Consider the following 288,358-nt stretch of genomic DNA (forward strand, 5'->3'; position numbering starts at 1 on the left):
TGGGCGTTTCAAGCTTTCAGCGCGGAAAGCGATGCAGGAAAAGCCAGCCGTACGGCTGTCGAAATCGCACCCCTGCACAGAACATACTTTCTTTGGAGGCCGACGAAAGCTTTAGGTGTTGAGTGCTGATCCTATCGTCGGACGCCAAGCCTATCCGCCAGCGCAGTCGCATGAAAACAACTAAACAATTATCTGGCGGTCGTAAATCACTACTTTTCACTTAACAGATTAAGAAGCGAAGAAGCTACCCGCGTCACCAAATTCAGACAAACTTCGACAAGCAAGAAAGCACAAACTGTGAGGGGGCGTATTTCAACAGGTGAAATTTACGAGCGCGCCTTTCTGCCCATTTCAAGACATGCATTGCATTGCGAGTGATAGTGGCGTCAACGCCCCCTCTAACGATGGGCGCTGAAAATAAATGCATTTATTAATAATAATAAAATAGAATAAACTTGTATTTTCTTAACTCGTCACAAATATATAAAATTGACGAGGAATTTTATTTTCGTTGAATGAATCTAACTGTCTCGCTTGAATTAAACAAACGCTTTTTTCTTTCCCAATGTTCCCTCCAAACATAGTCGCACTTCATACGCTGCTCCCATAACCCCCCACCCCTCTTGCTGATGTCGGTGACAATATGTACTGAACCGCTTTTCGCCCGGAGCTTCGCGACCTATTTGTATCGACCTTGCGTGTGCTGCCTGGATTGAGCGTCGTCGGTGCCGCACTGCCGTTGCATTCATCTCGATGTATACAGCTGTGCACTGGCCGCGCTTCGTATATGCGCTTGGGGAAATATGTGCCATAAGTGGAACTTCTTTTGCAACTGTGAAGCATCCCGTCCTTCGAAATGAAAAATTATGGGAGTTAACGTACCAAAACCACAAACTGATTATGAGGCACGCCGTAGTGGAGGACTCCGGAAATTTGGACCACCGGGGGTTCTTTCATGTGCATCTAAATCTAAGTACACGGGTGTTTTCGCATTTATCCCCCATCGACATGCGGCCGCGGTGGCCGGGGTTCTATCCCGCACCTCGTGCTTAGCAAGTGTTACGAACGGCCTGCAAGGGTACCGATCTACAAAATTTTCCCAACCAGCTGCAGCTGCGAGCGTGGCGAGCTTCCCCGAAGCGACCATGGAAGCCTTCCCCACCTGCCGCGGTCACTCGTTTTGTAGGGACGACGATGTGCCGCGTCAACACCTCCTCGGCGCCGCTATGATTAAACGCGGTCGGCGGACCAAGTATTGTTAGTGGAATCGCCAACGCCTTCACGATTCGATTGAAGCAGGGGGAATTCCTGGAAGGAGATGCTTTGCGGTGCCTTCTCACGGGCGTTTGAAGACGCCAGACAATGGACAGCCGCGGCGGCCACTGTGCGAAGTCAGCTCAGGGATTAAGAGGCGCCTGCTCGGCTCAGACACCGTGTTTGCGAGAACCCACTCATCTCGGCGTGGTAAACCTGTGCGGAACTGTGTGTAACCCCTCCCCCTCAAAGGCGGGTCGGCTACGATGACTTTGAACGCTCCGAATCGGTAGCAGGTTGAACGGCCGTTTTTCCTCACTTAGGGATCTAGGGAGGACGGAGTGTTTATAAGCAGCTGTTGTGCGGCTGCTGGGGGTGCATTCCTCTTTCAGTCATGTTAGACTGATGAACTGTAACGTTCTCATGTAGATACTGTAAATAAATCCCATATTCCTCGTTCTCGATGAGAAGCAGTCCTTCCCTTCAACAACGTCCTCAGAGTGGATAAGTTGGACGACGGCATGGGCCAGCTACCATCTATTTCATGCCTGACTCCAACCATTACAGCAGCCGAACACCATAGCCACTCAGCAACAGCGGCGGGTCCCGTCCTTCGAAATATTCAATGTCAAGCGTTACCTTCGAATACGGAAAGGTGAGCCAGACTTTCGGGCAGTGCTTTCGTGTATCGTAGTTAGGCATCATGTTAGTTTAGGCTTTTTTGCGTAGAATTAAGGCCGCGTTCTATTTAGCTTAACGATGCAATCTTGGTCTGTGTGCCGCAGAGTGTCAGCAAGAAATGTGTAAAATCGAGTGAGAGTAACATTTCTGTGGTGTATCTTTCTTTAAAATTTGTGTGAGAGAATCCAAAAAGTATTCTGTGAGATAACTTCAGCTGTGCACTTGATAATTGCGCTGTATGCTCATTATATATGCTCATTCTATAGTTGATTTATGGACATAGAACTTAAGGTTCTTTGTTGTTTTCGAAGCTAGTTTACGTCATTTTACTTCAAGGTAGTCGTTTGTCATCCCAGTTCATGTGCTATACTATATTAGACTTAATGTCATTTAATTGTTCGAGTTATTAACGACGAAGTTTTTTTTTAATGTCTGTAATGTTATGTCGCTAATTGTAATCTCCCATTTACGAAGAAAAAAACCTTACGATAAAAAAAGTCGCAGGTTCGCCCGAAAACTGAAGCGTCGATTGTGATAGCAAAATAGTAGACAGCTATACGAAGTAAGGATAGTAGTTTTATCGGCCGTATAAACTTGGAAACGTTCGCTTACTAACTGAATTAACAAGGATGGTGTCAGCGCGCACAAGTAGACATAAAAACATCATAGTCGATGAGCGCGGACACTCGCTGCCAAACGCTGCCGTGGCAGCAGCAGCGAGCGAAGTGACCTTCGTGCGGTCTATCGCTTCAACGCAAGAGCGGTGAGGAAACAGCGCGCACAAACATATGATATATATATCACACAAACACATATATATATATGTTGGCGCAGTCGAAGCTGCCCCCCTTCCCTCCCGCGCTGCCTCCCCACTTCCCTCCACATATGGCGCGCATCGCCCGGTCGCCAAATGCGCAGTTGCTGCCGGAGTACAACGATGCCCCCCCCCCCCCCCCCCCGTCCCTCCCTTCCATCTCCCCACGGCCGTTCGCGCGAAGGAAGGCGGCGCGTTTGCTCTCCGCTTTGTTCCTTCGCCCACGCCAGATCGAACCGCGATCACCGGCTCACCCTCGTACGCTTCCACTCTCACATACAGCATACGGCGCACGGGGACTATTTTATCGCCCTTGGACTTTATACGGAACCTCACGGTGACGACGACGCCAGAAATGCGCCTGGAATGTCCATATAATTGCTATCACAATAATAATATTTTGACCGTGAGATTTTGCGTTTATATATACCAGAATCCGCGCGCGCATACGTCTTGGAAGATTGCCTTCTAGGCAGTGACTACAGCATGCTACAGTGACGGGGTCCGGTACTTTAACATCCGCACTACAGTGAGGTCACTTTAACTCATTTAACTACACTGTAGCGACGGGGACGTCGCTATAACGATGTCGTATTGGGGGCGACACATGGGGGGCGAGCAGCGAGCAGTTTGATAGGATTTACGGAGTCGCCATCTGTCGGAAGCGCCTCACTTGCGTAGTCTGAGGGATAACGCAGCGTGCTCCGCATAGGTTTGGCTATCGGCGCTAGTACTTTCGAAATTTTTGCAAGCACTCTCGAAAGGACAGAAGTATTTTACCTTTAAAATAATAATCTTGGACAAACAGAACGCACAGAATGGTTTACAGACGCTATCTCTTTACCTACTACGTGCTGTACTAAGCTGGGACACTGCGCGCGGTCGCCGCAATCGATTCCCCCGAAGCGGTTTCTTGCGTGAAAGGTAGGCAATCGCTGAGCAAAAACTATGTGCAATATGTTCTTATAGTGAGCTGTCTGTGTAACCAAATGGAGCAAAGCAGAATGAAGCTTCAAATTAATGCAGCGATCGCACGGGTTCGCGGTGGCCGACTGCGCGTCTACATGCATGTTCGCACACAGTTTCGCTTTCGTTGCGAGCGCGTTTTCGCACCGTGCCGTGAGCTTTATGCCGCAGTATATGAGCATTTGACAGTACGCAAGCAACCAATGTTACATGGACACTATCAGTGCTGTTCAAAAATAATTTCATTATAGCTAGGCTTCGACGCCTACGGCGACTTAATAATAATTGTGATGTACCGTCGCGACAATTTAGTCTTTTCTTTTCTTCTGAAGTCTTGGAAGCTTCAATTATTTCTCAAGTTGCATCGCACTGTATGTTTATCGGTCTTTATGGGTTTATAGGCGAGCAATTACCGGCTGCTTCTTGATCCAGTACAATATATTCGTTGTCATGGTGCTACACAAGCATGAACACATTCCATGCCTTTTTTTAAATGTGCTTTTTACCGTTCCCTTTCCATTCAGAATCGGAATTCTAGAGAACTTTTTTTCTCTCTTTCTTTTGTGTTATCATCATAGGTGTTACACTAGTGCATACGCACTAGTGGATGGGTTTGAATATGCAAAATATAATAAACATTCGGTACAAGCATAAGAGGATCAATACAAGGGATGAATGCAACACATTAGCGCATTAAAAACAGAAAAAAAAGAATTTTTTTTTTACGGCATGCATAAAAATTATCACCAGTACAATATATATTATCAAACCCCAAACAATTAGAACGCCAAGCAAGAATACAGGCACAAAATCAGTGGGTTATAGCTAATAAATAGTGCTTTGCCGAAATGTTGCGTTTTTTATTTTGGAAGGTATTTTGTTCCATGTCTTAACTCCAACAAATACAAGTAGTCTTTTGCCATATACATTATGTATAGGAGGCAGGTCTAAATTTCCAGCGGCAGTACAACTGGTAGCACGTGATGATGAAAAAAATATGGACACAGGGAAATGATGATTACGTTTAACAACACTGTTTACGTAGCTAGCTGTTTTATGCTCACGCATCAGATCGAATGGTAATACGTTTAGTTGATTGAACAGTGGCCTGCTGCAGGTGTATCGGTTCTTGAGTGCGTCATGATTCTTAATGCCCGCTTTTGTATAACTAAATGGAGCATAACAGAATGAAGCTTCAATATTCTATGGCTTCAATGCAGCCGGGCCCCGTCACTATACAGTGTAGATGCTAAAGTGCCGGGCCCCGTCACTGTAGTCATGCTGTACACTCTTAGGCAAAGTTACACCCTTTCGCTTGCCCCTTCTGCCACACAACAATAATCGTTATCTGCCTTGATGCGTTTCCTTTCTTTAACGCTGCGAGCCAGGGACTTTCCAGTAACGAACGGCACGCGCGTTATCAGAAGGGGCACTCCAAAGGGTGTAAACTGTTCTATGCTGATAACGCGCGTGCCGTTCGTTTCTGGAAAGTACCGGGCTCGCAGCGTTAAAGAAAGGAAACGCATCAAGGCAGATAACGATTATTGTTGTGTGGCAGAAGGGGCAAGCCAAAGGGTGTAACTTTGCCTAAGAGTGATAGTCACTACCTTTCTTGATTAAGCGGGACAATGTTTGTGTCGTTGTATTTTTAAAGCTCGGTGCTGTTCGGCAACTCAACTCCCGATTTATTCCTTTTTCTTTTTTCTTTCGAGGAAGGAAAGTTGTTTTTTTTTTCTCCATAGTTATCTTTGTCTTTTTTTATTGCAATTTGTTTCATTCATAATTTTCACGACACCCGTCAATATAATCCCCTTCGCGCAACTTGGCGTTGTGGGCGTGTGCGATGTTTGGCGTATTAAACACTCATCCTCGGCCAATGTGATCTTTGGAAGCTGCATCCGCTACATCGGCTGGCTGTATGTCGAGGACGGGTCGCTGGAGTCGTGCATCTGACGTAGTATGAGCGATTCCGATGATACAGCGTCAGGGATCAAGTCGACGGCATCCTCAAGCAGAGCGGACACGAGTGCCGTGTCAACTTCATCTCCTCACGGCCGTCTATCGCATTTCGTCGACGACTCTTGTCTAAAGAACGTTGCTCTCGAGGACGATGCCAGCACTGCTGAGGAAACGAAGGCCCTTCGTGGCAATTCACCTGCAACTGTGGACACAACAACACAAGATGAAACACCGCAGACGAACGTTGTGCTCTTCTTTAACAAGTCGTATCCCTTCACCATCGTCGGCGCGCTAAGGATCGCCATTCTGGTTAGACTTCTGCTCTTTCTCTGACACATATGTTGCCTTCTTTAGACTCATTAAGATCTATCCAATGTAGTTTACCTCATTTGCTTTAGGAGTAACCTTTGTTTATTTTCTTCACGCTCTGGTATACCTTCTAGCTGCCCCTCGTTGCTCGAATGATAATCACTGCCGAAGTGAACCAAAAAGAAAAGATAAATATTCTAAATGCAAAACTACGCATTTTCGAGTGAGATTTATTTTCTAAGTATATGCAGGGGTGATTTTCTGGATAAATTATACTGTGCAAAAAGAATGGAAAATGATTTGCGTGTAATACGAAGTTTGATATCCTTGCCTGTAATGCTGCTTGGCAATATCAAGTTATTTATTTGAAAGCATAAATACATTATGACGAACTTGTGGAAAGTGCATTTTCTGATAAGCATTATTTTCCCTTGCCAAAGAAAGAATGAATCCAGTCAAACGGAAAAGAAATGGTTCGATGTATTCCTTTGCACATATTTGAATAATACCATTGAACCAAGAAGTGCAGAAACGATGCCCATCCTGAGGTGCAGTCAACAGAGAACTGGGCAATCATTAAGTATCAAGTGAAACAAATGTTCAATGTATAAAGGGCATTTTTCTTGCGTTATGTTCATTTTCAACTTGCTCCTTTTGTCCTTTTTCCTGTCATACTGTGCCATTTAAGAACTAAGGTGCATTGCAAGTGCTGTGTGATAACACATTTTCCATATGCTATGGGCTCTATGTACCACGGCATTGTTGTGAGAGGGATGTGTAGTCCAGTGGTAAAACATGCATATAGCTGCTGTATGTGCAGTTGCTGTCCCTGCTGAGCCTCATCTGCATAGCAAGTGCGGGGACCAAGGAATATGACGTCCTGCAGCTGCCACGGTCGGAACGTGTCCGCCTACACCTCTTTGTCTGTGTGCTGGCCTTCCTGCTAACAGCTGCTTTAATGATAGTGGACAACTCCTCTGTTGTCCACCTCCTGCCCCTGAATTGGGCCCTCATTGTAAGTTCTGTTTGTGCATATATGGCTGTATTTCCTAAAGCCATGTAAACATTCAAAGGTAACATATTAATTGGGTCCTGCAGCACCTTTTCTTCAAACCTGAGAACTCACTGGATTGAGTGCAATGCCTTTCAGTGTTACAACAAGTGATTGAAGACCTTAACAGAGAGAGTATAAGAGTAGGGTTGAAGTTTAATATGCAAAAGACAAAGATAATGATCAATAGCCGGACAAGGGAACAAGAGTTCAGGATCGCCAATCAGCCTCGAGTCTGTGAAGGAGTTCGTTTACCTAGCTCAATTGCTCACAGGGAACCCTGATCATGAGAAGGAAATTTACAGAAGAATAAAACTGGTTTGGAGCGTATACGGCAGACATTGTCGGCTCCTGACTGGGAGCTTACCACTATCATTGAAAAGAAAGGTGTGCATTCTAGCAGTGCTAACATATGGGACAGAAACTTGGAGGTTGACAAAGAAGCTCGATAAAAGTTGAGGACCACACAAAGAGTAATGGAACGAAAAATGTCTGGCGTAATGTTAAGAGACAGGAAGAAGAGTGGGGAGGATCAGAAAGTAAACGGGCATAGCTGATATTCTTATCGACATTAAGAGGAAGCTTTAGCTCAAGTGCTCCTATCTAAATCCATGTAAAAGGAGAATTCATTTTTCTCGGTAACCACTGCACCAAATTTGGCAGGGTTTGTTGCATTTAGCCTGGAAAACTTAAAATCTAGTGACTCTTGATTTCGGATTTTCAGTTTAGGTCGTCAATTTTTTATTAAAAACTGGCAAATATCGAAAATTTTCAGAAAACGAAACTATGAAGTTTACAACTCTCACTCAGCAAGGAAAAATAATATCATAATTCTGTCAATTGCACCTGATAGTACATCTAAAGTGGACAAAATTAATATGTTGCGCATGAATCTAAAGAAATCGAGTAATATGGAAATACAGCTTTTGCAGAACCCTTGTACACCAATGTAACAAATTCACATAATATATAAATTGAGAAATCGAATTTGTCCGCTTTGAATGATTTAATGGATGCCGTTTACAGAACTGCGATATCTGACGTTAGGATGGATAGTTGGGCGTGTTGGTTAAGCATGATTTCTGAAGTGAAGGCGCTAAAATGACGGAGGACAAAGAAGAAACACCTTTTGTGTGTTTCTTCTTTGTCCTCCGTCATTTTAGCGCCTTCACTTCAGAAATCATGCGATATCTGTTCTTGATGCAGAGCTATTAATTTATAAACTTCATGCGTCTATTTTTTTTCAAACTTTCAAGGTTTTGAAAATCCTTTTCATAAAATTCAGGCTCTAAATCTAAATTCCGCTTCCAACAGTCACTAGAATTTAACTTTCTCTCTCAAGTGCAATAAATTTCATTAAAAGCAGTCCAGGGCTTATTTCAGAAAAGCGTTTTTGCGTTTTACATGTATTTGAATAGGCCGCGTCGGAGTTGGGCTCGAGCTAACGCTTCCTCTTAAGAGAAAGCGACAAATACGACAAATGAGCAGTGACAGGAGGAGGAGGAGGGGGGGTTGTGTTAACCACAACTTTCCCGTTTGTTAGTAGATTGGAAGATTAGGGGAATCGTGCAACAGCTGGTGTCTGTGAGCAGTCACACAATCTATGAGGAAAGCAAGTTATCTTTTTGTGCGAGATTGTTAGCTCCTGGCTGCATGCAGTGTAATAATGTTTGGCTTGCATGTTCATGGCTGCAGATTTCAAACGTTTTCTTGCCATGTTAAAAAAGCATTGCAATGCCCATTTAAGTCTTGTGAAATATTATATATTTTTTGTTATGTGCATATAGAAATGAATTTTGAGCAATACGCAGCAGAAGACGCCATAAAGATCAAACTAACAGTTTTGCCTGTGTGTACATTTATTATAGGTGCTTGAACACAGAACAAAAGAACTTGAACGGTTAGGTTCCAACTGGAACAATGTAGCGATGAAATTAGATGCTTTCAGTACCAACACTAGCAAATTGCATGTTTTATGAATAAAAATGGACATCAAGCACCTTCTGGGAAACTGTTCTCCTTAGAAGATGTTTTTGGCGAGGCACTTCTTACACAAAGCCTGTGACAAAGAGCAAATGTCTGGAATGATCGAGATTGTTAGTGTTGCTTGAAATGAATGAATGAGCAAATCTTCATTTCGAGTAAAAGCTGGCCTGCAGCCAGCCTGAGAAGGGTGGAGTATGAAAGGCCACTGACAAACTACCTTGGCCATGCTAGGGTCATTGGCAAACTCCCACAGGGATAGTAGCATCTTCTTGGCATTGACCGGGAACCACATAGGATCGTACAAGCCTATCGTGTTCACCTTGGAGGTTGGTTAAAAACAAAACAAAAAATTGTTACGAGAGCAGTCTACCCACTCCAAAATTGCTTTGAAGGTGAAAGCTTCACTGTTTGAAAGTAATGGATTGTTTCTCTTTCCTTACTATGCCATAGGAAATAAACCTAGTTGATCAACTTTTCAATCCACTGCCAAATGTAAACTTCAGAATTCTACAAACAGTGCCATGCACTGTATGAATCGACAAGGTCACTTTTATTTTCTATCGGATTTTTTAATCTTTGGCACAGTTAGGAGTCTGGAAGGACTAAAGAAAGCTGCAACTGAATGTTACCCTTGAGCCACAGTACATATGTATTTGTAGGCTGTGTTAGAACGTTAAGCTGCAGAAGTAGTTTTGAATCACTGTTTCTGAAATTAACGAGAAGAAAGGGGGTTAACCGAGGAGCCCGATTTTTATTAGTCATATCCTAAGGAGCCAACGAACACTGACACCAAGGACAACGTAGGGGAAATTACTTGTGCTTAGTAAATAAAATAAAGAAACTATAAATTAATGGAAATGAAAGTGGATGAAAAAACAACTTGCCGCAGGCGGGGAACGATCCCACAACCTTCGCATTTCGCATGCGATGCTCTACCAATTGAGCTACCGCGGCGCCATTTCCCCATCCACTTTCTTGGGTATTTATGTTTCCTAGTATAGAATTCTGGGAGTATTAGCCAGCGCCACCACTCACAAACCTTGGCGACGGATGTGGGCCATCCTTTCCGCTGCAGGCGTCGCGAGTACGTGATTTTTTTTTGGGTGAAGGCAAGTGGTCAATAAAGCCACATGTGCTACCTGAAGGCATCAATGTTGCCGGATTTGATACCCTCATTATGTAATCAACGACAAGGAAGGGGGTTAACCGAGGAGCCTGATTTTTATTAGTCATATCATAAGAAGCCAACAAACACTGACACCAATGACCACATAGGGGGAATTACTTGTGCTTAATAAATGAAATAAAGAAACGATAAATTGATGGAAATGAAAGTGGATGAAAAAACAACTTGCCGCAGGTGGGGAACAATCCCACAACCTTCGCATTACACATGCGATGCTCTACCAATTGAGCTACCGCGGTGCCGTTTCCCCATCCACTTTCTTGGGTATTTATGTTTCCTAGTATAGAATCCTGGGAGTATTAGCCAGCGCCACCACTGCCAGTAGTGAAGTTGGTATTCATTTATCCTTAACAGTTCTCATTTGAAAATTCAGTTGCATGTTAAAGAACCCCAGGTGGTCGAAATTTCCGGAGTCCTCCACTACGGCGTGCCTCATAATCAGAAAGTGGTTTTGGCATGTAAAACCCCATAATTCATTGAAATTTCAGTGTGAAAACATAGTGCAATAGAAAAAAAATATCTATTTCCAACCATACATTGTTGGTTCCTTGAAACATGGATGTCCATCTTGGAATAGCCTATTTAAGTGTATTAGGCAACTTCTTCAAGAAAACACCAGAAACGTTTATGCACAGGATGCACAATATCATGTGGATCCTGTAAGAATTGGTGAAAAGAATGCTTTTCACCTAAGAAATTAACTAAATTCATGTACACAAGTGCAAACATCATAATTCAAGAAGTTATGGCTATTAACTTGTAAGGGGGAGGATGCGGTGCCTTATGAGAACAGTGTAAATAAGAGTAGAGTGCAGATGGCATACAAAAGACCACTAACGAATGATTGCTGATTTCAGGGGAAAGAAGTAGTGTAAATGTAACTGCTGAAAAGCGCATCTTAGAAACATGGTTACATTGCTGTTGACAGGAAACATACCTTTTATGAAGGAGTAGAATGGAAAATTACCTTGCACAATTGTTTGAATTTTTCAAGATACAATTTTCTCCAAGATTTCACATATAGTGAGGTCAGTGTACTGTTCAATTATTCCATCTTGTGCCAGCATACCCATCAAATCATTCAAGACATTTTGGTGTGGTATCAACAATCTGGTGCATATGTGTGAACAAACCTTCTGCCCTGCTCCAGGATAAAAAGCTTGCTTTGTAGAGAGGGCAGCCTCTTATTTAAGGGAAATGGTTTCATTTCGTTTTCTACTTGCTTGACATGTCGTGACATGTGCATTCTACTATGGCTGTGTGCGTGTGTGTGTGCATGCCTCCGTGTGTGTGCGCGTGTGTGTGTGCGCGCGTGCGCGCGCGCGTGTGTGTGTGTGTGTGTGTGTGTGTGTGTGTGTGTGTGTGTGTGTGTGTGTGTGTGTGTGTACGTGTACAGGGTGCACAAGGTATCTGTGAATGAACACAGCTTTGGATTGCCATAGAAATTGACACGCCCATTACATCTGTCAAGATGCTAAATTTTTTTTTGTTGGGAAACTCTTATCATCTATCTATAATATTGCCACCTGGTGTTTTGAGCCAGCAAACGGTCAGCATTGCGTGCTGTTGCGTTCTCCAGGATAGCGTACCTCACCGTTGCCAATCAGTTGTTACGACGCCTGTTTTTCGAAGCTCGACCGACGTTACTATTGGGTAGCTTGGCGTTGTCAGCAGGCTGCAGGCGTCCGGTAGACGAAGGCAATCAGGCAAGGACAAGACGACTTCTAGTGCGAAACTTGCATGGTTTATTCAATGGTTGGTGAAAGATGAGAAAAAGAGAATGAAGTGAAAAAGTACATTGTGGGGCCCTTTAAATAGGCCCACTAAAGTCGTAGGCGGGATCTTGCTCACGCCAACGTCACGTGATATGCACCGAGTTCCACGGTGCTTGGCGGCGTTACCCACTCACCCGGCGACCTTTCACTAGCCCGCCTCCGCAGGTGGAAACCAGCAGGTTCGGGATCGTATGCATTTATCCTTTCTTCTAGGCGACGTTGGCTCGCAGAAGTTCTCCTGTAGAGCTTGACAATTCGAGGAAAGGGCGTCTGGTTGTGGATAGGTGGCTGATCCATTGTCCCTGTTGACGTCTTCACGAGCGTGCCTCCGCTGGCGGCAGCCCAGGGGTCCTGTCTGGTTTGCGGAAAGGGTTTTCACGCACACACACAAAGGGGCCTGGGAACACTGCGGGGCGTCCACCAGACCGGTGATCAACTCGAGACACTCACCGTAAACTAGGCATCCATCCTTCATTCCCCTTAGGCATGCACACACACGAAGGGGCCTGTAAGCACTGCGGGGCCCTGCCAGACCGGTCATCCACTCGAGACAACCATGGCAAATTAGGAATCCATCCTTCGTTTCGATGAGGCATGGTGGTGGAGCATCCTTTTTGCCCGGGGTGTTACATGCCAATCGTAACAGTGCCCAGCAAAAACGACGAAGAAGACGACGAAGTCAAAGATCCCGCGCCAGCTGGAGAACCGTCCCTCCGTGTCTGGCATTTTTCGTGTCTGGCTGCTGGTACTGTTGCTTAATTACTCTTGCCTTAGCACGTGACAAACTGGTGGAGGTGCTGGGTAATCTATGTACCAAGCCCTTCCGAGCAGCAGGAGCTCCAGCCCCGTACTGGTGGTTACGCCTGTACACCGCGCCAGCAGAAGGATTCGTGGACAAGCCCCTGAGTTTGGACTCCTCCCAGAGAAAATGGCAGCTCCAGCTACCCCAACCGGTATGGAAGGCACAGCGCCGATTCATTGTATGCTACTCAATCCGCGAACGCCGAATTCTTTCCATGGCGCCATACATAAGGATGTTGAAGATTGGCTGGTGCACTATGAACGTGTTGCCGCGTTCAACAAGTGGGATGACGCAGACAAACTAAAAAACGTATATTTCAGCCTTAATGATGGCGCACATGTTTGTTGTGAGAACTGTGCAGATGCCCTAACTTCATGGGCAGAATTCAAACTCCGGCTTCTTAAGACGTATGCGAGCCCTGATCTCCGAGAGTGAACTGAGCATGATCTCCAGTCCCATATACAAATGCCGAACAAAGGTGTCGCAATGTATGTCGAGGACATGGGGTGTCTCTTTCTACGAGCCGACCCCAGCATGTCGGAAGAAAAGAAGGTGCGGTACCTGATGTGCAGAGTGAAAGAGCAGCTGTTCGGCGGTCTCGTGCGCAGTCCTCCCAAGACTGTGTCAGAATTTCTTTCGGAGACCGTCACCATGGAACAGACTCTTCAGTAGCGGGCTCCATCATACGAACGCCAAGTGAACGCTGCCTCACCTACGGACTTCTTCGGAGCTCTCAGGGGCCACGTCGATTTCTTTCGAGAGCCCATTCGTTCCGTAATCCGCGAAGAACTCGAGAAACTGTTGGTACCCTCACAGCCAACGCTCAGCTCCTTGTCCAGCATTCTCCGTGACGAAGTCCAGCATGCGCTAAGAGAACCACCCTTCAACACAGAAGCTCGACCGCTAAGAACTGACAGCCCCCATATGTCATATTCACAAGCTTTGAGGCAACCTGCCCCACCTCCCTCCCCGCTTCGCACCGCGTGCCCGGCCATGCTGCAGCCTGTCCAAGCTGCCTCGTATTACCAGGACCCCCGACAGGCCCCAAGGAAATCAGACATGTGGCGGGTACCTGATCGCCGTCCTCTTTGCTTTCACTGTGGCGAAGCTGGGCATGTCTACCGACAGTGCTCCTATCGAGAGGTCGGACTGCGCGGATTCTCAGCAAACTCACCACGACCTAGGTTTGGCCAGCGTCTTCCTGAAATCGAAGAATGCGTTACCCAGCAGTGCGGATCCCTATCAGCTCGATACCAGTCACACTCCCCTTCGCTGTGGCGGTTTTCTCCGACTCGCCGCAAGTATTCGAGCGTGGTGCAGCGTTGGTCGCCCAGCCCGCACCGGGAAAACTAACCACAGTGGCCTTCGGGGGTGAGGCCGCTCAGTTTGGACGTGCTCAAGGACCCCTACTGACGCGTACGCGGACCAATACCACTGATCATGAGAAGGTTTCATGGAAGAATAAAAATGGGTTGGATCGCATATGGCAGACATTGTCAGCTTCTGACTGAAAGCTTACCGTTATTATTGTAAAGGAAGGTATACAATCAGTGCATTTTACTGCTGCTGACATATGGGGCAGAGACTTGGAGACTGACAAAGAAGCTTGAGAACAAGTTAAGGACCGTGCAAAGAGCAATGGAACGAAGATTGCTAGGCATAACATTAAGAGACAGAAAGAGAGCGGTTTGGATCAGAGAGCAAACGGGTATAGACGATATGCTAATTGACATCGAGATTAAAAAAATGGCGCTGGGCAGGTCATGTAATGCGCCGGTTAGAAAACAGTTGGACCATTAGGGTTACAGAATGGGTACCAAAAGAAGGGAAACACAGTCAATCACGGCAGAAGACTATGCGAGGCGATAAAATTAGGAAATTTGCAAGCGCTAGTTGGAATTGGTTAGCGCAGGACAGGGGTAATTGGAGATCGCAGTGAGAGGCCTTCGTCCTGCAGTGGACATGAAGTAGCTGCTGCTGCTGCTGATGATGATGATGAAATTTTAACAAACTGGAATGAGTCATTGTGGCACTAAAGCCAGCATGCTCAACATGGGCCACCTTGGCCCGTTATATTTTGTGTATAAAGCAAATGAGGAAACATTATTGCACCCACGTTTTTTCCAACATAAGCGGACTTCCCTCCAAATTTTTTTCAAAAATTGGAACTGGAGTTTTTCTAAAATGTTTTTTTAAATACTTGTTTATTTAAACATTTTTTTCTTCTGTTGTGTTTCATGTAGAAGATAATATTTTGCATAAATGTTGCAAAGAGAATGCTGTATGTTTGACACTTTTTTCAAGTTTGTGGGAAATGAAAAACATGTCAAGATGCATCAAAGTTGGAAATTTTTTTGATTTGGGCCACATTTGGGATTTTCTTAAATTTTTTTTCGTTTGTGGACAGCATAAAAATAATGCATGGAACTAATTTACGGTGAATCGTGTTAAAATGAGCAGAAAAGTTTGCATTTAAATCGCTCGTGTAATAAAAAGTATTGTGGTAAGCAATCGGAGGACACTCGTGCTGCCACCTTCTAATATTTTTTTGGCTTGCTGGGAACGCCTTTCGGGAATGAAATTTTCGGTTCCATGCAGTTTGAATATTCCTACATGATATATAAAAAAAAATCAGACAAAACAAAAATTTCAAGTGGACATGCATGTTTGATCTCTCGTGGAATCACCCACCTATTACTGTTTCCAGCATGTTTCTTGAGCACGACTACATTCAACGCTGATCGGAAAATTCGGATAAAAAATGTTACATTGCATTTCCCATGTTAGCACTGTATGACTGGACACTCAGACCAGTAAGCTTTCCGTTGCACTAAAAGAATGGGTGCCACAAAATTGGTTGTTAGTCCCTTTAAGTCTGCTTTATTGTGAACTTTTATATTGTACATTCAGGCAAAAAGTAATTTTTTTGATGATCTTCTGTTGTTTCGTGATGGTATCTGTTAGATGGCAGTATGCATTTCACTGTGCGTGCTAATGCTTTGCCATATGCATCATGCTTTTTTACAGGACACAGTGCTGTGGGGAGTATTGGCCCTACTGTTTCTGGTCTCATCCTCACTGCTGATGCACAGCAAGGTGCTTTATAGACAAACTTACTTTACCATTGTTGACTGGACCTGCAGCCTTTTTGTTGTCTCTGGGGTTAGTACAGATCCATTCCCTCCTAATAAGAGGTACATAGAATGATGGACTCTTGTACTTTCCATTATGTAATTGAATATTGTGACATTCGGTTAGCCAGTAATATGAACAAATAAGTCTTAAAAAAGTACTTACACAAAACTGTCCCCCCCCCCCCTTTAAGGCATAGCTGTCATCCCTTTCATGGTTATATTGCACTCAGTTTTACACAGACGATATTAAGTGAAGGACAGGACGTGGACGAACGTAGCGCAATGAACGTTCACCAACTAGCCCCCCTTCATTGCTTTACTAAATGTCATCCCTTTAATTGCAGTATGAAGCTTGTTTTTTGACAGTGCAAGATATTAATCATAATGCACACGAAGTGAAATGTGGCTTCGGGTTCAAAGCAGGACTTTTCCTTACATCGCAGAAATAAGAGGTAATAGTCACAAAGTGTCACAAACCACTGATGTGTGCTGGTGAATTGACACATTGCAGTGGTCGCAAGCTGTGTCGCTGACAGATAGACACATGCCCTTGTATCAATCATTATGCTGTTGCCATATTGTAACAGTAACTGAATCTGCCGTAATAGTTCTGCGGAAACCCGCAATGTTTGTTGACAAATTCGACTTCGCCCTGCTATCTGCCAGCCGCCTGGTTAGCTCAGATGGTAGAGCGGCTGCCCCGGAAAGGCGGTGGTCTCAGGTTTGAGTCCCAGACCAGGACGAATTTTTCTTCAACTGCGAGGCTTTTTTTTTTTTTCGAGGAACCCGTGCAGGTTTCCTTTGTAGCAATTGCTACGATTGGGTGGATGTCTAATTTTCCCTTAATTAGTAACTGAATCTATCAGCCTCACATATAAGGTAGAGGGGGTGACTTTGAGGCTAAGGATTCTAGGGGAAAAAAAACTCGCCTTAATATTCGAATAAATACGGTACGCTTAATGATTCCTGTAACATCTTTTCTGTATGATACCAAGGGGGGTATTCTTAAGCAATCACTTTCTGGGTATTATCACTTTTGTGAGATATTGTGCAACTTGGCACAAGACACATGGAAGTATACAACAGCGTTCTTGGCGCTGTCAGCCGTATGTGCTGGCATGTTCGTTGCCAAGTCACACGTAATCTCTTGAAAGTGATTATATTCCTCAAAGTGATTGCTGGAGAATACCGTCCTAACAGTCTCTTTGGGTGTCATCATCATCATCATCATCAGCCTGATTACGCCCACTGCAGGGCAAAGGCCTCTCCCATACTCCTCCAACTACCCCGGTCATGTACTAATTGTGGCCATGTTGTCCCTGCAAACTTCTTAATCTCATCCGGCCACCTAGCTTTCTGCTGCCCTCTGCTACGCTTCCCTTCCCTTGGAATCCAGTCCGTAACCCTTAATGACCATCGGTTATCTTCCCTCCTAATTACATGTCCAGCCCATGCCCATTTCTTTTTGTTGATTTCAACTAAGATATCAGTAACTCGCGTTTGTTCCCTCACCCAATCTGCTCTTTTCTTATCCCTTAACGTTACACCTATCATTCTTCTTTCCATAGCTCATTGCGTCGTCCTCAATTTAAGCAGAACCCTTTTCGTAAGCCTCCAGGTTTCTGCCCCGTACGTGAGTACTGGTAAGACACAGCTGTTATATACTTTTCTCTTGAGGGATAATGGCAACCTGCTGTTCATGATATGAGAATGCCTGCCAAACACTCCCCAGCCCATTCTTATTCTTCTGATTATTTCAGTCTCATGATCCGGATCCGCAGTCACTACCTGTCCTAAGTAGATGTATTCCCTTACCACTTCCAGTGCCTCACTACCTATCGTAAACTGCTGTTCTCTTCAGAGACTGTTACTTTAGTTTTCTGCAGATTAATATTTAGACCCACCCTTCGGCTTTGCCTCTCCAGGTCAGTGAGCATGCATTGCAGTTGGTCCCCTGAGTTACTAAGCAAGGCAATATCATCAGCGAATCACAAGTTACTAAGGTATTCTCCATTAACTCTTACCCCCATTCTTCCCAATCCAGGTCTCTGAATACCTCCTGTAAACACGCTATGAATAGCATTGGAGAGATCGTATCTCCCTGCCTGACGCCTTTCTTTATTGGGATTTTGTTGCTTTCTTTATGGAGGGCTGCGGTGGCTGTGGAGCCGCTATAGATATCGTTCAGTATTTTTACATACGGCTCGTCTATACCCTGATTCTGCAATGCCTCTATGACTGCTGAGGTTTCGACTGAAACAAACGCTTTCTCGTAATCAATGAAAGCTATATATAAGGGTTGGTTATATTCCGCACATTTCTCTATCACCTGATTGATAGTGTGAATATGGTCTATTGTTGAGTAGCCTTTACGGAATCCTGCCTGGTCCTTTGGTTGATGGAAGTCTAAGGTGTTCCTGATTCTATTTGCAATTACCTTAGTAAATACTTTGTAGGCAACGGACAGTAAGCTGATCGCTCTATAATTTTTCAAGTCTTTGGTGTCCCCTTTCTTATGGATTAGGATTATGTTAGCATTTTTCCAAGATTCCGGTACGCTCAAAGTCATGAGGCATTGCGTATACAGGCTGGCCAGTTTCTCTCTGCCCACCATCCTTCAACAAATCTGCTGTTACCTGATCCTCCCCAGCTGCCTTCCCCCTTTGCATAGCTCCCAAGGCTTTCTTTACTTCTTCCGGTGTTACTTGTGGGATTTCAAATTCCTCTAGACTATTCTCTCTTCCATTATCGTCGTGGGTGCCACTGGTGCTGTATAAATCTCTATAGAACTCCTCAGCCACTTGAATGATCTCATCCATACTAGTAATGATATTGCCGGCTTTGTCTCTTAACGCATACATCTGATTCTTGCCTATTCCTAGTTTCTTCTTCACTGCTTTTAGGCTTCCTCCGTTCCTGAGAGCATGTTCAATTCTATCCATATTATACTTCCTTATGTCAGCTGTCTTACGCTTGTTGATTAACTTGGAAAGTTCTGCCAGTTCTATTCTAGCTGTAGGGTTAGAGGCTTTCATACATTGGCGTTTCTTGATCAGATCTTTCGTCTCCTGCGATAGCTTACTGGCATCCTGTCTAACGGAGTTACCACCGACTTCTATTGCGCACTCCTTAATGATGCCCACAAGATTGTCGTTCATTGCTTCAACACTAAAGTCCTCTTCCTGAGTTAAAGCCGAATACCTGTTCTGTAGCTTGATTTGGAATTCCTCTATTTTCCCTCTTACCGCTAACTCATTGATCGGCTTCTTATGTACCAGTTTCTTCCGTTCCCTCCTCAGGTCTAGGCTAATTTGAGTTCTTACCATCCTATGGTCACTGCAGCACACCTTGCTGAGCACGTCCACATCTTGGATGATACCAGCGTTAGCGCAGAGTATGAAGTCTATTTCATTTCTAGTCTCGCCGTTCGGGCTCCTCCACGTCCACTTTCGGCTATCCCGCTTGCAGAAGAAGGTATTCATTATCCGCATATTTGGGTGTCACATTAGTACCTATATAAAGAACCATAAGCTCTATGTTCTGCTTAGTGCATGCATGTTTTTCTCTTTCATTCAGTTGCTTGCAAGAGAAGTGACCAGCTTTCACTTTTTCTTTTTCCTGGACACTCATTTATAGATAGCATTACATTTAGGTAAGGATATAGCTAGTGTGCTTTATTTTACCATGCGACCTCTCTCCAACCAAATTTTTGTAAGTGATGGCTTCATAAGCTGTTTCTTCAGTTTTGGAACAATTCTTTTTGTTAAAGGAGTACTGACAGGAAATTTTTGTCTTGTGCTTATTGCTTTATTGGATAGTCATCAACACAGTAATTACGCTGTGAAGCCTGAGTTCCTTGAGAGTGCAGCAAGTAATTAATTGCATTGCCTTTTAATGCAACCATTTCAAAAAGCATGCCAAGAGTAGCACAGTTTCAGATGTGAAAAAGAAGACTCATCACGTCATTGAAACCTGTTGTAGAGGTCTCGTGGTACCAGGTACCACTGGTATGTATGCAAACACTGTGGCCATGATGCGGAAAGCTGAGTCCATTCAGCACTTGATGGAACAATAAGGGATAGCATGTCCCTTTGTCTCAAGGAAAGTGCGCAATTGGAAGGGCTGATTTGACAGCCTTGGTGACACGGTCATTGTATGGCCTTCAAACACCACACTGAGCTCACTGGTGGAAGTTTGTGACACCACTTGACTGTCACCTCCGCTTTTGGTGATGTGTTGGCTCCTTTTTCATGTCCAAAGCTGTGCTGCACTTGGCACACATTTTGAATGAGTTGTTAAAAGGCTGCAGTAATTAATTATTTATGCCGCTCTCAAGATATTGAGGCCTTGTACTGTAATTGTGGAGTCTACAGCTACCTAAAAATGCAAAAAAAAAGTAACAAAAATTTTTCCTCTCAGTGCTCCTTTACCAACTCCAGTTCAGAAACTCCCTGTTATAGTGAACATTTTGCTTGACTCCACCTGGTGTACTGTCATAGGATCCCATTTTCACTGCATAACTGCTTTCTTGTTATGTTCATTGTTGCGATTCACAGTCAAGATACATAGTTTAAAGCGTCTTGGTGAGTGTTCAGTGTGTTTTTTGTTTCAAGGTGGGCTCCGTGATATTTTTTGAAAAGTCAGCAGAATGGTTAGGCAAAGATTCGGATAAAACAGGCCAGAATGTTGTAATATCATTTATGACTTGCAGATTGCCTTTTTTCCTACAGATCTTTGGTCTGGGCTGTGTATGCTCCTGCCTTGCTCTGGGAGTGCTGCGTTTTCTTCGGCCCAGGGCCCCTCTTCAATGCCTGTCCCCAGCCGTTGCCAGTCAGGACATTATGATGTCACCCATAACCACGAGTTGATGCCACCGCAACACAACATTCATTGCGTAGGATTGCATTCCTATTCTGGATGTGTGTCTGCTTCATATTTGCATTCACCTTTGCTTTACACCTTTCTGTGGCTTCCTTGTAAATATGTTTATTTTAGTTGACTGTAACTTTTGTACTAGAAAAAACCATGTTAAAAACAAAGCGATCTCAGTGTCGATTCTGACACCATTGTCTTGAAATGCTATTTGGATGCAGTGTCATTAAATTGTATGTAAATTACAAGATGACTTGTTGCCCTCGTGCCATCAATGAATGGAGAACTCGGCTATAGCATGCAAACAGCTAGAAGCCTGTTTTAATTTAATCTTGGTTCATGTCCTTCACTATCTTCCCCTGTGGCCATGACCCAGGGGACACCATGTATTACACCGTGCCAATGTGACTCATGAACACGACAAATGTAAACATCCTCCCTTTGACAATTGTGTTGTGAAAAAAAAAAAGGTGCATTTAGGACTCTTAACCACACTTTGTGTCGTCTAAACTCCCTTCCTAGTTTTCATTGTCCATGATTTGTTAAAAAGGGGGATGCCTTAATATGTGTTCATATCTTTTCAGTTATGGCTGTAGTTATTGTAACTTGCATGAAACGTATTGGTTGACCGTGTTGCCCTCGTTGTCAAAACTTTTTAAAAAAGCTGCGTTACTTTTGGGGAATCAAACTTCTCATGGCATTTTCTTTTTGTCTGAATAGTCTGCTTAATAAGAAGACATTGCTTCCATGGGTAGTGCCTCATAAGAATTCTGTACTGAAAAATCAAGCTTAATTTAACCATCCTATGGAAACATCAAAGAGAAACACTATATTGAGTTTAGACTGATGAAGTATTCTTTCAAAACTCTATTTTTATTACTTTCATGGTAATAGGTTGATTATGACAAGAGAAAATGAAGGTCCAAGTTCATTTTTTAACACCTTAACTCCAGCTCCGGTATGCCAGTATGACATCAGAAATTTGAGTAATTTTTCGTATCTGGGCCATTGTGGCTCAGTAAAAATTCTTGGACCTTTCTATGTTTAGTCTTTGGTGCTTTTAGAATACATTATAGTGCATCTTATGAAAAATTGACTAGGCTTGAGCAGACGGAGTCAGAATCCATGATGGTGCGGCGAGCTGGGGCAGCAACTTCAAGGCTGCAGTACCACCATTCTTCTTCTTCTTTTTTTGCTTTTTTTTTCTTCTGCATAACAAGCCTCCTCTTGTGGTAAGGATGGGTTTATTGGCATGTTAGAATAATAGCTCACTACTAATACAGCTCAAATAACTTTTTTTTTTTTTAGTGTGCTTTTAAGTTTATATTCTGAATTTCACGCTTTCTATGGGTGTATCAGCTGCATTCTCTGCACCACAGTGCTGCACTGATTTTGTGGTGTGCCTGTAAGTCGTGGAGAAAAATATGATTTTCTATACTAAGCCAGTGACTGTTGGCCAGGAGCTTTTGGCATCATATTTTTATTGTTGGGATGTATTTCTCTTGCACCATTGTTTCTCATTTCTATATTTACCAGAGACGCTGAGGTGTCTACTGTTGCTGTTGCTGAACAGATTCTCATTTGCCATTTGGCACCTTCATCTCTGAAGGTGCCTTTAAACTCGCTAAAGGGACGAGCGTGACCACATTTCTTTATTTTTATGTCAGCCTTCTTGAAGGAACATTACAGAAAAATTTTGAGTTGTGTAGGTTGATAAAGCTTCTGGAACACCTGATTGGCGACTTTTACTGAGAGCAGAAGCTTGGTGTGTCACGAAACAACTTAAACTGGTAAGTGCATGTAACACCAGCACCATGTTTATCCACATTTTCCCCCTCCTACATCATGTATTGGAGCAACATCTAGCAGAGGCTGGGTAATTGGGCTTTTTTTTTCCTTTTCTTTCTTCCTTTTCCTTTTTTTAAGAATTGCATTGGTGGCTCAGTATACTTTTTGTGCTAAAAAAAACTGATGCATCAGAATTCTGTAAAATGCATAATGTCACACTGACATCAGCCAGGTAGCAGCTTGAAAATTCAAAAGCGGAGATTTGCCTTTTGTTTTTATTGCTAATGGGCTATCTTCTGCTAGGCACTGCAGAGACTTGGAGATGTGACTGATGCCACTGCATACATGTAAACATGATCTTTGTGACTTTGATTCCTGTCAGCTCTTTGTAGCGTCATTGTGTGGATAAAAAAACGGGCCCAAGCAGATATCCTCAAATGCTTACATTGAAATCTCTTCTAGCAGGTGTTCACTAGCTTAGAAGAAGAAGCCTAAGCCACGCAAGTCTGGAAGCTGGAATGCACACTAAAAGCTGACTCCTTTGAAATATTGTGTCTCGAATATTATCAGAAAATATAATCTTTAGAAGTGTTTCTGCTGGGTTAATTTCTGGTTTAATTGTTCTTTTTCCAGTGTATGCCGAAAGTGTTTACAGACATGATAGGTTGAATCCATGATGCAAGGGCATGCCTGTGTTTTTTTAGAAAATTAACAAATTTGCATATTATGCTTTGCTGTAAACACTCTTAAAATCAAGGATATGCATAAATAATATGCAAATGTAAACTTTAGCTTCCCTTCGTGGCATAAGCATGTTCACTTCATTGGCAGTTTTTTTTTATTCTCTTTTCACATGCTGAGCAATTAATTTTCTTTGTGTGAAATATTGCCTTTTAGTGCAGTATTGCCTTTTAATGCAAGGCCTGAAGCATCAAAGGTGGAGGAAAGAAAGAAGTGTCAGAATTTTCCTAAATAAGCTGGACATACTAAGCCAGTACTGTACATACACTTGTAAATGTTAGAAGAGGCATTTTCACTTGTTTTTTTATTTTATAATTATTATTATAGTTATTACTGTGCTTGCAAATGTTATGGAGTATGTGCATAGATATATGTGGAGAATTGTGAATGATTTGCAGGACTTATGAGTTGACCATGTTTCATTGAAGTATCATCTAGCACTGTACAAAGTGCAGCTTTCTCTGGAGGAATAAGAAAATAGTGGAGCAGACACCATTTCTCATGCTGTACTGTGTAAACATTGCGTTGGTGTTCCTGCTATATTAGTAACAATCTTTCAAAGAAGTCTTGTGATTTTGATAATGGCATGCTTCCTTGTAATACTCGCTCATCAAGCTGTGTTCATAATGTTTGCTCATGTGAGACAGCGTGCTTGTAAAGTTAGCCAGTTTTATGAAAAAATGGCGAGCACTTGCCCAATGTGTTAACACTGTAGTGTGGAATTCCTTGGATGTACGAAATTCTAGGTGCAGGAAGCAACATATTACTGGTTAAAGTATATTAACCCAAAAATGTGTTCTCGCTTTTCTTCCATCCCTTCTTTATTAGGTAGCTGTTGACCGTGCAATTGCATTATGAAGACTAGGCAGCTTGAAAGCACAAGAAATTGCACCACCTTGTAATGTGAATAGTTTAAAAATGCACACCAAGTGCAGCTCAACTTTGGATGGGGAGCAGAAGGAAATCAGAAGTGGTGGTTGTGTGGTGTCGCAAACCATTGAAGTGTGTGGAAGTCAGCTGAGAGCAGTGTTTGAAGACTGTACCGTGACTTTTTTCCAAGCGTGTCACACCTACAAATAAGCTCTTCCGTTAAACTTGGTGTTTCTTGCATTCAACATGAGTTGGGCTTCATCCTCTGCTGTTGCTTCTCTGAGAACACTGAGGGTTCCCCTTACCTTCTCTTCCCTCGTGTTCTGTCAAATTCAACTTGGCATTTGTCAGCATGGTCGTAGTATGTGCGCATGCATCACCAGTGTATGGTACCATGTGATCGCCACCTCCAATCTCCATTATGTTTCCAGCCTACTCCTTCACATCTAGTGCCACACTGCACATGTTTCGGTTTTTGAGCTGGTTGCTTTAAAAGACCATGTAATTATTTGTTGCGGAGGAATTTGAGGCTTCATAATTACATAGTCATTAGCTACCTAGTAAAACAAATAAGACACATGCAGCATCATGGGAATGTCTGCATGCTCGTGGCATAACGTGTGCGATTCCACTTTCCTTCACTGCTAATCTCTTCTCTATATTAATTCACTATCAGCTAATCACAAAAATTTATATTCTAGAAAAAATGAAACGTAAGACAATGAAATGTCATGTCTACAACATCACGAAAATGTATGGTTCAAATTCATAAAATTTTCTTCTAAAGCATTGAAACAATGCACCAAAAGAAATAGATGTGCAGAAAGTATTATGGTACCACTTTGAAATCGTACTGTAAATGTGTGCAGTTTTGACATCATGAAAGTCTAACAGAATTTGAGAAAGAACTTCAGTTCAATGATAACAATGGTTGGTGATAACAACTATGGTAACACCATAGTTGCCAGCCAATTTTACGAAGTTATTTCATGTCTGTAGTGTTCATTTCTTCTTCTCTACGTTTTTGTTCTTTGTTGTGATGTTTCTGACGAAAAAAAAAAATGATGTTGCCCTAATCAATTTTGTTCTAATTAGATGCTAGTGTATGTCGTAGTAGCAGATTGTAAAATCCATTGACTGGGTGAAGTCAAGCTGCAGTGTCTGCTTTCTTTCTTTTAATGTTTTAAAAATGTTGTGTTAGTTTTTTAAGGCACATTTTTATCGCAAGCAACTTATGTGAAAGGAACGCAAAAAAAAACCCACGCTTTCTCATGTTTTACAAGCTCCACTTTTACTTTGACTGACTGTGTTGCCACTGTTTGATTTTTCATAGAATGTTGAAAAGTGGTACTGCATCATAAGCAATGACCAACTACACTGCTAGCTGATATGCATGTGGAGCCCGTGCCACAGAGAAAAGATGTGTGCTGCATATTGCTATTTGCATATTTATTTTTGTTAGTGACCCTGGAATAGTATTTTCTTCCAAACTGGTTAGGTCAACAGGTCTAGCTGACAGGAATTGCACATACTATGAAGCAGAAATGAAATGGAAACATGAACAATTAATGCAACTTTTATTTTTGACTCTATAGTGTATCGTCAATTAATAACATGTTGCTGATTGTGCACTGGTACAACCTTCTACGTGGAAATATAAACTGTGCCAGTTGTTTGCATGAGTGAACATAGAAGCTTAAAGGAGTGTGTGTTCTGATTCATGTAACTATGCTAACCTGAATTTAAGTACTGATGTTTCTTAATTTCTCAGACTCTCAAACTATGACAGGGTGCTCAGAACCAAATCGGTCTTCACATCCAGTAGCACATTTTTTTCCCTGTAATATGATCACCAAAATCACACAAATGAGGGCTGCTTTGATTCATGGGGTCATAGGGTGCTCGGTTTTATGTTAATGAATAAATAGTTGGAAATAGTCAAACGGGGCAGTCATATTCCTAAAAGCTGGTTGGAAACAAGTTTTTGTCATCGCAGATGCCCCAGAGTGGTTAAACTCTGTTCAGAAGCTTTGAATTTTCTTTGCTGTTGTAATTGCAAATTTCCCTGGTCATATTCTTTGTGCAGTGTCATGTCATCTTGTAATATTTCTCTCTCTCTCTCTCTCTCTTGAGTCCTTGTTCAGTTCTGTGAATGACAATGTAATAGTAGTCATGCCAAGAGCTGTAGAAATTGTTAGTAATGTTCCTGTATCTTTTTTTTCTTTCTCTTTTGTGAAACCGCTTTTTGAATTATTTGTCATGGTTAAATCCTAAGACGGAGTATACAGATATGCCTAAACTTGGATATCTGGCATAAAAATTACGAAGTATAATTTTAAACTGACAAGCACCTCCGTACCTTTAGTGAGGCTTTATTACCTGACATATTCTCATGCTGAATTGTAGCCTCATCTAATACCCGAGTAAGACTCACTTTTCTTTTTTTTTTGTTGTATTATAGATCAAAGTAAGCTAGAAAGAGTGTCATCTGTCTGCTGAAAACAAATCTGTGCAATATTTATACTTTGTCTAGTCCATAATGTGTGGTTGAATAGCATGCAACACCTTGGCAACATCAGCAGTGCACCTGATGTTTCATATATTGACTGCTTCATCTGCTCTTTAACTGCTTTCCTGTGTTAGCAGTCTTCAAAGTAGGTGCAGACGTGCATTTGTGAGCTTCCTGATGTGTTATATTTGCCTGGAGAGTAATTGTATTTCTGCAGGATCACACCATAAACCTCCCGAGAATGGTAAAACTCTCGTGTGTTTTTAAGAATACTCGTAAAAGAGCTTAAAGATCTCTGTTCTGCCACCACATATTCTTTTCTAGTCAACATGGCTGTAGTTACTTTGTACCTTTAGTTCTAGTTTGTTTTGGTAATGAAGTTACCTGATATGCTATTTGCCAGCACAGTATTATTTCCAACATTTCTTTCTTGGTGTATTTAGGCATATGTGGACACAGATGACACATACACACACACACACACACAAATTCTTCCCACAGCACACATTTTTTTTCCTTATGTATAATGTCGTAGCAGAAAATCTGTTTTTCATAGCAATATTTCAATTTTTGTTGTTTGACATGCTCATGGTTTTAATCTAGCTTGGGCATGATAGGCCCATTGCATGTCACTTCTGAGTTTGTTACTGAATACCAGGGCAAAAGTGTTGGCCTTAAAATTTGTGTTAAGTTGTTTTAAAGTTGTTTTAGCATTGGTTTTGCATTTTTACATATTTTCATTTTTTATGCCTCTAATTTAAACAAACTTTACATCAACACCCTTGGAAGTTCTATAAATTTAATCTGCAGTTGCCAGCAGATCAGTGATAAGTATATGCAGCAACAGCTTGCCAAAATTTTTGCCAAACTTATATGAATAAAAACTTTTTGTATCGCATGTTATTCAGTGTTTCCTGAATTTCAGCAGCTGTTTTGTGTGTACAAAAAGAGGCATGGTTTGCCAAATAAAATTGTTTGCAAAATGTTTTGTCTGTTACTGCTGCATGGCATATGACATGACTTAACACAGGCAGGAATCATTCCTGTTCATACCAAAGGCTTTCTATTTATTTATTTACATTAATAAATGTTTCAGTAATAAATGCGGGCTATGTTCCAGATAAGCAGTCATGTTAAGTTGTGACGTTCATCCTGTGTGTGGCTTGAAATTTGCAACACCTTTGTGGTGTTCAGTTTTATTGCTTTTTCACTGAATGTGTTAAAACTTCGCAATGCTGAAGCTTTGTATGTACTGTCAAACCTCGTTATTACAAATTCGAATCCGACAGGAAAATACCTTCGTTATATCTGATATTGGTTATAAGCATGTATTCGTTGCATGCTGATAGTGGCAAGAAACATTTTAAAGTTCCTTTGTTATATTCTACAACCTGTTGTAGCCCTATTTGCTGTATCGACGTTCAACTGCAGACCCGTCTCTCTTGACCTTTTCCAAGAGAAATTGGTATGAAGTTGAGCATATTCTAAATGCAGAACAGATCAGTAGAGCATGTTTTATTCCTGATAGTCTATCTGTTGAGTGACAACCAGACAAATGAGCCAGCTTTAGTCTGGTTAGAATCAATCCTTACACATTTTCCTTTGGGATTTTGTTTATTTATGGGGAACTATCGGCAACAATTGTTTTCTTGCTGTGAGAGGCTTACCCACCGTAGTGACTCAATGGCTGTGTTGTTTTGCTGCCAAACACAAGGTCACAGTTTCTTATAAATTGTGGCAGCCACCAACCTTCGTAAGCAACTACCAACCTTGGTAAGCACTTCATACTGTATATACATTTTGGGGGGGCTTAATTTCAGCAGTACACGTGACTGCTAAGCAACTGAGCTCAGGAAAACCAACCCTTTGACATCACAGCAAGAAAACATGTGTAAGAGGAGGCATTTCAGTGATGAAGTGCAAGCTCAATGGAGGGTAAATGAGTGATGGTACAAGGCAATCCAAATGAAGTGGCAGTGATAATCTTTATTCAGAAGGCAGTAGTGCATATAGCTGCTCTTCTTGAGGAGACCACAAATTCAGTTGAGTGCTGAGGGTTTGTTGTGGCAGTAATACATGCACATAGCACTTCTCCAAAAGTGTCTCGATAGCACTCCAGAACAGAAGGAAAACAATTAAGCTATCAACTGCAGTAAAAAAATATGCATGACGTGTAAATGGGGAGAAGCTTGAGTGGGCCGAACGCAGTGCCATGTGCCAGTATGTAATCTGCTTGATGATTGCCACTCTCCACTCGCAACCAAAAAGTTTCAAAGCCTATTAGTGGCCCAGCAAGATGGCTCACAGTACTTGTGACATAATTTCAACCTCGAGAGTAAGGAAACTACCCTGCTCATAAATTTCCAGAACTTTATTGGAGCACTGGGAGTTCCTTCTCTGTGGGCCATGGCATGGGTCTGGCATGCCTGCGAAGTCTCTTGAGGGGACTGTGTGTGGCTAGGAGTGGGGACAATAAGGCTGAAGTGTACTATTAATGGTGCCAGAGCACACTTAATTATTCCCTTCCTGTGTCTCAATCTTTCACAATATTTGCTGTATCGCAGAAGTGAGAGCAGTGGCTTGCACAAGAGAATAGAGCGTATTTTCATTTAGTGACAAGAGGATGGGCAAAGCCTGGAAGACTATGGAAAGTGCAGCTTTGAAGAAAGGCATATTTTTGAGAAGGAGTACTAGTACAGCACATATAATCGAGTTATATAACCAAGTTGCAAGATTCAAAGGCATTGTTTGTTGTACTTGTTATTATTATTATTGATGTTGTTGAAACCACAAAAACGAAGACAAGATGGGTGGATTGAAAGAGGGTTGGAGCAGGGTGGGGGGTTAAAAATATGAGGGAGCAAGCTGGTAACTGCCAGCAAAATGGGCATAACACCTGTCTGCTCTTCAGGAAGGAGCTAGGGGATATAAACATATATGAGATTGAACTAATATTATGACAAATAATACAGCGCGGCGTGAAACAATCACAGAGGAAGCAAATTCTTTATGACAACGAAAAATGGTAGTGCGCAAACTAATCTGGCATTAAATTCTGGGGTTTTACATGCCAAAACGACAATCTGATTATGAAGCACATCGTAGAGGGGGACTCTGGGTTAATTTTAACCACCTGGGGTTCCTTAAACGTCCACCCAATACACGGTGCATGAGCGTTTTTTCATCCCGCCCTCATCAGAATGAGGCCGCCGTGCCCTTAAGGTGTATGGAACGGTGCAGTGTGTCGTGCGTACGGAAAAACAATTGGAGAACTGGGAATGCTTCTACGATGACGCCATCAGTCGGGCGCTGCAATCGACCGGTGTGCCTAGTGCGCGAAGTTTAAACATGTTGTGCAAACCTTTCTGCATTTATAAACTAAAACGCTCTGAAAACATGACTGAAATTCTTATAATTTGCAAAAAATAAATAATACAAACTGTTAAAATACATCAATAACGCCGTCTATGCTTACACGTTTCCGACCACAAATCATGCAGTCTTCCTGATCGTCTGCTCAGCCAATGGCTCAGCGTTTCGGTTGCAGAAAACAAACACTTGTCTGCTCGTTCCGTTCGATAAGCACGCATATGATTTTAGTATTTCGAAAGACAAGAGGATGACAAGCCCGGAAAGAGCAACTGCACTGTGCCTGGTCGATGGCACGGGATTCCTTTCATTTTGTATCAGCCAGAAAAGCGGTCGCCAGGTTTCACTGAAGAAAAAAAAAATTCTGCTATGTTACGAATGCAGCCGATAACGTTTACATATTTCTCTCTGTAAAAGGGTGCCGAAGGGAAAGAATACAGCCAATGCTCTCAATGTGCCCGATCTAAAGCAGCCCGGAGTTGTTGTGATCGTTCCTGCATAACGATAACGATCTGAGGTTCCTGCATAACACACACACACACACGCACGCACGCACACAGATGACGACAGATGCAGCGACAGATGACGCTGCAGTATACCGGCGTGCTCCAGCACTCCCGGCCGTCATCGCAAAAAGAGCCACGCTTACACACACACTACCTGATTCCAGTACACCATAGTGCCCTGCAGTGCAACACCATAGCGAGTGAGCTATCTGCGACAGGGAAAAAGTTCAGTATATTGCGAAATTCGATATATCCGAATGACAAGGCTCCGTAAGATAGAAGAATCAACTAGCAAAGATTTTGGTAACAATCTGTTTCCATGTTCACTGAGTCCGCCATGGCAGCCTTTTCGGCAGCATCAATTAGAACATGCAATCTGGACAGACAGCGTTTGACTTTCAATTCCTTACGTAGCAGCAGGTCGAGAAAAGGCGGTGAGATGGCGGGACATTTAAAGAAGCACTTTCGTTTCTTGCGTTGCAATGAAAATGTGCGTTTTTAAATGCATTTGTCCGCATAGTGTTAATATTCACTCACCCATTGGTCCACCTCCTCGTAAATACGTATTTTTCAGGAAAAATCAATTTCCAGGGTACCTTATCGGCGTCTTATATTCGTGGTGTCATCACTCTATGGTATCATGGCTTGTCTTTGTTCAATGAAGCCAGAATTTTCTCGTAATTTCACGCTGTGGCTGTTTAATTGTATACGTTTGATATACTTCAAAATTTGATAAATAATTTTGTGCATAATGCAAACGAAACAAAACTGCTTGAGGATCGACAAGCCCTCGATAAAGCTGTTCTCTCTCTCTCTCTCTCTCTCTGTGCGTTTGTGTGTGCGTGCTCTCGTGATGGTGTACGTTGGTTTGCGTCAGTTGGTTCGCGTGCCGTTGCGGAGCATGTAGGCTGGAAAAATGTCGTGCTTTCGGTATATGCAACGCCGGGCGCGTTCCAAGGGCCTCAACGCTGCTCCCTACTTCACACTACAGAGGGAAATATGCGAACAGAACATGGTCATCGCGAGCAAGGTAACCAAAGCTTGGAAGAAAAGTTTGCCTCTAAGCCTAAGCATACTCTACGATGGCTGTTTCATGTGTAGTCAAAGACCTTCCTCTACTTCACGGCGCGGTACATTCGCTTACTGTAAGCAAAGTCTGAGACCCCCCTCCTCCCTCTCACACACAATACATTGAGTCTTGTTTTGCATTTGCGAACCTATGTTCTGCGAGTTCGCGCTCGCAGCGCATGCATTGATGTGAACGCCCTTGTGACAATTTGCAGGGATGCTTCGTGCTTAGATCAAGCGCTCGGCTTTCACTTGCACACAATGAATTTTTGCCAACACTGTTTTACACACATTGCATTGGTGCAAACACCCGTTTCTCTCCTGATCTCGTGGCTCACTGATGCTACCAGTTAGCTGCCTTATTTTGGCAGATTCTTCGTTGTCGCTGAAGTAACGGTCGTAATGGTTTAGTTGTTTTGGGTATTTTACACACACGGCTATGAAGTGGAGTGAGAAAGTTCAGTGCATAATAACGCTGGTCGCGTCTTGTATGTTGCTATTTATATGCGAAGGAACTCTGAAGTTTTGTGCGAGTTTCTGGAGATCAAAAGTGTTCTGAGCGTTCGTGTTGAGTGCACGAAAAAAAAAAAAAAGATACATTTTTCGTTGTACTATTTAGCTGATGAAAATTTCTTGTATGGGAACCGTTATGGAACTGTTATAACTGGCCAGGCTGTTTCGTTAAATTGCTCTGCTACGTATTTGTAAAATTAAAATGTAACAACTGAAGTAGGATCTATGTATACCTGAAACTACCACGCTTCTGTGTTTAGTTCAGCATGTGTATTACAACCTAAATACATTATGATAGTTATAAAAATCTTTGCTGCGGGTGGGATAACTTTTGAACAAACTGTTTGGTTTAATATTTACATTAGCTTGAATTACCTTAAGTAGCAATCTGTATGGCATGTCACTGATAAATGCTTTTTTGAGGCAGGCATATATGAGCCATACTTGTGTAACTTCAATTGCAATTTGCCACTTGATTATGTTTGATCATACCAGTAAACCTTTCTTGTACATTGCTTAACAAAGTGAAGAGCCACCTATTATAAACTGATTCATTTGCAGTGCCATTTAAAATGAGATTTTTGTGCCTTTTCAAATAGTGTGTTTGCAGTGCTTATGAGTAGGCTATTTTTACCCACATGCATAGTCTACGTGGCAGTATGCATTACATTTACCTCATTTGTATCGACTGCAGTCTGCTATTACAGTTTCTATAATGTTTGGTGTGTGTCAGAGTAGTGTACTGTATTTTGTGGCCTTTAGAGTTACGAGCTTTTGTTCAGTACAAGATGTTTCACCAAGCCTGTATGACAGGAAACATAGGATATAAATAGTTAGTTTATTAATCTGAATTGGCTCAACATTCCAGACTTGTTGAAGCCAGCATCATTTTGCTGTGATTATTAAAACATAGAGCAGTATTAACATCTACACATTGTTATGCTAGAGGTGAACAGGGGAACTATGCTCCTTTGTTGACACATATGACTGGGTATGTCTCATTCAAGAACTACCAAGTAAATACTGCTAGGAGTTATTTCTGGCATGCTAGCTCATTTCTCCAGAGCTACTACCATTCACTGATATTTTTCATTTGAAAAACCTGTGATCCGAAGCTTTCACTTATGTCAAGGATGTACACAAGAGTAGGATACAAGCAAGAAAAGCTACAAGACATGCGCTCATGCAGGTCTTGTTGCCGTTTTTGTCAGTGTCCAAATTTTGTCCATGTGTTCACTTTCGATAACCTGGCTATGTGTGTACCAAGCCATCTTGCTGATTTCACTGCTAAAAATATGTTGTCACCTCTAACAAAAAATACTGTTGGGAGTTATTTACTCAAATATTATACCTCTTTACTTTGTTCTCCCACTTTTAGCAGTTCTCATTATGTGGACCAACTAGTAAAGATAACGATTTACTAGGTGGTCTTGTACAGGGTCACAACCAGCTGTGTTAAGAATGGCTGTTTATCTATTCCTCGTAACTTTTTCTGCTCATTTTAAGCCTGTGTACTAGTTGCACTTCATTAAACACATATAATGCCTGCTGTTAATTTTCATATCTTGTGGCTTTTTTGTAAACGGTGTTAAAGATTACAAATTTTTTTTTTCCTCATCTAGTACTCCTCGAAAATGCAGAACATTGTCACTACATTGTGTTGCTTTTTGCCTTACTCGATCATTATAGATTCTTTATATTGCTTTAAATTACATTGAGGTAGTAATTAAAGCTTACCATACTAATATGTTAACTGCAGTATTTTTAATGTATGCTTTCCTATAGGTATTGATTATTGCTGTCAACACCATCAGTATTTCACCTTAGCCATTTTTATGCATCCATTACAGAGAAAATTAGCACTAGTTGTGAAATAAAATTGTGTGATTTGAAAATGTAGAATGAAAAATGGCATACAGGGCTTGATAGAGAAATGTAGAGGCTGTAGAAATATTTAGAGCGAGAATGAAATTGTGCGAATGCATGTCAAGAAGTGGTGCATTAATTAGTTGCATACTTGCTGCAGGATCATTCTTTGGCTCTTTGTGTGGTTCTTGACCCAGTGTCAGTGTTCATGCTTGCCATATTCGTATAGATACAGAGTTGGTGTGTTACCATTGGCTTCAGTTGTGATGTTCCATGGGAAGCTACTTTTGTATTTCAGGCTGGAATATGTCTTTTGCACATTGTGCCAGCTTTGCATTATTTTTCACATTTAGCGTGGTTGTTATTGCAATGATTTCACTTTCACATGCCTATTTTGAGCCTGTTTAGTGAATTCTTAAATTTAAGAGAAAATCATTTCTGTACCATCCAAATGCTAGCTCAGCTGAATTGTGTATCTGTTCTGAGAGAGATTTTTTTATAGATTCTTATGGAATTTTCTCTGCTTTTCTGGCTGTTCTGTTGCCTCAAATGTTTTGAACTACTTTTTTGTTTATCAGTATCATTAGTGAATACAAAATGCTCTAGGGCTTGTTTTTATTATTCTTTGTTTGTTTCCAGCCGCCTGAGCAATTGTTAGTGATTCTTCAGCCAGAGCTGGTGACAACAGAACTTGGACCTCTATACCTACGATTGCAGACCCTTGATCGGCTGTCAGTGGCCTTCTGTCCTGATGAACAGCTGTGCCAAGAGGCACTGCGCATTCTTCTGGTCAGTTGTAATGAAAGCCCTATTCCTTCTATTTCTTTTCTTGCCACAAGTATACCTGTAAAATTCTGAGCAAGCACCCCTACCTGTGCAAGCGCCCCCCCCCCCCCTCCACTTTCGAGTGATTTGAAATAGGCGCCAGGTACCTAACAAGTGCCCCCTCCCTTTCTTCACCCTGTTCACTGCTTCGCGCATCTTCACCAGACCGCTTGGATACAGTTTTTTTTTGTCAGTGTTTTACGAAATTGCATATTGAATTACATAAAATGACACAATTTAGTGAGAAAGAAATTTAGTGTTTAGCTGCACTTCTGCCGAGGCCCCATAGTTCACTGTAGCCAGGTATCTGCATAGCCATAGCCACGCCATAGCCTTCGTCAGCCGCCGTTTTGGTCAAACAAGCAAAGCTTGAGTCCGACTTCGCATAAGCGTCGGAGTCAGACTTGCCACATATAAGGATTTGGGACACATGGCATGAATGAGCGAGTGGCATGTTGCTCCGCCCAGAGCTGGCGCCTCTGCATGGATGCTCGGAATGACGTCGCAAATAAAGTGGAAACATGTTTGCACAGTGCATATAATGTGGAAGTTTATTACTGCTACCTCACAATAAATAGGCCACTTATTTAAAAAGTGGGCTCCAATCTGTGTGTGGCCTGCTTTGGGCAGGAACCACTGCGTCTTACCTCGACTGAGCACGATGCCGTTGTGCATATTGACACTGCTGTTCTCGTCGCCCCTCATTCATGCTGCTCTTCGGAAATCCTAACTGTGTATGGCCTTTCCATAGTGTTATCAGAACACAAATGAAATCAGTTGCTAGGCAGGTTTTTCTTTTACATACGAAAGTGTAGTGACTTCACTCCCTGCTTCGTATGATACAGTTACCGCATCCTGGCAACTGCATCTTATGCAACTGTAATCTTTACCGAGAAATGCTTGCGGTGAATGCTATGCGTGAAGGTGAGCTTTCTGTTTGCTCTTTTTTCCCCGTGCAGCCGGTGGCGCTGCTGCCGCGGACGCACAGATGCGAGCGCTCTTTACTCTTCTCTGGGCTTCCTTCTCTACTTTTGTGCGCTATGCAAATACCACTGTTATGCGCCATCTGGTGGTGCTGTAAGGAACCCAGCAGCGCACATGGCATGTGCCTCCCACTGTGATTGGTTGAGTTTTTCTCCACTAACATGACAAATGCATTGGAGGGTAGAGGTAGGGTAGAGCTTCGCTGTAAAACTGAGTGTCTTGAATTGGGGTGGGGGGGGGGGATGCTATATGTAGAGTGGACCTATGAGGGAGTATTCACTGACACTGCTGCAACATGGTGCAGCACTTTGTGTGGCTTTCCATCGCAGGTGACAGGATACTGTGTCCTGTAGCACCTCTGCACCACCTGTTCACTGTTTTTCTGCATTTGAAGCTTCACTGTGGTTCTACAGCCATATCAAATTGAAAAGCGTGCAGTGCAAGTTAAATTTAAGACATGCACATATAGAAAACATTGGAGCTGGTTACCCGTTGTGATTTCTCAGTGGCTATGGTGTTGGGCTGCTAAGCGCAAGGTCGCGGGATGTAATCCCGGCCACGGCGGCCGCATTTCGATGGGGGCGAAATGCAAAAACACCCGTGTACTTAGATTTAGGTGCACAATAAAGAACCCTAGGTGGTCCAAATTTCCGGAGTCCCCCACTACGGCATGCCTTATAATCAGATCATGGTTTTGGCATGTAAAACCTCATAATTAAATTTTTTTTAATTGGAGCTGGTTGTACAAATGAAAATGATTGCGGTACAAGGTTATGCTAACTGTGCAAATATCTTAAAATTAGTTTCTTCTTACCACTCTTAAGTACTACTAGAATACAGTATATGCCAGCTGTAGAAACATTCTAAAGATTCATCATCATCAGCCTGTTTTATGTCCACTGCAGGACGAAGGCCTCTCCCTGCGATCTCCAATTACCCCTGTCCTGCGCCAACCGATTCCAACTAGCGCCCGCGAATTTCCTAATTTCATCGCTCCACCTAGTCTTTTGTCGTCCTCGATTGCGTTTTGCTTCTCTTGGTATCCATTCTGTAACCCTAATGGTCCAATGGTTATCTAACCGGCGCATTACATGACCTGCCCAGCTCCATTTTTTTCCTTTTGATGTCAATTAGGATACCGTCTATGCCTGTTTGTTCTCTGATCCGAACCGCTCTCTTTGTCTCTTAACGTTTATGCCTAGCAATCTTCGTTCCATCGCTCTTTGCGCGGTCCTTAACTTGTTCTCAAGCTTCTTTCTCAGTCTCCAAGTCTCTGCCTCATATGTCAGCACTGGTAAAATGCACTGATTGTACACCTTCCTTTTCAATGATAATGGTAAGCTTCCAGTCAGGAGCTGGCAATGTCCGCCGTATGCAATCCAGCTCATTTTTATTCTTCTGTTAATTTCCTTCTCAGTATCAGGGTTCCCTGTAATTAATTGACTTAGGTAAACGTACTCCTTCACAGACTCTAGAGGCCGACTGGCGATCTTGAACTCTTGTTCCTTTGCCCGGCTATTTATCATTATCTTTGTCTTCTGCATATTTATCCTCAACCCACTCTTACATCCTCTTTGTTAAGGTCGTCAATCATTTGTTCTAACTCGTCTGCATTGTTCCTGAATAGAACAATGTCATCGGCAAACCGAAGGTTGCTGAAATATTCGCCGTCGATCTTTACTCCTAAGCCTTCCCAGTTTAATAGCTTGAATACTTCTTCTTAGCATGCAGTGAATAGCATCGGAGAGATTGAGTCTCCCTGTCTGACCCCTTTCTTTATAGGTATCTTCCTGCTTTTATTATGTAGAATTAAGGTAGCTGTAGAACCTCTGTAGATATTTTCCAAGGTATTTACGTAAGCGTTCTGTACTCCTTGATTATGTATTGCCTCTATGACAGCTAGTATCTCTACTGAATCAAATGCCTTTTCGTAATCTATGAAAGCCATATAGAGAGGCTTATTGGACTCAGCGGATTTCTGGATAACCTGATTGATGACATGCATGTGATCCATTGTAGAGTATCCCTTCCTGAAGCCAGCCTGTTCCCTTGGTTGACTAAAATCCAGTGTTGCCCTTACTCTAGTGGAGATTATTTTGATAAATATTTTATATAATACTGTGAGAGTAAGCTAATGGGCCTATAATTTTTCAATTCTTTAACGACTCCCTTTTTGTGGATTAGTAAAATGTTTGCATTCTTCCAGTTTTCTGGGACCCTTGCAGTCGATAGACACTTCGTATAAAGAGCCGCCAGTTTTCCAAGCAGTATGGCTCCTCCATCTTTGATTAAATCAACTGTTATTCCATCTTCTCCTGCCACTCTTTCTTGTTTCATGTCTTGCGAGGCCCTTCTGACCTCATCGCTAGTTATAGGAGGAGTTTCTGTATCCTGTTCATTACTGTTTCTAGTGAAGGTATCCTGACTCCTCTGGGTATTGTACAGGTCAGTGTAGAATCCTTCCGCTTCTTTTACTATATCTTCGAGATTGATAATGATATTACCCTGCTTATCTTTCAGTGGAAACACTTATCAGCTGTGGAAACACTCTGGAGATTAGTTCTAAGATATTCTTAGTTAAGACAGTCTTAATTATTCCAGCATTAATTTTTTTTTTAATTTAGCTTTCCCAGTGTTTTCCTTATCTTCAGGGACTTTTGGCTTCATAAAGCTTGATTGTATTATCATTTGTATAGCCTGTTTAAACATATATGACATTGCTGAGATTACTGAGAGAGAAAGTGGCATGAGGAAAGATGTCTACATATTTTTATTGAGTACCGCTGTAAACAGTTAAACTGTAATGGTCATCAAAGACCTTGCTGTGATTAGTGTTGCCGGTTATTTGTAGTTATACTGTTCTTGCTCAGCCATTTAGTTGAACTGTCCAAGTTGGCCGGTAAGCTTGTGAAATCTCCAGAAATGGAGCTTTTACTTGCAAAATTATGCTACAACAGTGATGCATGCACCAACGAGCCCAGTGCTATGTTTGAAAGACGCAACATTGCAGTGTCGTCAGAAGCTTGGCATTTGCATCCAGGTTGGCCCATCTTTTTTTCAATGTGCTCCTATTTGCATTTGGCAGAAGATAAGCCTATTTCTCTATTGCATTCACTAGAAATGCGGAGTCTCTTAGCTCTTCTTTCACGTACCCTCAAATGCTTAGTATGCTTATATTTCAGTGGTATGGTCACAGTGTGGCCAATATCCACTACACCAGGCGGTCTGGTGGGCTCATTTGTGGAGTGTGATTGTACCAGTTGGGCACCCACTAGATGCAGCGCAGTGGTCTGCCGCTCCTGGCAACCCTGGGGGCGGGCAACGCGCGTGCGCGGTATGCTGTTAACTAACAGTTCCTCGCTTGCATGTCTTGTGTGTGGTTGCTCTACTCACGTGCACGCTGCATGCCTCACGCCGCACTAGAGAAAACATGGTGTTAGAAGCGGGCTATGAATTTGACAAAGTTCGTGACACCTAAGAACTTCTGGACTTCCTGCTTGCATGATGGTCATGGCATGTTATTAATGCATTCGATTAGACCAGCATCTGGCTTTATCCCATCATTGCTAATTTGGTCCCCCAAGAATCTTACTTTGGTTGTGGCACAAATGCATATTTCTTTGTTTAGTGTCAGCCCTGCTTTTCTCACTGTAGTCAGCGCTATGTGTAGGCATTGGTCATGCTGTTCCTTCGATGAGCCCCAAACTAGAATGTCATCCACGTAGACACTCGTGCCTGGGAGGCCTTCGAAAACCTCATTCATCGCCTTCTGAGAGACTTTGGGCGCTGACGTAATACCAAATGGAAGGCACAAGAATCTGTACCTCCTGAATGGTGTGCTGAAGGTGCACATCTTGGATGTTTCCTTGACTAGCAGGATCTAGTAAAACCCACAATTTGCATTAAGCTTGCTGAACATGGCAGCGCCTGCAAGTTGTGCCTCTAGTTCTTCGTGGAACAATAGCTGATACTGCTCTCGTTTTAGGCTTCGGTTAATGTACCACGGGTCCATGCGTATCCACAGACGACCATCTTTTTTCCTAACAATTAAAAGAGGGCTCACCCATTCTGAAGCCTCTTGCATTCTGCATATGATTCCTTTAGTGTCCATCCGGGCCAGCTCCTCCTGAAGTGGGCGCTGAAGTGAATGTGGTGCTTTCCTTGGTGGCATAATGGTGGGCTGGGCGTCATCCTTTATTGCGAGACTGTACGGTCTCCAGATGCAGCCCACTCCCTTGAACAGTTCTGGGAACTCTGCCACGAAGTCGGGGTCACCAGTTGAGGCCACGTCGTGTGTTCGTGCAGTCAACCCAAAGCACTCGGATGACTCCAACCTGAGCAAGGCTTGTTTGCCTTTCTTCACAACAAAGAATTGTACGTCTTCTTGCTTGTCTCCTATTTGCAGTAGCAAAGTGGTGGTGCCGACATGAAGTATCCTGCTCCCTTTGTAGTTTGCGAATACTGTGCTCGATGGCTGCAAGCGGATCTGGATACACATCCTGCGAAAATATGTGCACGGCAGGATATTCTCCTGTGCCCCTGTGTCGACTTTCATTTCTCATGGTCCAGTCCTGGCCTCTTGAAACATTGCCAATTTGCACTGCTAGGATTTGGAAATTCTCATCCGAAGCATCCGGGGTCTGGTGCGATGCCTCTGCCATTGTATCGGCGCCTATCTCATGCACGCCCTTCCTGCTCCTGCAGCAAGACGCCAAGTGGTTCCTTTTATTGCAGAGTGTGCACGTTTTCCCCCAAGCTGGGCACTGTCTTGGTTAGGGACTCTTGCCACAGTAGCCACAGCATTGACGGTGCCCTCCAGCGTGAGACTGTCCAGCTGTGTTTGCCATTTTTTCAACTCTCTGCACCTTCGCTTCGCTTTCTAGGGGGCGGTTCTGTACGACCGCCAATTCGGCTGCTTTGCAGAACTTGTCTGCTGATCCCAAAGTTAGGTCCTTCTCATACAGCAGTCCACGTAACTTCTTGTTGACAATTCCACACACTAGCTGGTCTGTGACCATGGAGTCCCTTAGTTTGCTGAAATTACATGACTGTGCTTTCAATTGTATGTTGCGCAAAAGCTGTTCAAATGGTTTGCCATCTTTTTGTTGCCTAGAGTGCAGAACATACCGCCCGAAGGTCTCGTTGCACTCTGGCTTGCAATGCTCTTTGAAAACCTTGGCGATGGCATCGTAGTCCTCTCGTTCCTCTGCTGACAGTGGGAAGGTGTTAATGTCAATTGCTTCTTGCCTAGCGACGGGAAAAAAATGGCAGCCTTCTATGCCGATGTTTGTTCTTTGTTTGGCGCGGTAGCCTTGAAGTAGAGTTCAATACGCTGGCGGAGCTTCTTCCAGTCCTCTGCAGCTCCATCTGACAATACAAGCCACTCGGGTGGTGGCAGGTGATCCATCTTGAGTGTTCGGTCGGAAAGTTTGCCGATTGATAACCTCCAGAGCCTTTGTTGCCGAGGCAGGTCCCAGTTCAGCCGGTGCAGCGAATTGGTGTTGACCTGTCTGAGTACAGGGGCAAGTGTTACTTGGTCGCCTACTGCACGTACTCCAACTACCCAGAAGTGGAATGTTTGCCTCAGACACCCCGTCAAGTCATAGTAGACAAGCTAGCGATGATGTTTGCTCGCCACGGAACACCCATGGAGATCTGCACAGATGGGGGACCCTAGTTCACATCTCGCAATTTCAAACAATTTGCTGCTAAATGGGACTTCACTCATACCATCTCCAGCCCAAAAGTTTTCAGGGCAAATGGGCTTGTGGAAAAAGGTGTTCAAGTCATGAAACGCCTGCTGAAAAAAAAATGGAGCACGCTGGCGAGGACTTTTGGGTGACTCTGCTCAATTACCGAGTGTTGCCGCTGGTGGATGGATACTCCCCGAGCCAGCTCCTCATAGGATGGTCACTCAGGGGAAGGCTTCCAGACTTCTCAGCAAATGCAGCATGGTTCATCAAGAAGCATGCATAAAACCTCAGCAAGGGTCATTCCCTCGCACCAGTCTCCCAAGGGGGTGTTAGAATACGAAACGACAAGGTATCGCACAGTAGGGCCAAGGTTGAGAGCTGCGTTGGCCCTCAACCATACATTGTCTGCCCCCATGGAAGGTCAGCGCAACTGAAGAAACTACCAGCACCTCATGAAGACTTCCGAACTCTTCGAGCCATGTGCGGACTCACTGCAAACGAGGGCCATGAAGCCTCACCAACAATCCTGTTGCCTACAGAACATGCTCCTGAGAGTCTGCATCCTATACCAAACGTGGCACCAGGTAGTCTAGCTGCACCAGTGTCACCGGAGTGCATCACCCACCCAAGGACCCTTGTGGTAACTGACCAGCAGCAGGTGTCGCCACACTATGCGCCACAAGACGCCGACTCACTTCCTCGAAAAACAACAAGGCCATGCAAGGCACTGGCACATTTTGCAGACTATGTGACCTAAAGAAAAAGGAGTATGTACCAGCTAGGCATCCACTAAATGCAGCGCAGCGGTTTGTCGCTCCTGGCAACCGTGGGGGCAGGCGATGCGCGTGCTGTATGCGATTATAAACAGTTCCTCGTTTTTGCATTTGCAAATGCATTTGCATTTGCAAATGCATTTTTGAAAAACCAATATTATTCGTATTCAAAAAATATTTGACTTGGTCTGCAATTGGTTTTCATTATTCCAATTGCATTTGAAATTGAAAATTTGATATTTGCACGCCCCTAATAATTAGTCAACTTCAGTTAATTTGAACTTGATGAGACTGACAGTCTCATCAATTTATAATAACAAAAATGTAACGTTCCTCTGATTCTGGCAATCAGAAATGAGATGAAGCCTGCATACTTTGCCTTGATAGAATGGAAATTTGTTTACACATGTCTATCATCGTCAATCTCTGGCAACATTATATGGCTGTTTATGGACCACAATTTGATGCCCTCCTTGCAGCCCATCACGTTTGATATTCTGTTTTTCTTGAACCACTCTACAGCCATCGCAAATGGAATGGTGGCCCACGCTTAGGGTAGCCACTTTCCCAGTTAATCCTGTGGTGTATGAAAGTCTCCGGCGCATTGAATACACATTACCACAACAAGGCAGAGGCAATTTTTTGTCAAATTTTCTTGAAAATACACACATTTAAAAGTTCAGTAAATACGTAATCATTCGCGGTGAGCTGTTGTTTCCACCTCGAAATCAGCCAAATGCTGGCCTAAAACACGGGTTTTCTGCCAACGCTTGTTTGTCTTCGATAAATTCACTTTCCCTTAGTGCCATCAAGATAGGCATTAGTACAGTCATTGGGATTGCCGTTTAGGTCAGGTGCATGCATGCCGATCAAACGTGTTAGAATTATCTGGCATGGGCCACTTTCTAGATCTAAATAATGAATGTTTCGGCCCGTAGAAGTATATGGGCACAGCAGAGACCTATGATCAGCATTGAGTTAAAGTGACCCTGAAACGATTTTTGACAAATGTGTGCAAACATGCTGAGTCAGTAAGGTAGGTCCTTCTCATCATTAAGAGAGAGATTTAAGCGTTCTTTGAAAGGTGTGTCATTTATTATAAGGTTTTGAAATTTTGGATCGCTACCGATTGCTGGCATTCACATTATGATTCACAACCCATACAGTTGCCACATTCTACCATCGTCAATTTATTTATTTTTTGTTTGGCACTCTTTGGCCATATCTCGCCTTAGTGCCCATAAAATCTTAATCAGCATCATTACCTCTTGCTGGGGTGCCGCTCCCCTGAGTTTTCAGCCGCCCCGTCCCATGCTACATAGCGTGTGTGAGTGTCACACGGGCGAGCAATCCACTTGGCTACCCACACAATATCATCAGGAATGCTAAACACAGGTTCCTTAATGGAGCTTATTTATAATATCATACGTATGCATAGTAATTTGCGTAACTTTAAAAATAAGTATGTAAGTTCAATAAATGTAGACGTTTCTTCAAACCAATGGCCCACTTCCACCTGGGATTGTAGATTGTCTGCTACAGCTGTGATGATAGCAGCCGATGGACATGGAGGGGTTCTCAATGAAAATAGGTGCAGTGAAGTCTTTGGCGGCAGGAACATGAATGGTACCAGTGTTGTACTACGCTTGTATTGCACTGCAGGTGTGTGCAGGGAGTAAACTAGTAAATACTTTTTTTTCCTATCACAGATCGTGTTTGATACTAAAGTGTATAGTATCAAATAGAAGCGGAAGAAATTTCCTTTCCAGAAGTACTAATCCCAAACAACATATTTATAAAAAAGAATTTGCAGAAAAATATCTGAACAAAAATTTGTAGAAAAAAAGAAAAGTTATATAAAAAATGTAATTGTTGCTTCGCACAGAAAAACATTTAACAATTTCAGAATTACATTTTCATCTGAAAGGACCTCTGCAATGTTCCATGAAATATCGTCCTATGTAAAAAATTTCTTGAGATATATAAAAAAAAAATTTTTAACCCTACTGACTAGCCTTAGTGCCATGCTGAGGTCAACTCCCGGCCGGCTCCCTCGACTCCTTGCGTGGCCACCAGCAAATGAAGAATGTTAACACCCTGCAGATAAAAACTGTGACCCTTAGAACACGTAGGATATCTTTATATTGACACACGGCAGCTTTGAAGCGGTTTGGTGAAGAAAGCAAAACTCCGTTCTGAAATCTGACAAACCGAAGTTGTTTTCTCTGTCAGTGCTGATTCCAGAGTCCAAAAGCTCTCGTGCAGATGTATTAGAATCGGTAGAAATGTAACGTTTACGTGCATGAGTGGCATGCAACGCTGATGCCATCTTGGAAACTGAGTGCTCATTGCACCGACCATGCCCCTTCTCCGGAACTGCCTTGAAAATCCGCGTGTGGTGGAAAAAGAGAACTGAAACTGTAGTTCCTAAGTGACCCAATAAATCGCACTAGCTGTCCGCGAGCTTTTGGGAAGGGGCAAAGTGTGAATTGATGAGAATAGACACGGACAGGAAAGTGTTAAGGGAAGGCTATTTTATTTGGTTTTGCTTTTGAAAAACTGAGGCTTCGTACTCTAATTATTATTGAGTTAATGCTCACTAAAAAAAAAAAAAAAAAGCAATGAAATTTTGAGAGGGTCATTTCTCTCTTAAAAGGGTTCTATACTTTATCTGAATGGGCATGTGGTTAGATGGCTTGTAATTTTTTAATACTGTAATTCAGATGTCCTGACAAGATTTGCTACACAATGTCTTGCTGCAAGGTTTCAAATGTACAAGGCCCACGATGTGAACCTTTCTCTCACACAGGCTCTGCAGCAAAAACTACAGTACCAGTCTCACCTGAGCTCATCAATGGATATTGTCGATGGCTCAGATTCAAGTCGCCCCGCTGCCATCATGAAGCTGTTGGTGCAGCTTAATGGCATTGAGGTAACAGCCCTGAAATTTTTCTGTAAAGAATGGTAGCTACGAACAGCTGTTAAAAAAAAAAAAAAAAAAAAAAAAAAGCTGTTTCTCGTAGAAAAAGGGGGTACAGTAGTCGGTGTACTTGACCTTTCAAGTCTTGCTAATGTTACAAAACAAGAGTGCATACTGTGAGGTGCTGTGATATTGTTTAGCTGAGTGGTCTTTGTGGTAACTGCAGTTTTAATGTTGCAGATCTTGCTGCGGATCATTATGCAGTATAGCTTGCTTCCTAGAGAGACTGCTGTCAAGCATGGTGAGGAATCCAGAATTTAATGAAAAAGACCATATACCAACCACCTACTCTGCTGTATGGCCAAATAGTTTATATGACTGTCTATGTCTTCTATCTTTGCAGTGAACAATTCTCGTTACCTCATACTGCAGAGCCACTGCGTTGAAGTTTTACATAGGCTCTGCGTAGATGTAAGTATGCTGATGGTTCAGAACTGTTCCGTATACTGTAGCGGAATCATTTGGAAAAGTCCTCACATCCATTGTTTTGTCTCCCTCGAGACTTCAGTGAGCGTTTTTATTCCTTATATATTAGAAATAAATGAATAGTCGACAAGTTTGAATAGAGAATTGATCTAGTTGAATAGGAATCAAATAGCAGAGTCTATCTGATTCGTATTCAAAATTCTTAATTTCTTTTTTTCTTTCATATACTTTCTCTTTTATGCAGAAATTAATAATGGAGTGAATTAATCGTAAAGTCTACCAAAACCTGGAATCGTCATGCACCTATTTTAGAATCTAGTTTTCTTATTCACAAAGCAATTATATGCACTGTCATTATGTACTTGCAGTCAAATCATTTGTCTTCAACATTGTGCAGGTGATATACCATCGATTAATTTTTCATTTAAGGAACTAGATTTGAAAATGGGTGCCCAGAGACAGTGTGTATGATAAGATCATGTTTTCTTAATGTATTACTGTTTTTTTTTTTTTTTTTTTTAAATTTTGTTTCACATTTTTCCACACAAAAGGGAAAGCAGATGCACAAGAACAGACAGTGGATAGTCATGCTTTATTCCTTTTTCGCCCTCATTTCACTTAACCCAGCAACAAAGTCTCCCGAAAGTCCGTGTTTGTGTACTGCTTCATTTCTGCCTTAAAAGGAATGATGTACATTAAAATGATATAGTGAACCAGCTTCTCCAGTTATTGCTGTGTTCTTATCTGAGTGTTTCTGATCTTAATTGAGGACTTATGGTGAGATTTTATCTGTTTCACATTTGACGTGTCTGAAAAATGAGGATCAATGAAGGAGAATTCAAAGTTGAAGACTGAGGTAAAAATGAGTAGATATGACACATGCTCACTTCCAGCTTCTTTACTTCTCTGAGATTTTATATGCTGTGTGGTAAGCCTCTTCAGCAAAGCTCTGCTTCAGGGAGTTCAAACCCTTCTTTTCACTATGCTTACTTTTGCAGGATACAAATGTAGCACGGGAACTTTCCCATAAAGAAGCACTTTTCCAGGGCCTGCTGTCTCTGCTGCAGTTCAGTGAAACCTGCTTGGTAGCATGTGACCTCATAGAATGCCTCTTGCTTTCACGCCGCGAGGTTCTAAATCTTACGACCATACGTAAGTATAATACTTGTCTTTGCAGTATCTTCAGCAGCTGCTTTTACCATTACCGGTGCAGCCTTGTACTTAAAGGGACACTAAAGGCCAATATTAAGTCAAGCTAAAGTGATAGTTTAATGCTCGATGCTCGAAGATGTCTAAGGCGGAAATATTATAGAGAACAGAGCTTTAGTAATCGAGTTGTGGAACAACCAAGCACAGTTAAGAGCACAGGGGTTTTATTTGTACATCCCTTCACTTGATCTACTCCATTGTTTCTAACTCCTCTTCCTCATCTCTTAAGCCGCAACACCCCACTACTCGCTCATGTCTAAAACCAGTGACGCGCCAGAAGAAGAAAAGTTTGCCACAGATGCCCCCCCCCTGCGGAAAAGTGGCCGTGGTCACTTGAAGAGGTGATCAGACGGAGATGTTGATAATGGGAGCCGGTTTGATCCTCGCGATAGCAGCTGTGTCTTCATGCCCATTTCGCAACATTGTGAAATGGTGTCCAGAACGTTTCATGACGGGGAAAGGACCATTGTAGTGGGGCTGAAGAGAACAACAAGGCGTGTCAACACGGACAAAAATGTGTGAGGATGTTTGCAAGTTTGAGGGTTGGAAAATGTCGTGCTTATTCATGTGAGCAGAAGTTGGCGATGGATGCAAGTTGTGCATGAAAATGCATAGACGCTGGTCGAAAGAAGTTGGATCCGAAACATTCGGGATAGATACAGGGTTGACGAGGTCACTGTGTAAATGAAGGGTGCAGCTGTAAACCATCTCAGCTACAGAGCAGGTGAGTTCTGGTCGGAGTGTAGACCGAAGGCCGAGCAGCACATTGGGAAGGTGCGATACCCAATCCTCCGCGTGAGGCTAAGCGGCGAGTGCCGCTTTCAAGTGTTGGATGTAGCTGCTCGGCGATGCTGTTCAATGCAGGATCCAGATAGACAGAAAAGTATGAGCAACTGTCTCTGCCGTTAAGTCGGGCATTGGAGCTGTTTCAGGCCAGCGTGTGTACCTATCTATATACATAAGCAAACACGTATAACCATGGCATGGTAGTAAAGGTCCAACTATGTCAAAGTGAATGGTGTCAAATCGAGCATTGGGGAGAGGGAATTTGCCCAATGGAGGATTGGTGTGTTGTTGCACCTTGTTACATTGACACGCTGTATAAGTGCGGACCCAGTCTCATTCCGTATTTACTCGAATCTAGGCCGGCCCCCGATTCTAAGCCGACCCCCGAATGTCCGAAGCCAGAAAAAAATTCTAAAAACTTGCCTCGAATGTAAGCTGAACAAAAAAGGGAGGACAGCGTTCAAAAAATGAAAACAGTAGTTATTTAATATTAGCATGCCGAGCTCACTCTACGTCGTCATCGCTGCTAGCGTCATACTCTTGCGGACGCACACAAGCATATGTGCGCAAGCTCGCGTCTGTACGCCCACGCAGGCGCAGACAGTGCGGCACGGCTCGTATGCGTTGAAACATGGCGCGATCTCGGTGAACAGCTCCTTTTTGTTATCATGCGCTTATCTTCCTTATCGCTATCGTCTCCTCATTGTGGCACATGCAAAAGGCGTCTCCCATTGCCCCCTCTAACGACGGACGTTTTTCTCATCAATGCTGAAGTCCCGCCTGGCTTGAACATTTGATGATGCCTCTGCGGCTAGCACAACTTCTCATTTGAGGCATCGCCTGTTTAGTGCCCTTACGTTAACGCCACTCTGCATGCCAATACATAGCCACCATACTGATACGACACAGGTCAACATGGTGAGGTCGCTCTTGTACTTCGGTAGGCTACTGGCGCAGCTAGTAGCGGCTGCGATACTGCCTTTTCTAGATGGCACTAGCTGTGCACCATATTTATCTTTCTCAATTACAAACTGGTGCATTATTTAAAATCCTCGAAGCTAAGCCGACCCTAGAGTTTGGTATATGATTATTTGAAAAAAAAACTATCGGCCTAATTTGAATAAATGCGGTATATCAGCACGTATGCGCGGCCAAACATAATGTTCAGTGATAAGGGGTTGCGTGGCACGTACGCCTGGATGGCAGATTGAATGCAGTGTATCAAGAACAGCATGACGAAAAAGGGCAGGAACATAAATGCGGGTATTGTTGGGTGAAGCGTCGCACCAGTGTGTGACGTCGTTGTCGAGAAAGTTGACTTGCTCCAAGCGAAGGGATGTAGAAGATAGGAGTCATGGAAGTTCATCGTCGCATGCTAGAGCCATCGCGAGTGAAAACAAGGTGGAAAGAACATGTTGTGGCGTTGATGGTAATACGACATAGGAGTGGCCGCTGCCTTGTTAAGGCTGCCTTTGACGTAGGGCATGTCTGTCTGGAATTCGGCTATAAAAGCAAGATGCTAGAGCTCCCTAGGAGTACGGGTGGCACTGTAGGAATGTAAAGCTGAAACAAGGGGTTTGTGGTCGGTAAGAATTATAAATTGTTGCTCTTCAAGGAAGTACCTGAAATGCTTCACTGCGAGGTAGGTTGTGAGGAGCTCCTGTCCGAAAGTACTGTATCGGTATTCAGTATCACGTAACTTGCAGGAAAAGAAGAAGATGGGGGCCCATGCACCATTATTCCACCGACGAAGAGTGGCTCCCATGGCTTCCGAAGAAGTGTCCACCATAATTTATTTAATATGAGCATGCCAAGCTCACTCTATGTCATCATTGCTGCTTAGCCTCATACATTTGGGTGATGGAGAAGGGCGGCTTGTGCAAGTTTGGTCTTAACGGCGGTGAAAGCTTGATCAATGACTGTGTCTCAAGGAAGTGTGGTAGACTCGGCTTTCAAAATGGAAAGGAGTGTTTCAAGAGGCTGCACCAACTTAAAGCATGCAGGGATGAAACGGTGATAAAAATTGATGAGTCCAAGAAAACGTCGCAAGCTACGTGTGGACTTTGGTGGCGGGTAGTCGATGATGGCTGGAACCTTGTCAGGCAGTGGAGTGATGCCATGATTGGTGATGTGATGTCCGAGAAAATCGCTCTCCGGAACCTCAAACTGACATTTGTCAACATTGATGACGAGATCGTAATCACGAAGTTGAGTGAAAAGTTGACGTAAATGTGCTTTGTGGGTTTCAGCATTGCTGCTGGCAACGAGAAGATCTTCTATGTAGGCAAAACAAAATGGTAAGCCTCTGGTGACTTCATCTATAAAACGCTGAAAGGTTTGAGCTGCATTGAGCAAACTGAAAGGCATGCGTAAATACTCAAAAGGCCAAATGGGGTAGTTATAGCAGTTTTTGGAATGTCGGCTGGCTCAACAGGGATCTGGTGATAAAATCTCATAAGATCAATTTTCGAATAATGTTGTTGAGCTGGTTATAAAAAAGCAGTGCAATCCTGAATATTGGGTAGCGGGGAGCGGTCGGGAACAGTAACCACATTCCGTGCCGTGCGATAATTCAGTGCGCCAGTCATTGTTCTTCTTAGGCACCATGTGTAGTGCTGATGACCACAAGCTTGATGACAGACAAATGATTTTTAGATGCAACATATGCTCGAATTTATTGCGAGTAACTCGAAGTTTATCAGGGCTGAATCGGCGGGAGCGGCAGTGAACGGGTGGGCCTATGGTAACGATACAATGGGTTACAGTGTGTTTAGGGGTTTTATCCATCGGAAACTGTGTAGTAATCTAAGGAAACTCGTTGAGTAGAGCTGCATAGGGTGAGGTGGGCAGTCTGATGAAAGTAGGGTTGAGAGCAGTCAGGTGCAACAAAAAACTGTTGATTGACAGACCCGTGATGTTATCCACCTGGCGACAGTAGCTCATGTCCACGAGCAGATGAAAATGGCTCAAGAATTGAGCCCCTAAGATGGCATAGTGCACGTCTGCTATCCAAAATAGCCATGGCAAACTTCTCTTAAAGGGCCCCTCACCAGGCCCCATAGCAAATTTTGGTTATACACTGGAAGTTGTTACGTGTCCTCTGGGAAGCATTCTGCAGCAAAAATTTTTCAAGTTACTCATTAATAGTCGAGATAGAAATATTTAAGTGCCGCGAACCCGTGATTTCAGCAGGCGGGCTCCACTGCATAGCGAGACTCCCTCTCCACTCACCCCGTCTAGCCTTCGCAAGCGAAATTCCTTCCCTGTGTTCTCCCATGCCGGACCTCGAGGATTGTGTGACACATAAGTGCCTTCAGTTTTTTTTTTTTTTTTTTTTCCCCCTCTCGGCGATATGCGATTTCCTCTGGCGCTGTTGCGCGCGAGCTGTTATCATTTCGTGCAGCACACAATTTTGCACGCTGTGCACAAGGACTCATGACTAGCGGTACAATTCAGTGCTACACTAATACTGAGGCAGAACAAGCGGATCACAGAGCATGATCACGTGCTGGAACACGGTACAACCGTGGGAACAAGCAGACAAAGTGGAAGTACATCTCTCTTGCTTTGGTGCGAAGTAAAGCAAAAAACGTGCAGACATTCCATATGTGTGTTTTATTATTTCTCTAAACTTTGATTCGTCAATTCAAGCAACAGATTACACTAATAACAGATGGTGCCTTGAATAATTCTTGAAGTCGCGTGTCACCACGAGCGACGTCACGCTGCGGACTCGAGTACGTAGGTGCAGGGATGTGAGTATGTCATCCTCCGGCTTGGAGCGTGGCGGCTGTGAGGAGAAGGAAAAACAGCGTTCGGTTTGAAATTTCAGATCTTTCCACGGCGCGTAGCGATGTAATACTTAGCAGACACGATCGTTATCGCACAACGTATGCTCCATGCTTGTCAGCTCAAAGTGGCCAGACCTGGTGAGGGGCCCTTTAAGACCGAGATCGAGGGTAAGAGACTTCTGTTCATAAGTTACGATGACGGAAGAGTTGATAGCTTGTAGGGGGATTGAATTTACGCAGAGATGCCCAGCTTCGGACACAGGAATTATGCTGACCTCCACACGATTGTCTACCAACAAACGCACTTCTGTGATTCAGTCGGTTATATGGAAAAAGCGACTTGATGCATGGCCATGATCACCCACCGCTGTTGACGACCGGCCTGAGCGTTTCCCATGTGCCACGAACAGGGTAACACACATGGACGAGCTGCAGCGCGAGAACGTTAGTGGTAGTAGCACTCGGGTTGTTGAAAGAGTGGTTTCGTAGAAGGCAGCCTAAGAGGCTGTAGAGTTCGATAGGGTCAGTCATTGAAGTTGTGAGTGTTGCGCGATTCCTGACACAAGTCAGCGATTTAAGATGCGAGGTCTTTTACTGTTTCCTGGAGGGAATCCACTTCAGGTAGTGGAGAGCTACAGACAGCATTTATGACTGCCGGAGTGATGTCCACCATATTGTCGGCTAGTTTGGCAAGTTCCGACAAGGGCTTATGCTTAGCTGTAATGAGAGCCATGCGTATGTTGGCTGGAAGACATTGTAGAAACAACTCGCGCAATACGGCGTGTCCAAGGAGTCTAGTTGATCACCACTGACCTGTTGCAGTTGATGTAGAAACGATGAGTTCAACGTTGGTCACCGAGCTCTTCGTTAAGGAGCTGCTGAATACGCCGATGCGTAGGCCAGAGGAGACGGTGAAGAAGAGCCTCTTTGACTGTTGTATATGGCGTTTTCTGATGTGGCTGGACAAGGCTGTCGTGTATCTCGGCCATGGCCTGTAGCGGGAAAGCTTCAAGCAAGAGTTCATATTTGTGAAACTGATGTGATGCGATAACTGCGGAACTTGTTCTCAGTTTGTATAAACCATAACGTGTGATCGGCGACCCATAGCTGTGGTAGGGTAATGGTAGCTGTCCCTCTGCAACCTGACCGGTTACAGTGGTCGTAGGAGCGAAGTTGAAGTTGTCTGGAGTCTGGGTTTGACCAATTGAAGGTTGTGTTCATAGTCCGGGTCACCAGTAACTGTGGAACCACCAAGCACAGTTAAGAAGAGCACAGGGACTTTATTTGTACATCCCCTCACTTGATCTACTCCATCGTTTCTAACTCCTCTTCCTCATCTCTTAAGCCGTACCCCACTATTCGTTCATGTCTAAAATCAGTGGCGCGCCAGAAGAAAAGTTTGCCACAGAGGAATTGAAGTAAATGCGGGGTACAATTAGAAACTCCACCTGGACATTCAAGTACAAGCCTGATGATGTAGTGACTCCTCATTATAATTCTTTCTCTAGTACTCAACCAGTCATAATAAAAAGATAATTGAAGTTATAAGACGGAAGAAAATGCTATTTGTCTACTTTTATGTGAATCTTAGAAAAAAACTTTTTGAGGTTACCCTTGACATTGACGTGGGCAGTGAGAAAGTTTCGTTTTCACTTGACTCTGTCGCCCACGCGTTCGCGTTTCAGTAGTTTCATTATTGCATAGTGCTGTGCTGGTTTTGCTGGCTCATGAAACTCATACCAACTGCAAGCAGCAGAGAACGAGGCCCATCGCAACGAGCATCAAAGATTGTGTTTATGATTCGGCACGCACTTTCCTCTTTTGCACTGTCGGCTCTGTCTTCTCGGTTTCTGGCCGCACTTCTACGCTTTATGCAAGAAACCGTAGCACCGCCTGTTGGGCACCGTTTTACTCACCAGCGGCAGTACAGGGAGTTGATGCATGTGCAACATCGCAACTCCCTGCTCACGACCGGGCGATTTGAATTGTTCTACAGGTATGCGAGCCCGAAGAATGCAATTTTCTCCTAAACTAAGTCTTTTCTTGGCATGAAACAAGCCCTACGAGGTTTTTGAAATAGTATTTTACAGTGCATGTTGACTTAATATTTGCTTTTAGTGTCCCTTTAACCTTAGACGCCTTACATGTGCTGTGTTTTTCTCGCCCTAAAGATTTTGATTGACCCTACAGAAGAGTTTAAACAACGCCTCATTAGGTTTGGGCCTTACAAACAGGCAACGTAGCACGTACACCAAGTGGTTGCAATCGTGTCTGCAGAGTATCTGATGGCTGCACGGCTGAAGACTGCTGAAATTTCAGACAGAAGCCTACGCACCCTTCCTTTTGAGGAAGCCCCACTTCTAGCCAGAAAGTCAAGGTCACACGCACAAATGCCTCTACATACGGCACACTACCTGCAGTGTCACTGATTGTGGCACAGGTCCTCGGTAAATCGTCCAACTTAGAATGTGTAATACCACCACTGGGGATGTGCCATGCAGAAAAAATAGGAAGGAAAAAAAGGCAGGGCTCGGGACATAAAAGTGACGTGGTCCCTCAGCTACGGTGTGGGAAAGAATGTCACTTGCGGACGCTAATCAAGGCAGACGGAGTGTGTCTATGTTGGTAGTGAAGCTGGCGGCCTTCTGGGAACATGGCAATGGGAGATTGTGCCATTTCCATTCTATTCTAATAATAGACAGATTTAGAATAGTGTTTGCAACCAAACATAAGCGCATTACGTACATAACGAAATGGTGTGGTCCTCACTCCACATGCTCCAGACATTATTGGGCTCCTGTGCTTTATGTGTGTTATGATAATGTACGTTATTTAGCAAATTCAATGTTTGCAATGTTTACGGACGCTAAGGAATAGCGTTGTCGAATATGGCGGCATCCATGACTCGCTTCAGCGTGTATTCTCGTGATGGCTGCGCTCCGACTCGCGTTGATTGCCAGTAACTATTGAAATGAGTTTTTGCTTTCTCTAAACTCGCCTGAAACGTTAGTTATGAGTGCATAGCGCATCCAATTTCTGAGATAGTTCGGAGATACCAGCGCCCGTAGGCCTAATGAGACGCGTCGGCGTAGCAACAACAGGATGGATCTAATGGGTTGTTTTGTTTGGATACGTTTGGCACGAGGCACCAGACAGCGCCGTGTTTTATGTCTTCCTTATGTCTGTGTTCCTGTACGGTAAACTAAAAGTCTTGAAAGGATGCGCACCATAATGGCATGCAAAGGTGATTACGTTTAACGTATGTAAGGCGGCAAAAGCTATTATAAAACTGTCTAATGAACCAATTTGAAAAATTCTTGTTGTAGAATGCTGCCTAGACAGCACCCTACAACTTCCAGCGTGCAAACAAAATTTTCAATGTGGCATAGTGAGGCAATTTAAAAGGCCCCCCACCAGGCCCCATTGCAAATTTTGGCTTTAAACTGGAACGTGTAAAACACCACCTAAAGAATGTTTTACCAAAATAATTTCTCGAATCGGTTCATTATCAAAGGAGAGAGAAGTGAACTGTTCTGTTAACCATTCTTCCAAGGGTTAAGCATCACTGCGGTTGCGGCTAGGGTGGCGTTAGGGCAAGGAATCCATAAAGTCCATCGACTGCTACGTCAGGTTGTAGAAAATGAAGGAAAAGGGTTTCTTGGCTTAGTTTCACGGCTCCATTACGAACGCCCACTTCATGCAGGAGCAAGTTCGTCTCTCCTTCTCGCTATCTCCCCCTTCCACTCTTTCTCTTTTTATCCCCCTTAACCCTTCCCCCCGTGCAGGGTAGCCAACCGGAACTACCTCTGGTTAACCTCCCTGCCTTTCTATGCATCCTTTTCTCTCTCTCTTTAAACGTCCAAGTTCACATCGGGACCCTCTGTCCTCACTCTCGAAAAGTCTCCACTTTTAATCCCTTCGTCTTCCCTAGGCAAGTTGACTAGAGAATCTGAAGACTGTCCAGCAGCAAATCATACTCCTCGACTTCGTGGCGATGACACACCCATGCTCGCAACAACCCACAGTAACTCCACCTCTGAAGAGACTGGTTTGGAATGTGTGGCAAGAAAGCAACCTACTCCTCTCAGGTCGTCGACGTTCCCCTCCTTTTCATCCTTCGCTCAGGCTGCCAGGGAAAGGGTGGGGTGACGGCCTTTTGTGGGACCCGTCAAGAGTCGATGTCCACGCTGCGTTGACTTCTGGATAGGCGCTGATGGGTGGTGGTATGACTCGTGGTAAACGTCCTAGCTGTGACTCCCAAATCGTCGTCGTTCCCCTCCTTTTCATCCTTCGCTCAGGCTGCCAGGGAAAGGGCGGGGTAAGGGCCTTTTGTGGGACCCGTCAAGAGTTGGTGTCCACGTTGTGTTGACATCTGGATAGGTGCTGATGGATTGGTGGTGATTTGACTCGTGGCAAACGTCCAATTAATGACTTTGTGGTGTTGAGACATAACACTGCCAGCAGAGATAATCCCTCCATTGTCTTCAACTAGCGTCTGCAATCAGTGTTTCCCTGCCTTCTCTCACACTGTAGCTAAGGGACTGCATCATGTTCATGCATCAAGCCCGCCTTGTTCTTTCTTCCTTTTTTGCTGCATTCGCAGCAGCGGCATTGTGCTTTGTCATATGTCATGGTGAGTGATGTAGCTAACAATGCGTTTTACATGGGCACATTTGTGGGTCTTACCTTTACTCTCTGGCTGGGAGTGAAGCTTCCTTGAGATGTAGTGCACACAACACTTGGTTTGAAGTTTCAGCTGTTTTTGTGGGCGAGCCCTGCTGTAATCTTTTGTGGACAGCCGTCAGTGGGTGATGTATGCGCTGCACTTTTCTGTTAAAACTGGCCAAACCTGATGAGGGGTCCATTAAGAAGTTATTTAGTACAGTTCATGCCCATTGCAACTTGTCAACATACAGTAAGGCCTCGTTAATTCGGATTTCGCAGGACCGAAAGAAATGTCCAAATTAAACGAATGCCGAATTATCGAGGATATCAAGAAAACAATAAACAAATGCTTACTATGTTAACATGCTTTTATTTACTGAATGAATGGGCCAATCATGTTTCTATTTTGCGCAAAAGCTGTGTGGAAGCTGCACTTCTCGTCATCTTGTGGCAGATTAGCGCTCACAGCATGGCTGCGGTGTGTGTCTTCATCTGAGACGGGCTTTTTACTACTGCTCGCACATCTCGATTATTTTTTCGCCAGTGAGCTGGTCCCTGTCCATCACAATGTAGCTGGTGCTCTTCATCCTAGAAAGCTTGTCAAAGTGAAACTACTACTTACCACAACCGCTGCGGACGAAGCCGCGACCGCTGTCGACGTGACCTTGCGGTGCCGAAGGCGTGTGGCCGATGCACACATTGAGTCAAAACAAAACTACGGTTTGTTTTAATTGCAGACAGAACCGCAGTCGCTATCAACACGATCATGGATGGCGACTACAGTAAATGCTCGTTAATTCACTACTCGTTAATTTGAAATTTCGGATAATTCGAAGTAGTCACCGCGGTCCGTCCAACAATCTATTGAAAGCAATATGTAACACATCCCGTTTATTCACACCGAACTCCGCATCGCCACTGATAATTCGAACTCCGCATCATCGTGGATGGGGAGGGTGCTAGTGCGCGGGGACACGCTGGCGTTGCTGCGCGGGTCGCGCAGCTTTGCTTTTTCGGTCAGCAGCTAGGACGATAACACCGTCGCCACGCGTTGTGTTCTTTTTGTACGAGCATGCGAGGATGAGCCGGCGAATGCGGCTCAATCCGGCAGAATCTTCAGGCAGACCAGCAGCCGGCAACTCCGGGTACACGACAAGCTTATCCGTTTTCTATCGCGCATTCCACGGCCGCCATCGCGCCTTGCCGAACGCTTGACGCGTAGTAGTCTTCAGACGACGATCTCCTCCAGCCATTCAGGCAGCGAAAAAGACACTTCATCGAACGTTGTCGAGAAGCGAGCGGCGCGATGAAACCACAGAGACAAACACGCAGCGCGCACGAGAGCGACCAGCCTGTCGGGAACGCGGGAATCGGCACTCAAACGGCACCGGACCAATAGGAGCGAGGCGCGCGGGGGGCGTGCGTGCTTTGGCCAATCAGCGGCACGGGCGCATCCTTCAGAAATGACGCGAAAGCGTCGGTTCCTCCTCACCTACGCCATTTTGAACCGACGCAAAATACGCACAAAGAAAGCAGCTTCCAAACAAGCTCAAAATGGCGCCCGCCGGCCAACGCGTTCGCAAATGACGACGGCGCGAAGTTCGAACATTTTTGGCGATTTTTTGCTGATTCCGCGGCCACCGTGGCCCGTATAAGTGTGTTTTTTTATTATTTTCCGATTAAATTTAGGTTCTAGATTTCGCGGAGGGATTCTTGAATGTATAAACGTAGCGAAAACGCACTTTTCCGAAAATCGACTTTTTTGCGATTTTTTGTCATTTCAAGACCCGCGTCTCCCCTTAAGTGGATATCAAACCGCTCCAACATGTAGAAATTGGCGATCTAAAGTATCAATCACCGGTGATCTTTTAATATGCATGGTAACAAAAAAGTTAAGGGCAGTTAAAGACATGCATTCATTTTTTTTCGGACTGCCCGATTTTTCGGGTGTTTTCGCCGCCCCTAGGGAGTCCGAAAAATCGGACATTGACTGTACAGCTGGCCAAGAGGATGCTTCAAATGATCCACGGGGCGAACGTGTGGCGGAAGGAGGATGAGAACAGAAAGGACCAACGTACTGAGGAATTAACAAGAAAGGAAGCGTGCCGCCACCTCATTGAAGGAGCTTGAGCTCAAGAAAACAGAGTGTTGGCTGATGCCGAGATGCAGGTGTCCCTCATCCAAACCAAAATAAACTCTTTAAAGCAGTGAAACCCAACACTGAGATATTGTGTACGGGTTGAGAGTATGTCAGGACAGTTGAGGTTGACTTCCCAGCTGCTGAGAGAGAAACTTAGTTGTGACAAAGTTCAGGCCTCATACCGATGAGCTTGCTATCAGTTGATAAAAATAGCTCATATTCGACTCGATTCGGAATGGGCTTTACCATTTTTTCTGCTGTGCATTTTACTATCACCTTCTTTCTGTTTTTTATGTATATATATATATATATATATATGTATATATATATATATATATATATATATATATATATATATATATATATATATTACTCCTTACTATTCAAACTGGATTAAATCATCTTTTTTTTTCGACATGCTTACTAGACAGTGACAGCATCGGGCAACATGGTGTCAGCCCGTCTTGACATAAAACAAAGTTATGGCTCATTCAGGGAAAACCTGGAAAACTCAGCCAATTTGGAAATGTGAACTTGGTAGATACCCTGATATTACTGGTGCAGGGCCGCGTTGTCACGAGGATTAAAAAAAAAAATTTCCAGATTTTTAAAAATCTTTTTGTAGAAAAAAAAGGACCACACAAGACCTAGGTTGCTATATATGCCATTTCTTGACCTATTCTGCAACTTTTGCATTGGCACCTAATTGAATAAACAAGGTTATAAATGTTCATTAAAATTAAATAGTAGTTGCTTGTTCATAATGAAAAAAAATTGCTGGCTCTCCCGTAATCGGGAGTAGATGTAAGCATGAAATGGCAACCGGCCAAGCAGATTGGTTGGAGATGACTCTTAAAATGGGTGTAGTGCATGTTCGCAACGGCACACCCCACCATGCCGCACCACACCGCACCACGCCATACTGTGCACTGGTCCATATAGACTCTGCCCAGCTAGAAGAAGAAAAGCAGCTGAAGGCAGCATGACAGGCAGCGAAAGATGTGAGGGAGACGGAGCGCACTGCCCATCTAGAAGATGAAAAGCACCTGTAGGAGGCGCCACGCAGTGTGGCACCATCTCGAGGCAATGCAGAACCTGCACTGCGGAACTTGTGGACCCCTGGCGTTTACGGGAGCACAGACGATCCTGTTTCAGTGCCAAAAGATGACATTGAAGTGTATGATGCCCTGTATCTACCTTTTGAACGTCTCTATTGGAAATGACAAATAAAACTTCAGCCTACTAGAAGTTACAGCTTGAGCGATATTGTGAACAAACATTAGGAAGAACTCGGAAGCAGCATGTTTTTGTAACTTGTTTGGGCAGTAACTAGCGTATGTAATGCAGTCCTGTACGAAGGGTTGGGGGCCAGAGACCACATTTTCTTAAGTTTTGACTAGTTGCCCGGATGATCTCGTTTTTCTCTCGCAACTTGCCTGGTTCTCTTTTGAGTGCCTGGATAACGGCTCTCGCTTTTGGCTCAAGGTCACTTGAAGGTTGCCTACAACGGGAGCTAAAAGCATTTCATGCTTAAAAAAACTCAACTAGCATTAACACAAGCCTATAAACATAGAAAGCACTGTTCACAAAAAGCCCTTGGTCATGTTTTTCTTTGCCACATTTGGTTGGCGCATCCGGTATGTAACTTAATGGTAGTTTCTGAGAAACATGTATGGGTTTCTTTTGAAGCTTCATCCCACAATCAGGTGGATTACAATTTTTCCCTGTCGAATTTGCTCACCTTGCAGGCTTTCATAGAACTGATCTGCCGTAACCTAACGGTGTTCTGCAAAGTCAAATAAGGAACGCCTTTTCTTCATATGCCTGTATGTCACCAATATTGACGTTTACCCAGCTGCTCCAAAAACGTGTATTTACTGCTTCAAAATGGTCAAGTCGTGCTCCTAGAGCTGCTTCAAAACTTCCTTGGCCGCTTCCATTTTTGCACTGTTTTGTTTCGAAGTAATCAACTGAGGTGGCTTAATGCTTAGAACATTTTGCAGCTAAGCCCAAGATTGTGTTGCAGGTTTAATAACCAGTTGTGATGGGCATATTCTGGTAGGGGCAAAATGTCCATAATGCCCATTTACTGTTTTTTGGGTGCGTGTTAAGGAACCCCAGCTGGTCCAAATTAATTCGGAGCCCTCAACTGTGGTCTCTCATAGCCCCTGTATTGCTTTGTGGCAAATTTAAATAGTCGGTAAGATGGTTAAATGAGTCATTTTAAACCAGTGTTTGCAGTGTGTTTGTCTTGAGTCACTTTGTTGTAGCACAAAGATTATTTTTCAGAAGCACTTGTGTGATCTGTTAACATCCGAGAAGTAATTCATTTCCGTTGGTGTAATCCATTACCGAGTGACTGGGTATACTCGGCAAAAGAGAATGTTAGTACGTTGAAATGCTCTTTTTTTTTTTATTGTGGCTATAAAGTTACCTGTATGCGAATATTTATTTACGGATCTTGCTTTTGGTACTCAGTACTTGTGGTCAAATAACTGTGACGTGTGAAACACAATTGAATATGCCTGCTGACATACTTTTCTGGTGACATTGGATATTTTATTTCATGATCATGTGTTTTGTTTTTGTGTCTTGTAGCCAACATAACCAGCCTGATTGCCAACATGAATGATATTCAGCTGGCCAATTTCTGCAAAGTTTTGGCCATCAGCCTATCGGACCTGGATGTGTACGAGCACAAAACATCATGTAAGCTCTCCCTTCATAAGAAATTTGTTATGTAAGAAAAGAAATCTTAAAATTTGTGAACATCTCAATTTGATGACCAGTATATGCTGGGTCACCATCACATTGAGGTATTCACAACCGTTTGTCAGTGCAGTGCAGTTCAATGAACCCATGGCTTTTACGGAAGGCAGACGATTGCTATTGCCATGTGAAATACTTGTGCATTGCATGTGGAACTAAAAACCAAAGCCATTTCATTGCTGTGGTGGTGAGAGTGACAGTAAACGCATAAGTTATGATGCCACTTTCCAAATGGGAAATACAGCCAAACCTCAATATAGCGAGGTCGTACTTGCAGCAAAAAAACTTCTTTAATTGATTTCGTTCATTTGAGGTTTTAAAGTTTCAGCAGGAAAAACAACTGAACTTTTTGCAAGAGAACAAAGCATTCCTGCTGGATAGTTCCTTTTAATAAGCACTTATAAACAAATCACAAAAAGGTCGGGCCATGTTAGCACAGCTATGAGTGGCAGTGCACGCCGTGCAGATCGTGCCGAGAGCATTGCATCGACGTGGCTTGCGGGGCCCAAGACTTGCATCGTGCGGCTCCATCAATCTTGTACATCGTGGCTGACCGCACTTAGTGCCCGCAGCCGATGCCCATAAATTAAAAACAAAAGTGTAAAAAGATAACGGATATTCATTCTGAGCAACAAAAAAAAAATGAAAAGTCAGTTTTGCCAGCGAGGTGGAGCATTGATGGCGATAACAGAGAGACAACTACACGATGTAAGATTCGTAGTTTTATCGGTATCACCCACTCTCTGGTAAACATTAACAGATCTCACGCAATGACCACGAACTCTCTGTTACAACAGAAACAAACGCTTCGCACCATGTCTCGGAGACTTGGGAGATTACGTGACCGCCAACAGTAGATGCGTGGGGGGGAACCCAACGAGCACCAAGGCACGAACCGAACCATTTGGCTCGGCCTTTGCACTTGCCATGTGCGTGCTCGATCACCTTACGATGCGTTCACTCTCTCCCCATCTCCCTTGCGCAGAAGCGGAAGGAATCGTTGGGTGTTGTGTTTCTGTGAGTGCTGCGAGCAGCTACCGCACGACCCTGCCTCCGCAAGTGGTTTACCAAGCATCAAATGCTGCAGCGGTGCTTGCAGTTTACTGCGTCCCGGTGCACGCTTTGACAGTGTTTTTGCCGCTTGAACTTTTCATGCGGAAGGACGCTTGAAGTCATTTTTTCCTCGACCGACATTTTAAAAGTTTTTTTCCTAGATTTACTAGCCGTACAGGCTCCACGTACATGTTTGCAATGGCCAGCCTTGTTAAATCAAAACCGTTTCACGAAATTACTTTGTTAAATCGTAAAAAAAGATGCATGGTTTCCAGTGGAATAAGATTGGGAAATGAAAATAGATTTTTGCATTGCGAATTTTATTAAATCGAGGTTTGTCTGTATTATTTTTTTACTAGTGATTCTTGTTAAGAATACAATTTTAATGTTGGCTACATGGCTAAAGCTGTGAAAAAAACTTTTGGAAATTTTTAAATTCAATTTTTTGCTTGAAGTAATGTCAAATTTGCCTCTCATGCTAACATTCTAACTTACAATTTACTCTATGCCATAATGCGTTGGCATTTATGTAGCTTTATCGCAATGCCAGCCATTGAACTATAATAAGTATCATAAGGAAAGTGTGGGTATCCTTGAAAGACCAAACACACACACAACAACTGGCTTTTCACAAGGCTATGTTTTAAAGTTAAGAGGCCCCAATATAAAAAATTGAGTGAATTTCAACAATCCTAGTTCATTGCACTCCTTAATATTTACATGTTGAGAAAAACAAGAATAAAGATTATAAATTGCATTACGCACAAGAAAGCAAAATACTGGATGAATGAAATGCTCCATACTTGTAGCAGGGCCCTCCTTGAGCTTTTTCCTTTTCTTGTCATACTACTTCGTGTTTCCAAGCATTGAGACACTAATTGAGACACTAGCTTGAGACACTAGCTTGAGACATTGAGACACTAGCTACACATGCTCGTGTCATCATTTGCCTTGTGCATGTGGCCTGCAAACCCTTGCATGGGCTGCTTTTGTGTCATGAGCTATGTCATCAAGACTGCCAGTAACACAGAAGGGATTCTTCTTGTGGAGCTGATAGAAAGTGCATAGTGAAAAAAGTAAGGAGTTGCTCCATGAGCATCGATACTTGGCAGAGTAGATACGAACAAATGCGTCTGGTTATTGTGCTGCCCCTTGTTAAATTGAGCTAATTTATATCAGAATAGTGTACTTTTGAATATATATATTATTGATGTGAGCTAAAAGTCGTAGTGAATTGACATATCACAGGTGTGAAAAAAAATTTATAAGGAAGTTTCAATTTCCTGTTTATCTTGAAAAATAAAGATCGAAAATACAATTTTTTGAAGAAAATAGGTACTCAGATGTCGCATTATACCTTAATGCACAGTTCAAAAGTGAGCAGCAGTTCTAATTCATTGTTGTGAATGCATTGCAGCTTGTAGCACCAGCTGTGAGTTTGGATACAGTCGAATGCCTTCATAACGAAGTGCATGGGGCCTCCTAAATCCTAAGGACATTATGCAGGCCACTTTGTTGTAAAGGTCACGAACTATGCCTCTTGCAGTATAGCATTCTAATTCAACATTTTCGACATATAGCATTTGATTAACACTTAGAACGACAGAAAGTTGAGCTAGTTGCTAAGGATTCAATACGCAAAAAAGAGGTGAGGCGTGCAGACAGGACACAAGAGTAGAGAAGACTTCTCTACTCTTGTGTCCTGTCTGCACGCCTCACCTCTATTTTGCATGTTGATTAACACGTTTTTGCTACTCAGTCCATGCCCGAAAAATTGAGCAGTGACTGTATAATCATTTCCACACACAGTTGTCACTGAAGAGCAACAGTGCACACGTGTTCGGTGCAGAGCGCGCATTGCTGACAATTGACCAGAGGACAAGCTTGTTGCTTTGGCAACCTTTATGCATCCGCCACAGAACACCTAAGCGCATACCACGACATAAAACGCACTGCCGCTGCCTTTTTTTTTTTTTTTTTTTTCTCTCCATTCCTTGTGCGTTCGCTTTGCACCTCCTCCTCCTCCTCCGTATTGCCCTCGTCAGTCTCCCCTCGGCCAGGATTTGTCATAGGCAAGTGTGCTTGCTGCCTAGCTCGTCTCCGGCAGTGACATTATAACCAGTGTTTTGTCTCGCACTATAAGTGGTGCACATATGCATGGAGTTTTACAGGAGTGTAAACAGAAGTCAGAAAATACGATGTTATGTCCGGTCCTGCACAGTAAGAAGTTATGTATTAGTAGTTTGAACTGTACAATAAGACCTAGATACCTGCATTTTACACATCCTTGTGCATGTGCATGCCAACTTTGGCTGAGATTGAGTCACATTAAGTACAAGAATTTTTGTGCACAAGCAAGTGAAAGCAGCATAAGATTTAAAATTGAAGTTTAAAGTTTCTAAACATGTTTGTTACTATTGTGGATGAAATTGCATGAAATTCTGCCAGAAGGCAGATCAGTCTTTTCTGAAGAAGTGTTGTAAACCTTTAAAATTCAGCTGCTGCGTGGGTTGTACCCTCAGAACCTTTGTGAGCTGCCTCCTCCAGGCAGGCTTTCTCTGCTGTACTGCAACAATGAAATTTAGCTTCAGCTGACCATTTTCCTTGATTCTTCTCTGGTCTGTCTTGTTGCTCGGAGTGATCAACTCCTGTAGAACCTCCTCAAAGCCTTTGTGGCCTTTGTTGAACCACAGTGTGGCTGTAGACATGTTCATCATCACAACAGTGCATGAAGCAAATCCTGTTTTTGGTGCAGCAACCAAATCTAGCTGTTGAGAGGCTCAGCTGTACTTTAGGTTTTGCCCTGAATACAGCGAGACAACAGCTTTTCTTCGGTCAGCCTCTCATATGTAGGAAGCATATCCTTCGCCTGAGTGCTGTTGAAAATTGGAAAATGAGCTGGTGCTGGCTCAGCCAGGGCTTATGCTCACTTGTTCTTATGCCAGGAAAGCTTGCCATCTGGAAAGCCTGATCAGTTGAGCATGAATAGAAAAAACAAAGCCCATACACCTACCATGCCTCAAGTAGAATAATTTTTCGCACTCTTCTGGTCGGAGCAGCACCCTGATTTTTTAACACATTAGAATTGAATGTTGCAGCATAATTTTGTTACCAAAATCTAAAAAAATTTTTTCTGACAAGTTCAGTTTTTTGACCCACATCTTCCCTTCAAACCCTTTGGCACCTTAGGCCAAAATTTAATTTGCTGCTATTTTGACCAGTCTGCTTTTATGATGGCACAGCCTAATTATTTCTTCATTCCTCAATAACATGATAAAAAATAGGTTAACTAGCAGGGCAGCAAATTGTCTGTTTCTTTTTTTTTTTTTTTTCCTTTTTGTTTTCCTGCGAACTGCACATATTGCATCATCGCTCATATTTGTTGAGGCAAACTGATGTGTAATGAAAAAATGGGCGCCTTTATTTGAGAGAGGAGTTACTGCCATTTGCATAGTTGTATCCGATTATAACAAGTGTTGTCCATATGCCACCAAGCAGGCTGTAACAAGTTATTTCTTGCAGCTGCTGATTGTGGATGAGAAACAATGCAAATGTACAGGTGAGTGCTGTGAAATTCATTGAGAGGGTATGCTTTTCATGCAGTGTATGCCCAGTGCAAGGAGAAAAACCGCAACAACTTCTCCTGTGTCCGCGACATCAATCAAGGTATAGAGCTTCATTGTTGCCATTAAATGCTCTGGTGTAGAGTACAGTCCGCTTATAGCACTATTAATGAAACACAGAAAATTCACTGATGATTACGATGCTTCCTTATACGAAATTTGAGCGCAGCTCTTCAGGTGCTTTGAATTCCACCGGTTGCATGTCTCATTGTTCAGAAAGAAAGCATGAACACGGGAATGTGTGTCTTGTGCGGAGCTCATTCTCTAGCGGCGGCGGCGGCAGTGCGGGTGAAGTAGAGCATGCGATGTGAATCCAAAGCACACACCAGCGCTTTGTTTCCATAAATGTTATCCGTAGACGCTCTCACCCAGCGTTCGCTGCTTGCCATAGTAATGACGTCATCGGCGCACTATGGCATATACTAGCGTAGCGCCATCTCTTAGTCTCATGCGGCACTCTGCTACTCTGCTTTCCTCTCACCCTTTCACCATACTCTCCTCCTCCAATTTCCTCTTCATGCTTTCACTTTAGCCCCTCCTCCGCTTTCCTCCTCGTGCTCTCTTAGCTATCACCATCTTTCATCCCCTGCTGCACTCTGCATTCGCTTTTTCATCCTTTGCTGTGCTCATTTGCTCGGTTACGCCGAGGGGCGTCTACACTCGATGCAGGAGTAGGCGCCTAAGAGCTACGCTCTGAAATGTGACCACTATAACTCGTTATATCTGGGCCAGCCTTAAAACTTTCTTGCAGGAATGCATGTGCTGTTCAACTGTTTATTTGGACTTTGCAAGTAATGCCTAACACTTTGCTTGAATACAGAATGTGGACGGACCAAACGTCCTTTCATAAACAAGCTAGGCTAATTAGCATGAACACCCATAACTATTAAAATTGTAATTTTTTTCCAGAGTAATGATCATTCTTGTGCCAAAGGAATACAAATAATGTTTTGAAAGAATTGCCAGTGTAAGCGCATTGTGGGAGTGCTTTAATGTGGCTCCAGTGTGCTTGCTGGTGGAGGAGGCACTGTGAATGATGTCATGTTGAATTCTCTTACCTTCTTCTTCTGTCTTGTTCTTCAGAGGTCATCTTAAATGTACCTGGAATCCTCAAGCGTCTGGTCATGATAGCTTGTGCAAAACCTTGTGAGTAAAGTTATCTTTTTTTTTTTTAGTTAAATAATTTACATTTTGCTTTTGTGTAGTTCCTTGTTTGGCTCAGCATTGTGCTGCATCCACTGGTTCCTTTTGTTGGGTTTTTTTTTTTTTTTTTTTTTTTTTTTTTTTTTTTTTTTTTTTTTTTTGAGCGAAGCTTTGCTTACTTTCCTGGGTTTGGTGCAACAGCCTTGCTGCTGGGTTGGTCGCTATCTCGGCGGATATATTTGTGCATATACCTACGAAGGTTTTATGAAAGTACCGGCGAACTGGCTTATGGAGGGTGTCCCAACTAACGTTAGCCAGAGTTTAAAAATATGTGAATGCCACATAGCTGGACAGAACCAATGTAATGTTGTTTGCTGTAGCTTGTAGATAGTCAAATTATTTTTTCATTCTACCTATTTATATAATCCGTCTTAATGAACTTTTAAATATTATAATTAGATGAAAAGTGTGACTGAAAAAATTGCAGAGCAACATAAAAATTCCCGATACAGCTTTCGGTTGCTCAATACATGCTACATAAGTCTTTTTCCGAGCGTGAAAGAATTAAGGCTAATTGTCTAATTAGGTGGAATGAAAAAAAAAATTTGACTATCTCCAAGCGACGGCAAACAGCATTACCTTGGTTCTGTCCAGCTATGTGGCATTTGCATATTTTTAAACTCTGGCTAAGGTTAGCTGGTGCACTCTGCATATAACCCTTGTATGCTAACCAAGTATGCGCACCACTGTTCTGTGTAACAAAATACCTTTCTACATAAAACCCGAACATGTAACATTGGCTCACAGCCATCTCTAAAGCACAACCACCTGTTAATGCAATGATGTTTTATGTTTAACAGATTCTTCGATCTACATTATTTTCTTTGATTTAGCCACTTAATATGTGTCACTGGATGTGTGCCTGTTCTTGGCCAATCCTTCGGAATGGGAATGTCCCATTATTACAGTAAAAGCTTGTTAATTTGGATTTCATGGGACCAAATAAAATGTCCGAATTAACTAAGTTATCGAAGTTGTCGAAAAAACAATGAACAAATGCTTCCTAAATCACCGTGCATTCACTTACTGAATGAATCAACAAGTCCTGTCTCTGTTTAGCATAAAAGCAGTGTGAAAGCTGCATTTCTTATCTCGCAACAGATCAGCACTCGTAGTGGCGAAGGCCTTGCACTCCATTCACCGTGAGGCCGCGATGCAAGACCCGCGTCTTCATCCGAGACATGCTTTTTAATACCTTGTGCACATCCTGATGTTTTTTTTTTTTTTTTTTTTTATCAGTAAGCTAGGTCGGCAACAGAGCATCTGTCTGTAACGATGTGCCCGGTAGGTTTCATACCAGCGTGCAGACCGTGGTAAAATTGTTCATCCTGTGGACAGCTTCTTGCATGTTTGTGACATTGCGGGCGCATTGCACTGAGTCAAAACAAAAGAACTACCTGCCATAACTGCTGTGGATGTAACCAGGGTAGCAGTTGATGTGATCATAAATGGCAACCATGCAATTCTGAAGGCACGTGGCCAACTCTTACAGAGTCAAAACGAAACTACTGCTCACCACAACCACTGCAGATGAAGCCGTGGTCGCTATGAACATGATCATGGGTGACGACCATACAGTTCTGAAGGCAGTTCTGAATTAATGAGAGCTTGAGGCCATTCAATAATGCATAACCTGCTGGGACCAGTGGATGAGCCCGAATTATCCGATTTTCTGAATTAACGAGAGTTGAATCAACGAGCTTTTACTGTATTCTTACATACAATGTCAGCTCGCAGATATCTCTAGAGCACACTGATCTTATTATAGAATGGTGGATTATATTTCATGGATTCATTCATACACTTCATTTTGTTTGATTTAACCATTCGGTATGTTCCAGTGGGGTTGTGCCCTTTCCTGGCCAATCCTCCAAAATGAGTATGTCCCATTGCGACGCAAGAAATGCAGAATCCCTATATGTTGCTTTATACATGTAACAATTTTCTATGCATACACCTGTCATCACCATTCTACCTTCCCTCGTCAAGCATCATATGTCACATTCATCCTTGTGACATTGCTGTGTATGCATCTCGCGCTATGCATCCACCTGATTTAGAGTTTGCCTTTAGGCATAGCTTGTGAACAATGCAGTGCATAAACATAAAAATTGCCTGACAATACAGTTGTTGCCTTTGTGGTGGGTAATCATACACATTACATGAGATTAAACTTTGCATAGGATGTAAGTAAACAAAATTGTACATATCACCATTAGTTGTAAAATATTCAACAGCTAACCTTCACATTGATGCTAACATGTGCATTGGACCTGCTTTTTCTTTCTTCTTTTTTGTTTTAAGAAAGATTCTAGATTCTTTTAATTGTTCCTTCACTTGGGAAGTTGGCTCATGGTAATGCAAACTTAATGGGGCTGCATATTATTCCATGACTAACCTGAAGTAGATCCGAGTTTTTTTCATAGATTATGCCAGAGAAAAATTGCTCATTAATAAAACAAACAGTGCTCGGTTTTGAACCATTTATTCATACATAATCCCAGTAAAGACAAATACACAAAGTGGTTTATAAGCTAGGTTAATTTGATTTATTGATTTTTTAATACATTTAAAGAAAGGTACACAAGCTTAAAGGGACTGATTACCTACTGATTTTTAAGGACCTAGTTTTTTATGATGCAACGAAAAGCTCATCCTCTGCAGCAGTTACTTCTAAAAGCATATGGATATTTTGTAAGCAGAATTTTTTTATCTGAGTAGCCTTTAAAAAAGAGAGTCCCCTTCCAGCAGTGCTGAGATGTGAGAGTGATGCCGTTAGCCCACCTTGCAAATTGTGAAAGCTGCCCATTCTTTGCTTTCACAGGAGTGAGTGCAGCTGTGGTTAACCATCCACGTTTTGACCTTTCCAACCACTTTTGAATATAGAAAGCTATTACAATAAGTTTCTGTTGTTATACAGAAGTTTCTTGTATTTGTACTGTGTTTTCCTCCAAATACACGCCTACGTCATAGCTGGCCGGTCCCTGTCGTCGTTATTCTGTCGATAGACAAGACAAGCCAACTCATCTAAAAGAAAGCCGAAGGTAGTGCCACTTTTCTACTCACTACAAACGAAGGCTTATCTGCACATTGTCGGTTAGAAAAAAAACTTATAATAAAGCATTTAAATTCTAATATAAAGACCAATAACCGCGTACACTAGTAGATAGTCACGTGATAAGTCACTTATGCATTATCATGTTTTTGTTGCGTGCCCGGGGCACCTAAGGTAATTTTTCGTTAGCTTTAGTTCAATAAAAACATAAATCCATGTTTAATGAGACAAATGGCTTGTTTTAGCCAATACAATAGGCAATCATTCCATCAGCGGCATTATCTCGATTCATGTTCTGATTGGTTGTCTGTCCCATTAAGGCACGCAGCACCTGGTGGGGACTCGAGAATCTACATTATACACTTGTACATTACATAGCATTGTTCACATATACCAGGTGTTTCTTTTTATGCAGAACAATTTACTTTAAACGAAACTTTCGTATCTAGGCTTCTGCCGTTTTTGCAAATATTCTATGGGGCTGCGCAGACATTACCAAGAAAAAGAAACAAAGAAATAGTAATTTTTCTAATTACTTCTCAGCCATGTAGTCTATCTGTAAAAATGGCAGGGGCCTAGATCAGATAGTTTCCTTTAAAAGAATGTGTTCCTAATAAAAACAAATACCTGTCTAGTAATTAACAACATGGTGCAACATACCTTTTTCAGAAGGGCAATGCCATACTAAACAGGTTTATGCACTGTATTGTAATAATAAAGACATTAAAACAACGACTTGATGAGCTACAGCTCGCCACATAGTCTTCAAAGATATATATTAATCCTTGTTGTGCTTGTCTGATATTACATTTGCGCACCCCTATTTGAATTCTCATACTTGGCCGAATGTGGCTGCAGAAGTAGTACAGCATGTGTCTTTCACAGACACACCGAGGTTTCCAGCTATTGCCGGTGAAATGAACCACTGGATGCAGTGGATTGAAAACCAAGTTAGCACTTCAGACACTGGCTCTGAGCTGGACTTCGTGGGTGGTGAGTGCCTGCAGTCATTTACTAGTGTCCTTGTGCCGCCTGCTGATGCGCATAGTATCACATAAGGAGCTCGCATTCTGAAGCGGTGCACACAGCACGGCAACAGTAACTAGTGGTTTTATTAGAAGAGCGTGAAAGATGTATCAGTGACAGAAAGTTGAAGACTGGACATTAATAAGCTAGGGATTATAGGCTGTGCACTTGTTATTGTGCCTACAGCTTTCTGTAAGTGCTTTTTTAGTTGACTTCGTTCACTTTATCAGTTCATTCAATATACAGTCGAACCCACTTATAATGATCCAAGACATAACAATCTATTAGTTATAACGGCCACATTTTAGTGCATTTAGAATTTTCCAACCCTGATGATTCAAACTGCTTCTAGATATAATGAATGTTTTTTTAAAGGGCCGTACTGTTACAACGAATGCTTTGAACCTGGTCATGGTAAAAATAGGGCACATGCGAAGTACCAAAGCACAGAAGTGCGACCAAACTAGGTTCAAGGAAGCGTGCGTCCAATTTGTGACAATGATAGGGCCTTTGAGACGAGCGAGCAACCGCCGCATGTGGATTTCAGAAGCCGCAAAAAAGGTCACGCACTTCCAAGGCACAGCTCGTGGGAGGAGGCATACAGCATAAACCGCATGGTGCAAGGCGTGCACAGGCACGTGCGCCAGTGCAGTGTATGCCACGACGGCGTCACTCTAGTTTTTTGTGCAGTTGTCCTTGTGGCACCACGTGCATTACGCCTGTTTCAACTATTTGGAATGGCCATATATGTCCTTCAACCATGGGGACAATGGCCACTCAAGCGTTCCTGTCGATGTGGCCCGAGTCGGCAAGATTTCTGCATCATGCGCTGCTGCCACGCAATATGGAAAAAGGTGGCAGTTATTACGCCGTTATCAGAAGATCACAGTTTGGCGGTGCTTCGTTTACACGTTGCTGATTGCTGATAACAGTTCGCGGTGACATTTTACCTTATGAACATCGCATTTTTTTCATCTGAACCGAGATAGATAACGTAATTTATGGCCCTTGTGTGGCTGACGTGCAGTCGTAATGCCGAGAACATGATGTCGGAGACCTTCACAGAATGGCGGCATGCTACAGTAGTTTTGGAAGTTCACACTTCCAGCCATTAAAACGCTTTGCTCTCATGTGCAGAATGTAGTCGTGTCCTGCTGGTAGCAAAATATATCACAAGCTCTAAAATAAAATGGTGGCTGCGCTTGCAGTTTCGAAATGACAGATGATCGGAACCGGGAACTGTTTTTAAAGGGCTATATGACACCGCATTTCCTTCTTTAGATGGATGTTTCTAACAGAAGTTTGCAGCTAGGTGTGGGAATGCACCAGGAACAAAAATGACACTGAAAATCAGGTTTTTGGACAAAAGTGCTGCCGAATTGTAACTGCTGACGCCAGCTTTAGTGCATTTTATTTTTTAAGCGTTTTTAAGGGTGAGTCCCTATATAATAATCTACTGATATAATAATAACTTTTTGCGGAACTATCGAGTTCATTATAAACGGGTTCGACTGTACGTGTTAATACAGCTGGTCTCGGAGTTAAAAACTGGCAGTGGGACCTCATATAAATGCCATTGACTTTATATGAGGGCCACACTCATAATACTTAGGCAATATCGACTGCAACATTCTGTTTACGTTTTGCGTGGAAACCTCAGTATTTTTTTTACTTATTGTGCAATGTTACAAGTGCAACATGTTTATTTATTTGGATAATTTCTAACAACTTAATGTGTTAACAAGTGGAGTTTATAACAGATATGCAATACAAAAACAAAATGTGACTTCTAAGGATATAAACAATGTTAAACTGCAGCCTCAAATGCAAACTGAGTATCATGGAACTGGATGTGCTGTCGACGCCAAGTGAAACACAAACAGCGGTGTGCGTGGTACAGTTTGCACCATCTAACAGTCATCATTAGAGATGGATTCACTCATCTGGTTTGCCTTTAAAACGCATGCTTGCTTGCTCTATACCGCAGTATTTTAGCTTTTTTGCTATTATCGCTTTCAAATAAATGAGAACTAGAAGAGGAACAAAAGTGTCACAGTGTAGGGGGAGCATCATAACGCAATGCGGTCAAACGGGATGTGCGTCCCTGTCAACGGTGATGACTGAATAGCGCGTGCTATACCTTCAGTTACGCTTCAGCCGTGCGCTCCGCTGTTGGCGTTTCATTTAACGGCGATAATATCTATTAACAAATAATTTTATATTTAAAAGATTTCCAGTTAGATTATAAAGTGAACTTTTCCAATTCTGACGTGTAATAATCGAGAAACACAAGCTCACTATTAAGTGCAGAAAAGTGTGCCTTACTGTAATCTCTAATAAACATTGGTTGGTGCACAAGGCAATGAACTTTGTTGTTAAGAGAGAAGTGGATAAAGTAGCTTAGCCCGGATAAGAAGCATAAGTCACGAACGTTGTTGGGAGTAGTAAAGATGGTCATGTACAACGTGTTTCTGTGAAGACTTGTTTCTTCGCCACATGTACCACGTGTTTCTGCGAAGTAATTTTTAAAGATCATTTGTGACAGATAGTGTATTTATAATCTTTGAGCTGGATTGTCCAAACATGCAGACATTATCTTGGTGAGAAATCGAAATGCGTAATTGAAATTTAAAGAAATTCACTAATTATGTTTTTACCTAATTGCTCCACAAGAGCGTAAGTGGGGAGCAAGCAACAGATTTAATAAAAATACAGATAGACATGTACCTGCATTTATTAAAATTACATGCCATTCACTCGACACAGTTTCAGTCTAGGTGCCCGTGGTATGTAGAAAGGCCCACGCTCTACACCTTGCCCGTAAAGCCCCTAAATCTGAATACCAATTTAAGCACTTGTCAAACCTCTAGTACGAAGCAGTGGGAGGCACAGCTGGCCAGCTTGGATCTGGGAGTGCAGAAGGCACTCCTAGATCAAGTCCAGCGGCCAGCCGAGGCCAGTGGAGCCCTGGATGCAGGACCCCCCATTCTTAGTCTCCAAGACCCTTTCACTCCTTCCCCTTAAATAGTTTTCATATATATATATATATATATATATAGGCTCGGTAGGTAGTGGTTGCTAAGAAATGAATAGCACTCCCTGCCGGTGGCATGTGCAGCCCAGGTTGGTCAAAGCAAAGGTCGGGGCTCGAGCTTCATGCAGGTTCGCCAAAGCCAGGATCAGGGCGTGAGCTTTACTCTTCATTCATGTGGCCGAAATTTTCTTCCACATATATACTTTATAGCGCATATTGTGATTTGGAGTTCACAGGGTAGGTCCAATTGGAATGAATTCTCAGGATGGCATCAGTTTCGAGATAATAATTCCCAAACATTGCAGAGAAATACATTGGCGTTTTGGCTACTTTTGTGCTTCAAGGCATAAAACGGAGCTTTGTTAGAAAAGTAAGTGGAACAACAGTGCATTTTTACAGCAAGTTTGATGGTGCATATCTCGAAAATGATTTCATCCACAAAATTATTTTCATGTGGATATGCCTTGCAGTCTCACGAGCTAAAATTTATAAATTGCAATATGTGACTTAAGGTTTAAAGCTTAATCAGTGAATTCTTGTTATAACTCGATTAGGTACTTCAGTTTCTTGTGCAAGTAATGTCCACCTCTTCAAGTAGACCAGCTCAAGGACTAGAATTGTGCTATCTGCCATAGATGATTTTTAAAAATGACAGCCTTCGTAAAAACACTCGGCATATTTGCACTCCTCGAATACCTACAAGTTGGTTCAGTTACAAGTTGTAAGGGATGAAAAACAGTGCGAATTTAAAAGTTTCATAGACTCCTCAAGTTAATGGTTTACTGGCTTCTGCAGGACCAATGAATATCTAGGAAGTTAAAGTTGGCCAATAAGAATACAAGCATGTGTGGAAACCATACAATGATGTGGTTTAATATGTTTTGCAGATCAGCACAGTATGTCAACAAAGTATGTCAACAAAGAGCCAGGTGGCCGATACAAACAGCAGAAAATGACATCATGGTGGTTGATGCACATGCATGATGTGTCGCACCCAGGAAATTCACGAGGTCATACATGAGGCCATGTATGGGCCAGGCTCGAGAAATTATGACCCGAATTTAATAAAAAGAAAAAAGGTGCAGCCAGTATGGAATATACCATATGGTCAATTAAATTTAACTAAAATTGAGTTGCTTGCACAATAGTGTGCCCTCCAATGACATATCTTTTATGTACTGTGCCTACAACTTTCTACTGTTTTCATATGTTTCACACTGTTCCAATAAAGCCCACCAGTTCTTAGTCAACACCTTTGTCATCTCTTTTTTCCATGTTCCTAATTAGGCATCCATGACATTTCAGAATGCTGACTTTGCAACAGCTAGCTAAGCTCTGTGCTCTTGTGTATCACAGAGAGAGACGCAAGGAAAGGCAGGGAGGTTAACAAGATGCACGTCATATTTGCTACCCAGCACTGGGGGAAGGGGATCAAGGGGTGAAAGGACAAAGAAGGGGAGAGAGAGAGAGCACTAATGGTGCACACACTTCAAAGTGCAAGCCAATGATACTGGCACAGAGCTTGGTTTCCCTTATGTAAGTGATTTAATTCTATCCTGAAATACTCTAGGAAGGTTAACTGTAGTCTCCTATATTTTAGTTGTACACTTATGTTTTGGCATGTTCTTCCCTACACATCTCCTTCTTTTGTTCTCTTTCTCCTGCAGGGATCTCTCAGTGGAATAGAGAAAGCAGCCGCTTCCAACATGAAGCTGCACTAAAGATCTCAGCAGAAATGACATTCCGTGCAGAGGCTGTCTACATACTGGGCTTACTGCTTGTTGGAAAACGCAGGAAGGAGGTATGGCAACAATTTGTGCTTATGAGGTATTCTTTAGTATTACAATTTGAAATATTTTATTTATGCACTACTAGTTATTAAAAAAATAGCTTGTCCTTTTAGTGTGCTTCTTTTCTCCTTCTCTGTTTATGAAAGATGGAACTGATGCAATGGCTAAATAAATCATTTTGAGTAATTGGATTTGAATTTATTTTGTGTTATCTTGTGCATGCTTTGTTGGGTAGTGTTATCTTTTACTGCAAATATTTCGTTTTGCAGAAAGGCTTTCTATTGTCTTGTGCACTTTGGAGACTGTTGTATGCATAAAGCAAGATGACCTTGTAGCATTGAAAGTTATCTTTGTTTATGCACATCAGGCTCTGCCTGTACAATTGTGTACATGCTAAGAAAGCCAAAACCATTCATGCAAAATTAGTGACACTGAAGGCACTGTTTGGGAGGCCTCTTACTTTAGCGTTTTATATCAAGTAATACTGAGTTGTGGAAATCAGGGACATGGTTTTGTGCTGCTAATCAAGGAGCAGTGAGGTTTTTGTGGAAATACTCCCAAATTTAGATATTTTGTCAAGCTGTTGAGGTTGATGTTATCATAAACATGATTGTTTTTAGTACATATAAATTTTACGAGTTGGAACAGCAGTTTAACTCTTTCCTGCCCGTGCCCATCGGGCATCGTTAGCTCGCTAATGAGGGTTTTCAGCGTCGTTTTTGATACCTACTGTGGCACTCTGTAGCAGTACTGTCTAGGCGCCTTAGCAGTCACAAGCACACAGCGCCATCTAACCTATACAATCGACTTATGTTAATTTGACCCTGACAGGACTGATCTACAGTAAAAGCTTGTTAATTCGACACCCGTTAATTTGGAAATTTGGATAACTCTGGCGGCTCTATTGGTCCCAGCCAAAGTGCATGTTAGTCTATGGGATCAAACCTTCATTAATTCGGACAAATGCTGACGGCTGCTGCTACACGAAAGTGTGGTAAAGCAGCGCTGGCACCACTGGAGTGAAACCGAAGCCTGAGAGGCATCGCCATCGTTATCAATTAGTGGGGGCGATCACAGCGTCGCCAAACGTCGATGTCTTCTTTCTTCGCTCCACTGCACCTTCAACGCCATTTTCCCTTGTGTTGTCGAATCGGCATCATCTCTTCTTGCGTAGTTGTCTTTTTTCGTTGTGGCTGTGTTTTGTATGCCACCACCATCGTGCGCTACAGTGATGGCAACGCCGGCAAAGCGGCAGAAGTACAAAGCCAAGAACTTGGCGACTAAGGTGAAAATTTTGCAGGCCTTGAAGAACGGCAAATCGCGACAGCACGTTATGACCAAGTACAATGTGAAGGGGAGCACATTGGGAACGTACGTGAAAAATGAACAACAGATTCTTCAAGCCTTCGAAAGCGAGAAGTTTCATGTATCAAGAAAGTGGTTGCGAACCGCAGCTCATCCCCAGCTCGAAGAAGCTTTGCTCCAGTGGGTTACTGACTGTCGCAACGCGCATCTGCCTTTGAGCGGACTTCTCATCATGGCACAAGGTGAGAAGTACGCTGCAATGATGAACATTGAATCGTTCAGAGCTTCAGAAGGGTGGTTCGTGAGGTTTCGGGAGAGGCACAAACTCGTCTTCAGAAGTGTGTGTGGCGAAAAGGCCAGCGTGGACGAAAGCATGACCACCCAGTGGAAAAATGTGAAGCTGCTTGAGCACATCGCCTCATATGAACCAAGTGACGTGTTCAATGCAGACGAAACCGCTCTATTTTTCAGAGCTCTGCCCGACAAGACAGTGACTTGCAAAGGATAACTGTGCTTCTTGCCGCCAATATGACTGGCACGGAGCACTTGCCACTTGTCATCGGGAAGGCACATAAGCCACGTTGTTTCAAAAACATCAAAAGCCTTCCTGTCGAGTACAGAGCGAACAGAAAGGCTTGGATGACCTCGGACATTTTTCGAGGCTGGCTGCAGCAGTTAGACTGGCACATCACATCTAAAGACCGCAAGATAATTATGGTTGTTGACAACTGCAGTGCACATCACTGTACAGTCGAACTGAAGAGCTTCAAGGTAGTTTTTTTGCCGCCCAACACTACATGGGTCCTTCAGCCGATGGACCAGGGTATCATTCACTGTGTTAAGTCGAAGTACCTAAAGCACCTGCTACAGCGAATGATCTTATGCTCAGAAGTTGGAAAGCTGTATGAAGTCGACTAACTCGATGCAGTGCACATCATCGCCCACGTGTGGAAAAATACACCTCCGCAAGTCATCGCCAACTGTTTTCGGCACAGCGGTTTTGTGAGCCCGAGCATGCGGCAGTAGCCGACAAGGTGTCAGCCGAGTCCACAGATGACTGCCCGACCTTCGAGGCTGTCCTTCCCACAGATGTGACCCTTGAGGACTACATTACGATTGATGATTGTGTTGCCACGACTGGTCTCCTGACCGATGAAGAAATTATTAATGATGTCACGGGCGCCCGGGAAGACCACGATTCAGACGAAGAGTCATGCGAGGAGGTGCAGCCACGACCTCATCGCACCTCGTGAGAAGTCACGGAGGCGCTTTTGATATTGGAGGATGTTTGCCTGAGCACTTCCGACAGTTTGCGGGCTGTTGGCCACTTGGAAGAATTAAGAAAAATTGTGATGTCAGCCCGAATGTAAGTGAAAAATCAGATGACTATTCCAAAATACTTCAGTAAATAAGGGTATGCTTCTCCAACTTTATTTTAATGTTGTTTTTCCTGTTCATTCATTAATTCGGCATTTGGATAATTCGGACATTTTTCCCAGTCCCGTGAGATCTGAATTAGAGCTTTTACTGTAATTGATCGAATTATCCTGCAGGTCAAATTAAACAAGATGCAGAAAAAAATGCCACAACACATTGTTGATTCACTTGGCAGTATTTGCCCAATTCTAACGTGCCCCCAACTCAAACATGCACCCACTTTTCGTGTATCCAGAGTAAAAAACTAACGTAGAAATTACATTAAAGCTCCTAAATGAAATAGAAATCAAATGCTTACCCGATTTTTAGCAAGAAAATGGACAAGAGTCTAATATGTGTTGCACAGTGGTGGCCGGTTTCCTGAAGTCAGCTTTTCTGCACGTGTTTGTAAAGTCAGTTTTGCCGCTACATCTATCGCAACAAATCTCGTGGTTCTGCTGTGCCTGCAATTGATTTTTTTTTTTGACAGCCCGAACAGCAGCAAGTCAGAGAATGCTGCCTTTTTGTCTGAATTTAATTCGGAAAGTGATGGCGGCAAATGTACCGCATGTTTGGGGTCCTCCACCAGCTGAAACCATTGAGCACCAGTGGCCAGCTCAAGTGGATAATACTGGAATTTCAAGAAATGCAACATCGGCAAAACCTTGCAAAAAAAAAAAAAAAAAACATTTACGGCATGACTTGCAGTGTGTCCCTATGTTTTACATCAAGAAACTGCTTTCCACTTGGCACATACAAGTATAGGGCTTCCAGCTAATTTTTGTAGTGGCAGTACTGTTCAGGGCATAACTTTGATTACTCCACAGATAGTGCTTATTGGGTGGCAAAACATTTTGTATATTACACTCTTTTTAGCATCTTTTGCTTTTTAGGTACAAGCATATTGTACAAAGCTTTGTTCACTTTTATTCTGTAATCTTGTTTTGGGGAATTAAGATTTTGTGTAACCTCATAGAGCTCGTTAATAAAACTTCTTTGCTTAGAAATCACATTTATTCTGCTTTCTTTTCATGTATCGCATGATATTTTGAGTGTAGTATAGTTCCTTCAGAAAAACATCTAGTGTAACCCACAAAATGCGGCCAATTTCCCCATGGTAGGGAAAGAGTTAATGTGACAGCTTATCTGAAAATTTTGAACTGCATATGTGTTTGGCGGGACATTCATATAAGTTTGTCAGGGCGGTACAGAAGATGCTGGTAAGTGCTCGAGAAGCGCCCAAGAAACAATCTCCCTTTATGTTGAAGGGGAACACCATGATGAAAATAACATTAGCATCTTGAACATCAATGTGTCACAAGTAAAGCAACTTTTATCTCAATACAGCTTGTGTCATCAGAGCTGGCCAAATGATTTGAAATTTTATCTGGATGTTGGCTGGCTGTATAGCTGCAGTATGTTTGCCGAGTAATTTCATCATGGAATTTTGCTTTTCAATATAAATTATGGCTCTTTTGGTGCCCCTCACACACAACTATCAACCACAGAAATTTGATGATGGATATCTTGTATGTGTGCATTTCAGGATATGAAAACTTGAATGAAAAGGTTCAAATGTACAATTTAAACTACAGCTCTGAAAGTGTTGATAATGTTTTTAAATCATTTGCTTGGCATGCGCTTTTTTGGCATAAGATTGCTGCTTCCACTCGCAACCTATATGCAGAAGTGCTGAATTCTCTTCTGCAATGCCTTTTTTTTTTTAACACTGTATAGTCTGTAAAAATGCCCTGTTTAGTGTGTAAAAGCTGCCTCTACGAAATGTGATACCACCAACAAAAATGCGCAATTATCTGCAATGATTCGGTACAAATGGTTTTCATTGTTTGCTGACTTAACAGGTGCAGAGGGCGCTGGCGTCACTTCGATTAATCCCCCAGCTGTCGGATCTGTTTGACCACTTTGTATGGAAGTACAATACGTAAGTACAGCCTGCATGCACAGGTTTGCGTGTGTCATGCATGGGAGCATGCTTGCACCCTGTATATACAGGGTGTCTCAACTATCATGCGCCAAGATTTAAAAATATGCAAATGCCACATAGCTAGACAGAACAAAGGTAATGTTGTTTGCTGTCGCTTCAAGAACTATTTGTTGCATTCTGCCTAACTGCATAATTAGCCTTAGTTAATTAATCAACTTCTCGAATATTATAATTACAAGTGCAGTCCCAAAAGTAAAGTTTCCTATATTTTTAGATATAGAAACAACCGTTTATTTACTATAATAGCTGCATCAATTTAAAGGTTGATGAATGCTTTATTTTTCTACTTAATCGCCATTTTGGTCAGTGCATTTTTGTAGGCACTGTGGCAGTTTTAGTATGCCCATGTCACACCAGCTCACCGCCGTGTCCTTCAGGAAGCGTTGAACCTCGTCTTTCACCTCGTCGTCGGAGCAGAACTGCTGCCCAGACCTTCAACTTAGGGAACTAGTGGTAGTTGCTCGGAGCCAAATCCGGCCTGTCTGGTGGGTGGGTGATGGCGTTCCAACCCTACCTTTCCAGGAGATTGACGGTTTGACGGGCGACGTGTGGGCAGGTTTTGTCATGAAGAGGGCTTACGTCCTTGCTCAATATTCCTCTTCTCCAGTTCCGAATTGCCCTTCTGAGTTTTTTTCAGTGTTTCACAGTACCTGTCGGCATCTACTGTTGTCCCAGCAAGCAGAAAGTAGACCAACAGTACCCCTTTCTGGTCTCAAAACACAGTTGCCATGACTTTACCGGCAGACTGCGTTCGTTTGAACTTTTTCGGTTTGGGCAAAGAGGGATGCCTCTACTTGCGTGATAGTTGTTTTGTCACAGGTAAAGTAGAATGCCCAGGTTTCATCAACTGTGACAGTTCACTCCAAGAAGTCCTTTTCGTCTGCACAGCGGCAAAGAAATTTGCGGGAAGAATAAACTCATTGCCGTTTGTGGTCTTGTGTCACCATACGTGGTAGCCATTTTGAACACACCTTCCGATATCGCAACTTTTCCGCTAAAATTCAGTGGATGGTACTTCGGGAAACTTCGGAAACGAAAATGCAGAGAGCATCCAGAGTGATCTTCCGATCTTCATGCATGATTTCCTCAACTTTAGCGACCATCTCGTCAGAAATTGACGGCCTCTTGCTCCTTTCTTTGTCATGAATTTCAGTACGACTTGCTTAAACTCTCTACACCACTTGCAAACGTTCTTGACATCCATGCACTACTGTCCATACACTTACATACATCCATACATATGTCCATACATTAAATACCTTAAAGAAAAATGTCTAAGGACAATGAACTTGCTTAAAATTCTATCCCACACAACATGGGGTAGCGACAGGAAGTGTCTGATGAATGTTTATAAGAGCCTAATTCGATCACGATTGGACTATGGTGCCGTCGTATATAACTCTTCTGCTCCGAGCGCACTAAAGATCCTAGATCCTGTCCACCATCTAGGTATCCGTTTAGCCACTGGCGCTTTCAGAACAAGCCCGGTTGAAAGGTTATACGCGGAATCAAATGAATGGTCCCTCCATCTACAGAGAACTTACATCAGCCTTACATATTTCCTAAAAATACACTCCAATAATCAACATCGATGTTTTAACACTGTTAACGATATGACCTGCACTACACTTTTCCATAATCGCCCCTCTGTAAGAAATCCTTTCCCGCTTCGAGTGAGGGAGCTTAGTGATGAGATACATGTCCCACTCCTCGAGCTTTGCCTAATGCATCCAACCAAGTTGTTACCGCCTTGGGAGTGGCAGGTCATAGAATAAGACATATCCTTTTTAGAAGTACCAAAACACGCACCAGAGGTCAAAATACGAACTCGTTTCCTAGAACTCCAGCACAAGCACTCCTGTGCAGAGTTCTACACAGACGCTTCGAAGTCTAATGCCGGGGTGTCGTATGCTGCCGTCGGCCCATCCTTCTCAGAATCCGATGTACTACACCCGGAAACAAGTATATTTACGGCCGAGGCCTACGCATTACTGTCTGCTGTGAAGCATATAAGAAAATCAAAACTCCGAAAGTCAGCGATATACACAGACTCCCTAAGTGTCGTGAAGGCCCTGATGTCACTCTATACACACAAAAATCCAGTACTTAATGAACTATATTCCGTCTTGTGTAAAGCGTACAGATCTAACCAGCATATCATTATATGCTGGGTGCCTGGCCATAGGAGCATAGAGGGTAACGTTCTGGCGGACGAGATGGCCACGTCAATCACATTGCAAGCTGTTAACCCTACCGCTGCGGTGCCTGTCGCAGATCTGAGGCCTTTCTTGCGAAGGAGATTGCAAGACCACTGGCAACGCATGTGGGACGCGGAGACGGATAATAAGCTCCACCTGATAAAACCACAGTTAGGATTCTGGCCCTCTACTACAATATCACGCCGAACAGATGTCCTGTTCTGTCGTCTCAGAATAGGACACACGTTTGGCACCCATAATTTTCTACTCACCGGAAGTGAGCCTCCAACCTGTGGTAGATGCGGGGAGAGGCTGACCGTACTCCACGTCCTCCTGGAGTGTCGGGAAGCCGAATCTGAGAGAAAGAGAAATTTTTCATTAGCATACCAACAGCACATTCCTCTTCATCCTGCAATGCTTCTTGGTCCAGAACCGCTTTTTAATACAGACACAGTCCTAGGTTTCCTCAGAGGTGTGGTCTTACATGTTATTAGTCCCATGCATTCGTAGCACCTCCTCTCTCCAGAGGATGCCACTGCAATAATTGTTTTGCATAGCACATGCCTCCAGGCCCTTGTGTTTCAAGGGCTCTAAGGAGGCAGTAGTGCTCTAGCATTTCTTATAATCTGATATATTTTACCTATCGTATCCTTCTTTTTATATGCATCTAAATGTTCATAGTACAAGTCATACGTCATCGCCATAATTTTATTATACAGATTTTACGCACTTTAGAGTGTATATTTTAAGGCCTCTTTATAGCCACGTCACACCAACTTCATAGTAATCATATATACACTGCAAACTCATTAGCACAGACATGGCACTCTTTGGCCATACCTGGCTCTTGCGCCATAAAACCCCATACATCATCATCATCATGTCCATACACTTTTGTCAATTATCAATGAATTTCAACCGGTTCAACGCCTTTTACATTTAGAAATCGGATAACTTTGTGAACTTCGCACTTGGCGGTAGCGTTCAATGGGAGCTCCATTTTTAATGGCCAGCCAAGACAGCATCCGAGCGAAGTGTCCGCGTCCTTATTTCGGAGTGGAGGAAGCGCCACTCACGACAGCGTGGCCAACAACCGTATTAACAGTTTTTCTACCCCCCCAAAAAATAGGAGACCTTATGGGGGAGGGGGAGCGATTGCTTTCATAGATAAAAAGTGTCAATTAGAAAATTGTTGAGCTACATGAAAAACTCGCTGATACAGCTTTCTGTTGCTCAATACGTGCTACATAAAAGTGTTTTTCTAAACGTGAAAGAAGCCCACAAATGAACGCAAAGTGCATCGAGCGGCCAGTCACACGACAATTTTACGTGAACTATTCCCAAGCTTCTTTCAAGCTCGGAAAAACATTTTTATATAGCACGTACAGTGAACTCTCAGTATAACAAACTTCGGGGGATCATGGTAAATTGTTCGTTGTGTAGAAAGATCATTATAGTGAAAGCCCCAAAATTAACCATTCTGCCCATCAACCCATCAGTTCATAAGTTGTCACCATATGAGCTATCCATGAAAACGTCGTCGTTGGCTCTCGGCATATGCCGTTGCTATTTTCCACAGATTTCCGTAGCTCCATGTCGCTTCCTAAGCGCAATGTTTCTTGCTTTTTCTTTGTTTTTCACATTTGTTGCTGTGGACACCGCAACTGTCTCGCTCGAGGTGGATGCCTGAACTATGTCAAAGTGCAAGTGCGTGTATGCAACGCCGTCTGGAAGATGCAAAGTGCGACTATGTGGCGTCCTCGCTAGTATGGAGATTACAATTTACCGTAGCTCGTACAGCCGCAGAAAGAAGGGTGAAAGAAGGAAGAGATGCGCCTCCATTGTCAGGCGACACTTTTCTGGGTGGAGCATGCGCTCACAAAACCTGATGTGTCGTCGCTTCCACTTGCCCACATTCTTTTTTTCTCAGGCTCGGTCTCGGGTATTCTGAACTCATGTGCCGCGACGTCTGCGCTCTGCACCTTGTCATCTGCTAGCCTGCTGTTTCAACTGCCGTGAAGGATACACGGAAATCTAGGAATCCCCACATTTCGGAATATTAGTTCATGGTACTTAGCGTTAACATTACAGGGTAACCAATAACGGTCGTTATTCTGAAAAGTTCAGTATTCTGAAGTTTGTAGTACTGAAATATTTTTACATTGAAACTATAAGAAGTCAACAGGGGATTTCTGAAAAGTTGGTTAATGTGGTGTTTGTAGTAGTAAGGTTTCACTGTATTGAGCAACAGAAAGCTGTATCAGGAGTTTTTCATGCTGCTCTACAATTTTCCCATTGACACTTTTCATCGAATTATGATATTTGAGAAGTTGATTAATTAAGACTAGTAATGTACATCTACATCTACTTGGGGCAGGTAGTGACCACGGATCCGGATCATGAGACTGAAATAACCAGAAGAATAAGAATGGGTTGGGGTGCGTTTGGCAGGCATTCTCAAATCATGAACAGTAGGTTGCCACTATACCTCAAAAGGAAAGTGTACAACAGCTGTGTGTTACCGTTACTCACATATGGGGCAGAAACCTGGAGGCTTACGAAAAGGGTTCTGCTGAAATTGAGAACGACGCAACGAGCTATGGAAAGAAGAATGATGGGTGTAACGTTAAGGGATAAGAAAAGAGCAGATTGGGTGAGGCAACAAACGCGGGTAAACGACATCTTAGTTGAAATCAAGAAAAAGAAATGGGCATGGGCCGGACATGTAATGAGGAGGGAAGATAACCGATGGTCACTAAGAGCTACGGACTGGATTCCAAGAGAAGGGAAGCGTAGCAGGGGGCGGCAGAAAGTTAGGTGGGCAGATGACATTAAGACGTTTGCAGGGACAACATGGCCACAATTAGTACATGACCGGGGTAGTTGGAGAAGTATGGGAGAGGCCTTTGCCCTGCAGTGGGCGTAACTAGGCTGATGATGATGATGATGAATGTAACTAGGCAGAATGCAAAAAATAATCTAAGCATCTCTAAGCGACTGTGAACAAGATTACCTCGGTTCCGTCCAGCTACGTGGCATTTGCATATTCTAAAATCTTGATGCATAATAGTCGGGACATCGTGTATATTATAATGTTGTACTAACCACAGTTGAACCTCGCAATAACAAAATCGGCGGGGAATGCGAAAAAATTCATTTTCGCAAGAATTTCCTTGTTGCGAAATGAGACAATACAGATAGATAACGTGTTGCAGAACGAAACTTTGCTGTTAAAATTCCATTAGCATACTTTGGCAAGCTTTGCTTGAGGATAGTACAAAGTGCGCCGCATGCGTCGATAAGTACTGGCAGCACTGCCGTGGAGCAGTATTCTAGGTAAGTTGCTTTCAGAGATACAATCACATTTACCAGATTTTGCTTAACTTGGCACCATATGCAGAGCAACAGCGTTACATGCAAACAGTAGCATTTCTCCATTGCTCGCTATCGCCTGTAGACGCTGATGTGTCTGGGGCCGAGTGTGAAAGTGATCGTATCTCACATACGCGAAGGCAATTGATCGAGATTATAGCACCTTCGGGCAAATCCGACAGGCATAGTGTGCCGAATCCGCACACTATGCCTGTCGGGTGGTACCGAAACCAGCGTTCTTGAAGCAAGGGATGCGTATTCCTGGACGATCACGGCCTGATGCATGGCACTCCATGCTGCGACCGCCATCTCAAGCACCATAAGCAATTCCGTTTCGGCGGGACATGGATTTCTTTGTTTTTGCAGCATTTTGCTCACCGAGGTGCACATTAAGCACTGCACTAGGTGTGCAAAAATTGTCATCACATGCCGGTAGCAACATGCGTGCTGCTTCGAACAGGCGAACATCAAACAAGATGGCGGCCATGATGTGTTTCCGGTGTGCGCGATCCTTCCTAGTGCTTGGTTGTTTTTGTAAACAAAAATGGCGGCGCCCACGCAAGTGTAATGTGGTGGTATTTTACACAATTTTAGTGCAAAGCAATCACATTTGACCAAATTTTGGAGCCTGCTAGCCTTGCGTGAGTAGGTAATATGCGGGGTTACGTTCCGGTAAATTTCGTTGATGCGGGATTGTAGTACAGTGATATTTTGTTGTCGAGAGGTACGAAATGCATTGAATCCTATGGGTATTCGCCGGGGATATGAAAATATTTCATTGTCACGAAAATTTCATTGTCGTGGGGTTTCATTATCGCAGGTTTTGACTGTATATACATGTAGATCCCCTTCAGGTGCTGTGTGCGCAAATGTATGCGCCTAGATACTGCTCAACAGCAAAAGCACTGATGAAAATTATATTTAATACATGTTGTAACCACAGTGAAGCATTTCTGATTGGAACAGTGCTGAAAGTTTTAATAATATGTCAATTGTTTTACTAAAACAAGTCGGAACGTAGACAGCTGTTTGTTTGCTCTTAGTTTCAATATGCCTTCATGTAGCAGCCATTAGTGTTTTCTACAAGTCATGGTGTTTTCCTGTGGCAAATTGAGCCATTTTACATCCTGCAAATTTTGCAAGAATTGTGCCAAGTCAAAGCTGAAGCAGCAGGGGGAACAGAGCAACCCCATCTGTGCTGCTGCTGTCGTCCCTTCACTCCTCCTCCTCCTGTGGCAACAATGAGTCTGCTGTATTTTTGCTAGCCATTTGGTCAAAGGGCTTTCACTGTGTGCCAACATGCTGCAGCTAAATGTTGCCATTTATCAGTCGAGTGTGAACGTTCACGGTGTCTATCCTCGCCCACCGGTCCTCCCCCTCCTTCACCCCTCTCTCTCTCTCCACACATGCACGCACGCACACACACAGTCGAACCTCGATATATCAAACAACATGGTGATCGTGAAATAGTTCGATATAGCCAGAATTCTATATATAAAATCACGTAAAAAAACGCGTCGGAAACTTCTGCAAATCAATCAATGAACCAAAGGCGCGATCGGGGATCGTTGTTTGGAGCACGCATTCGGTTGCGCCATGTGATTGGCCTAGGCCGCGCCGCCTTCCTCAGCCAAGAGCGCGCGGTCGATTGCGCCGCACGTAATTAGCGTAGGCCATGCCAACTTAGCCGCGCGAAGTCTGTGTGGTCTAGGCCAATCCCAATCCTGGCGCAGTTAATACTCAAAGCTTCACATAAAGTACTTATTTGTTTGGCTGAAAGTACTACAGTAGTGTAGCCTGCTTCTTATTGGCAGCCATGTGCTTAAACACGGAGTCCTCGACATAGTCTAAACGATCCACCGATTCACAAGCGATAGGCAGGTGCCCTCTATTGTGCCGTAGTAGCGGCGTAGAAGGGCCAAAGCAGCTACAGCTTGAGTTGAAGTCGAAAGCGGGGCGACATCAGCGCTTGCGGGATCAATCTCGGCAGCGTCTTCGTTTGGCCACTACTTCTGCTGCTATCTCCACGTTTGTCAATCGAAGCATTTTGAAACACTGTCAATAGCAAAGTGTTAAGTGGCATCTGCCAAGGCGTCTATGAGTGAGCCCAGTGAGCGCACACTGTTGCGCGCCTTTGCCGATGCGAACCGCCAGTTCTCGCGAGGCGCGGCAGGCGCAGAGCACGGCACCAAAGAGGAGCCAGTGCAGCAAATGCAATGTGTTCATGTTGTCGAACTAGCCAAGCCGCCGCGTGTGTATGCCACTACGTTCAAATGGCGCCCTAGGCACGACCAATGTGTCACCGCCTATGAGGCGCCGCTGATAGCCACCCAGCGGGCGCTTCCAACAGTACTCTGGGGAGCAGTAGCAATCGGCAACCCTTTGCAGCAAGGATGGCTGAAGTTTGCAGCTGCGATTTCTCCTTTGTTCGGGTGCCAGACTGCTTCTTCTGTGGTGACAGCTGTAGGGAAGACGCTGGGCTCTCTGGGAGTGGCCATAAACACAATGTTACCGGTGTTTGGGACAAGCCGGTCCACATACGTGCCAGGTGTGTCCCGCAGACAAACGCCATGAACCCCATTTACATGAAGTGGAGCTCAAGTTAACTAGCCGCAAAATTTTGTTGAGTAATGCAATATCTCGGATCTTTTTTTTTTTTTTCATTCTACCCTTGCTGTAATGCTGCGTCTGCACCCCAATAATAAGCACCCGTAATTAGTGCGGACTTATATCTCAAACAAATCCGCACGGTGGATGTCTGCACATGTCATTGTGATCTTTCTGCCGATGAATACATATGACATCGCCGAATAAGTGCAGCCAAAGTCGCCTCAAGAGTAATTGCGAATTTATTGATGGAAACGCGTACACTAGTCAATGAAGTCACCAAACGCACGGGTTAATAAGAGCGCGTATTAGCACTTTATCGCCCATGCAATTCTGCTGAATACGCCAATGAACTGCCGTTCCCGCTGTAGTTTTTGCAATTTTAAGTTCCCTAAGGGAGCTGCTTGGAAACATGTAAAGCTAAAGCCTGACCAACTTTTCAGTACTTTTTTGTAATCTTACTAGTGAGAGATGCCACATGATATATTTAAAAGCAGAACAGCACCAGTCAGAGTAGAAGGGCGCTGGTGGAAAAGCGGGGTTTAGTCCTCTGAGGCGTAAGCATAGTAAGAAAGATTTTAGTTGAGTACAGAATCACTCGGCGTGGTAAGTCTGCTCTGACAGTATCGAGGTGTGATGACTTCCCAAACGTGACACGAACTTTTCAGCGAAAATGGAACAAAAATGCCATATACAGGAACTATTAGGAATTATCGCCCTCAACTACCTGTTTTCTAAACACATTTAAAAAAAACACACGCAATATCTAAGATGCCCTCAGGTGAAAAGAATAAAGCTGTTAAAGAAGCACTTGCCTGGTGCTATTCCGATAAGACACAGCGTGATTTAGACCCTTCACAAACAAGGCAGGGTGAAAACCTCGCACCTCAAAAAAAAAAAATCAACAACAGTTAGTGCGAGGATTTACAGGGCCGCATAAAGTCAACAATTTCAGTTCTATACAACAAAATCCGCTCGTGAAGTCTGGCTGCCTAGCTAGCGCAATGCGGTAAAGAAGCGGCAAACATTAGAAGAGGGAACTGGCATTCGGAACTTCAGCGAAATGCCTTTAAACCACATGCTGCACTGCAGACAAACTTTGTCACTTACCTGTCTAAATATGACTCAGTGGAAAAAATAGCGACACAACAAAGGAGAGGATGAGAACAATAAATTTCCCACCGAAGAGCGGCGATCCATTGCTACCGTTGCTCCCGCTGATGAGGCTTTGCGAGGAATGATTAGAACCAGCACGTTTTTGCCAGTATTTGAGCCCCCCACCATGCAACAATTCTTCTTCGACATGCCTTGAAGCTTTGGCCACCCCACGCATGCGAAGGGTGTTTTGCTCTAAAAATGTGAATAAGACTGAGAAACACGATCAACGATGCAGAAAACTACGGCACGTGGCTGGCTCCTTTCCAAAGCGTTCTGCGTAAGGCTGCCACCAGTGGCGTGTCCATCGGCGTGCACTACGTGCATAGTGCGCAGCAGTCGGGAACGCCCATCGTGCCACCGCTATTTTCGAGGATGTTGTGGAAAAGCTCACCGCCTGTCCACAGAGCGCACATGGTTTGGGATGGCACAGTACGATATATCCATTTTACGTCTGATCCCGTTCGAAATAAAAAATTAAAAATGCATGCAATTTTCCAGCTAATATAGAAAGTGTTCGATATACGCAATAGTTCGTTACATCCGTGTTCGATATATCAAGGTTTGACTGTATATACCGTATTTACTTGCATAATGATCGCACTTTTTTGTAAAAAAAAATTGATGCAGATTCAGGGGTGTGATCATTGCGCGAGTTAAATTTCCCACGAACAGAAACATTTTCTTTTTTCATCCCTCATTTGCTGCGGGATGACAAGTAGGCGGCTGCCGCTGTCAGTGCAGAACACAAAAACGAAAATGGCGGCCGGCGGAGCAAGCCAAACGTGCCGAACACAATTATTTTTCTTCTCATGAATACATTACGCGCATTGAAACAGTTTCTTTCGTATCAGTAATGAATAATATTGTTAATATCGGCAAGTTTGTGACAATAACCTAGCCATGTCTACTTTGAGGGGACAGAAGCACAGATGGGCGTGCTTAGCTGCCAGTGACATAGAAACATATGGCGGGCATGCTGCGGAAACTGAGGCATTTGTCTTTACTGCTATCCTAATACGGCACGTTTCCACTAAGGGTGGGGGAATATCTTAGCTGTATTACAAGCGTCGGCATATGAATAGGGTACACTTCTAACATATCAGTGTAAACGTGGCCGCTGTCATTGCCGCTCGCGATTTCTTGCGTGCCCACGAGTGCAGACAAGAAGAATCGAAAGGCACCCTTAATGTTGTTGACCAAAACCATTATGAAGCCTACAAATAATAAAGCCATGGCAAGTTTGGTTGTAGCTTTTTTTTTTTTTTTTCATGGAAGTGCGGAAAGGGATGAAAAGAATGAAATGGGGCATCTGCTTAAGAATGTTGGGTGTGTGCAGACCGCTTGGTATGTCTTCGAGTCGTTCGCAAAAGCATTCTACAGATGGTAAGCACGATCATCATTAGCTAGACTTGGCACACAACATATCGTTGCGACAAGTTCAGGGTGCGATCATTACGCGAGTGCAATCATTATGCGAGTAAATACGGTAGGTTGTATAACATGCAGCGACAAACTCCTAGCATTCCCTGGACAACAATGCTTTAACAATGAGGATGCACATTTTTACGTTGCCAAAACAACACTTTGCTTAACTTCTAACAAAACTTTTTCATTGCTAAGGTGTGCAGCCACTTCGCATCAGATTATGCTATCATCCTTATTATATTAAAAAAAACTCTAATTTCGTTTATGAATTGATGTATTTATAAATGTATGTTGATGACCTAGCTGGTACATGACTGAAAAATACACAGCGCTAAAAATGGGGCCAAAGAAAAACAAGACAGTGCACTATCTTTTGTCTTCTTGTTTGCAGGCCAGACTTGTTGCAGCCGAGGTAACAGTAGAGATCGCCATTGTTTTCCAGCCACATCTTCTAGTCAGTGTACGGCCATGGCTACGTATGGAAGATGGCAGGCACTGTTCTACAAGTCACCTATCACTCAGTTGTGCTTTTGGCATTGTGGGCATGCTAGATTATTCTAGATTTAAAAATACAGGAATGAAGCTTTGCACTGGAACTTCGATAGTATCATATGATGCAAGTTTCACTCACTTTGGGTGACCTGCTGTCCGACTTGTTTGAAGAGATGTCTGGAAGTAACTTGCGATAATGGTATTGTAGTCATCAAGCGTCAAATATTGTTATTTGATCACACTTGGAATTAATGGGGCAGACAGTCCGACGCAGGACTGCTTCCTGTTTAGGAGCCTTTATGAAAATTACGGCATCCGTAATTCGCAGAAAAATACAAGCCAGTAGCTGCAAGAGATTTGAAAGCGTCATGTCTCCTGACACTCATCTATTGTTTATTTAGGATGGGCTCTCCGCAGCAAGCAGCACATGTTAGAATGAGGTAGGTGTGAGCCTCAGCTAGACGACTAGCTACGGTCCTCTAGTGTTGAGCAATCGGGCAGTGACAAGACGCTCTCCCTACGTCCATAATTATCCGCCACCTTCATTCTTGACGCCTTTTATGCATCCCCCCCCCCCCACCTCCTCGTATCCATCACCCCACTCCCCTTCTTAAAGTTCTTTTCCGTTAGCCACTGTCTCATCTCCAGGTTTTTGAATGGCGCAGCAGCTACTAACATTCCTATATTTCTGTTTCTGTATGGACTTTGAGGCCATTCACTTATGTGCCCTCCCACTTGTTTGTTGGCACGGTTTCTTAGCTTCTCTGGCCCAGCAGCCTCGCCTTTGATATATTTTGCCATGTGCAAATCAGCGTTCTGTAGGTCTTTCTTTCATGACCTGCTTTTTTGCCCTGTTTTCATTCTTAGCCTGTACAAACTAGCTTAACAGCAAGCTCTTCTCAAGTTTAGTAACATAATGAAAGTCAGAGACAAGGGAAACAAAAAGAAAAAAAATGGGGGGGGGGGGAGTGCTTATTATGCTTATCCTATGTTGAATTTCAATGGCAGAGTCGGAGCAGCCGACAGACTCCGCGAGCGAGCACTCGACTCTGGCGTAGAGCAACGCCTCCAAATCCACGAGTGGAACACAACCTGCGCCGCCGGAGCAAGGCGGAAGCTGAACTTCTATCTCCGAGCTACCCAGGATGCCTTGCGTGTTGTCATTTCCTTCCGCTGTTTGCTCCCAGCACCGCCGCACCGGTCGCTTGTCTCTTCAGCGCCGTTCACCTGTTGTTTCTTCAAAAGTGCGGAATGGATATCTCGCCAAGCGTTCAGCAGCTTTTGCTTCCTCGGGAGTGGTGACCGGTGGCGCCTCCCAGCAGACAAACGTGGTAGAGGAAATACGTCACGCAGAGTTCCAGTCCACTCCGCCGATTTTGGCGGAGCATCTTTTTCTGCTCCACGGAGTGACTCCCGCTCTGAATCCACTCCGACTCTCATTGGAACACCTTACTCCCGCCCTCACTCTGTCATTGGAACAAACTTGCTCCGAAGCGAGCAGAAAAACTTGCTCCGACTCCGCCATTGGAATTCAACACTAGACAAGAAGGTCACATCATTTTCGGAATGGTTTTCTTCCTCACAGCGTGGTCGACAATTCGGTCAAGTACCAGAAATGAGGAAGCTCTTCAACGACACGAAGGCCTGGTGGGGAGTAACAATGCCTCCAAGTTATATACACACGCTCGTCCAGTCATTATCTGCATGTGGAATTTTTAGAGTGCTGATCCCCCCTCAGCAGTTATGGTTAACACGATCTGGAATGTAGTAAAAGCACGCCATGAGTGGGGCCGCAATGTTCTGTGCATGGGAAAGGGGATTGCCCCCATGACACCCCCTCCCCCCTCATGGACCGTTGCTAGCCCTTGCCTTGATTTCGCATTCAAGCTTCCCCTTCCATCCATGTTACTCTCTCGGAGCCCCCCTCCTGAAACTTTCTGTTCCGTGGGAAAGGGGGAAGGGGAGGTCATAAAAATTTTATGGGGGGGGGGTGTCGACCCCCCTGCCCCCTGGCTATGCCAATGGTTTTGAAGTGGTAAACTTGGTATTGCTGAAAGGACAAGGGCAGACATGATATACGACAATTCACAGTTATACACATGTCCATCCTCTTAGCTCTACTCAGTTTCCCCAGTATGTCTGACCAATTAGCCTGACTTACTGCCTTGATTTTGAGTGTTTAACACATATTTTTGCAATGGATAATTAACTATGGTACCTGGACACATAAACTCTTGTTGATTTTTTATTTTTTCATTTTCTTTCTTTTTCTTTTTTTTCCAGAATGAGAGGCCAAGATAGGGGTCGCCTACCGGGTCACAACATTAACTGCGAGTGCAGTCCTGTGAGTTACAATGACAAGTTTATTTGAATACTGATGAGTTCTGTTTTCAAGTTATAGCATTGCAAAGTTTAGCAGCTTCTGTGTGCTTTGCCTCAGTGTGTGAATGGGGCATTGGTGGGGTGGCAAAAATAATGGCATGCATATTTTGATGTATTATGGCCTTGGAAGTGGTTAATGTAGACCTTCATACAACATTGCCACTGTGGCACATGTCAGTCTTGTTTTTCCAAGCAAATGTGTGGGTATTATATCAAAACATTGGAAAGTCATGACTTGTATGGTATACCACTGCTTGCTACCCATGCAAGCCCTCTTGTGTAGTCTTCTGATGTAACCTTGTGCCAAGTTTGCATTGTACCTGAAAGATAGATAAAAAAGTCAGTTTCGCCCAAAAGGCAAAGCATCCATTGCGATAGCAAATTAGTGGATAGCTAGCTATATGAAGTAAGGATAGTAGTTTTATTGGCTGTATAAACTTGTAAACATAGGCATACTAACTAAATTAGCAAGCATGGTGTCACGCGCGCACAAGCTAACATGAACACATCTCACTTGATGACTGCGGGAGCTCGCAGTCTCCATGCTGGATTGAGGAAGCGTGGCAGCAGCAGCGAGCGAATTGACCTTTGTGCTGTGTCTTGCATCAACGTGAACTAAGCTGCGAAAACACAGTGTGCAGCCAGACTCTGTCCCCGTCGCAGATGGCTTTCAAGATACGGTGGCCCTGAGTAGAATGCGCCCTCCCCCCGGATCCTTGTGCGCGACGGAAGGTGGTGCACTTTCTCCCTACTTGCCTCGCTTGCGTGTGCGAGATTGAGCCACAGTTGCTGGCTCACCCTCGCGCGCTTTCACTCACACATATAGCATGTGGCACACGCCGACGATTTTATTGCCCTTGGACTTTATATACGGAACCTCACGGCGACGCCCACGCCAACGGCAGAAATGCGCCTGGAGTGTCCATATAATTGCTATCACAATAAAAATAGCGTAACTTTCACTTACCTCATATATTCTAGTGATATTAAAGCAGTGACACTGGTTTCTGAGAATTTTATCGTAGATGTGATTCATTATTATTTATAGTAATTATTTTCATCACGTGTTAATTTATCATAGTTATAGTATACAGCATAGCTAGCACTGATATATACAATGAAAACCTTATTACTTTCTCAGTTCTGAAGATCAGATATATCAGAGTATTCGTGCTTGCCTACTTGGTATTCATTGCCATTCAATCTGTACACTTTGTTTTATGCAGGAAGTCGCTCTCAAGATTCAAGTGCTAAGACTGGTGCACAGTTTTTGTGAACATGCAGAGTGAGTTCACAATTCATGCCTGTGTAATTTTCTCACCTGAATGTGGGCAGAGAATTGAGCTGTAAGATGTCTCTAACTTGTAAAAGAGGAGTTCGTTGCTCATGGTGTCCTAGTCTAAAGCCCCTCAATCCACATGCCACCGCGGCTTTTGCAAAGTCACGCCAACCTTTGTTGTTTTGAAGCTTTTCCCTGATTTGTCGCTCAAACCAGTTATGCTTGCGCAATTTCACATCCGGGATTTCCAATTTATGAATTTTCGCTTGTCACATGCTCGCACCTCTACGCAGCAGTGACGTCGCTTCCGCTTAAAACAGGAAGCTGGGGCTACGTAAACTCCACTTGATGTTGGAAGCTGAAGCGGTGAGCGAGGGAGGAGCACAAAGGAGGAGGGTAGGTTGGCAGTACTTAACCTGGTTGGCAAAAACGTGTATGTAGGGGCTTTGCTGTAGTCTAATCACCATGCCAACACATAATTTACAAGAAGTTGTTGGCAGTGTGGGAAAAATTATTTAGGAGTCATTTTTGCAGATGTTTCGGCCACCTGTGCAAATTTTAAGTAGCCGTTAGGAACTGAAGGAATGTTTCTTCCTGGAGCTACATGGCAAAGAGCTTTCTGCATTCACGTGATCAAAAATTATTTAAGAAAACTTCACATGGTCAAACTGTAGGTCAGAAAAGCTTGGCATGCAATGACCCAACAAGTGGAAATGTAATGAAACTACTTCTGCCCGTGCATGGTATGTGCTCCCTATATCAGTAGCACTGTGCTTGCAGAGGTGCAAGCCTATTAGATATATGGATTTTTATTCAACATTAAAGTGTACATCATAGACATATCCAATCCACATAAGCGTTGTGGCTTGTGTGCGTGACTGGGCAGTGTCGGCAGAGGAGTGCACTGATCAAAAAAAAGAAAACATAACCCTTGTACAATGAATAAACATGCAAGCAAGTGCAGGCGAACGCAAAGAACAAGAGCAAGAACCAGTTCGGGTGACAATAAAAGGTTGTGTCTAGAAATTTATTTTTTTATCTGTAGATTGCACCCAAGTTCTCAAGAACATTCCCCTGTTACATGATGGTAGATGGGCAGGCATGGTATATAGTTTATTAAAATAAGAGGGAATATAAAAAGTGCGAGTTCTTCGGCCATAGTTCGTAAAAATCTGTGGAACAACATAATGCTCTATTCTTCTTAGGGGGCGTGTTTTGACATTATGAATTTTCAAAGCAGTAGAAATGTAGTTTCTTTCAACCAGATCGAGAATATGTTGAGTACTTGCTATTACTGCGCCACAGACTTGCTGTTATGCAAGATAGCCCTTTTGCGGTTGCGTCGATTGTTCATATGTTTTAGGAATGTTTTGTGTAGAAAAGAGTGCTATCTTGCTTCAGGTATTATTATCTTTAACATGCTCAAAGGTAAAACCTATTGGCACCCGTTAGCTTAAAGGATACCGACTTACTAGGATTATAGGGTGAACTAAGTACATAAATTTCACCAGTGTAAAATGTTGAGCCACTCGGACGTGGTGCAGAGGTACACTATTGATATCATAGGAAGCATGTGACAGAGGAAGTGCTGTGCAAGTACTATGTAAGCTGCTGATTAGATAAAGCCTAGAATAGTAACAAACATGAAGAAAATTATGGTACTAATGCTGTGAACATTGTACTTTATCAATTAGAACTTTTTTCTGATCTGCGAGTTCACCGTGGAATTAATGTTAGCTACGCCAGCTTCTTTGATTGCTTTCGCCACAACTGTTTGGACAACACACCAAGTTCGCTCTTAGAGTACCTGCCTCTTTTCATATTTATGTCTGTGACCCACTTTTCACCGCAATTTTGATGCGAAAGGGGCCCATTGAGTGAAAAGGCAGGCATCTGTAGTCAGTAGCAGAGAAAGGGCATCTAAAGTCACATTGGCCGCGGCAACACATCATGAGCTCTCCTCGATGGAGCAGAGCCGGTGAAAGGGAACACCTGCTGCTGTGGTAGTGCACCAGGGGTTTCGTGAGGGCCGTGATGCCACATCTTTCTCACTCTCACCTGCATTCTAACTGTGCCTCGGTAAGGCCACATCAAAACACGCCAAGCATCTCAACGCACTCGCTTGCCCGCGAGGAGTTGATAACTTGAAGGACCGCTCAGTGGCGTTCATTTGGACATTAATGTTTTCACATTCACAACTCACAAGTGCTTAAGTGTCCTTGGATTTTTCATAGGCCATCTGAGTAGGTTACTTAAGTCTAAACATAGGCCCACAAAATGCTTTTTTCAACTTTAGGTTTGTTTTTTAGTGCCACTGTGCAATATCCAGGTACAAATCAAGTTTTAAGAGGGAGTATAATTTAGGGACAGCCCTATAAAAGTAACTTCAGGTGTTCTTAGCAACCACTTTTCATGCATAATTTGTCTGAAATCATAATTTGTTGAAGGCACAGTGTCCAATAATTACAAGAATGCCAGTCCTGGAACAATGCACAAAACACACCATTTTTGGCAATGTATTCCTTGCACCTAGTTTCCTACCATTTGGTGAAATTCAAATGGTCCTCGCATGTCATCTTTTTTTTTCACCGTAAGTATTTTAAGAATGCGTTGTTCTAGACCTAGTAACAACGCATGATTTTAAAAAGAAATCAAAGACGGTAGAGTTTACAGCTGGTGTGTTTGGTGTGGTTTGACCTTTCTATAAAAGTTGTGACATCATCATCATCATCAGCCTGGCTATACCCACTGCAGGGCAAAGGCCTCTCCCATACTTCTCCAACTACCCCGGTCATGTACTAATTGTGGCCATGTTGTCCCTGCAAACTTCTTAATCTCGTCAGCCCACCTAACTTTCTGCCGCCCTCTGCTACGCTTCCCTTCCCTTGGAATTCATTCCATAACTCTTAATGACCATCGGTTATCTTCCCTCCTCATTACATGTCCTGCCCATGCCCATTTCTTTTTCTTGATTTCAACTAAGATGTCATTAACGCGCGTTTGTTCCCTCACCCATTCTGCTCTTTTCTTATCCCTTAACGTTACACCTATCATTCTTCTTTCCATAGCTCGTTGCGTCGTCCTCAATTTAAGTAGAACCCTTTTCGTAAGCCTCCAGGTTTCTGCCCCGTACGTGAGTACTGGTAAGACACAGCTGTTATAAACTTTTCTCTTGAGGGATAATGGCAACCTGCTGTTCATGATCTGAGAATGCCTGCCAAACGCACCCCAGCCCATTCTTATTCTTCTGATTATTTCAGTTTCATGATCCGGATCCGCAGTCACTACCTGTCCTAAGTAGATGTATTCCCTTACCACTTCCAGTGCCTCACTACCTATTGTAAACTGCTGTTCTCTTCCGAGACTGTTAAACATTACTTTAGTTTTCTGCAGATTAATTTTTAGACCCACTCTTCTGCTTTGCCTCACCAAGTCAGTGAGCATGCATTGCAACTGGTCCCCGGAGTTACTAAGCAAGGCAATATCATCAGCGAATCGCAAGTTACTAAGGTATTCTCCATTAACTTTTATCCCCAATTCTTCCCATTCGAGGTCTCTGAATACTTCCCGTAAACACGCTGTGAATAGCATTGGAGAGATCGTATCTCCCTGCCTGACGCCTTTCTTTATTGGGATTTTGTTGCTTTCTTTACGGAGGACTACGGTGGCTGTGGAGCCGCTATAGATATCTTTCAGTATTTTTACATACGGCTCGTCTACACCCTGATTCCGCAATGCCTCCGTGACTGCTGAGGTTTCGACTGAATCAAACGCTTTCTCGTAATCAATGAAAGCTATATATAAGGGTTGGTTATATTCCGCACATTTCTCTATCGCCTGATTGATAGTGTTAATATGGTCTATTGTTGAGTAGCCTTTACGGAATCCTGCCTGGTCCTTTGGTTGACAGAAGTCTAAGGTGTTCCTGATTCTATTTGCAATTACATTAGTAAATACTTTGTAGGCAACGGACAGTAAACTGATCGGGCTATAATTTTTCAAGTCTTTGGCGTCCCCTTTCTTATGGATTAGGATTATGCTAGCGTTTTTCCAAGATTCGGGTATGCTCGAAGTCATGAGGCATTGCGTATACAGGGTGGCCAGTTTCTCTAGAACAATCTGCCCACCATCCTTCAACAAATCTGCTGTTAGCTGATCCTCCCCAGCTGCCTTCCCCCTTTGCATACCTCCCAAGGCTTTATTTGTTGTAAAGTTGTAATATGCTAGTATTTGTTTTGACCCCCTCAGTGTTTTATTCTTTTGAAAAAAGGTGACCTTATATACAGGGTGTTTCAGCGAACACTTTCAAAATTTTTTAAAGGTTGCCTGTGGCATGTAGCTCAATTCTAGTTTATGAGCCGGTCTACTCGAAGTGGCAAACACTACTTGCACAAAAAATTGAAATGCAAAATTGACTAATTAACAAGAATTCACTAATTAAAATTTTTGCTAATTATCGTATGACCATATTGCAATTTACGAATTCTAGCTGTGGAGTTCACAAGGCGATGGATCCACTTGAAGCGAATTCTCAGGACGACACCAGTTTCGAGATATAAATTCCCGAACTTTGCGGAGAAATGCATTGGCATTCCAGTTGTGTGCTTCGGTGCATGAAATGACGTTTTGTTAACAAATTAACTGGAATGCCAATGCATTTCTCCGCAATTTTGGCGAATTTATATTTCAAAACTGGTTTCATCTTGAAAATTTCTTCCAAGTGGATCCGCCTTGCGAACTCCACGGCTAGAATTTGTAAATTGCATTATGGGCCATAATGTAATAAGTTAAACTGTAATTAGTGAATTTTTATTAATTAGTCAATTTTGGATCTCAATTTTTTTTTTTTGTAAGTGTTGTCCACCACTTCGAGTAGACCAGCTAATGAACTAGAATTGTGATATCTGCCACAGGCAACTTTTAAAGATTTTTGAAAGTGTTCGCTGAAACATCATATATATATATATATATATATATATATATATATATATATTATTATTATTATTATTATCAGTGGCTTATTTTCAAGTTTCGCTCTGTCAAAAACCCTTCTAAAGCTTTTTCAAACAATTTGCTTCATGCTTTAAGCACAAAAACCTCATTTTACCTCTTCAGTATGCAATATATGTACGTATGTGGCACAGGCCATCATTCCAAATCTGCCCAAAGACACAAAAAGGGTGCAATACCAAAAATGCAGTCTTTGAGCACTGACAAACTGCTGCCATCTATGTAGTAGAAAACAGACCGCAATAAATGCGTCCCTCCAGTGCTCACGAAATGGCAGCCATCTATGTTGTACAACCCAAAGACCGAATCAGTGCAGCCATAGAGTTTCATATTAGTATACCTAGAGGGACATCTGGCGCTGCGATCGTTCAACCATCATGGGAATGATGGGAAGTACAGACTTCGGATTGGCATTCTATTGACTGCCGAACTAGTCTACAAGTATTTTTTTGGCAGTTTTGGTTTCGCTCCAAGCGCAATTGCTCTAACCTGCAATGGGACAGTGCAACGCAAAGCTCTCTGCCTTTGTTATGTTGCTCGAAGGGGCGATAGCGCGCTGGGCCAGCGACTGGGACGATGTTTGTGTCTCGGTGTTGTGTCGAAGCCCTGACGAGAATGCGATGGCATCGTAAACGTTTAAAGAACATGTTTTAAACGTTTGGACCTTGGTTTGTTAAGTGTGTTAGGTGCTTTATGAAACTTCAGAATAGGAAAAAGAAGGTACTACTGATACAAGACATATACAGTTGTATCACAAGGGGACACGGCCAGGCCCTGCCCCCTTGCGCTTGCGTTTACCCTAATACTGGACTCGTGAAACGCTACTGCATTAGTGATATTCCAGTGTAAAGTGACGGCCGTAATCGCGCAAATCCTGGCGCCCATCGGATAGCGGCAGTCTAATGCGCTGCAGCCAGTCCGCTCATCTACTGGCTTGCAGAGGGACACGATGTCGCAGCTTGACATATTGCCAGTCACTGTGTTTGCAGTCCACAACGCAACAAAGTTGAATCATAGTGCTGGCGAAAATACAGACCGACACTGACGGCGGTGCTCTCGTCAAAGACGGAGCACGTTGTAACACAAGCAGACGACACTTGCTGTGTGCCGGAAGTGCCTAAGTGTACTGAAAAATTGTTCTTGTGCATGCTCTTTATGTTACTTTCTTTTTATAAAAGCAAATTAACTAACATTTCAACTATTACAAACATCATTTGTTTACCATAAAGTTGGAAAAATTATCGATCACGGGCCCTGGTCAGCCAATTGGGTAGCTCGCCCCACTGACGTCATATGGGTGATTTCCGTCATATGGGTAGGGGCGGCTTAAAATTCCGCCAAGCAGTGTGCTGCGATCAGCAGTGATGTGCATTTTTAAAACCTTATAATAAATTACACGCTTTATGCGGAGCACTTAGATGTGTCAATTAATGATCAGAAGGACCTACTCTAATGACTCAGTATGTTTGTGGAAAATCGTCAAAATCGTTTCAGGGTCCCTTTAAGGGATTAATGAAAATAATGCAACAATTGCAGAATAACGTGGTTTTCTGATCGGACACCCTTATTTAGTTCAGCTACAGATTTCTTTTTCACCGAGAGTTAGAAATGGTGTGCTGCACCACTGCACTCTGTGTGCTTCTAGTTCCGTTTTTGCCTCTTATGCTGTGAGGTCCTGTGATCCAATGTTGCACTGAAAGTCCAAGGAAGAACAGGAACAGGTATGCGCCTGTACTTTTTTGAGCAGGGCTGGAAAGATAAGATCAGAGCCTTTTGAAAGGGAAGGTACTTGCCTACCCTTCACAATGGAAAAAGCGCTACTAAAAACGGAGACTTAGCAAGAACACAGGTCCCGTGTTCTTGTTAAGCATCCACTTTTAGTAGCGCTTTTTCCATCATGAACGTTTACGAACACGCCCAACTGACAGCTATTCTAAATTTGCCTACCCTTGCACTACATTCTGGCATTCGTGGCCGACTCATTCTTGGGAACCTGAAGTGCAAATGTGCAAGTATGCACTGGCTCCTCCTTTTCACATGCAGGTTGAGCTTTCTCGAAAGTCTCGCATTATTATGAAGGAAAAGAGGCGCTGCTTATTGTGGGTTCTACCAAGTTTAAGTTACTCTCACAAAACAAAGGGAATATGCAGAGGACCACATTGAATGTGAAAATAATCAAGTATTAGTATTTGTTTCTAGAAAACAAACGAAACATCAGCTTGCACAAGCAAGATAAATTTTTTATGGCATGGCTATGAACTGTTTGAATTGAGGTATCATGAAGAGTTCAATGTCAAAGTGTTAATTTTGTAAACATCCCTCCCACCCCTCAACCTTTTTTGCCTCTATCCTAATGGTTGCTTTGTTCCTACACAGGTACAAGCATGTCATGCTTTCATGGAGTGAATACAGTGAACTTAAAAGGAATGGTAAGCAACTGACTTCAGTTTTTGTGAGCTTGATGTGGCATTTTTAACATCCTATGACCTTACTTTTCTTTTTAGTATTAGAAAAGGAAACAGCTTTGAACTTAGAAGTGTGAGTGCAATACGAACATCCCTCATTATTGTACTTGCAGACCATTTGCTGCTCGTGGGTGACAATAACAAGCTTGGTTAAAAAAAAAGGCTTGTGTGCAAGAACTTAAGAAGTTGCATTTTTACTTTCGTTCTGTCACTTTATATCTTCGACTTTTAAACTGCGAAGGATGTTCCAAAAGTAAGTTTCGTCATTTGTTATCACACAGAAACCTTACTGCCAAAAAAAAAAAAAAACACTATGGCATCATGAATTATAGATTCCACATAGTCGCCACTGACATTGAGAAATTTGTCGTAGTGTGCAATCAGTTTGATGAAACCACTGTAGTAAAACTCGTTGCCCTCTGATGAAACGAAGTGTCGCACAGTGTGCTCCATCTCAGCCTTGTTTTGGAAGTGACGTCCCGAGAGTACAGCTTCCAAAGCAGGGAACAGGTGCCCATTCATACCGGATAACAGCACACACTTGCATTGGCGACCACGTTGTCAGCACATGTCTGTCTGCCATCGTGATTTGTGCTCAAATAACCTTGGGCACGCCGGCCTGCTGCTACTCTCTGTTCTTCGGCACTCTGCGCATGTGTCATTCCTCCTCTGCTGACGCTCCTTCCTTTGTTGAACCAGATATGGGCACGGATTCTTATGGTGATTGTTTGTTTCACGTGGCGTACCTTCTTCTCTTTTAAAAAAAAAAGTGACAACTTACTTTCAGAACGTCCCTTGTGCAACGTCTTGCATATTATGCAGGTTTGCAGAATAGGTTGTATTGCAGAAGTGAACATTGCACTTTCTGCATGCGATTGAATTCGCTCGCATGGGTTTCTTGTAGAGCTGTGTGAATATTAAATATTAAGGGTCCTGAACCACTCCTTGGTGAAAAAGCACAGTCCGTGGATAGCATATGCTGCTGTGAACACCTCCGCCAAATTTTGCAGCTTGCAAGCAGAGCGCAGTCACCTTATTATCACACTCTCAACAGAAGTCTTTTCGGGCTGCCATATTTCGTCATGTAGCAGGTTCCCATACGCTGTTGCTATTGGCCAATAGCTAGCATCAATCAAGTAGTGTGTTAGGATCAGTGCGCTTGTTCCTACTGTTACTGTGTATATTCACTGGCCAGTTTAACAAACAGGCTGAAGTATGCAAATACCTGCGGTATGAATTTCAATAGAATTATGTACTTCATGAAGAAGCCAACGGTTGTCTGCTCATGCTTGGCCATGCCCGCTTGCATAAGAATGAAACTTTGGCCACACTGCTTATCAGTATTGTAGCTATCGGGCCTCTACAATTTTTATTAGTTTTGAACACTCTACTAGCCTCGAACCAAGCAAAACTTCAGGTCAGGTCAGGCGTATGCTTGCTAGCACACGCTCACTCCTGGCCGCTTCTGATAGACTTTGCAGACTTCGCGTCATACTGAGCTGTTGCGCAAAATGTGCAATTTGGATGTGGCTACTATCCGTTGGTCAAGCTGGTGCAGGACATAGCTGGTCCTCACCAAATAGTACGGCCAGACTGCAGCACATGAGCTGAGCATGCACTCCAGCCCTGTCGTGCACATAGTTAACTACTGCAGTTGCATGTAGCTGCGTCTGCACGTAGCATAGATACCGCGGCTACTGCAGGGTGCCATAACGAGCACGCTCGCTCAGGTTGCTGCAGCATGCTGAGGACAACAGCGAGCTCTGGTTGGTATCTGTGGGTGACGGGGCTGAAGGCCCAAGCGCCAACATCTGAAAAACAGGTTGTCTGCTTCCTGAGTTGTATATCCTCGAGGTGTATTGCCATCATGGTTGAAGTTCATCACGTTAGGAATCCTTACAATGCGACTCCGGAACGTGGCATCCATCGCTTAGCCGACATGTGCACTGCCGACGTACTTCACGAGCGAACATGAAAATGAAGTTTGTTCGACCCTCAGGAATTGTGGGGTTATCGTAGTGATAAGTGCGAAAGAAAATGTGCTACTCATGTCACTTCGTGCGTGCATGAATAGCCACACATAGCTATCTAGTACAATGTAGCACAGCAAAAGGCCGAGACACTGTGAACTCCTGTAAGCTGAGGAATAGCCTCCGAGTTTGGCTCGTCGTAGGTGCCAAAATCGGAAGTAGTTTCAATGTATTCATTGCCAAAGTGTGGGACAAATTACATGGGTGTTCCAGTTATGTTATGCTACAATGCATAAAATAGTGTTTCGATGAAAAAGCAAGTGGAACAATACTGCCTTTTCACTGCTAGTTTGATGGCACATAGCTAAACACCCATGCCATCCTCAAAACTCATTCCAAGTAGTTGTACCTTGCAATGTACCTTGCAAACTCACCAGCTACAGTTAGTAAGTTGCAAAATGTGCCGTGAAGTAATTAAGAAATTAATTAATTTTTGTCACTTAGTTCATGATGTGGTTTGATTTTGCATGCAAGTAATGTCTGCCTCTTTGAACTATCCCCCTCAAGGACTAGAATTAGGCTATCTGCCTCAGGTAATTTTTAAAAAAATTCTGGAAAAATTATGAAAGGATTACCTGATATATAGACGGATGGATAGCTGTTGCTGTAGATCAATTAGTAGAACACTACATATGTCTTCTGGATGTTGTGATTTTACTCCCACTGGCAGCAAGTTGTCTTTTCAATTTTTATTTCACTTTTAGTTTAAAAATAACATGAAGGTGACTGCAAGTTTAACCTTTTTCCACAACTAATTCTACAGCTCTTTAAAAGAAAGCTTATTTCTCCTATGCTTTCCTTGGCTTCATTATGGCTATTATTTGATTGTAGATTTTTTGAAGTACATCCCCCTGAGAGTCAATTTTGAAGACTAGTTCCTTTTTTGGCGACTTCATGTGGGTTTCAGCAATGTGGGATCTGGGTATCTATCTTGCCTCTTAGTCAAAAAACAGTCATTTTACGCCCCTAGAGCATCGTAGCAAGTCCCAAAAGGTATCAAAATATAGGTCTCAACGAGACACGTGAGAATTAGTTGCAGTCTAGGTAAAACAAACAGAACGTGCATAATTAGCACCAGTGCAGTAAAAAATTAATCACATTGCACCATAGACTGCATTATCTCTGGGGTTGGCCCGCCTGGCCTCTTTGTCAAAAAAAAAAAAAAGAAAATGTCGCAAATGCTGGCTATAGATAACTTCTACAACATTTACCTTGATTTTAACCCACTAGAACGTCTTTGCTCACGACAAGTAGTTCATGGTAAAATATAGGATTTTTGCATTTCTTCACAGAAGCGCTCGGCAGTAACACGAGGACTTAACACTAAACTTTAGATTCTGCCAGCAGCACTTGTGTTCTTAACTGCTTCTTAAAATTAGGCTGTTCTGCACTGGTTAAATTTAAGTGGCGGTAATTTGAAGTAAAGTTGATTGAGGCTTACAGCTGTTTGCAGCACACAGAAAGGAATGTGCCAATAGTTATTCCCTTTTCTTGCTACACGTTCAACTCACTTGAGCAATTTACTGGTGTTTCTTGCTTGAGAAACAAACATGACGAATCAGTTTGGAGAACTGACACAGGCTGCTTGGGCCAAATATTTGAGTGAAATATGCCTTGGGGACCATATGACTGCCGCCAGCAAGAAGCCGAAGCCTCATTGATTAGTAGTGTGGAACATATTGAAGATATCATTATTCCCCAGTTTAGCTCAAAAGACTTGATCAAGTGGTGTCTTCTTTATGAGGCGGGTATGCAAGGTTTTCTTTTATGTACTGACGAAGCGAATAGTGCTTAGTTTGTATAATTAAACAACGCAGGATCTAGACATGGTAAGGCAGAATGTGCTTGAATTTTCCTTTTCAAGGCACCTTAAGCTGCGCTGTAGTGCCTCGAGTATACGTTAGGCATTGTAATTGGTGCTGTAAAGGACTACTTCATGGTTTCGATTCGAAGTTGTAGTGAGCTGCTGGGTTTTGCGGACAATGGGTGCCTCGCCATAACGACAGTCGGTTACTTCCATTGTGGGAGGGGTGTGCTATATTGTCGATAAAGGCTGGTGTGGGCCACTATGGCACATGTCATCGCTTGCAGTTGATTGGTTCTCAATCTTAACCACGAAAATTTCTTTCAAGGGATTGCTGTTATGGGGTATTCGTGAAGTATACACATCCTATATATGATGTGCCGTCGTGTTAAAAGCCAATGCGTTTTCTGGGTGCCTGTTTCAGAGAACAGTGAAAATAGTAGCAAAACTTTTCACTAAAAATTCTTGCCTAACTCTTCCTTTTATGCATTAATGCAGTGGCCACATTTGTTTAAACGAACTCACCAGAGTAATAAGAATCGTGATGAAAGCTTCGCTGGGCAGTGCCTTTCTAATACGGATTTATAATGTTGACGCCAAATACCAAGATTTTTCTTCCATGTAAAATGCAATGTCTCTCATAGTTAAGTACTAAGGGAATGTTAAATGTTTAGGGGAGCATCATACATAACTTCGCATGTTGAATTTGCAGGCATTCTCTTTAAGCAAAACTTATGGACAGATACGGCGCATATATTCATTGCGAAACCAGTAGACCCCATCAGCACTACATAGCTTGCAATATCCAAGTCGGAAATTTTCACGACTAACGCGGTTTTAAAAACGAAAGTGTGGTTCAGGCATGGCAGCATAAATAATCCGAAATATCCTTCAAAAAGTATGGCTCGGGCCGCCAATACCCCAAGCATGCCCTAAGGGAAGGAGCGTACGGCAGCCGAGCGAGCCGGAACGAGCAGCATCCTGGCCGCGACGTCACTCGCAGGAGGGCGTCACTCCAACTTCTCGCCGCTTTGATACGTGTTCAATACGCTTCGATACGCCGATATGATACACTTCTATATGTGTTTGGTCACCACCTATAGCAGCATGCAACAGGTTGTGGTGTGTTTCGTGAGTACATTTTAGAGTGCAGTTCTTGTTCCTGCGGTAATCGAATCCCGCCCACGGCAGCTGCATTTCGATGGGGGCGAAATACGAAAACACTCGTGTACTTAGATTTAGGCGCACATTAAAGAGGCCCAGGTGGTCAAAATTTCTGGAGTCCTCCATTATGGCGTGCCTCTGTTCAGAAAGTGGTTTTGGCATGTAAAACTCCCTTTTTTTTTTTTTTTTCCTTGTTCCTGCGGTGAGCGCCGGTGGCACAAAGGCGCATTTACGTTTTCGGCGCAGGTCGCTTGCGGTCAGTCACACTACGCCACTTGCGCTGCGCCAGCCAAAATGTCGCCCCCTCTTGACGCGCACGCCGTACCTGTGAGCACTGCTTTCTTCGAAGCATGCCCAGAACAATCCCCAACCCATGCGCCGCTTTGAATGGCTGTCTGCAACCGTCGACGAAGTGGCATGGTCACCTTTTTTTCTCCTCGCCATGCATCGCGGGTCGGCGCGACAAACATGTGGACAGAGCAAGAACCATCTCGGGCATGTTGGCATGTCGGGCATGTTGGACCGCATTGGCTGTATCTGGTTACATTGGCTGCACCAGTGCTTCGAACTATAGACGTTGTTCTCACCAACGTGACATAGCGTGTGTTATGCATGCGGGGTCGGACTGCTACAGTCAAACCTCGATATATCGAACACGGATATATCGAATTATTGCGTATATCGAACAATTTCTATATCACATGGAAAATCGCATGCATTTTTAATTCTTTATTTCGAACGGGGCCGGATGTAAAATGGATATATCGAACTCCGCCGCCCCAGACCAAGTGCGCTCTGTTGACAGGAGGCGAGCTTTCCCGCAACACTCTCGAAGATAGCGGCGGCGCGATCGGCGTTCCAGACTGCTACGTACGACAGCTGCCCACATCGGTTGCGCCGAGGGCGGCATTTGAACGTAGCGGCGGACACACGCGGCGGCTTGGAGCCAGCATGGCCGCCTCGATCACGCGCGCACGGCGAGGCTTGCCCCCGCCGTGCACGCGTGATCGAGGCGGCCGTGGAGCCAGTTGGAGCGCTTTGTCCGTGCTGAGCCACACATCATGTGCATTGCGGACTTCGTTGGCGGTGACGACAGCACCGAAACAGTGGCGGAGTTAACAGACGTGCAGATCGCGGCAGAAGTGACTGCTGAGCGGCCAAACGAAGACGCTGCCGAGGCTGATCCAGCAAGCGCTGATGTTGCCCCGCTCCCGACTGCAACTGAGGCTGCAGCTGCTTTGGCTGTTGTACGCCGCTACTGCGGCGCAATAGAAGGCACTGGACTGTCTCTTGTGGACGGTTTGGACTATGTTGAGGACGCCGTGGTCAAGCACGCGGTTGCTAATATGAAGCAGGCTACGCTGCTTCAGTACTTTCAGCGAACTAAATAAATACTTTGTTTGAAGCTTCATGTGAGTATCTATTGCGCCACGATTGGTTCATTGATTGATTTGCGCTAGTTTCTGACGCGTTTTCTGCGTGATTTTATATATCGAACTCTGGCTATATCGAACTATTTTGCGATCACCGCGCTGTTCGATATCGAGGTTCGACTGTATATACACAACCGAGTGATTTCTTTTACTTTCATTATTTCGAATTTTTGTAGCATCCCTGCAGAATTCGAATTAAGGAGCTTTTACTGTACACATAGCATGTACATCAACCTTGACTTTTCTCGCTTTCTTTTAATGTGATAGCATTAAGTTCCCCGTGTCGCAGAAAATGCGGCGTCGGACGTTGTTTCAGCAGAAAGATTTTTGAACCACCTATGCCCAGGCCCTCCATGTTGGCGCAAGGAAGTTACTGAATTAATTGATTTGCTCAAGCTAAAATATGTAGAAAAATTGTTAAGTATGGCTTGCACACGTCCTACAGACATGATAGCATTCAATTGTAATTTGACTATACGTGAAAACATAATTCTGTTACGCGAAAACCCCTTTTCTAGCATTTCTACCATTCATAGACCGGCCATAGCATCTGCCATTCCGCACGTGCTGGTGCACGAATATTTCGGGAGCCACTGAGTGGTGCGCCCAATTTCTTGCAATACCTCCAGATGGCGCTCGCCTTCGTGCGTAACGTTCGTGGCTAGTGTTTCCCGGTAAACATTACAGTTACATACGCTCCAGTTGCCGGGAAGCATGAGAAGCAGTCGGGGATCTTTGAATGTTATCGTGTTCCACTCCTAAAGGTGAATCTTGAGAGTCCTACAAATTTTTTTAACTCGTCAAGGTGCATGAAAAACTACCAGCCAGATTTTATTAATTTTTAGTACACAGTGGTCTTTGCACACTATAACTGCATTGTGAAAGTTTAATCGGTGACACTTTATTATTTCAAACGGTATGAGGGTATGCTTCATAAAAGTAAGCTGGGAATATATGGAAGCAAAACAAGATGCAAGTCTTCAGAGTTATGCTGGTGGCTGGAACTTCTTAAAATGAAAAGAATTACTTTGAAGGTCAAATTAAACTTTTTACAGGCCCCTTTAACCTTCTGATAGTGAAATGAGCATATTATGGGCATTATTCTTTGTTTGGGAGGCGTCTTTACTATTCAAGTGTGTAACGTGATTTCGGCAGTTAACAGGGTTGCTTTGGTTTTGCTTTCCAAGAGTCACACAGTGCTAATATAATATTTGATACAGATGAATATGTTATATTTTACAACGGTGCAGGCCGTACAAGAGTTGAGCATTCGATAGTTGCTTCAATGGTGGTTGGAACATTCAAAATAATGGTGGCCTCTCTTGCAATGAGAGTCAATTTCTTGCATTATAATCCTATGATATGAATTGCTTGGTAATATTTCTGTTGGAAGTTTCTGATCTATCATGAGATGGGGCCTGCATCGAGTTCCTGAATGCAAGTTGCTCTATTTTTATGCCATAACTTTTCTCTTCTGGCACTGGACTGGAATATACTGTGTATTGTCTTCATCATTTTCTATTTTTCCCAGTTAGCAATTTGTAATAGAATTGTGCATAAAACAAAAAAAAATGTTCTCTATTTATAAACATCTACATAAAATATATAAATATTTTTTAAATTTATCTGAATTTATTGTAACTGCGTGTAATTTATTTAATGCGAATACAGCAGCATTGTTATTACTGTCAGTTGCAAAAAAGGAATTGGGAGAAAAAATACCAGTGTTGATGTGATCATTGTTCTTACAACCATCTATGATATTGTTTTTATCAAAAAAAGAATTCTGTCAAAATATTGTTAAAAAATTGTGCTTTGAGAACAAGCAAACCCTTCTTGCATACGCATAGGCCCAGCATACCGTATTAAGTACACCTGCATTCATTTTCAGGTGACACTGTAAAGATGTTTTGTATATGCAGTGTCATGATTTCATCATTTACAGCATTCTTTTCTGAAACTAGCACACACAAATCAGCCTTTCGAAGCAAATACTTGGCATAATAAAAAATAAATAAGCTGCGTGCACAGCCATACTTGCTTTGTCCAGCACCTTCCTCATTTTAACAATGAATGCATCAATAACACCTTGCAGCTGAGAAAAAAATACAGTGTGGTTGTTTTGGCAGGACCCTCTTTAGCAAACTGGCATACTGAGATAAGCTGTATGTTGCTTCTTTAATTATTTATAAATGAAAACTGTGTTGTCATTTGAAAAATACACTGTGCACTAGTGGATAGCGGTGTGCAAATATCAAAATTTTGGAATATGAATCAAATACGAATACTGATCTTAAAATATTGAATTTAATATCAAATAAAGATATGCACATGCATATATATATATTAGCAAGTTGGGCTAACTTATTTTGGAATATTGCAATTACATTTTCAATTTAAAACCAAATGGACTTGTAAGTCATTGTGCATTTGGCTCACGTTAACTTGGAAAATTGAGTAATTCCCACTAGCTGTCCTTGCCAGCCTGTGCCTTACTATACCGTATCAATTGGCCATAAAATCGGAGGCATTTGACCCTGTGCCAGTCGTCACTCATCACACTTGCTGTCAAGCAATAAGTCCAGAATTGGGGATGGTGCTTAAAAAAAAAAGTGCACCCTCGCTGTTCACAAACCTGCGCCCCTTGCTACTGAGAGGCTGGCATTCCTGCAAAGTTTAGACGTTTAGTGGCTAAGTGTGCTTTACAGGCAAAATTCGCTAACAGCAAAATTAAGCATAATATCTCCCAATGTTATATAGAAACAAAGGCTAAGAACCGTGTCTGCTTCCGCACAGCCAGCAATATATTCAATTTGATTCGAATATCAATATTAAAAATATAATATTTGATAGTATTCAAACTTATTGAATATTCACACACCCCTACTAATGGAACAATATTGGAGATTTTGAGTAAAAAGCAACTAATTTTCTCTAATGTTAAGGTGAAAAAAAAATTTCGTTGCGGTAGCAATTATATGGGCACTCCGGGCGCATTTCGTCCTGCCTTCGGCATCCCAGTGTCCTCATACCATCGTCTCCATGCCGTCATCATTATGCCATTGTCTTCATGCACTCATCTTCATCCCAGTTGTGCTCATACCATTGTTATGCTACCATCGTGATGCCGCCATCGTCATTGTGTCATCCTCAGCAGTCGTCGTCATGCATTCGTTGTCATATGTTTATCGTGATGCCATTGTAGTCGTGCCCTGATCGTCATTCTAACTTCGTCATCCCACTTTTGTCACGCCATCTTCGTCGCATAGTCGTCATGTCATCGTCTTCATGCTATTGTTTTACGATCGTCATCACTTCAGTAATGTCAACCCATTGTCCTCATGCCATCGTCTTTACCACTTTTGTCAATCCATCGACGTCATTCCTTCATTTTATCGCAATCGTGCTGTCATCATTGAATCGGGAATATGTGCCATTGTCATATTATGGTCGTAATTGTATCATTGTCACACAGTCGATATGCATCCGTTGTCATTGCGGCGGTGTCATGCCATCGTCGTCATTCCAGCTTTATCATCTGGCTGTAGTCATGCCATTGTCATACTGCCTTTGTCATTCCATTGTTGTCATTTCTTCTTCGTCATTCCATCGTCGTCACTTCGTCGGCACCATACTATCGTCATGCCGCCATGCTGATCGGTGACGTTGGCAAGCGAGTGGCATAGGAATATTGAATATCATTGTATGTCGCATATAGCCAAAGCAACAGAAGTCTCGGTATGACCACTACAGATATTAAATAAACACAACTTCAAAAATATGGTGTGTCGCTACATTGTACAATTGCTAATCGCATTACCATCGACAGTCATCGTGAGATGGATTTTGCATTAATTATTTTCAGGAGTATGGTTTGTGTACTCTTAACTTTGGGTACAAAATTTCTAATACTTCCTACTCTCGAATATGTGTTCAGCGTTGTTGGAAACATCGGATGTAAAGCTTTGTTTTCTATTTGAGAGATAGCGCCACACTGATATGTTGTTGCGAGTCTACACATTGGAATTTCACTCGCTTGAGCATTCTATCCTTGTTTAGGATAACTTGCACCCAGATATTGCAGATTCTTGGCAAACAGCTAGGAGACATAATTATCAACTGAGGTGCAAGTCTCTTTATTGATGCATGTTTCTTTTCATGGCCAAATGAGCAGTAATTTGATTACACAAATGGAACCGTGATAGCATCTGCACTTGTGTGATCGCACTTTGTGAATGACTCTGCTCCGTTTGGGAGCATGTACAGCGCTCAGCGATTGAAATACGATACGCGGAGTGCGTGGCTGCTGGCACATATTGCGCCACTAGTGAGCCCTTGGAATGCAGAGCTGGTGCATTTTTGTATCACATGGAAGCAAGAATATTTGTTATGTATTGTGACTCCATTCGGCCCCTCAGCTATCACCCACCGCTCACCTGGGGTGCAAAAAGTGTGGTCGCCATGCAATCTGAGTAGCATGTTTCAATTGCTGAGCACTGTACAGTAACTATCTTACTCAGAACACACAATTTTTAGGACATAAATGCACTGTTCTAACGGAGCCAAAATAATAAGCATAAGCATAGTTTAGCTTACACAGATTTTTGCTTTTGTGAATCTAGCTTGGTACAGTACATGAAAGTTGCAAAGACACAGCACATAGCAGGAGCTATCATCGAGATATGTACTGTGGCCATAATAAAGCTTTCACTGCTCCAAAACTCCAGATGTTGAGAAAACCAGTTCTCACATTCCTGAGCTTCGTAACAGTATGCATGCTACAGAAGCCTTGCAACAGGGCTCAACGACCAACCTTTTCACTTTTAGGACCGCTTGGAAGCTTCGTCTGCACATTGCTCAACTACTGGAAAAGTACGTGTTAATTGTTGGCTAAATCACGTGGCAATCGGCTTTTGCCACTGAAATAAGCTCGCTGCTTTCAACTGCTTCAGCATTCCTATACACGATAGCTCTGGGGGGAAAAAATCTGCCTTCAGCTTTTTGTTTTAGCATCTGCATAAGGAACAGTAAATCATTCAGGTACACCCATGAAAAAGTATTTGAACCAGGGCCGGTATAATGTAAAACATTTCCAATCTGTTTTTATTCCAAATAGAGCATTAGCCCTTTGTGATAGGTGAAAAAATTTGGGCTCTGTCTATCTGGGCTGGATTCAAACCATTCTGACTTATCATGGAGGGCTAATGACTGATTTGTAATAAAAACAGATTGGAATAGTTTTACGTTATACTTGCCCAGGATTGTGCAATAAAGCTGATTGTGCAATAAAGCTGATTTTGTACTCTGCATGTGAATGTAACTTGCAATTGAGGACTGCAGTCCAAACATTCCCGTGCATTTATCGATTTCAGTTTATGCGTGTTAATTGTGAAAAAATTCAGTTTCTTTTTCGGCAACCCTGTGGTCCATATACTTTTGCTCACGGCTGTACATAAACATTACATTAAACAGTTTTTATAAAATGTTTAATGTTATTTGAAAAGCTTGTTTGTGCATTTTCGTTGAAGCAGAAAATGTAAAGCTCACACAGCCTTTGTACCTGTACAACAGTTGTGTACGGAGCTCTAATTTTGTTTGTGTTGGCATTTTTTGTGTAGTCACTGGTCCTGCTTTATATGAGCTCTGTGTCAAAAACCACCCAGCTTTTCTTTATATTTATCATTTTTATTTTTTCAGAACTGGCACGAAGTGTTGAAAGTCCAAGGTTAGTACACTTTCTTTTTTTTTTTTTCTTGGAGTGTTGCATACTTGCCAACTCTTCCAAATTTTCTTTAAAATTTAGAAGTTTGGGCTCATTTTATGATTTTATAAATGTTCCATCAAGTTTTACAAGTTTTATAATATATAAAATGTACTCGCGAAATAGCTTTGCTCTTTGGTCTCCGCTTTTTCCGTTGGAAGTCTTCTGATGGAGAAAGGACACCAGAGGGGTGCTTGCTTCAAGAAAGTTAATACATTCAAGTTCGTGAAGCAGGTGAAATCAGCAACAATGAAGTCACCGAAAAAGTGACTCTGGTGTAAAAAAAAAGTTGCGCTTGTCAGTCTCTGCCATTCCAATTTTGCTGCTGTTTGTGTGCTGCATCTAAAGCTAAATCATAACTAATTATGCTCATATGTATCCTACAAAATGCGTGTACTCAGGGCAAGCTTTAAAAAACTTGCATGCTATTCTCTACTCTCTCCCTACCCCCACCTTATTGTGCATGTCTGCGTGATTTTTACTAATTTTGATGTTCACATGTTGGCAGGTATGTTGTTGTAGGGGGTGTACTCTTTAAGTTGTTCTTTGTAACTAATGTCACTTCACTTTTGTGTTGTGATGTAATGAAAGAGAGAAAACATGATCCTCATTACTTTATCCCTTAGGCTGTGTTGTTATAAGTGCTGATTGACAAACACCTTCTGCAGCCTTGATCGCAACTTGATGTGCACTGGCAGCAAGGGCCTCCTCACCAAAATAGTTGAAGTACTCAAGAAGGAAGCAGGTAGCTCCACCTTTAGGTAGGCATCTCTATTCATTTGTTGCTGGATCATAATGCTGTTTTTTTTTTTTTTTTTTTTTTTTTTTTTTTTTTTTTTTCACTGGTTGTGCTTCGTGTAGTTACTGGCAGCCTGCTTAATTTTTCTATCGCCAATTTTTCTATCGGCTCTTAAGCGCCTGTTCCTGCGGCAAGCATTGGCATTGTCCCTCGTAACTGAGCAAATCAGCACAGCGAAGGATGAAAGATGGCGATAGTAAAGAGAGTGTGAGGAGGAAAGGGGAGGAGAAGCATGAGACGGAAAGCAGAGGAGGAGGGTATGACGAAAGCGTGTGAATAAATACGTAGTGCCACGTAAGACAGGCTCTTTGACGATGACCACTACGCATGTGCCCAGGATACCATATATGGAAAGAAAGTGCTGCATGAGCAGAGGTCGGTCTGCGATTACTGCTATGAATCACGCCCACGCGTCACTCATGCTGTTCCTCACGCAATCTCCCGATTAGTGAAGCAGTCACTCCACACTTCGCTCTGTTTACAATGTGCCGCACGAGGCAGATTATCCACACCTGCCAATATATCGTGAAATGAAAACACGTATAGAGCTGCGCTCAAATTTCGCATTAGGGAGTATTGTAATGGTCAATGAATTTTTTCACATCTGTGCTTATTGATATGCACACAGGGAGCCAAATAGCATAAGCTCATTTCTGTAGTGTGTCATTATTCCTCGGTGAACAGTTGACTTCTGTTAATGTGCTGTCAGTGGTACATGCTGATTTGATCCACAATATATGAAGTTTAAATAAAAAATGCATTATAAGCTTGGATTGAATCAAATGCAATTACAGGAAATGTCACACTGCAGTTGTCTACTACCTATGCTCACAAGGTGGTGGTACTACCTTGTAAGAATGACAAGTTTTTCATGTCTTGGTTGCCACTCTATGTGAAAAGGCATTTGAACTCTTGAAATCGTCAAACTGTGTCATGCAGCATTCCTTAACGTGTGAAAGAAGTGGTACGGTAAGCATCTCAAGTGGTAGTTCTGTATACTGGAATGTACTGCAGAAAAGGACAGCCAATCACGGTATTGCCCATTCTTCTCTGAAGCTTTCCACTCATCATAAACTGGAAGCCATAGAGATGCTAGCCTAGACAGAGGGAAGCTTTTATATGAGCCAGGCCATGTTTAAGATGTTTGCAAGTGGCAAAGCAGTGTACAGATTTTACACAATGTTTTCCACGACTAAAGCTCGCACTATGTGGTGCTGTGCACAGTTGGGCATTGCAACAAATGCTCGTTGCTTTTCATTTTCTTATCCAGTGATGCCTTGTTAATTCAACTAATTAATTCAAAAGTCCAGATAATTCATGCAGATGGAATAGCCCCATCAAACATACATAGATATGTATGACGTAAGGTACTCATTAATCCCTTCTGTGCCACGGGTGAGCTGGGTTCGTCCATATGTCTCTGGTAAAAAGAGTCATGAACGAGCTTAGCTCATCAACGGTACATTTAGTTCTCTAGCAGTGCCATGGACATGCTGGTTTCATCTCAATGCTTTTTCATGCTTCTGGTAGATGGCGGCACACAGTCGGTAGGGCAGTGCAAGCAGGAGCGAGCTTATTCTGACGGAGCCAGCAGAACATGTTGGCAACTGAGGTCTTAAAATATAGTTTGGCCATTTTTGTTCAGAATTTGGGATAATGGCATGGCACAAGAGAAGTTAATTAAACATGCATTTAATGCACAACAGTTAATTCAGTATTGCGACTCATACCATGCATTCCATGCAGTGTTTGGGTTGAGAGCACAGGAGACATGCAAAGAGAAGTTCTTATTTCATTCGGCAAGAATGTGACAGTATCCTAGGCAATCGACTCTACAGCATTTTGCCTCACAGAATTGCAGCATGTGAAAACAGCTTTAGGAAGGATATGAACAGCAGCTTTTGCACACGAAGGTTTGATCTGATGCATGCCGTCGCAGATCACACAGCCATTGAGCTGTTTGTTCTCTTAATTGCATTGGTTAGTTCCCATGCCTCAAGATCAAGCCATCACATGTAGAAGCTGCTTTTCATGTCCTTACTTAGATGGGTGCAGCCAAGCAATGAGCAGCTAATTTTGTCTACACACATTCATACTATGGCTCTTGTAGGCAGCAGCAGATGGCACAGATGGCACTTTCAACCACATGATCATGTGTTGTTATTTAGGCCACATAATCATGTGTTGCTATTTTAACAGAGATGAGCTCTGCAGCAAACATTTTCTCAGTGGGTTTTATTTTTCATAATTACTGAACAAGATACTTTGATGTCGCTTGCCAGGCCTATAAGGTATGAATTAACATGTCTTTATAGCACTTTGCCATAGTGGCAATAGATCAGAGGCCATGCTGTTTCGGCAGCCTCGGTGGCTGGGACCACTTCCTCTAAAGCGGAACAGGTTGCTGTTGCTTTGGCTCTTTTGGACGACAACAGAACGCAAATATACACACTCTAGATCGGCAGTCAGGGCGTTCGCCTCGGGCTCCATCGCGAAAGAGGCCCATAGTATTCTCAGGAACAGGGCAATCACTCCACATACAGTTACTTGGTTTCCGGCACACTTTGGCCTAAATCTACACTCGCTCACCAATCTCAATGACATAGCCCACTCCCAGGCGCGCGTACTAACTGTCCGCGTGGGAGGAGGAGCCTTGTCACAGTCCAATGCCCAAAAGTTCCAGGACACTCTATTCACCTTTAACGAATTCACAAAACATTTCTATCTGGAGAGAAGAATCTTTCCTCCACCACATAAAACCTGACAAGACCTCAAGCTATAACCCTTAGGATGCTTCAGACTAGCTCTTATCCTAGTCTGGCCTTCATGCACTGTTTATTCTCGGACATTTTTAGCTCAGTGTCCTAGCTGCGGCGGGACATGCAATTTAGATCGCATGCTCTGGCGGTGTCTCTCGTTGCGAGAGAATAAGGACATGACTGAACAGAAGTGGAACTTGGCCATCAAGAGCTCGGAATACCATTATCAGCTTTGGGCTGTCCAGAGAGCCTGCGATATGGCGGTTAGGTTAGGCCTAACTGCCCCAAGTGGGAGCAGCCCGCGGTGTTGCCCTAAGGGGCGGCGCTTCTCAGGATCCTTTTAATAAAGTTCTCCGTATCTGTATAGCACTGCGCAATTGTTGGAGCTGTATAGTACAATTTGAGAGACTATGGAAGCAGCAGATAAGCACAACCAAAAGCTGTATTGCCATTCTTGCTGTGCCACATTTTAACGTGTGGGAGTTTGGGCTAACATGCCAGGTACCATGTAGCTAATGTCTAAAAGTGAGAACCGTGGTTCATCCCCACTTTGCGAGGCATGCAAAGGCACGCCTCAAGTTCTTTGACTCACTGGCGAGACGTAAAGACTACTTCTGCGGTGGAACCGAGTGAACAATTGGATTTATTCCATTATATATGTGCAGGAGGCAGGTACAACCAAGAATTACAGCACTAAAATGGCAGTCACAGTCTATGGTTAAAGGCTCTCCCAGTATGTCCACTCAGCCACCACAGTTGTAGCTAGCTAGGTTCACCTTGACAAGGGGCCTTGCTCAGGAGGTCACGGTACTACTGGGTCACAACTGATAACCAAAATCATCAAAGGTAAATATGCCAAGAAAAAGCACCTGTCCACCTCAGATGCTGCAGGGAAGGATGCTGAGGCAAGGGCGAGAGAAGCCCGCTCCTTAAGCGCAGGGGTGGGATTGCTGTGCCAACTGCACTATTTTGATACTCAAGCAAATTACTGCACCAAATTGCGACGAAAGCAGGAAATCTCTGAAATTGTGCCACCTGCGCCAGATTGGCAGCTGTGGCTTTGGCAGGCGAGAGATTGCCAGCATAGTGCAGGGCATTGTGTCATTCGTCTTAGAGGGCATGTAAAAGTAACTTTCGTATCCTGGTCATCATGTGGGCACGAACAGCGGCACCCAACTAATCACCCTGAATAAAACTAGGGGTAGCGACATTGTTTTATATTGCCACCCGAGCCACGAGCGAGGGCAGGGGAGGACATGTTGGGCTTGTCCATGCTTCCTGCGTTTCCGCAAAAACATTCGCGAACGTCCACGTGCTAATGGCAAAGTTTTTCTTGCGGCAGCACCATGACAGTTGCTCTTGATTGTGAATCCTGATATTGCGTCAATCGCATTGCTGTGCCGCATGATCGCCTCCATCAAGTAGTGCCAACTGATAGGTCGAGCGGCGAGGGAAGGCGTGTGCAGCGAGCTGACTTGGAAAAGGAATGACCAAGAGAGGAGGAATGTCGCTCCCTTTAGCTTATTCAGGGGGCATATACCCATTCGCTCAACGTGAACTCCAGATGTCTAGACGCTTCTAGTGAGTCTAGTGAATGGCAAAGCGAAGTCAGTCACATTCAGAGTCTTGATTTGAGATTGTTGATGCTGTCACATTACCTAGAAATGTCTTTGAAAGAAACTACTGTGGTGTTCACTTACCCTAGCTTCTTCACAACTTCTGTTGGAAAACACCTCTAGTCACTTCACCAGCTTTTCTTCACCAACACTTCTTTAACCCTTTCCCTACAGGGTTTTTTAGCCAAAAATAATACAAAAATACCGATTTTATTTATTTGCCTAATAATTCTACGCATTTTGAAACAACCTTAAAATATCCTTAAAAGCACTTTGTTTGTAAGGTACATGCAAAATATTTTTTCAAAGTATGGAGAGAGGATTGGCTTCACTGCACTGCACAGCGGAGAGTCTCCGACTTTCTGTAGTCCTCGTTGCAAAAATGTCTCTTTGGAAATTCAAAAACTATACTGTGACAAGCGGGGCTCATGCTTGTGGTAAGGGATGTCCGATCCCTAAATTGTAGACTTGGTGTGGTACATTTCAAAGCACGGAATGGTGCAGAGTGCTACTCCACATTTCTCGCACCAGGTACATGTAGCGATTGGTTTCGCCGAGAAGGAAATCTGTTCATTCGTTAGAAACAATTCAAAATACGGTGCACAGTTCCCGTCTTGTGTCACAGGTACCTTATGCCAGGCGTGGCCATGAAAACATACCTTGTCCACTGCCGACACGTCGAGACTCTGTCCTCGTCCGAATCCGACAACTCGGAATAGATATGCTGCTCAGTATCATCGCTGCCACTCTTGGAGGGAAATCGAACTTCTTCACTGTCCTAGCCCGACAAATCTTCCGCAAACAAACGTGGTTGTTGTTTTCTTTCCCCTTCTTTTCTGGAGCGGAGCCTTTGCCAGCATGCACACGACCAGAGGAGGCCACCATCCTTAAATCCCAGTTGCCAGCATCAAAATGTTACTCAGTCAAAATGCAAGCTGTGAATGCGTCTTTTTTAAAATTTTTTTTTACTGTGCCATCTGTTGAAGCCAAAAAGAACTAAACAAAATTTATCAAAGTAGCCTGACTGCAGCAGTGCACAAGTGCTTGTTCCAGTGTGGACGAGCCCAGCTTGTCTTCGGTGGGAGTGTTACAAACTGTGTGGACGAGTTCAACTGTTCTACGGTAGGGAAAGGGTTAATGCTTCAGAATGCAAGGTTTTGTGACTGTTACCCCACTTAATTGTAATAATACTCTAAATTGAAATTTACGTGCTCCAGACTGTTCCAATAATAAGATGTATGTGCTGCAGACTGCTTCAATGTGCTCCAGGATGAAATTTTATCTGCTTGAAAAATTGCTATAAAATGATTTTAGGCATTCCCACCCCTGCGAGTGCTGCTTATATGCGCAACGCATGGCATCATGTAAGCCGCACATGTGGGTAGCAGGCTCCACGTTGTACCAGTACCAGGAGCTTTGGGGAATGTATGCTAGCTGAAATAAGGCTGGAATAGTGTTTCACCAGCAGTTGCACGAGGTGAACGTCCCGAAGTTGCACATGACCCTGAGATGGAGGTCAAACATTGACATTTTCACTGCCAATAATTGTATGCAGCAGCTTTGCATAGTTGGTGTGTATGCTCAAAAAGAGAGCAGATTTGCACAAAGGTCTATCTTACATGCCAAAGCACCCAAAGTAGAGGGATGCCAATACATCAAGTTTGCATTCTTAAGGTTCAGCTTAACACTGGAGATAAGTGCACATTTGTTAGCTTTAGCTTATACTTTACTGGGCCGGTATAATGTAAAACTGTTCCAATCTGTGTGTTTTTTCTTTTTTTTTTCCCCCAAATCAGCCATTAGTCCTCGTGATCTGTCAAAATGGCTCATGCTCTGCCCATTTGGGAGTGGTGCCCGACCATATGGGCTGGACACTAGCCATTCTGACCTATCACGGAAGGCTAATGACAGATTTGGAATAAAAACAGATTGAAATAGTTTTACATGGTATCAGCCCTGTTCTGAGTTTATCATTGTAACTGAGAGGAGAGGGGCCAATATGGTTATACACACAAAAAAACTCTGCTCTCAGCACATATTCTAACCCTGAATTTCAGTGTGAAATCACTGCCTCTAAGCCCCTCCCACCAACAGTGACCGCCATTGTCATGGCTTGAAGTGCCCGAAACCACGTGCATGTCGTGCTGAACTCTCTTTGCTCCGCACACGCTCTCATACCCACCAGCACAGCAAGGACATCATCATTGCACTGTGCCCACATTTCTTTCACTCCTGTGATAAAAGCAGCAGAAACCAAAGAACACCTGCAGAAGCTTATTTTGGGCTGACTGCAGAAATACACAAGCAAAAATGAAACCATGCATTGGCCGTGCAGATTGACCATGCAAAACACACTTTAGTTCTTCACCCCTCAGTGTTGCCAGACTGCTGTACAGTTCAGCCGCTATATAAAAATAATTGAAATACCAATTTTCTATCATGCTGAATGCACTCAAATTTTGTCAGCTTGTGTATGGCTGAACATGCAATGCATATTTCAAGCTAAAAAATTTGGTGTCATGGCCCCTTTAACACAGATGTGTTTGTTATATTATGAATTGCTGTGCTGGCACATGATGCCAACAAATCATTTTTCCTTGTGTTTGCTGTTTCCTGGATCTTCTATGTAAATGTGATTGGCGCATCGAAGCTGTTAGTGACTTTATGTAATTATTATTTCTGTGTTTGTTGATGTTCTGCAGTTGAAGTTAACAATGCATCGGCCAGCTTGATAGCAGACAACTTCGTGAATTTTATTTGTGTGCCTCCCTGCATGCAGGTTCTGGCTGTCACGTGCCATTGAAAGTTATCTGCGTGGGTGCACCAGTAGTGCTGATCAAGACTTCCTCCTCTCCAGAGGCCTACTGCAGGTATGTGCTGCACTTATTGTCTACAGACAAGCCCTAGTGGCATTTGTGGTCTGTCTTGTGACAGCGTATAAAATCTTATGTCTGTCAGGCTAAGCACTGTAGTTGTTTGCATGCTTGACATATTTTTACCGCCCTTTAGCGTTTGTGTTTAGTGCCACATTCGGTATCACAGAGGTAAATTCATGGACAGTCCTCTTTTTGGGCAAATCTAACTGACACTACCAAGCACACTCAATGAGCAAGCCCTGTGCCAACATTTCACCTGGTTCAAGCTTTTAGCTTTAACACCATAGCTTTTTACATTTGTGCTTGCTTCTGCTTGGGGTGGCTCATAGTGCCAGTGATATCCAGCATGTGTACAGTAAATGTTTGTCGGAATAGACCTCCTAATGGTGTTTGTAGATATGCAACAGCAATACAGTAAAATTTATTTAATTCAAACTTTGGTATTTAAAAAATTGTTCACTCTCTTTCAGAAACAATATGCATTATTCGTTGGTATCTAGGGTTCGTACACCTCCTTTAAACTGATGTTGGGGTCAACTTTTTAACATTCAAGGTAACAAACTCCATATTGGGGCTATGCCATGGCCACTATCGGCAAACTATCCCAGTTATATATATATACATATATATATATAATAAGAAAAGATGACCGTCAGAAGACCGACAAGCCTTTGGTTGTGCCGTACCTGCACAAGACTTCGCACAGTCTCAAGAAGGTAACCAACAGGCATGGGGTGTCCATTGTTTTTTCGGCACCCAACAAGCTGGCACAGTTATGCCCACGCATCTGCAACTCTAAAAAAAGAGGTTGTCAGCTAAAACTTGAGAAGCCATTCATCAAGTGTTCCACAGGAGTGGTCTACGCCGTTCCCTTGAAGTGTGGAAAGGCTTATGTCGGCCAAACCGGCCGCTGCATTAACGAACGCTTGGGGGAACATGCCCGAAATTTAAGTAACCTAAAGGACAAGTACACACATTTGGTCGCACACGTAATTGAATGCACAGGTTGCGAGGCTCGATTAGGAGAGACGAAAGATTCTCGGTAAGAGTGCCAACGCGACGGCGCGCATCAGTTTGGAAGTGTTCCACATACAGAAATATGGCAGCAAGTGCATAAGCACCCCCTCTGTATCACTTTTTGCTGCAGAGCTTCAATTGGAAGCGACCGCTTACTGATTTGATTGTATGTTAGTATCCCTCGCCTTTTTTCTTTTTTCTAGTTTTTTCTAGGTTTCTTTTTTTTTCTGCGCCTGATTCCGTTGACTGCCGGCACGTTTGTTCATCGATGCGCAATGTCATTTTCCCCGATTGTATCACTTCCTTCTCCCTTAACCTTGGCCGTTCCCCTTATTAAGGTATTCGTCTTCCATCAATAAAGTTTAGTTGACAGTCAGCGCTTGTGTCTCGTCCTTGTTACTTTGTGGTTGCATGTGTTTGCGCTGTTACAATTTTTATGTCAAGCCCCTAACATATACCGCTGCGCCTCGGAGGATGGTCGTAACACCTGCAAGTTGTCCACGTGCTCTCAGCATGGCGATTCGCACACCTCTCATAATTCTACACCGTGGCCATAGCTTAGAAAGGAACAGCGGGAGTTGTGCAAACCATGTGGAAGGGCTCTATGGCTTCTTTTTTCTTTGTATTTTGTGTTGCTCATGACACACTGCCTTGATGATATCCCTGTGGGGCTGTGGTTGCTAACACCGCAACCACACATATGGATTCTTCTGTCGTGGTCGGGATACCTGTTGCAGTGAGCGACTGTTTCGATTTAATGCATTGTGAGACAAACAAAGTAAAAGGCACTTCGACTGTTACCCATGAAATATTGGACGTGAAAATACATATACCTTAGCACCATCTAGTGCCAGCACCCAATTGATGTATAATTTTGGCTAGTTGCGATTTTTGTGCGAGAAGCTATTTTGTTTTGATTTGGTTGTTTTGTATGCTATATGGGAAAGTCCTGCATTTTTCTATGCCGGTTTATTGTGAAACTTTGTTGCATATACATACTGCCTGCACAGCAGTTACTCTGTAGAAATGGACAAATGGGCTAGCTTCTTCAGAACCTGAGTGGTCATTGAAACCTGGTTGCTCACTTTTAAGCAAGCGTAAACATGCACAAAGCAAGAGTGCAACAGCTGCACCAATTGCGCAATTTTGATCAATCGCATATAAATTTTCGCTCATTCATCCATTCATTCAGGCTACTTGCTTACATCATCATCAGCGACGTTTTGACACCTGCTCTTGCTCGCTCAGTCGCCTCGTATGCTGCTACTTCCTGTGGAAGCCAGTGTAGCAGCATAGCGGACAACTGAGTGAGCCAGAGCGAGGGTCAAAACGTTGCAGTGGCCTACTCTGACATGACCACGTACTTCATCTTGACGTCACGACACAATATCCTCCTGGAAAACGAAAACGAAACTGGCTGTAGAAAAGCTATTAAATTATTCAGGGTGCTCTGAACCTTGACAGTATCTTTTTTTTTTTTTTTCCAAGGGTTTAGAGGTATCCATCCGCCTTTATTTAGAAAAATAAAACTGAATAGCAGAAAAAATATCCTGGGACAACCCCTTTAAAATTGTGTTCAACATTTCAGGTGTGCATTGTTTACTTATTGCCATACATTTCAAATTATCTTTTGTCATGTAGCAGAGCGCAGCTGACACTAGATGAGGCTGTGTGCGCTTAACTGAAATACAGAAGTGTATCAGCCTGTCTGATATGCATATATATGTGGCTTGGACATGTGCTTCAAATTTTATTTGACCTCATGGCACTACTAATGTCTTGCAGCTGGTCGCTGGCAACCTAGTCAACTGTAATGTCCGCCAGAAAGAAGTGCTTCAAAGCAGTTTTGACCTCCTGGGCGAGCTGGTCAAGTTCAATCTAAGGGCATTCCGGCAGCTTGACAAGATCCTCAGTACTGAGGCAAAGGTAAAAGTGTGAAGTGCATTGAAAATAGTAAATTGGGAGGCATATATGAAAACTTAATGTATTTTAATTAGCGTTACAACATTATTATTTTAAATGTTGTTTTATAATGTTATAAACATTGTAAAATACCATATGAATTCACCATTTTCTTTATTGTTGGAGCTTGTGTAAATTAGGTAACTGGTAAAGGAAGATTATCTTCTTGACAGCCGCCAATCTTGGCATTATGGTGAGGCAAATCATTGATGGCTGGTGCTACCACATTTTTCCAGTAATTCACTGCAACGACAAGCAGCTGTTTTCATGTTAGACTGTATCGGTTAGCATTAGGACACCTTTTGCAGTTTTACACCAGAAGGAATGCTCAAGAGCCCGTCCTAATTGCACGTGTGTGCTATGCACATATGAGTGGTACAAGGTGGCATGGCTTGTTGTGATGATCATGGATGCATTGGCTAGGATTAGGGGTTGGCTGCTTATTTCAATGGTAGGATGTTTGCCATGCTTGCGGCCCTAATTTGAGGCAATGTGGCAACCATTCAAGCACAGGTGGGTGACTATGGTCGTATATTCTGCATACTTTGACTGTTCAAAACTTGCAAAATTGACTTTGCAAAAGATTGATTAAACTCTTTCCTTACTAGCCCCAAAAAATCGGTCAATTTGATCGACAGTTTTTCGACACATTTTTAATATTAGCATTGATATTCTTCCATGAGCAACGCCATGCACCGTATGAAATGAAGACTGCACTTCAACTACTATTAGTTAGGCTTAACAATTTTCAGCACATTGGGGAGTTTGGAAAAATAGGGTATCCTCTAGTGCTTCTAGCACTTCCCCAATCAAACAATGCAAAACTTGTGCTTTGGTTGACACGGCTACATAATTTTTAAAGGACAGAAGTAGTGAAGGCACTGAAGCTTCTGTCAGATTGTATAATTTCCCAATCCGACATCTGTGCTGCTTTAACGGTGTCTCAAACATTGGTACATGCTCAGGAGTGCGCATTTTTTAAAATGATTTTGTTGGACTAATATCAAGTTAACTGTATTATTTCTCGCCATAAGTTGCTTTTATCCATCAGCGTTTCGTCAGTGTATATATGTACAACTGATTACAGTGGAACCCCAGTTATGTATTCGCTGATTTTGCGACGTCTTAGGTTTTACGGTAGATTAGTGCACTCTCGGCGAACTCCTCATACAGAAAGTGCATAAAAAAATCTCAATTATACGACCCGAGATCACGCACATTCCGTTTTATACAGTGACTTGTGCAAAATTGCGAATCCAGTGGCGAACATGTGGGGAACACTGCCAGCCTCTGGCAGCTCCCTGGCGCTGTCACCTCCATCAGGAGTGGGAGTACACCCCTTCACATGCAGAAAGCTTCAACATTTTATTCCCCCCCTTCCCCCTCGTCCCTTCATTGCTGTCTCATCACACTTTCTCTCTCTCTCCCTATGCATTTTTTTGCTTTGACTGCTCGCTCACGCTTCTGCAAGTTTTCTCTTAGCAGTACCTGCTCCCGTCACCAGACGCATCTGTGTATATGGCCGACAGTGTTTCTGGCGCTTTGCCGATCTCGCTATTAGAGTTCTTGTACATACTCCCGGAATAACTGTACTTGCTGTCTTTGCACAGTGCCAAGAGCGCCAACATTTATATCAGCCTCGTGCGCTACTGATGGTGGCTTTGCGAACGGTGCTCCAGTGACATCAGACGAAAAACTTGCCTTTGTCTTCGGCTATGCTTCGGCTAGAATAGCTTCATTTTCATGTGTTTGCAAGTGCTCTGCCTGCTCGCGTAGCACAGCACTCACCAATTACTATCTGTATCATTTTCTTTAGAGATAGGTTTATAAATGCCAGCATTAGGAGAACAGCAAACCTTGTATATTTAATGTATCTTCCATATAACCACCCGCTGTGGTATCCCAGTGGCTATGGCCTTGTGCTGCCAAGTTCAATGTCGCTGATTTGGCCCCCACTGTGGCAGCTGAATTTCAATGCAAGCGAAATGCAAAACACTTGTGTATACTTATATTTAGGTGTATATTAACCCTTTGAAGGTTTTTGCCGTACATGTACGGCGGCGGTTTTCTGTCCCGCAAGGTCTTCGCCGTACGGGTACGGTTCCGACCCTCCGTTTGAAATTTCGCGCCATAATGACAATGAACGCTCATCGGGAGGTGCTGCCACCTCTTAGCACTTACAAGATGTGTTTGAAATTGGTGCTACCTTCTTGGGGAGATAAACAGAGCTGATTGCTAGCTTCAGCGCGTCGCTCAGACTGCGGCAACGCCCCTTTGGCAGTTTCGGTTTCGCCGCGTGATCGCAACGGAGGCGCGCGAAACGTCATTTTTTTCTTCGTCGGCACTCTCTTGCAGGGCGGTAGAAGTTGATTTCTATCTTGATTGGCGCTGTTCTTAGCTTGCTTCAGCGCCGTTCGCGAAGTATTCTCGCTCTCAGTGGCAACGCGCTTTCGCGGTTTCGGTTCCGCCGCGTGATCGCAACGGAGGCGCGCGAAACGTGGTTTTTCTCTTTGTCGGCACGCTCTCGCAGGGGCGGCGGAAGTTGATTTCTATCTTGATTGGCACTGCTCTTAGCTTGTTTATCACCACTTGCTTATCAGCGCCGTTCGCGAGGTATTCTCGCTCTCCGCGGCAACGCGCTTACGCGAGAGGGTGCCTCAGGCCTCTGCCCAAGGCAGCCGCACGCAGAGATGGCATGTGTGCGCCAACACAACTCCTCGCTTCAAGAGAACAGACACGCATTTTAGGTGTGCAGACTGCGATAAGGCGCTGTGCGTAGACCCGTGTTTCAAGGAGTACCATGCTCGGAAATACTATTGAACATTTTGCAGTTCTGAGTGATGCCGACACCAAAATACTGTTCCTAATTATTTTTTACTATTTATTCCCGACTTAATATATTTTGTAGATTCAAGATCCGCAATAAAATAATTTGACCACCTGGGAAAGTTTTTTTCAAAATAATTCGACCCTCAAAGGGTTAAGAAAGAACCAGGTGGTCAAAATAATACTGAGTCCCCCACTACAGCGTGCCTCATAATCATATTATGGTTATGGCACACAATATCACAAAATAGTTTCTTTAATTTAAAAATTTTTTTTTTTCTTATAACCACAGCCCATGCGGGCAGGGACATGATCTCATGACCCAGTAGTAAAACATCATGCCAAGCGAGTAAATCAGTGCAGCCAGCTTTGTAAATGAGACACAGTTGCATGGCTCATTAACTAAATTTCACATTGATTAAGTGGCATTGAAGTTGAATAAATCCACCACTTAAGTGTGCTTTTAGGGGGAAAAAACATTTAAGTACAGTTGAACCTCGCAATAACAAAAATCGGGGGGAACACGAAAAATTCGCTTTCGCGAGAGTTTTGTTGTTGTGAAATGAGACAGCACAGATAGGTAATGCATTGCAGAATGAAACTTGACTGTCATAATTTCGTTAGCCTACTTTGGCAAGCTTTGCTGCATTGCCGACAGCCGCATTGCCGACAGTACAAAGTGCACCACATGCATCGATCAGCAGTGGCAGTAGTGCCGTGGAGCAGTATTCTCGGTCAATCGCTTTCAGAGATACAATCACTTCTGCAAGATTTTGCGCAACTCAGCACCAGACGCAGAGCAACAACACTCTACGCAAGCAGCAGCATTTCTCCAGCGCACGCTGTCGCCCGTAGACGCCGACGCATCCAGTGCCGAGCGTGAAAGTGATCGTATCTCGTGTACTCGAAGGCAGTCGATCGAGGTTACGGCCCCTCATCGCAAATCTACGTCCGGTGCCAAATCTGCAAACGATGCCTGTCGGGTGGCACCGAAACCAGGGTTCTTGAAGCAAGGGATGCGTATTCCCACAAGGGATGCATGCGTATTCTCAGACAATCACTTAATCCCGGCCCTATGTGTGGCACTCCATGCTGCGACCACCATCTCAAGCGCCATATTCCACGTCGGTGGGACGTGGATTTCCTTGTTTTTGCTGCATTTTGCTCACCGAGGTGCACATTCAGCACTGCACTAGGTGTGCAAAAGCCATCGTCACATGTCAGTAGCAACATGCATGCTGCTTCGAATGAGCAATCATCAAACGAGATGGCAGCCATTACGTGTTTCCAGCGCATGTGATCGCTCCCAGCGCTTGGTTGTTTTGGTAAACAAAAATGGCGACACCCACGCAAGTGTAATGTGGTGGTATTTTATGCAATTTTAGTGCAAAGCAATCGCATTTGAGCACATTTTAGAGCCTGCTAGCCTTGTGCGAGTAGGTAATATGCGGCGTTACGTTCCGGCTAATTTCATTGATTCGGGTTTGTAGTACAGCCACATTTTGTTGTCAAGAGGTACGAAATGCAATCAATCGTATAGCCGTTCGCCGGGGATACGTAAATATTTCTTTATTTCGATATTTCGATATTTCATTATCGCGGGTTTCGACTGCGTATCTCGTAATATAGTAGAGTCATAATGCAGATTGGTAATTAAGCCCATTTGTCATTGTGCCAACCTTACTAAATTTATTTTTCCACCCATTACTGCAGCCTAAAGTCTGGGCTCTTGCAGAAGTAAAATCAAGGGAGTTTTTAAAACGAGCACTAGTGTAATATAGCAGAATACGCCATATGAGCAATGTGCCATATAAGATATCGCGGCTCTCAGAAAACAGGCAGCAGTACCAGAAACAACAGGGAAAATGTTAGTCTGTAAGAAGAAAGTGCATCGGAATTTACTCTTAATATTTCCTTATCTCTGCACTTCTGCATCTCCATGTAGCAACGAAAGCTACTCCAGCTGGTCAATGGCTACTTGGTGGACTCCAACATGTTTGTTCGCAGCCTGGTTCTCTCCCAGGAGCACCTGTCTGTGTCAGATGACTATGAAGCTAGAGGTGAGCTCCTCTTCTACTTTGCAATATAGCTAAGCTCTATTTGTCCCTGCTTTGTGTGTTTGGATGTGGATAAGGCCCTGTACATTCTTGCAAGGTAGTAAATGTGCTGCATACGTTAAAGGCCAACTGCAATGAAATTTTGCTGGCTAAATTGGTTATAGATGAGTAGTCTATATACTATTGGAGCAATCTTGGCAAAACCTCAGGGCTTATAATTGCATAATTTTCTTATTACCTAAGCAGATCACATATGCACCTTGTGGTTAAAGATACGACATTAGTCCCAGCATGTTGCTTTTGAGATTTTCCACTTATATTTAAGCATCCACTCATTGAACATCCACTTGCATTTAAAATGTAAAAATTTGCACGGAGGCTGCTCCATATCTGCACCATCTGAAACTAGGCTTTTTATGTAGTCAAACATTTTTTTGAAGCTGGCCTTCAAGGATGCTGTAAACGGAGAGATAAACACTAACAAGATCTTGGCTGGCTCTGGTTAGTCATTCATTTAGAAGGAGGACAAACGGTGCCAAACACCAAGGAAACTAACAGGATATAATGTCAAGTTCATTCAGGCAAAGCATTTGCTTGTAAGGTGGCAATAAAAAATTATACCTTTTCCAAAAATTTGAATTTAGATTTTCTATATCATCGACGGGTAAATGTAGAGTACTTTCATATTACCCATTCCCAAAACTGGTGATAAATTTTACCCTGCTAAAATGGTGAAAACAAGAAATTGAGGGAAAATGTGTAGCAGTAGGTGATCTCTATAGGGTGACACATACCCGTTGACAGCTCATATACGGCATAAATTGTGCATTATCAGGTCAAAATAATGTTGCCATTGGTTGGTTAAAGCAAAATTTCACAGTAACTTTTATTTGTATGAGACATGAGGCATGATTATGATTATATATGTTGCTTTCCCCTTTGTATAGGGTGATGGAGAGTTCAGATCTGTCACTCATAAGAATAATCAGGTTAAATAATGATAATAAAAAAAATAGTACATACAAACTCAAAACTAACAAAAAAAAAATCACAGAGAGGAGAGAAGAAAAAAGCAAACACTAAAAACAGGGCAAATGGCTTGTCTTATGTTCACATAGGCGTTAGTTCATACCACTGAACTGGTTCACCGTTACTGGCGGGATTCTCTGGAGTGCCACCAAAATTCCTATCGCCCCCTGGTTACTTCCACCACTTCCCACTGCGGGTCCTGTCCCTCCAGGTGAAAGCCCATTGCCATTGTCAGCGCTTCGCTTTCATCCAAGACCCCGCCAGGGCCAGCAGCTTCGGGGATGGCAAGGTTCGTCGGTACTCGAGGCAGAATTCCAGGACACTATAACAATATGATTGAATGTTTTCTCAGAGCTGTTGCATAGGTTGGGTCTAGGCCCACAGTGAATTTAAAGCTCAGTGATCGTGTTCGAATGACTCCGCTTCAGGCTTCGCTCAACGGGACACTGCATCAGGAATTATCGTATATGGGCTCCTCATGGCCACCTTTTGGGCACAGCAGGTGGACATCATTGTCTTCTGTAGTGCAGTATCCTGTGAGAGACCATGTTCGACTTCGGCTAAATGCTTCCTTAGTTTCTGCCACTGGGTCGGCTGGTGCGGAGCCGAAAGCCTAACTCGATATACACGGTATCAATCAGTGAGCCTTCTCATGCACGCCGCCCATTTGGTGTTAAGGCACTGCATATGTACATATTTGAAGGCTTCTTGCGTGCATCTGCCTTCCGGCTTAGCAGCAAGTCGATGCTTGTAGGCTAGTTTCGCCACTGCCTCTCGGGCCTCGAAGGAGGACCAACCAAGGTCACCTTGTATGGCTTCATTAGATGTAAACCTGTGCATGCCTAGAGCTGCATGGTCAACTTCACACTGCCTGGTTTCAAGCACTTGTCGACGATGATAGGCAAGTGACGGAGTTGCTGAAGGTGAGGCCAGACACCGCCACTGCCTTCCAGAGAGCACAGTATGGTCTCAAATCTATAAAAAGACCACAAAGTACGACTTCCCAGAAATGCCCTGCGGATGAAGGCCCTTGCCCGGAGCTCTTCTTCATATCTAAAGAGGTAGTTATGGGTGGCTGATACTTTTATTCCAAAGTATTTGTAGCTATCGACCTATTCAACGGGACCTCCATGTGAATAGAGGAATAGTCCTTCGTGGGTCTGATCTGCGCTAAAGCACCGCACCTGATTTCTGTGCATTAAAGCATAGCTCGAGAGATGTGTCCTCCTCCGAGCAGACATCTAATATGGCTTGAAGGTCAGAGGCACTACCTGCCAGTGCCACAATGTCATCTGCATATTAGCGGCGAGAATTTGGAGTGGTGCCCTCTCGCAAGTGACGTCACTGCCAGGACGCCGCTCGCTCCGGCTGACTCAGCTGCCGCACGCGCTCGTTCCTTTTGTATATGCTTGGGGCATGGGTGGCTCGAGCTGTACTTATTGAAGGATATGTCCGCTTCTTGCTGCTGCCGTGTCTGAACCACAGTTCCTTCTTCAAAGTGCATGAGCGAGAAAATTTGCGGCTTGGATATCACAAGCTAAGTAGCATTGAAGGGGTCTACTGGTTTTGCAATGCATATATGCACCGTGTCTGTCCATAAATTTTGCCTTAAAAGAATGTCTGCAAATTCAACACACGAAGTTGTGTATGATGCTTCACTAAACACTTAACATTCCCTTAGTACTTGGCTATGAGAGACATTACATTTTACATGGAAGAAAAATATTGGTATTTGGTGTCAACGTGTTATCCGTGTTAGAAGACACTACCCAGCAAAGCTGTCATTATGATTATTATTACTCTGGTGAGTTGTTCTAGTCAAATATGGCCACTTTATTAATGCGTAAAAGAAAGTTAGGCGCGTATTTCATATGGAAAAGTTTGCTGCTACTTTCACCACTCTCTGAAACAGGCCCCCATAAAACAAATTTCTCATGGCTGCTAGCACGGCGGCATGTCATATTAACATGTGTACTTCTTGATCTTTTTCGGGTGACTGCTGTTCACCACCTAACAAATGTTATCGAACACCGCAGGACGCGCCTGCATGCATCAGAAGTTTCTCTAATGTTATCGATATTTCTATCTGCTGTCTCTTGTCACCGAACCTTGTGTAATCTGATTTCATGTATGCGTGACGTGAATGGTGTAGAACTTTCTGGAAGACACACGGGCAGCAGCGATTACTCTGGAACATTCGATGACTGATGTATAAAAGCCGACGCGCTTGACCCGCTGATCAGATTTTAGGCGATCGCCGACTGTGTTCGCTGCTATCGTTGTTCTTTGAGTGTAACTTGCTTTTGAGGGCACAGGTTCGCCCAAAAAAAACTAGTTTCGTCATTCACAGTTTTGCTGCCTTCTTCACCGTCACTACCACGTGACAATATGTAGAATATTTACATAGTTAATTCACAAGTACCATAGTAGCAATCGCCTGAAAGAAAATGTTTGTGGTTAAGATCGAGAACCGGTAAATTGCAAGTGATGAAGTGTTTCATAGTGGCCCTCAGTAGCCTTTATCGACAATATGGCACACCCTTCACGCAATGGTACCAATCTACTGTCGTCATGGCGAGGCACGCATTGTTCGCAAAACTCATCAGTGAACTACAACTTCGAATTGAAACCATGTAGCAGTTTTTTACAGCGTCAATTGCAATGCCTAAAGTATAAATCCCATGCAAGCGATCTTGTGTGCGACAAGCGACGCGATGGAGATGGCTGTCGCGTTTGCTCGTCGCCTGCAAGTCGTGCCCCATGCGAGTGGTGACTTCGAGCAACATCTCCCCAGTGTTGCCGGCATGAGGGCAGCAATATAAGCTGCCGAAACTAGCGTGATGCGTGCTTTAATAACTTAAGTTGATGTATTTTACTGTAAAAAGCAACATAAAATATTTCTGAAGGTCTTCCAGTAGGTTCTTATCCTTGCATTATAAGAATCAATCGTTTGCTCGTTCCGTGCCACAATCGGTAGTACTTGAGTGATGTACATCCACTTCCGGCTTCGCACTATTGGCTAGTCGCTTATAGCACTTCCAGGTGGCGAGCAATGGATTCTAGATTTGCATAACCGAGCGATCTATTCACGCGACGTGCAAAGCACGTGTTGCATAATGCTGGTTCCCTAAAGTCAACTTCGCCTTAGTGCATTAATGTTACGCCGTGAAGCATATGCGAAAGTATCGCGGTGGAGCATAACAAGCGTGGGGAGGGGCAATTGTCACGGGACACAGTATGTATTCCTTAATTATACATGCGTGCGCTCGCCATCTCCTGTCACAGTACCAGTACCGATATGCCTAGTAAGCATACTGGCAGGCATCCAGAGCTTTTTTGGATGTGCCTGTGGTGATTTGAGCCCTTAAGGGCAGTAAAAGACATGTATTCACTTTTCCAAAGTGCCCGATTTTTCAGACATTTTCGTGGTCCCCAGGGAGTGCGACAAATTGGACATTGACTGTACAACTGACCAAGAGGATGCTTCAAATGGTCCAGGGGCGAACGCGCGGCAGAGGGAACACGAGAAAAGAAAGGACCTACGCGTTGAGGAATGAACTGGAAAGGAAGCGTGCCGCCGCTTCTTTGAAGGACCTTGAGCTCACAAAAAAAAGAAAGTGTTGGCTGGTGCTGAGATGCAGGTGTCCCTCATCCAAACCAAAATAAACTCCTTAAAGCAGTGAAACGCAACACTGAGCTGTTATGAGTAGGCTGTCAGGACAGTTGAAGTTGACTTAACAGCTGTTGAGAGAGAGAATCTCAGTTGTGACAAAGTTCGGATCTCATACCAATGAGCTTGCTATCACTTGATAGAAATAGCTCATATTCGAAAATATTTGCTTCTGCACACATCTCCTTTTTATTCTTATTTGAGAATGTTTGACTCAATTCGCAGTGCATCTTACCATTTTTTTTTTAGTGGAGATGGCTGGAGATGGAGATTTTTAGGTATTTTATTTGCTGCGCATTTCACTAACCACTCCCTTCTGTTTTCTTTTTGAATAAAATAAAAACTACTCCTTACAATTAAAACCGGATTAAGTTGTTTTCTTTTTAAAAATGTTTTAACATGCTTACTAGAGAGTGACTGCATCAGGCGACATGGTGTCAGCTCGTCTTGACAAAAAACAAAGTTCTGTATCACTCAGGAAATTTTGCAAAGCCACTTGGGGAAAACCTGAAAAACTCGGGGAATTTCAAAATGTCAACTTGGTAGACACCCTGTGTAATGACATTGTGCGCAGAAAGCTTGGCTGTTGACTCAGCCACTTGAAGCTGCTTGGCAATAGTCGTAATTTGCCTGTCAGGGTTCCCACTCATCATGGCCTCCACCTGCTGGAGAAACTTGCTGTGAATGATGTCTGACCATGGGCACCCCTTATTTATCTTTGTCTCACATTGTGTTTGGCCATAGACTATTGTTTTGCCCCAAAAAGAAAGGATTTAATGACATTCACGAAGGTGGCATTCTCTAAGTGGCTTTGATTTGAGTGTGAGGTGACTAGAATAGTGTGCACCTTCATCTCCTGTGTCAGACTAACCTGGTACTCTAGAAAGAATGTGCTAGATAGGTGACAGAGGGGTTGATGAAGACAGTGTTAACCCCCGAGACACATAAAATGGGAATCTTTGTCTAGTGACGATTTGAAGCCACATCCTCAAATAGTTCGTTTATACTTGGTATAAAGATTTTACTGTACTTGCAAATGTTTGTACTCATTGCTTAAGGAACAGTTTGGTCCTAATGGTTGTAGTCTCTGTCATTGATTAGATTTCTACATAATGCTTTGGTGGTGTTCCCTCTATTACAGAGTATGCTGAGAGGAGCAGCTATGTGCTGAGCCATATTGGGGACCAACGAAACCGCATTCGTTATCTCAAAAAGTTGGTTTCTCTTGTCACCATCTCCAACCTCACACAGGTATATTAACATTTCTTCATTCTACTGGTAGTACCAAGTGGCAGTGTCGCCTTGTGTTAGGAAAGGGTAATTGTGGGCTTTGTATTACAGAAATTAAATTCCTGGCTTCTTGAGCACATGGCAATTCTGAACTTATATTGGATAAAATACGAGAACATTGAAAATCAAATCTTGTGAAGAGGAACTAGCATAGAAACCTGCTTGTGAGCTTTATTTTTTTCTAGAATGTGACAAGCACGATATATTCAGGTGGCAAGACTTTCAGCATTAGTCTGTGTACCTAGTCACGGTTGCAATGTTGAAACACAGTGCAAAGCAGCAGGCTTTGCATTGGACGAAGTGAAGGGCAAATTTAATAGACACTATTAGTGTGCAAACATGGTGCTATAGAAATAATGCGGATGAGGTGCTGTATCACTTTTCTGACATTTCCCTTATGTGTACTGATTTCTTTTCCTTGCGGGGTAAGCTGATTTCTTTTCCTTGCGGGTAAGCCAGAGTTAACATGCTGAATAAAATAGTGCTTCGGGTGTAGCAGCAAAGCACTGACAACTGTGACTGAAAGTTGTAGTAGGCGTGAGCGAAGCTGTCATTGTGCATAATTAGTGCAGTTCTTTTCTAAATACTACACAAATAATTGCACATTTCCTCAGATGGTAGGCTTTTTTCGTACAATTGCTCCCATGCACAAACACCGGAGCAACCTTCCGGACGCCGCCATTGAGGACCTGGTGCTTACACTACCTTGCTGTCCTAGCACTAACAATAAGGCTAAAATTTTGTGAGTACCATCTCATGCTGCATCATTAACGAAAAAGAGCCACCGAATGGCATTTGTAGCATGCAAAAACAAAGAACTACATCGAGTAGCATACGCCCGTCACTTCCCAAGTGCAGGCAGTCCAAAAGTATTAGGTACAGAAACACTATAATGGAAGGATGAATATCTTAAGCATCCCCTTTGAAACAGGGCAGTGGAAGATGTGACCAAGCTTGTTCTTTTTGCGTTTCTTCTATGCTTATCGTCGTTCCGTCAGAATAATGGTTCATATTAACAAACCATTGAACCTGATAAAATTTCTTGCCCTGAAATCTATTATGTTCCCTCCCTGCCTTTGTGCCACCAAAAACAGCTAACAGCTGACCTGCACCATTCCAGCTGACTTTACTAGTCTCCTTGGCAGATTATTTTTCTTTATGCTGTTAACCATCAATATAATAAAGTCTGTACAATTGGCAACTTGCTTCGTTATATCGAAAATTTGTTACATTGAAATTCAACCTTTTATGCAAATAAGTACAATCGTTAATAGATTTTTCTTACACAGAAGGGACCTGAAAAGTTTATGAATTATTGGGCAATCAGAAAAAAAAAATCAAATTTAAATGAGTCAAAAAATTATTTTGTTGAAATTGAGAGTTGTCTCAATGTCTCAGTGCCGTCTCAGCTCGCCCAGTCTTTGCTCATGTAGCAGATTACCTCTGAAACAGGGTGTGCAAGCTGTGTATTCGTTCAGCCATGCTCACAACTATGCCAAGCCACGGCCGCAATACAAAAGAAGCGCGCCAACCTGCTCACCACTTCCTCCACTCCCTTTATGCGCATTTTATTATGTTACCAGGAGCTCGCTCCCCTCCCCCCCCTTCCCCCTTGCTCGCACACTTAGACGGCGCTCATCAAACCGCCATACTTCTTAGCTCATGCTGAGAAGTATTTCGTTATGTTGGAGTTCGTTATATTGAAGTTTAACTGTATCCTCTACTATCCTTTAAGGTGTCCTGAACCACCCCTCGGGCTTGATCAAAAGCAGTCCGTGGATAGCATACGCTGCTTTGAAACACCTCAGACAAATTTTGCAGTCAAGCCCGGCGTGTGGAACTCACTGGTGTAACATGAAGTCACCTTTTTTTCTCAAACATCCTCTTTTCAACAGAAGTTGTCTCCTCACGTTTTCGAGGCTTCCATATTTCGTCATATAGCAGATGCCAATACGTGGCTGCCGTTGGCCAATAGCTGACACAGTCAAGAAGGATGTTTGGATCAGTGCGCTTCTTCCTACTGTTACTATGTATATTTATTGACGCCGTTTAGTAAACAGGCTGAAGTAAGTGAAAATCTGCATTTTGAATTTCTATAAGAATTACGTACTTCCGGAAGTACGACTATCATACTATCGTCTGCCAACACTAGGCTGTGCGCCCGCCTGCATAGGAATGAAACTTTGGCCACACTGCTTAACAGTGTCGTAGCTGTTGAGCCTTGCTAATTTCGATTACCGTATTTTTTCGTGTGTAACCTGCCACCACATATAGCTCTCACCCCCAATTATAACAGCCTGGAAAGAAGAAAATAATCTGTGCGCATAACCTACGGCAATAACTGCATACAACAATGCTCTAATCTTTGTAAAAACAGTCTTTATTCACAGCTGCACAGTTCGTTCACATCGTATCTTCGGCCAGCGGCTCTGTTCTCCCCCTCTTCGGCGAGGCTGATAAAAGGTTGGATTCACACAATTGATGTGATCACGGTTGAATCAGTCACATGACATGTGATGTGAATCGACTGACTTCGTAGTGCGGATGGAGCAGTCTTTGCATGGGCAATGGCAACGGAGAAAACGCACCTGAGCTGAAAATCTCAACTGTGATTTGGCTTTTCGCCGTATCGCGAAGCACTTTGCGTGATAGAGCGCTGCGGGCTCGGATGTCATATCCCTTGATACACAATCCACAAGCTCAAATCGCGATTTGCTCCGTCGTGAGTACAGCTTTGTCTTCAGCTTCTGTGCTACGACAGCAGTTGAGCACAGCATATTGTGATCCAAGTTCTAGTTTGCTGGTGTCGCATGCACTATTCGCTAACTACTAAATGCACAATGGTGAACCGCAAAGAGGAAGAGAATTGGCGAGCATGAAGGTGGGAAGGGAGATTCAACACACAGGAGTATAGAAAGGGTGGGCTTCCCTAGGAGATAACAAAACATTAAATGGCGGAGAAGCTTGCCTTTAGATGTGGCTTCACGGCAGCACTTCAATAACTCCGCTTCTGCCTAACGTATTGAAGTACTTATAGCTGAAAATTATTTCTGAAATAGCGTATTCTATTGTCAAATGAATTCTCAGTAAAAAAGTGGTTTTAAAGCCCAAGGTTATGTCCAGGTGTACAACACCCTCATTGACTTCTTGGCAGACATTGACACATGCCAACAAAATATGCCCTAATGTTTCATTGCTATTACTGTATGTTACGGAAGTACAGTAAACCCTCATTAACTCGAAGTTAACGAATTACGAGATAAGCAGAGTTTCGAGTTAAGCAAAATGCCGAAAATTTCAGTGACCGGGTCACTACAAGAGCCAGTAACAACCAGCACTGCTAACAAATGCTCCACAGCATTAGGGGAGCTTTTGCAATAAACGCAGAATTCCCAGGAAAAACTGAATTTTATTATTTTGGAAAGGAGAACTGGCTGGGTGATGCTTGCCTGCTTTGCGTTGGCATTCGGCGCGAGAAAAGCCTCCTCGAGCTGCTGAACGCACCGCATGAGCCGTTGTTCGTCGCCGCTGCATTCAACTTTGTTGCGGAGCAAGCGTAGCAAGTTTCTTGTTTCTGCAGTTGTCGGCACTTCTCTAGGTTGTTTCTTCGTCAGCGTGATCACCGTCGTTCACTGCCATTTCAACAATGTCGGCGTCAGACAACATTCCGGTAACGGGCACGTCCAACTCGTAGAGTGCATACTCTTCAAAAGTGATTTCGCCGTCTTCGGCATCGCTGGCGCAGCCGGTAGCTTTACGAACTTCATCGCAATCACGGAACTCGTCAGTGTCTGGCTCAAGCAATCTCTCGGCGCGCGAAAGTCCTGTGTGCACGAAGCAATTAGCAATCGTTAATGGACATACTTGTCGCCAGGCTTCGGTGATCAGGTGGGCTGCACCCAGCAAATACATTTCATACTTCTTACCAATGTCGTAAGGACACAAAATTCGGTGGAGGAGGCTCTTCCTGTAGAACTTGCGAGCAACCTCAATGACTCTTTGGTCCATCGGCTGGAGCACGGACGTCATATTAGCAGGCAGGAACTCAGCGTGACTGTCTCCAAGTTGATTTTTCCGTGGCCGGGGCAGTTGTCCATAACAAACAACACTTTCCGGCCGTCCCTTGCCATTTTGCGGGTCAAGAGCACGTACATACTCTTCAAAGAGCGCTGCAGTCATCCAGGCCGTTTTATTGGCTCGGTAAGTCGCACCTCTCGGGAGCCATGCATTTCCGAAGCACCTTGGATTAAGTGACTTACCGATAACAAGCAGCGGCAGTTTTTCATTGCCGGTGGAGTTGGCTCCGAAAAGTATTGTCACTCGGTCTTTGCGCTGCTTAGCGCCTGAGCATGCTTCTCCCTTTGGCGTGTATGTGCGGCTAGGCAGCATATTATAGAACAGTGCTGCTTCGTCGAGGTTGAAAATGTCCTTGCCCGCGTAAGCCTTTTGCAGCTCAGCTAGGCGGTGGTTGCGCCAGGTGTCTGGACCCCCTTAATCAACGGTGCCGCTTTCGCCGTGGATAGGCTTCGACGCCACGTTATTTCTCTTTTTAAATCGTTCAAACCAGCCATTGCTGCAATTGAAGTCTGTGTGGCCCATCTGCAATGCCAGAGCGTCTGCCTTCTCCATCATCATTTGGGTTGTCACGGAAGGTTGGCTGCCCTGACATTCTGGAGCCACAACATAAGTGCTCCTTCGACGTCCGGGAATTTCGAGGCTCAAATCCGCTTCCGCTTGCTGGAAAAGCTTTGCTGGAAGCCATCCAAGACCTTCTGCCGATTCTTTAGAACTGTTGAAAGCATCGACAAGGCGATGCCGAATTCTTTGGTGATGCTTGTTTTGGACCTTCCTGCTTTCTCCACTTCCTCGATTAACGCGACTTTTTTCTCCAGCGTCAGAGATTTACACTGCTTGGGGTGGGACAACGTCGTCGTCCATTGAACACACCACACACACACACAACAAAAAAATTACAGTCAACGCATCGTGCGCATAGCGCGACGAAACAGAGAACTAACAGAACCGCACACGCACAATCACCTAAGAGCGCTCAGACGTGCAAAATGCGGTGGACTGGAGCCCGCTGGAGCGACTACCCGATAAAACCCATGAGCCTCCGCGCGTAAGCGGCGCACACCACGTGACTGCTTCCAAGGTTACTTGACGCAGTTGACGGAAAACGGCTGCGTCTGCGGGAATTTTTTATTCGCCCTTAGATCATGACCGCGTTCAGCACTTAGTAGGAACCAAGCGCTCGCTCGGAGCCTGTATCACCTTTCGGTAATGGCCTTTGGTTTCAGCCATCCCGGTAAACATTTCGAGATATCCGTATTACGCCCGAAAAATGCTTCGAGATAAACGGGAGCAAATACATAACACCTATGGGTGGGGAAGGTGGGGAGGGTGGGTCGAGATATGCAAGTTAGAGTTAACGAGGGTTTACTGTATTGTTATCATCGGCAAATTATTTTCTATTTCACCATGTTCTCAGATATCCTGATCTGGCTTTGAACAATAGTACATTGCCCTTTTAATTACCATATTTACCCGATTCTAACGCACCCCAAATCTAATGAGCACCCTATTTTTGCAGGCTTAAAGTAAGAACAATAAAAGTGCACCTGAATTTAATACCTGTGTCACATAGCCACTTTCGATCACGATCAAGCCTGATCGAGATAGAAATTCATGACCATGATTGGCTGCCTCGTAGCTTGAATAAAGGAGCCAATCGCAATCGAGAGTGCACCTGTGACACCCTTGTAACATACCACCAATTCTTGAAACAAAAAATGTGACATGCCCCTCACATTCACAATCAGAAAAAAATTTAGATGTGCAGAATTTACTTTTCCAAACGGGATTCTTTTTAACGAGATTTTATAATGAAATCGACGCCTAGTCTTCACCAGTTGCGAGTCATTGGCCACAGATATATCAAGCACACAGGGGCAGTATTCTTGAGTGATCACTTTATATACTGTGATCACTTTCATTAGACTCTGAATCAATCGGACTTGAAGTTTGTTGGTTTGCACCAACAGCAAGGCAGGGAGGCTCCGCTGTGGTGCACCGGACATCGAACTGTGCTTGGGACACAGAGGGGCCAGCGAGTGAGCTTGCGCCTACAGCAGAACAGGGAGTCTGCTCCGCGGCGAATTCGTCGGAGGAAGGCGCTCGGGACAAAGAGAGGTCGGCAAGCAAGTTTGCGCCAGCACCTAAGCGGCCATGAACCTAAGCGGCCAGCACCTAATCGGCAGCACATGTATGAGCAGGAAGTGTGTCATGGTGGCCATGTTTTAACATCACTATCGCTGGCGACTGTCGTCCGGGTGTCGCAAATCGAGAATCGAACGTCTGTGCACATGAGATTTTGCCAATTTTGTGCCTGTGCTTGTAGAACAAGAAAGAAAATAGTATGCACTAACCATATGGTGGGCAATGAGCGACTACAGCTTAAGTGCTCAGCCAATACTGGGGTTCTATGGGGGCTGGGTGGAGGAATCTTCGCAACTACGTTTAAGTCGCAATTGCACATTACACGGTACATATTAACGAGGTCTGACTGTATGCAGGTTCGACTGTATTCACAACATACACAAGTTTCTGTCATTACGTTCTGCATTGTGAAGTGTTTTCTATTAAAAGCAAAAATGGAGCATTTTATTCACATTTTGGGACCCATTGGACAGTTCATATGATGGCAGTATAGCTGGAAAAGTCAGACTCCCTGAGCGATGTAACATGCTTTGCTGCACAACTACTGTTTTATTTAAGTGGCCAGCTTGAAGGAGAAGACCCAATCTTCACTGGAGGCCAATGATCTTTTGCGAGTGCTATACGCTTTTGCTGCAGAATCAGGCATTTTCCACATGGTGTAACTGTGTGGGGGAGCGTTCCTGTGTAGCTGGCCCTATTGTCACCTTTCGATTCCCCAACCCCATTACACGTATTAGGCCGATAAGCCATCCTTATTTTAATAAAGCCTTATCATGTCTACTATGGCAGCCAGTATTAAATATGCTGCACATTCACTTCACTCTTAAAAAAGTTTACTCCCTTTGGGGCTTACCTTATCCCATAATAATGATCGACATCTGTCTTGCCCGCATTTCCTTTCTTTAATGCTGCGAGCCCGGTACTTCCAAGTCATAAATAGCTTGTGCGTTATCAGCGTGACACAGCATTCTTGACAGGAAAGTAGCGAGTGCTGAGTTTTCAAGAAAGGAAACACAAGCAAGGCAGATGACTATTATTGTTGTGGGTCAAATATACTCCTCAAAGAGTGCAACTGTTTTAAGAGTGTTCAGTTTTATGCTTGTTCATCCACAGGCATGATTTGAAATATTCTAAAGCTATTAAAATTTTTTTTAATTTACGAAGGGCAACTAGTATTCGATTTGAAGACTGAATTAAGTAGTGCAATATGTATTCTGTTTGTTATTCAAGAGATTCGAATATTTGCTCATCCCTAGGTTTAAAGGGACGCTAAAGGCAAATATTAAGTCAAGCTAAAGTGGTAGATTAGTGCTCGATAATCTCTAAGGCATCAATATTATGCATGCAAAGCCTTAATGATTGAGAAATTGAAGTAAATGAAGGACCTGATTAGAGACTCCTCAGGGACATTCAAGTACTTGCCCAATGACGAAAGCACTCTTCAATTCTGTCACTAGTACTCAACCACTTGTTGCAAAAAACATCCTTTTATTATAAGACAAAATAAAATGCTACTTGTCCAGTTCTATTTTATTTTTTAGAAAAAAGAACTCATTGTAATTACCCTTGGCAACGACGCAGGCGGTAGAAAGGTTTCGTTTTCGCTAGATTCCATGCTGCGCTGGTTTTGCTGGCTCACGAAACTCGCACAAACTGCAAGTAGCAGAGAATTCAACTTCCATGTGATGTCCCGGGATGCCTGAACAGTCCACGCCACTTGACCAAAAAGCAGCTGCAGCGGCTAGTCCACCGCTCTGTCTTGGCTCGGTATCGCCATCTGTTGGGGGCCGTTTTACTCGCCAACGGCAGCAGAGGGTGGTGATGGCGTATGCAACGTCGCCACTCCCCTGGTTGGGTGGCGGGAGATTTGAATTTCAAAAAAAATATTCGGACCGGACTCTTCAGATGCAACTTTCTCGTAAACTAAGTCTCTTCTTGGCACGAAGCAAGAGTTGTGAGGTTTCCGGAATGGTAGTTAAACAGTCCACGTCGACTTAGTATTTGCCCTTTAGTGTCCCTTAAATATATTTTCACTGCTGGTTTCATCTCTATTGTGCCTATCCAGCATGCTGTTTCTAGCTTTCTGTTTAGGCTCCTTTTCCTTGTCGCTGTCTAAACAAGGTATTAAACTGAACTGAATGCAAAACCTTACCTTTTTGTAATATTTGAGCGCTAACAGTCAAGCGGTTTAGCAGGAATAGCGGGCAGTGTTGCCATTTTAAAGTGACACTTTCTTTGCCTCTTCCTTCGACTTTCTTGCTGCTGCTGCTGCTGTCTGGCACGCCACGTAGGGGAGTGGTTCAGAGCGTGTGTATAGATGACAGGAGCATGGCAGAGAGAAAAGGCGACGCGAGAAACTTGTCTGGACCTTTGCATCGTGTCGAATGTGCACAATACCTTCTGGAGCTCTTTGGGTGTCGCCGCATTAGCCTCTTGACAGCTGTAATCATCCGTGACCCCCTGCAGAAGCATTGCAGAAATTGCAGTGCTTACCTTTCTACTAACATGCAAATCCAAAGGGAAGCTAGATAGGATACTAGAAAGGCAGGGGGAGAGGAAGCAGAAAATGGGTAGAACCGACGCAGTCATGAAACAAGTGGATAACAGCCTTGCCACTCTTTACTCACAGTTCCCATATAAGGGTGGGGGATAGAGAAAAGATGTCGTGAGAAGGCAAGGAAACTCTACTACTATAGACAAGACAGTGGCTGCGGGAAAACGGAATAAATTTTAAGTTTAAGGCATGGTATGGTACATTTCTGCTATTTCTGAAAAATAAACACCATGCAGATTTGTCAAGCGGACAACTTACGCAGGGCATGTGGAAGCAGAGCTGCATTAAAGTGCACTGTAGAGTCTAGGCAACACTACGGAAGCGGTCGCACGTCAAATCAACACTTCTGTGCCTGCCGTGGTGGCTTTGCGGCTGTGGCATTGCTCAAGGTCACAGGTTTGATCCTGACCGCAGCAGCCGCATTTCGACGGGGGTGAAATAAAAAACACTCATGCACTTAGATTTAGGGACCCGTTAAAGATCACCACGGTGTCAAAATTAATCCGGAGTCTGCCACTGTGGCGTGCCTCAATCCATTTGTGGTTTTGGCACGTACAGCCCGATAATTAAATTAATGTTTAATACTTCTGCCACAATGCGATGTGCCATGTGAGGCATGAATATGCTCATCCCTCTTGGAGGTTATGAATTATGGTGCACAACAACACCTCAAGCAAACACCTCCCCCTGTGTGTTCTGTGTACTATGCTGACAAACAGCAGTGGTGCACGCAAGGTAACGTTTAACATCAACTCACCACACTCATATTGCACTAAATGCTAAAGAAATTAAACATTCGCCATTGACATCACCACTGACTATCAACAATCAAAGCAAACAGCACAGAAAGCTTCGCTTACATCGATTCCCGTAGCGCATGGGGTCGGTAATAGCTTTTTGCATTTTCAGTCGTTACGCGAGCCTCCAAGTGATGATGCAACAGATTCATGTGAATATACATGTAGGCACCAGAATAAGCCTGCTGTGTGTTCTTCCACCTTTCTGCAGGAGAATGTGAGCTGTGTGAACACAGCCCTAGTGCTGCTCATCTTCGCGCAACAGCGTGGTCAACTGGTTAGTTACTTGCACGCACTACGGGGCCCACCTCCACCGGGTGCAGCAAGCAAGACAGCCTGCAATGCTAGTGTGCCTGCCAGTGTCCCTGCTGGCTCCGCAGCAGCCACAGCCACAGCTTCATCAGGGAGCCTGTTGCAAAACCTGCTTGAGCTTCTGCACTTCTGGCAAGAGCACTACCTCCATAAGGACAAAGATTGCTCTGCCCTTGAAAAGGTCAGCACCCTTCATCGACAGACACCTTTGTTTTCCCCGAATAAGTTCACATCACAAGTATGGCGAGTGTTTTTATTTCATGTTGTTTAATTTGTTTCTTTGCTGTTCCAGAGCTCACGAATTGGATTCCATCGGTGGAAGGCCATGGTGAACACACTTGTCTCAGAGGACATTACCAGTCCTGTGTCCCTTGTCTACCATGTTCACCCTGGGCCCAGCACCCGCGACAGTTGATGGACTGGCTGCTATGCATTGGCACAGTGCAGCGCAGGCACTGAGCATGTGGATGTAGTACTGCAAGCTATGATCAGTAATTAAGTGAGCCCTGTGTGCTGAGTACAGTTGGTTGAAAAGTAATTGTTGCAATCATCCCGAGATTGACAGTGTTCACTGGACCATGCTCAGTCGTTCATTCCATCTGTGTTCACTAAAGAATGTCTAATGGATGGCTAAAGAAAGCAGCCGGCTACAGTAAACATTCATCTTGGCCACACTTGGGCTGCTTAATATGGACTTGAGATTTCTATATACCGTCAGTGAATCTCTTTGCTGTCAAGGGCCCTCTGTTAACCAAGCAATAGAGCACTCATGGGAGCTAGTTTCTTTTGACGGTAAAGTCACTAGATAATAAACTGCCATTCTGTACATTGTGCAGAGCTGAATCCCACATCTTGTGATCATCATTGTTGTGCTGAGTGTGCTAAAATACTAGTTCATGGAAGTCGAGATGGGTGACCGTGAGTTTTGGGCTGACAAGGGCAACTTGTGATTATTGCTGTGCAACTGTCGGTATGTTCACAGCTAGTTCTCATTCAACTTTTAGAAAAATGTGATCATGATGCACCTTTAAATCAATTATGTGGTTTCGTTTCTTGTGTTGTTATGCAGCCAGGGACACATATACTCCATCATAAGTTCTTGGTGCAGAGGAGATGTGTTGAATGCTTCATGTTTTCACTTGGCTTGGATTATGGGAGGTGGTTAGTGGTCTTAAAAGGTAGGAAGGAGACTGGTTTAGAACCTTATGAAGCTTTAACTGCGTAAATGATCTCTCACCTTCATCTGAGTGCCATGTTGTTTTGTTTATAAATAATAGTGAATTAACTGTGATCGTTGTGTTGATACAGCCACTTATGCCTGTTGTATACTGCTTGCATTTTTAATCTACTTAGTATGAACAAGACCAACAATCTCAGATTGAGTGGTTTGTAAGTTGAGGTCAGCTAATGGCCACAAAATTTTTCTCAGCTTGTCATTTGTGGCGCAAGTTATTTTAATCAATGACAACTTCACATTTGGCATACTGTTTTAGAATAAATGCCATTGATTCCATCTAGCTTAGTCTACATAAAGTTGCTTCCTTGGCGTAGTATTAATGTACTGGGAAACACCTAGCATCGAGTGCACATACATCTGAATTGTGGCCACTGCTTGCATGCATTTTGTGCTAGCAACATGTGCATTTGCAGAATTTCAGTGCATTACAGAAAGGATTAAATGGATGAAATCAAATTAAATTACCAGAATGGCATTCTAACCTCCTTGTGTGGCTCGCAGTTTTGTGCACATTACTGCTTCATTCAGAAACCCGACTTGTTTTCTACTTATATGTACTAAGTTGCAAGCTTTCTTCCTTCCATCATACACTGACACTCGTCAGGGTTATCAAGCTGGTTTTCTGAACATAGCGTATGCTTTGCTTTTAAACTCATTCATGACAGGCCATAAGGTTGTGAAAAAGTTAACAGTTGCTTTTTTTTTTTCTGTGTAAATTATTTAAGCCCATAATATAAATGTTCTGGTTTTCTTCCAAGTTTGTGGGATCATTTTTTTCTGTAGTTTTAAATGCACAAAATTTACAAGGCGAAACAGTGGTTTGGCATTAGGAGTAAATCGATGTTGTCCTGCACAGTAACAGTGAAAAATCTAGCATAATCTTCCTTACATGCAGCACCTTGTAACATATTGTAATATTTTTATAGGAATTGAAATAATCTTGATAACACAATGTTCAGTGATTTCCATGTACACTGCACGTGCAGTGGAAGGTTGGATAAGATTCACCTGTTATTGATGGGAGCTCTGGCAAGTAACAAATTTCAAATTCAGGCATGCTTCATTTGAGGAACAGCCTTGTTTCCGTAGCTGGGAAATGAATGTGAATCCACAGAAAGTCAAATTTAGAGGCAAAATCAAGTATATAACATCAGTCTCCAATAGCATTTTTTTGGGACACGAGTCAAGTTAGAGAAGTTATCTTTATTAGGCATATGCTTCAATGCCAACAATTCCTACTTGCCACATCAGCTCAAGCAGGTTAGCCAGTCTGCTGACCCACTGCTGTTCTCTTTCTGCATGTCATGTTAGGATTTTTATGGGCTAGTGTATTAGGAAGTGTGAACTGGGCTTGTGTTTTGTAACAATTCACTTCATTTTTCATTAATCTTACCTTTAGTCATTGGTTTGGACATCACCATTATCACCAAGATTGGCCACTTGGTGCACTGTATAAGGAAATGAAGGTGGTAATAGAATCTATTGTTAAAATATACAGGCCCAGGCTGAAATTTTCCAGTGCCTACATCTTCACTCTCAGTACATATCTCCTAGTTAGGTACATTAAACCTGTTCATAATAGTTCACATTCGGTATTATGCATCTCTGAAATGCTCTTAAAAATTGCGACTGTCCACCTACTTCTATGAAATTTAATTTAGAGCGGATACTTCTTTTTGTTCAACACTCTCTATGTACATCTGGGTGCTTCAAAATGTAGTAAGTGAGGTTTTGAGTCATTTTATAATAAAAACATTTCATTTCATGGCTCAGTTTAGGTATTGGTTAGTATGTGAAATTATGAGGAGGCATAGAACCCTTGCTTTAGTGTTGCATCACTCTTGCATATAATTAATGAAAAGCCTGTTCCAAATGACATGGCTTGTGATGTAGCACCATCTTTATGAATAAACATTTAAATGCGAACATGATAGAGAATAGCAGCAGCGAGACAAAATGTTACCCTGGGGTCTTTAATCAACTTAAGTGCTCTTTTGCATAGTTGTTACAAGTCTAAAAGTGTAGTCTATGTCCAATCTTTTATTTTATTGCTACTAAGCATTTGATATTAGTTGTGGCACTCAATGTTGTATCTTTCTTTAATATAAACTGCATTGTGAGAGCTTTGTGCAATGGTATGGAGCATATTTTGAATAGTGGAATATGTTTTGCTGTTTTTATTGCTGTTGCCTATTGGCATTAGTTTTTGTACCAATGCATCAAATATTAACGAACCAACTGTGACATGCTTTAAACAGTTTAATAATATTTTTTTAATTCATGTAAACATACTGTATATTAGTTGAACATTGTAGGAAAGGTAACTCAAAAATTTTGTGTTCATGTGACATTTTGTGTGTTTGGAAGTTGTGAAAGATGGTCTAATGATTGGTATTTTAAAGTGAATGTGTGGTAGATGTTGGAATGGTACAAACAAATGTTGCTTGTTTTTGCTTTTGCTGAAGTGTGTTTTTGTATTGTATGCTGTGTGACTGAGTAATTATTTTGTAAATACCAACTTAGTAAAAGCAAGAAAGAAACATGAAAATTTGCATAGTAATAATGTAATGTGTGAACACTGCAGTTCTCCCTGTTTTCACTGCAGTAGAGGTGGCCTGTTTGTTTTAATTTTATTAAACAATTTCTTTTAAGCACATAAACACGGTGTGGTTTTTGTACTTATACAGTATCAGCTACGCCTAAATGCTTAGCTTAACTATTTTATAGAAGTCGGTGCAGTGGAACTTTGCTGTTTTATCACAACTGAATGAAAGTCCCGTCAGTCTGCTGTGCACTCTTTGTCTCATAGCCATATCTGAGATGTGTGTACATACTTTAAATAGATAGCAATTTACTAACAGCTATTCCATATGAAACATAGCTGGTCAAATTGCTGTAAAGTTCCACTTGTAGAAGTGGCCATGCACTGAATAGATATTACGCACTTGTGCAACATAGTATGAAAGCCTGCCTGGAATTGAATGTTTAATGTTTTGAAGCTATTTAAATCTACATTTCAACTTGGCTAGGCATTTATTTTCTTTGTGCAGAAATTATGGGGATCTCAAACGTGCTCTTGGGACAAAGGAACGACAACACAGTAGTCATCATCATCATCATCAGCCTGTTTTATGTCCACTGCAGGACGAAGGCCTCTTCCTGCGATCTTCAATTACCCCTGTCCTGCACCAACTGATTCCAACTAGCACCCGCGTATTTCCTAATTTCATCACTCCACCTAATCTTCTGCCGTCCTCGACTGCGTTTCCCTTCTCTTGGTACCCATTCTGTAACCCTAATGGTCCAATGGTTACCTAACCGGCACAATACATGACCTGCCCAGCTCCATTTTTTTCTCTTGATGTCAATTAGAATATAGTCTATACCCGTTTGCTCTCTGATCCAAACCGCTCTCTTTCTGTCTCTTAACGTTATGCCTAGCAATCTTCATTCCATCACTCTTTACACGGTCCTTAACTTGTTCTTAGTGCAAACAATCAAAAGGGCATTTATTGCACCTTTCATACACCAATGCCAGCTAGTTTAATAGATCATGCCAATGGGCACGAACTAATTGTGGAAGACCAACTCACCACGACAGGACATTGAGCAAATATGTTTGGCCCCATGCTGCACACCAATGCCTAATCGTTTGCGTGTACGGTCACGTGAACTGTGGTGCATTGGAACGATCATATTTGCAAGATGGCCCCTCGAATGGCCAGCGAGCGCGCGAAATGTCCACACAGCCAGCCAACCGCAAGCCAAAGAGGAATAGGTTACTTCCTTTTGCACCCGAGTAACGCCGCCATTAAGTAGCATTAGCAGTGCAACGAGCGCGCCATCTCTCAAATTAGTCTGCAACCACACTGCCTGCCGGCGGTGCTTAGCTACGCAGAGAAGCCAGATTACAGAAGACATGAGAGCCGTACGGGGGAAACAACATCAGGAGACGCGTGAGAGTCGAGCATCCCCACACAATTGAGGAAAACAACGATACAGGGCAGGCAAATAACCAAATGTGTGTTGAAATTTGCTGTTTAGACTAGAATTGTAAAACAAAATAGTCCAAGGATATAGTATAGCCACTTTGTGCAAGTCATTTTGCCTTGCACCAGCTCCGAGACAGATCTCAACCCTTGGACTTTCCCTGACCTGTAAACAGCCTGCCGATGCTGCTTGCTCATAATGTACGATCCAGGTTACAATCTGCCTATGCAGAAAAAGAGCAGGCGTGGCCCTTGCATGGGCAAAGTTAGCGCCCTAGAAAGCTTGTTGGGCAGCAGTGATAGCATCATTACCATGTGGCAATTTCGTGTACTTCGTACAGTGGACATGACATCGATCTCCGACACTATAGTCATCGGTTAAAAATGTAAAGTGCAATTTGTGTTTCATGATACTGTGAGTACTGCGGAAAAAAATACATCTTACAATCATTATAATTATTGCTTAATTATGAGAGCCACATGGAAAGCGTTCCAACCATGGAAACGTAATGAACACGTCGAGCACATGGTATGCCGACTTCCACCTCGCAGAAGCTGTTATAACCATAGAAACAACCAAGAAGCTGAAAAGGCTTAGTGACATTGGTGTGCCAACTGCTATGTAACATCAGTGCCCTGCTGCTATTGAGTGCCACAGTTCTACGTCGTGGGAGAGTGAAATGTGGCATCCAGTGATGCAAAGTTTGAGTCAAGGGCACTCACACTTTATTTGTACTATTTTAATGTTTCTGCAACTGATAACTTTGGTTTACCCACCGCGGCAACTCAGTGACCATGGCCTTGAACTGCTGAGCAAGAGGACCCGGATTAAATCCCGGCCATGGCAGCCGCATTCTAATGGTGCCAGAATGCAAAAATGCCTGTGTTCAGTGCACTGGGTGCACATCCCCAGGTGGTCAGAATTAATCTGGAGTTTTCCACAGCAGCGAAATAGTGGTTTTGGCCCATAAAACCCTGTAATTTTTTTCAAATAAATTTGGTATGTGTGCATTAATTATCATGATTCCTATTGCTCTTACTTTTTTGCATGCCAAGAACAGACCTCAAGCAATAATGGTGGCCTTAAGTATTGCAGGACCCTTTAATACCCTTGTCACTCGTGCACATGTAAAGTCCCTTGCAAAACTTCCTCAAGTTAACCTTAAAGTAGTTGTAGTTGTGCCTCATGGCGCTTTACGAAAGCTGCCAGGGGCTTATCAGCTTATCTATGTGCGCAATAATTTTATCTCTTAAAAACACCCAAGAACATTTTACCTAATATTTCTGCAGTAGGAAATATTGAAAGGGAGAAATTGACATCCACCCAACTGTGGCACGAAGCTACAAAGGAAACCAATACAGGTTTCTCGGAAAAAAAAGCTTCGCAGTTGAAGATAAATTCATCCTGGACCTCGATTCGAACTCTGGACCAATGCTTGGAGGCTAGAGGCTAGCAGATTGCAGAGCGACGGCGAATTAATCGGCAACTCTAAGCATGGGGACACTGAATGTAGGTTTGCTTTATATTGTTCATGCTACAGTCGAGTGGATGTCAATTTTTCCCTTTCATGAACTTTACCTTGCAGGCTTCATCAAAACTTATTTGTCAATAGGAAATATGCAAATTTTATGCAGATAAGTTGGTACTTCTGTAAAATTTAGTTTTGCCCATAATGCGAAACAGTGGTCCGATATGTGGCACAATATTATGCACAGTAAGTCTTGCACTGTTTCAAGCAATATCGGTTGGAGTAACCATTGGCAGATGTGCACAGACGATCTCCTTTAGAGAAAAAGAAGACTCACTCAAAGTCTTCGTTTGTGGAGTTAGCACTTCTCTAGATGTAGATCCTTGTGACATAATGGCATGTACCCACTCTGCGGAATTGGCCAAGGATCGAGTTGGTCAAAGTGTAAAATTAGTGGTCAAAATTTTATAATGGGTAAGTTAGAATCGAAAGATAGATTGGAGAGCCTGCATAATTTGATAAAAATGAAAATTCTACCATAACCATAAAATTAGAAACTCAAAGTTCAATTTGGATGAAAGAAAAGGAGGCTTGAAATTTTGTATTCAGAGTTTAAATCTCATTGATTCTAAAAAAAAATCTTGGGTGGCAGCGTTCCAACTTTCTCGTCACCATGCCTAGGTGTAGAGGCACCCAAAGGTGGTGTAGAAATGTATAAACATTTCGATGCCTATCCAACGAGAATACTGTACGTCCCGTCACATAAGATGAGTGCAATGGCTCATACCCTCGTAAGGCAGAGGCTACAAGCGCTCGGCGAAGTGAAGCGCACAGTGCATACATTCATTGAAATTGGCCCTACAACACACAGAACAGCATACATTTCAATAAAGAGCGAGCTCAGAACAATTATGTGAACCATCAATAAAACATTGCATACCCCCTCAGCATATGTAGTTGTGGTTTTTCAAGAGCTTCGCTGGACATCCAGGTTGATAAGGATTGATAAGAGTCGATAAGGGTGTGATAATGTTTGATAAGGTTGATGACCTATGAGGGTTGATAAGGGTTTATACTGGTTAGATCAAGTTTCATAGCATTGATAATGAATCAGAGGAGGAGTTTCCGCATGACTTTTTACTTTCCTATCCCCGCCTTTCGCTTCTTACCACTGGCTTCATTAAATTCTTTCGCCTCGGGGCTGGTTTATAGATAAGCTGCAGAGTGCGGCAAAAGCCAGTCATTTTAGCAAACACTCGAGAGGCCAGGTACAGTATAGATTTTTGCTGTAGAATAGGTGGAGTGGCTTAGAGGTAGAACCTGACTGGCCATCTGCACGTCTAGAGTTTATATCTTCACAGAGCACTTACATTTTTTTCATTTATAGAATTCTTGCAAAGAACTAAGATCCCTGCAACAGACACCAGTGACACCGGTAGACATCGACACAACTGCAGAAGTGGGCCCATAACAGCTATTGTTGCAAAAAGTAAATTGCACCTGTTAAACATAGTAAGGCTGACATCGGTGTGGCAACCTTGTGCTTACAATATTCCATCGTGTATGAAGTGCATGGAGGAAGTGTTTTCCTTCCTCCATGATGGTGTGGGTCACCTACTGATTTTAGCTGTTCTTGGCGAGATCATGTGGTGACAGTAATTGCAGCAAAGTGGTGCATGGCTTCTGGAGTGGCCATTTCACACCTAGTCTAGAAGTACAACCACAACATAACGTGTATAGTAAATTGGAAAGATGGCGCCAGTGTGTACTACAACCAAGAGGCACTCTGTGTTGAGAGCATAGGGCATAAATGTGGTTCAACAGTGCTTGAGCTGCTGTATTATGTAACAAATTGTTATAATCATGAGCAAGGGTAAGGCAAATGCAAACAAATAATTTTTCGGTTGCAGCTCAAGCACAGTGGGAACGAGAGCACTTTCTCAGTTGCTAAGAGAAATTTCCAAACTACCTTCACCAGAAGCCCCATTAAACATCTTTAGTGGAAGGCCAGCTGTATGACACTTTGTGCATCTTCCTCGAGAGAGAGAGAGATGTTCTTTGTCCCAGCCATTACTGGCAGATCCAAGAAGCACAGCTGCTAACGATTTCAACTGTACCGCCTCTCTGGAACTGGCAACTCCACATGCAGCACCTTCAGCAGATGACATGGTACAAATTTTCACAGCTCAAAGAGCAATTTGTGAATGAAGTTTATCTCTTGTTCTCTCCCTGAAACCACGTTCCCTTTCCCTTCCACCCAATATGGCAACTATATAGGGGGCAGGTTGTAACTACCTTCATCCCAACTAGCTATTAAACTAGCAAGCCTGGACATGCACAACACACCATTCATTCCTTTCTCGATTTCATCTAGATGATAAATGGTACCAGTGCCAAAGGCTTAGACAAAGCCATTTATTAATCCTCATTCTCTTCCTGGCCAGACGATAACTATGCAGAGGGCAAGTTTTAACCACCACAACCCCAACTGACCGTTAGACTACCAAGCCTGGACACTCGACTCAAAACAATTACTCCATTTTGGGTTCTTCTATAAGATGATGCTTTCCGCTGCACCGGTACCGCATCTTCTTAGCAGATGATTTCACCAGAAAAGAAAACTATTTGTCCCTACTCAGGTTTTCATCCAAGTGCCTCTGACGGGAGCTGCCAGCATGCTTAAAACAGCACATCACCGTGTTTTTTTTTTTTTTTTTTTTTTTTGCCATAATGCAAATATACATATATATAGGCAGGTTGACTTTCGCCTAGTAATTAGGGTAGCAAAACTTTTGATATGGTGACAACACTGAAAATTTTGGGCGTAGTATAGATAAATGATAGCTTAACAAGAGCTTAAGTGGGGATGCTAGGCTGAAGGGTGAACTTTTGAACTGGTTTACGGATTTTTAATGAAATCTTGTGGGATGATTTATCTCATAATCGGAATACATTTTAAGTTTCATCACCCTAACAGAAAAAGAGTTATGGTCATCATATTGAGCTGTTGAGTGTGAGCGTTGGAAGACCAGGTGCTGGGAAGACTATCATTTAAGAAGTAGTAGAGATATATTCATTGTTTTTGAATAGATACCTTCTAAGTGCTCTATTGTAGCGGATAAGGGCAGCCACTCTTCTTTTTTGCCATTTCTGTAAAAATTTATTCACTTGAAAACAAAGTTTCTTTTCTATGTTGTCACCATATCAAATATTTAATATTTTCATTGTGTTTGAAGAAATTTACCTCATACCTCATCTTGTTTCTAACAAAATTTCACTCTTGAAACCACCTCAAAAGCAGCTTTTCACAAAGCGGGTTGGAAACGGTAGTTGTCCTAAAGGTGTTGTATGGCCAAAAAGTGGAAAACTGAGAAATATTGATTCAAAGATTGCAGAACATGCTGCTGTACTTTGTGGTAAAAAGAGATTAATCAGAATTGAGAATAAATTGAGCCGTCTTCAATATCACACTGCATGATGGTATAGTCGCTTCAAGTTGTCTTATCTTTTTTTTAAGCTTTAGCGCTGTAAAGCACCATTGTCCATGCTTGTGAAATGCTTCCTTTTGTTGCTTGCTAGACGTGCCTCCTCATCTGGACTCCATAATCCAGCTCCAGCTTCTCGAGTACCCTCTTGATGCTGCGTGCACCCTCATTGATCTGTAGCACAGCCAAGGCTGCTGCAGTCTCCATGGCTCTCGGGGATACAAACTCCATCTTCTGGCACCTCTTCTACACTAACGCATTGAATTATTAATTTTAATTCTGTGTCTGCATCATCAAACATCATTGAAGGAGCTCTGGCTTACTAAGCCTGTGAACTAACTTCTTGGCAGTGTTTCTACTGACGCTGGCTGCCCGCCGTGGTTGCTCAGTTGCTACGGTGTTGGGCTGCTGAGCACGAGGTCGCAGGATCAAATCCTGGCCACGGCGGCCGCATTTCAATGGGGGCGAAATGCGAAAACACCCGTGTGCTTATATTTAGGTGCACGTTAAAGAACCCCAGGTGGTCGAAATTTCCAGAGTCCTCCACTACGGCGTGCCTCATAATCAGAAAATGGTTTTGGCACGTAAAACCCCATAATTTAATTTTTACTGACGCTGGATGGTGGGTTGTTGGCACAGACGGCTTGCCAGCATCAACCAGGGTTTTGTGCCAATTGTACTCACAAGTATTCGCCAATTGTGTTTCGATTGTAATACCCCGATCTGTGTTTAAGTATTGGTTTGTCAGTCAATGCAGACTTGCCATGATTGGAAATATTTTTTTCTTAGTTGTCTTTCTCCCAAACTGACTTTTAGTATCTATTTGCCACTCTATCTCTGCTCACCACAGCCAAAATATAACTTTTTTTTCTGATTCTTTTTACGCACCTTATGCTGCAGCCTTGATAGGTCTTTTGTGACTAAAAAGCACAATAAACAATATTCTTAATGACTGCATTCATTCTGCGTCCATTCTCTCGTGCTCTGCAACCACATTTTGACAACAGCCTTCACGGGTGCTTTCGATAGCAAGCACACACACTGCCAAGTAAAAAAAAATATTTATTTTCTTCTTTTTTTACAGTGCAGATAGCAGTCAAAATTTGGAGAAGCTTCTTTATTAGTAGAGAAATCCAAAACAATACAAATAAAAAAAAAATATTTTTGGTAAAAATTGTGATTTCAGATCCCACCTTAATATTATTCTGCATCTAGACAATAACTAGCCTATCTGACCAAATATAACTATAAATAGCTTACATAACTAAACAAATTCCCTTTTTATATTTAATTAACCAAACAAGTAATGTAACAAACTACAGTAACACAACTAACTGAACTATTAAATTAATTATGTATCTAAACTAATTAAGTAAGGTAACTAACAATACTAACCGGAATAATTGCATATCTAACTAGAAAACTAAAGGCATGAACTAACAGATCTAATTAACTAATAAAACTAACAAAGCTAACCAACTGATTAACTAATTTATCTGATTGAACTAAAAGATTATACAGTAACTAAACTTATAACCGACATAACTATAATAACTAATCAAATATAATTAACTAACCTAACAACTAATACCTAACTTACTGAAATAGCTGGCAAAATATAACTAACTTCTCCAACTGGGCAAAGTGCAAATAGACATAACCGACCAAAACAGTTTGTGTAAGAAAGGCTAATTGGAGAAGGGGGCTGCATCAATCGTACAACGGTGCCATGTATAATTTAAGCTCAAGCACATCCCAGACAACGCACATCCCACAGACGTCAAAAAAGAAAAAATCCTAGACAACCCACATCCTAGGAAAGATGTCCCATGGGCATCCATGGGACGTAGGATTCAGCTAAGTCCCAACAATAAACAATTGCAGACATTATCGGGATGTGTTGGCAGAGTTGGCCGGCAGCAAGTTTAAAATGCACACAAAATGGCCTGATACACTGTGCATTTCGTTGTTTTTATTTTTGCGACTAAACCAAAAATGCTGATGGGCCATGTATTGATAACACAAGAAGTTTATGCACACCTTGAGGGCCACTTACTCCTGTACAAATTATAAACATCGCATTTCCTCCCTGTCAGTAATGTAACACACAAATTTTGCTGTATTGTGCCAATTATTTCCCCGTTCACGCCCTACTAGCACTTCCGGTGGTGGTGTAGTGGTCGTCATGGTACAATGTTTATCTTTTCTTGGGGTCTGATGACTGTTCGCAAAATTCATGCACTGAGGCAGCCTGATGACAAGTTGCAATAAAGCTGTGCATGTTTTATTGCTCCACTCATTTGCATGCAAAGGTCACCATGTGCCTAGAACATGGCGCTTGTCCTGTCTCGTTCTCCCTCTCGTGGTCATTTTAGTTGGCGCTGTTCCTTCCTAATTCAAACAAGCATGACAAATTACATCCATTTTATGTACCGAGCCTGGTATATAACCTCCATCCCGCATCCAGATAACATCCGAAAAAGACCCGGGCAGGACCTCCATGGGACCTCTTTTGGTGTTTCACATGGGAGGTTCTCTGGATTAGCATAGGACATTTTAGGAACATCCCTAGGATCTCCTTAACATCCTTACAGGGACATCCATCAAACATCCTTAAGATGCCTCTGTGTTGTCAGGGATTGCATGTTAAATTATTTTGCCAAATGTTCCCATTGCAAGTTTGCTCTGCAGACATGCCGAAATAAATGTGGGAGAGGCCCCCTTCCTCGTGAAAGATTTGCATGATTGCACAGCCCAGCAATCTGGTGTGGCAGGTTGTTCCCCTTCTACTTTCACCAGCGCCTCTGGTGCCACCTTCTATCCCTATATGAAACTTTCGTGGAAGTTTTGTGACCAGAATGAAAGTATAGAAAGACCCTTGTACAGCTTACTCAAGTGGAGATTTCTTTCGTGCAAAATGCACCATGAAAACCCATAATCTTTTGGACTGGCTTGTATGAACATCAGTGACCTTCATGTGCCCTCTTTATTGTTCTCGTTTTTTACACTTCTTTGTCAATCTGATCCTTACCTTTTATACTGGGTGTTATTTTAAGACTATACAGAATTTTTAAAAATCACCTATTGCAGGTAGCGTAATTGTAGTCCTTGAGCTGGATTACTCAAAGCAGCATACATTACTTACCCGAGAAATTGAAATGCATAATCAATTAATTAACAAAATTTGAATTTAATTTAATTTTGAATTACTTACCTCACAGCACATATTGCAATTTATTCATTGTAGCCGATGAGCTTGCAAGGTGTATCAACTTGGAATGAATTCGAAGGATTGCATGGGTTTCAAGATATGCTACGGGAGGCTTACGGTAAAAGTGATCTTTTGTTCCACCTACTTTTTACCAAACTGCCGTTTCATGCATTCAAGCACAAAAGTAACTGGAAAGCCCATATATTTGGTTGCACACATTGGGAATTAATATCTTGAAACTGGCGTCATGCTGTGGATAGTGGATATGCCTTGCAAACTGACCAGCTGCAATTAGTAAATTGCAGTATGTGCCATAAAGTAATGATTAAAAAGTTAATTAGTGAATTTTTGTTAGTCAATTATGCATTTCGATTTCTCATGCAAATAATGTCCACCTCTTTGTGTAATTCAGCTCAATGATGAATTAAGCTATTTTCTGCAGGTGATTTCTAAAAATTCTCTATGGTCTAAAAAAAAATACCCGGTATATATGCGACCTCACATTAATAAACCAGTTGTAAATTTGCTCAGTGCTCATTTGTCTGTCTCTGTCTTTTCGTACATAGCACAAGTAGAAAGTATGATCCTTGTACCATCATCTCTAGCCATAATCCCTAACCGTCCCTAGCCTACTAAATTCTTATCAAGCTTTATCTCTGAAGCATTCAAGAACGTCCACTAGAGCTGAAGACATGTGAAACCTAGTTATAAATGAACTCAAACACTGGCCATTCGTTCCTATAACTGACCTTTGAAACTGTGCATATGTTAGAAATATATTGTCAGTATAAAATTCGACATAGCATGCACTGTTAATGCATAAACATGCCTTTTGAAAATGGGACAAAACATAGAAAGAGTATATGCATGCCATAATGGCATAGCGCACATCTGGCTCTGGAGCATATGATAAATTTGCACCAGGAAAGTGGTTGATCTCTGTGCACACCTATGCTGCATTCATTTGTATGAACAGTATTGGCAGTGTGTGCGACTAACTGAGCAAGGCTGAGGCTATTCATGGCCTCAGCCATTAATGTGCGCCGAGTCTCATCCTTTCAAAAGTAATTCATATGCAATTGTGCACAGATGTAATAACCTTGTAAATTGCTGAGCCTTTACTGCTGTGGACCAATGGAAGCCACTCACACCTCACAATAGTTAGTAAAACATTTATTAGGTCTGTTCGATTCCACTAATGCCTCAGTTCATGAATTGCTGCACCACAACGCTCGATTCTCCAGTGTGAAGGTGCGCTGTTGCACTGTGGCCCTCATTTGCAGCATGGTGCAGGCATGGTCCCACCATGGTACATGGCATTGTGCATACGAAACTCACTGGTGTAATGTGGCAAACACAGTCATAATGTTTCTAGCAGAGGGCAATTCATTGAAGGCACTGCTGATGACGTTGTGTTTCCAGTGACGTGTTTTCCAGCTCCATTTAGGTTTGTTCGATTATCCATATTGTCAGACATTGTGTCGACCATGGCGCAGCACCATGGAAGTGTTTTAGGAATATACTGAAAGTACAAGAACCTCACACTGAACCAAAAGAACAGCCACACGCACCCGGCCACTGAGTGATTTCGCAAAGCATGTCATCGCCTACACCTCAGGGCTCAATTCAAAAACACATCAGTGTGCCACACCATCACCATCTGAACTTCTTTGGCACAGGTACCGTGAACCACACATGAATTAAACAGCTATAAATTCAATTATTGTCCAAGTCTTCGCAGGTAAAATTTTTCTCTTTATTTTTTTCAGGTGAAGTATTTGCATAATTTCCTTGGAATTTTTCATTGTATACACATGTTAGCTAGGGCATCTGCGTGCCAAGTTCTCAAAAAAAAAAAAATCTTGCCGCAAGTCTGTGAAGATAAAATTGTGACTGGTTTGAACAGTAGTTGTGCACTGCACTAAATTGATGCTGGTCTTCAATACTAACTAAAGCATTCTTGTTTCTGTTTTACAATGAATCCATATATGGAGATGTGTTTGTTAAAAAAAAAAAAACTTTTTTTTTTCCAAGTGGCAAAACGTTAAAAGGGGTCAAAACCGAAATTTATGCTGTACAATAGGGTGCATCGAGGCAAATCATGTGAAACTGGCATTGGTGATAATTTGAGAGTATGAACATGGATACTCATTATCATTTAATCCAAGTTTGGGTAACTTATATTTGATTTTATTTGGGAAGGAGGGCTCTATTGTTCAGTCCTGTGAGCAGCAGCCTTTGCATACACCGGTTGTTGCGGGACATGATCCAATATTTTAAGAGTGAAAACTGACGAGGATAACAGCTGTCTAGCTGATAATATGTTCTCATTCACTGAGACTTGACAAAACATGCCTTTAAAATCCAAGTTAGGTGCTTTTCCTAATCTGTCCATGGACATGCACCAGTGTGCAGAACAGAATTCTGTGACTTCAACAACTGCGAAAGTGCAGGTAAGACAGCTGTAATTCTCGATTTGGCTGCACTTTCTGCACTAGTTCAGGGGGTGCAGCACTCTAGCACTCGATTTGCCAGTGCAGCTAGCGCCACCTGCACTTCGGCACTCGATTTGACGTCGTGCTGCACGAGTTCATGTACACTTCGGCACTAGACTCTCCGCAAGTTCTTTTCTCGTGCACGTAGTGCAAGGCTTTTGATAGCAGACGACACATGCGGCTCCGTGGCCATGCGGGTGTTGGTAGACGGCATCGACGGCGCCTGCTATTAGTAACGCAGCACGGACGCCAGTTTTCTTCAGGATGTGTACGCAGCATCTTGTTAAGGGCGCTTTCCGGGTTCAACTGCTGCTAAGTGCACTGAAGGCCGCGATTTTCCCTCAGGTCACAGTCGTTTGTATTAATTTTCACGAGCTTACCGCTTCCTCGGCGTTAAGTTTGCGCGAAACCACATCGGTCAGTCGTTTGAAACGTTGTGCCATATATGATTCAGAAAGGTGTGGAAACCACGCTTGGTCATGCTTTCTGAATAACGACACACCAACAAAAGAAAAGCCACAGCCACCCAGTCGCAGCAGACGAAGGCCTGTACGTTTCTGCACTTTTGTCCTCGATTTGACCGCTGCACCGAAAGCGCTAGCGTCGCGCTACACTCACACTTCAAGAACTAGCGCTGCACTGGCACGACACTTTTCTGAACTAGTGCAAAAAGTGCAGCCAAATCGAGGAGACCTGTGCATTTTTATTCATTAGGTATGCTACATTTGCACCTCGTCTCTTCGAAGCCACCATCCACTAGCGCACCATAATTTTTTTACCGTGCTATGAGAAATTCTGCCAGCAGCTGCTTCCTTTACCGGCTTGGGTAGTATTGGGCCATTGATTGAGCCCTGGTTCTTTATTCTATGCCCTGGATGTGGCGAAGCACGTTTCTAGCCCGAGTTTTGCGTCGATTCGTACTTTTTTCTGCCCTGTTGCGAGTGCGAAAAGGCTCGTCACTTATCACAGACCACGCCGACCACGCTGCGAGCTAGCCGCAGCCTATAGTTTAACGAAAACGGACTCTCCGTGAGACGTAATGCTGGAAGCAGAAGGAATCGGCGACGCCGATCCGGAGAGACCTAGCTCAGCCTCGAAAAAGCGTCACCGTCTTACTTCTGCGTCGTGGGTTGCCATACAAGAAGGCCTGAATCCCAACATCAGATTCTACCGTTTTCCTTCAAGGCCTCGCCAAGCGGAGCGTCGCGGGCGCGCTGAATAGCTGCAGTTCATCGCGCAGGATAAGCGAAACTTCGCGCCACGCTTACTGCTTCGCCTGTCTTGAAGCTTGCTTGATTATCTGCGTTCTAAAATTCGGTCGTTTTCACCTACAGTCCCGACGGCAGACCGACATAGCAGCAGGCATGGCTGGTGATTCATGATTCGAGACCCGGTTACAGCGACAATTAACAGTTCGACTGGTACGAACTGGTGAAGTGACAGGTGTGTGCAAATGACCACAAATGGTCGGGCTGATTCGGTGACAATTCACTACCCCACTACGAGCAGCATAGGTTAGAGAGGTAAATGTGTTCATCCTTGACCTCAAGCCAGCACGTTGAGGCAGCGCAGCAAGGTAGTATGTATATTGATTACAGCACATCGATGTTCGAGCGCTGTCTTTAAGCGAGCTCGCGCTGCAGCGCGATTCGCATGTACGTACTGCGAGCTCATATGCATTGCATCAGTTATTTATCAGTTGCTAAAGGGACAGATGGCCGCTAGTACAGTGCAGGCATAAGTACTTGTCTAGCGGCATGCAGCCAACAAAGATTGCAGGAGGCCCGCCGTTTCGCGGCATTTCGAAAGACCGCTGCCGTCACGGCGCGTAGCGTCGTGAGCTCGTGCAGTTCCGTACACATGATGTCTGCTTATCGCTGCTGTGAATTCATTTATAGCAAGCATTTCCTCGCGTTTGTGCGCCTGAATCTAGCAGCGTGCAAACGTTACCTGAAGTTCAACTTCGTACCCGACTCGCTTCACGCGATTGACACCGCGCTAAAACTTCGCCGCTTATTTCTTGAACGGACGTACACGTATTCGGCGTTGCATAATTTATTGCCTTTACGCAACGTGCCACCCCTGAAAAAAATTTCGGCGCCCGATATTCACTGCAAGCCGTGGTACAACAAAACCGAAAGTGGCAAACGTGCTTTCCGAAGCAGACGACCGAGCTTAGCATTCCAGGCATTGGTACTGTACCCAGTTCAGGACAGAGGGCGCTTTTTAGCACCATTTTCTAAAGCCTCTCAATCTCCCAAGAAAAGACGGGGAATCCGGGAGATGGCAATTCAAGGCGATGAGCAAAACGTGAACAAGGTGAATGCAGGAGCCAACGTTTCGACAAGTGGACTTGTCTTCTTCAAGGCCTTGAAGAAGACAAGTCCACTTGTCGAAACGTTGGCTCCTGCATTCACCTTGTTTACGTTTTGCTCAATCTCCCAAAGTAGCGCCATTCGCTTCCCTCCTCCTCCGCTCGGCGCGGCCTCGACGGTGGCGCCGCCGGTGGTGGGCCTGCTGTAGCAGACGACGGCTAACCCGCTACGGCAGGAAATCCGCAGAAAAGTTCGTTCGAGCCCTGTGGAGCAGTCTTTTCAATCGAGATATTTCTTCGTCAGTCGGTAACTGGCCTTTAGAATTTCGTATTAGAATTGCGGAAGAAATAGAGAAAATGACCATTATTCAAGGCGTATTTAAGGCGTAAAGCGCGCGACGTTGAGAGTTCGTGTTGCTGAAACACGACGCAAGCACGCGGTGTACTCAAACACGCGCGTAATTATCAAAGTTTCAGGTGTTAACAGCGTGAAAGTATGTGTACGTGGTTTCGTAGGTTCATTCACGTACCTGCAGGACACTTTTGTTCGGTCGGCGCGTGAGAGATTCCGGCTGTGTGCGGTCAGCAATGCCTGGCAACAGGGCCGTTTTTTCATTGCGGGGTGCTTTGGTAATCGTGACGATATATTGTTTTTTTTTTTACAAGTACTGCTCCAGGAGGGCACATGTAATGGTTAACGGAGGCCTCTGAAGAGCACGTAACATTACACTAATGCAGGCGTCGCAGGGAGTGTTCGCATTTATACCCCCTTGGCATGCACAGGCTTCGGCGAGCCCCATCCAGCCCTGGTTCTAGCTTTGGTGTTCCCGTTGCCGCTTTGGTGCCCTGGAGGCGCCGTCAATAATACGAAAGAATGACAAGTTGTTACACTAGTAAATTAAATTTATTGAAGAAATACAATCGCGCCGAGGCGCCAACTTCTAAAGCAGCGCTAGCGCGCGAGTATTATGAAATGCCAACGAGGAATTTACCGGCCCACGTACGACTCTACGATCAAAGTGCACGTTAAACATCCCCAGGCGAGCTAGATAAAGTTATCCGGAGCCATCCACTACGACCTCCATCCTAGCTTTAGTCGCTTCGGAACGTTAATCACCACAAACCAAATCAATACATGTGGGCGTACATCCGAAGCTAAAAGACTGCATCGTAAGTCATAGTGAGCCTTGCAAAAGCGTCGAGAATGTGCTAACTTCTGGTGGAGCTCAAAACACACCCTGAATAAAGTCGCTTTTATGTCACAGGCCAGCTGCAGATGCGTGCATTTCACCGCAAGACGATACTACATGAAACAAAGAGAGCACATTCGAAAAAAGAAAGTCAAACAACGCGCTAAAAACCACGCAGAACATGAACACCCACTTTTTCGAAGCGGAAGGCGTGAACTAGGCTCAAGATAAGAGGTTGTGAGTAGCCGTGGCCCTTACTTCACTAAGCCGTGCGTTCTTTGCCACTTCCTCGAAGTCAGCCCGCCCGATCCTGCGAATCCACACTTCTTTTTGCGTTGCGGCCGCCGGACGGCAAAGCAAAAAGCTTTTTGCCCTTGCTGTGTCTGTTGCGGCAACCGAAGGCGCAGCAGCATGGCATCGCAATTAAGTTCTCGGCCCTGCACATTCTATTACGCTAACGCACTCCGTCAGTCCGCCTGCCGTACTTTCGTCGCGCAGGCCCAACAATGGAGGTCGGCGCGCGCTGGAAAGAAAAAAATATACAAAAGCGCGGCGCCTGCTCCGCGCTGGAAAGAAAAAATATACGAAAGCGCGGCGCCTGCTTCCACGTGACACAGATTGGCCAATGGGGGAGCGGAGGAGGCTGGGGCGACAGGAAGCGTGGAGAAGGACGCGCCAGGGTGAGCGGGGTGGCGGAAAGATCTAAGAATGGCGCTACTTTTGAAAAATTGAGGGCACGGAGGAAGGAAACTAAGGAGAGGCCCTGACGTCACTCTTTGTGAAGCAAAAGTGAAGCCGGAAGTTGGCGTTGCTCATGGCGATGCTCCGCCTTTTGTGCCACCCTCCTCTCTTGTTTACATCTTTCGCGAAACCACGCCGCGCTGCGCGTGGTTTCGCACGCGGAGCGCGCGCGCTCGCGCAACATCCGGCAGAGCACGGTGCAGGTAACACAGCGCAACAAGACACGGTGACTAACGCAAACCCGCCCACACAGCGCCTTTGCCACGGCACGAAACCTACCAGAGCAACACGTGTGCGCGCTCAAAAAATCAGAACAACGCCGCCATTGTGGCCCAAAAGGCGTGGCCATGCAGCAAAAAAAATAAAAAAGCAGCAAAAGAAATGAGAACCTATACGTCATTTCCGCCACACTTTTCTCCTAGCGCGCGGAGGGGGTAGGGCCTCTCCTTAGTTTCCTTCCTCCGTGATTGAGGGGCTTTACCATTTTCGCAGCGGTGAAAGCAGTGGAAGAAACTTTAAAAGATAGACGAATACCAGACAGTGGGCGACAAAGTAGAATGAACTTAAATCATAAAGGTAAGGGGGAGAAAGACAGAATTCACTCGTACAGACCGTTGACCATTACATCGGTAATATACAGGCTAGCAATGCAGGCAATCAAATTAAAGCTTCAAGCATGGGCAGAGAATAATGGCATTTTGGGAGCTTCAGAATAGGTAGGCGTTTGGATGATAACTTGTTTGTTCTTACTCAGTGTATTGAAATATCAAAAGCAGAAAGCAGACCGTTGTATGTGGCCTTTTTAGACATTACAGGAGCCTACGACAACGTCGACCGCAACATTTTGTGGGATAGTCTGGAAGGGGAAGGCTTAGGTAGCGATTGTCTACAGCTTTTGAGAGAGATTTACCTAGAAAATACCGTTTGCGTTGAATGGGAAGGGATGAGGAGCGAGGAGAAAGTTCATATCAACAAGGGACTGAGGCAGGGGTGCCCTTTATCCCCGCTGCTGTTTATGATGTACATGGTGAGGATGGAGAGGGCGCTAGAAGGAAGTAATATCGGGTTAATTAATCTCTCATACAAACGGGCGGGTACAGTAATAGAGCAGCAACTCCCAGGTTTATTTTATGCGGACGACATTGTGTTGCTAGCTAACAAGCAAAGTGATTTGCAACGTCTGGCTAATATATGTGGACAGGAAGGCAACAATTTAGGTTTGAAATTGTGTTAGAAAGTCAGGTGTTATGGTATTCAATGAAAACAGTGAACAGACAGTGGAGACAGGGCCAAGAAATACCTCGGGTAACAGAATATAAATACCTTGGTATATGGATAAATGAAGGCAATGGATATATGGAATTAAACACAGGAAAAAAACCATAACAGTATAGGGAAAGAGAAATGCAGCCATAATGAAGCGCAGAGCGCTATGGGGATACAATAGGTACGAGGTAGTAGTCCTCTTAAAATCACTACTACTACTACGAGGTCCTCCTTTCCGAGGTTACACCTTTCCACATACCTCGAGGTATGTGGAAAGGTGTAACGGTTCCAGGACTTACTTTTGAAAATGCGGTTGTTTGCTATAAATCAGGGGTACAATTAGGACTCGACGGGAACCAAAGGTCAGTGGGTCGCCTCGCATATTGGGCGCTCACGGGAAGACTACAAATGAAGCTGTGCAGGGTGATATGGGCTGGACTAGTTTTGAAGTGAGGGAAGCTCGCAGTAAAATTGAGTATGAAGAACGGCTGAGGAATATGGAAGAAAGTTAATGGGCTGGGAGAGTGTTCAGGTATCTGTACAGGAAAAACATTGATTCACATTGGAGGAAAAGAACTAGGAAGCTTACCAGTAAGTATGCGGCCTGTCAGGTACACAACACAGCAACAAAGAAGGTCAAGCGGAAAGTCAGAGAGGCTGAATTAATCTCATGGGTGGCGGCAATGGAAAAGAAACCTGCCATGAGTAACTACTTAAGAGGAAAAAACGAAATCAGGAAAGAAAACATTTATGATAACTCAAAGGGAAGCTCATTACTTTTCGAAGCGAGATCGGGATGCCTTAGAACACGCACCTATAAAGCGAGATATAAGAAGGAAGAAGAAGCATGTGCTTGCTGCGGTAAAGCTAGGAAAACTAGGGAGCATGTTTTATTAGAATGTGAAGACTTCTACCCAGCGGTCGATTTAGGCACCACTGGCCTCCTTGAAGCCCTTGTCCGCAATAGAATTAGTAAGAGGCGACTGGAAGAGAGAGAGAGAGAGAGAGAAACAACTTTATTGACCAAGGGGTTCGGGCACGTAGGTCCCAGGGTCCCCGCACGACCCCACTGCGCTACACGTTTGTGAGTTCATGGAGTTCCATGACGTGGGCGGCCCGGTCAGTGGCGATCTTCTGCCTGGCCGGGTCCGTCGAGCGCAGAAGGGTCTCCCATTCCTCCCATGTAGTCAGGAGCTCCGGGCCCCGCGGGGGAGGGTCCGCCGGGCATTCAAGGAGAATGTGGGTAAGCGTAGCATGGGGGTGAGTGCATTGAGCACACGAGGGGGTGTATGCTCCCGGGCGGATGCGGGAGAGAAAATAGGGGGAGGGAAGGGTGCGGGTCTGGAGGCGGCGCCATAGTATTTGGTGATAGTTGCCAAGGGATTGGTGGGGCGGGGGGTATAGCTGACGTTCGGCGCGATATGCCTGGGTCAGCTCGCTGAAAGAGTGCATGCGCTCCCGAGAAGAGCTCGACTCCGATTCCGCCGCCGCCCGGTTGATGAGACCTCGGGCGTGGTCATTGGCGGCTTCGTTGCCGGGGTTCCCAGAGTGCGCAGGCACCCAGATCAGTTCCACCTGGCGGGGCGGGTTTGCGGAGGGCGAGCTGAGAATGCGGAAGGCGGTCTCGTGGACTCGTCCTCGTGCAAAATTTAGGAGTGCGGTTTTTGAGTCGGAAAGGACGTAGCGAGCATTAGTGTGTGTAAGGGCAAGCGCGATCGCCGCTTCTTCCGAGGATTCCGGGGTGGATGCGCCAGGAAGGTGGAGAGTTGCGATGGGTTGGAAAGTATTGTTAACGGCTACAGCTGCTGCGTCTTCGCCCGTGCAGGCCGCATCCACCCATACCGCGTCAGCTTCGATACCATAGTATTTGTGTAGAGCTTTTGCGCGGGCTTTGCGGCGGGCCGAATGATAGGTGGCGTGGGTGTTCCGAGGGAGAGGTTTTACTGTGAGCTGAGTGTGTATGGGGCGGGGAACTGATAGGAGTGTGGGGTCGGCTGCTGGTATGTTAATTCGGAGAGCGTCTAGTATGTAACGTCCAGTGATAGATTGAGCTAAACGAGTGTATTGTGCTTGTCTATGGGCCTCTATGAGTTCGTGTGTGGTGTTGTGGAGCCCAAGCTGGAGAAGTTTGGTGGTTTGCGTGTTAGGGGGGAGGTGTAGGGCCACCTTGTAGGCTTTACGAAGCATAGCATCTAGGGTGGCGATTTCTTCTTGTCGAAGTCGAAGATATGGTATTGTGTAGAGGAAACGGCTAAGTATGAAGGCATGAATGAGACGACACAAATCGCGCTCCTTCATGCCATAGTGTTTGCCGGATACTCTTCGGATGAGGTGCGACAGCGCTTCCGTCACCCGCTTGAGTTTCCGGATAGTGAGAGTGTTCCGGCCGTTGCTCTGGATGTGTAGGCCCAAGATCCGCATTGTGTCGACCTCCGGGACGGTGTGTCCGGCCAGAGTAACGGTGATTGGGGCGGTGGGAAGAGTACGTGGTGAGGGACGCATGAAAATTATCTGAGACTTTTCCGGGGAACAGGAGAGACCAATGTTTTGTGCGTGCTGTTGTGTGATGTTTGCAGCGGTTTGTAAGGTTTCCTCTATGTCACCATCACTGCCGTGGGTGGTCCACAGAGTGATGTCATCTGCATAGAGGGTGTGGTGAAGGTGAGGGATATTTTGAAGAGCATGGGCTAAGGGAATGAGTGTGGAATTGAAGAGAAAAGGGGAAAGGACAGAACCTTGCGGAGTACCCACTCCGCTGAGGGTGTACGGAGGGGACGCATGGGAGCCCATATGAACCTCGGCCGTACGTCCCGAGAGGAACGCTTGTATGTACGCGTACATGCGGGTGCCTACATTGAGGGGGGAGAGAGCCGCCATGATCGCTTGGTGTTCTACGCGATCAAAGGCCTTGGACAAGTCCAGGGCCAAGACGGCTTTAGTATGAGCGGGGATGAGAGGGTCAAAGATGTCGTGCGTCAATTGAAGCATTGCATCTTGGGCGGAGAGACCTGGGCGGAAGCCCACCATGCTGTGCGGATATAGGTTGTGGTCGTGCATATGCTGATTGAGTCTGTTTAAAGCAACATGCTCCAGAAGCTTCCCGAGACATGATGTGAGTGATATGGGGCGGAGGTTTGATATGGTGTGGGGTTTGTTCTGTTTCGCGATGAAGATAATTTTGGCATGGCGCCAGGACTGTGGCAGGGTGCCCTCTCTCCAGCATTGATTAAAATATTCTGTAATCTGTGTGATAGATTGATCATCCAGGTTACGGAGCATAGAGTTTGTTATTTTGTCCTTTCCCGGTGCAGAGCTTGTGCGGATGTTTTGCAGGGCCATGCGGACCTCTTGCTCCGAAATATCGGTGTCAAGGGCCTCATTCGCGGCTCCTGTGTAGGGTGGTAGAGGGGGGGAGGTGCCGGGTGCCGTGTGTTCTGTCCGGAGTTGGTCCAGAAGGGTGTCGGGGGAGAGCGTGGAGTTGTGGATGAGGCGTGTGATGTGATGTTGTGATGCTGTGCGCGAGTGTGTGGGGTCAACAAGATGCCGTAGGAGTTGCCATGCGTTCTTGGTAGAGAGGTTGCCAGATATACTGTTGCACACCTGACCCCAGTTGGAACGGCACAGCTCCTCGGCGTGTGCAGCGATTTGTGTCTGTAGCGTGGCCAGTCTTCGTTTTAGCTTTCTGTTATGTTTTTGGCTTTTCCATCTCTCTAGGATGCTGTGGTGTGCCTCCCAGAGGTGGGCTAGGCGCGTGTCCAGTGTTGGGGTGTCGGGTGACGTGGTAATGTGTTGTGTGTGTGCGGTTATATCGTTTAGGAGAGATGCGACCCACTCATCAATATCTTGTATCGGGGTGTCTGGGTGTTCTTGTCGTGCGGACCGGATTGCATCCCATTTGATAAGATTGTGGGTGAGGAGTCGAGGGCTGTGTTGTGTGTGAGGTATTTGGATGGCTATCATGTAATGGTCGCTTCCGAGTGTGTGTTGCGTTCGTGACCACGAGATACCTTTGAGGCAACGGCTAAGTGTAAGGTCCGGACTAGTATCCATGGTTACACTGTTGCCAATGCGGGTTGGTGTGTGAAAGTTGTTATGTGTAGTAAGGCGCAGGTCTTGGACAGTAGTCCAAAGCCTGCGACCCCGTGCTGTGGTGTACCGATAACCCCAGTCTGTATGCTGAGAGTTAAGGTCGCCTCCTATGAGTAGGGGATTTCGGCCCGCGATGCTATTAATTTTATGGAGTAGAGTATCGAGAGTGGTCATAGCTTGGCGTGGGGTGTGGTATATGTTGGCAATAAAGATCGGAGGTGTATTAAGTTTCGTGGGGATGATTTCAATGAGGACACACGGAGTGGCGGAGGTGATTGTGTGTTCTTGGTAGGTAATAGTGCGATGTATCAGTGTGGATACCCGAGGGTTGGCGGTGGTGTCTGAGTGTACTGCGTGGTAACTGGGAAGTTTGGCTTGGTGTTGTGTGTCCTGTAACAAAAGGATCTTAGGTATGGCAGGGAGGGTAGGTATTAAGAGCTGCAGCGGCGCGCGCTTGCCCCGAAAGCCGCGGCAGTTCCATTGAATTAGTGATAGGTGGGTAGAATTATCCCGGCCCGCCATATTGGAGCGTGGGTGGGGCGAGGATAGGTTCTCGTGGTGGTAGTGGAATAGGAGGAGTAGGTAGGTGTAGGATGGAGGTAGGGGAAACCTCCTGTGAAGAGCTGGTATTTGTTTCTAGCCTCTGAAGGCGCGTCTCAAATTGTGCAAAAGTACGTTCGAGAGTTAGGCTTAAGCGTGTGAAAAGTGTGTCCATCTGTTGCTCAAGGCGAGAAGATATATCTGTTCGGCGAGTGTTGTGAACTTGGTTTCGAGGCGCGTCTCCAGAGCTACCAATTTGGCGTCAAATTTGGATTCCAAGTCTTTGAGATCAGCCTGATAATCGGCATGCGAGTCCGATGTGCGTTTCTTTTTATGGGGGGGTGAGGCGGGTGTGGCTGGTGCGGTGGGTGATTCTACAGTGGGTGGGAGGATTCGCTCTGGGGAGGGATGCTGGGGTGTGGAGGGGGGAACGGGGTTGTGTGTTAAAAGTGTTGTGAGGCGGCTTACCTCCACACGCAGAGCCCGAAGCTCCTGGTCGCGGGGGTCCGGGGTATGCGGGGTGTTGCTTGCCAGTTTTGTGTTCACGTTGGGCGTCTTCAGCTTGTCCGCCCATGTCGGTCGGTCCGAGCTCTTAGAGCGCCCTGTTTGTTGGCCGGCAGATGGTTCCGGGCGTTCGGATCCTGTACTGCGCGGTGAGTGGTGGTCGTCTTGTCGCCGGGATCGTGCTTCGCGTTCGGGGGTAGGCTTCGTTGTCCTGTGGAGGTGGCGGTGCTCGCATTCCCGGGTTCCGGACAAGTGCGGGCCTTGGCAAATGATGCAGACGGGAGTGCATGTTGGATTTGGTTCTTTCGGGTGTGACTCGCCGCATCTGGGGCACTTGTGTGTCCTAGGTTGGATACAGACATCCGTGCGGTGGCCTATGGTCCGGCAGTTGCTACAGGTCTCGACCCTTGGTGTGTAAGGCGTGCACAGATGCAGTCCTCCGCCATAAACAATTTTTCGGGGGACGATGGCTTGACCGAAGGTGATAAGTATCGAGCGTGTGAGTCCCATCCGTCGAGCATCTAGTATAGTAGCGTAGGGGTTGCGGGCGATCAAGTCTGCTAGAAGCTCTTGCGGCGATTCTTTCCAGTAGGCATTCGTGATAACTCCCCTAACTGAGCCATCAGGGGGTGCGATATATGCCGCCATGGCATACTCACGTTGGTCGTAGATGATGTGCTGGAGTTGCACAAGCTTGAGAGCGTCATCTTGATTCGCCGCAGACACTATGCAGGTGTTATTGACCGGGTGAATTCGAAGTGTCAGCGTAGATGGGTCGGTCAGTGAAGCGGCCTGCATGAGAGCGGTGAGGAGGTAGCGTGGCTGGAGCATCGTCAGGTCAAGGCCTCCCTGGGAGCGGAAGACGACTTTATATTCGTCTGGGGGAAGAGCCGGCAGTTTCTTGATCTTTTGTGCAGCTGTACGGAGCACGCGTAGCTGCGTCGAGGAGCTGTGTGGTGCGGGAGTTGTGGCGGTATCCCGCGTTTCCCGCGACTGACTCTGCGATTCCCGACCGGTAGGATCGGCGCTTGGACCTTGGGTCGCTTTTCTGGTTTTCCGGTGATTCGCCTGTGTTCTCAGAACTTGGGTCCAGTCCCGAGGGTCGTACTGGCTCGGGTCCATGTCGGTACCTTGCACCTGAACCTCCATGCTGTATGAAGGCGTTGGTGTAGTCGTGCGCACTCGAGATAGCAGCGACCGGCAGTTTTCGCCGTCGCGGCGGCCGAGCGTCTCGCCGGAGCTGGGGAGCCGGAGTCACCGGGGTTTCGAGGCGAGCCGTGCCGCTCGCGGTGCCTCGGGGGCCCCCGGCTGGGGGCGGCGGTTCGGGCCGAAGTACGTGCCGTGGAGCAGTGTTTAGGCACGTCTGACCTCGACAAGCGCGTGTGGTGTTCTCCCCGACTGGAAGATTGGTGGAAGAAAAGTAGGGAAACGACAAAAGACGGGGTCGTACAAAAGCACAGTTCGCAATAGGGGATCAGAAAATTTGGGCGTGGTAGTTCAGAGTGTTTTTTTTTCTTTTTCATTGTTTAACCTAGGTAGGATATTAGGCAGGATAGTAGCAAGAGCTTGGTGGCGCAACCCACCGCCCCGTTCCAAAGGGGACGCTCATAATATCCATCCACTCATCCTTCACAGCTCCCCCTGGGCCCCTTCCTCCATGCCCTGGGGCCGAATCTTATAACGGTTCGGTTGGGGAACCGTTCCTTTGGCCTCATCTGATTGGCCAAAATTTTGATTACGTCACAGGTCGTCAGAGGCAGAGGGGCGGTATCACAATTTTTGAATACGTCACGCATCTGTCAATCATCTTCAAAGCGAACCGGTCGTAGGAACCGGCGAAGAGGTAGTCCGCTTTGGGTTCCGTTGCTGTGGCTTGGCTTTGGCTTATGACCCTGGCCGCGCGCGCCGGTCGCGCGACCACGGAGACACGCGGGCGTTGCGCGCGCGTGCGTTGGTTGCTTCGGAGGCTATTATACTTGCCTTCGTCGTCTGCTTGGCGTTCCTCTTTCGGTGTCGACCACGGCTGGAAGCGCGATACGCGTTCGAAGAAGTGACGGATAATGAGTAGCACCGCCCTTGCTGGCTTTCTAAGTAAACCTTTTGCAGGCTACGCTATCAAATGGAGGGGACTCAGGTGCAAGCGTGCGAGTGGCCATTTCACGCAGAGGAAGCAATATTGCGCGCTGCGGTTCATCGCCACCGGCCTGCAGCTCCCAGAGGTAGGTCGGACGTGAAGCATTCATCGGAATGACCTAGATCTCTGCTGCTGACACTGTCCACAAAGTTGCTCTCGCAATTACTGTGTTGGCCGGTTGAAGGGCTGGGTCAGCTTTCCCGTGACCTCAGCTTCAAAGCCAATGCCAAAGAGATATTTGCATGAGATCGAATTCTCAGTGCTATCGCCAGCGTGAATAGCTCGCAGATCGCCGTTCAGCAGTCAGAAGGGTTCAACCTAGGCTGGTTCAGCACTTCCTTCGTTCGGCTGATAAAACTATACAGTCAGGACGGGGATATATTGTGGAGATCTCTTATTTGGCTGCCTTTTTTTTCTCTGGTTCGGGAGTGCCGCACTTTGTTACTCAATTTTACGGCACAGCGCACACCGTCAGCACCACACTCTTCGATTTGACTTCGCGCAGGCAATGCAGGGCCCGTGTATCGTAATGTTCGATTTCAAGTTCCATTGCTTTTATCACGCGACGCGCCGTGGGGCTTATCGCAGGGACAGCAGCAGCGCGGCGGCGCGCGAGTCATGTCCGAGCCGATGGCGAAGGGCGAAAAAAGATGGAAAATTTATATAGTCGGCTAGTAAAGGTGTCCCTAAGAACAAGTTCACGGTTTTATCGCACTCGCTACTTGAGAAGTGCCGGCAGTGCGTTCCTGTTGCGTGCATCGTGCGAGCTCCCGGTAGCAGACGACATAGCGCTGCGCTCTGCCAACTCATTTACGCTTGCGATACCGCCTGTCGGCTGAGAATCAAAAAGAATGACATTAATAAATTACTTCTGCATTGCGTAAACGCCCGGCACCACACGTTTATACTTCAGAACTTGGCGTATAATATTTAATTTATATTTTACATTTATTTAGCAAGCAGAAACATTCTGCAATTCCTCGATTAGCTCGTCATATAATGACGTACACTTCAGAGGTGGAACCCTCTCATCTATTGGTCGCGTCCTCCCCTTCTTCCACCACCGGCTTGGGAGTGGCACATCTAGTGACGTAAGCGGCGAAGCGAACGGTTCGTATTCCGAACCGTTATAAGATTCGGCCCCTGGGTTCTAGAACACCATACCCTGGGCCAATGCCTCCTTTACTAGATGCCTGCCGCGTCGCTAGTCTTCCCATTGGGGCGGAGGTTCCCGTAGTTCAGGGTAGTCCCGGAGAGACGGCGCTCGCAGCCGACCCACTTCCTGTTGCGGAGGAAGTGACGATTACTAAGCTGGCGCGCGCTCGACCAATGGCTTGACGAGAGACCGCGGGTTCTGCCTCCGAGATTAAAAACAGACGCTGCTAAAATCTTGGAGGCAGGGCTACGTGATTTAGGTTTGCAGCGGCCACCGCAGCTAGCGCTCGCAGCCGACCCGGGTTAACCCGGGTCGGGAAGAGTTAAAGAGGAGAGTGGCAGGAACCAGCTTCTCGGCTCACGCGGCAGGCATCTAGTAAAGGAGGCGTTGCCTGGGCAATGCAAGAGCCGCAAGACTCTATGGCCGCAAGAGCCCCCATAGTATGGTGTATGAAATGGAGCAGTGTATCGTCTATCCGGAAAAACAATGGGAGAACAGGGGACGCTTCTGCGATGACACCACCAGTTCGGCGCTGCGATCGACCAGCGTGCCTGCCGCCGAAATTTAAACATGTTGTGCAAAACTTTCTGCGTTTATAAACTGAAACGCTCTCAAAACACAACTGAAATTCTTATAATTTGCAAAAAAAAAAATAATACAAACTGTTAAGATACATCAATAACGCCGTCTATGCTTGCACTTTTCCGACCAAAGATCATGCAGTGTTCGTGATCGTCTGCTCAGCCAATGGCTCAGCGTGTCGGTTGCAGAAGACAAACACTCATCTGCAGCTCGTTCCGTTCGGTAAGCACGCGTATGTTTTTAATATTTTGAAAGACACAAGGATGAAAAGCCCGGAAAGAGCACCTGCACTGTGCCTGGTCGGTTGCACGGGATTCCTTTCATTTTGTATCAGCCAGAAAAGCGGTCGCCAGGTTTCACTGAAGAAAAAGAAAATACTGCTCTGTGACGAATGCAGCCGCTAACGTTTAGATATTTCGCTCCGTAAAAGTGCGCCGAAAGGCAAGAATACAGCCAATGATCTCAATGTGCCCGATCTGCAGAGCAGCCCGGAGTTGTGATCGTTATGCAGGGACCTCAACAAACACACGCACACACAAGGTACATTTGAAAACCCAGCGCTTGCCGTGCACATAAAGGATGTACGTACATGCAAACGTACATGCATGACCTCCGCGACAACCATAACTGCCAATCCCGGAGGCCCTGTGTTGCACCATTATTTTTCCTCTTGCCAGCAATGACTCCAGGCTGCAGTAGACCGGCGTGCTCTCCCGGCCGTCATTGCAAAAAGAGGCACGTTTTCGCCGCCGGACGACACACTACGCTATTCCAGTACACCATAACCATAGGCTAGAAAGGTTCTAGCCAGTGGATTGTGTTCGGGATCATCGTATCTCGTAATCTGCAAGGACTCTGTCTGGAGCCGCCGGATTGATTTCCCCTCAGGACCTAAATAAAGTTCTAACTCACTCACTCGTAATCTGCGCCTGCGCACATTCAGAGAGTAGCAACATGGCGGCGCCCTTATGATTATCGTACTCCTCCGATTTCTATTATGGTGGCTAGATGGGGGTAGTGTGACGGCGCGAGTAAAGTCCCTTGATAATTTTAAAGTAGCGACACTCTTTGAACTCTGCCGCCGCCGCGCGACCTCCTCGCCTCCTCCTCGCCCCTTGAACGCTCCCCCCGTGGCAACCAGTTTTGCCCCCGTTTTTCTGCACGACGATTGGTCTCCCTGCCGTTGCCCTTGGAAACGCGCGGATCTTGAGTTTTGCTTGTCTTTTTCTTTTTCGTTCGCGCCATTTTCCTCCTGAGCACGGCTGGCTCGGCGCTTTAGCTCGGCGTAGCTAACGTTGTACGCTGTGTTTCCTGCTCTGCGTGCTAGCGCTATGCCGGGCTGTTGCGCATATAACTGCAGCAAGAAGCTTGAAGATGGTTTTGCCATTTTTATGATACCACAAGGAAAGCGTGACGTCTTGCGCAGGAAGCAGTGGCTGCATGACATTGGCCGAAAGAACTTTGTTCCGACAAAGAACAGCGTTGTTTGCGAGCTGAGGCGTCTTTCTTATAGCTAGTAGCAAAGCATCCCGTAATGCTGCATTTTTTTTCATTCTTCCGGCCTGCTCACCAGCGTTTTTGTTGCGGTTGTCCTCAGTATGCTTAATATTCTGGGGCGGCTCCATCACCTCGCAAGTCGCTAACTGTTGTTATTCAGTCGGAAGTGCAGCATTAAAGATTCTGCTTGGCGCCCTGAAAAAATTAGGGGCAATTATATCCGTGGTATTGCAGGTGATGAGCGTTAGCTAGTCAACATGGAGCTTTTTTTTATGTTCTAAGGCGAAAGCCTTTAGATCTCTATGTTTCAAGGCCGCGTTGTAAACTGGAAGTATCACGTGACCCAAGGAAGGCCAGAGGTGACCCAAAGCATGTCCACCCCTGTATAAGAGAATGATTACCCAAGTTAATTACTGAATCATTAGTGATTGACATACGGTGGATTAGGGAGGATTAAGGTTGATAAGAGTGTATTAAACAAGATTAGGGTGGATTAGAGTGCATTAAGAAGGATTAAGATGCATGAACAAATATTAAGGTGGGTGGAGGAGGATTAAGGCGGATTATGGTGGATAAGGGTGAAGGGTTGATGAAAGGGTATTCAGACCGATTAGGATGAATTAACAAGGATTAGGGAGGATTAAGGTGGATAGAGGTAGATTAACGTGGATTAAGGTGGATTAGGGTTGATAAAGGAGGACTAAAGCCGATTAGGATGGATTAGGGTAGATTAAGGTGGATTAGGGACCATGGAGCTGGATTAGGTTTGATAGAGGTGGATTAGGATGTGTTGAGGTAGATCGGGACTATTAAGCAGGATTAAGTTGGATTAACGTGCATGAATAAGGATTAAGGTGGATGAAGGAGGATTAAGGCGGATTATGATGGATTAGGGTTGATACAGGAGGATTACGACCGTATAGGATATGCTAAGGTGCATTAGGGGCGATGTAGGTTAATTAGGTTGTATTAAGGTGGATTGGGAGTATTAAGCTGGATTAGGGTGGATGAAGGAGCATTAAGGTGGATTGGTGTGGACTAAGGTGAATTAGGGTTCATTGACTATTAAGACCGATTAGTATACCATAATCGTCCTAATGCACATTAATCCACCGAATCCACATTCATCGACCTTAATACTCCTTCCTTCATAATCCATAATCCACGAAAGTACTCCTTAATGCACCCTAATCCATTTTCGTCGATCTTAATCTACTCTAACCCTCCTTAGTGCACTGTAATCCTCCTTAATCAACCCTAATGCTGCCTCAATTTAATCCACCCTAATCCACGATAATCGTCCTTAATTCATCTTAATCCACCCGAATCCACATTTATCTACCTTAGTCCACCCTAATCCTCCTCAATCCACCCTAATCCTCCCTCATTCCCTTTAATTCACCTTAGCCCACCATAATCCTCCTTAATGCACCTTAATCCTTCTTAATCCACCCTTATCTTCTTCATGCACTTTAATCCAACCTAATCCACTATAATCGTCCTTAATGCACCTTCATCCACCCTAATTCACCTTCATCAACCTTAATCCAACCTAGTCCTCCTTTATGCACCTTAATCCACCCTAACGCACTTTCATCGACTTTAATCTACCGTAATCCTCCCTAATACACCCGAATTCATCTTCATCAAATCACTAATCAATCATTACTTTGCTAATCATTAATCATCTCTTAACGCGGCTGCACATGCTTTAGTTCGCTTCCAGCCTTCCTTCGGTCACCTCATATTTTCTGTAGCTCACAACGGGACCTTGAAACAGAGGTCTAAGGCTTTCGCTTAATAAGCCACACACAAAGGGATGTGTCTCAAGCAATACTAGATCAGACGCACGAAGTAAAGCATCTGATCATGTGGCAGAAAAATTGTCTGGAGTATAGAACTCGCCTCAAAGCTCCCTTTACATCGGTATACCCCGTTCATACGGCTTCAAGAAAAAACCAACTTCCTCATAAACGTTGCCTCCAGCATTATCGATGCTGTTATTAGCATTTCTCAAAATTTTCATCCCCACTGGGGCGCGCAACTGGCCCAAAATAACACGCCTCCATAGAATCCTGCGGCCCGTCCACGGGAGCCCAGGAGGAATAGCGCGCCATGCGCAGCCGGCGGGCGAGGATAATCGAGGAGGAAAGAGCCGTGAGGAGGAGAGTGTCGCTACTTTCAAATTATCAAGGGGCGCGAACGGAGGGGTGCACAAGTTTGTGATGAAAGATGGCGGCCCCAGTAGATGGCGCTGCCTGCGCGACAGGTGCCAGCGGCGCTGGCCGGTTTCGCGTTGGGCCGCATGTTTTTACTTTCACCTTGTTTCCAATGATTACACGCCGCGTCCCTGTTAACAGGACATGAACTAGTCAGTTTGTTAGTTCGTTGAAAAGCATGCGTTTGAAATTTTAAATGGTGCTACTTAACATAAACTAAAACCACAATATTTCTGATAGACGCAACTGGCAAGCGGCGTTCAGTTTATAATTAAATGTTTCTCAGCATTGACCAAATTTGACATGTTTCGCCAACTTCATCTGAATTAATCCATTTACGTGAGCGCACAGTCAAACTGTGTCTTGAGCGTTTGTTTCTTTATGGGCTTTGGAGTGTAAACTGCTTAATAATTTCTCTTATAAGAAGCAATGGTTCGCGTATATCGTGTTTATTTTTCGCTCTCAAAGGTTTTGTTCAGTGTTGAAATCAATGAAATTTAATTTTCTCTTTTCCCTTTCCTTGGAGAGCTTATATTTTTAGAGTAGAAATGCCAATGCTATAGTCAGGGCTGTGTTGCACTGAACCTCTTCAGTCATTATTTTTTTAACGGTTTCTCTCCCATTCCGTCGCTTTCGTGAAAAATTGATTCTGCAGCAGTTTTCTCAAGTATTTGCAATGAATGCAGGGGCCGTTACTTTGACATGCGTAGTAACACCCAGCAAACGATATATATCTGCCTTGCTTCTCTGGTTTCACTCCGCAGCCTCCACACAATACAATTGCATGTGTGCTGTCGAGCACTGACTGCGCTTCCTCCGACGAAGAAACAGTGCACTGTGAGCGCAATATTGGCCCCTGAGGAATACAGCAACAGAACGATTCCGGTCGGTTGCTTTTTGACCTGAATTTCACTAAATTCGGCAGCAAGATGTGGTCAACCTGCTCGCCCTCAAGCTCACAGACTTTGAAAAACACACTGTAACGTTCACTTGGAAACGTTACCGTATTCCATGTTGCATCAGGTAGAAAGACATTATGACACACACGCTCAAGTTCCACGGCGTCCGAGGCAATGATATTTGGTATATCTGGCTCCTGGCGTAGCTGCGTGTGCGCTGCGGCGTCTTCTTGCTGGGCGTATTGCCTGTTGATTGCGTTCAGCTTTTGCCTTTTGCAGCAGGTCCACGCTGCTCACATATATTTCTCTCTTTCGTTTTCATCGGAGCTTTCTTCGTGAAATAGTTAGGTGCCTCAGGGAACACAGTAGGCACGGCGTCTTCTTTCAGACGGGGACGATCGCGAGGCAATTCCACAACCTCACCGTTGATTGTGTGCGGTAGGTCCTTTCGACGAATCTTTCGTCGAAGTGCCGTTCACAAACCATGCTGTCGTTGGTAAGCTCTTTGTCAGCCGCTTTAATATTTCGGGCCCATTGCTCACTTCGCAAGACATCAGTTGGCGCTTTTAAACGCAGAAAACTTTTGCGAGCAAGATCGATACCCGCCTTTGCATTCAGGTACAAAGTACGTACTTGAGCGGCTTGACGGCATGGTTCATTACATCCAACAGCCTGAATCTGAAGAGTCCATTCCTTGTGTGGCAACGCGACCACCCAACAGTGCAGACAAATTTCACAGACGACAACAGAGGCACCGTTGTCAGATGGGAAGAGGACTCGGCAGCCAAAGGCGCCGCGTCCCAGAGCTTTCATGTACTCATCAACCCAACATCATTCGATACATTCACCCCGGTGCTCCCCCACAACCCGGGCTGACTGGGTGGGGGGACTTGGTTCGGGCCAACGGTCCTTGCCGGACAAGGGGGCTGTTGTGGTACAGCCCAACTGAGGGACTGCACTCAACACACAAACAGCCATGTCGGTCTTGCAGGGCACAAGCCTGACTGACCCTTGGACTGCCTTGACGCAAAAGAGGTCAAGGCATACAACCATGGGGAGTACCAAAGCCGTCCGCGGAGCAGCGTGACCATGCACATGAGGGTGCGCCACCACCGGTTCCAGCTCTGGGTTCCACTGAGCCACACAAAACCCCGTAGATCGACTGGCGCACACGGCCGAGTAGTGCGACCTTTGGAGCATGCATCATAACTTAATGGATAGCTTTCCACCTGACTCGTCAAAAATCACGGCAGGACGAGCCCATACTTCGAGAAACTTCTTCTCGCCCAAGCGGTGCCGCTCCCGGGTGAGGTGGAACAAGACCTCATTCCGTGCTTTCGCAAGCACTTCGTGAAGGCCCGGTGCCCGACCCCCGAAAATTGCATCGCAGCGTGCCAGCCAAACTTGGTATGAGCACTCGGCGAGAAGAAGCACGAACTGGTTGATCGCCTGATTGGGCAAAGGGTGCAAAAATCGGACTGTCTCATAAGGAACGCCTGGGAGCCTAAATAGACTAGCAACTCTTTGGAGTAGAGCTGCAGGAAGCAAACACTGCGTAAAGATATGAACTGAGTCCTCACGAGCGCCACAGAAAGGACACTCCACGAGCCGGGATGGCTGTGAAGGGCCTGTAGCTCAACGGCAGGCACCCTCGCGCCAGGCGGTACATAAAGGTGGCTCGCCTGGCGTCGAGGAAACCGGCCGTGATGAGCTTCCAGTTTGGCCTGTGAATCGACAGGTCGTACCTTTGGCAATGGGGGGGGGGGGGGGGGGGGGGAGAGTCCTGGCGTGAGGATATTCACTAATTCTTGGAGTGGAGCTGAAACTACGTCGATGCCGGGGTGAACCTTGCGGAGGCTTACCAAAGAGTTGGCAGCCGCCGCATAAATGGTGGACGGGGAACCTGAGCGAGGCGCACAGTGGGAAAATGTGCTCTGCGAAAACAAGCGGGGTCGGGTGCTAAGAAAGAAGGAAGTTAAGCTTCGAGTTAGGAGCATATCCGAGTTAAGAGCGACCTGGGTCCACCTGACGTGTAGTGCAGTAGCCACGATGCCCAGGTCGGGAATTCCGAGTCCTCCCTTGTCCCTGGGCAACTTGAGCACCTGCCTAGCTACACAACCAGTTGTACCCTTCCAGAGGAAGCGAAACAAGACCCTCTCCAAGATAAGCTTGGTTCGGGTTGGAATAGGAGACACACACGCGCCACATACGTCAGAAAGGAAAACAGAAGTGAGCGAAGGATTGTCGCTCGAGCAGTCAATGGGCATGACAACGCGCTGAATTTCCGAACCCTGGCTTCAAGCTTCTCCTTAGCCTGTTGCCAGTTTTCGGGAGAGAGACCGTCTGGTTCGAATTGGAAGCCTAGAATGCGCAGCCGCTTTTTCACGGGGAGACCATGAACGGGCTGCGGACTGGAAGGAGTGGAATTCAAGTACATGGCTGCACTTTTCGACCTATTCAACCTTGCACCGCTCGCCCCGCAGTAACTGTCCATGACCTTCAGGACGCAGAGGCGACAGCGAAGCGTCAACGCAGCCGGCGAAGCCTAGTCAGTGCCCGGCCGTCGCAAGCGTGGCACCTTTGAACACAGCAGTGCCCCTAGCGGGGGCTAAATTTTCACCGCGTTCCGCGCGCTCCCCCTCCATGGCGCGGATAAGGCGCCCGTCACGCATATTGGACGCCATTATCAGTTTTGTTTGTTTTATTAAAATATTGTTACGAAAAGAGAAAATTAAAAAATCAAACGTTTATATTATTTTAGCATGTAAAGAAAGGCTCGTATATTTAGTGGACTTCAGAAGAAAAAGAAGTTGACAGAGCCGTTGTGACCACTCTGCGTCGCTATTTCCATTTGTGCAGTATCTCTGTTCTGTTTGAAAGCAATGGTGGCGTCGAAGTCGTGAGGACTGGTCGTGAAAACAAAGCTGCTTGTGAGTAGTATTTACGTTCGTGTTTTAATTACTTTTGCGCACTAGCATCATTTAATGAAAGTCTCCGTCAATATATTGTGACGCACCCTAGAAACTTTTTCTAGTTGCATAGATTTAACCACTTTCCGCTGCACGTGAGATCGTAGTGCAAGATCTAGTCGCTGCTGATCCCCGCCAAATTCTTGACAGGTTCGGAGCATGTTGTGACACAAAAGCTCTAGGCCGCTTTGTATGAATGATGCGAACAGAATAATAAAATGATGCAAGAGCGTTGACTTGCGCACGAGAGCTGCACGTGCAGCTCTTCTCTCTTGAGTTCGAGGAACGTTCTGATCAATTTTCCGTTGCCGGCGTTAGGCTTAGGGGTAGCTAATCTCAGGAGTCGAGATTAATTTAGTGCTGATCTTACAATTAACTCTTGTTCCAGACCCTGATCCCATACTAAAAAAAATAAAAGTACAAACGTGCAGCTTTGAATAAGCAAACATGGATTCGAAGCCGCCGCAGAAGAATATGTCCATGAAGGATCTGAAGGCTTTGGCGACCAAGCGACTCGGTGTCTTTGCCATAAAACATCTTCCCAAGGACACAAGCTACGTTGTTGGACTAAGGTAAGCAATATTGGAACTGGGGCCGTGTTGCAGTGATCGATACTTGCTAGTACGAAGTGATTTACGTAATTCCTGCGTTCTGGAATGCTAGCAGTTTGTCAGGTCTCGTGAAACGAAGTAGCATGACTGCTTGGCAAATCGAACAGTCGCCTGCTTGTCGTGCTCGTGCGTACAGTAACTTTCCATTCTGGAGTACAATTACGGTTATTGTACGCTACCTATGCAACGCAGTTTGCCCATTTTTACTGTTCATCTGAAAGTTTGTCAGAACACCGTCGAGTTCCTTCTACTCGCAGACCGCTGCGCATTCAAAATGATTGTCAAACCCACGACAGGCTGGTCAAACCGTAGTGCGAAAATGTCTATCTCGTGATCGTCCAGTACTGTGCCGAAAAGTCCTTCCGTGAGTGTGGCAGGTGCCCGGAATTTGTAGTTTAATAAACTAGCGTTCTTAATTTTGTATTATTTTTGTTTATTTGGGGCGCTACGTGTTCGAAGTTCACTTGTACAGTACAGTTGCTCAGCTCACAAAGCTTTTCGGAACATGGTTTCCACGAAGACGATATCCACATAGCGTGCAACAATGTGCACTACATAGGTCTCACACACAAGTGGCGAGTGCAATGCTCAATTCCGGGCTGCATGTATATGCTGTGAAAAAAAACAAACAGAAAAAAAAACACATAGCTTTCATGTTCTGAACACTTGATGAAGCAGTTGTGCATTTTGCTTTTGTCCACTGAAGGTTAAATGTTTGAGACAATGGTTAATCGGTGCTTTCCAGACAAACTCCTTGTTATTAGAGTTAAAATTGAAAGCGAATAAGTGAGACATTTTATGCTGCTTTTTGGTGGTTTTCAGAGTTGTCCTTGCCCTAGGAGCAAGCTTATCTATCTCCATGTTTCATTTATCTTGCCTGTATGCCGCTAGGGCAAAAGTGAAGCCATAATTGTAGAAACTAGCGTATAGCTGACATAAATATGTTAAAATGCACTAGTCTTCCTGCAGGAAATCGCAGTCTAAATTTAAATTGTTCCATAGACGTAATGATCATGGTAAACAAAACCAGGCTATACTATCTGGGCCCATGTTCTTAACAATGTAGAAATTGTTCTAATTGCCAATCTGTGTTTTTCTTTTTTTTTTTTCATTTGCAGTCAATCCATCACAAACAACAAAATAGCTGCAGCATCATCTGACAACAGCATTTACCTGTATGATGAGTACCTCATGCAGAAGGGCATTCTGCAAGGTGTGTATTTGTGTGTGCTTGTTTTGCTGTATTTGCATGTGACATTGTGGAGTAATACTGCAATGTTTATGAATTCATCCATAGTGTGCTATAGCTGTATTGTCAAGAAGTGACCGGATGAGAGTTCTTTTACTCCGAATACTTCTTTGGTTTATGTTGTGTGTTAAAGAAGTAATCAAAACATGCATTTTGATTTCTTGCAACTTGTGACATGTGAAGTCAGCTAGACATTCCATGCACATTATACTTTCTGCCATGTTTGAGGTATCCAGACTTGTCTCAATGAAAGTATGGCTGAAACAGAAGTGGGCTTGGTAGATAACATGGTGTATATAATTGTTTCCGGCATGTGCTGCAGCTCTGTCAAAATCATTTGAAGCGTACGCTTGCAGCAGTGTGCATTTTGGTTCCTGCCCTTGAAGACCACATTTGCTGGTATCGGCTTCCTTCTGCTTTTTAGCTGTGCAAATCATGTGCAATACAGAAAACAGAGTGAAGAGATGGAATATTGCAGGTCAAAATATATTAAAGCGAAGTGAGCTACTACACCTTAAATTTTAAAACAGATAGACAAAAAGGGGGAGATAAGTAGCAAAAATTGACAAAGAAAACAAGATCAATTTTGATTGTTCTTGTATAACATTTAAAGTCTATGAGGAGCCTGTGTTGCTTGCCACATGCATTGGGGTGGCAGGGATGGGGGGATAACTTACTACCTTGCGTTAATTCCTGCTAGCACACGCATGTTTTTTAAACGTATGGTGTTTGAAATGTGAGGGCAGTTGAGGTGAGCTTCTGAACAGTGTGCTGCAAATGCTATTGTGCTTGAGAATGCTGGTCTTTTGAATCGCAGATGAGGGCGGAAATTCTCTACGTCAAGAAATTTAATTATGAATTTTTACCCAAGAAATACCATACTGAAAACAGTATTTGTATCTGAAAACAATTCTGTTTGCTGTTGCACTACATCACCTTTGTAACTGGAGAATAGTACACAAAATATTTATCTGCGTAAAATTGTAATATTCTGAAACCTTCTGGAAGGGCTGATTGTCACTTCTGGAAGGGATGATTGTCACTCTGCTCAAAGCCTTTATTGCACATTCTGTGTGGCTATTCATTGCTGTAAAAAAGAAATGCTGAACTTATGTGGAGTTATAACAGGCTTAACACTGAGATTTTTGTATTAAGTCTTTGCTGTCTTTGCATGCGTGTAGCCATGGTGGAGTAAGGGTTTAGGGGTTTCACTTATAGACTTCTCATAAAAGTTGGTCGTGCAGAATGGGATGCAAGCAAAGGTGCGCAGGACCGAGGCAGAGACTTCAAGGTGGTTTGAGGCTTTGTGGGTTTGTACTGATGTAGTTATGGAAAAGGTGAATTCAAAGAACACTGGTGAATACTACTGATACTTGGTCTGCTGGCTTTTTTTGTTTAATAAGTGTTGTTTGTGCAGTTGCACTGGTTATGCTTGTGCAGTATTTCTAGCCTTTTTTTGTTGCCACTTGAGTCTTGTGAAGGACAAACCTGGCAATTTTTTCAGGTCTACAGCTCTTAGACTTCTCTTGTTCCTCTAGGCACTTTTGTCATGATTGCTCAAATCATCTTTAAGAAATGCATAGTTTTTCACATTTAAAATTTAAAGATTGGCTTGTGGACTCGTGGTCCATGCCCTCAATGTGAGCAATTTCTGCTGGCTACACTGTGGTTGCTGACATCGAGACAGGCATGCAGATAGTATGAGGGGCACAAGTCGCCAAGTAGTTTGTTTGAGAAGTTGTAGCGAGGCCTGTATTCTGACTTGCAGTTCTTGTGGTCAACGGGGATGGGTTGAAAGGTGGTGCTAGTATTGTGTACTGAACAAGCTACTATGCGGAAGACGCAACGACAATGTTGGCACCTCTCCCTCACCATCACAGCTCATTGCCAGGAGTGGAATAGGGTTGTCTAGCTTGTTACTTGGTCACCAGATAAAAAGACGCACATTTGTTGAATAGTTTTACTGCAACAAGTTTTACACAGTTGCAAAGTCATAGCTCTCCACTTCTCTCTCCCCTAAGCCAACTCTCTCCCTGTCCTGGGGTTATGCTGCAGGTTTCATGTAAAACGAGAGGCAACAAAAAACAAATGTCCATGCAAGAGAACTAGCAAACAGGACTTCTGGACTACATTCAGTTGTTTGTCCAGCAGTCGGCCTGATGTTTCCTTGTTCATGTGCGTGCATCTTTGCTGTTGTTTTTTGTTTTACAACACAAACCAAGTGGCTCAGTTTCAGGTACGGCTTTTATTATTATTTAAGATAATTTCGTATTTATGGAAATTTGACACCTTTATGCATGCTAACAGTGTATGCATGCCACACAATGAGTCGGCTACCCAGAATGTCTAATGCTGACATTGCAAAAATTGCCAAGTTGCCCTTCAGCTGCTAGTGTACTTGTACACTAGTGTGAAGACTTTTGAATATTAGCCCTTTATCTACTGAGGACAAGCTGGACTTGTTCATATGAAGATATTGCTTCCAAGAGTGTATGCATTGTGTTCTGCTGTTCCTGAATAGTGCAGCAAAAATAGATCCAATCTGCATAGTTCTAATCCTGGCAATAGGGTATGGTATCACTTCAGTCGCTGTGCGCTTGGACTCTAGAGGAAAAAAATCTGACTTTAGCAACTTTTTGTTTCCCGTAAAGGGGGGCACGAAAGTGAATTTCAATTTTGCATGTATGCTGTAGACTGCATCCATTAGGTCACTGATGGTGCCGAGGCACTCGGGAGAGACCTCAAAGAATAAGATAGCGCCTAACATGTGGGTCACTTTGTCGACCACTACTTGCAGCGACACTAGCTAGCTGACAATGAAACTGGGGCAAGCTGAAAACACTTCACTTATTATTGACTTTTATGCTTTTGTCATTGGGGATGGGGAAGTTGTATGAAAAGTCTTTTTCGAACCTTTCAAGAAATGTTTCAAAGGCACATAAGTGAAGTATGACCTTTAGTTTCTTTTTGACACATATACTGGAAACGGCAATCTCAAACTGAATAAGTAGCAGACTATGAGGTAGTTCGCTGGTCTATACGTCTTAACTGGCAAGAAACTCCTTCCAAGAAACTACCTCAAAGTACTACTTGAACCTACTTATGTAGGGAAACCAATGTTTCCGTCCTAAAAAAATTATTTTTCATTGTGTTTAAATACAGGCATTTTAAGATAGTTTCTGGCATTTCTGTTAAATTAAAAATAGTGAAATTTGCTTCACTGGCACTTTTCCAGAAGTGCTAGTGTGGGAAATAAAATATTAATAAGTGCATAACTAGTCTAAACGTTGCTGTCTTTACTGATACCTGATTACATCTAGAAGCTAGAGTGAGTCAAGTTAATAGCAATATTTGTCCTTCGTAAAATTTTTTTTTGCTTGACTGACCTATTGTTCTTGGAATGACCTTTAATGACCTAGCTTGCAATTCCTATTTTCTCTTTTAATATTCGATTCCTTTATGTGCCGACTTTTGTGCTTATAGTGGTTTTATTAACATTGCCTCGAACTACTACTAGTGTGCAAAAGCTGCACTTGCCCAATGTTGCATGACAGAGTTATGCAGCTAGTAATATTAAAATTTGTGCCAAGGTTGCATGGTTATCATTTATGTCAGGTCAGCTGTTTACATGGCTTGTGTAGCAAATGTGTGCAGTACTGCACTTATATGAAGCAAGCGGTTTTGGGTTTTGTTGGAGGGATTCGCTGGCGTTGTCGAATCGAAACAAGTGCCCCATTTTGTGAAGATTATAGAGCTCTATAGGAGACTGCAGAGCAAGCGTTGGCATTCAAGGTGGGTTTGTGTAGAATGGCTGGAGACACGATTGAGCGCACGTGACTGTGCCTTTATCGAGTACACGTGACTAGAGTGGTTGCAAGGCATGTCATCTGTGGCTACCTGGAGCACTCACCCATTGATCCGTGGGGTACTGATCCACAGATAAGATGAAGGAGGTGACAGGGGTGCGCTTTAGCATCTCCAACCCGAACCTGGTGTACAACTCGTGCAGGGACGGCAGCGTCCGTGTCTGGGACCTCCGAAACATCCGACACCCAGTCTCCAAGTTTGTTGGTGAGAGATTGAATGCTATGTGTATAACGCTTGTGCTTGTAGTAAGGGGATACCACAGGAGTTGGCCTCCTCCTGTAGTGTTTCCTGCTGTTTATCTGTTAGGCTGTGCAGGCTGTGTATCAGTTTTGTGTAACAAATGGAAGATATTTGTTCTGACAGGGCCATTATTTGGTGCTATCTGTAGCATGAGCCCTGGAAACAAGTAACAATGCAAAAGACTGCTTTCAGAAAGGCAGCCATGTAGCTCTTCTACCATTATTGCCTGTGTTGTCTTCTGAGCATTCCCCAAATTGCATTGGCCTTAAAGGGACACTAAAGGCATGTATTAAGTCAAGCTAAAGTGATAGATTAATGCTCCAAGGTGTTAAGCATCACTTTTACTGAGACAAAACTTCTGTAAGAGAAAAATGAATTGTCATCCACCCGAATGGGTGGATGACAATTCGCCTTTCATGAAAGCTGTTAAAATAAAACGGGATTGGTAATGTCACTGCAAAAACAGTGCCCACTCCCATGAGTATGTGTGCTGACTCAAACCAAATTGTAGCAAGCAGGACCTTGGATACCAAAGTCGCAGCTCAAGGTTTTTACATAAATCACCGCAGTCATCACAAGCATTGTGGAATTGTGCGGTTTCACTTGCAATTTTCTCTGGAGCTTAGTCATCTCTCAGCATAAAACGAGCATTGCAGGGTAGAAGAGTTAACAATCTAGATTGTTTCATTGTTTGCCATTAGTGATCCTCCTCCTCCTGATCTCCATGCTGAGGTTTGGCATGATGCCTGACCAGGAGCTTAAAGCTCCTGGTGTTAAACTTGAATGTGTTGTGTGCACTGGCTTTGCACTTGATCAGTTATGCAGACTTGTTCCAGTTTGTCTCGATTTATTACCAAGCAAATGAAAAGTACTTAGTCACATGTCAGAAACACATAGAATCAATGACTATCAATTAATGGGAAAAAGGAGCATGATTATTTGACACGCTTGTAATGATTAAGGGCATTACAGAGAGCAGTGGTCAGTGCAGTAATGACCAGCAAAAGTATATATGTTGCATGGTGGTCTTGAAACCAGTTGCGGCAATTGTGGCAGGGATGTGGGTTTATTCAGTGCAGATTCTCGAGACAAAAGTGTAATGGTACAAAGTAGCTGTAAAACAGTTACTGGTTAGCTCATTGCGCTTTATTGCTGCATAGTCCTGTAGTAGCATTCATGAGAACTCTGTCTATGAGGCCAGCAGTTGTGACATGGCATGATAAAATTATAAACTGATACCTTGAAAGTTTTCACAACTATTTCTGCTGCCTGACCCTTGATGTTAAAAATATGCATCAGTGTACGTGAATGTCCTGTAACAGAAGTAAACTGCGATAGTAATTTTCGTTAGTCATGGCAGATTCTGGATATTACTATTGGCAGTAAATGTGTAGGCTTAGTCACATCGGTAAAACATTGGCACCAAGTGTGTAAGCATTTTTGTAGGTGTGCTAATTGTCCATCAGCCCAATTCTTAATTTTTGCCCTCATTGCAACACTGAAACACAGCCTGCTTATTTTCTGTGTTGCAGAGCCCAATTTTTACAAGTGTACCATGCTTGATTACATTAGCATGTTTTTTGGCTTAGCTATGTGAAGCCTTCCTCCCCTCTTTCTTTTTTGTTATACATTTGTCTATATCAGCACGCATTTAAGGGACTTAAAAAGGAAAATGCTGAGTTGTCTTTGGTTGGCATGTTGCTCTCTGAAATAGAACTAGGCCATTTTTGTTGGGAGCATAGGTTTTAATTAGCCAGGAAACATTGTGAGACTTCGACGCCACTCCCGATTCTGTTTTCTTTTTTTTTCTGTTTTGTGTGAAGTTGCAGGTTGTGCCAATGATTGGCTGGGTTTAGTTAAACATTGGCTGATTGAAGAAATTGTGGTTCATTTGAAAATGCACAGTCAACCAAACAGCTCTCTAATCTTTTTCTGCGACAAATTAGACATGTAATGAGAAATGCTGCAGAGCTGCAACTTGGAGAGTTTGGTCTGTTTGCCTACAGAGCCAAGCTTACAGTCTACAAGAAGTTTGCTTTTCTTTTTTCTGAAAGCCAGCTAGAGAAATCTCTTTTGAAGACAGGATTTTTCACTACAGTACTTTTGAAGGAAACCATGCACCAAGTTTAACTCAGTCTTGTGCAGAGAAGAGCTTAGGTAATAGGAAGGAGCAAATTTGTGCAGCCTACCTGCATTGTGCTCATAATTTTGGACTTGCTGTGCCTATGAACAGCTGGCAGTGAGTGATACTTAGGGCAGGCCGAATTCTGGATTGATAGAGCAGGGGTTAAAAATGGCACAAATATGCAGTTAACCTGTGTGATAAGCTGCAGATTGGTATTGTGCTTGAAAACTTTTGTTCAGTTACATCTTCTTGTACAAACAAGGTGCTCTTCAGATGGCTTTAATTAAATAAATCTCTAGCATGCTTTGGCTGCCTCATGCTCTTCCTCCTCTTGAAAAATGTGCACCTCTAGAATGCTGGTTTGTTGATGGGGGCATGTGCAGCCAACACAGAGGGGAAGGTGAAGCCGTTGTCATGCTTTGACTTCAACTGCAACGAGCAGTTTTTGTGTGCCGGCACGGACCTCTACGATGAGAATTCATACCTACTTTTCTGGTAAGTCCTTTATGCAACCATTTTTACAGTTTGCATGTTTTCGAACGCTGTTAGCTACTGACTGCTAGGGTGCAATGATCTTAGCCAGGCTGAACTATCGGTTAGCTGTAGCAGATTCATTATCTATTGAAAAGTATTGGTATGTACAGTGGAATCTCGGTAAATGGAAATCGCTGAAACGAAACTGCTGCTTAAATGGAACACCAACCTTGCGGTTGGTTCGTTTTGTATTCATGCAGTGCTAAAAGCTCTATTTCCTGTTAAATGGAACTCCTGATAAACAGAACCAATATCCCTTGTCCCTTGAGGTTCCTTTTAAAGAGTGTACTGTAATTTGAAGATACACTGGGATACCTGGTACCTGAATGTACAGTACACCTACAGAGCACGTGCCTCTTTTGCTTGTTCTGCTTGCTGTTGCACATGGAATGTGATGGATACGAGAGCCAACTTGAGTGTTATACCATGATGATGTTGCACATTTAGCCTTCACTTTGCTTTGTCTATGTGCCTTAACTTCTTGCATGTTCACAGCTTTGCTCATGCATCTATTCCCTTTGTCTTCCTCTAAACGGTTGGGCACTAAGCAACACATTACTTATGAAAACCGGCACAAACTGATAATGCTGACAGCACAACAGTTTGGCACAGCTCATCAACATAAATGCTCATTGCCATTCCATTTGCTGTCATAAATGTAGCATCATTACCACTGTTGGCAGGTGCAGCAACCTGCTGCTGCATTCTGGGCCTTTTTTCCATTATGCAACCAAGCGATCCATGTATTGTAAGACTGGCTCAACACTTTCTCACTACAAATGAACATGTTCCTGTTCAGTAGACTGAATATCTAGCTTGCTTGTATTAATAGATTGGATCCAGACATAACTGCTCAATTGATGTGCTGACTTCCTCTATGCTGGATGCAAGAGCAAATCAGTCAGTTTTCCAAAAACTATACAACACAGCACTGTTTCTCCTCGTGTTACAGAAGCAATGCAGTAACACTGAGCTTCAGTCATGCCAGTCATAGCACGAGAGCATGACTTCTTAATCTGAACCTTAGGCTAATACTAATAAGTTACGCTACACTTTCCTCCATGTCATTGTCCGTTAGCTTCATATGATTGTGGCGAACAAAAATCTGGCCCCTTGGTTCCCCTTAGTTGCAAGGCCAGTTTTTTAGTCACAAGGCCAGTAAAGCAGTAGAAAGCTTTTCTGCTGCTTTACTTAAAGGGTGCCTCACCAGGTCTGTCCATTTTGAGCTGATAAGCGCCATGCATACAATGCATGCTAACGATTGTGTCTGCTAAGTATTGCATCGCTATGCTCTGCGGAAAGAGCTCCGATCATACCGTATTTATTTGCATAATGATCTCACTTTTTTGTAAAAAAAAAAATTGATGCAAATTAAGGGGTGCGATCATTACGCTGGTTAAATTTCCCACGAAAAGAAACATTTCCTTTCTTCATCCCACATTTGCTGCGGGATGACAAGCAGGCGGCTGCCGCTGTCAGTGCGGGACACCAAAACGAAAATGACAACCGGTGGAGCAAGCCAAACACGGTTATCTTTTTCTTCTCGTGAGTACATTACGTGTATTGAAACAGCTTCTTCCGTATCAGTAATTAATAATATCGTTAATATCTGCAAGTTTGCGACAATAACGTAGCCATGTCCACTTTGAGGGGACAGAAACAGAGATGGGCACGCTTAGCTGCCAGTGACATAAAAACATATGGCGGGCATGCTGTGGAAACTGTGGCTTTTGTCTTCACTGCTATCCTACTATGGCATGTTTTCTCTAAGGGTGGGCGAATATCTTAGCTGCATTACAAGTGACGGCATATGAATAGGGTACACCTCTAACATACGAGTGTAAACGTGGCCACTATCGTTGCCGCTCGCGATTTGTTGTGTGCCCACGAGTGCAGACGAGAAGAATCGAAAGGCGCCCTTTATGTTGTTGTTGACCAAAACCATTATGAAGCCTACAAATAATAAAGCCATGGCAAGTTTGGTTGTAGCTTTTTTTTTTTTTTTCATGGAAGTGCCGAAAGTGATGAAAAGAATGAAATGGGGCATCTGCTTAAGAATGTTGGGTGCATGCAGACCGCTTGGTATGTCTTCAAGAGTAGTTTAGCATTCGACAGAAGGTAAGTGCAATCATTATTAGCTAGACTTGGCACATGACATATCGCTGCAACAAGTTCAGGGTGCGATCATTACATGGGAAAGAACAAAAATTGAATTTTGACGACAAAATTCAGGGGTGTGATCATTACGCGAGTGCGATCATTATGCGAGTAAATACGGCAGTTTGTCCTTCTCCACACGGGCACCGCGCTCCCAGCTGGAGAGCTGACATATATTGCACAAGTGCGCCTACGTACATGACAATGCTGCGACGTTGCTCGTAATCACACGTGACTTTGAGAATTATTCTAAGCAACATCTGTTATTTGTGTAATCTGTTGCTTCAGTAGACAAATTAGTTTAGTTAAATAATAAAACACACGAATTGAATGTCTGTGTGTTTTACTTATGCACCGCAGCAAGAGAAATGTACAGGGTGGCTACTAACCGGGAAAACTGGCAATTCTCCGGGATTTTGAATAGTCTGGAAATACTCAGGGAAAATTAGATGTAAATTTATTGAAAGAGAACGAAAGTCGTGGTAATGCTGGCTCGAGTAACAGAGGAATTGTAACGAATTGTCTTTGACGCGGTGTAGTCTGCTGAAGGAGTTGCCAATGTCCAGCCATCAACAGACTTTCCGGATGCCCGATAATTCGGACAGCTTCGCGGCGCAACCACGTACCCCATAAAGCCTATGTATAAGAACGTCTGAAATTTCAGATGCAAGAACCCTTCGCCGTCCAATTTTCCTGACTTTTTGCCGTGACCGCAGGTCTGAAAGGGCATTATAATCAAAGCCACCACTGCCGCCATTTTGATTACCTCGCTGCCTCGAACCGGCACTCGCACGCAGATCTGCTGGCAGCCGTAGCCACTACTGCAGCAACGCTAGTCCTAGCTGCTTCGACGTTTGCTATTAAGCTTCTTGCCATTATGTGCCATGTTTTTCATTGGAAGAATTCACCGCTGTCAGCAATGGCACTGACTCCGCCTTTGTGGTCTTCACATTGGCTTTGAAGCTCGGAAAGCACGGCGTGTTGCATATGATGCTGGTTCCCGAAAGGCAACTTCGCCTTAGTACACCAATGTTACACCTTGAAGCATACGCGAAAGTATTGTGGTGAGCATAACAAGCGTGGGAAGGGGCAATCGTCACGGGTCACAGTACATATTTCTTCATTATACACACGTGCACCCGCAATCTCCTGTCAAACGGCGAGCACTGATATGCCTAATAAGTGTACTGGCAGGCCTTCAGAGCGCTTTTTCAGATGTGCCTGGGGCGAGTTTAGCCCTTAAGGGCAGTAAAAGACGCATTCACTTTTTCCGACTGCCTGATTTTTTTTTAACGTTCTCGCAGCCCCTAGATAGTCCGAAAAATTGGACGATGTCTGTACGACTGACCAAGAGGATGCTTCAAATGGTCTGTGGGGCGAACGTTGCGTCGGAAGGAGGACAGGAACAGAAGGGATCGAAACATTGAGGAATTAATGGGAAAGGAAGCGTGCCGCTCCTTCTTTAAAGGAGCATGGGTTTAAAAAACAGTGTTGGCTGACGCCGAGAAGCAGGTGTCCCTAATACAAACTAAAACTATTTAAAGCAGTGAAACGCAACACTGAGGCGTTGTGCGTGGGCCGAGAGTATGTCAGGACAGTTGAGGTTACCAGCTGTTGAGAGAGAATCTCACGTGTGACAGAGTTCAGGTCTCACACCAATCAGCTTGCTATCAGTTGATAGAAATAGCTCATCTTCGAAAATATTTTATTTCTTTATGCATCTCCTTTTTATTTGTGTTTGGGAATGTTTGATAATGGGTTTTACCATTCTTTTTCCAAGATATTAAACCTTCCTTTCTGTTTTCTTTTTTAATAAAATAAACACTACTCCTTACTATTCAAACTGGATTAAATTTTTTATTTTTAACATGCTTACTAGAGAGTGACGCGATTCGGCAACATGGTGTCAGGCCGCTTTGGCATAAAACAAAAGAAAGCTCTGTGTCACTAATGGTTAGCATAAGCACTCGGGGAAAACCTGGAAAGCTTGGGGAATTTGGAAATTTCAACTTGGTAGACACATTGGATGTACTTCTCTTTTGTCTGCTTGTTCCCACATCGTGCAGTCACGCCTGCAGACATCAAAAATGTGTAATTTTCTACCGTGTTCCAGCACACGATCATGCTCTATGAACTGCTTGTGTCTGCCTCAGTATTCGCGTAGCACTGACTTATACTGCTAGTCAGTTGGTCTCGCCTGCTGTGCGAAATGAGACAACGCAACAGCGTGTGCGCCACGGCATCCGTGGAAGTGTGCCGCGAAGCAAAAAAAGTGAGGAAAAAAGAAAGGAAGGTGGGGCCCATGACATGTCACTCGATCCTCGAGCTTTGCTATGGGAGAATGCAAGGAAGGAATTTCACTTGCGGAGGCTAAACGGGGCAGGTGGAGAGAGTCTCTCTCTTGGCAGTGGCCCTCGCCTCCTGAATTCATGGGTTCGTGGCACTGAAATATTTCTATCTTGGCTATTAATGAAAAATTTCTTCCAGCAGAACACTCCCTAGAGGGCATGTAACAACTTCCAGCGTGTAACAAAAATGTGCTAGGTGGCCTGGTGAGGAGCCCTTTAATGGAATGGTTTCAGCTGTGAGATCATTTAGAACCGCATGAAAATATGCGCGCAAATGCTTCTGAATATTGTACTACAGTTGAACCTTGCAACAATGAAATCAGCGGGGAACGCGAAAAGATTCTTTTTTGCGGAAATTTCGTTGTTGCGGAATGAGACGGCACAGATAGACAATGCGTCGCAGAATAGAACTTTGGGATATATGTTAGTAAACATATACTGTGGCATCGCATTTCTTTCTTGGTGACGGTGCACATGAAGAGATAAAAGTTTGTATTTTGTTGCTGGTGTGTATACTCTTGTTTAGTGCATATTTATGCTGCATTCCTGCCAGGTATGTATGTACAACATTCAACTGTAATTAGTGATTTGTTGCACACTTGAGGATTTCAGGCCTTGTACCATGATTATGGGTTAAGCAGCTACCTAATAAAAGAAAAAGTGTGGCAAAAGTATACCTGTACTTCTTTAATACTCTAGGGCACGAGTGACTGGGTTCCACAAGCTGCATTTCTGAATCCTGCAAAAAGCCCCATGTAGTGTATTTGCCTCCTCCTCATTCATTTCTTCATACTTCTTAAATTTAGCAATGGGAAACTTTGTGAGAGAGTTTTCCACAACCTTTGTATTGGCACCTTATTGAATAAGTAAGGGAAGGAATGTTAGTTCATTAAAATTAAGTATTAGTTCACAGTGAAGAAAGAAATATGACTAGCATTAACATAAGTCTATCAACATAGAGTGGGTGCTGTTCACAGAAAGCCCTCGCTTATTTTTTTCTTGGCCACAGTTAGTTTGCACATCCAGTATGTAATTTAATGGTGGTTTCTGAGAAACCTGTATGGGTTTACTTTGGAGCTTCATGCTACAGTCGGGTGGATGACAATTTTTCCCTGTCATGAATTTTACTTGCCTTGCAGGCTTCCGCGGAACTGGGGAGGTATTCTGTAAGAATTCATCTAGTGGACATGTCCATTTTATCTGCTGCTGAAGGGCTGATTGGCTGTTGCGCCTGGTTGCTGCGGATGCCCAGTGCAGCCCAGCCAATCAGAACTTCAACAGCAGACGAAATGGACATGTCCACTAGGTGGACGAGTACCTTCCCAGATCTGTCATAATCTAAAAGTGTTCTACATAGTCAAATAAGGAACACCATTTCTTCATACGCTTGTATTTCACTCATATTGACCTTTACCAAGCTGCTCCAAAACGGACAAATCATGCTCCAAACCTGCTCCAATGTGCCAAATTTGCTGCTCCCAGAGCTTCTCCAAGACTTCATTGACCGCTTCCATCCCTGTAGTAAACTCTTCTGCAATGCCAAGAAAGTAGCTGTTTCACTTGAATGATGAAGCATTGATAGTGATGGCAAAGTGTAAAAAAATACACAAAGTAAGTTTCATAGTTTTCTAGGCTGTATAAATTGCAATAAACATTCGCTAACTAAACAAGCATGATGTCACGCCTATAGACAAAAAACATGAACAGATCTCGCTTGATGACTGCGAGCGTTTGCTGATGAGCGGCAGAAACGGGGACTTTGCAAAGTGAACGTTTCATGCTGCTACTTGCTTCACCATTTCAGCTGTGCCGCATCTCGAAAACTGGATTACGCGACGTGCAAAACTAGGCGCATGGGAAGACGGTGCGCATAAAGCCACCAGCCATCTCGGCTTGCCCTTGTATGCTTGTCCTTCGCCTGGTACCCGTCACAGATGACCTCCAACATACATTGCACGGGTAGCCACGTGCAGCCACTGCCGGGCTAGAGGAGGAGATGCGTGCTCTCATTCTCTAGTGTGTGTTTGATTGCGTGACCTCCAACATATGGGCACGCTGGACGATGGCGTGCATCAGGCCACCCTTTTACTCAGCTTGCCCTTGCATGCTTGCCCTCACACCTACTACATATGGCGTGCTGGCCACTCACTCTCCTTGCACTTGGACTTAATTGAGGATAACATGGTGAAAGAGGAAATGAGCTTTGAGTGTCCGTGTAATTACTATTGCAATAAGAAGCCGCTCTTAACACGAGAAAAGGCTAAGCCAGAAAAGACATAAAAGTGAAAGACAAGTGGCAACGCTGCCTTGTAAGTTTACGCACCAAGGGCCTGTTCAATTTATTAGTGAGAATGGACAACATTGCATTTGGAGAAGCCAGACATTTAACTTAGCAAGTTTCAAGAACATTTACTGAGTTACAATGGCTCAAGTACGGAGGAGGGAGAAAAAATAAACAAATCTGTGATGTCACATTGATGTACTGGCACTGGGGTTTGAGCACTAAATTTAATAAATAAAATTTGACCTTCATTTCCTTTTCTAATAAACAACCTATTAACTCAAAATTAACAAGAATAATGTTTTGAACAAATAATTACTAGGCTAACTTATTTAGTGTTTCTTTTTAGTGCCCTTTTATTGGCTCCATTAGCAGAGATGATACATATTAATGATTTGTTCCAAAAATGAAATCTAGTACCCCAAAACTCCACTTCTTTACTCCTGAATTGCTCTGAAATAAACTAGGTTGTGAATGCAAATTATTGAAACCAAATGGAATAAAAATAGAATAACCATCTTAATAAATTCGAGTATGTATGTATATATATGTGCACACACTTTAGTGCGAACTTGGTCGGGATATATCCCACAGTGTTGTTACTTTTATGCAGGTCTGCTAACCCTCCTATGATGATAATGATTGGCGGGGCAAACCGTAACCATAGCTAGCCGATTGCCTTCATGTGGGGATTGAGGAACATTGTCTGAATGACAGAGTAATGTAATGGTGATCTATGCTAAATAAAAAGAATGTCTTTGCTTATTCAAAAATTGTATAATTCAGATATCCTTTCCAGTCCCATGAAGTTGGAATTAACAAGCTCATGCTTTATTATATCAAGGACCAATAAATGTATTTTAGTGCTAAAAATCTTTAGGCCAAATATTACGTTTACATGTTTTTCTTATTCTTTACTGTGGAGAATTGAAATGCCAATCAAGCTGCAGATATCTTCTGTGCATATAATTGCGGAAACAGTGTGCCTGCTTACAGCATTTATAACTAAAATTTAGAAATTAGCTCAAAAACAGGTTGGGCATCTTGTGTTCCTGATCAAGAAAACAAGGAGCTTGGCCTTATCTACTGACAGCTATTCTCTACATCTTCAGTGCACTTAAGAAAATGGGCAGCTGTATGCTTGCTATATAGGCTGCACATTTTGTGTGGGAATGCTGTGCAACAAAGCAAAGATTTCATACTTATTGATCCACTGCCTGTTGCCATTCATTTTTGATATACAATGCTCCTTTGTTTATATGTGAAAACAAATTGTGCCCTTTTATGAAATCTGTGTAACAAAAGTTCATGCTTGATTTTTCTTTTTGTGCTTCATTTTACATGATTGTTTATCAGTGAATAGCCGTGTAAATACATGTCATTGTTCATTTTCAGGGATTTCAGGAGCAACAAAATCCTCGGTGGCTACTGGGACTCTCATAATGATGACATCACTCAGGTAGGAGGATATTTATTCTATGTAGCTTCCTGTATAGAGCATAATTAAATGTTTTAAGATATTTATTGTAATCATATTGGTAGCTAAGTGTAATCTTTGTACCTTGAAAGCTGGAAGGATTACAATGGATGTGTTTGCCCTAGAAGGAGAAAGTCTGTTTGGCAAAAAAAAAATGCTATGAAAAAAATGACTAATACCTACAGTTTGCACTGTAGGTTGTAGTCGAATAGTCGCCATTCCAGTCCAGGACTTTACAGGAAACTGTCACATGCAGAAAGTTTGATTCTGACATAAAAAAGACAACTAGTTGCTCATTAACTACAAATTAAATAAGTTTTTATGTGCTAAAACCATGATTTGATTATGAGGCACGCCGTAGTAGGGGGCTCCAGATAAATCAACCACCTGGGATTCTTTAAAGAGCCCCTCACCAAGTCACATATCCAAGTTTGGTTATATGCTGGAAGTTTTTACATGCCCTTTCGGGAGTGTTCTACTGCAAGAATTTTTCAAATTGGTTTATTAAGAGCTGAGATACAGCGCCTCAAACCCATAATTTCAGGAGGCGAGCACCACCACCAATATAGACACTCGCTCCAGTTGCCCCGCCTAGCCTCTGCAAGCGAAATTCCTTTCCTGCGTTCTCCCATACCGGAGCTGGAGGATTGCGTGATGCATATGTCACAGGCCCCCGTCTTCTTTATTATTTTTTTCTTACTTTTTTGCTGCGCAGTGCACTTCTGCTGAGGGTTTTGCACGTAAGCCTTTGCCTCATTTCGTGCAGCCCGTAATTTTGCACACTATGCACGAGAACTCCTGACTAGCGATATAAGTCAGTGCTACACGAACACTGAGGCAGACGCAAGCAGATCGTAGAGCATGATCACATGCTGGAACACGGCAGAAAATGACATAGTTTCGTTTGTCTGCGTGCTCAACTGCGTGACGTGGGAACAAGCACACGAAGCGGAAGTACATCTTTCTTGCTACGTTGCGAAGTAAAACAAACACACTCAGACATTCAGTTTCTCTTTTATTATTTTTCTAAACTTTAATTCGTCTGTTGAAGCAACAGATTACACAAATAACAGATGTTGCCTTGAATAGTTCTCTAAATCACGAGCCACTATGAGCGATGTCACGGTGCTGCCCTGTACGTAGGTGCACTTGTGTTATGTGCATCAACTCTCGGGCTGGGAGCACGACACCCGCGAAGAGAAGGACAAACAGCGTTCGGTTTGAAATCTCAGCTCTTTCTGGGGTGTAGCAATGTAATACTTAGCAGGCACAATCGTTATCGCGTGCTGTATGCACGGCGCTTGTCAGCTCAAGATCACCGGACCTGGTGAGGGGCTCTTTAATGTGCACCCAGTGCATGGTACCATGAGCATTTTTGCATTTCACCTCCATTCAATTGTGTCCACCATGGCTGGGAATCGGGAGCACGCAACCTCAGGCTTATCAGTGCACTGCCATAGCCTCTAAGCCACTGTGGCAGGTCATTAGACCACAGGAAAGATATTGGTGAATCTAATTTCTACAGTAAACTCATTGCTTTGGTGCGTCATATTTATCAGCTATAACCCCCCCCCCCCTCGTTTAAAATCTTATTAGCACTTAGCCTGTCAGGGATGGCCAATTCTGCAGCTGAAGTTGATAGTATTGCGGTTGCAATGCCCTTTTAGTATTGTACAAGTTCAGCTGGGTTATGGCAGTTTTGTGCAAAAATGTCCAAGCAAGCATGACTTGAGCAATGTTTGCGAGTCAGAGCTGCACATTATTATGCTGAACAAAAGTGCACAGCTCAGTACCACAAGTAGCACTCCAAGAAAATTAAGTTTAAGGTTATTTCGTGTTTATCCCTAGGCCCTTGGTAGTACTCCCTTAAGACTTCAAAAATATCGCTGGTGGCACTTATTCAAAAAATGGGTTTGTAGGGAGTGCGGTGACAGTGCTGCTTCCTGACTACTGGTACATTTGGCTGGTTTCTACTGTGCTCCGACTCCGCTTCCAACGATGCGGAGCCCGCTTTAGATTGTAGCCAGACAAAGTATACCTGAGCTGCACATGGAGCCGCTTGCCAGAGCAATCGGATGCTGTAAGAGGAAATCCATCGGTGCTAAACAAACAAAGTATACAGGTGCTGATGCACCCACTCGCTACCACCATGGCAGGAGCCACGCGAACAGCCGAAGCTACAGGAGTCATGGGACTGGAACTCTGCCAGATCTCAGTCACGTTCCCAAGTCGAAAGTGAGAGTGCTCCAAGAGAACCAGCCGAATGTGCTCAGAGCACTCGATTTCAACCAGCCAAGTGTAATGTGCGCATGCAGAGTGCTCTGGAGCGCTCTAAAACGATCAGCCAAATGTACAGTAGAACCTGGTTCGTACATGTTTGAAAAAAATGCGAGAAAAAAAACTTGCTAACCAAGAAAATGTATGATCCAAAATAACAGAAAAAAAATTGACAGACTCGTCGGTAGCTGACATTTACGTAAGGCAAGTGTTGCGCGAATCGTTGCTGCATGAGGCACGAGATGCCAACATGCGTCGAGCTGGTGGGGCAATGGTGGTCCGAGACGCACTTGGTTCTTTTTCTATTGCATAGTGTCTTAAGGTGGCGATGGGAAACTGAAACGGAGCGAAACGTGATGCTCGCAACGTGCCACCTGTAGCAGCGAACTACAGCGTGTTTTGGTTATCGCCTACTAAAAGTGCGCAGTACGTTACCAACGGCACTACACCACGCGTGTTGTAAAACAGATTGGTGGAGATGCTTATAGCAATAGGGTTTGTCGGCAATAGCTGTGAATGAATGTTGCGTGCGATGACCTGGGAGGAGATTTGCTGGTACTGGAGTAAGAAACTGGGTGTGCACCAGTGTTTTCACGTGAGGGGGGTGGGCTAGTATTACAGCAGGCAGCTTTGTTCTCGATTGCTCGCGCGTCGTGCATTTTCTCGTTTATATGGGATTAGTGGCTGGAAAACGTATCACACAATCGCACTTTGGAGAGATATGGAACGTTGGTGCCAAAATATTGTGCTGCTTTCCGAAAATGTATAGACTGGTAAAATAAAAGCGTAACTCTATTGGGTAATTTTTGTGTTCTCGACAGTGAATGTTGGCGCCAGGAAATCGTACGTACCAGGATTGTATCAACCAGGTTCTACTGTACCATCAGATGAAAGTACAGGAAGGAGGCACTTATGGACAGTAATATAATAGCTTATGTATATGAGGCTTTCTGGTGTGAAATAGTCTTTTTAGAGCAAGAGCCTGCACCTTTTAGTGCTACAATTTAGCCTGTTTTAAAGCTAGGTATTTATCGGGCATTTCAGATGAATGCAACTTCGTTCTGCAGTGGCATTTTTTAAAAACCAGAAGCACAGTTAACAGCTCTCGTAATGTTATTGCAAATGTGCCAGGCATAAACTAAATCTTAACAGAGCTGCATGTAGTTTTCCTGAGGCATTTACCATCTGTGTGTTGTTAAACATAATGCACTGCTGGTGTTTAGCTGCATTAAATCTAGCAGGCTAGTTGGTGAAAACGTAGCACCGTCTAGCTATGTGTATGTTGACACGTTAGGATCGAAGCCCACTTGTGGGTGGAAAATATGGATATGTAGGCATTCATGGGCACCTGCAGCATAGCAGCAGTAGGGCCCATTCAGAAAAAAAGCCGTGTGCAGGTTAGCAAACCACAGCTCATCTTTCCCGTGGGCGTCAGATCAAGTTCCATCCATCGAAGCCCAACTGCATGGCCTCGTCCAGCATGGATGGCCTGGTGAACCTGTTTGACATCAGCCAGACTGACGAGGATGATGCGCTACAGACCACCCTTAACTGCAACTGCTCTATTGTAAGTGAACGCTACCTGCATGCTTATTCTGGGAAAAGCTTGAGTTTCAATGTTATGATTCAAAAAGCCCCACACCGACACTTTAGTGCATAAAAATCTTTTACAGTTGAACCCTCTTATAATAATATTCCAAGTGCCACGAAAATTCCATTGTTATAACTGATAATTGTTATAACTGGGTTGTATGAAAAAATCAAAATAGGGGGATGGCAGAGCTGATATGAGAAAACTATATGGGCAGGGAGGCCAGTGCCCCTCCCCACCACCTTCCTCTGCCCGACTGCTGATCGTGTTCACTCGTTTAACTGCTTCCTGGGCGCTCCGATGGCGTGTAACAAGCCGTGGCTGTCAGCGTTAAAGGATGGCACTGCTATAACAACTGCAAAGAGGTGTCGCGGCTGGCAAGCAATATGCGAGCACCTCCGAGGCATCACTTTGGTAGCCCCAAAAGGGGCCGTTTAAAAATTGCGAAAAGGCTGCCGTGGCAGCCTGTCAGCTTGAGAAATCCAGAAGAAACGCTGAGGAGAGATCGCCGCAAGCATCGCACCATGTACTTCTCACTGGCTTGCACGAGAAAAGCCTATGTCTGTCAACCATGCACGCTTTACGCGAAGCTTGCCGACATCCTGCTGCAAGGCATCCAAGCGCTCCACGTAGTGCAGTGGAAGGTCTCTCGCGATAACGAAGCCCCGGAGGCTTCCTGTGAGGACAACGTTGAGACAGCCTGCCTTACCGCATCATCGCCACCATCGTCGCTATCCGGTGCAAGCACGTTCGCCACGATCACCTCATCGGTTAGAAACACTTAGTTTTCAAATCTATAGCCGTGCGCTTTCTTTTCATCGGCAACGGCGTGCATTGCCGTTGATCAGTGGGCGGATCAGCCATCTTCCGTTTCGGGGGCGAGTCAAGCGAAGTTGAGAAACCGCGTGCGTGGCCAGGAACGACTTCGACACAACCAACAAAAACGAACGCGAGCCATTAAGCTTTTCGCAGAACTGCACTGAATGAGGAATCAGCGAGTAACATGCAAGCAATCTGCTTGCGGCGCAGTTGGCGCGGTTCATGTTTTGGAGGGTGGGGCGGTGTGGAGCTATGGGTGCGGCCCATTTGTGTTCGGAGAGGTGGAAGGGCGACGGGAGAGAGCTGTGCGGAGATGGCTGGAAAATGAGTGCGCTGTGGCTGTTGGAGCAGCGGCCCATTGTGCAGCGGCTCGAATTTCTCGTTTTTTGTTTTTTTTTTCTTTTCAAGGATTACACATTTCACTACTTTTTTACTTGGACACCCAGCAGCCAGACTTCATCGTTATAACCAATAATGCGGCGTTGGGGCATTTAGTAAGCAAGTTATTTCACCATGGAAAACATACAGAAGTCGATGGTGCAGCAACTTCTCATTGTTATAACCGATATACAGTATTGTTAAAATCGGGATCGTTATAAGTGGGTTCGACTGTATAATGTAATCCATTATTATAGTCAAGAGTTAAGCATTTTCATTTATTTCCCCAAAATTCTGCCTACTTCTTTCAATGTTTATCACTTTCAGTTTCTTCTGGCAACCTCCGCAGTGTTATTAGCTAGCGTGACAGGCTGTAATGAGGCAAAATAAACGAGTAAGTGAGTTGGTGTGGTGCAATCTTGTGCAGCATAAAATAACAGCAAGGAAGAGAGGAACATGTGAGTAGTAATACCAATTTGAAAAATTTGAACAGGCACTGAAATACCACATTAATTCGATTATATGGCAAGGGTGCAGTTCGGGGACCCAAGAAAACGAACTTCAGTATGCACTAAAGTTTGCACTCTATATCGCCTTATGTATAAGGCGATATAGAGTAGCTGACAGAATATACAGACTCTGTGGGAATTGCCCAAAACAATCAGTGCAAGTTATATGGGAATTTTACTTCGAGGTGAGGCTTTAGGGCAGTGTACGCTGCACTGCTGTGAAGCCACACTAAAAGGCAAAATTTGCACTGCCATGAAGTCGTACCTCAAGGTGAAATTCGCTTATAACCTGCACATTGCATAGGGTGTTAAATTTTTAGAATTCTCGGTGTGGGTTATACATACAAAAATACAGTACTGCCTCGCCTGCCAAGGTTTATTAGTTGCTACAATTTGCTCTGCCATCTAAAATCTAGTTGTCTGGAGATTACCGTATTTACTTGCATAATGATCACACTCGCGTATGATCACCCCCCTGAATTTTGTCATCAAAATTATTTTTTTTCTTTCCCACATAATGATCGCACCCCGAACTTGCCGCAGCGATATGTTGCGTGCCAAGTCTAGCTGATGATGATTGTGCTTGCCATCTGTCGAATGCTACGCGAACGACTCTTCAAGACTTACCAAGCGGTCTGCAAGCACCAAACAGATCAGATGCCCAATTTCATTCCTTTCATCACTCCCCCCCCCCCCCCTCTTTCCAAACAAAAAAAATCTACAACCAAACTTGCCTTGGCTTTATTATTTGTAGGCGTTATAATGGTTGTGGTCAACAACAAAAAAGGCGCCTCTCGATTCTTCGTCGGCACTCGTGGGCACGAAACAAATCGCCAGCGGCAATGACAGTAGCCACATTTACATTGATACTTTAGAAGTGTACCCTATTCATATGCCAACACTTGAAAAAAAAATTTTTCGCGGAAAATTTATTTTGCATAATGATAGCACCCCTAAATTTTTGTCAATTCTTTTAAAAGAAAAGTGCGATCATTATGCGAGTAAATACGGTAACTGAATCCATCAGCTGACTTTGAGTATAGGATTGTGGGAAAAAACATTGCCTTATATTCTAATAAATACTACAGTCGAACCTCGATATATCGAACAGCGCGGTGATCGCAAAATAGTTCGATATAGCCGGAATTCGATATATAAAATCACGTAGAAAACGCGTCAAAAACTAGCGCAAATCAATCAATGAACCAATCGTGGCGCAATAGATACTCACATGAAGCTTCAAACAAAGTATTTATTTTGTTCGCTGAAAGTACTGAAGCAGCGTAGCTTGCTTCATATTGGCAACCGCGTGCTTGACCACGGCGTCCTCAACATAGTCCAAACGGTCCACAAGGGACAGTCCAGTGCCTTCTATTGCGCCGCAGTAGCGGCGTACAACGGCCAAAGCAGCTACAGCCTCAGTTGCAGTTGGGAGCGGGGCAACATCAGCGCTTGCTGGATCAGCCTCGGCAGCGTCTTCGTTTGGCCGCTCAGCAGTCACTTCTGCCGCGATATCCACGTCTGTTAACTCCGCCACTGTTCCGGTGCTGTCGTCACCGCCAACGAAGTCCGCAATGCACATGATGTGTGGCTCAGCACCGACAAAGCACTCCAACTGGCTCCCCGGCCGCCTCGATCACGCGCGCACGGCGGGGGCAAGCCTCGCCGTGCGCGCGTGATCGAGGCGGCTTGCCCCGCCGTGCGCACATAGGTGCGCGCGAGATCGAGGCGGCCGTGCTGGCTCCAAGCCGCCGCTTGTGTACGCCGCTACGTTCAAATGGCGCCCTCGGCGCAACCGATGTGGGCAGCTGTCGTACGCAGCAGTCTGGTACGCCGATCGCGCCGCCGCTATCTTCGAGAGTGTTGCGGGAAAGCTTGCCTCCTGTCAACAGAGCGCACTTGGTCTGGGGCGGCGGAGTTCGATATATCCATTTTACATCCGGCCCCGTTCGAAATAAAGAATTTAAAATGCATGCGATTTTCCATGTGATATAGAAATTGTTCGATATACGCAATAATTCGATATATCCGTGTTCGATATATCAAGGTTTGACTGTATAAGCAATGGGCTGTGATGCATGTGCATGTTTGCATTCATTGTCAATACAAAATTGTTGTAAAATTGTTGTATACGACGCACAAATTTGAACTTGGTTGGGGGGTGAAACTACATGCTTGTACACTCATCGCACAATACCGTACTTAACCATTTCAGGGCCCTGAATTACCATGTATAACATCTTTATGAGCTGCAAATTCTAGCAGCAGAAAAAAGTTCTAACAACTCTCAGGTGCAGGAAAGCAACATTTATTGCACGTCACTTGAAGCCTTCAAAGATCTCGTCCTTTGATGCACTCTCAATAAGTTCAGCCACTTTGGCTGGTAGCATCGCTGGGTCACCTTCGTTGGCTTCTGAATTGCTGCTGGATTGCGCTTCACTCTTGCACTCGGAAGCACACACAATTAGGCCAGCTTTCCTGAAGCCTGCAGTTACGGTAGACACGGACACTGCGGCTCAGGCATCGCGGACCCACTTGGCCACCTCCCCAAACGAAGTGTCTGATGCACCCAGGTGAGGTGTGGCTGTGCTCACCATCTGTCATCCATGACTCCCAGAGGGGCGGGAGAAAAGACTACAATTGATGGTGATATTCAGTGGCTGCAGCATCTTTGTCATTCCACTAGGAATTGCCACAATGCAGTTCACGTATGCCTAATTGGCCTGGTATATAGAGGCCTATTCTGGTTAAAACCAAAAACCAATGTTCTGAAACTCAAGTTGGCATACCGTAAAAACCGGACTATAGGTAAAGCCTTGGCTTTGAAGTCAATAAAATAAATGAATCTTCAATACAGCCAATCACAGAACATACTTTATTCGACCATTTGGCTCATGCGTTTTCGGGGACTAAAAGAGTATGTGAACTTGTCAGGATTCTCGTCCGGGGGTGGCTGCTAGCTGCTTATGACATCCCACAGCACATCATTGGGGATGTCCAAGGCATTTGTTAAGCAGGACTAGGCATGTGCAACATTGGCATCTGTCAATGAGTGTCACACACTGGGCACCTGAGGTGCATGGGAGCGATTATTGCAGCACACTGTAGTCTGTTCACTTGTTTTGGTGGTCTAGCTCCCAACGATGGCAGTTTCAGGTTTTTTGTGCAGTGTTCAGACTGTAGTGGCTGGCGAGACCTGTTTTCTGCACTGCCACTTTATCCCAATGGATAGTTCTTGCTTGCGATGCTCACAAATTAATGCCATCACAGGGTGTTCAAGTCCAAGGGGTGGTCGTAGACTGAAGCTTTCAATGAAATTCAACAGTTGCAACCACTGTCAATGCAGCCAAATGGTGCAGTACCGTAATGCTCACGTTCGCTTCCGCATACTTTATAGCATTGTTTTCAATTTGAATGCTGCTATAGCCCAGACCTGCTAATTTTGCACCCTGTGACAGTAGTAACGCACATTTGCGAAGTTTGCAATGGCAACAAGAACAACAATGGTGGCACAATATTCGCCAGACTATGAGAGAAATTATGCTGAAGATAAGGGGGCACTTTTTCACTAACTTTCCTGAAAAAAAAAAAAAAAAAAGACCTGTATTCCTGTTCTTACGTTACTCTGTTTTTAAGTTTATTTCTATGGAGCTTATGTAAATGAATGAACATTATGTGGGAGGTGTTCTGCTGAAGCACTATGTTGCAGATAAGTGTTCATTCATTATGATAAAAAGTATGTAGTGATCAGAAAACAACGGCATGTAGGTTCGGGCTAGTTGATGGTAATTCATTATTGCTTTTCGTTTGTGTTGCATACCCCCTTCCCCAACACTCACACACAAAAAAGTCTTAGATGATGAAAACTCTGCATGTTGGACAAACTCATGTACAGGAGTACCACTATGTCAAAGTACAATCCTGCCACATTCCCAAACCCCTGTGGGCGGGCTGTATTGTGTGATGATTTCATGATCCCAGTGCGATCCCGGTGCTAACAGCGGTACAGCCTTTGTCCGATGCAGTGGTGAGTGGTGAAAAAAAAAAATCAAATATGATTTTACGTTACTAGTGCATACCTGCCAACCATTTACAATTTTATTGTAATACGCACAATTTTTAGGGCTTTACAGTGGCTGTATTGACACCAGTAATTTCACAACTTAAGATTGTGCATCCAATTGAGGGCAAAACTGATTTTTTTTTTTTTGATAACGCAAATGCAGTCTGCGAGTTATTTTTCAAAGCCTGATTTTTTTGTATCCTCTTGATTATTTAAACCTACCTGCAGCAGAGTCGGTCTTTTGTAGAACCAATGCATAACAGCAACCAAAATTTAGGCTGCTGTTCTGCAAATAATTTGATCAAGACAAATAAACCTAGTGAATATTCTTTTGTCTGTGGCACCATTGTTCTTGCTGCGATTATAAAACGGTGTCTGTTCACATCGTACCTAATAAACAAGTCTACAGTATTTAAGTAAGCAATCAATGTCTTGACTTAGTAAGACACCTTTTTAGTATTTTTGCGAAATTTTAGTATTTTTTAGCTTCAACTGTAGTCTTCACATGTTAAGGTTTGGGGGGTCGTCCAGTAGTACTATTGACCTCTAATACAGTAAAGCCTCGTTAAACCGTACTCGCTTAAACAGTGGTTTTGTTTTAAAAGTAGTAAAGTCATATCCCTGACTTTAATTGTACCAGCTTATTGCGTACCTCTCGATTAACACGTAGTGTTTGCACTTTTCGTAGCACGATCACGGTGGTAGGTCGGCTAGGCAGAAGAATGAGCCTCAGAGATTAGAGCGACCTCCAAGCGCAAACGCAGAGGGCGCTTGAAAGGGTGAAGTCACATTAATATCAACATCATTTCGGCGCTGAGCCAGAGTGTGTTGTGGCTGCCTAGGGGTGGCCTGTGTTGTGGCATCGTGCAAGCTAGGGCTCGCATCATGCCGAAGCTCAGACAAAAACCGGGTGCTCAGCAAAATAGCACTTTTGTCGCGCGAAATTCATAAATACTGCATGTTTTTTGCCCTTTCATCGTACTCAGTATCTGAGTTCCGTTTTTGACAGGTAAGTGGGCGATCTTGCACTATTTCGGTAAAGGAGTACTACCGTTTAGTACATACTTTTTCCGAGCTGCGGCCAACTACGGTTTAACAAGGTTTCACTGTGCTATGTATTTGGCGCTCTTTTGCATCGCTTGACTCTCTTTGGCGGCGTTTGCTCCTTGTGCCAGTAAAACGTGTATGCCATCATCATCATTGGAATTATTGCTCCACCGGCCTGCTCATCTGGTAGGCACATTCATAAATGCTTGAAAGGCACGCATTAATAAAGTAATATTCCACAAACCGGGATCTTGACTGCTTGACCTTGGCCCATATGGCCTCCACTAATTTCTGTAGCGGCCAGCTATTTGAGAACATTCCAAGGAGAACATGCCAATGCTTTGGTAAAAAGGTAGATGAATTGTCAGCTAATTTTGTAAAACAGTGAGATTGAGAGGGAAACGAAATAGATTGTTGCAGCATTTTAAGAATTTTTAAAAAATACAATAAACATTTGTATCCTGAAGTGGTGTAGTAGTGACCCACTAAAGGTATATGGGATCGGCAAAGCATATTAAAAGTAAGGCTCGCTTTAGAAGTCATTTAGGAAATTCGGTATAAAAAAAAAGGATGAAAAGAACAGTTACATTTATGTTTATTTTGTTTCTGTTCTTCATATTCGCTTTGCCTCTCAGAACAAGATGCAGTGGGTGAGGCATCGGACTGGTGAGGAGCTGATTTCGGTCATCACTACAGATGAAGTGGTTCAGATTTGGAGTCCTGATGAGGTAGGTTGGCTTCAACGGTGAACAAATAAATTCATTGATGTGTTGTTGTGGAAATGCATCCCAAATGGTCAATGTTGTACTCTTGGGAGGAAACATTTGTTGACCACGGCATCAAAACTAAATTTAGAATATCTTATGGCGCAGCGGTACAATTACATTGGTAAAACATGCAGATGTGGGCTGTACCACATCATTTCTGCCTCCATGCTTTGGCTGTGTTGACATTTCTTGCATTTATAGACCTTAGTTCTCGATTACACTCGGTCTTTATTACAGTAGAATCTCAGTGATACAATCACGCCTGATACGAGCTTCGATATGATACGAATTTGCAAAAGTCCCAGCCCAAGCCCATTAGCTTACAATGTGTTAAATTGTGAATTTTGTAAACCGCCTTTCATGTTGCGAGAGATGATTCGAACAATTGAGCCATGGTGCATTCTCCGGTGGAGCTGGCTGTTGTCAGGGTGGCAGAGCGGCCACACCAATCTGTCGGTCACATTGCTGTTGCCACTTGCCGGCCATTTTCAAACATGTTACAACTTTGTCAGGCGTGGGCTATCACACATGACCTAGACTTGCGTGAGCAAGATCGGCGACATTCGCTGCCATGCATAGCCTTATCTCAGTATTCCAGGCCTTTCGTCACCTTTGGTTTCTGATGACCATTCGTGACTTCTCTACCTTTGCATTCATTATATTGCACGATACGAAGTAGCTTCGCTGCTGCAATGAAAAGTAAACAGATTTCCTTGTCTTGTACACGTCATGTCCTTATCACTATCTGGCAGCAGCATGGGTGCAACAACCGAAGAAACTCGGGATAACCAGCCAGATCTTAGAATGTCGGCCTTGGAAAGCATGAAGCGCGCGTTCCAGGCCGACAGACTGAGTGCTTCCTGCGTGCCATGCGACTGCAGTAACGAATGGCAACACTAGTTTACCCTTTTTTACACTCGCTTTTGTTGCTTTTATTTCTGCCTGAAAAAATATAGTGCTGGGGCTTTCAGAATCTCCAATCTCTCGTGTTGACAGCAAACCCAAGATGGTGGCGCTGCATCAACGGAAAGCCAAGCTTGCACAATGAGCGGTGCGATAGCATCTCCCAAAGCCTGATTTTCTTCCTGATATTTAAGACAACATACAAAAACAAGTGCTATTTTTTCAAATTTTGCTGCGTATTCCAAATATTTAGACATGAGATAAAGGAAGGCCTTAGGATTGTGTAAAAAAATTGAGAAAGCTGAAATTTTGAGCAAGTCTGCCATTTCATTGCTGCATCACTCCTTAAGTGTAACCGGCGTGTGGATATGTGGGATCCGGCAAAGCAGTTGAGGCGTCGACGTTCGGCGGCGGTATGACTTCACCGGCGAGCTGCCGGGTATCCTGTGCCAACTGCGACAACGGAATCGCTTTCGGAAGTTTATTGCGTCTCGTACGTTTCTGCCCGTAACGATTCACGGAACGAAACTTTGTTGGACCTTCAGCATAACTAGTGTTGCAGTCGCGAGACTAAGACAAAATGGCGGTTGTTTTTGTCGTTTGAGCGCTCGTGGTCTTAGCAGCCAATCATGACTCGCCATCTTGGTCACATGGTCAAGCTGGGCAATAATAGTGTGTGCCGCGAATTTTTTTCTGTTCTTTTTCTTCTGACTGCAGTGCTGGCAATATTGCTGACCGATGAATAAAGAAAGCCAGAAACGTGAGCTTTCGAATTATACAAAAATGTCGCTGGCAGAGCGTGTAGTTCTCGAGATACAGTCGAACCCGACTATATCGAACCCGTTTACATCAAATTATTCTATATATCGAACAATTTCTGGTCACGGTATAGTTACAATGAGTATATATAGCAAAAATTATGCTTACATCGAACAAATATTGCAGTGACTCCCGATATATCGAACGTCAAGCGGCGGAAAAGTGCCCCCAGAAGTTGGCTTTCCCTCGCAGGTAGCGGGGAAACCCGGCGGCGCGGCTCCATCCAACCGCTCTCCCTGCCGTGACCGCGCTGCCTCGGGCTGTTCGGGCGAGCCGTCGACACCCCCTGTCGCGCATAGTGAAGTCTATTATCCTCCCTCTTTCTCTATCATCTTTCACTCCCTCTCCCCTGACGACGCTTCGCCGTGCTCCCTCACGGGTTGCAGAATCAAGCGTCCTTCCTTTCTTTAGATCACTATCTATCGACACTCCCCAGCAAAAAATGATCCTGGCCCGCCTACAGCGCTTGCTCAGACAGCCAATCAGAGGCTCTTGTGCGCTCTTCGTGCAAGATGGCGAAAGTGCGAGTTGTCTGGCTGCTTCTCTGGTTTATTGTGTTTGCGCCTTGTGGGCCTTCTCCCACAGTGTTGCCGTGATGAAGCGGCAGAATTCGCCTTTCGTCGTGAAGCTCGAAATCATAAATCGCGTCGAACGCGATGAAAAGTTGGATGTCCCCGCAGCGTGCAAGATTCCGAGGAGCACTCTTGGCACGATTAGGGCTAAAGTGGCCAGACTCGCAACCCGGTGCCCATGGCGCCCGACGCATACGCACGGCCGTGTACGAGGGGTTCTTCATACGTGCCGGTTTCCGCGTGCTCGGTGAGGACTGTAAATTCTGATGAATGCGACGAAGCCGTTGCCGGTGTTGCCGAAGTTTGGAGCTAGCTGACAAAACTTCCGGGACATTCGAATCAACGGTGGACGAGTTTGTGAGTGCAGATGATGGTGTCGCGACCACGGTAGAGCCCGGAAACGAAGACTACATCGCCGACCTCGTACCGAGCACAAATGACAGTAGGCACATTGAGGAAAGCAACTACGGTCCTTTGCCCATATCCTCCGAAGTGATTGGTGCACTCGCATTAGTGCGGCGCTCCTGCGCGAATGCGGAAGGTTGCGGCCTCAGCTGCTCCGACTCCTTAGACAACGTGGGGAAGTGCGTGCGTCGCAGGCAGCGAAATTGCTCAAGCAGAAGAAAATGCAGGACTAATTTATGCCAAACTAAGCTAGTTTCCTCAATAAAATTATTTTATAAATGGTATGTGCTTTTATGACATCCAATTCTTTAGCAGGCTTATATCGAATTATGCTCTATATCGAACTGATAGGCGTTTTTTTGCGAGTTCGATATAGCCGGGTTTGACTGTATTAAGATAGCTATGGACAATTGCAACTTTCCCTCCTCCATAGACATGCATTTTCCCTTCAACTCGTTTGCTGAGTGGTCAGGGCTAAGCTCCGCCTTCACTGGCTCTGCGTCATGATGGCACAATCGTGTCGTCGACTTCCGGTTCTCTAGGAGCGCGCGCGCGGAGCTTCTCCAAACTCTTCGCCAGCTGCTTGGCAGTCGACTCCAAGCGAGAGCTATCGAAGCAGCGTGCGTTGCAAGCATTCTGTCGCACCGCCGAACGTGTCTGATATTCCGGTAACCACAGGCTAGCCGGGCCTTTCGACGCAACAGTGGAGGCATAAACTCGAGCTGATGAAGGAACTTTAGCATAGACGTACATGAGCTGCCTGATCGGTCTCCACGGTCCAGCCACCCGTTGGCGCAGAGCTTAACCAGCCAAACAAAGAGCTAATATTGCTCTAACCAAGTCTAAACCGTTTTAAACATTTACAAAAACAATGTGTTAACGATTACACTCCTGCGAAAAATTTCCACCAGCAGCAAAGAAGAATACATTTTGTTACTGCTACTGTGTGTGGCTCAGCTCTGTGCCACCAGGTGGCTGCACCGTGCAGACCATTCACATTTGCGCTTCTGCTCATTCCGTGAAAAACACATAAGGGGATGCGGCCAGGCCCTGTACCCTTGCCCTTGCGTTTACGCTAATACCGGACTTGCGAAACGCTATCGCGTTAGTAATCTTCCGGTGTAAAGTGATGGCTGCAAATGGGCCAATCTTGGCGCCGATCGGATAGCGGCGGTCTGATGCGTTGCAGCCAGTCTGCTCGTCTACTGCCGTGCGGAGGGACACGATGTCGCAGCTTGACATATTGCCACTTGCTACGTTTGCAGTCCACAATGCAACAAAGTCGAATCATAGTGCTTGCGAAAAGACTGACACCGACTCTGACTGCAGAGCTCTTGTCAAAATGGAGCACGTTGTAACACAAGCAGACGCTTGCTGTGTGCTGGAAGTGCTTAAGTGTATTAAGAAATTGTTCTTGTGCATTCTCTTTCTGTTACTTTCATTTTATAGAAACAAATTAACTAACGTTCCAACTATTACGAACATCATTTGTTCACCATAAAGGTGGAAAAATTATCGATGACATGCCCTGGGCAGCCAATCAGATAGCTCGCGCACATGACGTCATATGGGTAGGGCTGGCTAAAAATTTCGCCGAGCAGTGGGCTGCAAGTGACAGCGATGTACATTTTAAAAACCTTATAATAAATTACACGCTTTACGCGGAGCACTTAGATGCATCAATTTATTATCAGAAGGACCTACTCTAACGACTCAGTACGTTTGTAGAAAATCGTAAAAATCGTTTCAGGGTCCCTTTAAAGGTTCATAACGTCAGAGGACCACAGATTTTACATGAAACAGGCGTAATAGCATAAAAAAAAGCTATGGAGGAAAGAACAATTGCTGAGTGATTTTTTTTTGGACACCCTCGGTTATGCAGATTATGCTACTATGCCACTTACTCCCAAGATCCAATGCAGAATGGTGACCAAAATTTCAGACACCGTATGGTGCATCGCTTGATTTTTTAAACTGACCTGTGTATGTGATGTCGAAATTGTGACGGCCATGATCAACATAGTTGAACCCGAAATGCACATTGCAGTGATGATACCGCTGCGCCAATTGCGCCGAACTGCGCCGAAACGTGAACACTGCTACATCCTGCTACATTTCTGCAAAATATGGTAAATCTGCACCCACCCTGCGCCGAAGGGTGTGCTCCGGTCCAGAAACGAAACTAATTAATCGAGTGCCGCTTATGTCACCATCGACAGCGGCATCGCTTGAGCTACCGTACTCGCGGCGCGCGCGGCAATCCAAGCCAAGCCAAGCCTGATGGTGTTGCTGCTGTCAACTGCAGCTGTCATAGTTTCCTATATGGCTGCTGTTGGGCTGCTGCTGTGGTCTTTGCGGCATGCGGTCGTGCGGTCGCCCTGAGTTGGATGTGCTAGCCCTCACCGTCGGCCGTCGACTTCGCTATGGCGCTTGCAAAGCTGAAAGGTTGGTGCATCTATCATGCATTTTGTATTGCTTAAGTTTGTAGAGGCATAGCCAGCACGTTGTCTGCTGTTGTTCTATATGTCAAAAAATGTGTGCCAACAGCGTAGGCAAGAAAGCGACAAACATGGCGGTCTGCTGTTCAGGAGCGATTGGCGTTCACCGCACGCGCTTCTTCTGCCTCGGCTGAACCACGTTGGCGCGATTTCAGGCGTGATGACGGCTGCGCAATGGGGACTAGCGATGAGTTTGGGTCGCGTGTGGGGAGGCGCGCGCTCGTTAAAAAAAAAAGCGGCTTGTCTGCCGAAAGCTCCTCAGGTTCAGTATTTCACGGACGGAGGGAAGGTTCAATCAAGCGACCAGTCGCGTAGGCCAATAAAAAAAAAATTTCGTATCTTTAACGTTTTAATTCTGCGCCGTTCTTCTAGGTACATATTAAGGCATACAGAAAAAACGTTGCTTAACTTAGTGAAACTCTAGTCGCTGTTTTCTCTCGGCGACGTCGCCCTGGGTGGTTTCAGCCGCGCTGCGATCACCAATGCTCGTCGCGTCGTTGCTCGCATACATACAGCTACTGAAGATGCCACGTTAGCTTGCTGTAATGTCTAGTGCACGGAGTTGAGCGCTTTCTACCTTTTTATTTGACTGAAACATGGGACTAGCACGACTTGTGAACAAACGTTTTACAGAAAGGAATACTCAAAATAGTGAGGCAACGTGACTAAAGAACAATCCCCTTACGAGACAAACCAAGGAATACAATTATCCTAGTGAGGCAACATTACTAACAAGCAAACCTTGTTGATAATAAAGCAAGGAACCCAGTAATGAGGGGCAGCATGACTAGAGAACAACCTTTTTACGAAACTAAGCAATACACTCAGCCAAGTGGAGCAGCATGACTAGAGAACAAGCCTTTTACAAAACATACCAGAAGATACTCACTTCAGTGAAACAGCAGGACTAGTTAACTGTGTGTATAGCAATGACTGAAGCAGCTTGACTAGCGAAAAAACCTTTAACAAAAAAAGAAAAAAAAAATGCACAGAATACACTCACTTGAGGGAAACTGCATGACTAACTGTGCGGACCTAAACATACCACAGCGGGAACAATAGTACCTTGACAGAGAACCCCATTGATGAAAACATATCTTCTAAGTTTAAGCAGACATTATGAATATACAGAAGCACAACAATAAACATGAAGAAAATTCTGGTTATGTGCTCTAATAAACTGCCAACTAAAAAGTCCAATGAAGAAAATTCGCACAAGTTTCAACATCAGTCAGGCTTGTGTCCACAAAACTACTGTGAAACCCTGGAAAAGTACTTCACGTGCGTGCAGCCACTTTTCTTCTTTTACTATCAGCCATCTTTTGAAGGGACACTGCAAGTCTAGATTTGCCCTCAGCCAGAAGAGAATTGCCACTTTCAATGTCAGCAAAGTCCTTTGACTTGAGGCCACGGCTAAATAAAAGTTCAGCATTTGTTAGCATCTTCCTTGCGGTTTCTACTTCCTTTTGAAGGTCTGCTTAATCACCGCTGCTCGAGCCTGCCTCATCTGCCTTGCGTTGCCGCTTCGCTGACTGCTCTTCCTCAGAAGCAATGCGTTCAGAGTACAGTTTCTTTGCGTTTTGCACAACTCTAACAACCTCAGGCGTAATGCTGAAACGGCTGGGGTCACTATGGAAACGCTTGCCATAGGACACAACATGACGTATCCCATTGATGCTCTCTACCGTTAGCCGCGCCCTGTCATGAAGAAGTCTACGATTCTCACAAAAACCCCTTTCGACATCGGCATTTCCATGGGGAATGCTCAGCAAAGCCTTTACCACTTTATTAAGTAGTGGATACTAGTGCGAGCCATCACTCTTTTTTAAGTCAAAGATGACCTGCCAATATTTATCAACCCTTGGAGCACTTTCAACTGTCTCCAGTTGAAAAACTGTATACTCATCCATCAGGGTTGAGATTTCGCTTGGCTGTATCACCTGAGGCAGCTTTGCAGCTAAGCACCTCATTTCAGCTTCTGATGACTCTTCCTCCCTGGCCTTAGGAGAAAGGCAACATAGGCTCCGCAGTGCCATGTTCCCAAAGGGCAGTCGTGATAGCAGATGTTCTGTGGCTTTTGAGTAGAAACTTCAGGCACCCAACCGAAAAGCCTTTTTCTGGGCTGGTTCCCACTGGGACATAGCTGCTTCTGTGTCTCCACCAACTTCCACAACAGCCTTCCACATTGCAGAACAATGAACATCCAAACGTAGCAAGTCCTTGCCGTTAACTGTGCGGTAAGCTTCGGTTTTCATAAAGCGACCAAGCAGCTTCTGAACGAGAAACACCATCTCTTCATAGAGTCGATGCACCAGTGGTTCACTTCCCTGTAGGAGTGATAGGAATGAAACAAAAATTTCAGAAACGTTCCTAATGAAGAGGAGCTTTGCATAGGTCTTGTCAGAGAACACCTTCCTCAGTCGTTCACGCAACTGGCCTCCTGTGCGACAGGATGTGTCTGACAACAGGACTTTCTTCACAGCAGGATACTACTCTATCAAGCGATCAACAGCAGGCCCCAAAGTGAGCCACCTTGAGCTCACATGGCGCAAAAATACAGTTTCAGGAAGACCAAGTGTCACTTGTTCCGCTTTCATTGCTGCGCTCTGCACAGCTGAATTCTTAAAAAAGTAATAAACATCTATCACAACCCCTTCGATGTCCGACCCAAAGGCATTCAGTCCTCGAGCAAACGAGTTGTGCACTTTGTGCAGGCAGCACCCTCCTAAGTCGATGATATTCGGGTAAGCCTCTTGCATTTTCTTCTTCAAGCTTTTCATTACATTTGGACCATCGGTAAAAAAGCAAATGAAGTTCTTCTGCGGAAGGTCCATCATTGCTTTCTGGATCTCACCTGCCAAAATTTCTGCTGTTGCGGAACCCAGCCGGTACGACTGCAGGTGCTCCACTACTACCTGCTGCGCTTTGTCAGAGAAATATCTAACCACATCAAGCTGCTGGCACCTTTGCTCTGGAATAGGGGTTTCATCTATGGCAATAGAATAAAACACGTCTGCCTTGTTGAGCTCGTCGACCACAAGCTTCTTGAAGTATGAACCCAGGCCGTCAGAAACAATGTAAGAGGTTTTGGACCTCTTGCAGGAAAATTTCTTGGCTATTTCTGAATCCGGGAACATTTTTGGATACAAGTCAGTTGCTGTGTCTGCCCACGAATACGGAATGCCCTTTAGTGTCATACCAAGGACAAAAAGTGTCTCTGCGTGTGTCACTTGGTCATTCAGTGGAATGTTTCGTTGGCTTGTTAATTCCAGAGTTGACTGAGTAGTCTTCGGTCTTTGTAGGACACCTGAAGTGTCTCGGTGCTGATTGGCAGAGTCAATGTGGCGCTTTGTGGCGGCATGTCGCCTTATAGCCGTTATGCCGTGCTGCCTGCAGTTAATGCTGCTGTCGCACAAAACACAAAAGCCAGTTGCTTCGTTTGCTTGACGGCACCACATTGATATTTTGTCACCATTTTGGTCAGTCTCGAGAATGTCCTGATTGAACTTGGTGGAGCGGCCTGCACAAAAAAAAGCAATTTCTCATTTCTACTAAATAATGCAATTTACACTATGCTAAAAGAAAATAAGGTTAAATTGCTCATTACCGACATTTTAGCATTACACGATATACCAGAAATAAAACTACTTCTTTCACATGCGCAAATGTTTATCAAGATCGCTTCATCTCTTAGTTTTGCACTTCAACCTTTGTCCTGTATTAGAACAGAGCCTACAAGTCCAAATTCAACCTGGCAGAAAAACAACGGAGGTCCGCCGAGACGCTAGACAAGGCACGATGTTTTATTGAGTGCCCTTTCGATTCCCTTTCTGTTCAACTCTCTGCCCCCGTGAACAGCTTGCATTATCATTGCTGCGAGCGGCCACGATACGTTAGCTGTCATGCAAGTTCGGGCATAGCAAGCATGCCAGTTCCATAGTCCTGACTGAAATAGCTCACGCAGACAGCTAAAATGATAAGTTCTAAAGCATAATGCAGGCATGTTTCAGTCAAATAAAAAGGCAGAAAGCGCTCAACTCCGTGCACTAGACATTACAGCAAGCTAACGTGGCATCTTCAGTAGCTGTATGTATGCGAGCAACGACGCGACGAGCATTGGTGATCGCAGCGCGGCTGAAACCACCCAGGGCGACGTCGCCGAGAGAAAACAGCGACTAGAGTTTCACTAAGTTAAGCAACGTTTTTTCTGTATGCCTTAATATGTACCTAGAAGAACGGCGCAGAATTAAAACGTTAAAGATACGAAATTTTTTTTTTTATTGGCCTACGCGACTGGTCGCTTGATTGAACCTTCCCTCCGTCCGTGAAATACTGAACCTGAGGAGCTTTCGGCAGACAAGCCGCTTTTTTTTTAACGAGCGCGCGCCTCCCCACACGCGACCCAAACTCATCGCTAGTCCCCATTGCGCAGCCGTCATCACGCCTGAAATCGCGCAAACGTGGTTCAGCCGAGGCAGAAGAAGCGCGTGCGGTGAACGCCAATCGCTCCTGAACAGCAGACCGCCATGTTTGCCGCTTTCTTGCCTACGCTGTTGGCACACATTTTTTGACATATAGAACAGCAGCAGACAACGTGCTGGCTATGCCTCTACAAACTTAAGCAATACAAAATGCATGATAGATGCACCAACCTTTCAGCTTTGCAAGCGCCATAGCGAAGTCGACGGCCGACGGTGAGGGCTAGCACATCCAACTCAGGGCAACCGCACGACCGCATGCCGCAAAGACCACAGCAGCAGCCCAACAGCAGCCATATAGGAAACTCTATGACAGCAGCAGTTGACAGCAGCAACACCATCAGGCTTGGCTTGGCTCGGATTGCCGCGCGCGCCGTGAGTACGGTAGCTCAAGCGATATAGAATAGAATACACTCACATGGGTGAGGCAATGTGACTGATAAAGCTGTCATAAAACAAAGAAATGAATATATGCTCATGGGACTAGCACGACTTGTGAACAAACGTTTTACAGAAAGGAATACTCAAAATAGTGAGGCAACGTGACTAAAGAACAATCCTCTTACGATACAAACCAAGGAATACAACTGATTATTCATTTATATATTCATTTCTTTGTTTCATGACAGCTTTATGTCACATTGCGTCACCCATGTGAGTGTATTCTATTTCCTTTGTGAAAGGCCACTGCTGTGATATTTAATCATGAGGATCTGTTCCTGTGATCTTTCCTGTACAAGTACGTGCAAATATTTGCCCAAGCTGCTGTGATAGTCTTGTTGCCTTAAGACATTTTATAATAAAGTGCAATAATTGTATATTTACACATTGTTTGTCTGACAACTTTAGTTAAAGCTAGACTAACTGGTGGTATTAATAATTAAAATAAGTGGCGTTTGTTATATTTTGGCTATGATAGAACACCACTCAGCATTTCTTGCTTTCCTATTGCTTGCTGTGAAAGCTGCACATATGTTTTGCATTTGTTTCAACAGACACCCGCTTCGAACGCTCGTTTTACGGCTCCGAAAAGCAATTTTGCCTGCTCCGAAAGCCCAATTTTACTGCTCCGAAAGCCCATTTTACTGCTCCGAAAGGCATTTTTGCCTGCTCCGAAAGCCAGTTTTACTGCTCCGAAAAGCATTTTTGCCTGCTCCGAAATGGCCAAGGCCAGTATCATCACTGACATTGTTGTTTTTCTATTGTGTAGTGTTTTAAGACAAGGATAGGAAATAGAAATGAAATTGAGCTGGTGGGCAACGTGTAAGTAAGATGCCTGACATGCCAGTGCAAAACATGATGCTCAGATCGAGCATCCTGCAGGAAGGAACAGCGACACGTTTGGGTTATCGCATATTAAGAGTGCAGTAAGCTTCCAACGGCACTGCGCCCCAAGCAAGTGCAGTGAAATAGACTGGCAATGATAGCTGTGAATGCAGCAGTGCAGGATGAGATTTCCTGGTACCGGAATAGAAAACAGTGTGTGCTGACGTTTTCACGTGAGACAAGTGGGCGAGTACTTCAGGGAGGCTGCTGCATGGGCAGCTACTGTTCTCGATTATGCACGCCTCGTGCTTTTTCCTTTTTACATGGGGTCTGGCAGCTAGAAGACTTATTGTAGGATCGTTGTGTGGCAATATACTGAACGGCTGGTGCCGAAAAATAGTGTTTTCCGGGTCTCTATGAACCAGCAAAAGCAAGTGTAGCTGTATTGAGTCATTTTTTGTGTTCCTGATCATGTATGTTAGTGCGGGGAAATGCTGTGTAAGAAGAGCGCATCAACAAGGTTCTGCTGTATTACAGTCCAGCCTACTTAGAACAGCCCCAGTTAAAATGGGGCCATGACACCAAATTTTCAAGCTTGAATTATGCATTGCATGTTGCACTGTACGGATCCCACAGCAAGCTGTCAAAATTTTAACCCATTCAGTGCAGCAGAAAATTTAGCAGAATGAAAGCGTCCAACTCAAAAGATAAGATAGAATTAGCAGAACTGTCAAAACTGATCAAGGCGAAAATAAGTGATATTCGAAACCATAATGTGAGAAAGACTGAAGAAGCAGTAAAAAATGGACACAGATTGAAATCAGTGAGAAAGAAACTTGGCATAGGACAAACCAGGGTGTATGCACTGAATGATAAGCAGGGTAATATCATCAGCAATATATCATCAGCAAAAGAAGCGGAAGAATTCTATACTGACCTGTACAGTACCCAGAGGAGTCAAGATACTACCATTGGAAACAGTAAACAGGATACAGAAACTCCTCCTATAACTAGCGATGAGGTCAGAAGGGCCTTGCACGACATGAAACGAGGAAGAGCGGCAGGAGAAGATGGAATAAGGCTACGTTTACACTTGCGAAACGGCAAGTAGGCGGAAAATCTTTTCCGCGCGTGTACAAGATGTTCACATTTGTTTTGCCACTGCAGTGGAAACCACTGCCGCTTTCGCCCACATCCGTCTAGTTTGCGTACGTTCGTCCACGTGGTGGCACTGTTCAGCACACTATTTCAACACATACGTTCATTAATTGACCCATCAGTTATTAAAAGGTATCATTTCGCGCAACTGCACGTGTCGTCTTAACTTTCGTCTACCATGGAAGATAAAGAAGACATAGTTTCAATAGGTTTAGCCAGTTGCTTTTCCTAAACATAGACAATGAACAATGGAAAATGTTAAATTTTACGACCGGATGTTTACATGCTAGTGCAGCTTCCGGTGAAGTGGAACCGTTTTCCGCTTTGGACCGTTAGGGTTACAGAATGGATACCAAGAGAAGGGAAACGCAGTCAAGGACGGCCGAAGTCTAGGTGGAGCAATGAAATTAGGAAATTCGTGGGCGCTAGTTGGAATCTGTTTGGCGCAAGACAGGGGTAATTGGAGATCGCCCGGAGAGGCCTTCGTCCTGCAGTGGACATAAAACAGGTGGATGATGATGATGATCTTTTTTGTCGCAGTTTAACTGTAAAGCAGTCTGGCAACTTGACGAAATGGGCAGGGATAAAGTAAAGCTATTCGCATCAAGTCTGCCATTAGCCCTAGTCATTGGCCTGAGCCGTTTTGACCTATCACGGAGAGCCAATGGCGGCTTTGGAATAAAAACAGATTAGAATAGTTTTGTATTATCTCGGCCATGAATTGGCAACCCCTTGAAACAGCTCTCTTGGGTTACAGGAGAGGTTACAGCACCAGAGATCTGTTCAGCGAAAAGAATTGTTTAAATATTTGAATATGCCTTGCAACAATGATTTTGCTGAATAAAGCTGCACAGGCAGTTCCACAGCACGAAGTAACAGCACTATGTCTTAGAGCGCAAGTCAAAATTAACTTGTGCCGGAGCGATTTCTGCATCCAGAACAGATCAAACTTCCACCTTCATAGGACTGCTGTAAGGTACGGAGAGAACCGGACAACACAAAAATTGTCGCAAGAAAAGAAGCAAGCGAAGCATCTGTCTACTTGAATGGCGCGTAGATAAAGCAGCAATAAAAGGCACCCTTGCCCTTAAAGCTTGTTTTCTCTGTCTTCTGACATAGCTTAAGAGACAGACTTGCAGTTGTACCCCCCATGTTCCAGGTTATTTTCTGTGTTTTTTATTCCTTTGCCTAGCACACTTCCATGTAACCTCCCTTAATAAAGGCCCAGCAGTGAGGCCTGTAAGGTATAATACGAGTAAAGTAACTCAAATGAAGACATGATTCGTCTGCTTACGTCTATCCACGAACCACAATACGTACCCATGCCCGCTACTGCCGTCAGGGCATGTGCTGAGCAGTCGGCAGAATGAATGTGCGAGGATGCGAGGGAACATCACCATACCCTGCCTTGTGCTGTTGCTTTAGGAACCGCAGGGAGACAGGAGTTTAGCGCAGCCATGCACCCACTCCATCGGTTGAGTGTAGCAGACCCCCCCCCCACACACACACAAATTTTTCTCCCATGCGTAGCGCTGTCTGGTGAGCGCACTGTGAACCGGCAACCGGCGTTTCATGATCTGTCCCTTACAGATGAGCGGAGTCGGTGCTGCTATCTTACTCTTGTGGTCTTGGGCTTGTCCGAATGTTCAATATTTTCAAATGTTCGGGTGAATGTTATGATACCCAATATTTATTACTTGAATTGTAGTATTTGGAATTTTTGAGGTGTTTGAAATGAATAAATTTGAAAACGTACAATTAACTGTTTCGGTGAGCAAGTCAAAGAAAGGCGAGGTCTTTTTGAGTTCATTAATGTACTGTTTGGTTTGTTTAAACTGTGATACCTTTGGGTTCGGCCCTCATTATTACACTGCACTTCTCAATTGAGTAAAGCCACATTTACAGTTAAGGTGTGAATGAGTGCATCTGGGTTTATTTGGCCTTTTTGCACTAATTACACGTTACTACTACATGCATAGCTCTGTGCTAACCTGAAGCGTCTTTTTTGTTTGAAGGTGCATTTCTGCCACCTTTTTCGTTGCCCTAGGTGCACTAGGACCCCAATTGCCGTATTTTGATGAAAGTGGTCAGAAAGTGGCAGCCCAGGTCTCACATACCCCAAATTGATCTGAAGTCTCCAAAGAAGGCTTTGGCTTCAAAAAAAAAAAAAAAAGCCAGTGAAATTTTAAAAATGCCACATGACAATGTGCCCGTGTGCCAAGTATTGCTGCTCTCTGAAACATATTGTTTTCTTTTGCAGGTTTCTGCCAGAAAAATCATTACCAGATCAGACTTGACTTCTATGTTCAGTGTAAGTGAGAGGTCCATTTCTTGGTCCTTAACGATACACCCATGTTCCTTGTCATATGTCCAATTAGAAATTAGTCATTTTAAGTTCGCTAAAAAAGAAAACGGAGAGAGAGAAATCCTATGGTGTTTGGCTGGTCAGCACGAGGTCGTGGAATGGAATCCCGGCCACGGTGGCCGCATTTCCATGGGGGCGAAATATACAAAAACACTTGTGCACTGAGATTTAGCTGCACCTTAAAGAACCCCAGGGGGTCCAAATTTTCATTGTGCTTCACTACGGCATGCCTCATACAGTCAATGACCGATTTTTCGGACCCTCTAGGGAACTTAAAAACGTCCGAAAATTCAGGCAGTCCGAAAAAATGAATGCATGCAAAAAAACGCACCCTTTTTCTTTTTCTCAGATCTAGAGGTAAAGGGCGAAGTAACAGGCTTCCGAAACCCTGCCACAGCATCAGTGACGTGGCTATAAAAAGAGGCGTTCAAAAACTCTCTATGCAGCCGACTGCCGCTTTATGTACATGTGCATCGTCGGGCAGCCGGTGTTATTGCTGCAGTGGCTTGAAGAACTTGTTGATTGTTGTTTTGACGGCATTCCGGTTGCATGCGATCATATTCGCCTCGATCTGAGCAAGGGTCATGTCAGCACTGTACACCGATCACGACCGGCTTTATTACTAATAAAGCCGGTCGTGACACCGATGAGAGTCAACAGTGCTCGCGTCAACTCGGCGCTTGTAGGCGGCGCAGGCATTGGCTCCTCATTTTCAACATCGGAGCCTTCTGAATCCCCTACAACCTGACGGACTATTTCCTCGTCAGTCAGTTCTGCGCGGAAGTCGAGCTCATTGTCAGCGTCAACAAACTGTTCAAAAGTTATTTCCGTGGGTATGGAAACCCCAGCAGAGCGGAGGTCGTTGATCACGTCTTCCGACGGTACTGCTTTCCGCGCTTCGATGCCATCGGGAAGGACGGTGAAGACGGAGTGGGCGCCATCCAAGGCAAGCGAAATCCTTAAGTTGCGAACAGTGGAGTTCGCTGACGAGCGTCGAAGCACCTAGGCCTAGCGTCGCAGAGCACACTTGACACAACAGCACAACCACACACCACGCTAGCCAAAACGTGGCCTGCGCAAACAAACAAAATGGCGCCGCTCCGGAAACTCCGCCGGAGGCATGGGAGCCAGATTACTACTACTACTACTACCGTCAAATGCTGCTTAGCCTTGCAGCCTTACTTTTACTTAGTTGTAAGATATTGTTTATCACTGTAGTTGCTGATAGCTTCAGCTGGCTGCTAATGTTGGCTATAAGTATGCCTTAGATTGGCACTTCAAAAATTTGAGAAATTGCATGCTGTGCAGTGATGCACGTCTTGCCATAATTGTATTTCAGTTGGAAAATAATCTACTACAATAGTGTCACACGCAGGAACATTAGTGCCCTCAAACGCGCTGCTAACGAATAATCTATGCTGCATGCGTTCTGTTAAATGTGGTGGCATAGTCGCTTTGGCAATCTGCTGCGAAGTCTGAGGGCACGGGATCAAACCCTAGCCGCGGTGGCTGCATTTCGATGGGGGCAAAATGCAAAAAAAAAAAAAAGAGCCTGTGTACAGAGCATTGAGTGCATGTTAAAGAACCCTGGGTAGTCAAAATTAATTCCGAGTCCCCCCACTATGATGTGCCTCATAATCATATCGTGGTTTTAGCACGTACAACTGCAGAATTAAAATTTTGTAATGTTATTGCTTGTTGTATCCGCCAGTGGTTGATTGATTGATTGAAGTGCTTGATTTGCCTGTGTCCTTTTATCTACAGGAGCCAGTTCGAGTCGATCATATTGTGGATAATGTCATGTTTGAGGACAAGATGTACATCACAGCTGGCTCTTCAAAGTAAGTTGGTGATATCTTTCATGTTCTGAAGGATTTGCTAAGTTGTTTTCCGACTGCTAAATGGACAGATCTAAACTTTGTGGATGAATTCATTGAACAGTGCAATACACTTGCAACAATATTCTAAGTAACTGAAGCGTAATCACTATAACCAGTTATTATATGAGTGAGCTTAACTGCTTGAGGATCGCATTTCTCGTGGCGGCTACATTCATGGGGGGCGAAATGCAAAAGCACCCGTGTCCCGTGCATTGGGTGCTCTTTATAGAACCCCAGAGGGTCAAAATTATTACGGAGCCTCCCTCTACGGCGTGCCTCATAATCAGATCGTGGTTTTGGCACGTAAAACCCCAGAATTAAATTTTTTGGTTAATTTTTCTTTTAATAAGCCCCCCCCCCCGGTCACATTTTTTATTGCAGGGTTAAATTCCTTAGTGGCTTATTCCTAAAGGACCAAGGCACTTATTTTGAGAAAAAAAAACAAATTTTTTTAGGTTACATTTAATTGAGCCTACTTGCTGTGCCTGAAATAATTTGTAAACCTGAAACATCTGTAGGCTCTTTGTGCCATCTATGGTACTCGGAAGTTGGTTAAACAAATTTTAGGTAAATTTTTTATATGATAGACGATGTGACAAAGCTTATCAACTATTGATGTTGCTCGCACCTCGTTTTGACATGGGAGACTGGCATAATGTTCCAGACTGGCGCAAGTTTCCTGGCCAATGTTGCAGCAAGAAGCAAATGACTGCATTCATTCTTCATGCGAAAAATTGCAGCACTAGTATGGAATGGCTGCAGTGCTTTAAGAATCGCTACAACATAGTAGGAAAAGCTGTCTTAAAGCGAGTCTGCCGATGCCGAAGCAATGGATAAGTGGCTGAAAGAAGACTGGCCTCAGATTCTCGCGAAATGTCAAGCAGCATTTTCAAGCATGGGAAATGCCTCTTCTGGCAGATGGTGCCATGGCAAACTTCATGTACTTCAAGCCATACAAGCTTGAAGTACATGCTTGAAATAGACAAAAACTTAATTAAATCGAAACCGTATCACGAATTACTTAGTTAAATGGCAAAATAAAATACATGGTTTTCAATGGAACTAAGATCGGGAAATAAACATAGTTTGTTACTTTGCAAATTTCATTAAATCGTGGTTCGTTATGTCGAGGTTTGACTGTACTATGTCGGAAAGCTCAGCCACTTCTGCTAGCAGCATTGCTGGGTCATCATCATCGACCTCTGAATAACATTTAGGAGATGTATGCACGTTGCTAGCATTGCCTCTGTGGCTTGCGTGCTCATAGAAGAAATGCTCATATTGGTCGCGCCAGTGTGAACGTTTTTGTGCATATATCTCGCACCGTTGTATAAGTTGCACTGACAAAAATTTGGAAGGGGAAATGCTATTTCAAGTCTGGCAAATACAGTAATTTGATGCTTCAAAGACGTCTCATTTTCCCCATTAGCCTGCCCATATTCCAATTTTTCTGCACCAAAACTAAGAATTTTGTCCTCCAAAAAGTCCTGCAGAGCTTTCTCAGTGGCTTCACCCCTGAATGAAACACTGGCCTCCACATCCTTCCGTGTGAAGGCGCAGATGAGGCTGGAGTGCTCCATGGAAGCAACTATCAATAGGATAATCTTTTATAACTTTCATGTCATTATTTACGCTTAGTGTTATCACAACTGTGGTCAAAAAGCAGGAATTTTATGGAAGAATGCTTTTATGTTCCTTGCTTCACATTTCTATTGGTGCATAGGAAATGACAGAGTGTATCGCATTTTATTGTCTATTTTGTAGGGGTCTCTGCCTTCTGTGGAATGTAACAGACCAGCCCGAGCTCATCTCTGTTCTTTGGCGTGGGCACAGGGATTTGCCAAGAGTTTCGGCATTGACCAAGGTATGCTCTTCTTGCGAAACATGCTGTTGTTTAGTCAATTATTTTTCCAACCTCAGTTATTTAAACTTCACCGTGGCACATTACACAGCCCAGTGGAAATGCATCAAGTAAAGCAGTGCAAAATAGGGGTTTTCTAGGGGTGTTCAAATCGCAAAATTTCTTAATAGAATCAAATATCAATGTCGAAGAAAAATGACCTTGAATTAAAAAAAGAATCAAATACTGAATCTTTTTTTCATTTATAAACAAACTGAAATCTAAGATGAAGGCTTATTTACATTATTTGATGCATGTGTCACAACTGTACTTCCGGACAGCTGAGGAGCTTGTAAATAAATATGGCGGAAAGTTGATCATATCTGGCACACCCTGACTATGGCAATCCAAGAACAGCGTGTCGCCAGATCTTAAAGAAGCGAAGTGTAATACTCAAGCTGGGATGCTAAGCGGACACACTCCACATCGACTCCGTCAATTTCGATTGATTCAAGGGGCAAGAGAGGTTTGGAAACTTTCTTTTATTTTCTTACTAAATTTAATGAAAATTGTCACTGAGAGCTTCTCATGCTGATTTCAAAAATATAATTACTTTTTAAATTGACTGAGAGGTTCCAGATATAATTAAAATTAATGTCCTATTGTTTATCTGAGCAACTGTAAGGAGAGTATCAGCCAGAATGTTTATAAAGACATGTGGCTGGATACTACAAAGTGTAAACACAACTGTAGGGCTACTTTTTATATATTGCAGGTATTACCAATTTTACAGCAATTTGAAGTTCAATCACTAGACATGACAATTATGTGGTCCAATTAGTAGCCAGATTTTATCATTTACAAAAGCGAATTAAAGAATCTGCTCCTAACATTGTGTAGTACACACAAGTAGCTACATGCCACCATTAAAATTATGGTTCTATGTTTTAAAAAGTTTTAAATGGCAAGTTTTAACAACACCAAAAATGAGATTCTGAGAAAACTTGAAAAAACAAAATGAGCTTATTTTTATAACAGAACACCACAAAATATTTGAATATATACAAGTACTATTGCTTTAGTAGCCTCCAGGAACGTAGTCTGGCTAGTGTCACTACGGTGATGCCTTCTGAGCACCCGCTGAAAGCTTTCAGCAGATGCATGCTCAGCAGGTGTAGCCAGCATCTCGTTTGTCCCGGCAGCAGTGTGGTTAACGTGATCTAGTAGTTCTGATTTTCGGTCAGTAGCAGGAGTTGGTGCTAATGCTTAAGGGGGGACACGGGTCTTGCAGACGAAAAAAAATTACGAAAAAGTTGATTTTTCAATTTTGCTATGATCGCGTTCAGCACCTGGTCACAAAAAAAATTAGCGCTTAAAAACACATAGTTTTGCTAAAAAAGTAAGCTTTATTATGCGACCATGCGAGTTTGATGCGCGAGAAACACCCGAAAGTAGCCAATTTGGCGCCGTTCGTAACTTCGCAACCATTCACCGGAGCCCAGCCATGTTGGTCTCCTTCGAAAGTGCATTCTTCGGTCTTTCTTTCCCGCCAAGCGTGAGCATTCAAATCTACGCTGCGCAGGGCTGTCGAACAAGAAAGAAGTACGAAATCTTACTGTCTGATTGGTCCGCAGCCGACATGTGACAAAACGGTGGCTTGTCATTGGCTGTTAGCAGTTTCGATGGCGCCTCGGGCGCCTGGCACAAACAAGGATGTTGCCATCTTCTCATAGACTGTCATCGAACACTGACGAGCGCTATGCCTAATGACTATCAGAAGTTCCGCACCGTGTACCAGTTCGGCAAAAAACGCCGAAAATGTGCCGCAAAGAGAAGAGTTGTACCAACACGTGCACAATAGCGAGCGTCGAAACAGCAGACGAGAGCTCGACATGGACAAAATGCGTGCTGGCAGCCGACGTGGACGCCTTGGATGTTGCCCCGACAGTTGCGATAACGGCCTCGGCAGAGAGTTCGACATCGACGGAAGGCGCGCTGGCAAACGACGCGGACGCCATGGACGTTGCCCCGGCCGCTGCCCCGGCAGTTGCGATACTGGCCCCGCAGGATGACGGAGCCGTGCGGCCCCAATGCACAAGGCTTGATTCAACGTTTTTGACGAGTGCAGATTGTGCCGTCCGGTAGCAGCGAGCCCAGCAGAGAATTTCTGAACTTGCGTCGGTTTCGGCGACAGAACGAAAAACGAAGTGCCTCGCAATTGAGTGCAGTGCCGAGAGTTCTTCCACGACGTATACGATTGTAGACATGGACGCCGTGAACATCTTGTTGGAAGTTGCTGTTTGCCGAGTGTGTGGTGGCGCACTGACTATTGAAAGGGACACGCGTGAGTACGGCATAGCCGTGAAACTGAAAGTCTTGTGCAGCAATTGTGGGGAACTTCGTTAGCAGTGGAGCTTGTGACGAATTGCAGGATTGGCGAACTGCAACCCATCTTCTTGCGGCGCGCGCTGTGCAGAGCATGGGAAATGGGCAGAGTGCCCTAAATGATATTTTTTCCGCAGTAGGAGTGTCCCACAGAGGTATGCGTAACAAGACATACCAGCATTATTTGAAAAGCAAGCTGAACCCAGCAGCAACCAGAGCATGCACAGTGAACTTGGAAAAGTGTGCCGCTGCCGCAAAAGAGATTTACAAAGAGCTAAATTTTGGAAACCCGGGCAACATTGCCGTTTGTTTTGACGGCACATGGCACACCAGAGGCCACAAATCTTGCATTGGGGTGGCCACTGTAGTTGAGCTGTTCTCGGGGTATGTGCTTGATTATGTGGTCCTCTCCGATTTCTGCCTAGGCTGCGAGTGTGGACCAAAACCAGACAGCCCAGGTTACGCTGAATGGAAGGCAAAACATTCTTGCCAAAAAAACACAAGCTGCAAGGCAGGCCAAATGGAAGTTGAGGCAGCGAAGATACTGTTTCAACGTTCACTCTCACTACATGGCCTCAGGTATACCACCATGCTCTGTGATGGGGACAGCAGGTCCTTTAATGCCGTTGAAGAAGCCAAAGTTTATGGCTTTATTGCAGTTAAAAAAAGAAGACTGCACAAATCATGTACAGAAGCGCATGGGCACGGCACTTCGTAACCTTGTGCAAAAGCACAAGTCTGATGAACCTGGACAGCGCTTAGTGGAAAAGGATGGCTGACTGGAGACCTGATCACAAAGATCTCCAGCTATTATGGATGGGCGATCAAGTCTTTTGCTGGAGATGTTGACAAAATGCACAATGCTGTGTGGGCCACGTTCTATCATATTACATCGACGGATGAGCGGCCCGCCCAATCACAACTTCTGCCCGCATGGTCCGAACTCGTGGTGCAAGTATAACTCTGCCATGGCAAAAAATGAGCGGCCAGCAAAAAGCAGGTACAACCTGCCAGAAGTGGTCACCAATGCACTGCGTCCAGTCTTTGAGCGCCTGGCTGACAAAAAACTGCTATAACGGTGCCAGCGAGGGCAGACGCAGAATACCAATGAGACACTGCACTCTGTGATTTGTAGCCTTGCTCCTAAAGACAAAAATTCTTCATTGTTTGCAGTTGAGGCAGCAGTTGCAGAGGCAGTGATGCGCTTCAACCTTGGCACCCATGAGGGCAGCTCAAGCATATTGAGAGAATTGTAATTACAACAGATCTAAAGGTAGTCGGAGAGCCACTGAAAAGGACTGTCGTCGCATTGCTAGTGCAGAGAGAAAGCAAACATCCTCAGCAGCTTTTCAAGCAGCTGTGAAACGAAATCAGCGAGGAAAGCCCCATCCAGATTATTCCCGTGGAGCCTTTTGAGCCATTGGCTCTGGCAATTTCATGCATGCAGTAGAATAAAATGCTTTTTTCACATGGTGATTAGTTTTTTCCACTTTGCTCAATACACTTTTTTTGGTAACCAGCAATTTTCCGGGAGGCATAGCCATCTCTCCTAATCATCCGATTGAATAATTTTTGCTTTGTCTGATAGCTAGGCACCCAGGGAGTGCAGCTAGTCTATAATACTATATTTCTGCACCTTGAAACATATTGAAATTTTGAGGAAGCCAAAACAAGAAAAAGTTCACATTTCAAGTTACAACTTTGAACTTTTGTAACTTTGGATATAATAGAGGTAGAAACATGAGACAAATCTGGCTGCACTCCTTGAACATTCAGGGATATGTTCACAACACTTTTACCTTTCTTAATGCAAAACATTTTCTGCAGGTCATCCTGAAACGTGGGAACAGAAAAAATAGTATAAAATATTTTTCTCATTATGTACAGAAAAACCAATTGCATATTTGCATGGAGCACATTAAATTACATATTACCTATAAATTTCATTCCTCTAGCAGCAATATTAACAATGGTGTTGCTCGAGACCCATGTACCCCCTTAAGGGGGGACATGGCTTTCGCATCGCGAAAAATTGCCAAAATATTGATTTTTCGAAAATCAGATTTTCAGTTTCTATAACCCTTTTTCTATCTGATACCCAAATATCGTCACTGTAAACCACTTAGAAGTTTAGCCGTGTGCCCGAGGATTGCGTGCGCGATGTGCTTCGTCATGAATTCCGAAACACTGAGTGCTAAAAGGCCTAGCCGCATGTCTGAGGATTCCGCGCGTGAATCTTGGTCGCGAAGTCCGCGTCGCCGATGCTCGGAATGCTTAGCCGCGAGTCTGAAATGTGCACAAGTGTACGGATTGGCCATGCTACTGCAATGTCCGCATAGCGCTTGTTTTGACACGTCGAGATTACGGCCAGTGGAGACTTCCAGACTCGTGAGATGCATAGAGCCGAACAGACAATGTGAGCGCCGGAACAATGGCAAACCACGCTGGAGTCACATGGCGGGCACGGCCAATCGCAGACTCCGGCACGACCTTCAATCATTTGCTTTTTGCGTGCATGTTTCTGTATGGAGGAGGTAGCTGAAGCGGCAAATTTGAAGACTGAGAAATGCGCTTTCCAACGAGACCAAGATGGCAGCGCTCGGTTGCGCCGTTCCAGAGATATTGTGGCTTGAAAAATGCTGTTCTTTCTTGATTTCCGCAAAATTTTTCGCCACCTTGGCTGGTAGAAATAAATTTTTTAGAGCACTTCTACGTGGTTTGCAGTGATGATATTTCGGAATCAGATAGAAAAAGAGTAATAGAAATTGAAAATGTGATTTTCTAAAATTCGGTTTCTTGGCCATTTTTCGAGATGCGAAAGCCGCGTCCGCCCCTTGATAGTTTTTTGCAGCGTCAAATAAAAAACTTTTTGTCATTTCATTGTATTTCATTTGTGTTGACCTTTAACCAAGCTGTTCCAAAACAGATAATGCATGCAGCAAACTGGCTCCATAGTACCAAATTTACTGCTCACAAAGCTTCTCCAAAACTTTGTTGGCTGTTCCATCCCTGAGCATAGATAAGTGAGTTTGTTGAACACACTCGCTGGCAAGTTCATTCTTGGCAAGTGTCACTAGACCTTCCCATTTGACAGCCTGGAAGTGATAATAAAGGTGAAGTGCACATGCTTGAAATGTCACAAAATTTCCCCATCTGATTTGAGTATCATACACTTCGGTATAACAATATTTCTCTGTACTACAATATGTGCCCAGTAGTAAACATGGAATTAATAACACGGCTTTCTGGCCCTCGCAACCGCTACATGACCATGTGTGCGATGAAATTTTAATAAAACAACAAAATAATCTTTGGTTTGTGCAGCATGCGACTTAGCATCTGACGAGACAGCCTTTAGATAGCAGTCTTTCATTCCATTGTGATGGTCTTTAGCTTCCACTTTCCACTTTGCTCATCATGGTCGAGCAACACACGGCACACAGCCAGTGTTGCCAACTAGAAATAAGCTGCTAGTCGAGACCCCAAAAAACTAAAAGCTGTGATACGAGCACCGAAAATCCGCTAAAAACTACGAGCACCGAAAATCCGCTAAAAACTTGCTAAATGTAAACAGCAATCAGTCGCATTCAAAATATGTTATATTGCTTCTACGTAAAACACAGTTAAAAGAATTACTCAGGATAGAGAAGCCTTTATTATTGTCCATAATAGAATAAAACCTATGGATTATCAACATTAATAAGGGCTTTTCTTGTGCAACTGTGAAGTGCAGAAACGTATCGCGAAATGAAACTTAAAAAAAAAAAAAAGATGCTTCTATGAACTACAATCACTGGCAAAATACAGGTTGAACTACCGGGTAGCGATTAAAGGGAAGCTGAAGAGTCTGTCGAATTCAATAAGACGCTCATATACGGATGCGGGAACCTTATAAACCATGTAGGTAAAATTTGGTTTTTTTTTCAATTAGGAGCGACGTAATCGTCGGTTGAAATTGCGCTGTAGCTCCGCCCCCCGTCGAATGCTGCGCACTGCTGCTGACGCTGACGATGCGAGCGGAGACCGGAAACCGTGGTGTTGCGACGTCAACTCTAGTGTTTCGTTCCTTCGCAGCATCCGCGACCGTGCCTGACCGCGCTTGTTTCTGTGTGCGTGCCATCGTAATCTGCTTCGATCGACCCTGCATTCCTTTGTTGGTGCGTCTGCGTGTATGTAGAGTGGTAGTCAACGTGCGTGGTAGTCAACGTGAGTGGTAGTCAACGTGAGTGGTAGTCAACGTGGTAGTCAACAGATGAAGGTCACTACACGTACTGCATGAACCGGGAAGCTTTTCACGCGTTTAAACAGTCTTGGTAGATTGCCGACAGCTTTGGACAGCACACAAATGCCGTAGATCGCATCCCCGCTTACGTTCCACGAGGAGGCATGCAGGAACACAACACTACAGTTGTTTGACCGGAAACGAGCTCACTAGATCGGCGAAAGATCGGCGAGATCACTAGATCGCTTTGCAAAAAACATACTCACCAAAGAGCATTTCCAACACGAGGAGATCCCAAGACTTTGCTTTCGTTCGCGTCGAAAGCACTGCTCGCACCAGCATCGTTTGCTTCTTTGAGAGGCTGGCTCTTCGCAATCGGCTCGTACATGTAGGGAGTAACGCCGAACTCCTCAGAAAAACGCAGTCTCTCTAAATTTTCCATTACCGTCTCAGAAAAACAGCACCAAACTACCTGGCACCGCGCTTCATGTGTAGCGGCAGCGGTCGGTTACTAGTGTTGACGTCATGAGGCGCCCGACCAATCACAGGCGGAAACGAGATGCGCCAGCTGGGCGTGTCCGCTGCTGCACTTTTCGTCGAAATAAAATATATTTGCGCTTTCTTTCGCTCAATTTCGATACGATATTTGAATTCGGAGGGTTGAAAACCATTATGTACAGATGTTCACTCATTTTTTCTGGAAAACCTATCAGCTTCCCTTTAAGATTACAGAAAAATGTCCTTGGTATGTTTGTGCGTCCTCTGTGTGCATTTGTTTGCTGACATGGCTGGGTCTAGGGTCGGTGCGAATGCCGACCCCATAGACCTGCATTGTCCCAATCTTGCGAACAACGTGCTCGGGCAGCATGTAATTGAAACAGCATTTATTGTTCAGAGACCAGTCCGCACATTAAGGATGGGAGAAATGCCAAGTAGAAATTCTAAGCACGCTGTTTGTGCATGGTAATTCCCGCTTCTAAAGTGGCATAAATAAGCTGCACGTGTTGGCCATGTGAAATACAAATTTTTGTACAGTGCAGTCCACTTATAACGATATTGAGAAAGACGAAAAATATGATCGGTATAACCGATGATCGCTGTATCTGGACTGCAGTCATTAAATAAAAAAAATAAAAACCCGGAACATACCTTTGCAGCTCTGAACTCGAATTCGCTACTTGCTCTAAAGAATAGATGACATAGAAAGTAGGCTGTGAAAAACAAACTTTATTTCTAGCGCCAATCACTGTGTCAAGGGTTAGGCGCGCCGAAATAGTCCGAAATCTGCACTTGCTTTTGCGGCAGCTTCAGCTTCGCAACCGCGGTGTGCATGGATTCCAGCTGCTGCGCGAACACTGGCGGCAATCCTTTAGCATGCATAAAGTCAATTAAGGAGTCGATCGATGACAGTGCACTTTGCGTGGACATCGAGGTCGGGGTCAAGGAGCCACTGTCAATCTCGTCACTGTCGCTGCTGCCGTCGCTACCATCGCACAACTTTGCCGTCTGTCGAGACAGCACATCTTCGGCGATCGCCTCGTCGGTGACTCATTGCAGAACGAGGCAGCACTGTCTGCAGTCAAAAACTTGTCCATCGACGCACCACCTGTGTCACCAGTAGGAACGAGCTCCCAGAGCTCGGTTATGTCAGCGGCTTCCGCTGTGTTGGTCTCAGTGGGTTGGGGAAGTTTGTCCTGGCGCACAAAGCCCGCCTTTTTGAAGCAATTGTATATGGTTGACTGCTTTACTTCATACCATGCACCATAAACGAAGCGCACGGCTTTCAAAAGGCTGATCTTCAAGTCAGGGGGCCCGTCTGCATGACCCGACATGCCAGGAGCTGCGCGGTCAATGGCTGAAATTAGCCACTCCAGCATGCGCCGCTGATACAGGGCTTTAAAGTTGGCGATCACGCCGGCGTCCAACGACTGCAGGCCTGCCGTAGTACAGTGGAACCCCGTTCATACGTTTTTCACCGGACCGGGGGAAAAAAACGTAACAGCCGGGAAAACGCAACAGTGAGGAAAGCTCCGAAAATGAATGAAAAAAGTGCAGCTTCAACTATAGACAATTTATTTCCACAGAGTGCGCTTAGGACTTAAAAAAGTCTAGAATGGTGGCTTGCCGTTTCTTTCGCTCGCTATAAATCGCCACACGTTTCTCAATACCCTGGAAGGCCGCATTGCTGTCAGCGTCGCTGTGAGGTGCGACGTACCTGCGGAGGAGGTCCAGAGCCGCGACGGCTTCTCCAAAGCTAGGATTTGGCAACTCCCCGGCATCATGCGGCTCGTGCTCCTTGTCGTCACTGCGCCACGGCAATGGCAACGAACGAACGAATATCCGCGGGAAATTTTGCCCTCTTTGGCGTAATCATGCTAACGTGCTAACGATTGTTTAGTATTGCTGCGGAGAGCGCGCGTCCGAGCCGCCCGGTTGCGCGCAGCGCGGCGTGGGAGAAACGTAAACAAGAGAGGAGAGCAGGCCCGATAGGCGGAGCAACGCCACGAGCAACGCCAACTTCCGGTTTCACTTTAGCTTCACAAAGAGTGACGTCAGGGCCTCTCCCGAGTTTCCTTCCTCCGTGAGTCGACCCGTCCAACAACCAAGCGGTGACCGTAATCACAGTGATGATAGTAAGATCATTTTTCACGAATGGCCACTTAGTGGCGGCCTCATGCGGCCTCTCGAACTGGCGTGCGGCTTCTTGCAGCCAGTTCCATAGCCAAGCCCGGCCAAGCCCAGCCAAAACTCGTCAAAAGCCAAAATGGCGGTTGGAGCGCGTTGTCTACTTTAGCCCAGGCGGGTTCGGGGTGCTAAGTTGCGACGTATCATGCGGGAACGTTTTCACAGCCACAACGTAACAGCGGGGTTCCTTATACATTGGATCCTATGGAAGCTATGCCGGGACCGGATGAAAACGACGTAGCAGCCGGGAAAACGCAGCAGTGAGGAACGTAACAGCGGGGTTCTACTGTATTCGGAGGCAGGAACAGCAATTCGACAGATGTTAGCTTCGGGTTAACGCTGTGTGCGCTACAGTTGTCAAGTAGTAACAATACTTTTCTTCCTTGGCCTTCAATTATGCTGTCAAACTCGAGCAGCCATTCTTCGAACAGGTCGCGGGTCATCCACGCTTTCTTATTGCTGCGATAGCGGACCGAGATGTGCTGATTATTAAAGCATGTTGGCTTCTTTGATCGCCCGATCATGAAAGGCTTGAGATGATGGCTCCCGTGCATGCTAACGCACAGCAACACGGCCACCCTAAGTTTTCAGTGCTTCCCACCGGGGCATCGATCTCCTTTAAGAGCGGGAGTCTTCGACGGCAACATTTGAAAAAACAGAGCAGTTTCGTCGCAGTTATATATGTCCTCTGCGCAGCGCTCCAGCACGCCGGGCAGCTTTGTCTGCAGCCACTGCTGCTTTGCCTGTGTATCCAAAGACGCCGCTTCCCCTACCACGTTTTTGTAAACGATTCCGTGCCGCTCCTTAAAGCGCTGAATCCAGCCTCCCCCAGGCTCAAAATTTGGGTGTCCTAGAAGAAAAGCGAAGTTTTTCGTTTGGTGGCAAGTATTGGCCTACTAATAGGCACATTATGCGCACGGGCTGTGATGAACCATTGGTAAAGCGCCTCTTCAACATCGGCGTACAAAGGGTCTCTAACCCTTTCCGCTGATCGGCATGGCCGCTGATAGCTCCTGCCTTCACAATCGCGGTGCTCCCGGTTTTCAAGATGGTTAATATCGTCGACTGGGCAAGCTCATACTTCTTCACGAGGGCGCTCACCTTGAAGCCGCGTCGAGAGTCCTGCAAAATATGCATCTTCGTGTTAAGCGACACAGCTTTACACTTTGTCGGCGCCATCTTCGAACTGGGCCACTGGGTTGTACCGTTGGTTGCACGCTGCTTCGGTGGCGTCAGCCTGCTATCGCTAGAGAGAGAGACTGAGTGCGGGACGGGCGCCACCGCGGCGCTTTGCTTGTCACTTTTTTTTTTTCTTTCTCTCTCTCTTTCGGAGCGACTGTGGCCGACATGTATGAAGCAGTCAGCGCCATCTTGTGGCGCGCTGCGCGGTAATGGCGGCAGATACAAACTTACGGAGGTAAACATCGCCTCGTCTCGACATCGTTCATTTCAGGGAAGTAAGCAATGCAAATGTTACGATTATTTGGCACGGAAAACGCCGTCCAGACGGCAAAATTTTGATCGTTATATCCGATATGCGGCGAATAACCTATCGTTATAAATGTTTTTTTTTCCCCATAGACCTAATGCATAAAATGACTCTCATGTCGACCCATCGTTATAACCGATATATTGTTATATGTGGTATCGTTATAAGTGGACTGCACTGTACCTCCAAAAAAGAAAGGGGGGGTGCGCCATTACAAAAGAACTGCTAAATAATCTGCCACCCGCAAGAGGTCGGCTTGTATGCTGACATATTGCACTGGGGCCAATGAAATCTTGGAGGCCACACCAAGCTGCCAGCCCGCATGGCACGCCAGAGAGAGGGCGAAGTGAATCCAGTAGAACCTCATTGATACGATCCCTTTACGTACGATTTCCTGTTGCCAACGTTTGCTATTGAGAACACAAGAAATGCTGCAAAAAAAAAAAAAATGCTCCAAAAATGCTGCCACTACAATACCGAGTGCTGCCACTCTGTGAATACAAGCAATTTTTTTTAGATCCTTAGTCTCTTGGATATCATTACACGGCTTCTTTACGCTGGAGCATCAACGATTGCTCGTGCGGCGGTTAATTTTGGTTTCATCTCGCGGGCCGTTTCGTTCTACCTGTGAAAACTGATCTGGTTTCTGATCTCTTGTTTAAAATCTATCAAAGGGTCCCCGCTGGATGCTTGCTCGTTTATTGCTTACAGGTGTGCAATACATCTGTTCACAGGCGGGCGCTGTTGTTGACAAACAATGCTGACATGCTTGCGTTTCTTTTCTCTAGACTCGCGAAAACTGAATGCCCCTCGGTGGCGATGGGATAAAGGATTACAGCAAGTTGCTGATTCGTTTGGCTTTTTTTGACAGTTGCACAGCCGTCGAGTTTTGTTGCATGCGCTCACATACACAGATCGATTATACTACAGTCACCGACCGATAATTCAAGCTTGATGGGGACCGCCAAAAACGTCTGAATAATCAGGAGTCCGAAATACCAGATTCGCTGCAACATAAGTGACCTTATCCCACAAGTGGCCAAGAAAGGTGTGCCGTATTCTTGGATTGTCACTTTTGGCGATACTGTCAATTCTTGACACTTCCAAGCATGCTGTCTTATGACTGTTCGGAAATGTTGCCACCCTTCTATGCGTTTGGTGGTAGTCTCGCGTAATATTACGAAAATAAAAGTATTTTTTGAAAGTGATCATTCATGAATAGGGCCCAAGTTTATAAATGCCTATTGCTGCACACACATATGCGTGCCCTTGGCCTAGACATTCTGTGGCCGTAATGTTCTAGCAATGTCTTTTAAGCTATTTCTTTTCATGCTTTGTCAGTGGTCAGAGCGATGCTCCACATGCGTTATCAACGGGATCAGCCGGCCACGAACAGTAGAGAGTAAGAGTGACATAGAATTGAGCGGAAGGTGTCGCTGCAAGATTGTGGCCTGTATCTCGATCACTGTCATGCTGTCACTACAGATAAATGAAAGTACAGTCAGTGCATGCACCAAATTCTCATCAGCGACTGCTAGGTCGATTAGGCTTCGCTACTTTCGGATTCAGGGAGTGCTGCCGACATGGCCGACAACCATGCTAACGGCATCTCAAAATGAAAATATCACCATTTTTGCTTGATTCGGTAGACATATATATATTAGCACGTGGTTGTGCAGTTGGAGTCCGAATTATCGCACAATGTGCTGTAAGGTGTCCGAAAGTTCAGTCATCTTTATATGTTAAATCTATGGCAATAGACAACAAGTGCCAAACCCCGTGGAAAGCAATATACTCAGTGCATCACTGTCAGGTATTTTTTATTTTTGGAGATGAGTAATTTATTATATCTATTGACAGGTCAATTTTACTTCAGTAAATGAGTTTTCAAATACACAGGTCTCAAGGGGATTTCAAGGATCGTTGAAAGGCTTTGGCATGTTTGGTATGTGGCAGCCTGCATGCCATATCTTGGAGGTAATCTGTGGTGGGTTTAAAGGCTAGGCGATACGAGATAGCTGATCGCTTCGTGTGTGTTTTGTTGTTGTGTGCCTAGCATGCATTGAAGAAGAGGCATCGCTAAGGGAATTAGCTCGCCGCTGCTGCTGCTCTATCATCAAGCCAGCGTTCTGACCGAAGTATCCACGGTCATGGAGTGAGATCTGTTCTTGTTTTCCTGTGCATGCATGACAACGTGCTTGTTAATTTAATTGCAATAGCATCTTTGGGATACAAATCTCTCCGGACAGTGAAAAAAAATTTGTCATCCAAAATTGGTATCGCACTAAAAACGTGAAAATGAAGAAAATGAAGGGGTGAAAGGGCTGCAGTGAAATGGCCGACTTTTTCAAAATTTCCGATTCTTCTTATATTTTTTTTCTGCTATCTTAAGGCTTTTCTTATCTCGTGGTGAAATAGTTGAAAGAAATATGCTGAAAAATTTTAAAATTGCATTCTTTTAGTGTGTTGTCCTCAAAACCTGGAAGAAACTGGAGCTTTGGTAGATGTTATTGCACCGCTGATCTCCAGAGTGTGGCTTTTTGTTGTAGTGCCACCATCGTGACATCACTACAAACATGAGAGCTCGGAGATTCCGATTGCCACAGTGCTGTATTTTCCCATGCAGAAACAAAAGCAAAACACAAGCGCGGAAAGGAAAAGTTAGTGTTGCGATTCGTTACTGCAGTCATGTGGCGTGCAGATAGTGCTCCTGTTGGTTGATGCGAATTTGAATCGCCGAGGCGCTTGTTATGTGCACATTTTGACAGCAGTGAGCTGCGTGCTTCGCGTGTTTTAAGGCTTACGTTTCAAGATCTGCCTGGTTAACTCAAGAGTGAGGGAATCTGTTGCGGCTATGAACCTTTTTCGTATCGGGCAATCTGATGTGTACGAAGGTAAAAAAGTTGAAGCATCAAAATTAGTCTGACAGGAATGATAATGGACTAGTTATCCGTTACAGTAGATGCTTGTTATTTAACATTTGCTGATTTAAAAAATTTAATATACGCGTCACATTTGCCATCTGACCCTGCTAATGTGCCAACGAGTCTCTGGCAGGACCCATTCATGGCAGCATTTTGTCACATGCCAGCTTTTGTGTTTTATTGCATGGCAGGCCTAGAGTGTGGAAAGCACTTTGAAGGTATAGTGAATGAGCAGGGCAAAAGTGCTGTTTGCATCCACAAAATAACAGCTGCTGCTGGCAGTACTTTCATTATTGGTCACTGTGAGGCGTTCAGTTGGTAAATTGCTTGTAAATAATGAAGATATGCGCACACCTATAGAAGAATACTTGTTGAGATGATGAGGCATTCATCACACTAATGCCTTTCTCGCGACGTCTCACAATTCTGGAGAAGTCTTGTTTCATGCTTGTTCTCCTGATTGTTTCGGACAGAGCACTTGAATGTTGAAATGTTTAACTTCCTCTGCACTCGAACCAACCTTCTGCCAGGGGATTTCGTGAATTGACTGGGCTGGGGCCAGCAACTGCTGGGTTTGTTAGCTCTATCATCTGCTGTCGCGTCCTGCTGTGTGAATGCATACTTGCTGTCACATGATATTTCCACCCACAAATGCTTCCATCATGTGAATCGGTGCGTAAACAGCTCACCCCAATCAAGCTGACTTTTAATTGAAGATATTATTCAGAATAGAAATTTTTAATATTCACACAACCCTAGGTGGTGGTGGTAACAACTTTGTTGAGACTCTGCTCAGTTATGATCTGGCAGGCCCGAGTCCTAGAATGGCCCCTCACGAGGAGCGACCCTTTCGGCCCAGGCAACGAGGGCTTTTTGTACTTTTTCACACAACCCTAGTGACAAAAAGCGGAAGGTTGATGCAACACATGTATAGTTGATTGTTGTTGCATTGGGCAATAAATAAGCATTCATTGAGCGGTGTTTTTGTTGGAAGTATAGTTAAAGATATTGTCATTGTGTTGGAATTTAAACTTTATATTTTATTTGTGTTTCCAGTACTTCGTGGTTACTGGTGCAGAGGATGGCAATGTGTGCATCTGGAGGCCGGAGACTGAGTGTCCTCCACAGGCAGAAGAGGAAGAGTCTGAAGACGAAGCTGAGGACAACTCTCGGGCCAGTGCTGATAGAGATGACAAGTCTGATCATTCTCGTGATTGGTCACGGTCAAAGAGCAGGTCACGGTCTCGTAGCCGATCACGGGGAAGGTCACGTGATCGTTCAAGAGACAGATCACGTGATCGTTCAAGGTCGAGGTCAAGAGGTCGTTCTAGGGGGCGATCTAGGGACAGAGGCAAGTCACGCGACCGCTCCCGTGAGAGATCGCGAAGCCGTTCGCGTAGGCGTTCAAGGGGGCGATCAAGGGATAGATCGAGGGATCGGTCCAGAGATCGAGGAAGGTCACGTGGCCGTTCAAAGGGAAGGTCAAGAGACCGCTCTAGAGCTAGATCAAGGGATCGCTCCAGGGGTAAGTCACGGGACCGCTCCAGAGGTAGGTCACGGGACCGCTCCAGGGGTAGGTCACGGGACCGCTCCAGGGGTAGGTCACGGGACCGCTCTAGGAAGAGGTCAAGGGACCGTTCCAGGAAAAGGTCCCGAGACCGGTCCAGGGGAAAGTCAAGGGACCGGTCCAAGGGGAGATCAAGAGACCACTCTAAGGAAAAAGCAAGGAACAGATCAAAAGATCGCACTAGGGAGCGATCCAGAGATCGCTCCAGGGGAAGGTCAAGGGATCGTTCACGTGAAAAGCACAGGTCAGACAGGGATCGGTCTAAGGAAAAGTCAAGCCGTTCAGACAAGGACAAATCTGATCGCAGCCGTTCGGACAAAAGCAAATCCGACCGGGAAAAATCTGATAGAGATCGGTCAGACAGGGACAGGTCAGAGAAGGATAAGACAGAGAATGATAAGTCAGACAGAAGCAAGTCTGACAGGGAGAAATCGGACAAAGACAGAAGTGACAGGAGTCGGTCAGATAAGGGTAAGTCTGACAAGGACAGATCCGATCGAGACAAGTCGGACAGAGACAAGGAAAAATCTGACAGGGATAGCAAGTCTGACAGGGATGGTAAATCTGACCGTGATAGCAAATCTGATCGTGGTAAGTCTGACAAAGATCGTTCAGAGAAGCCTGAGAAAGGAAAGTCTGAGCCTGACCGTTCTAAAGATAGGTCTGATATCAAGGAAAACAACAGTTCAGAGCGAAACAAAACATCGGACCGTGACAAGTCTGACAAAGTAGATGGTGAGAAGCTAGAGAGAGAAAATTCACACCGAGACAGGTCTGATGGTGAAAGCAAGTCTGATGGAGACAAGTCTTCAAGCAAGTCTGACCGAGTAGAAAAGTCATCTTACAAGGTGATTTTCATTACCCTTGTTATGCTATATAATTTGGTTATGCTTCAGAGCCAAGTGTGTGTGTGTGCGTTTTCTTGCCGTTTATTGTGACCTTGTTCTTAACAAAGGCTGCTCTTGGTCTTCCTGTTTTGTTGCCTTCTTTCTGGTTTAGTCATGAAGCAGCTACACCAACGAAATGAATGTGGTGAAATGTGCAGTAGTGATCAGCTCTAGCAAGGGCTGGGGAGTATGCCATAATGCCATGTTTTTTGAGGTGTAGTCTTGGGTGTTTGTTTTAATGAGGAAATGGGAAGGTTTGAAAGAACTCTGAAGAGGCAATTATTGATACTGTACTCATATTTAACTTTGTGAAAGGGGAAAAAAAAATTGATCAACCCCTATGTAGCACGAAGCTACAAAGGAAACCCACACGGGTTTGTCAGAAACAAAGCTTTCTAGTTGAAGAAAAATTCACTCTGGTCTGTTTTATGTTGTAATTCAGCCAAAGCTGCGCAACTGGAGTACACATTGCAGTGCTACTGCACACTGTCCGCGGTTGCTGTTCCTACAGTAATAAATACAGCATTTATATGCAGTGTTTTATAGTCTGCTGATTGTGGACATAGTTGCACAACTATTCTCATTCAAAATATAACTTAAAATAAGTTGACTTTTCAGGGTATGACCAAGGCAAAAAATGGCAGGGTATTGTACGTAAAAGGCTTACAGCCTTTTATACACAATGCCTGACTTGTGACTTGAAAGTGCAGAGAAATGGATTAATTCTACGTGGTACTAAATCTTAGGAAAAGTGACCTCGTTAAATTGAAAAATTGTGGAACCTTAAGGTTGCTGTCTATTCCACAAACTACTAATATCTCATTAATTTGGATTTGACGGGACTATAAAAAATGTCGAATTATCGAGACTATCAAGAATACAATAAGCAGTTGATTACTAGATCAACACGCTTTTATTTACTGAATTAATCAGAAAACCCTGTTTGTATTTTGCTCAAAAGCAGTGCATAAGCTGCAATTCCCGTCATCTCGTGACTGATTAGCACTTGCAGCGGCGAAAGCCTCGCGAATTCCCTCGCAGCATGACTGCGGCACGCATCCTCATCTGAGATACTTTTCGCTACTGCGGGCACATCCCGATTATTTTTAGGGCATAGCTCTAGAAATCCCTGCGGTTAGCATCGGTGATGTCCATCGTAACCGAGCGAACGAACACTGAACGGGGAGTGCAGCGGCAGATGAAAGACGGCGATAGTGAAGAGAAGGAGGAAGAGGAGGAGTGAAGAAGAGGAAGAGGAGGGTGTAGCGTTCCGGAACCATGAGGCGGAAAGGGTGAGAAGAAAAGCGTAGTGCCGCGCAAGACGGGCTGTGCGGCGACGATGGCTATGAGATGGTGCCAGAGTGGCGCGTGGAAACAAAGCGCTCCATGAGCGGAGGCCCGTCTGCGGCAGCCACTCTGAATTGCGCCCACGCATCACCCACGTGCTGCCTCTCACGATCTCCCGATTGGCAAGGCAGTCTCGCCACATTTCGCTCCGTTTGCTATGTGCCGCACGAGTCTGATTTTCCTCACCAGCCAATATAGTGCGAAGTGAAAGAGTCAAATTTTGCTTTAGGGAGTATCGTAATTGTCGGTGAATTTTTCGCCAGTGAGCTGGTCGCCAACGGATCATCTTTCCATTGCAATATAGTATGTACTTGTCATCCTCGGGAGCTTTGCACCGAGCCAAAATGAAACTAGTTTGCCACAAACGCTGCTGATGAAAATGTGGCCGCTATCAACGCAATCATGGATGATGACCTTATGGTTCTGAAGGCACGTGTCTGACTCACGCGAGCCAAAACGAAACAACTGCAGGATGTCTACCAACCGGAAAACCGGGAATTCTCAGGGATTTTGAGTAGTCTGGAAATACTCAGGGAAAACTCGGTGAATTTGTGCTTCTATCAGGGAAAATTAGCTGTAATTTTATTGAAAGGGAACGAAAGTCGCGGTAAGGCTGGCTCAAGTAACAGAGAGGAATCGTAATGAATCGTCTTTGACGCTATGTCGTCGGCTGGAGAAGTTGCCAGTGGACAGTCAACAACCAACTTTCCGGATGCCCGATAATTCGGGCAGGTTTGCGGCACTACTATGTACCCCATAGAGTCACTGTATACAAGAACTTCTGAAATTTCGGGTGCAAGAACCCTTCGCCGTCTGTTTTTCCCGAGTTTTTGCCGTGACCGCAGGTCTGAAGCTGCATTAAATCAAAGCCACCACTGCCGCTATTTTGATTACCTCGCTGCCTCAAACAAGCGCTCTCGCATGCAGATCCGCTGGCAGCCGTAGCCACCACCGCGGCAACGCTAGGTCTAGCTGCTTTGACGTTTGCTATTAAGCTTCTTGCCATTTGGTGCTGTGTTTTTCCTTGAAAGAATTCGCCGCTCTCAGTAATGGCACCGACTCTGCCTTTGTGGTCCTCGCGATTATCTTCGAAGCTCGGAAAGCATGGCGCGTTTTATAATGCCGGTTCCCAAAAGCCAGCTTCCTCTTGGTACAGAATTGTTACGCGGGGAAGCATAAGTGTAGCAAGGGGATATTGTTACGGGGCACGGTATGTGTTCCTTAATTATACATGCATGCACCCGCCATCTTCCGTCACGGTACAAGCACAGGTATGCCTAATAAGGGTACTAGCAGGCCTTTAGAGCTTTTTCGGATGTGCCAATGGCGATTTGAACTCTTAAGGGCAGTGAAAGACATGCATTCATTTTTTCGAACTGCCCGACTTTTCGTACGTTTTCGTGGTCCCTAGGCAGTCTGAAAACTGAGACGTGGACTGTGCTCAAGAGGATGCTTCAAATGGTCCAGGAGCCGAACGCGCGGCGGGAGAAGGGAGAGAACAGAAAGGTCCCATGCATTGAGGAATGACGTGAAAGAAAGAAGCGTGCCGCCTATTCTTTGAAGAGCTCGAGCTCAAAAAAAGAAGTGTTCACTAACGCCGTGATGCAGGTGTCCCTCATCCAAACCGAAATAAACTCTTTAAAGCAGTGAAAGGCAACACTGAGGCATTGTGAGCGGGCTTAGTGTATGTCAGTACAGTTTAGGTAGACTTACCTGCTGTTGAGAGAGAATCTCACTCGTGACAAAGTTCGGGCCTCATACCAGTGAGCTTGCTATCAATTGATAGAAATAGCCCATATTCGAAAATATTTGCTTCTTTATGCATCTCCTTTTTATTCGTATTTTAGAATGTTCTACGCTATTTGCCATGGGTTTTGCCATTTTTTTTTTTTTTCAAAGATATATTATTCGCCGTGCATTTCACTAACTCCACCCTTCTGTTTTCTTTTTGAATAATATAAACACTACTTTTTACTATTAAAGCTGGATTAATTAGTTTTTATTTTTTAACATGCTTACTAGAGAGTGACAGCATCAGGCGACATGGTGTCAGCCTGTCCTGACATAAAACAACGTTCTGTGTCACTCAGGGAATTTTGCAAAGGCACTCAAGGAATTTGGACATTCCAACTTGGTAGACTGTTTGGTGGTTGGTGGTACTCGCCGAAATGCTGACACGAGTAACAGAGAGCAATTTGAATGAATTGTCTTTGACGCCGTGTCTTCGGCTGGAGGAGTTGCCAGTGAACAGTCAACAACCTATTTTCCAGATGCCCCATTTTTGGGGCATCCCCGATAATGCGGACGGCTTCATGGCAGCACGTACCCCATAGAGTCAGTGTGTAAGGTATTTGAAATTTCGGGCGCAAGAACCCTTCGCCCTCCGATTTTCTGGACTTTTTACCGCGACGCAGCTCCGAAATGGCATTAATCAAAGCCAACACTGCCGTTTTGATTATCTCACCGCCTCAAACCGGCGCTCTCGCACTCAGATCCGCTGGCAATAAGTGAAATTCATTGTCTGCGATATCTTAGACAAGCGTATGCATGTCATGTGCATATATAGATGTGCATCAGAACATGGCAGTATGGCTCTAGCTAGAGTAAACATGTGTGGAATAATGTGCTTGCAGGCTGCTACAAGAGGTTAGTTGGGTACTCCTAAGTGAGGTTTTAGATGCTGCACAAGGTGCTCCAAATTGGCCTGGACCAATCACATCACGGAATAAAGAGAGAAAAAAAAATGAGATACGAAATGTTTGTGTTAGTACTTTTTTAAAGGGGGAATATTGGCAAGCTGCAGTTCCGAATGAAGTTGCTTTTTAGCAATGCTACAGAGAACTTGCAACGAATGCTTGGCAACCTAAACTAGCAATGTGTGATGAGTATGTTTGAAGGTTAATATGAGAAAAAAAAAAGGTGTTCAATAGCCTGGTAAGGGAAAGGAGAGGCATTTGGTAGTCAGCCTCCTGAATAGAAAATTCTGTCTTCTCTTTCTTTCCGCACTACTTGTGTGCTCCCCTTTGCAAGATCTGCAGAATACATTTATCTAGGCCAAGTAGTCTTACCAGGTCTAGATCATAAAGAAGTGTGCAGTAGAATATAAAAATTTGTTGAAGCACACTTGGACAAGTTGAATGAACAAGTCGCAAAGTGCATACGAGATAACTTGTGGTCAAATACAGTAATAGAATAGGTGCAGAGGGAATGAAAACACTGTAGAGAATTTGTAGAGATTACAAAACATGGCGTAATAGGGTGGGTATAACTTTTATGAGATTGCGGTACTTAGAGATCCCGGGGGAGTCTTTCATCCAGTAGTGCGTAACGGATGCACCTGCAATAGTTGAGCTTAAACTGTGGGCATTCGAATTCTTAGAAACTTGGAACACATAAACTTCCCAATAAATCTGATTGCTTCACAAAGCTACACCACTGTATGTTACCATTACAACTTAAAAAGAAAGCCTACTGCATTAAAATTTCATTATGACTAAACTGGTTATAAACGAGTACTATATACAATTGAAACAATACGGCAGGGCTGCAGGGCTGGAAATTGTCTTGTTTTTTATTCACAGACTTTAATTACCAGCTCAGCACACGACTCTTGCACCTCGTGGTTAGCAGATGTGAAACAAATCTTGTGTAAGGAAGAAGAAGTGCGCCGTGCCGAGCTCCGCAGCCGGATCGCCAGCGCTACTGAAGTGGGGCTCGGGCTAGACGCCGTTCCTGGTGCGACTGGCTAAGCCTACGCTGCTGCGTCTTCTTGTCCGCGTCCTTCGTGTCGTCCACAGCCGTGTCGGACTTCTTTGCCGTAATTGGTGGAGGTGCTGGGTATCCTGCAATCCTGGAATTTCGCAGCCGGACTCTCCCTGCCATCATGACCACCGAAAGCGCCACGAGCTTACCACCACCTGCTCCCCAGTCTACCGTATGCCCCGGCACGTTCAGCCAGCGGGACCCTCCTATCTTCAGCGGCACTGACGACCACGACGTTGATGACTGGCTCTCATCATACGAACGTGTCAGTCGGAACAACAAATGGGATGACATCACGAAATTGACCACCGTCCCTTTCTACCTCACCGGAATTGCCCACTTGTGGTTTCGGAACCACGAAAGTGAAGTCCCAAGCTGGACGGTGTTCAAGACAAAGTTCAGCGAGGTCTTCGGCCGCCCTGCTGTTCAAAAGCTTCGTGCCGAACAGCGTCTGCAGTCGCGCTCTCAGCAGCCTGGTGAGAACTTTACCAGCTACATCGAAGATGTCATCGATCTCTGTAAACGCGTCGATGCATCCATGACTGAGTGCAATAAAATCAAGCATATTATGAAGGGTATCGACGAGGACGCGTTTCAGATGCTCATCTCAAAGAGCCCCTCTACTGTTGCCCAAGTTATTGAACTGTGCCAAAGCTATGACAAGCTCCGCCGTCAACGCCTCCTCACCCGCCGTCCTGTTCCCCATCAGGAATCGTTGTCCGGCTTGACCTCTCCTTTTCCAGATGCCACCCTCCTCTCGCAAATCAAGGTTTTTGTCCGGGAAGTTGCTCGCCAGCTCTCCCTCATCTCCAACCCACCGGAGTCAAGTTCATCCCTTAGTCCGACCCTACGACACGTTATAGAAGAACAAGTGTCCGAGGTCCTTCCTCTGGAACGGGCGCCTCAACTCACCGCCCCATTGACTTACGCCGTCGCACGACCACGACCTTCCGGGCTCCGCCTCCGATGCCTAGCCCTGTTTTTACCCCCCCGCTGCCACGACCTACAGTCCATCGAGTAATTAATCCCTGGCGTACAGCGAACAATCGGCCCATCTGCTATTCGTGCGGTATTCCCGGTCACGTTGCACGCCTGTGCCGCCGCCGTCCACTTCATCCACGTGACGACCCACGCACAGCCGCGTATGACCATCCATTGCCTTACGCTCCTGGCCGCGATTTACCCCTTCCCCGCCCAAGCCTTTGTCAAATTTCTGACCGCCGTTCTCCTTCTCCTCGTCGTCGCTCGCCCTCCCCGATGCGTCGACGTCCCTCTCCTGCTGACACGGAAAACTAAGTGGCGCAGTTCCTGAGGCAAGAACTGCGTCATCGCCGCAACGCTTAAGCCCTCTTCTTTCGCCGCCTAACGTTATTGATGTCGCTGTTGAAGGTGTGTCTGTGCTTGCCCTCATTGACACAGGTGCCGCCATATCTGTAATTGCCGAAAAACTTTGCTGCTCAATACGAAAAGTCACGACGCCTTTCTTCGGTCCTTTACTCCGCACGGCCACAGCACAGCACGTCCAGCCGGTGGCTGCGTGTACCGCCAGACTTGAAATTCAAGGTGTGCTCTACACAGTCGAGTTCGTCGTTCTTCCCCACTGTTCCCACGATATTATTTTAGGTTGGGACTTTCTCTCCCGTCACCAAGCTGTTATTGATTGCTCCCGTGCAGAAGTCGCCTTCTCTTCGCTTGGCAATGCCATATTTGATGACGTTTCGCTTTCCTGCACCAAGTTGTCCCTCACTGACGACATCCTAATACCTCCACACGCATCCGTTCTGGCGTCTGTATCCTGTTCCGTTGCCTCCGACGCCACCGTACTCTTTATACCTTCGACTGCTTTCGTTCATCGCCACCTCTCACCACTCCCAACTGCGCTGCTTGGCCTTCAAACTGGCGCGACTCACCTTCCTGTATACAATTACTTCCCGTTCCCGATTACGTTGCTTCGCGGTGAATCTCTCAGCACTGTGGAGCCTTACGACACCATTACCACGTTGCAACTTCCTATTGGATCGTCAGAGGTCAACACGCTCTACTGTAGTCCCGTGACTGCCACATCGCCTGAAGACGTTTTCAACCATGTCATCGACAATGCCTTAGACCCCAAGCAACGCCATGACCTTCTTCGTCTCCTCGAGAAATTTCCGTCCTGCTTTTGACAGCCATACCACTTCTCTGGGCCGAACGACGACTGTATGTCACCGGATTGACACCGGTTCTCACTCACCGCTACGGCAGCGACCATACCGCGTATCGTCGACCGAACGGCGCGTCATTGACGAGCAAGTAGGTGACATGCTAAAGCGTGGTGTCATTGAACCATCCGACAGCCCATGGGCATCGCCAGTAGTTTTAGTTAAAAAGAAAGATGGCTCGATCTGCTTTTGTGTAGATTACCGTCGCCTAAACAAAATAACCCGAAAGGATGTTTATCCATTGCCGCGGATCGACGACGCCCTAGACTGCTTACAAGGCGCAGAGTTCTTTTCCTCCCTCGGTCTGCGCTCTGGTTATTGGCAGGTGCCTATGGCTGCAGACGATAAGCCTAAAACTGCTTTCATCACACCAGATGGCCTATACGAATTTCGTGTGATGCCATTCGGACTTTGCAACGCGCCCGCGACTTTTGAGCGGATGATGGACACTATTCTCAGAGGCCTCAAATGGAACACGTGCTTGTGTTATTTGGGTGATGTAGTAGTGTTTGCACCAGATTTTCCTACTCACCTTCATCGCTTGGAGCAGGTTTTACGCTGTCTCAGTGACGCTGGCCTCCAACTAAACCTGAAGAAATGTCACTTTGGCGCACGCAAGCTGACAATTCTCGGACATGTCGTGTCGAAGGACGGCGTTCTCCCTGATGCCGCTAAGCTCCGTGCTGTTACAGAATTCCCGAGGCCAACATCACAAAGACTTGCGCAGTTTCATTAGCCTCTGCTCGTACTTCCGCCGCTTTATTTGAAATTTCGCTTCGATTATGGCACCACTGACAGAGCTCCTTTGAGGAGACCCCAATCTTTCCTCATGGTCCCCGGCTTGCGATGATGCCTTTGCGACGCTACGTCGCCTGCTCACAACACCACCAATACTACGCCATTTCGATCCAGTTTCTCCCACGGAAATCCATACGGATGCTAGCGGTGTTGGTCTTGGCGCTGTGCTCACCCAGCGAAAGCCCGGCTGCCAAGAATATGTTGTTGCTTACGCGAGCCGCACTCTGACGAAAGCTGAAGCCAACTATTCCGTCACGGAAAAAGAATGTCTCGCGATCATCTGGGCCATCACAAAATTTCGCCCATACCTGTACGGCCGGTCCTTCGATGTTGTTACCGATCACCACGTACTTTGCTGGTTGTCGTCTCTCAAGGATCCCTGCGGCCGCCTAGCCCGGTGGGCACTGAGGCTCCAAGAGTACGATATCCAGGTTGTCTACCGCTCAGGCAAGAAGCACGCCGATGCCGATGCTCTTTCGCGCCGCACTTCTTCTTCCTTACACTTGGCGCATGGCATCCCAAATTTTTAGTGCACTGTGGGCAGTAACTAATAATGGAGGTTATGCTGAGGAGCCACGCTTGTTCTCAACATATTTTTTGTAAGCTTTTAATTATGCATTCACTAATAGTTCAAAATGCAAATAGTCTGCCCCGTGGGCAGCTGTCTGCACTCTTCGGTTAGTCATGCGCAACACGTTCTACAGTGTTCTGAGCGGAGGCAGGTGCTCTGAAAACACATTAGTGTACTCTGTAATGACTTGTCAAAGTATGCAGTGCTCTAGAATGACCACTTCACTGTTGTAACTTTTGGCCACATGTGAAGAGTTGCTGATTGCACCAGTCTCGCAACTTCCTAAAACTGCAGTTATCTGCAAGGCTTTCTACCATTTGCTTATGGCCTGAATATTCTTGCACTAGCCACAGCATTAACCTTGTCTTTGGCGTCCCTGCCTTTCCCCTTTCTCTCTCTCTCTCTTTTGGTGGCTCATGTAGCATTATATTTTTTTCTCTTTCCAGCTGGCATGCAAGTAATAGTAATCAGTAGTGGTAATGTTGCAGCACATTGAGTGAGCAGCTGTTGAGATACACATCTCCTTACTTTAGTTCCATGATAAAGAACTAAATGTAGTGTGGTTTGTTTCAGCATCAGCAAAAGTTTTGAAGTGTACTGACTGGACGGCTGCTTTCTTTCCAGGCGCCTTCATCAGTGAAAGAGAAGTTGAGCTCATCACACAATAGCAAGCCGTACTCAAGATAACCGCCAAGTGATCAGCGTTGGATGTGATGCTTGTTTCATTCATGAATCACTTTGTTGTCTGCATTTTGTTTTTTTTTTTTTCAAAAGAAACTCACATGGTCATGATTTTTCATGTACTGCTGTCCATTTCTTGGGAGTCTTCTGTTCATCCCTCTTTTTTTTCTCCCTGGTTACTGCAAGTGATGTGATCCAACATATTCATTACTACAGAGCATTCATACTTGCTACTGTAGATTACGTGCTTTGGTGTCCAAGAAATTTTAGTTACGTGAAGCCTACAATGCAAGGAACACCATTCTGCATCTTTTAAGACTATTCTATGTTCATGTGAGTGTGTGGAATATATGTCTGCCAAAATCACTGGTTGTCTGTTGGGTTGATAAATTCAGTATTGAAAATTTTTTTTGACATTTTATTCCCTGAATGTTAAAAAACTTACTATTTAATATGTGCTCCCATCTGGTAAGCTTACATGAAAAAAAAAATGTATTGTCATTTTCATCAATCACTCAGGCTGCCACTTTCAAATTGCCAGTAATGAGATACATCTGCAAAAGGCGAAGTTTTGTGTTTGAGGTGCTTAAGGGGTGTCTGTTGTGTACTTGGATCAATCATGCCAGTTGTGAAATTATGCAGGGTGTCCCAGCTAACTTTAGCCAAGGTTTTGAAACATGCTGGAGTACTCTAGGGGTACGCGACCAAATGTGTGTTAGCCATTCATGGCATGTGTCGAACAATTTTCTTTTTGTATTCTACGTATTTGCATAATTTAGCATAATTTATCCAACTTTGTAATAACTCTATGGCAAAATATCCATTGGGATAGTTCTAGAGTGTTCTTAGCATCGAACTTCCCACTTGTTACAAAATAATTGTTTGTGCATTCTAAAGAAAGCTTGCAAAAATGTGTAAAGAAAGCTAGTGACATGCCTACTTGTGTGCCATCATTGCAGTGCTTTCAAATGTGCCGCATCTGAATGAACAATACATGTAGCCTGGTGTGCAACCTGTTCTGTGTGCCGCCATCTTGAATTGCACGAGGGAAACACATCAGTGGCATAAATTGCGCAGCCAACCCTGCATTGCTGCCCTGTTACTTTTTACAGGTTTATTGGAAAAACACAATTGCTTTTTGAAGCCTTACATCAAGCATGCACGCATGCCCACGCCTTAGGACTACGGAAAAAATTATGCAAGTAGGAAGTTAAAAGGTGCTGAATTAGATGTTTCTTGCAATGCTCTACACCTTCCTGATGGCAGTTTGCCCTAAAGTTAGTAATTTCGAAGCTGGTTAATTAACCATGACTAATGCAATTCTGCAGAATGCCAAAAATAGACTTGCTCCTGCAGTACTTGAGCATAGTTTAAAACCTTAACGAAATTTAGCTGGGACACCCTGTATTTATACCTGACCTTTCAGTGCCGGTGTACTTTAAAGGCTTAAATTCAAACGTGCATGATTTACAGAGCCACTATGGCAGGCACTGAGGAGAAACTGGTACCATGAATTGTTGGCACCAAATACTTGCCTTCCTTGCACAGTACACACTTTTCATGTACAACTACTTGATACCAAAAATGGATTGTGTAAGATGGTTGAGGTGAAGAAGTGGTTTGTGTCAAGTAGGAGTTTGTGAAATATATCTGTGTTTTTCCCACATGGGCATTGTGTAAGCTGTATTGAGTGTTTTTACTAAAGTTCGCACACTAAACTGCAAAATTTTTCCTAGTGCAGAAGTAACAAACAAAGGTCAATATTCCGGCAGCACCTTTTGGCCTGGAAATACTTGTGTAGTGGTCACTCAGAGAAACACTGTTGGCGTAAATTCAAATGCAAACAATTGCAAAATTTTTCCAATGCGTTCTGTTTTCAGGTTCACCTGCATTTGGAACAGTGGCTTAATTCAGACTCCAAAACTAGCATTTAGGACTACATGCTCATGAACTGGCTACAGAGGGATGACACTTCGTAAATCCATGTAATGTGTAAATTCCGATCAGTCGTTTTTTTTTTTTTTTTTTTTTTTGTTCGCATTTCAATTTGTGCTGATGGTACATACTACTGGGACAGACATGTTGGCTGTGACATCCCATTTCTCACATTCTGAAAATTGCCGCAGTGAGTGGTGTTTGGAAACGGCTATCGGTATTTTGTGTTAGCTTGCAGTTTCCTACTCTGTAGGTACAGGTTCGTTTTGTCAGCATTTGCTTCCTCCCTGATAGTGTTCATTAGTGATTAAATCAGCAAGAATAAGGGAAAGGAGGGCTAGATTTTTTTAAGGCGAAAACCTTGTGGCTCATATCCCTGATGGTCTGGAAAACGCGGCGTGCGGTACAGAAAGTAATGCGAGCTCGTGCCACTGCTCGCGCGTTCGTAGTCTTCCGCAACTCGCTCCGATGCCGTTCATCATGAAAAAAAAAAAAAAAAAAAAAAAGTCAAAGTTAATTCAGGCACTCGAACCTACGACCTTTGTTGGGAGAAAAGTAACGCATTCGAATGAGAATGTCAATTTAACGTCTTGAGCGCGCAGGTTTTCGCTTTCCCACTCTTGGTTAGCATACGCCCTATTTCTTGTTGCAACCATATGAAGCAGACGCCTGTGATCGAAAGGATGTACCACATCCACTCTTTAAAAAAAAATTGCATCTTTTGGGGCTTTTCCCACAACAATATGTTTGTCGCCTGTCTTGCCCGCATTTACTTTAACGCTGTGGGCCCGGTACTTTGAAGTCGCGAACGGCATGAGCGTTATCAGCGTGACGTAGTATTCTCGACAGGAAAGTAGCGAGCGCAGCGTTTTAAAAGGAAACTCACTGCGGATGACGATTATTGTGGTACAAATATACACTCCAAAGGATGCAGCCGTTTGAAGAGTTGTGGGACAAGCTCCAAAGGGTGTGAACTTTTTTAAAGTGTAAACCACGGCTGTGTAAGTGGCGCTAGCTAACTCCCAGGCCTAATTTTGTATTACGTTGGCCATCAAGCCTACGTTAATCATTTTTTGTTGACAATAGTACAAACTGCTTTCTGGCAGGCATAGGAGAGGTGGTACGTATGAAGAAAAAAAAATGCCAATACGAAATGTTGGAGGACGCTGTAAGCGAGAAAAAGCAAAAACTGACATAATAGTTATAGGCAATTGCGAAGCACTGTAGCGCTGATTACTAAGGACGCGAATGAAATAAAACAAGCAAGAACAGGTAAGAAAAGCGGTACGTGAATGGAAAGGGCCTTCACCAGGCCACATGGCAAAATATTGCTTACAACATGCAAAGCCCGTCCTTGTGCTGATTTCGTCCATATTTGTATTGCGTAGCACCTTGCTTACGCTGGAAGTTACGTGCCCTCCTGGGAGCGTTCTGCCGCAAGAATTATTCAGATTGGTTCATTAATAGCGGAGATAAATATTTCAGTGCCACAAACCCATAATTTCACGAGGCGAGCGTCACCGCCAACAAGGACACGCTCCCCATGCCCCGGCTAGCATCCGCAAGCGAAATTCCTTCCCTGCGTTCTCGCACACCGGAGCTGGAGGATCGCGTGACGCACGTCACGAGCCCAGTCTCCGCGGCGCGTAGCGTTAGCAGACAGGATCGTGAGCGCGCATTGCATGCACTGCGTATGTCAGCTCAAAATGGCCACGCCTGGTGAGACCATTGAACAATAGCACTTGCTCTTCATACGCACGGGAAAAAATCGGGCCCTTGGGAAAGAGTTGATCGGGTTAGGGTGGCAGGCATGGGTAATCGGGTGCCTGTTCGCGACTAAGGAAGCGTATTGTTATGGTTCTATAGGAGTCTGAGCATTTCACTCTTCAAAAGTTAGCGCTATAGTTCACTGCCTAGCCCGTTGTACTCGTGAAGCTTGTCAACTCCAATGAAACTTGGCATTAAATAGTTGCAATAAAGCAAGCGTTTTATTTCAGTTCAATAGTTAGGCTTTCACCGTTCCACAGTAATAGACGAGTGGAAATGTATGAAATAACGCGCTACTTTTCTTTTAAAGTACGAAAGTTTAAAGAAAGTACGAAAGAAAGTTTAAAGTACGAACTATTTCCAGCCTTGCGGAGGAACAGCGGCTGGCGGTTATGAGGGCGCGGGTGGGGCTTCACTGCAGACTTAAGTTCTATCCGACTACGGAAGCTACGGGGGCAGGAAACACGTCATGGCTACCATGTTTTGACGTCACTAACGGTGGCGACTGAAGTCCCGTAACAGTCCGTTCGCCGCAATTTCGCTATATAGAGTCTGCACGCCCATTTCGCCCATTTTACGCTTGTACGCGCCGAAAAAGAAGTAAATATCACGCACTTACTATTTGGCATGCGTCAAGCGAGTACAGCTCAAGCGGTCAGCCAATACGTTAGGTTCAGTGGTGACAGCGACGACTATATTTAAATTGGAATTACTTATTAAGCGGGTACGTATTAACAAGGTTTTGCTTAATGAGGGCATGTTCGTGTTTTGCGCGAGTACTTCTATACCCGCCCCCAATTTTCTGTCGACACTGCTAGATTACACGCATGCGCTCGCACGTGCTAAGCATCTGCTCTTGTTTTACTACGCCAAGTAGTACCGATGTTTTGCTGGTGGTTTACAGGACCAGGAAAACCAGACATATTGACGCCAGAATACTAGGAACATCTAAAACAAATGTATTTTCTAAGCAAGCCTTTTATTATGAAATAAACCGTGATCAAAAAATGAAAATGGTATGCTTTTACGCTGCGTAGCTTCCACTTGATTCTATTCACGGAATACATAGAGATGCGCAGTAAAATGTGCTTCGGCTTTGGTTGCGCTGCCACAAAGTCTCCTGGTGTAGGCATGTTAAATGCATTTTTATTGATAATGGTGTAAAACATCTTGAGACAGTATAACTTGCGGCGTTGCTCCAGTGTTAGGAGACAGGCGGGAAAGGTGATCAGATATTGATATCTTTTTTTTTATGCGAAAGCATCAAGTGACTCATTAAGCGAAAAAGTCAGCGGCATATGTAGCAGCAAAACGGCACCTGAATTCCCATTAGCTAAGCGGCGTTCAATTGGACATATGTTTCGCATCCAACTCATGAGTGCTTAGGTGTCATCCGATGTTTTTTATTTTGTATGCATTATTAGTGAACGTGGGGCCGTATTCTCTAGCGGTTCGCTCTCACGAACGTCATTGGCCGGTGCCTCGTTGTAATCGAAAGAACCCCAGGTGGTCAACATTAATCCTGAGTCCCCCACCTACGGTGGTGCCTCATAATCATATCTCGGCTTTGGCACGTGTAACCCCAGAATCTATATTTAAGAAAAAGTATTGGTTCAAGACCGGACCTCTGTGGAACCCATGAAAACACCCACTGATGACTTCGTTAGCTAAGAGTCAAGCCACTGCAGAGTATGCGCTCATTTCTGATGAGATGCGTTAACTTATTTTTAGTATTAGTTAGGAATGCGACACGTGGTCGAAGGTTTCTTCAAAGTAAAAAAAAAAGTGCGTACCTTTTAAGAAAAAATTTTATTCTAAAAAGCTGCTTAAAGGGACACTAAAGCGAAACAATAAATCAGTTTAGACTAATGAAGCATTGTTTGAGAACCCTGCAGGCAGTCATTAAAAAAAATAGTTTGATTGTTAGATGAGAAAATGAAGGTCCAAGTATCAGTACTTGAATTTCGCGCCGAAACCCCAGTGCCGGTACGTCAGCGTGACGTCAGGGATTCCAAAGTATATTTTCGCATTTGGGCCACGTTGGCTGAATAAAGGTTCCCGAAACTTGGCATGTTTAATATTTGGTTCCATTAGAACACAATGTAGTCAATCTGTACCGCTATATATAATTAGTAGGCCCTAGAAGATGCCATCAAAATCCAAGACGTCACAGCCCCCAGGTGCGGGAACATAAGTAGGCGTCGCCACCCGTATTTCGTTCTTGCGCTTTTTCTGGCTTACCAAACGTCTTATCGTTGTAAGAGTGGTGTTTTTGGTGTTCTAGAACGGTAATTTACTGATGCAGAAGCAATAATTTTTCACTTTAGTGTCCCTTTAAGTGTTTAAAAAGAAAATGTTCCAACACCTTGCTGGCTGTGCACAAGAAGGACAAAGGTAGATAATTCGGTACTCTGAGCTTGTCGCTGCGGTTTTATGTATCGAAATAATTTTACCTGTCTTCCAGTTGGCAGGAACTTCTCCTTTCTCTAGACACTCGCTAAAACAATAAAAAGATAATTAGTACACCACTCAGCGTATCTAAACACAAATATACGCGGAATTTCGTCTGGTCCCAAAGAATTCTTAGTGTCCAAGTTGAGCAATGCAGAAAGATTAGTAGATCGGGCACTCCACCTAGGGGCGTGGCTGAACTCTGCATTGTTATCGGTAGTACGAAAAAAAAAAACAGGATAAGTGATTGTTGTATAACTCTTTGCTGTACAGGTTGGGCCAGTGACGTCTATCATGCGTTCTTAATTTATGACCTGGTTAAATCGGGCCCCTCGGTTAACCTCCTTTCCTCTCGTTTATTGCTTCTTTAGTGTTAGATGAAACTAAATCTTCGGATCGGTGGAAAGTTTTGCATTTTGACGTTAAAAACGTATATGGAAGATTTTATTTTTTACCGCAAATCTGATCGCAGTTTCACAAACATGCTGTTGTCTCTTCGGCTTTTGAGAGACGGTGGTCGTTTTATGCGCCGCTTAAGATGAAGTATTTTGCGCGTTATTCAGGGTGGCTTCGACGTTGCGTTTTGTATTTTTTTCGGAGTGTATCCATCCATGCAATCACACATCGTTCGATTGAAGTGTAGCCACAGAACACCAATACTTGCGAAATCCTCTTGACGCTGCATGTAATACGTTGTCATCGTCCGCATTGTTAGTAAGCCTTTGCACAGGGAAGTACAGTTTTACGCGACAGATGGCTTCTACGTATATTAGGCATGTTGAAGTCGCCAGTCATGATAACGAAACTATGGTGCTTTTTGTGCTCGTACAAAAAGTGCAACGCTTCCAGCATAGGGATGTCTGCATTGGGTGATCTGTAGAAAGTTCTGATAAGTGTATTTTGGCAAGAAAGTTTTGTAACTATCCGCACCATTTAAATCTCCTTGTGTGGAGCCACCGTATGCTGAATACCCTCTTCAGCAGAAGTGCCACTCCACCCCCATTTGAACGGCGATCGTGAGGAACAATTTCATGATTTGTAGGTACATCTGCATGCCATCGTGAAGCCAAATTTCTGTCACCACTGTGACGTCAGAATCGTAAGGCACGAGTAAACCTTCCAGATCGCCGCGTTTGTTTGCAGTGCTCTTAGCATTGAAATTTACTGAGGACGTTTTACATTCGCAGTGAACAGTTGGCTGTAATCTGCAGTCTTTATTTTTATTGTGCTTATGGGTATAGTCATTTTGAAAGCTTGGTCATTAGGTAGTATTGTTGTGATCGGCCGTTCACCCAGCGACACACTTCGGTCACGGTTCGCACGATTGTGGGGAACGGGCCGACGGCCTCGTCGGGATGTTTCTCGACACGGATGAATTATGACCATCGCAGGAATACCTCGTTCATGAGGGGTTTCACCGATTAGCACTGATACGGCTGTCACCTGTCAGCAGCACAAACTGGCGTGTCCGGGCCGGAGATGCGCTCAGTATGACCCAGCCACCACCCCTCAGAGTACTAACGGCGTCGGCGAAAAGGGTGACCTACCTCCGGATTGGTGGGACCTGATTTCAGCGGCCTCCTGACACCGGATTGGTGGGACCTGATGTCATCGACCCCCTGGCACTGGATTGGGGGAGGTGACTAGACAAAGATCACACACGGCATAAAAGGAGCTACGGACGGCGGGAGTAAATGAGCGACTACCACTTTATCATCAACTTTTTTTGTATTTCTTTGCATTTTCTTGTACTTATGTAAATATATACGTGTTTCTCCAACGTCCTGAATATCGGACCCAGCCTCACATTCACTCACTCCTCCACATGAAAAGAAGATCTCACGTCTTCGAACCCCGAGTCGCAACATTGGATGGCAGCGGTGAGATAGTCTGCGCAGCGCTTCGACTTCGGCATGGTGAGTGCACGACCTTTTCTCCTTGAGAGTTGCCAGGCTTAACGTGGTTCTTCCTGGTGACAAGGGTGTAGGAAGCCTTGTTGAAAGACACCTTGCTTCTGCGCTTAATCCTTTGAGAAACTTGTCGGCAAAGGAGTGGTAGCCATGGATTGGAGGAAGTTGCGCAGAACGGATCTAAACGCGATATGCGGGTAATTCGGCATTGATTGTGGGAAGCAGCTAAAGAAGGCGGAGGTCATCGATGCAATAGAGGCAAGCGGCAGGGATGACGAGGAGATCGTGGAGGCTTGGGAGAATATTCAGGACCAGAGAAAGCGAGAGCAGGATGAAAAATAACGCGAACGCGAGAGGGAAATGGAGGAAATTGACAGGGAACTCCACTATCTAAGGACACTGCAGGCATGGTCTAGGCTGCACGTATTCGAGGACTGCGAAAACATAGAAAGCTTTCTTGAATTTTTCGAGAAGGTTTGCACAGAGGTGCAGCTGGATCGTGACCATTGGCCGGTAGGGTTATTGGGGGTACTTCCCTGTTATGTGTCCGCTTGCTTGCCTCGCATTTCCGACAAACCTTCCGGGATTACGATAAAGCCAAGATTGCGTTATTCCGGCATTTTTGTATTCCTGCTGAGCGCGTGAGGGAAGGCTCAAATGACGAGCACAAAATTTCTCCGTTCGAAGAGACAGGTTGCGCCAGTAAACGATGAGCACGAAAAGTGCGAGGTGGCGAAGTCCTCAGAGACAGAGCGCGTGGAGGGCGAGGCCATTGCCAGTCTACAGAGAGAGGCCATTCCAGAGGGCGTCCCTTGCGAGGACGAGGCTTGTTCTAGTAGCCATGAAAACGTTAAGGAGGCGCTGGAGACCTTCCTCGTATCCGAGCACTTGGGCGACTTTCAGGAATCGCCTAGGATAGGCCCAGATGCGGTGGCGGCCGAGCCAAGACAAGACCCGACGCGTCAGAACGAAGAGGAGATCGCTCAGGGCTCCAGCATCGGTGACTGCGCAATGCAGTCGTACACCGAAACCGAGCCAGCGGCCATCCCGGAGAGCTCTCCTTGCATGGACGAGGCTTGTTCCAGCAACCATATGAGGGTCAGTGTAGGGCTGGATACCTTACTCGTGCCTCAGCACTTGACTCTCTGGCATTGCCGAAAATAGAGAGCGAAGTACAGGTAGTGGCGATCCGGAAAGGCATTCCTTGCGGGGACGAGGCTTGTTTCAGTAGCTCTAACAGTGTAAAGGAAGCGCTGAAAACCTTCCTCGTACCATCGCACTTGAGCGACGTTCCGAAATCTGCAAATGGAGTGAATGCCATGGCGGTCAGGCAGGGCTGGAACCCGATGCTCGATGGTTTTCGTGACACATTCGGTGACCACCTGGCAGCGAAAAATTGGTTCAGGCGGTGGAGTATCAAAACAGCTAAGTGTTCGGCGCAGAGAGAGCGCACGAAAGTCGCCATATCGCAGCTCCTGAGACAGAGGAATAGGCCATCGCGCAAAACCAAAAAGGGTTCATTCTGGCGATTCAGGAAATGGAGGCGTCGGAAAAGCTAATCATCACTTTATCATAAGCTTTTTTATTTCTTTGCATTTTCTTGTACTTATGTAAATATATACGTGTTTGTCCAACGTCCTGAATATCGGACCCAGCCTTACGTTCACTCACTCCTCCACGAGGAAAGAGGATCCCACGTCTTCGAACCCCGAGTCGCAACAGTATATAGAAGTACATTCCGCGAGCTATTCCAACACTAAAGGTTTCCAGTGATATATATTTAGATTTAACTTTGTCGAAGATAAGAATGACTTTATCCCCATTTGACCTGTTTAGTACTTGGCCAAAGCTTCTTACGTATGCACGAGGAATTCTCCGAAATACTGAATCCCCAATCTCGCAGATGCCAGCAGCCTTTCAAAATTCTAAGTTTGTCTCTCCCATCGACAAGCTTACATATGACTGGTCGACACTTATTCTTGATTGGCTTACCGATTCTGTGCATTCGTTCGATGACTAGATTGGGCAACTTCATCAGACCATCAATAATATATACTATTTGCTAAAAAGAAGCATTTTACTACCCCTTTGTTACCTTTGTGCCATAAGCCAATGAGGTTCCTTCATTTGCTTCTATTGTAGAGGTTGTAAATTTTCAAAAGCAAGCTATCAACTACATCTTGTAAGACATCAACTTAGGTTGTGTATTTGATGACAGTTGAATCAATATATTCAATTTCATGCCATTGGCGCTTAATTTGTGGGCAGACTCTTGAAGTTTACATTTCATGGTTTGCTTGAGGTCTCGCATGTCATCACGTATCATTCTAAGCATTCTTTCAGTGGAAGGAACGTCACCACAACTCGGTGTTGCGGCTAAGGGTGGCGTTAGGGCAGCAAGGAATCCACCAAGCCCATCGACTAGCTGCTACGTCAGGTTGTAAGAATGAAAGAAAAAGGGTTTATTGGCTTAGTTACACGGTTCCAGTTACAGAAGCCCACTCCATGCAGGAGCAAATTAAACGTCCAAGTTTACAACAGGACCTTCTGTCCACTGCTCGAAAAGTCTGCGCTTTTAATACCGTCGTTTTCCCTAGGCGAGTCGACTAGGGAATCTGAAGACTTACCAGCAGCAAATCACAATCGTCGACTCCGTTGCGATACCAGGCCGATGCTCGCAACACTCTGCAGTAACTCCGCCTCCAAACCCGATGTTATGGAATATGCGTCAGGATCGCAACCTGCGAATCCAAGGTCGCCGTCGTCGTTTGGTACCATTGGATGGCCCCCTCCCTTTCATCCTTGGTTCAGGCTCTTGGGTAATGGTGGGGTTGGTGGCCCTTTGTGGAACCGTCTAGACTCTGTGTCCACGCTGCGTTGACCTCTGGATAGGCGCTGATACATGGGTGGTGGTTTGCCTCGTGGCGAACGTCTAATGGCGTCTCCATGGTCGCCTTCGTTGTTCGGTAGCATGGGATGGGGGCCCCCTTTCATCTTTAGTTCAGGATGTAAAGATAACGGAGGGGTGGTGGCCTCTTGTGGTGTTGAAACGTAACAAACACCTCCGCCACCAAGAGAATCGAACTGAGGGTGACCAGATGTCAGATTTCCAGAAGCGTCGATGTTCGGTCGTGGCCTCGGGGATCGTTCTAGAAGTAATGGCTGATATCACACGTCAATTCGAGGGCCCAGCCCTCGCTTCGTTGTGTCCACCTCCCTGGGAATACAGAGGCACATGCACACACTCGTAGGCGTGGCCGAGCGACACGCCTACCGCACGCTATGATCCCCGTATCGCTGTTTCTCTCCCTTCTAGTCGTAATCAGCTCTCGGCAAGGCAGAAATAGGTTGCTCCCTCTCAATAACATTGATAGCGATTCGTGCAAAACACGTTCCTAGAAGAAATAATTTGAGCTCGTTGCCCCGGCCTAGCCCGTCTGCATTTTTATTCCGGCCAAATGTGACCATCTCAACAGTCTCCGTTTCTTTCCGACATTTCCTTCAGCCAGGCAAGGGGGCAATGGTCGCTCTCGACCGTGAATTTAGTGCCTTGAATATCGCATCATAGCTTTTGAATTGCCCATACTATGCAAAACACTTTCTCCGAGTGCTAAACACCTCTTCTCGTGGTGTCAGTTTTCGACTGAGGTACCTCACAGGATGCGCTTCACTACTTTCGTTAATCCGGGTAAGGTCGACACCTTGACCACGGTTTCTGGCGTCGCACCAGAGAATGCATTCTCTGCAGAAGTCAGGCGAGACAAGTACAGGTCGTGAAGACAAAGCTTCCTCTCAAAGCAATCCCCATCAGGCACGTACCCAGCCCCCCCCCCCCCTCCGAAATTAAGCGGCATACCCCCCCCCCCCCACCCCCTCACCGCCCCACGCCACCACTCCTCACACACATTCCTAAAGTGCCGACAAATCAACCTATTCGGCGATCAACATGTTGCTGCCTTTTAGAGCGAAAGCTGTATGTGACTAACCTTCCGTAGTTTTTTCGGCGTCCGTCAACAGAAAAAATCATGTGCGCCGATCCTGGTGATGTGCAAAAAGGGCCCAAGCTCAATGGCACATACCCCTGTGGGCTCGGGAACATAAACCAGCCCTTCAATATCTTCGGGATGGGCCCACGTATGGAGAGTGCTTAACGCCTGCTTCACCCCGCCGCGGGTCGGTCCGGCATTGCACCACCGTCGGGATCGGCCCACGTATAGAAAGTGCTTAACGCCTGCTTCACCTCCGCCGGGGGTCGGCCTGGTGTTGCACTATCTTCGGGATGAGCCCACTTATTGGGAATGCTTAACGCCTGCTTCACCTTTGCCGCCGGTGTACCCGGCATTGCACTACCTTCGGGCCGACCCGCGGCGGAGGTGAAGCACTTTGCTCTTAGTTTGAGTATCGTCAGCTCGCTGCGATTTCATCTTCACAGAGTGGAATGGTCGTCAATTTTCTCACTCCCTTCGGACGGCGGTAATTATCGGCATCTCCTGGGGTGTTTCTAGAATAGAACGCTTGTACCCTTGTCTCGCTTTGTTTCTCTCCAAAATCTCGGAGCTACCGCTCCCTTGTTGCGGCAATGGATGAAGAAGCCCTCGAGGACCTTCCTGGCGTCCAGCCATCACGTCGGGTCGCGTCCAGGAAACGTGGAAATGCGTCAAGTGACACGGACAGCGAGGCAATTAACCGAGTTGTACTCGGACAGCGTCGACTCGTCGGACGACGATTTCACGCTTGTCATGAGCCGAACTACAACAAGAATACTGCTACGGAGGTCATCGTCGCCAAGTGTGTCCACCGTAAAGACAACACCACAGCGCTGGCCGTACACTATGCTCTTCATGACTGTGGACCCAGTGTCTAATCTGCGATTCCTAAACAGCCAAGTCCTTTCTGCGTATCTTGAGGGAATCGCGCCAAACAAGATAAAAGACGTGAGAATAAACGCGCGGAAGAATGTCCTCGCAGTAGATGTTCTACACCGCAGTGCACTGCAAAGCCTACGGCACGTAATGGAGATCAACAAAGTGAAAGTTCGATCCATGATTCCTACAGGCTGCAATGGCACTGTCGGCGTCATTTATGATGTCGATATTTCTATACCAACCGACGACTTACCGATATTAAAAAGCCAACTACAGAAGGCACTCTTATCACGCACATCACAAGACTTGGCAACACACGTTGCCTGAAGCTTGGGTTTGAGGGAGACAGCCTTCCCTCACACGTCAAAGTTGGCCACGTCCACCATACAGTCCGCCTATACGTACCGAAGCCCCTGCAATGTTACAAATGCTGCAAGATGGGACACGTAAAAGGTGTCTGTAGGAATAACCTCTTGTGCCCACGGTGCGCTGAATCTCATTCAGCAGATGCCTGCCGCGCAACTGTGTTAAAGTGCCCCGCTGCCATGGTACTCATGAGGCCTCATCCAATGATTGCCCGCGGGTGAGGAACGAGCGAGCAGTACTCAAACGTGTGGTACGGGACCATTCAAGACACAAAGAGGGCGCCGCTACTCTCAGGCGACGACATCACCACCGAAAGCATCGCGAAGAGTTGCATCTACCGAAAGATATACACCATCTTCCGGCAAAGCGGCTACCATATCAACACCGACTTCCACAAAGACGGACACTGCAAAAGCGAAGAAAGGGGCAAGACTCGCACCTCCTGAAGAGTGGCCTACACTTCCACGAGCACAACCTGCCTCGTAGTCACATTAAAATGCGCCGCCCTCAATGACCTCACGAACCGCGGATGGGCCGACGACTGAGGATCGCCAAGTCATAGTAATGTTGAAGTCACTTATTAGCGCCATGCGCCTTCTACTGAGCAACGGGAAAACCCCGTCGGCACAGAGCGCACTGCAGGTGCTGGACACCTTGAGTCCAGTGCTTGCGGCTCTAGGGTAAAACCACAGCCCGTGAGATGCCGTCGTTTCAAGAGGAGGTCAAGAATGCATCTGTCTTTCAGTGGAACGCGAGAGCGTTTAAGTCACACATCTCCGACTTCAGACAGTTTGTCTTTACGCACCAATTCCCATTATCGTGATTTGCGAGCCCAACCTGTCAGCTCCCATCAGGCTGTCCGGGTATGAGTGCTTTATGTCCTCTACCCGCGGAGAGTGCAGCAAGGTTGTTGTGTTTATACGCCGTGATTTGACTTATATGCATCACCCAGTGCCTCCTGACGAAGTAAATCAATACGTTTGCTTAACAGTGAAAAAGAGAAAAAGCTCACGTTAACAATTCTTGAAGCCTATTTATCTCCAACAAGCCGTCTAGATTGTGAGTGCTTACGGGGAATTCTGACATAGACTACACAGCCGTGGGTGATCACTGGCGACTTTAATGGCCACCATTACTTATGGGAAAGCTCCAAAGTGAACTCGATAGAGCCAGAAAGTTGGTGTCCTTGGCCTCTGAACGCGAATTTTTCCTGTCACATGATGGAAGCCCTACTTATCTGAGTGGATCAGCGTATAGTAGCTGCTTGGACCTTACCTTCGTTTCACGTTCGCTTTCGAGAAGAGTGCACTGGCTTTCCGATTTAGAAACGCGGGGTAGCGACCACATCCCAACCTATTTGAAGATCGAAGGTTTGACTAGCTCCAAGTCCTCCAGAACCGTCCAGTGCACCGATTGGCCTAAATACAAAATAATCATGGAAGACTGTTGTGACGGTACCTCCTATAACCTACAGGGCGCGATAAAGGATGCCATACAAACAACCACGCATTCGCTTTTGAAGAGTTCTTCCCGCACCGATTTCGACATCGAACTCGCGAAACTGCGAGCAATTCGCCGTCGTGCGGAACGAAGATATAGACGCACGAAGTCCAATCATGATTTGAGATTGGCTAGACGAACGAACACAACAGAAAATACAACGTCACATGAACAAGCTGGCTTCGCGACAATGGGTATCCTTTTGCGTGTCCCTGGATCCGCGAAAACCTCTGCCGCTTATATGGAGGACTGTTCATGGCCTTCGCACAGCCTTTGGTCAGCGCCACCCGTTTAAATCTCTGGCACTCCATCTACAATGTAGAGATATTGATGTCACTGAATCTTTCTGCACAAAGATAGCTGGCGAACCAAATTTCGATGGAACGGGTACGGGAACGCTCAACCACCCACTGTTCTGACTGGTTCTGAGTATCCCCGCATGGAATGCCCTTTTTCTATGGAAGACCTAGAAGTTGCGCTGGCTTTGTGCAGACGTAACGTTCTTCAGCACCAGGACCTGACGGCATTACATACCGTGCCCTGTGTAACCTAGAAGACCAAGCTCGGAAGGCACTCTTGCTCCCGTACAACGACTCCTGGCAGACGGTTACGGTTCCGCAAGAATGGAAATCAACTCGCCTCATTCCACTTCTCAAAGCTGGCAAGTCGCCTTTGGACATTTCTTCATACCGTCCGATCGCACTTGCCAGCTGTGTCGGAAAAAACAATGGAAATAATGATTTTAACACGTCTGGAATGGTACTTAGAGTACTATGAAATCTACCCTGCAACACCAAAAGGCCTGTAAACGATTATCTGCTGCTTTGTTTCTAGACGTTAAAGGGGCTTATGATAATGTCACCCATGAAAACATCCTTAGTGCGTTAGAAGCCGTCGGACTTGGTGGTAAGATATATATGTGGGTGTGCAACTACTTACAGAGGAGCTCATTCTACGTGCACACAGAAAATGGTCCGACATCCGAGCATCACGGTATCCGAGGAGTCCCTCATGGCGGAGTGCTTAGCCCGACGCTTCTCAATCTGACCCTCATTGGATTAGTTGACAACCTGCCAAGCAGCGTACGACTTTCCATCTATGTGGACGACATCTGCATTTGGGCATCATGTGTAACACGACTTCAGCTTCGCGCTCGGCTTGAGAAGGCAGCCACAATGACATCTTGCTACCTTCGTCAACAAGGACTTGAAATTTCATGCGGAAAATGCGCATTGGTGGCATTCACGTGGAAGCCAATGTCTGCTTACGGCATATGTATTAACGGACAACGTATGCCATACAGCAGAAGTCACAGGTTCTTGGGAATCGTAATTGACAGATACCTGTCTTGGACTCCGCACGTGAATTACGTGAAAAAGCGGCTGACTGCTATCTGTCACCTGTTCAGGTTCCTTACAGGAAAACGTTAAGGAGTATCTATACACGCTATGTTACAGCTGTACATGGCGTTGTTCGTTGGATTCCTGCAATACAGCCTGCCTGCAATATCCAACACCTGCAAGATTAACCTGCGTACGATTCAGAGCATTCAAGCCCAAGCCCTTAAGATATATCTTGGCTTACCATGCAGTGCATCAACAGCTGAAACCATTGCCATTGCGCAGGATTACCCAATCACGACGCACATTACCGTTGAGACAATGCGTATGCATCTCAGACATTATGCTAGGACCCCTTCCCACCACCTGGCGAGCCTCACTGCTGCAAGGCCCTGCTCGACATTTAGCGGTACTGTCAGTGTACATCGTGCGTCGTCTACTTCAGGGTACGCACTTTAGGGTAGCCAGAGTTTCCGTCGTGGTGTTTGAGTCGTCCACAAGTACATATAATGATTCCAGGACTACAGAATAAGACAGATCTACCGGCCCCTGCTCTAAAACAGCTGAGCTTACTTCTTTTGCATGAAAAGTACAGCAACCACGTGCACATCTATACCGATGGATCGACTACGTCGTTCAGTTCTGGTGGTGCGGTGGTTGTACCAACGCGAGGAATAACACTGCGGTTCAAGACATCGCATGTCACGACCTCAACGGAGGCAGAACTAACGGCTCTGCGTCGTGCACTGGAATTCATTGATTCTGAAAGACCTAGAAAATGGGCTGTGTTCTGTGATTAAAAACTGGCATTACAGTGCACGCAGTCAGCTCTCCGACGCGGATGTCATGAATAATTGACATACGAAATCGTGAAACTTCACCATCACGTCCAACAAAAAGGTCACGAGGTTGTTTTTTAATGGGTACCTGGCCATTGTGGAATCAGTGGCAATGATTCCGCCGATAACGCTCCTCGCACAGCACATCAAGAAGAGCACAGCGTTCCAATTCCGCTTTCGATGACAGACGCCGCAAGGCAGCTTCGACACCTGGCACGCAGTCTCTCATTGACCGAGTGGAACTCGCCAAAGTTACGACTTACAAGACTGCATCGATTAAACCCTTCACTGCAACTCCGACCTCCACTTGGACTTCCTCGACTTTAAGCTACGCTTTTCTGCCAGCTTTGGTTAGGAGTTGCCTTCACAAAGGCATACTCTACATTAATTGGAGTGACCGACGGTGCAGCATGCGAGATCTGCGGCACCGAAGAAGATATCGACCACCTGCTGTGCCATTGTCCACGATACGCCCCAGAAACACAAGAACTTGCTAACGCTCTCCAAAAAACTGGACAATCGGCCGCCTTCTGTGGAGGTGCTGCTGGAACACCGCCCCCATTGCTCGTCGGCCCATAAAGCGGTGAAGGCGCTTTTGTGCTTCTTGAGGACGACGGGCTTGTGCGAACGCCTGTGACTATTAATGCAATTTCTATTAGACTATATATACACGCGTCAGCGAACTGACCGCTAATTTCCTTCTTTCCTTCCCTCCTCTCTATCCCTCTCATCTTAGTTTTCTCTTTTCCCATTCCCCGGTGTAGGGTAGCCAACAGGACGTTACTCTGGTTAATCTCCCTGCCTTCTGCTTTTCTCTTTCCCTTTCCTTTCCTCATCGATTCGGTGCCCGCGCGATTAACTCGTGATGCGCGCGTTTAGTTGCCGCCATCTATTCAACGATCACGCCGCATCGCTGTTCCTTCGTTAGTTCAACCTTCTTTGCTTAGACTGATCCAGGGACCAGGAAAGGGATTCAGTTCGTAGTCAGCTGGTGTGTACGCTCGTAGAACGAGTTGCGGCCGGAGAAAACGGCAGTTGCGTTTAACTTTTCCTTTTGCTTCATTATTTCCTCGATTGAAGGTCGCCGCGACGCTGGCAGATCCTCGGAACCATATACCCACGATATGGGTTAGATAAGGCGGAAAATAAAATAATACGAAGCAGCGTCCATCATAAGGCCCTGCAATAACCGTTAAACCCATAAGCAATATGACTGTCGCTTGTTGCCACGTATGGATTTTCCCTAATTGTATAGCACTTTTCGTGCAAGATTAGCACTGGAAACAAGAGTCGCAAGGAGTTTTTATTTGTTTCCAGATATCTATCGCCTTCGTTTATCCATACACCAAAGTATTTGTACTCGTTTACATGAGGTGTAACCTTACTCAAGGACGATGTGAGCAGCGCCGCTCGCGGCAGCAAATGAAAATGTTGCCAGGCAGGCCGTTTGCGTACGTGATTCAGATTCAGATACGTGATTATTGTTCATAGTAGATACATAGTTGGTTGTTAGTAGTATACAGGCGAGTGTCCCAAAGTTAAACGACTGCAGCAGGACCCTCGGTTGAGAAATTAAGCGATGTACTAAGGGGGAGAGTCAAGTCAACAGTCAAACAGGAAGGAGAAGCAAAAATTACCAAATTTAACCGTTGCTTGAGAAAATATTTATGGGTCAACATCTTCTTATTTAAAAAGGAAGTAGAGAAAACGCCGCCGGAAGCGGAGAATAATTTCGTGTGTTCTGAGTGACGCTTCTACCGTTATCAGTCGAGTCGCCTGACGTAGCCACTTCTCTGCTGTGCTAATGGGGGCGTTTTTCTAAACTTCCGCGGTGGGCGCGGTACGTCTAGAGCCGCAGTGTCCTGCGCTCTATGTGGTTGCACGGGACTAGTGACCACGCATCGTTAAGCAACTTCCCTAATAACACGAGTCGGTTTTGGCACTTAAATTGGTAGAGCAGTAAATGAGGAAATCTGAGGACTGTCCAGCAGCAAGTCACAATCGTCGTCTCCATTGCGATACCAGACCCATGCTCGCAACACTACGCAGTAACTCCGCAGTAACTCCGCCTCCGAATTTTCCGTCGAAGAACTCCACGAACTGAACGGCCGTTCCGTACCGGGCCCCAATGGCATAACCAACAAGCTCGTACGAAACTTAGACGACCCCTCGGTCGTGTACCTCACGGGCGCCGTCAATGACGCATGAGGGTGGGGCGAGTTACCCGACGCCTGGAAACTCGCCCAGACGATCCCCATTCCAAAACCGGGCAAGGCGCCTGGCGTCGATAACCTTCGCGCCATCTCGCTCACTTCGTGCGTGGGCAAGGTGGCCGAGCATGTCGTACTCAACAGAGTCGGCCGGTATCTGGAAGACCTAGACTGTTTCACACACCGCATGATCGGCTTCCAACCCGGGCTCTCGACGCAGGATACGATGCTTTTCCTGAAACACCAGATCATAGACACCGGGGCCACTTGGGGCAGCCGCGCCATACTCGGCGTCGACCTGGAGAAGGCGTTCGATAACATCGAGCACTCGGCAATACTTAAGGCGATCACGAACCTAGGGCTAGGGCGCCGGTTCTACGAGTTCGTCCGCTCCTTCCTAACCCGTCGCAAGGCCGTGCTCCGTGCCGGAGACCTCACGTCGGAAGAAATCGAGCTCGGACAGCGTGGCACCTCCCAGGGCTCCGTCCTCTTGCCGACACTGTTCTACCTGGTGATGATCGGGCTCTCCGAACGCCTGTCGAAGATACAAGGGCTCAACCATACGGTATACGCGGACGACATCACCATCTGGGGCTCCGCGGGGTCAGACGGCTTTATCGAATCCGCTCTGCAGGAAGCAGTCGAAACCGCCGAGTTCTACCTCGACTACACGGGCCTCAAGTGCCACTCAGTCGAAATTGGAGTTGTTGCTGTACTGTCCAAAACAACAAGGCAAAAGGCCTAAGGTGTGGAAACCCCCGACCGACCGCAACATCACCGTCCGCACCAGAGACGGTCGCCCAATTCCCAGGGTCGACTCCATCCGAGCTCTAGTAATGGGAATGATAATCGAGGCGGGCGGATCAAACATCCAAACGGTCCACAAGCTGACGACAAAGGCGGACAACGCAATACGACTCGTACGCAGAGTGGCCAACCGTCACCACGGCCTCAAAGAAGACAATCTGCTACGTCTCGTACATGCGTTCGTCCTATGTCACTTTACCTATGTCGCAGCAATGCACAAGTGGAAGCAATCGGAGCGTGACAAGCTCAATACACTCATCCGAAAGGTAGTGAAGCGGGCTCTCGGGCTCCCGATCACCACGCCAACATATCGACTCCTCGAGCTCGGGGTGCACAATACGTTCGAAGAGATCGCTGAGGCTCAGGAGAGAGCGCAGATGATACGACTGACGACGACCAAGACGGACCGTCACATCTTGCGCGAACTCGGCTACTTCCAACCGAACACCCAGGATCCACCGTAGTTACACCGGTTCCCCGCGAGCTCCGCGGCCTGATCAGGATCGCACCCATTTCGCGAAACGTACATCCGGAACACAATCGAGGCAGGCACCTAGCCCGGGCGATCGCATTCCTCAAACGCATAAACAAGAAAGCGGACGACGTCGCTTTCGTGGACGCCGCCGCCTACCGATGCAACCGAGCCTTCACCGCGGTAGCGGTCTCGTCCTCGCAGCGGACCCTAAATGCCGCCACGGTACTCACACGCGACCCCGAGGTGGCGGAGCAAGTGGTCATGGCTCTGGCAATGCTCGACGACAAGCGAAATATCTTTCGCTATTCAGCGACTCGAGACCGGCCATCAAAGCGTTCGAGAGAGGAGTCGGATCCCGGGCGCCCCGCCCAACCTCAAGGAGACAGCCCACGACGCTGCACGCGCGCTTACCGACCGCGCCATCACCCCCGGGCAACCGCGTCTCGATGAGTTGGAGGCGAACAGGCCTGGCCCCAGTAGCATGCAATGAAATCACTACACACTTTTACTTGGGACGACGTCTCTTCCCGCCCCCGCACCCCAAGCTAAACAGGCCGCAGGCGCTAACGCTACGCTTGTTACAAACACATACCTATCCCAACCCCGCCACGTTACACATACTCTACCCGGACGTCTACCTCGACGATGCGTGCCCCTCGTGCGGGGTCACCGCGACACTCGCACACGTGCTCTGGGAGTGTAGAAACGCTCCGCCCGACTCTACCTCCGATAAGTGGGAGAAGACCCTATGAAGCCCGCTCCTACAAGAGCAGCAATGGCCATCCAGAAGACTCGCGCAGCGGCCGCCAGGTACTCCCTGTCGGTCCCTGCGTGGGAGACACCCACTGCGCGCTGACGTGCATCCTGCAGGACCTTTATTAAAGTTTGTCCCATCCAATCCAATCCGCCTCCGAAGCCCGATGGTATGGAATATGCTTCAGGATCGCAACCTGCGAATCCAAGGTCGCCATCGTTGTTTGGTAGTATATAGCCCCCACTTTCATCCTTAGTTCAGGCTGTCAGGTAATGATGGGGTTGGTGGACTTTTGTGGGCCCGTCTAGAATCGGTGTCCAAGCTGCGTTGACCTCATGATAGGCGCTGATAGATGGGTGGTGGTTTGCCTCGTGGTAAACGTCTAATTAACTGCGAATACCAGGTCACTTTCGTTATTCGGTAGCATGGGATGGGGCCCCCCTTTCATCCTTAGTTCAGGCTGTATGATAATAGAGGGGTGGTGGCCTTTTGTGGTGTTGAGACGTAACACCGGCAACAAATCAGCATAATAGTGATACATCGTAAGTATCAGTAAGGACCGTGGGCTCGGCAGAAATAAGAGGTATGCGTTATCGCTGCGGTAAGGATAGACCAAGATGTTTTCCCTCACGTCTTTGATAAACAAGATAAGATTCGTGACAGGCATATGGCCTCACTGCTTCCGTCTCGATGACCTCTACGATTTCGTCTGTCTTTATATGGGCATTTATAATTAATTGGTCCATAGGCAATCTCAAAATATTTTGTGCGAGAAATCTTTTTCCCTGCCTGAGCGCCATTTGTTTGCTTGCCTGAGCGCCTCCCGAATGGCTCATTCGATCAACCAATGGGCCATTTGGCAGTCACGCTAGACTGTGTAAAGGTATCCCATGTTTAAAATGTAAATACTGGAAATAAATCCTGTTCGCCTAGTCCTGTTGTATCAAGTTCCTCCGATCGTCCTACAAGCCCGACTCCAAATCTTACAAGCTGCGGAGCATCTGACCAAGGCGGTGGTCAGACCTGCAACACAGCAGAGGGTGCTAAGAATCTCTGGACCCGGACAGGCCGCCAATGGAAACTGCTGAACTCTCTCGAGTGAAGCTAGCTTAGCAGCACAATGCGTTGGCGGGCTAGCTTAGCAGGACTCTTTGAGGAACTATCAGGTATTGTTTGGGATACATCATTGGCCTTAGTGAGTTTAGAAGAACTGGTGAGATTTATACAGCGCTAACGGCCACATCCTCTGCTATAGAGGACTCCCAGATAAGCAATACGGGGTAGGATTCCTAATCCATAAGGACATAGTGGAAAACATTGACGAATTCTACAACATTAATGAGAGGTTAGTAGTAGTCGTAATAAAACTTAATAAGAGTTATAGAATAAAGGTAGTGCAAGCCTACGCTCGAACCTCCTGTCATAATGATGATGAAATAGATCAGTTTTATGAAGATGAATTAGCGATGAGACAAGTGCAAACTCGGTATATTGTACTAATGGGCGACTTCAGTGCAAAAGTGGGGAAAAATCAGGCTGGTGAACAAGCAATTGGCAACTGCGGCATCGATTCTATGAACACTAGAGGAGAGATGCTAGTAGAATTCGCGGAAAGGAATAAGCTGCGAATAATGAGCACCTTCTTCAGGAAGCGTAGCAACAAAATGTCAACCTGGAAAATCCCTAATGGTGAAACAAGAAATGAAATAGATTTTCATACTTTCTGCCGATCTCAGTATAATGCAGGATGTAGAAGTGTTAGGTAGGGGAAATGTCAGTGAGGTCTAGGATTCGCCTCAATTTGAAGAGAGAAAGAGTAAAATTGGTCAGGAAGAAACAGGCCAACCTAGACGCAGTAAGGGTAAAAGCAGACCAACTCAGGCTGCTACTTGAAAACAAATATGCAGCCTTAGAACAGAGAGATGAGGATGGCATTGAGGTAATGAATGAAACCGTAACTAGGCCCCTTCAGAGGCAGCAATAGAAGTAGGAGGTAAGGCACCAAGGCAACCAGTAGGCAAGCTCTCCCAAATAACAAAGGACCTAATAAAGAAACGACAAATAATGAAAGTGTCCAACTCAAGAGATAAGAGAAAAATAAGGAATATTTGAAATTGTAACGTGAGAAAGACTGAGGAAGCCGTAAAATATGGACGCAGCATGAAATCAGTGAGAAGGAAACCTGGCGTTGGGCAAACAAGATGTATGCACTGAAAGATAAGCAGGGAAATATCAGCAATCTCGAAGGTATAGTAAAAGTAGCGGAAGAATTCTATGCTGACCTGTACAGTACCCAGAGGAGCCACGATACCTCCATTCGAAGCTGTAATGAACAGGTTGCAGAGAATCCTTCTATAACTAGCAATGAGGTTAGAAGGGTTTTGCTAGACATGAAACGGGGAAAAGTGGCAGAAGAAGATGGAGTAACAGTCTATTTAATCAAAGATGAAGGAGATATAATGCTTGATTAACTGGCGGCCGTTTATACGAACTGTCTATCGACTTCAAGGGTTCCAGAGAACTGGAGGAATGCCTAGGTTATACTAATCCACAAAAAGGGCCGGAGATGTTAAATAACTGAAACATTGTAAGCCTATTAGCTTACTTCAGCATTATATAAAATATTCAACAAGATAATTTCCAATAGAATAAGGGCAACACTAGACTTCAGTCAACCAAGGGAACAGGCTGGCTTCAGCAAGGGATACTCTACGATGGATCACATCCATCTCATCATTCAGGTAATAGAGAAATCCGCTAGTACAATTAGTTTCTCTATATGGCTTTCATAGATTGCGAAAATGCATTTGATTCAGTAGAGATACCAGCAGTCATAGAGGCATTACGTAATAAAAGAGTACAGGACGTTTAGGTAAATATCTTGGAAAGTATCTACAGAGATTCCACATCTACATTAATTCTCCACAAGAAAAGTAGGAAGATGCATATAAAGAAAGGAGTCAGACAAGGAGACACAATCTCTCCAATGCCATTCACTGCGTGGTTGGAAGAAGTATTCAAGCTATTAAACAGGGAATGCTTAGGAGTAAGGACCGACGGCGAATATCTCAGCAACCTTCGGTTTGCAGGTGAGTGCAGTTATGCAGGAGTACGTTCACCTAGGTCAACTAATCACAGGGAACCCTGATCATGAGAAGGAAATTCATAGAAGAATAAAAATGGGTTGGATTGCATACTGCAGACATTGTTAGCTTCTTACTGGAAGCTTACCATTATCCTGAAAAGGAAGGTGTACAATCAGTGCATTTTACCAGTGCTGACATATGGGGCAGAGACTTGGAGACTGACAAAGAAGCTTGAGAACAAGCTAAGGACCGCGCAAAAACGGATGGAACGTAGAGTGTTAGGCGTAACGTTAATAGAGAGTTTTAGAATAGGGGCCCCAAACGCTTTGGGGCCCCAAAGAAATAGCGTCGAAGCCACTGCGCATGCGCGAGACGCAAACTGCGTTTGGGTTTTGCGTTGGGAACGCTATTTCACCGATTTAGCGGGAGCTCAAATAGCGTTCCCAAAAGCTTTGCGTCAACAAACATGGCGGCACCCATCGAAGCGACGGCTCTAACCTAGCACCAAACTGGGTTCGATTCGCGGTAATGCGTGAAGTTCGCAAGCTAGGAGTAGTGACTGCAGTTATCGCTTTCTCTCAACTAGCGTGTGTTATGAAGATTGATTCATTAGACGCCGCTGATTCCGAATTCGAGTGTGGATTTTATGGCTCGTAGGCCTAACACGGCTAAGCTTGGCTGGTGAAGGCACGTAAATTTGGTTTTGTTGCTCCAAACTAAGCATAACTAATTGTTTGCTGCTTGAAGAATAACCTCTAAATTGTAATTAAACGCGAATACACGCAAGTCAAAATTACTATTCATATCATAAGATGGTATATTTTATTTAATTATTTTTAATCGTTTTTCTTAGACGCCGTAGTGGCGCTGTCAGCGTAAGACGCTATTTGCAAACGCAAAGCCCTATTCTAAAACTCTTCACTCCTGCGTGCCCCAACGCTAACAGCCGCAAAGCTCTTTGGGGCCCCAAAATATTGGGGCCCCTATTCTAAAACTCTCTAATATACAGAGAGAGCGGTGTGAATCAGAGAGCAAACGGGCATAGCCGATATGAGCTGTGAAGGTCATGTAATGCGTAAGTTAGATCACCGGTGGACCATTAGGGTTACAGAATGGATGCCAAGAGAAGAGAATCGCAGTCGAGGATAGCAGAAGACTAGGTGGGGGCGATGAAATTAGGAAATTAACAGGTGCTAGTTGGAATTGGTTGGCGCAGAAGAGGGGTACTTGGAGACCGCAAGGAGGCTTTCGTCCTGCAGTGGACATAAATAGGCTGATGATGAGCACCATTGGAATTCAACTTTTTAAAAGAAAACATGATTTACACGAAAACACTGCAAGAAATGAAGCCTAATTCAGTAAAAGCGAAATTTTTGTCTCATTAACTTAGATTGTGCTTTATTATGCACTCTGTTTTGTAGGCTCCATCACTATTTTTCATTCATTTATAGTGCTCGCAAAAAAAAGACGGATTTGGGGCATTTTCGTAGTTTTTAATATATATAAAATTCAGATTTATTCACAAATTTTTTATTAACTATCTGTGATAGGGTTATGTCCGAATAACTGAATGAAATATTTTTGCATGCAACAACTTCGAAATATTGAAAAAAAACATTTTCCCCAAGTTGCCAAAATTGCATTTTTGTCGCGTTTTCCGCTCTACGTTCCTCATTGAGGTGTTCTACCTAAATATATGAAAGGTTGCGTATTTCGTAGAAGGCCACGGCCTAACAATTTGTTTGAGAATATTTAATCGGAGTAATTTTTGTTCTAGAAGTAAAAAGAATGTTTAAACTTGGTTCCCACTCCATACGTTGCAGCTGACTACCAGTGCATCTCCACTGCAATACACGCCTTTGTGCGGCGTGAAACATGTACTGACAAAGTTTTTCTCGGGGGAGCGTTGCAGAACTGCTTGATACTGCCGTGCCTCCTTTTATTTAGCCACCTCAAGCTCTTGTGTCGATGAATACGAAGTAAGAAATTGGAAGTTGATCGTTTTATAACGACAAGCAAAATTGTTACGGCAACCAAAAGTTATTAAGAAAGGCGGGGATATTGCATAGTTATAAAGTTTACAAAAAATGACCGCTTCACTATTCGGGATCCTTCCCAATCTCTTCATAGGATGAACGAACAGGTCGCCGTTTATACTATAGCTGCCCACTCTCGTACGGGTGAAAGCAGCGCTAATATCTCTGTTGAATCTTCACTCATAATAACAGGCTGCCTAGAACACGCTACTGAGTCCATGTCAGCGATCCAAGCTCAATTTGTCAAGATTTTCAAACAGTATCCCGGAATTCGAAAATCACACTTCTTTCCTGACGGACCTTCGTCCCAACACAAGAATTGAAGAAATTTTGTGTGCTATCACGAACGTGATTGCAGTATCTCTGTGGAATTGAACAATTTGGCACTTCGCATGGTAAATGTGCTTGGGGTGGCATTGACGTCACTGTCAAGGGTTTAGAGCCTAGGGCAAGCCTTCAAAGGCCTTACAGCGACCACATCACGACCAACTACTAGCTGCTAGAATGGGCGAAGGAAAAAGTGAGAGGGATCATGGTCTCGTGCGCGTTGACACACGTTGGAACAAAAAATCGAACTGGTGTTTACACAAGCTGTACGATACACTGCGATACTGTTGCCAAGTCATTGTAGGGTCCGTCGACCTCTGTCAAGCCTTTCTTCTGGCTTTTTGTCGATGCACCCAACATCCTCACGACGATGTTGAATAAAGAATTGAATTGAATTGAATTGAATTGAACATAGGCGCCGACTACGGGGAGGCTGTGGGGTCCGAGCCCCCTCCGGAGTTATTCAGAGGGGCGGGCAGAGCCCCCCCCACCGGTGATGCCGAAGCCTTCCCCCTCCCCCCACGACACACACACAGCTAAAGTGACATTACTAGAGCTTTTTCACCCACATCATTTGAGGTTTCTTTTGACTTGCCTCAACCTTCTCACTTAAAATTTTGTTGTGGCTAATAGCTTACTACATCATTGTTGGCGCGGACGTGCATGGCTTTTAATTTATGCTTTTAATTTATGCTTTCGCTTTACTTCTACAAATCCTGACAATAGGCGGACAAGAGCATAAGAAGCACTAGCGGCGGTATTTCTCACTTCAACATTGTTTTAAATTTACACTGTAAACACTATGCACATACACAATATATTTAATTATACACACAGGAGAAATTTCATTATATTTTTGAAAGAGAAGGAGGTAGCCAATTAATTATTTCTAAAGGTATAGATAGCCTATGTCTAGAGAATGAATATGTTGCTGTATGTTCACCTCGCTTCAGATTGCTTTGCGCGCTTTTTTCACCCTGAAAAAAAAAACCTAGACTTCAGTGACCCCTTCGGCAGAGTCTTTTATCAACGGCGTGTGAGATGCACGTGAATGATATGTGTCTCAGTATTGCTTCCCTTTCCAATAAACAATGCTAACGGCTCATGAAAAAAAAAAAAACATTTCTAATAATTTATAACATTTATTAGAGATGGAAACATCGCCACTTGCATGCGGAGGTCATATATATATATATATATATATATATATATATATATATATATATATACAGGGTGTCCCAATGAACTATCATTCATATATATATACTGAAAAAGTTTGCGCGGAGACACGAGGACAAGCCGAGAAAAGACAAAGACGAGCGATAACTCACAACTGAAGTTTATTCCAAATGCATGCACGAATAAATAGGGAAACCGAAACAGAACAAAACAAGGCTATCATCTTGAACATCACGTGCTACACCGTGTACCGGAATGAGTTGGCCAAGAACCGAAACTCCCTATCAGAGAAGCGGGCGGAAGAAGCGGGCACTTATCTCCGGTGATACGGATATGTAAGGCTTCTATAAGCTCACGCACGAGTTGATCTCTGTAGCTGAATGGAACTGTTGTTTTGTCGAAGAGTGGTTTGCATTGGATCTTCTTTTTCTTATAGTCTTGTCACACGTGGGGCAATGTTTCGGGAGGTTACCAAGATAATCTCCCCCAAGTAATCTTCGGTGTTCTCCTAATCTTTCATCAACACATCGTCCGGTCTGACCGATGTACAATGCGCCACAGGATAATGGCAACTTGTAGACGACTCCCCGGGCACAAGGAACGAACGGGGCTTCGTGCTTAATAATGCAATAATTTTTTTTTCGGCCGCCTTTATCATTCGCCAAGATTTAAAACAGAGCAATGCATTACTCGAATAAAATCTAGTGCATATTGTTTTCAGTACAGTGGAGTAGCTGCCAGTAATTTTTTCGTTACTGATATTTAATTAGGTTATTGTACTTAATTATCTAACTCGAGACGTACATCCTAATTATCAAAGTGTCAACTAGGCATTTGTAGTCACAGCCAAGGGACATCTGACTGCGGTATTTTCAGCGATGTACTAATTGCGTACCAATTTTTTACGACTGATAAATAAACCCTGCGAAATATGGCGAATACCACGTGATTGCGCTCCCACCCGCATCATAAAGCAGCGCCCTCGAACATGCTCCCTCTGAGTTAGCCAGGACGAAATAAAGGGAATAAAGAAAAAAACATCGTGATCGAGCTAGTGCCCTGTCTGCCGCGCCCCGGCCGAAATAACACACCGCGTTTGGCGTTGGTTGGAAACAAGCTGTGATAGCTGTTGTTCTAGCGTAGATAAAGTGCACGGAGATATTTTTTTTTTCGTCCCACAAAACCTATCACCACAAAAGCGAATTGACGGCAGTGCAAAGGTTTAAAGGTGCGTTTTATTTCGTCCCAGTCACCATGTCTTTCTCTACTGAGCAGAAAGTAAACATGATCGTTGCCTTGGGAGCTGAAAATGGCAACAAGAGGAAGGCCGCAAATGTATATCAGTCATGGAAGTGTGGCGGTAGACCAAACGCATCGACTATCATCAGAAATTATGAAAACATGAGACAAACCGGCAGCTTCCAGAAACAGCGGCGCAGGACTCAATCTTTGAGTCCTAACCTACGCACGGATGTTCTACCATTTATGGCTTCAAACCATCATGCTAGCGTGCGGGACGTGGCCGCCCAGGTATCAACTTCCAAGTCATTAGTTTGGAGGATTTTAAATGACTGCCTTTCAGCCATACCACCTTAACCAGCGCCAATGCTTGGAAGATAGAGATCTGTAGAATCGCCTAGATTTCTTGAATTGGGTCCTCACAAAAGCCTATGAGTCACCGGACTTTTTGAGCAACATCATGTGCACAGATGAAGCCAACTTTAGCAGAAACGCCCAGGTAAATTTCCATAATACACACTATTGATGTGACTCAAATCCACATAGGGTAAAGCGCAATCGGCACCAGTATCAGTGGTCGTTCAATGAGTGGGGCGGAATTTACGCCGGTGCTATAATCGGTCCCATCTTCCTCGATCACACACTGACTGGACAGCGTTATGTGGACGAAATCATTGAAGGAGTGGTGGATGAGTTTCTCGCCGAAGTCCCGCTGTCACGTCTTCCACTTCGGTGGCATCAGCAAGATGGAGTGCCAGCATACAGCAGCAGCCGAGCAGGAAACTGGCTGGATGCGACTTTTCATGCGCAATAGATTGGAAGGCGCAGACCTTTAAATTGGCCGGCTAGGTCACCTGACTTCTCTGCTCGATTTCTTTCTTTGGGGTTATGTGAACGATCCTGCTTACATGATCGAAACGGACGTCAGATTTGTTCAAGGCAAAGATAATGGATACCTGCCGTAGAATACCAGCGTCAGTCATCAAGAAAGCCACTGAAGATGTGATATAGCGTACTCAGTACTGCGTAGCTGCAGAACGAAACCTATTCGAACACGTGCTCTAGGCAGCAGCAGCTGGTGTTCAGCGGGGCTTAAGAATTGATAGATAATAAAGGCACACTGAAATCTGATGTTTATTATTTTTTTTTTTTGCAAGTATTCCGATAGCCAATGCGGCTCATTAGAAACGGTTATTTACTTTCTTGAAGCATCGGTTTTGCCGTTTCTCTACACATGGGTCGCTTGTCAGCCTGTTTCTTTCGCTTTCATTTTTTGCCAGGAACCTGTTTTTGCATCACGCATACACCTTCATGAAAAATGAAACCGTCGCTTTAATTTGGCTTTGGTCCGAAGCAAGTTTTTGGCGCGAAATATAGCTGCGCGCGCACTTTTTCGATGCGGTGCGAGCAGTGCTGGGATTTTTAAACATTTCATGCCTATTCCAAACATTAAATTATGGGGTTTTACGTGCCAAAACCACTTTCTGATTATGAGGCACGCCGTAGTGGAGGACTCCGGAAATTTCGACCACCTGGGGTTCTTTAACGTGCACCTTAATCTAAGTACACGGGTTAGGTGCCACCGCAGTGAGATGTCATTTGGGGTGCCTAAAAATGTCCCATTGACACTTTGATAATTAGGACAGTACTTCTCGAGTTTAATAATTAATTGCAATTACCGAAATAAATCTCGGCAACAAAAAGTTACTGGCGGCTGGGGTAACGCTACTGCTCTTTTTTGTCTTGGTGCATGACAGTTGGAGCACCCTGTATAACTTACTCAGTAACCGAAATGAGGCCAAGCCGGATTCACTCGAAATCAGAATCAACAGCAGCCATGCGCAGCAGCGCTTGTACCTCAGACTCGCGCCGTAAGGGACGAAACTCAGAAGAAAAAAATTATCGAACAAAAACAATCTGGTTAACTTTTCTGAAACAAATCGCTATATGTTATTCTATGAAATACGCAACCTTTCATATTTTTAGGTAGACCATCTTAGTGCGAAATTTACAACTGAAAGCGTGACTTACATGCAAATTTCGCAACTTTGGGATAATTTTCCTCCAAGATCTCGCGGTAGTTACATGCCAAAATATTTTAGTCAATCGCCTGGCACATAACGCGTGATGTGTGATGCTTTCGCTCCGTAAGAAAATGCTACATTAATAACTAAACTAAAGAAACGGAGTCAGATGGTTATAAATGTAAACAATGAGTTGATAAGAATGGTAAGAAGCGATAAGCAAAGTATAGTAATCTAAAGTTTTTATTAAAAATCTAAGAACTGCCCCGAGTTAGCTTTTTTTGCC

General features: G+C 44.6%; 3 protein-coding genes across 8 annotated transcripts; all 3 read left to right on the forward strand.

Annotated features, from left to right (window-relative positions):
* Nucleotides 1-5,293: 5,293 nt before the first annotated feature.
* On the forward strand, nucleotides 5,294-27,680 carry LOC126545905 (uncharacterized). 4 transcript variants are annotated; one of them, XM_055062040.2, is made up of 5 exons: nucleotides 5,295-5,983; nucleotides 6,789-6,998; nucleotides 15,811-15,945; nucleotides 20,648-20,811; nucleotides 24,147-27,680. In XM_055062040.2, the coding sequence occupies exons 1-4, from the start codon at nucleotides 5,675-5,677 to the stop codon at nucleotides 20,783-20,785; spliced, it is 792 nt and encodes a 263-aa protein (XP_054918015.1). In that variant the 5' UTR covers nucleotides 5,295-5,674; the 3' UTR covers nucleotides 20,786-20,811; nucleotides 24,147-27,680. The 4 variants fall into 4 exon arrangements, with proteins under 4 accessions (XP_054918016.1, XP_054918015.1, XP_054918014.1 ...); XM_055062041.2 differs by having other exon boundaries at nucleotides 5,294-5,983; nucleotides 15,811-15,879; nucleotides 20,648-27,680; XM_055062039.2 differs by having other exon boundaries at nucleotides 20,648-27,680.
* Nucleotides 27,681-31,414: 3,734 nt separating this feature from the next.
* On the forward strand, nucleotides 31,415-150,830 carry LOC126545906 (short transient receptor potential channel 4-associated protein-like). 3 transcript variants are annotated; one of them, XM_055062042.1, is made up of 24 exons: nucleotides 31,415-31,602; nucleotides 34,659-34,808; nucleotides 45,104-45,226; nucleotides 45,455-45,515; nucleotides 45,618-45,685; nucleotides 46,699-46,852; nucleotides 60,890-61,000; nucleotides 65,717-65,779; nucleotides 66,820-66,882; nucleotides 70,880-70,987; nucleotides 75,722-75,855; nucleotides 80,428-80,507; nucleotides 94,106-94,166; nucleotides 95,431-95,489; nucleotides 102,870-102,922; nucleotides 114,217-114,261; nucleotides 115,087-115,114; nucleotides 115,819-115,911; nucleotides 123,104-123,194; nucleotides 126,003-126,143; nucleotides 130,951-131,065; nucleotides 136,903-137,012; nucleotides 146,833-147,114; nucleotides 147,226-150,830. In XM_055062042.1, the coding sequence occupies exons 1-24, from the start codon at nucleotides 31,489-31,491 to the stop codon at nucleotides 147,346-147,348; spliced, it is 2,430 nt and encodes an 809-aa protein (XP_054918017.1). In that variant the 5' UTR covers nucleotides 31,415-31,488; the 3' UTR covers nucleotides 147,349-150,830. The 3 variants fall into 3 exon arrangements, with proteins under 3 accessions (XP_054918017.1, XP_050049901.1, XP_054918018.1); XM_050193944.2 differs by lacking the exon at nucleotides 114,217-114,261; XM_055062043.1 differs by lacking the exon at nucleotides 70,880-70,987.
* Nucleotides 150,831-184,772: 33,942 nt separating this feature from the next.
* On the forward strand, nucleotides 184,773-258,628 carry LOC126545907 (uncharacterized). Its single transcript, XM_050193947.2, has 13 exons — nucleotides 184,773-184,880; nucleotides 185,308-185,491; nucleotides 186,649-186,743; nucleotides 190,719-190,850; nucleotides 193,395-193,506; nucleotides 201,727-201,790; nucleotides 205,521-205,652; nucleotides 213,128-213,220; nucleotides 227,619-227,669; nucleotides 229,488-229,564; nucleotides 231,368-231,467; nucleotides 246,205-247,563; nucleotides 256,906-258,628. The coding sequence occupies exons 2-13, from the start codon at nucleotides 185,367-185,369 to the stop codon at nucleotides 256,966-256,968; spliced, it is 2,403 nt and encodes an 800-aa protein (XP_050049904.1). The 5' UTR covers nucleotides 184,773-184,880; nucleotides 185,308-185,366; the 3' UTR covers nucleotides 256,969-258,628.
* The last annotated feature ends 29,730 nt before the right edge of the window (nucleotides 258,629-288,358 follow it).

The sequence above is a fragment of the Dermacentor andersoni genome, chromosome 1, assembly GCF_023375885.2.
Source record: "Dermacentor andersoni chromosome 1, qqDerAnde1_hic_scaffold, whole genome shotgun sequence".
In the NCBI taxonomy this organism is placed as follows: domain Eukaryota; kingdom Metazoa; phylum Arthropoda; class Arachnida; order Ixodida; family Ixodidae; genus Dermacentor; species Dermacentor andersoni.

Bases quoted from the DNA above. Each gene is read 5' to 3' on its own strand.
- LOC126545905 (XM_055062039.2), top strand. From the start codon at position 5,675: ATGAGCGATTCCGATGATACAGCGTCAGGGATCAAGTCGACGGCATCC. The intron at 6,999-15,810 runs GTAAGTTCTGTT...GCTTTTTTACAG, and splicing joins CCCTGAATTGGGCCCTCATT to GACACAGTGCTGTGGGGAGT. The intron at 15,946-20,647 runs GTTAGTACAGAT...TTTTTCCTACAG, and splicing joins GCCTTTTTGTTGTCTCTGGG to ATCTTTGGTCTGGGCTGTGT.
- LOC126545906 (XM_055062042.1), top strand. From the start codon at position 31,489: ATGTCGTGCTTTCGGTATATGCAACGCCGGGCGCGTTCCAAGGGCCTC. The intron at 31,603-34,658 runs GTAACCAAAGCT...GTTTGTTTCCAG, and splicing joins ACATGGTCATCGCGAGCAAG to CCGCCTGAGCAATTGTTAGT. The intron at 131,066-136,902 runs GTGAGCTCCTCT...CCTCTATTACAG, and splicing joins AGATGACTATGAAGCTAGAG to AGTATGCTGAGAGGAGCAGC.
- LOC126545907 (XM_050193947.2), top strand. From the start codon at position 185,367: ATGGATTCGAAGCCGCCGCAGAAGAATATGTCCATGAAGGATCTGAAG. The intron at 193,507-201,726 runs GTAAGTCCTTTA...GTTCATTTTCAG, and splicing joins AATTCATACCTACTTTTCTG to GGATTTCAGGAGCAACAAAA. The intron at 227,670-229,487 runs GTAAGTGAGAGG...TTTTATCTACAG, and splicing joins ACTTGACTTCTATGTTCAGT to GAGCCAGTTCGAGTCGATCA.